Source organism: Hoplias malabaricus, chromosome 5 (assembly GCF_029633855.1).
Source record: "Hoplias malabaricus isolate fHopMal1 chromosome 5, fHopMal1.hap1, whole genome shotgun sequence".
NCBI classification, from domain to species: Eukaryota; Metazoa; Chordata; class Actinopteri; order Characiformes; family Erythrinidae; genus Hoplias; species Hoplias malabaricus.
In genome coordinates this window covers 9391395-9679752 of record NC_089804.1, presented here as the reverse complement: position 1 = coordinate 9679752, position 288358 = coordinate 9391395, and the positions used below count along the sequence as shown (strand labels likewise).

Here is a 288358-nt window from a genome sequence, read left to right as displayed (position 1 = left end):
AGTACTATTTTGTGGCTTCAATATACTATTTTGTGGCCTCAATGTATTATTTAGTGGCTTCAAAGTACTATTTTGTGGCTTCAATATACTATTTTGTGGCCTCAATATACTATTTCGTGGCCTCATATTAATTTGTGGCCTCAAAATATTATTTTGTGGCCTCAATATATTATTTTGTGGCCTCAAAATACTATTTTGTGGCCTCAATATATTATTTAGTGGCCTCAAATACTATTCTGTGGCTTTAATATACTATTTTGTGGCCTCAATATATTATTTTGTGGCCTCATATTAATTTGTGGCCTCAAAATACTATTTTGTGGCCTCAATATATTATTTCATGGCCTCAAAATACTATTTTGTGGCCACTATATAGTATTTTGTGGCCTCACAATACTATATAGTGGCCACGACTTGCTAAATAAACCCACCATGTCACTTTAAGGGCTCTGTACCCAATAAACCCTGCAAAAAAATTTAAAATTTTTGAGGCATTGTGGGAAATGTAGTGCTTGTAGTAAACTTGTGTCGCATGTCACACAGATTATATGAATACATAAAATAAGAATCTGCCACATTCTCTAAGCTGAACACAGAGATGGGGGTGGAGTAGTGGGTGTTGGGGAAACAAAGTACAGTTTTTCAAGCAGGATTTTTCAAGAGGGTCCTTGTGCTGGTGCCATTGCTAAAAGAACCATGTTCATATTACATGCTTTATATTTTACATTTAAACTGAAATAGCTGAAAATAATAAAATAAAACTGCCCATTGCTCTGGGGCGGCAGGTAGTGTCGCAGTCTCACAGCTCCAGGGACCTGGAGGTTGTGGGTTCGATTCCCGCTCTGGGTGACTGTCTGTGAGGAGTTGGTGTGTTCTCCCCGTGTCCGTGTGGGTTTCCTCCGGGTGCTCCGGTTTCCTCCCACAGTCCAAAAACACACGTTGGTAGGTGGATTGGCGACTCAAAAGTGTCCGTAGGTGTGAGTGTGTGAGTGAATGTGTGTGTTTGTCTGTGTTTCCCTGTGAAGGACTGGCGCCCCCTCCAGGGTGTATTCCTGCCTTGCGCCCAATGATTCCACGTAGGCTCTGGACCCACCACGACCCTGAACTGGATAAGCGCTTACAGATAATGAATGAATGAATGAATGCCCATTGCTCCTTAAATGAAATATGTATCTTTGGACCCAAAGAACTACAACGTCACCAGGTGGAGCTGTTGTTCTCCTTCCAACAGGATTTTGCCACTGACCAAGAGGCCTATTTTGGAGTAGCTTACTCTGTCTTTATATTTAAAACACAAAGCTCCATGAATACTTTATAGAGTGTGAAGATTTTATTATTTATATTAGATTTAGGTATTTTCAGCTCACACTATTAACAGAAGATGTTGTCATAGTCAGACAAGCGTAATTAAATAATTGGCTCATTACTGTGTTCAGTGACAAATACCAACTAGAGGGGAGCCCCCCGGCATTGGCCTGTGAAGCAGTAGAACAGTGATGTCCGGAGCAGTTGAGCACAATTCAGTAATGTTTAGAATGAGTTGGAGTGGTGTTTGTGATGCAGAATAAATCGTCCAGTATCAGTACATGGCCTCACTGATGTTTATGCAGCTGCAATCAAATTCCGAAAGCATGTCTCTACATCTATATAAAAAAAAGATTCTTTTCAGAAATAAGTGGTGGTTGCTGCAGCAGAGGTGGAGCAAACTCCTTGTTGGTACTTTTGATTTAAGCAGAAACACTGTATGTCCACATACATTTGGCCAAAATTGAGATTTAAATAAAAACAATTTGTTTATTTTCTTTTCACATATTTAATGCCTATTTTTCTCTAAATAGATAACAACAGAAGCGTCATTTATGGTCACATCTGCGATGATAATTTGTTTATCAAAATAGCCTTCACTACCCTAATCCAGCTCAGCCTGATCTCACAGTATGTGACTCTTTATATAAGAGTTAACCACTTCGGATCTCAGCATGAATACAGACCTTTGAGATATTTTAAGAAAATGCCTGTCAAAAACTTGTCTACCTGTGTGAAATATGGTGCCTTAGTATACACTCTCAGAAAAAATATACGGTAGAAGTACATTATTAGTCACTAAAGGTACAACAGTGGTGCTGAAGTCCAGTTGTGTTCCCTAAAGTTACATTACTTTCTGTTCTGCAGAAGCAGAGGTGAGTATATGTAATCTTTCATTATAGAACTGTGTCAAAGGAAACAGCATAAAATAAGTCCTGGGGATGAAATTAGGGAAATTGAATTAACACAAAATTTTAAATTTACAATGAATATAGAATATGATACAATTATGTTCCCTAACTGAAGGTACAGAAATGTACCCTTGAGGGAGCCACCGGAATGACAATTTCCTGACAGTGTACTTGAAAATAAAGCCTTGAACGAGTTTCTCAAACTCTAAATTTATAAAAACAATTGGCCTGTTTACAAATCCAGTTTATTTTTGGCTCGTAAATCTATTAACGTAAAATGCTTGAGTGGTGACTTGGACAATTTTGAACACCAGTCTGAACACTTTTATCCTACGTGTGTTGTCTCCAGTACAGGTAATCTATGGATTTTACACTCTTTGTGAATTTGGAAAGTGATCTTGAGGAAAAAATGACAGCATGTTTAGACTTGCTAGAGGGACTGAGTGAAGGATGAAAAGTACAATAAACACATGAAGGCCAGTTTCAGTAAACACTTTTATTTTTTATTTTTATTTTTTTGTTGGTAGCAAAAAAACAGCACCTCATTGATACGCAGTTGGACTTTTCCTTTTGCAACTGACAGCGCACAATGGGAAGACATTCTCTACAGAGGCACAAACATAGATCTGCCAAAAACAAGGCTTTTTAACACCAGCGTGAATATACCCCTTCATAAACAAATGTAAATACCTGTCACAGTGCATTGACTTGCCAGTGCTGGTGGCAGATCTAGGCTAGGATTCTCCAGCTTACTGATATGGACCTTAAGGCATGTTGTGCAAGACAGTACTGCTTTTGTATAGCAGGCTGAGTGTGTTTCTTTTTAATGTGGAATGTGGACATGAGTATAAGGCACAATGTGAAAAGATATGGTTTGGTCCCTTGCAAATCCTTCGGTCAGAGTTAAGGCATTTATTGCTTTACAGTCGGGTTTATGACTGATTTCCTCTGGGAACTGGTTACGGTGGACCACTAATTTACTGGTTTAAAGGCAGGATGAGGAGTGAAAAAGAACACAAAAAAGTTACAGGTGTTGGTAACTCAATCTTGGGCTCAATCTTGGACAATCTCGGAGGACTCGGACACCACCTTTCCATCCTTGGTCTCGATCATCTTGATGACCACATTCTTCTTGCTTTGGGTGACACTGCTGTTGCCCAAGCCGCTGCCAGAGCTGTAGCCGCCACCAGAGCTGTAACCGCCACCAGAGCTATAGCCGCCACCAGAGCTGTAGCCACCGCCAGAGCTGTAGCCACCGCCGTAGCCGCTACCATAACCGGAGGAGTAACTAGAGTAGCTGCCGTAGGCACTGCCAGCACTTTCCATTGGGAAGGAGCTGTAGCTTGCTGTAGAGAACAGAAACGAACACGTCAGAATATAAAGTGTATTCTTGTAATATCTGGCAAAATGGACCCATGCTCCATGAAGTGAAGAAGCAAGATTAGAACTTACTGCTCTGTTTTGAGATGTTGATCGCCTTGATTCCGGTTGCAAGTCTGTTGGTGGAATAAACACATGATTAAGAGCCTGTCTATTTTTAAATGATTTTTAATATGAGCTTAATATGTATCAAGTGGGGATGTCGTAAGGAGAAAAGTGGACTGACCTGTCCTCCTCTCCTTCCAGGAGTTTCCTGTAGGTGGCAATCTCAATGTCCAGGGCCAGTTTGACGTTCATCAGATCCTGGTACTCTCTGATCTGGCGGGCCATGTCCTGCTTGGCTCTCTGCAGGGCATCCTCCAGATCCTTGATACGAGCCTTAGCGTCCCTCACTGCCATCTCCCCGCGTTCCTCAGCCTCTGCGATCTGGTTCTCCAGGTTGGCACGCTAAGACAAAATGGAGGAAAAATGACTACTCTGCAAACATCATTTATTATGACCTTGTATGATATGACCAACATCGCAGTGATCAGAAGTTCTGTTCAGCAAGAAGTGCACACTGCCCAGTAAAACCTCACACTTCTTTTGTTTGAAGATTACTGCAGGCTTAACCATGGCAATAAGTAAAGATTCTCACCTGTCCTTTTACAGCATCAATTTCAGACTGCAATCTCTGAATCATGCGATTGAGGTCAGCAATCTCTGTCTTGGTTGATCGGAGGTCATCTCCGTACTTGTTGGCAGATGTCTGAATCTCCTCAAACTGAGAGAAAGAGAAAATCCAGATTAAAGTTTTTTTCAAGTAGATCCCTGACATGGCTTTTAGCTTTGCCCTTCTAAATTAGCATCTTATAATCAGCACAGTAGCCCATACCTTAGACTTGTACCACGTCTCTGCTTCAGCACGGCTGCGGTTTGCAATGTCTTCATACTGAGCACGGACCTCAGCCACAATGGCGTCCATGTCCAGCTTCCTGCTGTTGTCCATCTCCACCACAACTGAGGTGTCCTTGATCTGAGCCTGCAGCTCACGGATCTCCTACAGGAGTAGAAAGGAGTGGAAAAATAATGAATTCATGGCTTATCGTTTGAGAGTTATATAAAAAAAATACACTGGTGGAAGAAGACTTGGTGTGTACCTCTTCATAGATCTGCCTGAGGAAGTTGATCTCATCTGTAAGACTCTCCAGCTTAGCTTCCAGCTCTACCTTGTTCATGTAAGCCTCGTCAACATCCTGAAACAAGCAAGGAACTATGTTATTGTATAATAATTACATAAACTGCTGCACCTCCTACATATATTTATGTATTAGATAATATTAGATTATATTTTTGTTGGCTGTGCTGACCTTCTTGATGAGGACAAAGTCGTTTTCAGCCTCTGTGCGCTTGTTGATCTCATCTTCATACCTGGGAAATTCAAAGGAAATCTATGTCAAAATTTAAATAACAAGACTTTATCAAATTCCTGAAGTTTGAGGACATCTGCATGGTTTATATATTTATATACAGTTGCCCACTAGAGGGAAGCAGTGTTGTATCTGTGAGGAACAAGCTGTAGACGCCATGTCTCAGGTTTCAAACCAAGAATCAGTTTAATGTCGCCTTTCAGAGTGTCAGGGAATAAGCTCATCGCATTCGTCTCAATTTGCAAAAAAGGCGCGTCTAACTTATGGTTCAGTGGGCCTTTCAGTAATGGAGGTGACTCATGCGAGTTGCTAGCCAAGTTCTGTGTGTTTTTCGTTTGGAAAAGCATCTGCAGTAGTAATATCCAGGACATGCCAGCACAGTGATGTAAATCCTGTCAGTGAAGGTAATGTAGACAATGGGTTTAGCAAACTAAGGCGTGACCTTATCCGTTAGACATATGGATTCAGTCATGGTCATATTTTTTTTCCCTTGTTGCATAAGCCATGCTAGAAACGTGGCCTGACTCTATTCCCAGGGGTCTGGTAAAATATTACTCCTCCACTATGTGCATTTATGGAGCTGTATTTATGCTGGGAACACTTAAGTGTACCACAAACCCTGCCTTCACAAAACTTGGGCACCATCCATACCCCACAACCCAGGGTTGGAAAGCCTTCATCTGAGCTGCTAGTGAAAAGTCAATGACTCACTTATTCTTGAAGTCCTCCACCAGGCCCTGCATGTTGTGGAGGTCAGCCTCTAGCCTCATCTTGTCGTTACCCAGGCTGTCAAGCTGTCTGCGCAGGTTGGCAATGTAGGCCTCGAACATGGCGTCAATATTGGAGCGGGTGGTGGTCTGTTCCTGGAGGAGGCTCCATTTGGTTTCCAGCATCTTATTCTGCTGCTCCAAGAAGCGTACCTGGGTGGGCGAGGAGAGAATGGGTTTATTGTTGCAGCCAAGACACAAATGAAGACCATATTCAGGGCTTCAAAGGGCTTTCTGTCCAGATTGCCGTTGCGTTCAGTAATTGAATGGAGCTGTGGTTTCTGAGCCAGTCTGATGTTCAATGCAGTAAACCACAACCACATGCCAACAGGCACCATGTGAAATCAGTCAGCCTCCTTAAAAGCCCCGCTGGCCTGATGTTAGATGGAATGGGTGACTGTCTGCATGAAAGCAGTGTTTTTTTGTTTGTTTTTTTCCAGGGAAATTGTGACGCACATCCTGAGACAGGACCTGAAGGGGGAGATGGGCTTTACCCTGATTTATCCTGGTTTTTTTTTTGGGGTAGGGGGACAAAAGTGGACAGGTCAAGGTACAAAGTTTAGAAAAGTGATGATATGTGTGCTATTTGTGGCTATTTGTTTTGACTGAGTCTTTCACAGGAGAGTGCATTTGCTCAAATATTTAAAGACGTTTTAATTAAATGATAAAGTATTTAACAAGAGAAGTGACCGTTGCACTTATGCTAGCACAAAACACTCTTGGCTTCACTGCTGACTTTACTTCAAACAGCAACCACACTGAAATATCAGCTCAATTCAAAGCACATGTTTTCAAAGAAGGGAAAAAAAAAACATGGAAAAACACTTGGACAAAAAGAGAGCAATCAAAACTAGATTAGACTTCATTGTAGTTGCCTTGGGGGGAGTCTGTTATGTAATCTGTCCAGTGCTGTTTGCTAGAACATGACACCGTTTCTTCAGATTAAATATTAACTCTGTAGAGCAGATCCCGGTTTGGGTGACATTGCTCTTTCTGCCTGGTAATACAGAACTAGCTTAGCACATTCGGTTTTGCTTTAGAAGAAAGATAATAGGGAAATCTGTTGTTTGTATAAATCATGTCTTCCAGATATAAATACGTAACTCCGAAAGTACATTTAATTTTGGGTGTGGGCACTGCATTTTCATTAAAGTTAACAGCTCCTAGGGCAGTCTGTTGCAAAGGTAAACCATTCATTCTGACCAGTGACACACCCTTTTTCCCCACCCCGACCACACATCGCCTGTTCTTCTCTGCAGCAAGTAACCATTACACAAGTTTGAATTGGGAAGATATAACTTTAGCAGGAGACTGAATTGATTATATGAGCTCTTCATCTCTCCTGTATCAACTTTAACTCAACATCATGCCTGGTTTATCAGTGTGCTCCGTGGTCTAAGGTAATTTCTTTCAGGTTTTATCTGAACTGTTGGCTGCAGCATTTTACTGACCTTCACTTACACTGTAACTTTACCTTAACTTCTAACTCTAAGACCTTGGGGATCATTGCAGAGGAACTACTATCGACAACAAAACTACTACATCAAGCATACATTTACAAGAGTCAGAAAAAAAAGTGAAAGCCCACCCAAGAACAAAATCAAGACGTAAAAACAACAGTTACTAACCTTGTCGATGAAAGAGGCGAATCGATTGTTGAGGGACTTGATCTGTTCTTTCTCCTGGGTGCGGACAACTTGGATTGTGGGGTCGATCTCCAGGTTTAGGGGGGCCAGGAGACTCTGGTTGACTGTTACAGCAGTGATGGGCTGGATGACATCGCTACCCATTCCGGCAGCCATGCCTAGACCATAGCCACCTCCGTATGCTGTGGAGCTTTTGATGAAGCCGCCACCTCCCACTCCACTTCCAAAGCCACGGTTGGTTCCATAGGAGCTGCGAGCTGTGTAGCTCTGTCGGGTGGCACTTGGTCCAGAGTAGGACATGCTGCTGAAGCTCCTAGGGATCGTCCCGGAGGAAGAGGACCTGACAGTGTAGGTTGTTCTTGTTTTAGACATTCTGCCTGTGGGTCGTCTGAGTGAGAGAGTGCGGGCGAGCAGGGGAGAGACAGAGAGCAGCGGAGGGAAGCTGGTCTGCTGTGCTGGAGAAACCCGAGCAGCTGGGCAGAGGCAGTGGACACTGCTCCTCTTAGTATAGCAGGGGAAGTGGGGGGAGGAGCCAAGAGTTGAATGCGATTGGCTATGCAAGTGTGTAAGTGTGAAGTGAAAGGGGGTGAGGCTGAAACTTTACACCCTTGTCCTCGCATTCTTCTTCTAATCATTACCTGGACAAGCAGTGAAACCACACCTTCTTTTTACTCCCAAAAGCCAGGCCAGTTTCTGCAGCAGTTCTGGCAAAACAGGAATTGTATGAATGGTTATTGGGATGTTTTAAGGGAAAATACTAGTTTGGACCCACCTGGTCAAATGACATGTTATGTGTGTTTTCTAAGTGTAATTAAGTAACCTAAAAAGATGGCAAACATGCACATTTCAGGAGCTTCAGAGCTCAAGATATTGGGGAAAAAAACTACAAAAAACATAAGCATTAATTTTAAAATGGGACGAATTTTGCACTTTTTGCAAGTGTTTCCATTATAATTCTGTCAACCTAATCAAGGACAGTATCTGTGTACATCCTGGCTTTCATTACAAACAGCTAGACAATGTTATTCGGAACTGTCTCTGTTTGTGAATATCAACATTCAGCTGACAGATGACAATGTGTAATTTATTGTGTAAGTTTTTGTGTGTGTGTGTGTGTGGGTTCAACACAACAAAAGATTTTGCACATAATTTGGGATATTTTGTGTGTGCATGAGTGTATATAAAGTGAATTACATGTCAAATGGCATCAGGTTAGCTCGACTAAATGGCTGTTGCCCGTGTTTTCAATGAGGTAGGACTGCTCTGTGTATGCTGTAGCTGCGGGACATTCAAATTAATGCCTCATCTGTAAATGGCCTAAAAACTTTGCCTATTCAAATGAAACGTGAGGCGTGTTTAATTATCTTTGTGCGCCTCTGACACTTCATAGCTCTTGGCGATGTAAGTCATGCAACTCATGATACAACACTATTTTTGCACGTGTCCCTGCCTTAACATTACCTCCAGTGCACTCTTTTCACGCCGTACTATGTCTGCCTTACTATGAGTGACATACACAATGTGGCCTACTCATTCAACATTTCTGACATCTAATATGAAATGGGAGGTCTGTTTTTCTGGGAAGCCTTTGCGCTAAATGTTGGCACATTGCTGTGGTGGCATTCAGCCACGAATGCATTAATGAAACCAGGTACTGATAATGAAATATTAGTTTTGGGCCAGCCACTCTATTATGACTCATTAAAATAATATTTAATGGTATTTTTTTACACCAGAGAAAGGTTTCACTGCTCCACTGCCCTAATTAGCTACCTACAAATGATAAATGTGTGTAACACACGTCCCATCTGCAAAATGTATAAACTCTGCGTGTCTTACATGCAACTCACTGGTCACAGGTTCATAAATAAGTAGAGAGGCAATTTTTACTTTGTGAATTCAGCGACAAACCTGAGGCAGTTAAAGATTGTGCCTCAGGGTTTTTGGACAGCTGGAAACGGCGGACCTCATAAACCCATTTTACTGTCACTTTGTGTTTACAGCAGCTTAATCAGTAGGCCTGGACCTTTAATGACAGAGTGATAGAGAAATAATAGTGTGGTGTTATATGACCCAGTAGTGTGGCGCCATTACGAAAAGCATTCTTGCACATTTTAGCTCATAATAAAATGAGTAGGCTACTGCTGCACAGTTTCAGCATTACTGAAAACATGCACAAAGGGCTGGGGCTTAGATTCAGCTAAGATTCAGCTACACAAAGCTGCCATTTGGGAGGACGAAGGCTGCTACTCGTTCTCTCCACCCTTCATGTTTTGGTGCTAATGCAATGTCATTGGACAGCTCAACCAATTTGCCTTACGTTGTGCTGAGTGATGGGGCGGAGAGAGTACAATCCTCTGAGTAGTCTTCTCATGACTAATCAGGTCAGCTGTAGGTGTTAACTGGTTTCTCTAGAAATGCAATCATGCTGGACCTCATTTTAAGTCATTCCTGTGAATCTTGCCTGACTTGGGCGATCAGCTGAGTGAGCTTTCAGTTTATTTCCTTACACACAGCTTCAGATTGGTTTAGACACCGTAACTCTGAACGCTGTAATGAACTACAGGGTAACACTGTACAAATGAATTTATCAGGGACTCAATACACTTAAAACATAATGTAGAACATCAGTAAGGTTTGTATTAGACACCCTAGCCTTAGCTTACAGATTTAATGCAGTGATCACTGTAATATGGCCAAAGGTTTGTGGACACTCTTTGTGATCTTCCCTACTCTTACACAGTGGTGATTTCAGTTGTGCAAAGCAATGAATTGGGAAAATTTGGAGCCAGTGAACATGGGCCTAAATTCACCAGGCTCAATACTGAGTGTTGACTAGAGGGTTATAAACCCACTGATTTGAACTGTTTCATGTGGAGTTATGGTGCTCCATTCAGTAAATCTGGGATGAGCTGAAGTGACTTTTGTGATCAGAATTAATCCAACATCCAACATCACTCACTAATGCTCTTGTGGCTGAATGCCATTAAAATCTTTACAGCAATGTTCAAACATCTTTTCTAAAGCCTTTCCAAAAAAAAATAAATAAATACATCCTGCAACTGCAGCAAAGCAAAGAGTGTTGATCTAGCTATTAATACCCATGATTTCAAACAAATTGTTGAATGAACAATAGTGTATAATCAGAACCTAATGAAGACCTGCATTAGATTTGCTATGTTTTGGCCTCTTTTTATCTAATCCCTCTTGGAGGGTCATGTCGTATTAAACTGTTCTTTTCCTCTGTTCCACTACAGACTCCCGGCCTTTGTTTCTGAAACAGGAACTTGAAGACATAAAAAAGTCACTTTTCTCATTTCTTCATCCAATTTGAAAGCAGTCCAACCTCAGAACCTGCCCCAGACTTACAGACAATAGGCAAAGTTCTTAAGCGATTTGTTTGAATGGCTCAAGGAACATGGTGCAGCCCTATCCGAAGCATTTCATTTCACACAAAGCTGAAGGAGAGCAGCCAGATAATACAGAGGCCTAATGCAGCTCTTTGTACATATTTTCATTAGAACAGAAAACCGTGGTTGGTTGTACAAAGACACGAAACAGTGTTGCTCTTTTTTGTGGAGGTTACACAGATTAAGGTTAATCACTTACTGAGTCAGCCTCTAATGTAGGGCCAAAGTTTGGGGATAATCAAACATCTCTTCTGAAGTGAAGGGTATTGAAAGGGAATTTGTTCCTTTTGCTGCAGCAAGTCTTCTACGTTTCTTGGAAGAGTTTACTCAAGGATTTTAGTACATTGCTGTGAGAATTTGATGACTGTGAGACTTCCATTCACAGAAACATTAGTGAGGTCGGGTACTTATGTTAGATGATTCATTCTTGATCACAAACAGCATCTCATTCAATATATACTAGATGAAGCTCCATCACTCCAGAGAATGCAGTAAGCCTCTTCCTAATGCAGGATTCTTTATATCTGTCTAGCCTACTCTTGACCTCACAGGACCACTGCTAAGCGGGTATTGTTCCGTATATATTTGTGGTTACTGGACAATTCTCATTCCAGGAGTGACACAGAGGGCTTTAAAACCTTCAGCAGCACTGCTGTGTCTGATCCACTCGTACCAACACACACTAACACAGTACCACCACCACGTCAGTGTGGGGATATTGATCCACGCCCATTTCAGAACAGGTTGAACGAGAGCAAATAATGTATGCAGAGCAACAGCTGGATTACAGTCTGTAACTGTATAACTACGACACGCTCCTGTACGATCAGTACGAACAGGGAGTGTAGATGCACAGAGATGGTTATAATTTTATGGCTAATTGGTGTATAATGTATATATTTTTATGTATAATATATTTATATTTTTAAATGCCCATTCACACCTGACACTGATTTATTGTTTCAAAGCTAAAAGATAATTAAAGTTTATTTAAAAAGTCATTCTGGATGAAAACCCAATCCACTTTTGCCCACAGAAGGGAAAGAAATGTTTCTGCTTCAAAGTTAATGGAATCTGTGATATATGTTTCCCAGCTTTCAGCTCCTGCATCAAATAGCTCAGTCTTTTCAGAGCTAAAAGTTAGCTAAACTAACATAGTTCGTCTGTGAAAACAGGTGTGTCTACCTGGCAATAAAATTGTGGGTCTGTCACATTCTGAGTGTCATTCTTATCTCTGGATCAGGGTGTATAAAACTAGTGTAAATGTACTGATAAAAGTGAGGATCTCCACCCAAGGCGTATAGTTGCTTCATCAGCTGCGGCTAACATTCCTCCATTCCTCAGTCACACAGCAACTAATCTGAAAGATTCTGTTGTGAGGGATGCAGTCATTATAATAATATGACAGCATTGTAGGCATTTCTTTCCGTGCCAAACTAATGCTAGCTTCCATTTAGGCCTTAAGCCTGGCATAACAAAAGGAAGCAAACTATTTATGTGATATTTGTCAGATTTTGACAGTGCTTTCAGAAACTTTTTTGAAACATTATTAGAGTTTTGGGTTTATAGATTTCTCCTAGCCTTGTATGACATTATTACAGTGGCCTAATAAGGATTGTGTTATAACATGGGACCTTTAACCTTTGAAAAACTAAATGGATTGGTGACGACCATTGGTATGACGGTGTCACAAGAGAGGAAATCCACTGATATGTCTTTCTTATGTAGAGATAGCTTCATCCACTCTGATTCATCATGAATGGGGCTTCTGTTGACTTGTTTTATCAGTGTAGTAGACTCAGCCGTATATGACTCATTTTTATCCGTGGGTCATCAGACCAGATCAGATGCTGCATGCTTCACGTCCTTCTTCCCCATTTGGATTTAAGATGAGAGGCATGATTTATACCACATGGCTTCTCATGGTGCCATGGCAAAAAAAAAATTCTGGCAATTCTGAAAACAGTATTTCGGGTCATTTCGGGTGAGGCGTCACCTTTCCTTTGAGAAACAGTGGTTTTACTGTTAGCACACTGTTGTTTTCCAAAGTTTTCTTCCATTGCTAAATAGTTGCAGCTGGATTGAGTTTTGCCAGATTATAAAATTTGCTCCCCACCACATTGAAAAACCCCTTAATCCAGACACACATGCTGTCACATGTACACACATATACTCCTGCATACATGTGATTCTGATATCCCCCAGGTACAGATAAAATGTAGTATTTCAGATATACACAGCACTTTAACACTTTATAAGTAGTAGTGTTTCTAACCTGAATCTTATTGAAACCAGTTGTTGAGGAATATGAAATTATAAACTCCACTATCATATAATATTGTTTCTAGATAATTATATTGAACATATTTTATGATCTGAATTTGCAAAAAAATTGCATTTTTTAGCTTTTATTTTATACTGAAACAAACAAAGGAATGTAAGAAGTGCATGCAGGAAGTTATTTATAGTGTAGAATGTGCAGTTACTGTGTAATTATATTTGAACAACTAAATAAAGGGAATAATAATAATTCAGCAAACTCAGAAAAAAGTTACTTAACCAAGAGTGACTTAACTTTATCTCACTGTGGTGGTACCTTTAAGTCTTCAGCACTTTTATTTGATGAATATAACTGCACTGAATTTTACTGCAAATATGTTTTTTTTTTTTTGTTTTTTTAGCTGCAGTGATTTAATACACTTGAGCTGATTTCACACCAGATGCACCACGTAATACGCTACTGTATTAATCAGTGTAGCATTTCACAGGGGCTGTGCTCATCAGGGGCCATACAGATATTGATAATAAATACTTTTGTAGATGATGTAATCACAGGTAAATGCATAAAAACCGTTGCTGTGTCTGGTGTGAAATAACAGGTGTTGTTGAATGGTTCCAACACTCCTTGTGAACCGCACAGACTACGGTGTAGATCTGCTTTTTAACTCTTTGCTTAACTTTGCTTTAGTTTTCTGTTTTAAAAAGTTGTACAGTTATATTTACTTATATATAATATTTTTGGGCACTGAAATGATTAAATGTTTTATCCTGAAAAATAATCATGTAAAATTAAGTTAAAATTAATTAAGTTAAAATGGCAGAAATGTTCAGTTTGTTTTGTTTGGCTGGTAACAGGACTCTCAGTGCCAGGTTTCTGCGGTTTTTATGAGACCAGTCAGGCAACTTTTTTTTTCTTTTTTTGATTCCTCATCTTTCTGCTCTCAGTAATGCAGTTAGTCACCACACACACGCACACAAACAGAGAAGTGTGTTTTGCAGAGTACAAATCTATCCGCCGTGGAGTTAAGTTATTAGATCTGTACCATTATTCATTCTGAGTGTTAAAGTCTGTGAATTCAGTGGTGTAGTGTTTGCTGTGTAAATAGTGAAGGAGTTCTGTCCTCAGAACTTCCCCCATGCTGGACAACAAGACACACCCGCCATTGCCATGGTAACAGGGTTACCACAGATCACACACCCCCACACACACTGATATATGACGACTAGTTGTGGAAAGTTTGAGCAGTTGCCATGGAAACAAGGATAAGGAGGAACGCATATGTCGTAGTTGCCAGGCAGTGTATACTAATAAAGAGGATATATGCACAATGCGAGAGAGGGGGAGTGTGTGTGTGTGGGTGTGTGTGTGTGTGTGGTTAGGTGTGTGTGTGTGTGTGTGTGTGTGTGTGTAAGTGTATTTCCCAAAGTGTTTTTAATGGGATACACATTTATTATAGACAGACAAAAGGTTTAATGTCCTCCAGGGCATGTTTCAGCATGTGGACTACAAATGAGAAATATACCCTACACTGTGTAATTTATATATCGTTACAGTACAAAGAAAAAACATGTACCTTCAAAATAGTAACTTTATAGGTGAAGGAAATACTTTTTAATTTTCAATGGAAGTCAGTGTAAAAAGAGTGTGTGAGTGTGTGTCACCCCGTGAAGGACTGGCGCCACTGGATAAGCGGATTCAGACCATGAATGAATGAAGGAATATATTGTGCAAAAATCAGAGACCACACTTTGAACTTCCAGTCAAAATGTTTGTTTAATTTTCTAGGAAGACTTTATTTCCAAGATTGGATTCATATCCCTTTCTATGCAAAAAGGCAATAAATGACATTATAGAAGTTACCAAACCGGAGTTCAGGAAGTTGTCCACAAAACATGGATAAATTAAATGTACAGTGATTCACTTAATGTTTGGACAAAACAAAACAACATTCAATAATGCTAAATGACTATTAGATCATCAGTTCATTCAGAAGCACATGATATTTCACATGAGGGTACATATGTACAGATGTTTATAATGACTGAACTAGTGTATTTGCATGAATAGGCACAAGACAGATTTGGTGGTGTTTAATTTACGGAGATTTTAAGATGAACATGCAGAATTATGTTTCTGAAAAGATCCTTCATTAAACGGTAGACTTAGCTACTGTGTAGTCATTATGTAGTCATCAGAATATATAACTGAAAACATTCAACAGTTTTCTTTTTCCTTTCTTTAGCTTATTCCAAACCTTCATGTGTCTCTTGTGTCTGTAAATTATTTAAAGTAATTCATGTCTTGAAGGACAGTTTTGTTGTTATGAAAATTATATATGTTTTGTGCCAAGGCTCATTAATCTTAAGAGTTTTTATCCTGTAGCTACTATGAATCATTTGGTAATTACTATGGAAGTTATATATAATTCATGTCATAATGACAATACGTGTTCAAAGTTTGTTTGTCTGGTTTTAAAGGACTAATTTTGTTCATTTCTTTCTTGAGCTTATTTTCAAGACTTCTCACCTCTCTGTAACATTCCTCCTGCAGTAAATGTTCTGTCCTTACAGTAAATTATAATGTAGTTCATGTCACTCAGAGGCAACAGACATATTCCAGCACTATAATGATAAGGTAGAGCAGACATCAGCATTTGTGTTTTTAAAGAGGTCAGACAGTAAGATAACCTGTGGCTCAACATGGCAAGATGCAATAAGACAGAACTATTCTGAAAGACTGGGGTATCACTGCTCAGAGTGTTGATGTTCACTAGGTGATGTTCACTGCACTCCTTTGCATCTCACCTGTCAAAAGCCACTACATTGCTTAACGTTTGGTTACATCTACAAATTCAATATTTCTTCTGAAATTAAGGGCATTAGTGGATGTCCAAGTCTTTTCAAAGGCATCTCTTCAGAGCCACCCATAACATTTAATACGTTTCTATAGGTATTATGCAAGCTGTGGACATTAAATGTATTTGTCAACAATGGGTGCAACTTAAATTTGTTGGTTCATTCACTATAAGACATGTCTGGATCCTGTTAAAACAATAAGCCATGAGAGACTTTTCTCAAGTGACTTATTGATTTTATAAAACAGCAATCAACATTAAATACAATAAAATACACAAATGTTCAATTAATAAGCATATTTATTCATTAACAAATATTCACAATAAAATATTCGTTGCTAAGCTAATGCTCACGTATATTCAGTTTTTTTTTACTTGAGTACAAATACTTAAATTTCTGTCCTCTTTCTGAAGGAACCCTTAAGCCCAATTTATATTTCTGCGTCAGCCCTAAATCGTAGGCTGCAGGACGTATAGAGCTAGCCGTGCTGTGTTTTTAGTCTTTAGCTTAGCTTTAGCTTAAGAAACTGGCTGAGTAGGTTTAGCGACATGGTGATAGTGAATTTCTGTGTTCAATTCATAAATCACATATGTGAGTAGTATTTGTAATAACCATTCCTTCACTAATGTAAACTCTGGTAGCTAAGCAGTCTAACATGAAAAGTAAGACACTAAACAAAACACCCACATAATGATTAGGACTGCTGTTTATATTAATCGGGAATTAATAAATAATTAATATAATAATTATCTGGACAAGTTCTTCACACCATTCATCCACTGTTAACTGTCGATTTTTTAATAGCTGCTCACTACCAAGGTTTAAGACAGTTGCACATTAATATGGAATTCAGATGTTGTGAGGCAGTCATATATTGTGTATTTTACAACGACTATGAATACGACTCAGCCTGTCAGATTTTAGGACCTGAACTATCCTTTTTATAATAGACATTTTAGTCAGTGTACATAGATGATCATTTCATTCACATTCAAGTTGGATCTGCATTCATTGAAAGCCACATCCTCTGCTGCTCAAGTGACAGACATGTTTTCTTTAAAAGGAACCAGACTCTTCAAAACTGAATGTATTTCTCAACTCAGGCTGTTCATAGTGTTCAGCCAAATGCAAATAATCAGCGAAGAGGAGCTCAGGCCTTTCTGAAGCTTCTGTGTTTGTGAAGTTCGTGATTGATGGCACTTGGCAAAACCCTTAACATTTTCGACTGTAATTTATAACACATGTAGAAGCAGATGGATTCAGTTTCTCAATGGTTTGGAGATGGAGGGATATATTTAGATGGGGTAGGAAAATTGCAGCCCAGGAAAGTATCTAGACCGTTACAGTTTTCCCCCCAATCTTACGCAGTTGTGACTCAGACTTTCTACAACTGAGGGCTATTTCTGCCATGGGCCTTGTGCACTTTTTCAATGTGTGCGTGTGTGTGTGTGTTTGGGGGGGTGGGGGGTGGGGTGATGTCTGTTTTAACATGGTTTCAGAAAAAAAAATCCAGAATTCAGAGGAAAATCAGAGAAAACCCATGCAAACCCACAATGAGACCAACAAAATATCCAAGATTTAAAGTGATACATTTTATTAGTTTCAAATGGAGACAGAGAAACAGACTTTTAATTTATATCTAAGATCAGAAGACTTACAAATCTAAATTGAATACAATGTAAATACAAATTATTCACTGATTTCTGAGGTTTCAAGGAAATAAAAAAGTTTAAGGGCAGAAGAAAGTGAAATGAACTGGAAACAACAGGAGTCTCCAAAACTGGAGTTATATTTAAGACGAGAAAATGGGACTCCTAACAACTATGAGAGACTAGTGAAGCATTTTTACTGGTGATGTGTGTATGTGTGTGTGTGTGTGTGTGTGTGTGTGCGTGTGTTTGTGCGAGAGAGGGTGGGGGGGGGGGGGGGGTAGAGACCAAACTGAAGGCATTAGACAAGACTAGTGCTCATATGGGAGTGAGAAGTAGGAATTAACATGAACGTGCAAGTGTGTGTGTGTGTGTGTGTGTAAACTCATACTTGCTGCAAAAGTCAGTATGACATCAATGTCCTGCTGGACTTACAAGCTCCGCTCTGGAGAATAGATGTTACTTCATTCAAGAGAACAGTTCACACACTCTCCTCTACAAACCCTCAAAGCTCCAAGACCAATGCAAATTTAGCTTATACCTGGTTGGTTACTTTCCCCCAGAATTCAAGAGTTCTGCCCAGCCCACACACACTGATTCTCGGCAATAATTTAGATCTGGACTTTGGAGAAGCACAATGTAAAACAATCTTAGCTTTTGTAAAATTAAGTTAGATTAATTTGGGGTTTGTGTTGGGTTTGGGTATTCGTTTATTTTAGGAGCTGAAGTGAAGTCATAAGCGAAACCATGAGTCTACTTAGGGAGTGAACCTGGAATCCACCCGTCATTTTGATTTCTGGGGGATGTTGGAAGAAAACCCTTGGAAGTCCTAGATTCCTCCCTGGCTCTGGATATGGTCTAACCAGGATTGGAAAACTGTTGTGGCAGTTCTGCACTAGAACTCTTTACTATGAAACTTGTAAAAATAATAATAAATAAATAAATAAATAAATAAGTAAAATATTTGTTAATATCTGTTACAAGCATTAATATATTTCATATGCATCAAAATTGCTTAACTTTGAATGGCTGTTCTTTTTTTCCTATTGAATCTTCATTAGCTTACTGCTAACACACTGAATAGAAATTAAAGTAATATTAGATTGTTTTTCTCATTTTTTGCATTTATAACACAAAAGACCTAACACCAGTTTACCACAGAAACCTATTGAACATATAAGTGCATCATACCCCACCCTGCAACAGCTCAACCCACATAGTCCAGATTGGTAGCATTGCATTTTAAACTGGAAAGTTATGACTCTAAACTTCACTGTAAATGTGTTATATTCTGTCCAACCAAGCAACCAATTAATGACATTGTGTACAGACCATGATGAGATTAACCCCTTCGAGATAATGATATTGTGCTGATCGTCCAAGACCAATCTAAAGTTTAATTGCTATAGCTTTCTTTTTGATCTGACTCGTGTTTATAGGTATATTAGGTACTTTACTGTTTCTTGTAGCGGCATGTGAGCTGTTCCTCAGAACTTTTGTTTCAACTATACACAGCTCAGCAGAGACTGATAACACACTGAGTCACTCTGTACTGCCTTTATTGGGAAGACGGGTGTGGAAAAACTGTGAAGGGCAGATCAGGGTGTGTGGTCCACCTGTATGCGGGAGTTCATGCATCCAGACCTTTTTAATTTTGGAGTACACAAAAAAAAAAGAGTACACAAAGCCTAAATGAAATATCTCAATATGCTGAAGACAGTGTGATGACCTGAAGCGTGGCATTGGGTTAATTTGACGATTAGTGTCAGCATTGCTTCTGTAAGCAAAGTATTTTATATTTCCAAATATATGAGAACACATGCTAATTGCAACCATTCCTGTGAAATTAAGGGTGTGTAAGGGAGCTATTCTTCTAGTTCTGGTTGGATAATTATATCCACTAATATTACAGGCACCCCATAGGACAGTGACATCATGAATGAATCTCAAACCAGCCTCAGAGGTCACAGGGCAAAGCAAGACTTATTTTCTGAACCTGAATTTGCCATCTCTGAACATGGCTCCTTGTGTAGAAGTGCCAAGCTAATATTTTACATGGCCCAAGTCTTTGTATTTTTTGTGTATTTTAGGGTGATCCTTCTTTACCAAACCAAGGGTCCCTCAGGATTAAACAATGCCATTAAACTGGACGAAACCAAATCCAAAAGAGATCACACCTCTGCACATTTCACTGCAAAGTCTTTTGTTGTGTTTGTTGTCTACAGCTGGACAACAATGAAACCGAGCAAATAATAACTTTTATAGCTTTTACCAATGTCACTAAACCTTTGTACTGTGTACTGTGTACTGTGTACTGTGCTTCATTTAGAAAGCAGTCTGGGCTGAAACAGTGGCATTTTGGAGGATTTTAAACAATGAAGAGACCACCAAGTTTGAAAAGCATTCCCCAAGATGAGGATAATGCTCTATTCCTGCTTCATGGGTGGGTAATATTAATTATTTTTGCTGTAGATTAAACTGACTCTTAATTCTGTATCAAAGTAATCACAAACCTAAAGTGCGACAAAACAAAACAACTCGAGCACCAAATGACGTCCTGTGGTAATTCAAACAGTTAATAAAAATGTACAAACAGTTCAAATTCAGCCACATTCAAACAACATCCCGTTCTACATTAAAACACTTGAAGTTCCTGAACAGAAACAAACCAGAGAGTAGCATTACCCCCTCCTCAATCATTGATGATCCATTTAAAGTACCATATTGTTTTCTCTAATATCTTTTGGACTATTTCTATGGGTGAAATCATGAAATTTGAAATCAGTGCAAATGCATTTTATTCTGAGGCGGAGGTCAGGGGTGTGGAGCTTCATGGCTGAGTTACATCACCTTTGTCCTAAATGACGTCAAACTATCATTTCAAAATAATTTTGTGATAAAATCACAGCTTCACATATGTTCTGCTACATTTTATGTTTGACAAATCCACTCAGAATGAAGTTGCATCATACGTTATGTTTCTATCATATATACCTACTCAACATTGTAGACAGCACTCCCTAATAGCACCTTCATATATTATAAGGGGCAGCCATTTTAAACACACATGTGAATTTGGGTATATATATGGGGGATTCATTTGACTATATGACTGTTTCCATATCTCTGTAGATCAGTGCCCATAGTTCCTCTCTTTAATAATGTGTTTATGCATTGCAGTCCTATTATATCTATGCAGCTGTGAAGGACAATTGTGCTGACATACTTGAGGAACAGGTACTCTTCTGTTTTTTTTTTTATTAAACCAATGCCACATGAGCGCCCAACAGCCACTGTCACCAACTGTTCACTTTGAACCACAACTTCCACCTCTCTCTACTTCATTCATTGTTCCTATATGAAAATGAGACAGTCCAGCCATCTGCATGTGCTCATTTGGTACTTGTCTATAACTTTAAAATGCTTTGTGCAGCTAATGTTTCCAGCTGTAAGCATCCTATCAACATCCATGACAGGATACTGCCACGTCTGTCACCAGCTTGTATCACCACACAGCACGTTCTTTCTTTTAACCATGCAGCAGATGACTTGTTTCACAACTGTGTGCTGAAGAGCAGGTTTCAGTTCTCTTTTCTTTAGGCCCATAATCCAGGCTTCAGTATAAACAGAAATTGTTTAATTTTAGTCATGGTTCTCTTGTGCCTCTGTGAAAGCTGTGAGTGTGTCCAGGCTTGCTCAGTAGTACAGTAGTGTTTGAGGCTCCTAACAAAATCCTAAGCTTGAGAACCAGAGGGTGTGTATCCACAAACGTTGATATATGTGGGCAAATTAGTTTAGCTTTGTATTTGCAGTTATGCATGTGTGAAAACCAGAGAAAAACAGGTCTAACCTACAATTGTAGTGTGAACAAAATGATTCTAACATTGTGAAGTCTAACCTAACATTTTATTATTATTATTATTATTATTATTATTATTATTCACAAAAGTTTGTTTCATTATTTTTTTTAAAACTGAAATTCAGAAGCACTTTTTTTTGATAACTCAGGTTAAAATAAGGGTTATGTCTTGACATAGTAAATATAGAAGGACCATTTTTTGCCATATAGAACCCTTTTCTAAAAGGTAGAACCATCTGTAGTACATTCGCCTTCAATTTAAAGAAACGTTTCATGATGCTAAGAAAACATTAATCATCCAAAAGGTTCTTCAGGTGTTCGGGGTTCTCCATTTCCTTTAAAAAAAAGGGCCCTTGAAGAAACATTATTTTTAAGTGTGTATGCAAATACTTCTATGGGGTTCCACATGTACTGTATAATATATTTTAAAAATGTATTAGTATCTAATAACATTAATATTATTACCCCTATATAACCATTATTTTTAAGTGTGACACAAGTAAGTGTATTACCATGTCCTGACAATGTGTGTGTGTGTGTGTGAATACAAGTTTTTCGAAGCTTTCATGCTCAGGTAGAAGTGCAAGTTCTGGCAGGTCTGAGATGGACAGATATGGTTTGAAAAGACATGGCTTAACTGACCCACCAGCTTTCATTTGAAAAAACTATTGCAGCAGTAAGGTGCTAACATACAGGAATGCTTTTTTTTTATCAAACTAAAGGCTGGGCTCATGGTTTTCAGTGGTTTTGTTTTTCAGCGTCTGTGCTATGTTCCTGAGGCAAAAGAGTAAACACCCACACATGCAATGAACAGGTCAATGAACATTTTTGTTATTTCCAACTATAACAAAAATCGAGAAAATGTAGCATCACACACACTGCCCTCATGATACAGAAGGTGTTGTCTTTGTCATGCTCCATGGCAAGCATTCACATTCAGATAACTGCTGCTGAACAAAAGGATTTTTTTTTAAAAAAGATGACATTACCAGAGGAGATAAAGCCGTCTTTATGTTCCCTGCATGCTGAATTTACAAAAGTCATTTAAGACATTTAATGGTTTTTATATGTTAGGGGTTTGCTGCTTTTCCACTTCAATATACCTCACTCTACTCAACTGCACTCGGCTCTACTCATTTTTTGGTCCATGGTGCCTGGTTGGTTTTCCACTGGTGCTGCTCCTCCACTGAAATGTAGCCAGTGACATCACAAATGACTGTATCTAATGGGAACCTCAGGCTTTAGAAACCACAACAACTATGATAATGTTAAATGTTTTATACATGTTTTTAAGCCATATTTTTACCAGCTGCTGTTTTTCACTGTTTGGACAAAAGCAGATGTGGTTGCTACTGTAGCTTAGAGACTTTACAAACACCTAATATGTCTGCATTTCATTGTGATTGACAACGATTACACATCCCGTTTAGTGACTATTGGGCTTGCTTGGTACCCCAAGCACACAGGGACTAAAAAGGACCAGCTACGAGCTTCCAAATGTACCTAAAGGAATATTTGAGTAGGTCCGAGTTGAGTAGAGTAGGGACCATGTAGTGGAAAAGTGCTATTGGACTCAACTTAAATGGCAGGGATCTTCAAAGCTTGTTTTAGAAATGGTGATATAAGGTTTTGCCTTGCCTTTTATGTAGCTACACTTTCCAATTCTGTTGCGTTAATGCTTAAACGCTAAGGAAGAGGCAGTTACAGACTGACCAGCATGGCTAGGCCTCTCAGATTTGCCATGATGCCAACTTTAGACGTCTGTGGCGAGAGTGTGAGTCAGCCGTCATGATGGAGAACACATGAGGTTTCAGCATGGCTACTCAGATCCAGGATTGCTGACTGCGCATTCCTCAGCACTGGAGACACACACACACACACACACACACACACACACACACACACACACACACATGAACAGGGATCAGGCCTGCAGCTCAACTGCATTGTATTGATACCTAATGAAATTAGAGTCATGGAGAGACACCTTCATCCAAAACTTAATCTGAAATCAAGGCAGGAACAGGGAATTCCTCCATCTTTGGCTGTAGTAACAGCTTATTCTTGTCAGTTAAAACAAGATGTCTGAACAAGGACATTTATAATAACAGGCCCTTAGTCCATCTCAGCCCAGTGATATTGCATGGAGCTCCATTACTCAAGACAATGCAAATGTACGTTACATGTAAACTTATGTAACGAAACCCACAGCAGATTTATGTGTGTTGTTAGGAACTTGTAGCATGTTTTATGAAAGGCACACATTTTTTCGACTGAACATTTACCTGAAGCTGTTGGGTTTTTTCAGTGCAGATCTAGACCTGACCACACATGCCCTGAGGTGTGGATGAAGAGACTGTGCGTTAAATGATCTGCTGGCTCCAATTTCAAAGCGAAGAGAGGGAAGAAAAAAGAAAAACCTTGTCCCTGAAAACAATGGGTTTAAGGACGAATGTCTGCAGCGCTGGAGCTCATGTTGACGTCTGGGATGTGGGACTCATTCCAAAGACACTGGAATCCAGTGGAAGTCTGCATGGTTATCTTTATCACCTCTAACGTGACTCACTAGTTTTGAGGTGGAGTCTCATTGTGAAAGAGAGGCACACATTGTTTTATTGTTTCGAGACTTTTCTGCAGGACTCGTGCCACTGTGGAGGAAATGAAGGAAAAGTGAACCCCCTCTCCCCAACTTTTCCTGAGCTAATATTTTCCTCCTGTGTTTTGTTGGTTGCCAACCTCTCTCTCTCTCTCTCTCTCTCTCTCTCTCTCTCTCTCTCTCTCTCTCTCTCTCTCTCTCTCTTTCTCTCTCTCTCTCTCTCTCTCTCTCTCTCTCTCTCTCTCTCTCTCTCTCTCTCTCTCTCTCTCTCTCTCTCTCTCTCTCTCTCTCTCTCTCTCTCGTAAACCAGTGTGTTAACAGTGAGGGTCTTTGTGCTCAGGTTTGTGTGTAAGGCTGCTGTGAGTGGGCAGTGGACTGGGCAGTGCTGTGGCCATGTGAAACAGCAGCAGGTATGATGGAAGCCGATAGGAATGCTCCAGCTTGACTGGACGATGGGGGATGGGTGGGGGGAGCTGAGGAGGAGAACTCAAAAAAGTGGGAGGAAAGGCTGAAAAAGGAATGATTTACAAAGGGGAAGGAATGAGAGTGGAGTGTTTTAGAAAAAAAAGAAATGTACTTTGTCCAGTTTCTCACTCGCTGTCCTCTGTCCAGTCCGGGCAGATAATGTGAATTTTAGCAAGGTACGATTGTTAGATTTTAAGATACTTACGGATATTTTAAATCAGATGCCACTTGCTCCAGGAGTAAAGTATGTTAGAAAATCACGCAGCACAAAATACAAAGCTAACAATCTGTAGCTAGTGGTAAAACCCAGAAAATCACTGTGGATTTGGTACCACTTACTTAACCCATTATTATCTAGAAGCAGCTGAGAATTTCATAATGGCCCCATTTACATGAAGCTAAACTCCATATTCTCCAAAAGAAAAAAAATAAAATAAAATATATATATTTATATAATCCGATACTCAGTTAGGATGCTTTCTGCTGCTCAGTTTCTCTTTGTGTTTTACTTTTTGAACATGTTTCACAGAACTGTGACCTGAAAAGAACAGTGACCTGAATGGCATTATCATGATCATATTGAAACTGCACCCATTAATCATACAACTGCTTTATAATCATCAAAGAGATTGTTCAGAGAATGTGTGTGTGTGTGTATGTGTGTGTGTGTGTGTGTGTGTGTGGAGTGGTTTCTGGCTCTCTATCAATTTGATAGTTGAGATAAGTCCTGAAAGGCGTTAAGACTCTCCAGTGTGTTTAATTACTTCAGGAAAAAAAAGAGAGAGAGAGAGAGAGAGACCAAGGCCTGCTAAACAGTTCTTGCCAAACCCTGACATTATCTGACAGCGCTTTCATATGTTTTAAATTAATTCTCTCTCTCTCTCTCTCTCTCTCTCTCTCTCTCTCTCTCTCACACACACACACACACACACACACACTTTCTCACTCTTCCATTTGCACTGATTGCATAACAGTATTCCTCTGCTCTCTCACCCAAAACTGGGCAAACCCATGATAAAGAACAAAGAAAAACAGGACCTTCAAGATCATGGTTCTCAGGACATTTATAAAAATAAATGGAATTCTGTTTAGTCTGCCCCTGCAGCCACTGTGAACAACTCTTTCCATTTCGGCCAAAATGACCAAATGGAAGGGTGTGAAAGGCATGTTAAGGGAAATAAATAATAAAATGATCCTGATTATTGTAGTCATTCTTCTGCAAATACTTAGTTCGCACAAACATTTGCAGACATCCTTTAAAAATGTGCACAATGCCCCGTGTCCGATAGAGGTGTATGGAGCAGTGTTACTGCGTTCCCTGGAGTGACAGCGGTGTATGAGTGGTGTTTGTGGTACAGAACTAATCCTCTAGCATCGGTACTCAACTTCACAGATTTTCTCATGGATTAGTTTCTGACATCATTTGTCCAGGGGGTGTGTCTCTGAGCAGTTGCACTAGTAACCCCTAACTAAGGTGAGTGTTCATATCAAGGCCGTTTATCAGTCAAACAGTTGTAATGTTACGAATGCTGTGAGTCATTGGCCAGCTTAAGCCAGGCACCAAGTGAATTGACCACCTGTCAGTGCTGAAAGCGTGAATGTTTACCATTTGTGTCCTATTGTAAGTTCCTGACACCATGCTGCATTATTGATGGAGCTGTGTTCACCTGGAGCTGCACGGCTGCACCACACCCTTTCTCTGGTATTTGTATGAACTTCAGCTGGTGATAAGAGAACAATCAGCCGCTCTTCTATTCAACCTGGGCCAAGGTGTTTTTATTTAGGCTTTTACAACACTACCATAAGCACACACTCCTTAAACCACCCTATTCAACAGTGATGATAAAGTGCAATTATTTGTCATTGTACAATGTACACAGCAATCAGTCTTCTGAAGTTAAAACATACACACACTAGTGCACTAGGGGCTGTAAACACACACCCAGAGTGCAGCCCTGGATGTTCCTGCCAGTCCTGCCAGGGGATCGAACCGGCACCAAGCCCAGTCATCTAACCATTAGGCCAAGGCTGCTATAAAGCGTCTAAATATATATGATTAGATATAAACCATTATTCAATCAGAACCCTAATCCAAAAGAGCCACACATTCAGGAGAACCATCCAAATATCTACCACCAGCAGCATGCTCCACACTGTGCGCTGCTGTAGAACCATACGTGGGTTTATGATGATTGACTGGTGAGACGGCACAGCCTTTGTGGAACATGCATTGTGGCTTCATAAATGTTTATATAAAGTTTGAATTTCCCAAGCCAAAATTGGTTCTTCTAGGGCCATGCGCTAAAGAAACATCTTTGGCACAAATATTTACAAGTGTAGGAACATACTGACCTGCATTTTCCAGCACGCAGCCCCAACACACAAAGCAGCACATTAAATGATCTCCTAAATCCGCTCATATCTCCAAGAGAAGACAAAAACACTCTTAATTTTTAATGAAAATGTACAGAGTTTTTATTCCTGGCCATTTGTAGCATTTCTATTCACAATGCATTTGAGAAAGCATGGGTATACATATACATATACATATGGGTCTTTTTTTCTTTAAACAGCAGTGCTATCCTGGATGAGTCGGACTGATTGTAGGGGCAGGGGATACTTTAAACTGTTGTAGACAGTGAGAAGGTCCCTTATTGGAGATTCAAACCTTTACTGGAGTCTATCATTTGCTTCCACTTCAATGCGTCTTGGTTTACTTCCTTGTTGCATGTGTATGGACGCCTCTGATTATGCAGACTTGTGTGGGTTTTGCATGAAAGCAGCTGTGTGCATACCTGCTTGATTACAGTGCTGAGAATGGATGTGTGGTAGAGCCGGTCTCTGGGTGGGTGATAGAAGGAGAGAGAGAGGCAGGAAGTTAAAAAAAAAAAAAAAAGATAGTCAGATGTGCTGTCGGGAAAGAGACGGGGGTACTTTTCAGCATGTGTTCAGAACCCCTCTGATTCCCTCAGGAGATATGGGGAGAAGTAGGAGGGGGCTGATATGATTGCATTGCGTAAGTGCGAGGAGGAGAGGAAGACATGGGGAGTGAAGGAGAAAGAATGTGAGAGAGGTCAAGCGAGGGCGCCAGTCTGAGGCAAAAACAAGGGAACTAAGTGCTGATATCAGATAGTGGTTTGGAAGGAAAAGAGAGGAGAAATGGCTCACAATCCAAACCAGCTGCACAGGTTATGAATGCATATATAAAATCAAGTGATCAGTAGTTTGCTGCTGTAAGACTTTGCACTAGATGCAGGTATATTACTGTTTCAAGTGTGTTTTGCAAGCTGCTGAATGCACTGCCAGATCCTGGGCTGAAACTGTAAACAGACGGAACCTGGTCTTTTTGAGTTTTTGAGTGAATATATCTAGCTTGTAAAAAGACAAAGCCGGACAGAGACAAAAACAAAGAGAGAGAACGTATGGAAACATGGAGCCACTGCAGGACTTCCTCTGCAGCCAGAGTGCATTGTTGCGATAACAGCTGGTGGAGCCTTACGTTCAACACAGCCCATGAGCGCTCCTGCTGACCCCTCCCTGATGCTCGGCTTGTTATTTTGGAAAGGGCCTCAATCTGTGTTTATTTGTGCGGGTCTGCAGGAGGCCAGCGATAAGACAGCCCTGTCCTGAGCTGTGTTTTTGAGCCACAGCTAAAAAGAACTGCCTGTTTATAGTGCACAGACTTGGGGTTGCAGGGGTCTCCGCCATGTAACAGGAACCCATGTGACTTCACCTATGCTAGAGGGCAGTACTGAACCACAGCAAATAAGAACGGAAGAGAGAAATGAAAGGGTAAAAGAGTGTGAGAGAGAGGGCGTGGGGGAAAAAAGAAAAGAGGAGGAGAGACTAGAGATTACCTGCAGTACACCTGCAGACAGTGCTAGTGCCCCCTGCTGACTGACAGTAGAAATTATTTAAGTGTTCAGGGTTTTTCAGTTGTATGGTGAATATTGCATTAAAGGATTGACAGATCTATAAAGATTCTATAACGCTTCTGTAACTCATTAGCTGCTTTTAGAACTAATTGAGTGACATTCATTTGTGGACTCTGCTCAGCCTGTTGAAGTCTACATGTATTCGGTGAGTCTGTCATCGTGTCTAATTACATGAACACATCTGTCTGTATCTAGATGTAAACAAGTTCAATGGCTCAGTTTAAACAAGTGGCAGATGCCACAGACAAACTGAAAATGATATTTAAAAAAATAACTATGAATTTACTTAGTTTTTCATGTCAAAGTTTGGTATGAAATTAAATCATCTACATCCAGAGATATCATTGTAGTATTAATACATGTTATTTAATACATTATTTCTGGATGTGCATGTAAAAATGATGTAAATTCAAAGTCTCCTTTTTTCAGCGCAGAAACCTTTAAAGTGATATTCACAATTTAAATAAAAAAATATATTTTTTTTAATTTCTAAGGATTCTTGTCTGTTCTTGTGCTTGAAACCGCTCTAATGTGCTTATGAAGCCCCAGTGTCAGTACATGGAGAAAAAACATAGTGTCTCGGACCAGTATATTAGGCTTTCTTTCACTACTCTTTCACTTTTTAGACTACAGAAAGAACTTCAAACTTTGAAAAATAAAAGCCAAGATGAGGATATTGCTGTTTTCCTGCTCCATTTGTGGGTAATGTTGACTTATTGTCACCAATTCAGATTACTTAAAGTGGAAATGTCTCCAAATTCAGGAGACACCGCTACCCTGAACTGGATAAACAGTTACAGATAATGAATGAATGAATGAATGAATGAATGAATGAAAAACAACAATCTTTCCTTTTACTCGAACATATCGTTCCACCTTAAAATACACAGAGCTTCTGAACTTAAACAAACCAGAAAGAACTCGCTTTCCCTCAATCATAGCCATCTCCTTTAAAGTAGATTAAATCATTTATTTTTGGGGGGGTTTCAAAACCTTTGGCCATATGTTGATCAACAGCAAGATTAAAACCATTGACAGGTGACATGAATAACATTGATTTTCTCGTTTAATGGCAAATGTCAAGTCAGCAAGAGAACTGTGTGATGGCAGCAGGGGCATTTCTAGAGAGTTTAGAGGGGCACACTGCATGCCCCTGTAAATTGGGTCTAATGACACCCCTGCTTGTCCCAATTGTGTACTCCACACTAGTACTATGGAGTATATTCTATGTACTAAACTTAAAATAATGAGTTCAGCAGGCTAGTGCACAATATATTAACCTGCTACATTGTTTACCTGCTACAACTGTTGCTTTGACCGTGCACGTTTTATCAAGCTGCAGTTGCAACCCTGAAACTCAAATAACTCCTTCCACACCACGTAGTGCACTATGTAAGGAGTGAGGCACTATTTGGGACAATATTTGGAAACTTTTCCAGCTGTGAGAAGCTACTCTCTTTTCATTTGCCATTTTAGGGTGGGACGACAGTGTCCATCATTATTATACTCAAAAATTGATTGGTATTTTTATACTCAGTTTCATACTACACACTCAAGCATTAGTTAGAATTAGTATCAAGTTGGCAATTGTGACACAGCTCTTGTAGTTTGTGTCCAGGAAGCAGGAAACATGAGCAAGGGTAATCTTGTGGCTGATTAGTGTATACTGTAATTTGTCCAGTAACAAGTTACAATAACAGTGCTAGTGGTGGTCCTATACAACTAAGAGACTGACCTTCATCTACCCTTCAAATCAGTAATCCTCTAGTCATCACCTGCTCATTACAGCTGCACAGAGCAGAACCTGTTTGAAGCAAATCACTCAGAGAGGCCGCATGACCCTGTCGTGCCCTGCGTGTTTGCCTCCTGGGCTTACCTTACAGCTGCATTGCTTTTGAATCTGAAACAGACTGAAAACTATTATATATTATACAGGCATGTTACATCGTGAGAATTAGTGTACTGCTGTTACATAAACTACAAACTGGGTTTTTCTCATTAGATACAAGGAGCAGTGGTGAGGTCAGGTTGTGATTTTGGATCAGGTCTGGATCACAAACACCAATTCAACTTAAAAAATACTCTTTTTGGGTTCATTACTAGAGAGACCGTAGCTGCACTGCTTCCTGGGAGGCGTATACCCCTCTAGTCAACCCTTGGTATTTTAGGTTTGTGTGGCTGCAAAAGCATTTCAATGATTTTTATGGAGAATATACACACTGTGTGTGAGCAACATTAATATTCTGTGCATTTTTAAAAGTTAAGTCACTGTTTAATAGTGTATCTATAAGCATTTTAACATATAGTGTAGAATTGTGACTGAACACTGACATCCATTCAGAGGCCATTAATTAGCAAGAACTTTTAATGAACTCAAACTCATTTGATTGCATTATTTCCATTGACATCTCATTTGCTTTGTCCAGGAAGCCCCCTGAAGAGATAATGATAACATTATCCCATTAAAGATGCAGCACTCAGGGCGGTGGCCTTTGTTTTCCATAGGCATTTTGATCAACTCTGTAGTCTCCACTGATAAGAGATAACAAACGGATGTTATACGCTGCTGATAATCAGGGCTGCAGAAATGTTTGTTCTCCTATAGCAGTCCATCACCCTGTGTCAATGTGGAAAGAGTCTGGAATCTACAGCAGAAACTAATAAAGCTGAAAGTGAAAGTCTTATATAATCCTGCTGTAAGGGCAGAGGTCAATATGTAATACAGAAACCCGTCACAAAGAGCCATTGAACTCGACTGAAAATGGTCAATGGCTTTATTGTGCTAGTGTGGCAGAAATATGGCAATAAATCGATGTGTGACAAAGGTAACACATGTGTGACTAAACAGGCACATACACCAAGGGGTTTAAAGGCAGTGAGGTCAGTTTGAAGGTCAGCATGGAATTATGCAGAGAAAAAGTCAATTCTATACCCAAACAAGGAAAGCTGAGTACTGATGTGTATGGAGGCATGGACAGTCAAAACACAAGAGCATTTGGGAAGTAAGCAACGAGAACCCATTAGAAAACATTAAATAAAGGCAATAAAATAATAACACACAACACATCAACATTGTATGGCATAATATAGGAGCCTAGTCTCAACATTTGTACATATTTGTACAAATTTTACTACAAGACCACCCCCTGATTTGTACAATGTGTAGGATATAGTGGTCACTCAAACACTGTGTAATATATTATTTTCAAAAGTGTAAAATGTGTTTTAATGCTGGCCCTAACCCTAGACATAACTACAACCTACAATGGTTTACAGCAAGATTTCTGCCGTTCTTTAGCTCGTTCATTGCTCGTTCACTCATTCGTTGATAATAAAATAACAATAAGGAATAATAACAAATTGTAACATATAAATGTTACATCTGTGGTGCTCCTTGTTGTACTCATTTTGGAGGATCTTGTTCTACTCGGGAACTAACTGTGAACAGTAGACAAAACATACACGAATCAAACATGAGAAAGTCCCTGGCCCAGGCCCTGGTAGCTCCTCCCGTAGTCTGAGAAACTTTTGCGCTGACAGTCTGAGTAGCAAAATTACCCCGTCATGGTGGGAAAAACTAACTCCAGGCCAGTGAACTCTTATGCCAAGAAAGTCACAAGATCACAGCTCAGATTTATCCTGCCATTACAAGGAGAAAATCAAGCCAGAGTTGACAGTAGTGAACACCAAAGACAGTGTAGAAAGTTCTCAACAAAAGATCTATCATAAAAATCTCTCTTTCAACACTCGGACTTTTAATTGTGGAAGTGGTGTGTGGCGTACCACACCATGGAATATTTAAACAATCTGATTGGCTGCAACTTTGGCAAATTCACTTCTCATTTGCATAAGATTGGGAAAATCTTTGACCATTCAGTGTGCTTAATATCACCGCCACTTTAAATGAACAAAACTTGAAGTGATCATCGCTGCAGTAAGAGAACATGCTAAAATTTAAGACCGAACACAACATTGTCCTTTGAGGTTTATGAGTTGTGCCTTAATGTATTTGTGGTCTCCGGTCATGTGTCTTCATCTTTTGTTTACCGCTTATGTTTTGACTCTCTGAGCCACCGTACTGTTCTGTCTAAAATTGAAACATATAAACAGGAACTCCATGGTGTGACGAGCCTCATAAACACATTCCTGAATGGTAGCCACTGTTGATTAGCATCGCTAGCGCTGCCTGAATGTTGCTGCATGTTTGGGACTATGTCTTGATTATGGACTGTTAAAATGTTCTGGACATATTTCCTCTGAGGATGGAATGAAAATGATGATATCTCAGATGAGTCAGCTCATCCTTTCACATGCCTGAGTGGAGCACTTAAATAAACTCAGAGGGATAACTCATCCAAGATGTGGACAGGGAGGAAAATACAAAAGCAGAAGTGCTGTACACATGTGTGTGTTGTTTTTTCAGCATGAAATTCTGATTCTATCCTGATTCTGAACAGAAAAAAAAAACCAAAAATCAACAGATAAATGGCAACAGAGTGAGACCAATGTTGCTACATTTGAATTTTACTAAAACTGAAAAGGCCAAACATGTTAAACCCTAAAGTAACAAACTGTATTGAATGATTTTTACACTCACTTTAACAGTTCACTTCAACAGTGTCTTCTTTTTGAGTGTAGCTATAAAGTTTTGAGTTCTTGTGGTTAGAAGCAAACATAACTGTTTATGATAAAACTAAACTTAAACGTAATGAGTTTGTGCAGTGTGAAATCTAAAGTCATAGACGTACAGTCACTAGTTTCCTGCGTTTTCTGATTTTCATGTGAACATATTTGCAGGCTCGCTTCAGGGAGAGGCAGGGTGGCGCAAGCAGTAGTGTTACTGTTCACACAGATCCCAAATCCTGGTCGGTTTCTTCTTGTCTGCATGGACTTTCTCTGATGCTCTGGTTTCCACAGTCCAAACACACACTTTGGTAAGTGGATTGGCCTCGGAAATGTGTCAGTGTGTGGTGCCCTGTGGTGGATTGGCGCCTCATCCAGGGTGTGTTCCAACATTAAACCCAGTGATTAAACTTGATAAGTGGTTACAGACCAATGAATGAATTAATGGTTAAGTTAGAAGAGCTACTCCACATAAAGTTTAAAACACATTAAATATTTAATTAAAATACTTCAAACTTAATTGTACTGAGTCACAGAAATGCCTATTTTTGACTTGCATTAAGCTCTAATTGAATTACTGGACATTAATTGGTGTAAATATGTATGTATTTTTTTAATTAACCTTTGGGTTTAAAATGTGTTTAGTCACTAATGATAATGTTTATGGTCAGGTCTAAAGCTAGGCTTAAAAAAGTCCTGTTAAATATGTATAATATGGTAAAAGGGTTTGTAGACACTCCTTCTAAGATCCACTGCCACTTTAAGGTGGGCCCCATAGTGGACACAGATCATTAGTGTATGTGCACAGCTTGTCTTGTTTCCATAGAAAAGCTCTAAAATAAATTAGACACTCTGGAGCAGAGATACATTAATCTAAGCTCACCATGCTCCATACCAAGCATGAGCTGAAGGGGTATAAAGGCATTGTGCTTGGATTCGCTCCTCCAGCTTTTGTGTTCAGGGTCCCCTCAAGTTGGTGCCTGGTATACATATCAGAGACCCCATGCTGATATTTACCATTTTTATGTGTGTGTGTGAGTGTGTGTGTGTGAGTATGAGAAATAAGGCCAGTTATGCGTCTGACGTAACTGCTTTGTTTTTCAGTAGTTCTTGGTTCGTTAACCTTGAGATTCCTAACCTCACAAACAACCTTTTCTATCTCCCCCTCACGCACCACATTCCCAAATGGTTCCAGGAGAAGAAGTGGAATGAAAGCAAGAGAGACAAAGAGAGGGGGTGGTGTTTGTGGAATGAGAAGGAGAATTTCGAGTAGCACAAACCAGCCCCTGTCCCGGTCAGTCGAGACCACACCTAGGTCAGTGGTCAGTGCTGCTGAGAGACACAGCATGGGAGGCCTTTCCTTTTCTGTCACCATTAATTCCACACCCTGAACAAACACACACACACATACACACATTTGCAAAAACGCAGCAGTAAGAACACATACTGATAATAGTTTGTTTAATATCTGAATTAATTAGATAATATGCAAATAATTAAAGGCAGTGAACTTGTGGACTATGAGAATACACTGGAAACACATTAGGTGTTACATTGGACTGTCCCCAATAGAAATGTTGATGAACAGCATCAACTAAAGATGTGGAAGTGATAAAAATTATTATAAGAATTTTTGTTGAAACTAAAACAGATTCAGATGACACACAGTAGTACAGCAATCTTTTTTCTGTATTTATTCTGTGTTACACATTTCATCTCACAGGTTTTATACTTATGACCATGTTTAGTCTGAGGTACCAACAACAACCATAATTATTTTTGGACAGGGTTATAATAATAATAATAATAATAATAATAATAATAATAATAATAATAATAATAAGTGTAATAATTTATGCATTATTAACCTTCAAATCAGACCAGCTGTTTCCGTTACTGTGACTTTAAGGCCTTGTCAGTGGTACAATGGGGATGAATTAAGATAATCATGTAATCATATCAAACAAATCATATAAGCAAGAAAACAAAGGAATATATATAATAATATAATAATAATATATAATAATGATGATATGAACAAATTCTTAAAATTTAACACCACAACTTCACACAGACCAAAAGAGCTTGTGTAATTTCCATAGAAAAGTATATACAATGGAATGGGAAAGGTCACTATGCCCAATGCCAAGCATGTACAAGGGTATAAAAAGACCCTTGGGTATTGGGCTGTAGAGCTAGACCTCCTCAGAGACAGTGTGTCTTCTCAGAAGAGTAGAAGCATTTACTGCAGCACAGTGTAAGAATTGATAAAATATGTTTTTTTTTCTTGCATTGTAAGGCATAATTGCTCAGGTCAGATAATCTACTTTAAAATGTCCAATTTCCCCTCAGTGTAAAGCCTGGTTCATTCTGCCTCATGTCTAGTGATTTGCGTGTGGAGGGGAGAATGTGAAGTGTTCAGTCTTTGAGGTTTGTGGTTTGTGTATCATTGCTCTACTGTGTCTGCACCCGATCACTCAGTCCCCATAGTCACAACTTCCTGTTTTGGGACAGAGCACTGACAAGAACATGCCTTCAGAATGGGAACCCTGTCTTCCTGTGGTCACATACACACGCGTACACACACACACACACAATCCTGTATTGTGGGGACATTACATAGACTTACATTCATTCATTTAATGGTATTATAATTCAGTTCAGTTCAGTTGAGACTTACTATTAACTTTTCCATAAGCTCTACCAGTGTAACCCTAACCCAACCTTAAAACTTGTCTTCACCTTCACCAATGTAATGATTTACATTGTTGGGACCAGCTGGTGGTCCCCTCAATGAAGACATTTTCCCACATTGTAATTCCTGGTACACACAGCACACACACACACACACAGCGCACACAGATGGAAACCCAGTTAAGTGTATGGTTTTAAACAAGACTGAGCAATTAAGATGACAGGATGACTTAAAATAGGCTGGAAAACACCACCTAGAACTGTTCAAAATAGGATCGCTTCCTTAAACACACACACACAGTGTTCCTTTTACTCATTCAGTCAAAAATGTTTTTCCATATATTTTTATGTTGAGTTTATAAATATATCATTTATTTTACATTTTACAGAAGTCTAGATTCCCTACCTTTTCTGTCTAAATATCTACAAAATAATGATGATCCTCTTTAACATTAATAGAATGACCCTTTAAAAAGTTCTGAACTTGTAGTATGTATTAGACCACCATACAATGGAAAACAGTAAATAACATGCATGCAGCTCTTTTGTGCTCAAAGCTGCACTCAGACACACTGTCACTGTGGTGGGACATGTGCCAATTTCCTGCAGTAACAGCTTCTACTGCTGGAGCATTACTGTGAGGATTTGATGGCATTCAGAGATCAGTGAGGTCAGGTTCTGATGTAGGGAATTTAGCTCTGGATAAGGAACATCTCTCCAACTCATCTCAAAAGTATGAGACTGTGCTCCTCAGTCCTTGCTGGGGGCATTTGCCATGGTGAACTTAGGCTCATGTGCAGCTGATCCAGAGTCCCATGTCATTTCCTGTTTGATTCACTGCACTAGATTATATTTTATTAATTGAGGAAGCCAAAAATAGTGATCTAGCACTAACCGTTTTTGACTGTGAGCTCCAACAGGCCTCAGATCATCTTTAGCCAACTCTCAGCAGTGGACAGAGGGAGGAGTGAAATGACCACTTTCATACACCTATGTCATTGCCCACAAACACATGAGATATTTCACTAACCAGGGCCAGCGCAAGAGAGCAAGGGAGAGGGAGGTCTTTGGGGTTGCCAGATCAAAGTTCTTCCTCCTAGTGGATGGAGTTGAATGCTCAGCACAACACAGCACTGCTATTGTGAGGAAAGCTTTTGAAGCCAGAAAAAGACCTGTTTTTCAGATTTTTCCAAAACTGTTATCCTCTGGATGTTTGTAAAAGCCCACATGACAGAAGAATGTTTGAATAGTAGCCTACATTTAGCTCAGAAAACTCGGTAGACAGGTTTTAAATCACGTTTAAAAAGCACAGAGTGTGGGAAACTTAGCAGGACATGTTGTTGTTCCTCTGAAATTCCTCCAGAACCATCAGCCGTGCCTCTGTAAAGCATGGCTGCACTGCTGGGCTTCTAGTAAAAGGACTTCAGACAGCAGACAACAGTGAATTATCAGTTCAGCTCTATGACCCCACAGTGAACAGACGAGCAGTGATGGAGATGCCACTGTCCGCCTAAATGTCACACACATTAACTTCATACTTAGCGTGCTGAACCCTCACAAAGAGTGTCCAACACAAAAGCCGAACAGGCGGGGGATGTGCCCCCTGCTTACTCACGCACATAACTGCTGTCTACACATACGCAAAAAAGTCAGTAGCTTGCCTTTGGTTAACCCCTTAAATCCTAAGAGGCCTGGAAGGTGCCATACAGAAAGTGAAAGAGAGCTCTTCCATTGATTAGTTTTTAGTAAAAAAAAATCTGGAATAAAAGTAAAAACCACATGTTGAATATAAAATTACACACAGTCCTCAGACTCTTTGTATAGTGTATGCTCAGCATTTATTATCACTTTTGTTTCCTTCTCTCTCTATGTGTCTTACTTTTCTCTGTAAGGGCTCACTGACAGCTACTTATCCTTCTCAAAGTGGAAGGATGGACAGAAACACCTCGGTAAGAGTAGTAGCCGTTGTGATTAGTGGAATTTGGTCAGTTATTATAGGTAACAATAAGACAGAGTGGCTGTGTTTACAATGGAAAGATTTTCTTCAATCCAATTGAATTAATTCCGATTATAGATTCAGACAAAATTTAGGTAAAAATCACTTGCTGTTTCTACGCATGCTACATGTAATTAGAGCCAAAATGATGCGCATGTGCAGAGTATCACTAAGTATGTTACAGGAGTTTACTGTCCTCAAGAGGAAGACATCATGACTAATCCACACAGGGACAGTCAGTCAGACCTGCAGGGCGCACTGGCCCTTTAAGAGACCCTGAAAAAAAAGAAAGTTTGCCTCATCTGAAGTTATAAAGCCTCGTTTTGCCTCAACGAGGTTCACTGAAGGAATTCGTAGACTCTGTGTGGAAGCAGTTTTCATATGACACGGCAGTTTTTCATGATTTTATGAGAGTTGATGAACAATTATCTCGACCCCTCCCCCCTCTCCATCCCCACCCCCACTCAGTACACACCATAAGACCCCTAATTCAGTAATGATATGTGCCACTGTTCCCTTGTACCAACAGCTCCTGTTCAGGTTGGGTGTGTGTAATTGGATACAGGTGTATACATGGCTACTATTCTTCTATTTAACTGATTATTTAAAGGATTACCCAGTCAGACTATTCCAGTATAGGTGTATACATGGACGTATTCTATTCCGATTCAGCTCTTAGTCGGACTATTGACCAGTGTGTCAGAGTAAACTAAACTGTGTCTGTTTGAGATTACAGCACCAAAATAAAGATTCAGGCTGATGCTTTTCCCAAGAAACAAACCTCAAACACCAAACATGTCTTGGCTGATTGCCTGCTTCGAGGTTGTAAAAAAACGGTGAGAAAGTTCATCAAGGTAACAATTTAAATCGTCCCAGAGTGTCCAAAACAAAAGGCAGACAGGCAGGGGATGTCCCTCTCAATTATTCACACAAATGGCTTTCCACTGACACACACACACACACACACACACAAACAGTAGTCATCCATGACTTAAGAGCCGCTCGGCGTGGGACGCTGCTGAGGGTCTTCGGCCAGAAACAGAGAGGCTTTTCTTCTAGTTTTTTTTCTTTCCACTCCTCTGTCTCGCCATTCCTCCCTTCGGTCCATTGTGAGGGCCTCGACTCGAGTCGCTAAACGCTATAAATTAGTCACTGCCTCACTGCTCCGCTAGGAGACCTGCAGGCTAACACTTGTGAAATGTGGTGTGTAATTTTCACAAGAGCCTGCAGAAAAAGGAGGGAGCGAGCAATAAAAAAAGGAAAAGGGCTCTTCCCATAAAGGGGAAAGTTGTTTCCCTATGCCTTTGGGAATCTGTTAATGAGTCTCAGCTGACGTAAAAGGAGGAATTCTTGATTTGTCATGTCAATGTCACAATGCTTCATTTGGAGTGTACTGTTCCTCTCTCTTTCTTTCTGGTACGAATAAAGTTGCATTGTATCCATGGTTATGTGCACATGCTCTAAAACATGGAGCAGTTAGGATTCAGCCAGTATCCTCTTATAGAACATATAGGTGTACATTCAAAACAACACACAAACAAATAAACAAACAAACCCACATACACTGGCATTGACATTGTTGGTGAATTAGTTTTTGTATCCCATTTTATTATTATTATTATATTTTTCATATTTTACTGTATTTGTCATATCAACAAGCATTGTTTTACTGCTATGGGGATTTGATTGCATTCGGGCAGATAAACATTAGTGAGGTCAGGAAGTGACGTTAGATTATTTCTGGATCTCAGAAGGTGCTGTACTAACTCATTCCAGTGCTGCTCATTTGTGCTCTTTTCCTGCAGAAATTGATTCCACAGCCCAACCTTTCATTTCCATGGAAAATACGGACACAGTCCAAATCTGTGCACACACCCACAGCATCCTGCCGTCCCAAACACACAAACACACAAACACACACACACACACACACACACACAGACACACACACACACACACACACACACACACACACACAAAATCCACCCTTTACTTTTCACTCCTTCTCCTTCTCCTCCCCTCGAGAAGCAGAAGAAAGGCAGAGTGGAATGTGCTGGAGGAATCACACCGAGTTACCGTCAACTACACTGTAGACTCATACACCCCAACCCCTCTGCTCATACCCCCCGCCTCTTTTAATCACTCTCTCACATCTCCATTGTGTGTGTTTGTGTGTGTGTGTGTGTGTGTGTGTGTGTGTGTGTGTATGTGTGTTCATCTGCTGTACTCTCAGTCCAGAGGAATGTAGTAGACACCTGCTGTTTGTTTTACCAGGTGCTGAGCATCTACCCCGTCACCCGCAGCAAACTTATCATCTGTTTTTCCGCATCAGTGTGTGAACATGGGCTCAGGGGTCAAACCCCAGCGATGCTGGACTGAATGACTGTAGCAGCGGGGTGACAAATCTGAACTTTACAATCGCTGCTCAGTAACTGTGCTGACAGAACCAACTGGAATCAAACTAGGTCTCGATTTGAATACATCTTTAGTGTATTCACCACATATAGTGATATTAGGTGAAAGGGATTTGCTATTAAGTGCCTTAGATAGTATCAATATATGTGAAGCTGCTCTATGTAGGAAAAGAAATGGTGAGCACCAGATATTACTGATGAGCAGGACATACCACTGAGTACCACATACCATCCTGCGAGCAAAGGACACTATGTAGTGATCACCTGATATTATAAATTAAGCTTTACAATGTAGCTATTTCACAAGCCATGAGAGCATTGACATCACTATAAAGTGTAGGACTTTCTGTTCTTTTTCACTGGCACGTCAATAACCGATGCATCTTTGGTATTTGTGTTGGAACTAGAACATTTCTAAGTATGTTAAATATTCTCTGGGTTTATGTTCTTGGAATGCAAATAGGTCAATGCAAAATAACATCAAGCAAGAACACAACAACACAAGCTGAGAAATTGCACACGTGATTTCTGTGTATTAGTGTGATCTGGGGAGAACATGCAGAACAGCTTCTCAGGGGACTGAGAAGTTCAATCCAGGTTGTGACCTGTTTGAGAGCTTGTTGGGGGGAAAAAAAATTAATTACTCAGCGTTGTCTTCCTTCTTCATATTCTCCACAAGTTCATGACGGTGAAGCATACACTATAAAAACAGAACAGACCATGCCTTCAGTGTGTGTGTTGGATGGGGAGGGGGTCTCATGAACCTCCTAGGCTGTAGGGAACCTTTGCTTTCTTGGGTCCACTTTTCCCCTGAGAAGGATGGGCCATGTAATCAATAAAGACCAGCTCTATCATGTGATGAAACAATTATTCCCTGACGTGAGTTGTCAATCACAGAGCACAATGCGTAACTGAAACTGAAGAATTCCAAAGAACTTAAACTGAAGAATTCCAAAGAACTGAAACTGAAGAATTCCAAAGAACTGAAGACTGAAGAATTGCAAAATACTGAAGACTGAAGTCCTTCTACATTTGATTTTTCCCAGCACAGTGTCCATTTTGGCATCCAAACAGACCTTAACTTAAGGCCTGTGTCTATAATTTGTACTCCCTCATATAACTTCAGGCTTGCTTTTATTGGACCTGTGAAACACCACGCTGTAAAGAGTGACTTGTGGGCTTGCCGCTGAGTTAGATGAAACTAGCCAAAATGGGGGATTGTGTAAGAATAAGAAAGTTCAATGACTGAATTAAGCTACAGAGCAAGCGAAGCGTTTGGAGGTGTGCCATTTCCCTCCCTGTTCTCCTTTTCCATTGAAGAGAATCTTCAAACTGAACTGCTGGAGCTCTGTGTTAGCCCTGGGCCAATTGTACACACTTATAACTGGCAGCTCACAAAGAGTTCTTTTTGGGATAGACACAAGTGGCCAGAAGGAAGTGCATTTCCCTTCATTTGGAGTTGAGAGGTCAGCCTCTCCCGTACTCAGAGAAGCACATTCTCACGGAACAAGGGTCCAAGGCTAGAACAGTCTGGCCCAGCTTGACTTAACAACAATCAGGAGCAATATCATGTCTGTAAACCATCAAAGTAGAACTTTAATTGTCTACAGCTTTAGTAGATAGCATTTGAGCTTCAGAACTGGCCAAATGGTTCACTCAGTGGTCACGTGACACTCTTTTTTACTGCTGTGTCAATGCTGTGGCCTTATCTGTTTGGTTTGATAAGCCTGGGGAAAGCAAATAGAGTCCAGGCCACACCTATAGACCCGGGGGCACTAGCACAGCTGGAGAAGGTGTATTTTAGTGCCAGGTTAGAATCATCTTGTTTACAGACTGCTGGGGTTAACAGTGTCTGATGGAAACAGGTTGGTGACAAGTCTATTGCTCATACACACACATCTCTAAAACCATTTTGCAGGTGTGGAGGCAGAGAAGAGTCTGGATCATCACCTGTAGGTCACTCCAGTCCAATCATGTGATCAATGGTCAGGGCTGTTTTGATTACTCAGCACTTAGCTCATAACCGCCAGGGCACAGCACACTCTGAATACATTGATAACCCCGAGATACACTGTACAATAAGAGGGTGATCCACTGGAGTGCAACGTAAAGCTGAGGCCATAAATTATCTGATATGAAGTCTGTAAAAGAGTCCATTTGAAGGAATAGTAACATTGTGAATCTTGTCAAAGATCTCACCGAGTTATTTTCCTACAGTGCAATAGACTTCCAGGTTTCACGCTGGATGTCCTTCCTGGCACAACACGCCCATTTCACCAGAGATCTGCACAAGTTCCACCCCAGTGGCAGGGCAGTGGGTGCAGGAAGAACAAGGTTAAGATGGCCCAAGGTGAGCATGGCAGAGTCACCCCGCCAGCATATCGCCATGCTGTAATATTAAGATTTTTCCCTCTACCTGTAAGGTTTCGTTTTGTTTTCTTAAGCACCCATTCATCCAATATTTCATCTGAAAGGAAGGGTATCAGGAGGGAGTTTGTCCCTTTGCTAATTGCACTTATAGACACAATAGAGAGGTTAGATGTTGGATGACTAGCTCTGGTCATAAATGCTACACAAACTCATCCCAGTGTATGTAATGGAACGCTATCACTCCAGAGAACACAGTCCCACTGCTCCACAGCCCAGTGCTGGGAAGCTTTATATTTCTGTAGCCAGGAAAAAAAAATATATAATATACTTAGTTTTATTGTCACTAAACCATGTACAATCCTTTTTTCTTTTGTATTTAACCCATCTGCGGCAGTGAAGACACTCACACACCTAGAGCGATGAGAAGCATATGGGGACCCCTTGCTGAAGGATATTTCAGCCATGTACATTGAGGTAGGAGAGAGAGCACTGTTCCTTCACTGCTCTCACTGGATGAAACTGAAGAATAACTGTGAATTACACTATGATTAGACTTCAAATATAATAATTTAAGGTAAACTTTATGTAATTTATGATTTGAGACAAAAGGAAATTCTATTTCATTTCAAATGTAACACTTCTTTACCCTCAACACTAAAATGGCTGCGCTGTAAATAACACTGTAATCTATTTTAGAGGGGACATATCCAGATGCCCATGTGTGACTCATGAATGTCAGTCAGGTTTCTCACAGTGTTTGTCCCTGAAAGTGGACAGTGGCAGTGGTGATGCCACACCTGCCTCGCTCCACCAGTGTCTGAGTCAGAGTTAACACTGACGTAATCTAACACTCAAATCCAACTGCCTCACTTCCCTGTTCTTATGCCACCACACTATACACCCCTGCTTTTACTAAACTTGCATATTCCTTAATGAATTAACTTGCCCACACTCATCAGCACATAAGTATTTGGTGCGTCTGGGTTTCAGAACAGAATTAACATGACCGTGTGATTTATTATGGCAGATTATGAAACTAGCAGGCATACATTCTTTAGATCTGCAGATACAGAAATACGGCAAACTAGTTTTAAGCAGTGTAAATCCCTGCTACCCGTACAAGCATTATCAGGATCCATCTGTTATCCCACCATCAATCACCCTGAATAGCTGTGTGTGGAAACCAACAGCACAAACCAAGCACCAAGGAAACAGGCTTAGCTTTGTTGTAAATGCAAATAAAGCAGTTTCATATTTTTAAAAAAAGGGTTTGTTATTTAATAAATTTAATTAAAATGTGTTACAAAGTCTTCTTGATTTTAAAAAGAGATTTGTGAACATGAAGGAAGTTTTAAAGGGTTAAACAAGGTTTACAATATATAAAGCTTTCTTTAGCATGTTGTTAGCTAATGTGGCTGTCTGTTAGCTGAACTTGCGAATCTTAAACTTGGTATTCCTCCATGGGTTTGTAAAAGACGCTATATAAGTGTTACATATTATTATTATTATTATTATTATTATTATTATTATTATTATTATTCTCCACCTAGCATGTAGAGCCACCCACTGCAGTTGAATTAGCAGCAGATTTAAAAGACGCTATGGCTAGCCTCCCAGCTTGGTAGCTTCAGTTAGTTGAGGACAGGCAATGTATAAAAAGCACTTAAGAAGTCTTTCTATGTTAACATACGATGAATGTGTGAGTTATGAACAATTATAAGCAGCTATAATATATATTACCTTATGCTATTTGTGAAAACCCTTTCGCTTCATCTGCAGACACAGGCAGAACAATGGGAAGACTTTTAAACTTTCAGAGAACAATCTCTGTGGCTGTAAACTATGCTTTCGGCCTCCCAAATCCCAAATTCCTTTCTCTGCCCTTCCTGCCTCTCAGAGCAAACACATTCCACCGGGCAGGATAGCAGAAAACAGCCCATCCCCCGATGACCACCACCCCTCCCAACAAATAAGCCCCCGCCCTTTCTACTGTTCTGACTCCTTTAAAGTAGTTTCACTGCTATTTGCATAGCTTCAGATTCCAGTTAATTCTGTTAAAGCATTACTGAGTAATGAGCCTTAACATTTAAGCCTGGTCTAAACCTGCCCCTATACACAGCCACGCATGACCGCTTCTTCGACTGATCCCTGAGTATTACATTACTCTGTAGGTACCAAGCTTAGAGAAAACAGAGATTTCAGAAGGCATGAATGAGCGAGAGAGTGTGTGTATGTGTGTGTGTGTGTGTGTGTTTGTGCTGGAGGGCTTGCAGCATTGTGAGACGTTCTTTGTCTGTGCATGTGTGTGTGTAAGTGTGTACTTTGGAGCCAGACTAATTGTCCATTTGTTCAACATCACAAGCATCTATATTCTCTTACAGGTGTGGCCCCTGGGGAAACCTCTGTTAGTCCGTGTGAGAAAAGAATCTTTACAGTTGTTGTTATTTGTAACAGATGTTGACAGAAACCGCTTAGACACTGGCTCATGTGCAGCGCCTCTATAGGGCCCTATTCTACAGGCCATGCCTTTCTCTGGAGTTTATAAAAACTGCTAAAATTTGCTAAAAAAAAAAAAAAAAAAAAAGGGTGAACTTTTGGATGTATAATGCGGTATCGACTTCACTTCCCCCTTTCACCACTCCCCCCTATGACTGAGTAAACTGCTCAGAGCCCCTCCCTGATGTCGTGTTTCATTTAAAAATATCACACAATGCATAAAATGAAAGATGACCCATGCTGACTAAGAGGGTTAGAAGCTGGAATATCGCCCACTGAGAAATATCACACTCTCAGAATGTATGTTAACCATGTAAGGACTGAGAAGAGCAGCAAGTGGCAGCGTGTATGAGATCTCCATCAAGGTGTGAACGTCTCACATCAGAGACATTGACTAAGCATCTGTTTCAACACACACCAGTGTCTCAACCACTGTGTCATCATTCTTCCCTCTGATGATTAAGAAAGTATTTTATCTGCTGTATCTTACAACATGGAGGATGTCATCACTTCAATGATGTGGGAAAATGCTCTTAGAGTTGGTGCTGATTTTGATAGTTAATTGTTATTATTAGTGCACAGGTGTAATTTCACAATAAAATGGGTTAGGACAATATGCCCACCTTCCATCATTACCCCAACACACACTTCTCGCACCTAAGGCCTGCCTCCTACTCACATCAACACCCCACCCACCACCACCCAGGGTTCAGGTTAATTCCAGTGGATATGCGGGAAATGGTTATCTAAAGCAGGTTGGGTCTTGTTGCCCCCTGCTCAGTTGGTGGGACTTTTTGGCTCCTGACACTACGTTTGGTTTATGTGCCAGGTCTGTCACGGACGTATGAAATATCTACAGCATCATCCAAGAAGAAGCTGAGATTCCTGTGATTAACTCAATTGCAGATAAACATGAGCACAATGTGAGACTTCACTGATAGAAGGTGAAATGTGAGATTGTCGTCTGAATTTTTCCTCCTCTAAGTATTGTAGGCTGACAGCAGCCACACTGAGAAAGTTTTTACATTTACGTTTACATTTACATTTATGCATTTGGCAGACGGTTTTATCCAAAGTGACTTACAAAAGAGGATCTAACATTCAAACTAAAGCACAATTTATACAAAATACCTTACATTAAGTGCAATATGCCAGGAAGTAATAAGTGCATTAAAGAAAGACTTTCAGTGCAAGAGATACTCTCAGAAGAGCTGGGTTTTCAAGGATTTCTTGAATGTGGAGAGGGTTCCTGTTGCTCTGATAGTGCTTGGAAGCTCGTTCCACCAGCGTGGTACCAGAGATGAGAATAGCCTCAACTGACCTGTACGGGGGGTTGGCCGTGTTAGTTGGCACTCCTTTGAGGAACGGAGAGGGCGGGCGCTAACATATGATCTTAAGAGTCTTTTTACCACAAATTGTAATTTTTCTTCACCAGTCTTTTGTTTTATCCATTCAGTTTCCATTGATATTGGATCCAGCGGTTTCCACTGATACCAGAATCCCTCCACACGGATTTACCATTATACAGCTTATATAATTAATTTATATCTAGATCTGGAGGAGACTCCTTTCATTTAGACCTGTGAGCTACACTCACTGTGCTCCAACATCACCGAACTCTCCCTCCACCTTGGAGAACAAAACCTCATACATACAAACACTTGAATATTCAATTTTTGAACCTTTTTTTAAAAGTGTTTAAATCCTCTTCTCCATTTTCCTTTCCCTTAAATAAAGTTTCCAATAAATAACCCACACTCCTATCCTCAGCTATTTTTCCTTTGGAATGTTTCAAGCAAATTAGCTCCCACATTGAAATAAATGAACTGAGACAAAGCAAAAGAAGTGGTTCTTTGTTTTTAAGCATTCTCACAATATCCTGAGACATTTTTTTACTGTAATTACAGAGCAGGGGAAAGTAGACACTTGTAAAAACAGTGGAACAGAGTCTAAGTATCTTGCAGTCAGTGAAAGCTCAACAAAACTGCAGACACACATGGAGCAGCGTGATTGGTTAAAGGGGAGAGGCTTGGAGGCTTGGAGGCGGGCTTTGAATGCCGGTGTGGGCTATAAAGCCTGAGAGTGTCCCTCCTTACTGCCCTGTGCACTCATCTGGCTGCTGTAAGCTTCTCTATTCAGCTTCTCTCTTACTTTCTCACTCTTGTTTGCTCACTCACTCCAGCCACCATGAGCTTCTCGCAGTATGCTTCCTCGTCCTCCTATGTTCCTGTGTCCCATGGGTCCATCAAGCGCACCTCAGCCCCAGTTTATCGCGCAAGCAGCTTGTCAGGAGTTGGATCAGGGAAACGCATCACCTCACACACTTTCTCCGGCGTCTACAGCGCAGGAGGAGTGTCAGCCAGCCCCATGGCCAGTTCCATCCAGGTAACCGCCACTGGGGCCTCTGGCGAGATCATGGGCAACGAGAAGGTGGCCATGCAGAACCTGAATGACCGCCTGGCTTCCTACCTGGACAAGGTCAGGTCCCTGGAGAAGGCCAACAGCAAACTGGAGCTGCAGATCCGTGAGGCCCTGGAGAAGAGAGGCCCAGATGTCCACGATTACAGCCGCTACCAGAGCATCGTTGATGACCTGCGCAAGAAGGTGAGCTGTGAGAGGGTCACTTAACCCCTTAATACATTGTAAATCAACCTGGCTCAGTTGATTTAATGTGTTAGTTAAAAATGTCTCATCAGTTTTAATGATTTAGGGAAACTGGAACATCTGGACCCACTTTCATTAGAACATTTTCATAAGTCATTGAGTACATTTTTAAGTAAGTTACTTGATACTAGAGTAAGAGTGCAGAATCGCTAAAAAATGAAAAACAGACCTTTTAAAGAAATTGGAACCTGTAAGAAAAATGGCATTTTTGGAGGTTTTTTTTATATATAGTTAATTAGATCAGATTATCATTAACAGAGAAGTTAATGTAGAAAAAAAGGGTGGGGGTATGTGGTTTCAAAGGACCACTGTTGACCACTTACTGAGGCCTGGCATTCCACTGAATAAGCACTTCCATCCTGTGTTTATTCATCGTCACACATGCAGACGTTTCTGTAATTCCCTGTGGATGGAAAACTGGGATTTGGTGGGGAGGGAGGGAGTAGTGGGGGGGTGGGTTGGTTTAGGCCTTATGGAAAACTTGAAGGAATAGAAAAATGAGTCAATGTTAAGGCTGAGTTTAACTAACACAAAATGCCTCATTGAGTTTAATGGGTAACGTCTTGGAAGTTCATTTACAAGATCTTACAACAACGTTCTGTATCATTATCAATCTTTGTGCCTGGGAAGCTGATACAGAAACATAAAGGTGATAAAAGCAGAGATAAGCCTGTCTCAGGTTCACACCTCTGTATTCCCACGCTGAGGATACAGTCATATGATTCTCATTCATCAGGAAGGGCCTGGGTCAAATGACTACTTGATTATATTTAAATGGACTTCAAGTTCACATTGGTCATACCGGTATCAAGCAAGGACAAGAAACATCACGGGCTGCTTTTGAGGCCACGTCATTAAGTCATTTTTACTATGGAGTCTTAGAAAGACAAACGATACAGCTGCAGTATTGCAATATTTGTATTGCAAGTTGCAATATTGGTTCTTAAACGGACCAATCTTATCTAATTATCATCATCAAATATAACAACTACACATAATACAGTTGGAAATTAGTCATGTTAGGATAAGGTTTGTTAAGATCCTCCTGCACTGGAGACGTTAAACTCAGGTGATTATGGTTATTAGAAACCTTATTACATCAAATATTTATAGTTGTCTATTTATCTTAATGTAAGCAGAACATTAGCCCACACCCCTATTTGCATTAAGGGACCGCTATGACACTTAGCCAACATTAGCTTACTTGCATTTACCATCATACCAAGATATGTTTACATGCTACCTTAGTATGTTTAGCTACTCACACTAGAAAAACACACACAGTCATCTAACAAGCTTTACTCTTCCTCTTCCTGCACATCAACCGGTTTGGCCAAAGAATTAGTTGTTTGTTAATGATTGTCCCATGGACTCTGACACCTGCTATTCTCTAGCTCTTATCTAAGCAAACTAAAGCCACAGAGCTGAACGGATAACCGCTGCTCCAGGCAACTATCCCAGCCTGTAGTTTCAGTTTGCACTGACACATTTTTATCTCAGTCCTACTGAGCATGGCAGCCCCAAATTAACAAAAGAAACAGGACTATTGAACCATTTCTGACACATTTGCTTTATTTAAGAATCTCTTATAAATGCTCATTTTTCTTGGCAAAGTTTGCTAACGTCTGCCTCTTTATTTCTTCTAGATCTTTGATGCTACTGTGAACAATGCCCGCCTTGTGCTGCAGATCGACAACGCTCGCCTGGCAGCCGATGACTTCAGAGTCAAGTGAGTGCACACATTTGTGACCTGGGAACACATATTTTCAACACAAACTTTTATAATACGGTGTATAACCCATTATTACTTATGTTTTACACTGCAATAAAAGATTCATAGCATGACCGAATCTTTTTTTCTAAAGGTATGAGTCTGAGCTGTCCATCCGTCAATCAGTGGAAGCTGATATCACTGGCCTGAGGAAGGTCATCGATGACACCAATATCGGCCGCATGAACCTGGAGAGTGAAATTGAGTCCCTGAAGGAGGAGCTCATCTTCCTCAAGAAGAACCATGACAATGTGAGTGAAGGTCTTGCAGAGTCATAAACATGAGCTGGAAATCTGGAATAGTCCAAAACAGTGTTCACCTTAAAATCACTTTCTTTCGTTGACCTCAACAGGAGGTGAATGACCTGCGCAACCAGATCGCCCAGTCTGGAGTTCAGGTGGATGTCGATGCTCCTAAAGGACAGGACCTGTCTCAGATCATGGAGGAGATCAGAGCTAAATATGAGAAGATGGCCCTGAAGAACCAGGAGGAGCTCAAAGCCTGGCACGAATCACAGGTATGTTGTGAATATTAACATTTACATTGCAAAATTAATAGTAATAACATACAAATCAATTTTTAGCAACAAACGTACTTTTCCAGTAGTGATTTCTGATCCTCAAACCTGACTGTTTTTTTTTTCTCCCAAGATCCAAGAAGTCCAGGTACAAGTCACACAGAACACAGAGGCGCTCCAGGGTGCACGAACAGAAGTCACTGACCTCCGCAGACAGCTTCAGACACTGGAGATTGAGCTGGAGTCACAGAAGAGCCTGGTGCGTGCTTTTGTTTTAAGCTTCTACACTTTATTTAATTTCATGCCTTGGAAGTTACACCTTCCCATGTGTTCTGAACTTGAGCTTATATCTGATATTGATGAAAGAAAAAGGAAAACAATGTGTTTTTCATTTATTATGCAATAAAATCCAAAAAACAAACATCCCATTCACCAAGATTTGACTACACTGCCATAAGCTAGATTTGTTGGATAAAGATTTTTAACCAAGACTTAAAATGGGAATAAACCTCTGTAACAATATTTGAATGCTGTTCCCGTTCTTACCTATAGATTCTGTTTATTCGTCCTCACAGAAAGCTTCACTGGAAGGCACACTGCGGGACACAGAGATGCGCTACAATGCAGAGATCCAGAACCTGAACAACATCCTTCTGCAGTTGGAGGCTGAGCTGATGCAAATCCGCAACAACATCCAGCAGCAGACGCAGGACTACGAGGCTCTGCTCAACATTAAGATGAAGCTGGAGGCTGAGATCGCCACCTACAGAAGACTTCTGGACGGCGGAGACTTCAAGTGAGTACAACTTCAAAGCATTTGATGGTGGAAGTTCACCTTATTGCCTTGGAAATGTCCGATTACGATTCCTCATTCTCAACTAATAAGAAAACTGATTGTTTCCTCAGACTCGAGGACGCCGTCGATGAGCAGAAAAGGGTTAAAGTGATGACAGTCACACAGACACTGGTGGACGGAAAAGTGGTGTCCTCCAGCACAGAGACCAAGGAGAGGAACTACTAATTCATGACCAGAGCTCCACAAGCAATGCAACACTAACACCTCATAGGCCAATACTGACAAACATGCACACAGTGGATGGTGCAGGAAGACAAGATATTTATTAGGAAAATGTAATTGTTTTTTATTTTTAGAATTAACCGATGACATGGTCATCAGCACTAAACTAAAGACAACCCTCTATAAAACCACATCGTTTGTAGAGCACTACATTATTGTGTAAACACTATTCTGAAGTCATGACAAGCTGAATGGCATTAGTTGCCTGTTGTGTTGTATGCATTGGGTCTGCTCATTTCCAATAAACCACAAAAAAAAATGTCATGTGTCTTCCATACTTCGTGTCCATTGTATTACTGGGAGTTATAATCCTTCAGTAGCATTTAGAGTGTACAAAGAGTCAAATTTAAAGACTGTCGAGACCGCTTAGAAACATGAATCATGATAATTATGATGTATTTTAAGTTTTGAAGTTGAGCGTTAGGAATTTCCCAGTCAAACTCCAACAGTCATGTATTGGTCACTGGCAATAACAAAAGAGCTTTTTGGCTGTATTTGCATGAATATTTACAAAACAAAGCGCATAGGGGCATGAGCAGGCTAGGCCAGGCCATGTAATCTTCATACTGAAGTCGTTTTATTAAATAAATATTCCACTCAAACAAGACAGGACTTAAGATGGAGGACTAAAATTACTGTCACCACATGCAGGGGAAGTGTTACAGACAGAGCTGAGGCAGGATGCACGTGCAGAAGAGCTGGATTAGGAGCAGTCATCACAGCTGGCCAGGGTCAGCACGCATACAAGAAGGTCTAGGAGGTCTAGGAGACTACAATCAGGAAACAGAGAAACACACAGAGAGATAAAAGAAACTAAGAATTTATTCATACGTATGTGAAAAAAGAAAAACTTTTGTAGAACTGTTGTATAACATGCATCAACTATACTTTATTAAAGAGAGAAGTCGTTACCCCAGTTACCTTCTATATTTAGTTTATACATTGACACGCTTTTAAAAATGAAGGAGCTACAAAAGTTCTTTGAGCAATGCCACAGAAGGACCGCCTTTGGTTCCATAAAAAACCATGTGTGCTATTACATTTATATGGATAAAACCTTAAGTGAGGGATTTTTAAACTTTTAAAAATGTTCTTTAATCACACCATGATGCTAATCAGGGACATTGAAGGCTAGTGCATGTTTTCTCTCCCGGAACAGGTGAAGCCAGACACTGCTTCTTTTTGAACTGTTGCCAACAGTACACCACTAAAGGAGCTAAATGCTAACCATCGAGTTCTGTTATGTCAGCTAAGAGATTCACAATTTGGTTAGCATTTAGCTGGTTAGCATTTATCACACCCACCCAGAGAGAGCAATATCCAATGTGCTTTCTTAGACTCCCAGTCTTGTATGGCTGTGGCATCATCAGGGATGGAACCAGTGATGTCCTGATGAAAAAAGTTTTAACAGATGAGATCACATATATAAAAAATACAGACAAAAATACTCCACAAACCACTTCCTCCAAACAGCCCTGTTTTCTTCCTTATTTCTGTGTGTTCGTAAGAAACATTTTTAGAGATGGATGACCTAAAGCTTTCAGCTTTCAGTTCTCAATGACATACAGAGATATAAATACACCCCTCAAATCCAAATTCCATTCATAGACACTGGTTCCATTTTCTGCTTCTGCTATACCAGGTAGTCCCAAACACCCTCAAACTGCTTAGGACTATTTAATTTTCTCAGTAACAGCTTCTTGACAGCTACACCTCTTTTGAGACCTACAATTGACTTGTATTTTCACAGTGGTAGAATGTACAGAAACATATGTCGGGCTTTACAAAGTCTTGTGAGGTGATTGTTAAGAATTCAGTTCCAATTTTTTCCTCCTTCTTTATCAGAGTTTATTGTCTAACGTGTAATTCATCAGAAATACTTTCTGGAAATTAATACCTTGTATTTAGCAACAGACTTAACTATAAATTCACTAGAAGAAAGTTGGTATCTGACCTTTGCCCAGTAGTGCAGGAAGGTGGTGAGTCTAAATCATCCCTGAACCATACTCCTTTCTGCAGACTTGCAAACACTAAAGTAAAAGCAGGTCAGATTTCTGTTTCACTGCTGAAAAAGACAGACTGTGTCTGTACTTTAAATGCATGTTATTCACTGTGTAGCCAAAAGATACCACTTATAGTAAGCAACTTCAGCTACTTTAGGTTGCACATTTACCGGTGCAGGTGTACAGCCCAGTCTGTATAATCTCCATAGCATATGGGTTTAACATCATAGCATCAAACAAAAGGCATAAATCCTCAGGCCCTGGCTACTGAGCAGTGGAACTGTGCTCTCTTGAGTCATACTTCATACAATGCATTCCAACATTACTACTGGACTTCATTAATGATATGAATGAATGAATGAATGATATATGATGCTTTTTCTTATATAGATTTTTTTTCTAGACGCTCAAAGCTCTTTACATTCTTTGGAACATTCTTAGTCCTCATGGCTGTATGCCAACAAATCCTCACAGCATAGTTCCATTATCTAGTGCCCAACACCTTGCTCCTGATTACAGGAACTATGCTTTATAGCAGCCATGTTGTAGAGCTGTTTGTAAAATAGATTAATGTAGATATATTAAAAATGACTTAAATGACTTGTTTTGCAAAGGGAAGTTCAGATTAAATACTAACTGAAACCAGAAAGTCTGATCTGATCTATAGCCCTCCCTGCAATCCACGTTTGACTTGTCATCATCATCATCATCATTTTCTTCTCCGCTTCTCCATTTCAGGGTCGCGGTGACTTTTGACTTGTGATATTTCCAAATATATTCAGACCTGTTTCTAATTAGCTTGCACTTTTAATGGGAACTGACTGCTGACACTGCTGTTCAGCTGTAAAACATCCAAAGAACAGTATTACCAGAGGGGTCTACTCAGAGTGGGTATTGTTTCTTCAGCAAAGATAATGCATTGCTTTTCAGAAGAAGCAGGAGTTAACAAACAAAGATATTCAGATTGTATGCCAATGCTAAGTGTTATCTCTGCAGAAATGAGGACAGGGCCACTATTGTTCAAAGTGTTGAGGGTTCGTGTTCTCAATGAAAAAATTTAAGCAGTTTCCTCAGACCGATTTTATCGAATGGCAATAGCCAGCAGGAATATTTACAGAATTTAAACCTCATATATGTTCTTGTGTTAGAGTTTTTGCTCAGTGTTTTTAAGGGTTGTCCAGACTGAGGACAATAAACTGAGGACAATAAACTTATTCTGTTCTATTGAGGTCAGGTGCCAACGCCCAGTTAAATGCATTGTGTAAGAAGTTGGGTGTTCTGGTGATTAAAGATAAATCTTCTTTGATAGCAGTTATTTACAAGCAGAGAGTCCAAAGTACAAGGAAACAGAAAGTTTAAATATCGATTCTGTGGTATCTAGCTGAAGTTCAAGCCTGTCTGTCTGAATAGAACTAGCTGTTGGACCTATTTCTTCAATACTTTTCTCAGAAGCAACAATGTCCATTCGTTATACTCCATTTCAACACACCGTAAAGATGAATTCTTCCCAAAATGTGTCAAGACGTGTGATTTCCCGTGAGTTCTCCAACTTGGGCAGTATAAGTATTCTCCCTGATGGACCTAAATCTCCCTCTGTGTCTATGGAGTTTGTTGTGGGCAGTGAGAAGATGACCATGCAGAACCTCAACGATCGCCTGGCCTCTTACCTGGACAAGGTGAAGACTCTGGAACAGAAGAACAGTGATCTGGAGCTGCGGATCAGACACGCTCTGGAGATGAGAGGACCCAAACAACATGACTACAGCCGATATGAGACTGTCCTCACCCAGCTACGAAAAGAGGTACGTCATTCTGCAGCAGATTCTGCATAAATACTGCTCAGAGTCACAGCAGTTCTAAGAGAAACAGCAATACGTTTGATAAATGTAAATAATACTGTAACATTGTGCATTTGGATCATTTAAAAGTGAGAAAGAAGAGCGTGAAGGACTTCAAACTGTAAAAAGGATTGTTGTTTCTGGAAATGGGGAAAAATTACATTTCCTTTTGCATGCAAAAGTCTTTCACATGTTCAGGGTTCTATACAGAACTAATTTCTTCACTAAAGAACATTTGTAGAACCATCATATTTAAGAGTGTAGAACACTGGGGAACCCCTGATCCCCAGCTCCATATTCCTCCATTTTCCAGAAAAAAATGTTAGATTTGTGTTCATTTATATTTGTGTTCATTGCATTTTTCCAAAAAAATATATTTCCCTTTTAGATTCAGGAGATGAACTCGAGCAATGCACAGCTGGCTCTAAAGATTGACACCAGCAGTCTGGCTGTACAGGACTTCAAGACCAAGTGAGGAAGAGGATGTTGATTTCCTTGTGTTCTCTGCACAGCATTATGAATGTTATATTTCTAGCATGTGTGTAGGTTTGAGCATGAGCTCCAGATTCGCCAGAATGCTGAGTCCGATATTGGAGACCTGAGGAAATTTCTGGACGACATCAATGTGCACAGACTGTATCTGGAGAATGATGTTGAGACACTGAATGACCAGCTCATCACTCTGAAAAAAACCCATCAGCAGGTGAGGACGCCGTTCAAGTGGGTTAATTAAGTTCTCATGGTAAACTTGGCGACACAAGTATTTCCACACACTCAAGACCAGGCTCCTCTTTCTAAAACTAGCAGTTTCAGGGGCAGTTCCGAAATATACTGGAAATCAATTTGGGCCTAGTCCAAATTAAAATGCTCAGCTAGCTTGTTATAGCATGAAATCCATGTAATATTGCTTTTGAGAGCTTGATTCATGCAAAATATTTGATTAATATATTCATTATTTTTGCTGGGAGTCCAAAACCACACAACTGGTCTCAATATCTCTAGGTGAGAAATACAGCCCTCCCTCTCCTCCTCCCATTACTCACCATGATGCTAGACAACACAGGCTTCTTTTATGTACAAAATAAATAAATAAATAAATAAATAAATAAACCTGTCTGATGGCATTGAGTTAGTGATAGTTGGAAAAGAGATGCTGGACTCATGTGACTTAGAGGAAGTGTGTGCTGGCCTTCACCCTTCCAGCTCAGCAGCATGGTGTTATGGGGATGTACACATGCAAATTGACCAGTGTTAAATCAACACTACTAGTGTTAAATTAACACAGTGTAATAATTTAACACTGTCAGTGTTAAGTTAACACTAATTGTGTTGATTTAACACAGGAAAATTTGCTGTGTAAGAGGGTGGAAAAAATTCTGAAGAAAATGACTGAAAATGAAAAATAAATAAATGCTGTAACATCAACTTTATTCACAAGCTTAACATACACAAGCATAATTACAGTTTCAGCAATGCTCTCACAAACAGTGCTTAATGTAAAGAGTTGTCACCTTGTCCTCCATCTTAGGAAATGACAGAGGTGCGGGATCAGGTTTTCCGCTCAGGAGTGCAGGTGGATGTTGATGCTGCTAAGGGTAAGGACCTGACTCAGATCATTGAGGAGATGAGGGTCAAGTATGAGAAGATGGTCCTTAAGAACCAAGAGGAGCTCAGTGCTTTGCACGAATCACAGGTTAGGTTTTAATCGAGTATTGACACTTGATGGATATACAGCAGTTTGTTTGGACCTCTTTTCAGACTTTTGCCAGCAATACTGCATTATTGTTGTGACTGTGTGTAGACCACGAACGTGATACTCGAGATCGATTCTGCAGCTCTGGAAGGGGCTCGGCACCAAATAAAGGAGAAACGCGAGAACATGCAGTCACTGGAGGCCGAGCTTCAGACACAGACCAGACTGGTAAACAATTTTAGTAGAAGAATTCATCATTGTCTGTAGCTACATTATTTATATATAAAAAAGTATTCCTTAATTCATACTATCTGTATTTCTCTGATGTTTAGAAAGCCTCTCTGGTGGGATCTCTTGAGGAAGTTCAGCTTCACAACAACATGAAGATGGAGCGGTATAATGCCATTATCTTCCAGGAGCAAAGTGAGCTGACGGAGCTGCGCAGTCGCATCCAACAGCAGATGCAGGAGTACACCATTCTGCTAAATGTCAAAGGAGAACTGGAGGCTGAGATTGAAACCTACAAAAAACATCTGGATGGTCAAGAAGATGATGTACAGCCCACACTGAGATGAGTTTTGAGAACGGCGGAGATAACAATGAAAGAAATATTTGTGGTGATCTTTTAACAAACAAATTTTATGACAAATAATCTCTTTCAGAATAAACCTAATCAAACTAAGATTTTGAATTGCTGTCATGGAAGATGATGTCCACAAGCTTGGAAACCAGAGAGAAGGACCTTAAACAAAAAAACAACTGAAAAACATCTTCCATTTTTTTGCAGTAAATATAAAACAGCATTTTTAATAGTACAACTATCACATTGTTACAAAAGGTGTTGGTAATTATCTTTTACTTTCTTTTCAAGATGAAAATGAATCACAGTTGGTACAGAGCATTAACCTTGGGCTTTAAGGTAAATCATGCAGCATATGTTTAATATTGAATCTACTACAAACTCAGCTTTGTTTCAGTCTGCATTTTACTTCTCACTGATATATTGGGCATTTGTGTGATTATTCTACATGGTTCATGTTTAATATTATTAGTGATACTATGTTGTTTTAACAATAGTCCTTATTGAAATGCTGTCTTACAACCTATGAGATTTTTGTAGAGGAATGTTACACCATTCTATAAAAAAGAAAATATGGCTTGGTGTTACTGAGGAGTGAAGGAGGGGGGAATCTACTCCATGGTATGTATTTCATTAAGGCCTAGTCCACACCAACACGGTAAATCGGAAAACAGCTTTTTTGTGTTTTGGCTTTGCAAGCACATTCAGTCCATGTCCCAGAACTCCTTAGTCTACAACAGAACACACAAACCATGGCAAAGGTGAATGCTGAGCATGTGCAAATGTCTGACCTACGACTCCTATGTCATTTCTTCTGCAGTAATTTGTTAATATGCTGCAGTCTACTGCAGTGTAGAAGCCAACAACCTGAGACAATGGTAGGAAGAAAGAAAGACAGATACTGTGTACTATACAGCTGCTAAACAATTAAATTACAGTATGCACAGCGTCATACAATGCTCCAGTCATTTTTGTCTAAGGACTTCTCCATGGTCCGTGCTACAGGTTTGAAAAGATGGGTCTTCTGTGCTGGAAAAGCTGGCTTAGTGTGGTTTAACAGGGCAGAACGGTGTTTATTGTGGATGAAGCAGATCTTTATCAAATGATCAGTCTTCCATAGGATAGCAATGTGGGATATACATTCCTATTCATCCCTCAACAAATAACGGAATAAGTACAATAACAACCTGAAGCTGCAAATGCATTCGTAATTTTGTAAAAAAAATATATATATATTATAATACTTGCTTTACTGCAAAACTGTGAGTAATAAATTGTGATTCATCTCTTTTTCTTATTTCCTCAGTTTCGATTTTGTAATTCTGTACTTTTTTTACCCACTCACCTTAAGTGACATCTGAATGTATCATGAAAGTTGAAGTCTTACTTGATTTTATTCTTTTCTGCCTTAAATGACACACAACATAACAATCTGAACTGCTGTCAGAATAAAACTGCTCTTTGATTACAAAATCAGTTTCAGATTTTAGAGATGTTGTGGTGTTTATTAAGTATGGAGTAAATGATTTATCATTTTAATAGGCCCATCTTTGAACAATGCAGCCAAAAAATAGCAGCTCTTGACTCTAATTGTTACCAAGGATATTTGCTTTCCCAAAAAAGCTGGCCTTAACACATTGTGTGATCCGGTTTCTTAAAAGCAGGAAGGAAGGGACCACTGCCAACTTTAAACATGCAGGGTTTTAGACAAACGTCAGCATCCAAGGTCTCCTACCTTGTGTTTACGTAGACACGACCTTCTAAACGTCACTAAACCCTTTCATTTACTGCATCATTTACAACACTTCAACTCCCCTTTACATTTGGTGAAACATTCACAAAATATTGCCCAACATTAACATTTAGAAAATGTGAATAAGTCTCTTTTAAAATTGTAAAATCATTATTTTGGAGTTACATGATTTATTTTGTGTGGACAGAAGCAGATTGCTCTGGATGTGCCTTAAATTCATACAAAATCGAAGACGAACCCTGTGAACTGGTCTCTGAATGAAAGAGCTTCACTAATCTACAGTGACTAAGTATAGAATGCTCCATTGTGGTTTTTTCTGAAAGAAGTGTGTGGCTGGAAGTTATGCTGAATTTCCACTCTCCTCTCATTGCTGAGACATTGAAAAAAACCCTTCTGGAAAAAAGGACTGGAGACTTGTATGAAAACGTATACCAGAGCGCAGAAAACTGGGAGCTTGACATACGTCCAAACAATTGAAACAATCTTTATAATAAATGAGTGCTGCTAGTTTGTACAATCACTTAAAAGCTTTGCAAATAAATAAAATGCAGGAAGAAACTTCGCAGACAGTGACCCAAGTTGGGGCTCAATATTTTCCCTTTAGTTATGGCCACAGAGTGTGTAGAAAAAAGTGTTTGTTTCTTTGTAATGAACCATTTCCCACCAAAACTATTTGAGTGACTTTGCTCACGTCTAAACGACTGGATTATACATATATAGAGTTTCAACAGATTCGATCCCCACAGACCCTGAACTCAGAGGAGCTCCTGAAATTCAGAACTTGAAATGTGGGAACTTCTATGGATGGGTAATACCGACAGGGATGGAGATGGATGATCTTAAACATGTGAACGACTCACACTCAGTAAAACATTCATTCATTGTCTGTAACCGCTTACCCAGTTCTGGGTCGTGGTGGGTCTGGAGCCCAACCAGAATCACATACACTGTGACATACACTGACACTTTCACACCTATGGACACTTTGGAGTTGCCAATCCACCTACCAACATGTGTTGTTGGACCAAGGGAGGAAACCGGAGCACCTGGAGGAAACCCACATGGGAGAACACATCAAACTTCTCACAGACAGTCACCAAGAGTGGAACTCGAACTCACAACCTCCAGGTCCTTGGAGCTGTGTGTCTGCTGCACCACCATGCCGCCCCCGAGTGGAACATGAAAATGCAAACATGAACCACTTTTTGATGGTTTCCTCTTGTGATTTTATGTTCAGTTTCTGCAGCGTGTGAGGCGCTCACTCACTTAAGGAGAAAATCATCAAACTTTTGAGTTTCCAAGGTTGAAGAGTTCCTCCAGTTCTGGAAGGGGTTCATCTGACTGGGTCTGGAGAAGCATAAGTCCAGTGTTCCCCCCGGGCTTCCATAGGAAAATGACTTCTATACACAGGACATTATGATGTATGTTCTACACAACTTCTTCACATCGTCTGAGAGTTTTGTTTGGGTTTGGATTATTCCCTTAGGGCTGTCTCTCTGATATTCTCTGTCTCTGTCCAATATCTCAGTTTATTACAGCAGTGTGCGCACTATGACTCAAGGTCACAGTATCTTTATTTATTCTTGTCATTCTCATGCTCCTGTTTATGATTCTTTATGTTGGGAATATCTCTGCCTTCGTCTGGAGTTTCATTTTTGTTTTTATTTTTTATTTATTTTTATTTTTTTTTATTTCCTTCATTGTCTGGAAGTAAATAAATTCTCTAAATGAAAGGAACGTTTCTGTCCAGAATCTGTATAATAAGAATAAATAATGAACTAATATACAAATAAGCTCTCATATATTTAGGCCTTTTCACATTTATTTGCATAAATGCTAGTCTAATACTTGCATTAGAAATGTACTGGATAATTATTGGTTTTCTCATCTTTATAATCATCATCCTCTTATTTACCCCACACCAGGGGCATAGGCAGCTGACGGCAGCTCTCCAGGCATCCCAGTCCTAGTCCAGTCTCTCAATTTACTCCAGGTCTCCCATTGGTTGTTAATTGACCATCCACCTGGGTTCCAGGTGAGGGCTTGAGGTGCTGAAAGCAGGTTTCTGAAGGGTCAGTCTGATCAATCTGCAGTGTCTATTAAGTGTTTGCCCTGAACTGGTGTCTCTTTTGTTCATGGCCAGCTCTTTGTTCTTTGCTGCTAATGGTTTTAGGTCAGTGAATCTGGAGACTCCTGCTGAGACAAGTGATGATGAATGTCTGGATTCTCCTCATATCTGTGGCACTGGTTCTCCAGGTTTCCACTCAGTAAGTAGGACAGATTACATGACCGTGCTGAAGATCATGATCTTGGTATAGATCTTCAGGTCAGTCGAGTTCGGTGACATTAAACATGTAGCTACTCCAGTGCACAGTGCATAAGCCTCCACGTAAATAATATTACAACTCTAGAAAACTAAATGTAACATACAAGAAAGTAAAACATCTAAGAAAAATAAACAGAATACATTTATCAAATAGTCTTTTAAACATATCTTATAATGTTTTATAGACTAACATTCTTATCCAAATGAGAAAGCCCCATCCACAATTCAGTAACCCTAAATCTTACCTCTAAAAAAGGAATTTAGGAGGCTGAAGGTCTGAAGGACTGACTTGTGTGGATTTTGTATTTTAGTGCTCTGTTTACATGTAAGTGAAATAATTATAACTCAATAAAGTCCATAGGAATGTTTTCCGTTGAACTGGTGGAAGAGAAAATTTTTGTAGCTTTGAAGCTTACAGAGCTCCTATGGTGCCCAGGCTCTCAAAAGAGGACCAGCCGCAAATTCACTCTACGGACTTTATAACTGCAGCTTTCAGGAACCACATCACTGTGGTGTAGAACATCTACACACACCACAGGGAAGGCCCAGCCTTAAAGAAGAAATCAACCCTACATTTGAATATTTGTGTCTTAAACATATTCATACTAAGGTTTGATGACATGTTTTGCACTGTATCAGTGAAGAACTTTTTTTCTCTTCAAGAGCTGCATCTATAACCAGACGTCAGTTGCTGAGGAAACAGTGAGGGATTTCCCTTCTTTACAGTTTATTTTCCTTCTTTTTTTTTTAAATAAAATACTACAAAGTCAAATTACACAGTTACGTTTCAGAACGCATAACTCGCTCTCTGTCCACCAGGTTCAAACCTGCTGAGAGAGCTGCAAAAATGGCCTGTATGGCATTTCATGAGTTGAAATTTTCAACAGTTTATCCCCAGCCTTTCACCCTTTTCGAAAAAATGCCAGATACCAAATTTACTCCAACAACTAAAATATAATGCAGCAACACTTTGCTCCAGTGCTACAAGAACGGAGTAGAAAATGGTGCAAGAGAGTAAAAATGGCCTAAGCCTGCCCTTTGGTCCGTTTAATCACTGGGTTGATGCTCAGCAACTCCCTTCCTTGACCTTAATGTTGTATATTTGCAGAAGGGTGTCCCCACTCCTCTAGGGGTGTGTCAGTGATTTTGCAAAAAAATAAAAAATAAATAAATAAAAACTGAGTCATTTCCTTCCTCTGGAAAGTTCTCTGAGCTAGATGAGCTGAAAGGGATTGGGCCAGTTTGAGAGAAAGCGGGAAAAAGCAGAAGAAAGTGGAGAAATAGCAGTAGCGGTTAAGAGCACCGCAAGCTGTTCGTTGCATTTCCCTCAGCGAACGTTAGTCATCAGCGTGGTCAGTGGAACACAGCTCCACCGTTCTGGCGTCTTGTGCTTTAATTTAGGGAAAACCCCAATGGAATGTTAACCACGGTCACCATGGTGACCTGCTATAAAAACTCCTAAATTTGTCCGGCTCCATGGAAACCAAACTTTGGGTCAAACCGGGAAGATAAGTGTCTCCATATGTTAACAGCTCCTTCACTCACTCTGCCAGTATAGAATCTGAGTTTAGCACTACTCCTCTGTGTGTCTGCTTTAATCTCTTTATTCTGCATTGCTCAAACCTAAGAAGAGGGACACAAGCCATAATATTTCCAGTAAAAGTGTTCTTTGACATTTGCACATTGCTGTTTCTGACACAGTACTTGCTTTATTTTGCTAAATAAGTTTATTCCTAACTCAGGAATGGTGGATTATGAGGGTAATAGGACATCTTGTTTCACACCGTACCACACACTGTGAAAACCCATTAGTGACTTTCATAATCAAACAATATATAAGGTGCAAACAATGGACAAATCCTCATCATTATAGGTAAGTCTGTTATAATGGCTAGACATCCATTTGAGTCTTAGTGAGCTCATTTAAGCTGACAGAGGAACAAGAGTAGATTAAGAGGCCACATTGGACCGATACGCCTTTGTTTATGTGTGGGTAATCCAGTGTGTAGGAGACACAAAGCAGAAGCTCCTGAACTCTTGGGTCAAATCAGCTCTGAGTCAGTGGGAGAGGTGCAGACGCAAGCTCTGTTTAACTGTGGAATGTTAAAAGACGCTGGACTGAGAAAGGTCAGGAGGTTAATGGTCTCATTTATCACCTGATGCTAACGGCTAACAGGCTCTGAGGTCAAGCCGGTCTGATTGTCTAACAGTTTGATTGTATTCTTGAATAAATTAAAGATGTACCGTATGGAGTAGATAAGCATTAACATGGATATGTATGAGAATATTTGTATAGAAATGTTAGTATGTTTTTCATTATCTGAAATTACTTTAAAATAACAACTCTTTCACTATTTTGCTAGCTTAATTTCTGTATGGACTGTAAGCCTAGCTAAATAATATCACACTATGTGTAAAAGTAATATAGAGTAGAAAGTTATCCAGGTATAAATAGTAGATACAAAGCACAGAATTGTGCATTATGGCAGTGCACTTGGATGGGATTAGTTTAACCTGTTGATGTAGGGTAAAGTAACTATTCCCAGAGTACACTCATCTGAATAAACCACTTTAGTCATTTTCCAGGAGTGCGCACTCCCGTTTCAGGAAAGATTCCTGAGCCGTTTACCTACTTTAAAACGAGTAGTAAAATAACACCAGGTTATATTCCCCCAATATCCCAGGGAAACATAGGACCTGGAGGAGGTATTTAGTGATGATATATACAGTTTAAGTAAAAGCTCAGCAGTTGAACGAAGCATCAAGATCAAATCCACAAAACAACCTGAAGAATCACTCAGTGAAGAGACATTTCTGGTAGCTGTAGGTTGGTTTAATACAGAATAGTAGCCTCCGGGCATGTCCTACTCATTAAGTTACCATTAAACTGTTTATAATCATTTATATTATTATAATACGTACTACTATAAATAACTGTGTTAAAACTTAGTGATGGTTTGTCCATCGTCCCGTTATCTGTTATGAAGGACTAGAAGATAAGGTTGTAAAGTGCTGGATTTTTAGGCTGTTCTCAGAACAGATGTGACAGCCTAAAAACTCCAGTTGCTCTGATGTGTCTGATCCACACTGTGCCACACCCATCTCTGTTATTTTCACAGATATTTCTTATCCAGTGCAAATAAACATTACTGACGTCTTGTGGAAAAATTACATTACTCCAGCTCCCCACGTAAAACTAATCAGACTTTAAAATCAGTTCATAGTGGAAAAAACACTCAACCCCTAGTAACTGATTACATGCTGCAGGGTCCTACATTAACATCTTCAACAATTACAGTATGGGTCGTGGCCTAACGTTTATAGTCATGGTTCATAGCACAACATGCTGAGAAACAGTGAATAAACTGAATTCTGAATAAACATTTCTTCATACTGAGCTTAATACTTTCTTTTCTAGTTGGCCTCCTACAGCAGTGGGTTTATTTTTACACATCCTCAGCCCACAATGAAGCAAAGAATTTTGGGCATATTATATTACCTCTAGAGTGTGAACAGGCCAGAGACTGACAATGTGTTAATGCCATTTCCCAAACACCCTTTAAAATCTAATATTTTGATGGAAGTTAATGCTGCAGTAAATATTGGGACTGTGTGAATGGCAGTAAGTTTTTAAAAAATGTTTAGATTAACAGAGACATTAGGAAAAGGTTTAAAAGGAAAAGGTGGAAAGGTCTGTGTGTGTGTGTGTGTGTGTGTGTGTGTGCGTATGTATCTGTCTTCCTGAAATCAGCACCCTCTCCTGGTCATTTCTCTTCAAAGAAGCACTGACCGTAACTCAAGTGTTGACTAAACCTCGGAGTGACCAGGATCACGTTCACACTCTCACACATTCACAGTCCACTGCAGAGTCTTCACTCCGACACAAACACCCACTTACACAATGGAGCAGCTGGATTTGACTCACATCAAAAAAAACTTTTTTTCTCCAAATCTCTTTTACTTTATGTAATTAACATTTTAGATTAAAAATCCAGCTTGTTGTTTGTTTTGCCATTGTGCACCACAAATAAAACCATAACAGCTCAGGAAAGAGATGTTCACGTTGCTTTTCGTTCTTTTCAAGTCAAGGGATGTGAGAAGGCACTGGGATGCGTGTCCCACAGTCATGATTCATTGGAATGCCCGTTGGAGTCTGAGACTTGAGTGTATCCTGTAGGATAACAAATGACTAAACGGACAAAGATACATTAAAGTGCCTTTGGAAAGTAGTTGTAATTTAGAAGTAATGGGTTTGGAGTGTCCTGAGAGGCACAACTGTGTCACCACTGAGCTTGATATTTGTGTTATTCTGTGCTGTGGTATGTTTGAATACAAATTCACTTCCCTTGATTAATCTTTTTTATGATTCATGTGAGGCATGGTGGCACAAATGGTAGTGTCACTGTCACACTGATCTAGGGGTTTTGGGTTCGAGCCCCACTCCGGGTGACTGTCTGTGAGGAGTTCGGTGTGTTCTCCCTGTGTCTGTGTGGGTTTCCTCCAGGTGCTCCGTGTTCCTTCCACGGTCCAAAAATATACAGTCATAGATGGATTGGTGACTCAGACGTGTCATACGTGTGAGTGAATGTGTGAGTGTGTGTTGCCCTGCAAAGGACTGGCGCGCCCCTCCAGGGTGTGTTCCCACCTTGTGAACTGAAATAAATTGGTTTCTGATTTAAATGATGTGATGTGGTGGGATAAGTCATTATTAGCAGTAATTATACTACAGCAAGAAGTATTGCACATTTTATTATCTCATGTTGTTTTAAAATAATTCCTAGTGCACTTTTGATGCATTTCATCACTGTGAGCCATGTCAGCCAAGCAGACTCATGATTTTAATGAAATGCACAGCTGGAACACCATCATTTGCTCAAACTCCTCAGAGTAAACAACCAGAGTAAACAAGAGTAGTGTTGCACAGTTCTCAAACCTCAAGCTATGACCCTGCAGAAATGTATCCCTCAACTCCCTCTGGAAAAATGATACTCACAAGGGTGTCCAAACATTGCTCACCAAAACTAAAATAAACAAAACAACAACTATCCACTTTTGAATTTCATTAGCAGTATTTTATAAATCTGACAGATGTTTCACAACTCCATCCTGAATTAAGCAATGTGTTTACTTTATAACTGGAACCCAAAGGCAATACTGAGATATGAGGTTACAGAAAGGTCTGCTTCAAGATGTGCACTTGTCCTGAAAAGCCTATGATACACATTCAGGCAGATGAGGAGTATTCAGGTGATGCTAACAGAAACAGGGGTGTTGGCTTTGTGGCTAAACAGAGTATGGTGTTCTATTGCCCTACATCCCCATACCAGGGGATAATTATATCCCTTTAGCTGACATTTGGCAACTGTATTGGTTTCCTCTGGGTGTTCTAGTTTCTTCCCACAATCCCAAAACACAGGTTGGCATAGGTGTATTGACTATTCTAAAGTGCCCGTAGGTGCGAGCGTGTGAGTGACTATATGGTACTTTGTGATGGACTGGTGCTTTGTCCAGTACCTCATGTGTTCCTGCCTTGTACCCAGTAATTCTGGGTAGGCTCTGGACCCACCAGGACCTTGTACAGGATGATGCGGTAACAGGAAATGAAAGAATTAGTGAATTAATAAATAGATGTCTGACAGAAAAGAGCATTTAATTGTTACACTGAGATGATCACTCCTCACTAAATGAGATACAGTACCTTTGAAGCCCAAACCTCAGTCTCATTAACAAGAACATGGTGGAGTGCTAAAGTCTCCTCATATTTTCTAAGAGCTTATTTATAATTTGTTGATTTCATAATAAATAACATTATACTTAATCTTTCTATCTCTTTTTTTCCCCTTCACTGGAAAAATATTTTGCTCCAACTTGGCCATTCCTTAGAATTCTACTAGACTCTTTGATTGAGGGGATTTAATGTTTTATCCATATTCAGACATATTAACCACTGGGGCTGTTCCAACATCTCTGACGTTATTAAGGAATTGGCCAATCTCTGTGTAAACAGATGTAATATACTGGAGGAGAGACGCTGATGCACTTTTCTTCTGTCACTTTGGTTTGAAAGCTTTTTTGACTGAATAATACCCTGCACCTGGCACCACAAGAACCTATTTAAAAAAAAAAAATTATTAAAACAACAGCAAGTGCAGCTTTATGCAGCTGCAGAGGACTGGAAATAAAAGCAGGGCAGAAAAAAGCAGAAGCTTTGTTCCTTATAACTCAATAGGGGGTCATTGTCCTCTTCCTAAAAGAACTGAAATGAAAAAGGTACAGTCTGCCAAGTCACACAGTGGGGAGTTCGAGGGTCAAATTGTAATAATGCCCCAAGATGACCGACATCTTTTTCTTCCCATTGGTTGGTCTGATCATAAGGCTTGCTTTGGTTCAAATATGACCAAAAAAGGCCCTTTTCAGAGCTACTGAGAGTCTTTCTCCCTCCCACCAGGAAATAACTGACTTGTTATGGGGCACATGGAAGGAATGCTGCAAACACAGGGAGGTATTAGCACAAATCCCTCAAGAAGACGATGCCAAGTCTCAGGGATAGAGAGACCTTAATACAAGAGGACAGGACACAAGAGCCTCGCCCTCTTTTACCTTGGAAGGTGGGGGGGATGATAGGGTGGCGCCAAATTGTAAAGGTGGACTTAGGTAAAAACAACAATTCGGATCTAGTTGTGATGGTCTCAGTTTCGGACAATAAACCTCTTCTGACACATGGGTGTGTCTCTGTAGATCTCACAGCAAATCTAAAAGTTATAGTGGTCTACCTTCCATAAATAAAGCAAACGATTATGGAGTGCAATTACAGGCCTTGGTCCTTAGTGCTGATCTGCCCTATCAGGATGATTTAAACTAACTAATCTTAGCTCTTTAACATAGAATAATGTGGGAAATTGGGGGTAATTGTGCATTGTTAACACCAGAGATTTTGACACCACTCATTGCTCACCAGCAGCTCAACACAGTGTCTGAGTTTGATATAATGATGTACAACAGTGTTCTGTTGGTGCAAAATATTCAAATCCATGATGTTAATTAATAAAATCCAATAGGGGACCTAACGATAGAAGCTATAGACACACTCTAATTTTACATTATTCTTTAGCTTTATTTATTTGGCAAAATATGAAACTTATTTGGTTTAGACTGTGGAAAGTATGACTTTATTATACTGTAGTAAATTGCAACAGACAACATTTTACAGCTTTACCATGATATTGTTGTGTTTTGAGTGCGTGTGTAATAAAGATATAAACCTAGATTATTATTATCAGTAGTAAATGCCAATGAGTCACTTCCAGTTTGATGCTTTTAGAAATGGATCACTTAGTTTTGTCTGCCAGTATCATTTATCCACAGACACAATAGCCTGAGTGTGTCACGCATCAGTTTACTGAGATTTTTTTAGTATCTGACTCACTATGTTTGCAAAGGTATGTCTAGGTGTACGTGCCCATGTCCCTGAAATAGCTCTTTGGGGCAGAAAATGCATTTCAGATCCAATCTAGGTTTCTGAGTCACTCAGCATGTGTAATGTCTGTCCACTCCTGTTCTGGCAGATTGAGCTTCTCTGATCCTATTCAAGCTTTATTTTCGCTTTGCTCTTTTACCATAGAAAGTGAAATTCCTCCATTAAAAGGCTTTCATAACTGGACAGAAGGGAGTTTTCCCATGTATTTTCTGTGCCAGATGCTTGGGGAGAGATCCGGGAAGAGTATTTTATAAATACAAAGGCTGAAAAGCTCCAATTATTTGTTCATATAATCTTAAATGAAGGAACTCGTTTACTTTATGTTGCTCCCATTCTGCTAAGGTCACAATACTCAGTGCCAAGCAGGGATTTCGGGGGCTATATTCAGCCCCCTGGAATTTAGCTGTGGAAAACTTCTCTGGAGTAAGCATGTTCAATAATGGCTCCTTTCTGCTGAGTGGCATCAAATCCCCATTGAAATGCAAAGGCTTCTCTAAAGAGTAGAAAATGTCACTAGAGTGAAGAGAAACTAAATCCTTATATAACACCATTGATTTTATAAGAATTGTTCTTTTTGTCATGTAGTGTAGAAAGAAAAAGAGAAAGAGAAGGAAAAGTCCCCATGTCTCAGATTTTGGCAGATGACTATATCTAGAGTAGCATCAGCCAGCGGATGCTTATCGCATATGTGGTCGGTTACTAAAAATCAAACTGAAACTTGGCCCAAAGATGAGAGATAAAAAATTTGGCACCTGTTGTCATGTTTACAAAGTCCAGGAATAGATGAAGTAATTGAATCATGTCTCCTTTTACATTATCTGCCGCCCCTCATCTACCTTATCACGCCCAAACCCCTGACATACGAATAGAGACCTGCTTATTGACACTTTGGGAGAAGACTATCAATATAATCAATGCTCTTACATGGAAACATGCAGCAGTTTGGAGATAACTTCTAACTATAGGCACATAAAAAAAAACATCCTGCTTTACAGTAAAATGAAAGTTGAAGTCAACCAGAAATGGCCTTTTTTTAAAGCTAATAACACCTTATTCCTGGTCATAAGGGCTCAAGGGGTATAAAGCATACCCTTTACCCTTAGTATACAACTGTTTCGCAGGGAATCTATGGGACTTTGTTCCTTTGGGATGAGTTGCATTTACATTTGTGATCCAGAATTAATCATGCAACATTACCATACCTTGATAATCTTCTCAAATCCTCTCAGCAGTTCTCCAGTACATACTTTAATCCTACCCAGACACTGTTCTTTTAGTGAAAGGGCAAACTGTCTGTTAATACTCTTGATTTGGAAAGAAATTAAGAAATATTGGATGACCATGCATCTACAAGATATAGTGTATCCATCTTTTTGGACTGTGGGAGGAAAGCAGACCTCAAAGACAGTGACCTAAACAGGGACTGAAAGCAGGACCTCGAGATCCTAGAGCTGTTTGGCACTACCTGTAGCATCACCATGGCTGGTCTTGCCAGCAAAGGTCAAGTTAAACAATATACATCATGTCTATGAAGAGATAAAATGATGAACATATAATGATGTTTGCCCATCTCTAGATTTTTTTCAGTTTAAAATTACATTAGCCAATGATATCCTCCTCCCACAACCACTACAGAGTGATCCACTCAGAGACCCTTGCTGATACCATTTTTTCCATCAAAATATACAGCACAGTACAAACTGAAAGTACTGCGGTGACAATTCACACGGGCTCAATTTGAGATCATTTGTCTTCTTGGATTTTCTGTAATTTACTCTATATCCTTGGATTAGCAACGTCATGTGGATCCATTATTTCACAATATAGTAACTTAGTAATAGTCACCAAATATAAACAAATACCAGACGCACACATACACACACACAGATAGACAGAAAGCACATGAAGCTGAAACAGCGCCAGTGTGGCACACTGGAAGATGACAATTATTAGCAAGGTAAAGATTATCTTTTCAAACAGTCTCTCTGTCTCTGTGTCCTGTTTCTTTGGCAGCTGTGGACATAAGGTGGAGCCTAATGATCTAATCTATTTTACAGTTTTGGTCCCATAAGTTTTTGTGGAAGTTAATTTTCACAGCTGCTAGGCATAATACAAAATAGTATGTTTTAATTTATATCTATTTGTGTCATATGTTTTATAGGCATTGTTTCTTTGAATAATTTTACTTAAGAACTTTAAAGCTAAAAAAAAAACACAGACAAAAATATCCATTTCAGACTCATGCTCATCAAACTTTTATTCAGAAATGAAGAGTAACAGGAAGCCTTTCCCCCTGCAGTTACAGCCTATACTCTTCTTTTTTGAAACCTTTTGGTGAAGTTTACGTTCAGTGCCAAGCATTAGCCAGAGGTATTTTAAGCCCTCCATGAGCAGTTGAGCAATGGAATTGGTATCTGGAGAGATGGAGCATTATCTAATACCTTTGGGATGAGTTGTAGTAGCAATTGTGACCCAGAACATCCAGCTTCGCTACTTAACTTTACTAATGCTTGCATATGAATGCAAAATATTCTTGCAGGAATATTTGAATAACTAGGGTAAAGTCTTGCTAGCATAGAGGATGTTGTTACTCTAGCAAAGTGGAAACACACTACTTTTTATGTTACCTTGATTTTAGAAGGTACTTTGAGCTAGCAATTTAGAGGTAGTCGTTGTACACTGTCTACTCTGTCAGAGAGAGAGTCTGTATGTAAAAGTCTAAAGAACGGGTGGGAATATTTATTTACGAGGTGTGGGATATGTACTGGATGTGATGCTACATCAAGCAGAAAAAATTACTTTGGAATCACGTTTTCTCTAACAGTGAAATATGGCAAAATATTCTCATATAGTACATACAACAACAAATACTATGCGACCTGGCAAGTTAATTACTCCAGTATTTATTAACCAATATATGTATCCTTTTTTCGAGGACGTCACTGTTTTGATGGGAACATATAAACTAATGAGATGAAATGTTGTGTTTGACTACAGATTGTAACTCAGGATTGATGACTCCCAAAAATAAAAAAGACAAATAAAACAACCACTTAATTGGGAATTTGGCATGTTGTCTCCAAATCTGACCTCAGTATACAGTTTCAAATCAATATGGCTGCTCCCACAAACGACTTAGCTGGCTAGCGTGTTGCTAACCATAATTGCCATGCCATATTTGACCACACTGTAACTCAAATTTATGTAGGCTAATTGCTAGTTATGACCTCCCACATGAGCCAAGTCATGGGCATTCATAATAAATGTAATATCTTCTAATAAATGCATGCTCTCATATAAATATGTTACATCATCGTGCAGAAATTATGTTGCTGAATGTCTCACAAAATAATAAAAAAGTTTCATTGTGCTACAGTTTAAATTAGTTGCATTCCGTTATAAACAGTAATTCTTCTTGTATTATCACAGAGTAGCTTAAAAAAAAAAAAAAGAGTCCTAGGCCCAAGTGAAGATTGCCTTGGCAGCAGCCAAAAAAAAACAAAAAAAAAAACTGGAAGAAACCTTGAGAGGAAACAAACCTTGAAAGGATGGTTTTTTTCAGATAAGAAATTGCTTATCAAGGTCATATACACCACATGTCTGAGCCTCTCCATCATAGCTCAAAGTAATTACATCACTGATTTTACAAAACCTTTTTAATGAATGGTTCCAGCGGTAGACATGACTCTATGCCAAGTGATATCAACACAATGATTTCATGTTTTGTTAAGGAGGAGTACTTCAAATTTGTCATGCTTGAAGAGTAAGATCACCAGCTGTACTGCCCTAATTAATGGTTTACTCTATTTTATCACCACAATGAATGAGTTCACAAAAGGAGAACTCAGAGCCTGGCTATTGAGAACTGAAAGGATTACCTCACCCAGTGGTGTATAATAACAGAATCTAGATCTAGCTGATGCTGAATCAATTATAAATCATGAGTTGAGGAGTACAGTACTGTAGATATAAGCCTGTTCAAAATTGAGAATAGCTAAGCAACGTAATCATTTTCACACAACAATCATATAAAGATGAATAATAGCCTGTAACATGACCAAACAAATTTGGCACATGAGGAAGGGGGAAAAAAATAATAACAATTTGAGGAATATGCTGTGCAATGCTTTAAAATATATGCTATACCGACACAGAGGAAAGGTAAAAAAAATGCTAACCAAATACTGACATCTAATTTTTGTAGCATATAGCATACAACATATATACTACACTAGAATGCACCTTTGAAGCAGCCATAATAGTGACACCTAGTGGTCTGGACAGCAAGGAATCTGTAATACACCTATTTTAAATCTGGATGCCACCGGAAGGGGACCCCCTTTTGGAGCATCATCCTGGGAGTACAATGCAGTTTGATTCTTTGTGTCCTAGGACTTACAGTATGAAGAAAAAAAGTTCTATAATAAGGAATCTGTTTCATAAACATTCAGTGCTACTTTGAGGGCGTAAAAATGACGTACTCATTTAAACACTGTTTTACATTTGCACATATAGGCTTCCTTCTACTGAAATATATTTACTCCAAAACTTTAAGATCCTTCTGATTTCACCAGTGAATATTAAAGTTGGGATATGCTTGTTCCTATTGTTATATCCAGGTCTTATTTATTAAGCCCCATAATTCCTATGTTATTTACTTGCTGAATGCTTCACTGTGGAGCCTTCAGAGGAGGAGCTAGTCTCAGATTGTTATGAGCTGGGTTGCTGTTTACTGTTTAGAGAGATCTTGTCCGAGCAAGCACGAGGGCGTGAGTCAATAGGTGTCCTGTGTCATGGGAGAGAAAGCTGAAGCTGAAAGGTTGTGTGAAATACAGAATAATAATGGCACACTGACCCTCCCTTCCACACACACTGGAGCTCTCAGACAGGATCATAATGAATGGCAACCCTTTCACTTATCATTCAATATTTACTGCAGTCATTTACAACCCATTTACTAGACCTGTGTTTGAAGGACTAGGTGGGTCCACAGGTTTAAGAGGGGAGGAAAAAAAGAGTGTGAGAGATAGAGAGATTGTACCTAAAATGTCTCCCTTCTCCCATTCATTGCATGTGTGCTGTAAAACTATGGTTCCTTTAACCAAATAGTGCTCTACATTTTCAGACTGTGCACACGTGGCTCTGTCCCAAATGTCAGGCAAATTAGATGTAGAACCAGAGAGCCATTTGGGTTACAGTAAGAGAGAGAGCGTGAGAGACTCCAAAGATGTTTTCGAGCTGACTGAGCTGACATTTATAACATCGGCACACTGTTATAAAAGTAAGTAGCACTTCATATCTGACACACACACATACACACACTGCTGAGTATTATGTAACTGCGAAATGAGGTTCACTGTCTGCGTAAAGCTGAAACCCATTAAAGTGCCCATAAGCCTATTTTGACAGGTTCTGTCTGGCACTAATTTTTAACAGTAAACACGGCTGGACAGAAAGCCAGTGATGTCAGCAATGAGACCATAAACCCCACAGCTAGTGCTAAAACAAACTCCACTTAAACAACCTAAACAAATCATTCCACCTATGTGTAACAAACCCTAAACTGTAGGTGGTGCAGACTTTATAGGAATGACACAATGTTCACTAGAATCTAACACCAGGATGTCAAATAACATCAAGAAAAAAAAGCCCCCCAGGGTAAGATTCCCCCAACCTTATTTTCTTTGCTAATCAAATAACAGGGCCGAATCTAATCTCGGCATATTTACTGAATGGCTGCGGTCTAATTAAGTCGGAGCTTTCATCTGGACCACTGCATTCTTGGCATTTTTATTCCACCATAATTTTTTCAGGGTCAGTTGATCTCATTTTTTCTGTTGTTAAGTGAAAATCCAGACCTTTGAGGGGTAAATAGTCTCTGCCAGTTCTTCTAAACATTGGCCTTATCATTGAGAGATCAAATGTTTGATCCCAAGGCTGAGAGTCCAAAAGAGCATGATGGGCTTTGCCTAATCTGGGTATGCTGGATGGCCTTCCCTCTCCCCATCACCTTCCCCACATCACTTAAATGCAACAAAACAGTTGGTCTTCTCTGTGCTGAGCTGTATAACAACACTGTGTTAGTAGCAGTTGTGGTGGCATAAAGCATATTAAAGTAAAGCAGACTTTTGATTTGATAGAGGCCTACATTTATTTTAGAAAATATTCCTTTTACAGTGCTGTTCTGTGGTAAACTTGCAATGGCTATTAATTATTTGACCATTTGATTATTTAGACAGACCAGTGGGACATTGTACTCTCATTGTACTTCTATTCTTGAAAATGTGTGTAGTACAGATATGATTTTCTGTTCGGACGGCAACTATACTGACACACAAATATGGTTTAATTATTCCATAAATGGTCATTTTTCTGAAGGCAGACTTTCCCCCGTCTTCAACAACTGTAAAAACTATAGGTGTGTGTGTGTGTGTGTGTGTGTGTGTGTGTGTGCATTCATGTGTGGGTGTGGAGCGGGTATATGAATGACGAGGTTTAAGACTGAACAAACTGAGGATGGCTCAGATGCTGACACAGCATTCTTCTCATCTTATGGATTCATATAATGCTCAGAGCAAACTAAACACACACACAAATATGCACACGCACACACACACACACGCACGCACACAAAGCTCAGCGAAAACCAAATCCTCGCTCCCTCTGATATCAAATGCACATACACCTCTCAGTCATATCATTAAGACCACCCCTGGTTTCTACACCCACGGTCCATTCTCTCAGCTCCACTGACCAGTCACGGGCACTTTGTAGTTCCTTCAGTTGCTTTCCATACTTTGACTGCCCCCATTCACTCTGTTCTTCAATGGACAGGACCCAGACAGGACCCTCACAGGTCCATCTCAGAGCAGCAACCCCAGTGATTTAGCATTGTCAGCATTAATTAGTGAGCATAATACCCCCCACTCCCCTTTTTTTTACACAAAATATTTTATGTGAATAAGCCTAAAGTCTCTCCAGCTGCTGAAGGCCTAAACCATAGCTGTATCTATATAGATAATTTGACTAGCCAATTATTGTCATTCATATCAAGTTTTTAAACCTTTATCGATATTAAAATAAAAATAATTTAATAATATGCATCTTTAAAAAAATTAATGAAAGAGGTCACAGGGCATTTTTAAAAAGGCCTAGAAAGCTTTGAGAATTCCTCACAGAGAAAGTCGTAAATTTCATTGGTCAGCTGTATCTGTTATCTGCCTGGACATGTTTTGTTTTTACCATTGGACCACTGGTGTTGTACCATGACATTACAAAAAGCAAATTAGAGCTGAGAGACCTCCACAGTGGTGTTGACTGATCGGTGTGCCTTTATTGTGCAAAGTGTTCTGCCTCCGCTTTTCATTGTTGGTCTTCAGACTAATGAACAGTTGTTGATACAGCATGAGGAACAGCAACAAGGGAGCAGGTGAGACGCATCTCAGTTTAAAAAGCTACGCACAGACACACACAAGCCTTTAATACATTAATGAATTACTGCCTGATACATCAGCACTAGCAGATAGATGTGTAGGCTGTATGCCATTTCGATAAGCACTCAGTCATCAGTCTAATCTCTCCAGAGGAACAGACCCAGCATTCCCATCATCCTCCACGTAAACAAACACTCCCCTGACACGCTAATCAACAACCTGCCCACCACAGCAGGGGCAGCTTTAATGAGAGAGACTCAGGAGAGTGTGTATATATGTGTGTGTGTGTATGTACGAGACAGAGAGAGAGAGAGAGAGAGAGAGAGATTTGTTATGACCCAGCACCTCCTTGTTCGAAAACGTGGATGAATTATATTAGGGAGAGTGGGAGTGAGAAGTGAGAGCAGAGCTAGCGATTTGTAATGTTATTAAAAATCTTATAAACAATAAAAGCACAATTTATCTTTTGTCTCTCATAGATTCGGTTTCATACAAATCTGTTTAATCCAGTATGGTGTGTTACTCTTTTCTGGATGGTAAATCTGTCCAAATCTGCGTCATGCCTGGATAAATGATATCAACCTTTTAAATATGGGAGTTTCATGAAGTACACAAACATCACAGGTTTATACACCCTGGCTCTATAAACTGCCATTATTATGACATGCCTATGGAGAAGTTACAAGGCTTTCAAAGCATTCCGTCATCATGGAGTCTCTGACTTTTATCCCACTTTTACCAGCAATTTCAAACTTGGAATGTTATTTAAAATATATCGTTCTCCCCCAGTACATTCAATGCACACACACTGAGCTGCAAAACATAGCACATACTAAGCTGCAAAATGTCTAGTGTAGACATTTAAATATTTGGTTCAAGACTTCCGTAATCAACAGTTACCCAGCAGTGTTTACAATGTCTCATCATGAACAGCATTAATCTGGGTCTTTGTTTTTAACTATACACAGTTGCTGGATTTTTATGTTCCTCCACAGAGCTGAGAGATTTTTTAGTGGAATGGGGGCCATCGTTAACTCTAGTTAACATTCCCCTGTGCGTTGCATAGACACTAATGCATTCTGGGATACATTCAGCTGATATAGTGATCTACAGCATTCATTGTGCAATACAAGTGCACTGTGAGATTTTAGAGTGTCCTTGGAATGACCCTGGATTTAATTTTATGACTCTAAAGCTAAGGGAGAAATGGCCAACATAGGAAACAATGCCCTAAAACACAAAGCAGAAATACAGACCCTTCTTTTCCCCAAAAAACTACACAGACATCATAAGCACAAAAAAAAGGGACATGGATCTATTCATATAGGTTTCATTCCTCATTACATGTTTAAACAATAGTGGTTGTACGTTAAACAGAAAAAAGGTGTAATTATGTAATTAGATATGTATGGAAATGTTGCCCATGTGATCTGTATTTGCATTCTAACACTTCCTTCAGTTCACCAAGCTCAGCCCTTCACTGGGCGGTTCCTTGAGGGACTGTTCAAACGTTTACTGAATAGAAGGAGATGTAAAAGATAATGGTGTAAATGATAGTCATGTAAAAAACAAATGAAACCAAAAAGAGCAAGCTTGACAGCCAGCAACTGAAGCACAAAATTTCCTTTCAAAGTGTACTTCTTGTAAGTGCACATGTGGGCTACTGTGTGGAATGTAAGGGCAGATGATCTGTTGCCAAAACAAAGATTGAGCTGCTTGGCAGTTGCTAAGTCCTTGGGTTTTGCTGTGAAGGGAGTAAATGTGAGAGATATGGAGGGAGTAGCCTCCTAGCGCCTCTTCTGTGCTGATTACGGCATGTATTCTGTCCACCAATGTGCTCAGGTCTTGCCCAGCAGTGACCTGGGTAAGCCATCTCCATGGTTACTGCTCTTGAGTTTGGGTAAAAACAGAAGGCTATAGAAAGGAGAAGCCTTGAAGTGTTACTCACACCAAAGAAAACATGCCTACTGGAGGAAACTCATGAAAATTATGTTTATTTCTACGAGTGATTTGAAACACTCCTATGAAAGAGTCTGTGATGAGGAGTGCCTGTTTTACCAGGAAATAAACATGATCTGTTTAAAAGTTCTCATGCCAAATGTTAACTGAGAATGTGAACTGTAAGTGATCAAATATTTGTTCCCCTTTTGCCTTTTGTGGATGAGTGACTTGGCAAGGATTAAAAGAGTACTTAGGCAATAGCGAACACTGCATTTCAACATAATTAACATTCCTTTACTAAACATGGGAAGTTAAGGAGTGAAAAGTAAGGAAATGAAACTCCATCATGTTCATTTCAGCTGAAACATTAGTGATTAGTTCTGTATGAAATGAGTGTGAGAACAATTTTGTTAATTTCAGATGTACAAGCAAAGCTAGTTTTGTTTTTTGTTTTTAAATAGCTTACAGATAAAACTAAAGACTAAAGGTTAGCTTAAACTTTATCGCCAACACTTAGCATGACGTGGTCTTGGGGAGTTTCAGCTGAGTAAGGTAAGGTTACCATCTAGTGGTCTGTCAGTACACTGCAGCCTTTTCCCGTGATGCATTTCAGTCAGGATATCAAACACAGTATATGGACGCCCTTTCAAATTATTCAGCTACTTTAAGTTGCACCAGTTTTTGGTGTAGGCCATTGACTGTCCACGCTGAGCTTGTGCCATCTTCATCCACGGAAAAACAAGACATTTTATGAGATGCTCTGGAAATGCTAGACATGAACCTATGCCCAGTGTCCCCAGACATTGGGATGTGGGGCAGTTAAAACATTCTTTGGTTTGATAGGACCCCACAGAATCTGATCTCACTAATGTTTTTTTGTGGCTGAATGCTACTATACACGATTGACCCCCCCCCCCCCTGTCAGGAAATAATCCACTGGTCAATTCATTCAATTTAAGAAATAGGTTTTAAGAGCAAGACATGTGGACAGATGAACTCAAATGATGTGTAAAATCTTCTAGAATCTGAGGCAGATACATTAGGGCACTGGACCTAATTAAATTACTACATCCACATTCCATTACTGTACCACTTTGACCAGGAAAAGAAAATAAATATTTTCTCACTGGACTGTACCATCCAAATGAGGTCATGCAAATAAAAGGTTCTTATTTATTTTCCTGTTTACACTGCTCATGGTTTGTTTGAAATGCAAATGAATATATATTTTACATCTTATTGCATGTGTCCTGGTATAGTTTTATGTTACTCTAGTTAGGAATCTACTTTTTCTTACAAAATTTACTAGAAATTCAGCTGCATAAACACAGTTCCACTCCATTTCATGCTGTGGAGTCTAATATCTGTTTCTAAATTAAGTACATAGAGGAAAAATCATTTTAAGCAGCAGGAGAAACCTTGCAGAAAGTTGTAGTTAATGACTCTCCAAAAGTTCTGAAATCCAGTGGCCTCATATTCAGTGGCCAATTCTTTGAACATACTGCACACTAACTGAATAAAGAGAATTTATTAAAGACTGTACCCATCATAATGTAAAGTACAATATACAAACCGGATTCCAAATAAGTTGGGACACTAAACAAATTGTGAATAAAAACTGAATGCAATGATGTGGAGGTGTCAAATGTCAATATTTTATTCGTAATAGAACATAGACGACAGATGAAAAGTTTAATCTGAGTAAATGTAACATTTTAAAGGAAAAATATGTTGATTCAAAAGTTCAGTGTCAGCAAATCCCAAAAAAGTTGGAACAAGTAGCAATAAGTGGCTGGAAAAAGGAAATTGAACATATAACGAACAGCTGGAAGACCAATTAACACTAATTAGGTCAAGTGACAACATGATTGGGTATAAAAAGAGCTTCTCAGAGTGTCAGTGTCACTCTAAAGCCAAGATGGTAAGAGGATCACCAATTTCAGCATTGTAGCACAGAAAGATAATGCAGCAAAACCAGAATGGTGTTACCCAGTGTAAAATAGCAAAGACCATCATCATCAAAGTTATCATCATCAACCGTGCATAACATCATCAAAAGATTCAGAGAATCTGGAACAATTGCTGTACGTAAGGGTCAAGGCCGTAAAACTCTACTGGATGCTCGTGATCTCCGGGCCCTTAAACGTCACTGCACCTCAAACAGGAATGCCACTGTCAAGGAAATAACAGAATGGACTCAGGAATACTTCCAGAAAGCATTGTCAGTGAACACAATCCACCGTGCCATCCGCTGTTGCCAGCTGAAACTCTACAGTGCAAAGAGGAAGCCATTTCTAAGCAAGCTCCACAAGCTCAGACGTTTGCACGGGGCCAGGGGTCTTTTAAAATGGAATGTGGCAAAATGGAAGACTGTTCTGTGGTCAGATGAGTCACGATTTGAAGTTCCTTATGGAACACTGGGATGCCATGTCATCGGGACCAGAGAGGACAGGATAACCCAAGTTGTTATCAACGCTCCGTTCAGAAGCCTGCATCACTGATGGTATGGGGTTACATGAGTGCTTGTGGCATGGGCAGCTTGCATGTCTGGAAAGGCACCATTAATGCAGAGAACCATGTTCAGGTTCTAGAACAACATATGCTCTCATCTAGACGTCATCTCTTTCAGGGAAGACCCTGCATTTTTCAACAAGATAATGCCAGACCACATTCTGCAGCAATCACAACATCATGGCTACGTAGGAGAAGGATCTGGGTACTGAAATGACCAGCCTGCAGTCCTGATCTTTCACCTATAGAGAACATTTGGCGAATCATATAGAGGAAGGTGCGATGAAGGCCCAAGACAATTGAACAGTTAGAGGCCTGTATTAGACATGAATGGGAGAGCATTCCTATTTCTAAACTTGAGAAACTGGTCTCCTCTGTCCCCAGACGTCTGAGTGTTGTAAGAAGGGAGGGGGGGATGCCACACAGTGGTAAAAAATGGCCTTGTCCCAACTTTTTGGGGATTTTTCACTTAAAATGATACATTCTCTCATTTTAAACCTTTGATCTGTGATTTGTGTTGTATTCTGGATAAAATATTAGATGTTATTGCCTCCACATTGCATTCAGTTTTTATTCACAATTTGTTTTGTGTCCCAAATTTTTTGGAATCTGGTTTGTATAATCTGTAAGAGTTGGGGTGCCTGCATACATTTAAACATATAACGTTAATGTGTATGTGATTTGACCGACCCTTGTTGTCCAGTGAGAAAATAAAGTTGCTCGTGCTAATCTACAGTATCCAAGCCTCGTGACGTCACGCGGGACCGTTGGTACAGTACTCTTCCGGTCGTGCTGATGTCACCGAGGGGGAGTGACGCCTCCATCCGGGAATGTGACACGCGCACTCGTTCTCCATCATGGCGGCGTCAGGTGAGAGTTTGCGGGGCTGGGGTGCGGGCCGGTGTGCGTTGACAGTGCGGAGCTGAGTGCGGTGCGGGTGCGGGTGCGCGAGGCGGTGGCGCACGGCGGGCGCAGGTTGTCCTCGCAAAGTCGCGGGGCGGTGACCAGCAGCGCGCGTCTGAGAGTTAGGGGGTTGTTCAGTTTAGGGCGCTGCGCAGTAGCGTTAGCAGTTAGCCTTCACTTTCACACCCAGACCCCACAGACAGAAACACGACACTACAGCGCCTTAAACCCGACCCGCGGAGGGTTCTGTCCGATTGGACGCGGTGGTGACAGGGCTTGATTCAGACCGAGGGGGTCTATTTATCCTCCGCCGTGAAGACGGACGCTCGCTCGAGCGGACTGAGGCTTTTGGCGCCTAGACCGAGGGGAGTGTTTCTGACAGGAGAGGGCTGCAGTTACGGGCTCGGACAGAAGTTCGACCAGAGATTCGGTGTTTTACGTGAATTGAACGTTTTAGGGAGGAGAATAAAATATGTAGCTGAGACTGTGTGCCATCTCCATTTAGACAATCAACAGAGCAGTTCATATAAACTTGGGCGTCTGAACTTTTGCACACGGCTGTAATGCTCTGTAATGTTTGTGTTGACGGGCGAAGTGACTGTCACAGTAGTGTTAAGTTGTTGTGTAAGTGAAAGGAGGGGTTCCCCGCACGTGCGCTATGTATTTGGTTGTTTGTGTGTGGGTGCGTGGGGATCATGTTTATTGGGCCGGTGGTGCCCGCTTGAGCTGTTGAACTCGGTACGTTTCCTGCACTAACACGCCCTTATGATGTTCATGACAGGTTCAGTAATGAGCTGATCAACAGCCGCCTCATTGCCTGGAGCTATTGCGTTGGGTCACGTGGGCTGGTAACAGGCAAATGTGCAGTGCACGGGCTGCAGACATGGACCTCTGTAGAGGTTTTCTCTCTAAACCAAACCTTAAACTTCTTGCAAGCCATGGACACGTTAGTCCATTGTTTAAAGAACACCGGGAGTGTCTTCATTTGACGCTGTCATTCTTGTTTTCAATGGTCTGATGTTTATCACAGTGACGTTTTTTCACACCTGTCGCATTGAGTTGTCTTCTCACAGCGAAAGACACCTGTGGAATTTTCATAGTTTAAATTTAAAATCAGACCATTTTCTTGATCGTTTTGAAATTCTTTTTTCTTTTAATCATTTGGCAGTTCTTGTTGATTCTTATTTTCTTTTAGCTTTTGCAAATTGAATATTATATTCATAATCACCAGAAAATGATTTAATAACAATGTTAACAGAAAAAAAATTGTGAAAAGTGGCCTATGACTTTTGCACAATGCTGTAGCTTTTGACCAACTGAGCACCTTTGTCCTGATATGGGCAGTGCAGAGTGGGACCACTGCTCAATTGCTCAATGACAGCTTTGGGAAGCAAAAGGATAACTGTTGAGAAACAGAGATAAAACACCACACACACACACACTACAAAGCCAGTGCAGATCTGTGTTGCATGCATAGGGTTAGGGTTATAAAACAAAGATGAATGAACCAGGGAAACCAAGCCAAGGACCAATAGGAGAACTGGTGGAGAACTTTACTATTGAATATTCTTCACTGTTGGATTGATGTGTGCAGTAAACTGACCAGTTTTGCTTTATAAAACATTCCACTGAACTCCATCATTAACCAGCTACAGTTATTAAGGGATGACAGAGGTGTTTAGTCATGTCATGTCATGGTTTTGCTTCTGAGGTTATGGCCTGTTACGAAACCCTGTCACTGTTGTTGTTAGGTGTTATGCTCTTTGATTAGGTTTGGCTTTGAGCTCTTGTCACCCTACAGTAAACACTGATTCAAAGGCCCAACAGTGGAATGTCCTGAGCTTGCAGATTGTAACAATGGGGTTGGGAAGGCCCCTAGGAACTGCAGAGGGGCACAACACATCCACGCTCCATGTGTTGTCATGAGACGGGGGCATAGCCTGGGATGTGGTTTGCTGTATTCCTCATTAGCATTCTGTCATCATTCCTGTATCAGATTAACTTGTCGTGAACGTAGTCTTTGTTTGATACATTTGTTTATTTACATATACAGCTCTGTTTGTGAATTACTTCAGAATCAGCTGAACAGCATGATTACAGTTACAGCATTTGAAGATACAGAGTTTGCATTGTTTTTTAATAGCTCTAGAGCTCTTTTTACTTTGGCCTGCCCACAGTTAACCACATTTTGGTCTCCTTCACTGCACCTTTTTATTATACAGTCAACTCCTCTGTTGACAGCTGACATGTACAAATGCCTGACTCACGTCATAAAGTGTAAAATTTAGGCCGAACTGGAGAGTGCTGTGGATTAGCAAGCCTATTAATTTCAGTGGCTGCTGGCCCACAGCACTAGTAGTGTAAGAGGTGGCATCTTGGCAGCTGAGCTTGGTGCCAGTAAGTTAATTTGAATCCACCATGTCGCAAGATCCACTCGGCTGAATGCAGTAATGACGTGAACACGAGTCCCAGAGCAGAGCAGCAAAGCTATTATTATTCCTGCTTCTTTGAGTATAGAAAGTGCATAATTCCTGAAAAACATACACTGTGATATAAAGAGAATTGTAAAGCTGTGTTGTTCACTTTGATGACACTTTTTGTGCGCCACACAGGCAGCAGTAATGTGTGTGTGGTTATTAATGATAGCAATACCTGCCTTTTGAGAATGTGGATTTGTCTCTTGTCAGGTAAGAAGAAGAGCAAGAAGGGGAAGACCCTAACCCTGACTGACTTCTTAGCCGAGGACAGCGGAGGGAGTGCTCATTTGAGTTACCCAGCCCCAAAGCCCACCAGCTGGGCAGACGAAACAGATGACTTGGAAGGAGATGGTAAGATCCCTAATTGGAACTAGACAGCTGTTATTGTGTTTAAACTTATTGTGAGACAGTTATCATTATTTATTTTTGTGGTGTTTTATAGTGTAGATGGCACTACCCCTTGATTTAAGTTAAGAGCTATTGAGAAAGAATAAGGCTTTAATTTTCAACATACCTCCTTTCTTGCCAACAGTTACCACCTCTTGGCATACAGAGGATGATGGTTATCGTGCTCCCCCCATTGATAGGTCTATTCTGCCAACGGCACCTCGTGCCGCCCGCGAGCCCAACGTTGACCGCTCCCGTCTTCCCCGCAGCCCCCCTTATACGGCCTTTCTGGGCAACCTTCCTTATGAAGTTACTGAGGAATCAATCAAAGACTTTTTCCGTGGACTGAACGTAAGTTTTTCACTGCTTTTTTTGAAAGTACTCAGCATCCTTGTAGTTACAGATATGGTCCTCTATTATGCACATTTTCATTGGCTTGTCGGTATTTAGAATTTTTTATCCAGTCTGTGTACAAAATACTGTAGCTCAGGTAGTTGAATCTGAAACGGATTAAAATGAACTACAGTTCTACTTTCTGTAGGTTTTAATCACCCAGCTTCTTTAAGTGCATCTTAACATGCTGGGCCCCGTTTCCCGAAAACATCTTAGTTCCTGTCCATATAGAGCCAGAAATGTTTAAAAACACAAAAATGTCCTTTTGGGTCAATGATAATGGAGGATTTCAAAAATGCTTTCCAAAACATAGCATGTCGTTTTCGTATTGGTCTGAATGGAAATATTTTTTAAAACAATATATATATTATATAAGTATAATCTGTGTTAAAAAAAAAATATCTGTGTGGTGTTCAGTGTGATGCTCACTCTACCGCTTAAGAATCTTCTTTATTCTAAGATGCCTCTAACCAAGTCCTGATTGGTAGCATAAATTAGTTTTTTGTTCTTGCTCATTGTGGGAAAGTTGTCAGACAGCTAAACATTAAACTGTCTGTGTCAAACACATCACATTTTAGGCACACTGTAGTGGTTCTTCATCTGTACAATGTTACAGCAACACTGAAAGCAATTTATATGGAGAGGTTTTTTATTACTTTTATTGAGCTTACCGCCAGTATTGTAAAAACTGTTTGCATTTGAATTTTCTAGAACTTCATGGAACTGGAATGTAGCACACTTACTCTTCAGCAGACTAAACATTTTTCCCAGCAGATTGCCATAGGATATCACAGCATTTTATACAACATAGTTAGTGTTTCACACCAATGACACAGTGTGTACTTAACACTTCATAACACTTCACCTTGATTCAGGGTCTCTGTGATCCTGAGACTACATGACATTATTGATCGCGAGGCATGGCCACTCTCTAATGTCAGTCCATCACAGAGCATCAGACGCTCACCCAGTTACACTCATACACCTGTCTACAGTGTCAGATAGTCAACTGACATATCCACATGTGTTTGGGAATTGTTGCAGAAGCCAGAGTACCTGGAGGAAACCCATGCTGCCATGGGAAGAAAAAAACACACTGTTATCAGTTCTGATGCTTCTTATTTACAACACATCTGTACATATTTTGAGCAGAGTGTAGAATGTCTTCTGTAAACGAGGCCGGTTTTAATTGGTTTGTTTCTAGAGCTTCCTATTTCTAACCCCAGAGTACTGATTTGTTGCAGCCTTTAAGCTGAGCTGAGGTGGATATAATGTTACTAACACATTCAACTGTGTAAAGTTAATACACAATAACTAACCTATGATCCTACACTGTATTTGCTGATTGATAACGTCTTACGAAGTCTTGAATTATCAAAGTACAAAATACTGGCAGAGCCAGATTTTTAAATGCCTTTTATGTGTTTCTTTAGATCAGTGCAGTCCGCCTCCCACGAGAGCCCAATAACCCAGAGCGACTGAAAGGCTTTGGGTATGCAGAGTTCGATGATGTTGACTCTCTGTTGCGTGCACTCAATCTCAACGAGGAGGTGAGGCTTTTACTACTTTTTATTTGATCCTAATTATATTTCCTCTCTCTTTCAAATAAAGCTTTTCTAAAACCAATTTTAGAAATCTCTATATTTGTCACTTTCATTTATTAACATTTGTAGCCACTAGATGGAGTTTTTCTTTGTTCTTTTTGTGATATATTCATGGGTGCAAATTCAAAACGAATTCATTGTCTCATTGTCTGTAAGCGCTTATCCAGTTCAGGGTCGTGGTGGGTCTGAAGCCTACCCGGAATCACTGGGCGCAAGGCAGGAACACACCCTGGAGGGGGCGCCAGTCCTTCACAGGGCGACACACACGCACACATTCACTTGCACACTATGAACACTTTTGAGTCACCAATCCACCTACCAACATGCGTTTTGGGACTGTGGGAGGAAACCGGAGCACCCGGAGGAAACCCACGTGGACACAGAGAGAACACACCAAACTCCTCACAGAGAGTTACCCAGAGCGGGACTTAAACCCACAACCTCCAGGTCCATGGAACACTACCATCGTGCCTCCCCAACTCTTATTCAGGTTTTATTAATTTTCTAATTAATGCTTGATTTTGTTTTACATAGAGCCTAGGGAATCGCAGAATTCGTGTGGACATTGCAGATCAGTCTAATGAGAAAGGTATTACAGTATATTACATATCTGAAATATATCAATTGTGAGTTCTTTTTCATATTTATACCATTGTGTCTCCCCTGTGGAGTGTCTTGTAAATATTAATATAACCTAATAAAACAGACCCTTGTTTAACTGTTATCTGTTGCTTCCCTGATAGAGAGAGATGACCGCTCCATGTCTGGAAGAGACCGTAACCGTGGTGGTGATATGGGGCCGGACAAGACAGACACGGATTGGCGGGCAAGGCCGAGTGCTGATTCAGATGAAGGACCACGTCGTGATGATTCCTATGGAGAACGTAATTTTTTTTAAAATATCTTATATTTATCTTATATGCATCTTATAAAAGTGAGTTTGTAATTAGGTCACTTGTGCAGCACACTTTTTTTGTTTAAGAAACTTTAAAAAACACAAACAAACAAAAAAAACACTGTGTACTTAAATTTTGATGAATGAGCGATGATGTTCTGACTTGGTTTCAGGATCCCGAGACCGCTATGAGTCAGATCGGTACCGTGATGGTCCACGCCGAGATGATCGTCATGACGGTGGCAGAGACAGATACCGGGAAGGCTATGCTGACAGAGACCGCAGAGACTATGACAGAGGTAAACCAGCCACAAATTAATTGAAGCACCAGGAAAAAAAAGTTTACTTTGGTTTCATCAAACTGAAGAATGTGGACCACAGGGCTCAGGGTTCTCTTGTGTATTAAAGGTGCACTATTCAAGATTTTACACATTTATATAGCAGCATATGGCTCATTTTAATGTAAATGTCAGCTCTATTTTGCTGTTCTCAAGACCATGTGTTCACACTTGGGACAGGCAGTAGTCCCACCCTCTGGAAACTTGGGCCCTCATCAATAACACCAACACCACCCACAACTTTCGCAAAGCAAGATGGCAGAATTTGCTCGCATACATTCAGGACAAACAATCCTCCAAATATTCCTCCACATCTTCATCAAAACAGCCTCTAGCAGTGAGTGAGACGAGCCTGTAGTTAGTTTATTCACTTATTACTCTTATTCACAAGTTCGCTGCTGCTCATCTCGCCATGGCTCGTTCAGTCATGCTTTTTTCTCACGCTCCAAACTTGTGTAGGTGCCTGGTTTTTCCTACCCTCCTGGCTGGGAGACAATGTCTGAGTTTATCACCTACGCACCTGTGAACTGTTTTCAACGTATCTCTGTTTCCCTTTACACCACGAGAGAATGACAAACACTGTGCGTCCAAACACTGAGTTCGCTGAGCACATTAACGATTCCTGTTCTTCCTGGACATTGATATTGTACCCTTTCTTTTGGTGTTTGTGGACATCTGGAGAGGCGCTTTGGGTGATGGTAAAGAAGTGCTGGGCGATAAAACATTATCGATTTTTATGATTAATTTTTGGTCGATAATGATGATAAGCTTTGGGTAACAGCTCAATAAGCCTTCATTTCTATTCCCAGTTAGCGCAGCCAGCTACACACTATCAGGAATGTGTACTCATGCTATTACGGTAAATGAACATAGGAGACAGCATGAGAACGTAAACAAGACTATAATGCGTTTAATTCAAGTGCTTGTGTGTATGTATTAAATATATATATTAAATGTTATAGTCTCCTGTTCCCTCTGTTTGGGGTGTATTTTGACTGGCAACCACCTGTCAGAACACAATCGTGCATCCCTCATGTGCAGGGAGAACGTGAAAGCAGTTTGCCGCACACTCTTGACAAGGTGGGTTTTTCTTAGCTCAAAGTGTATTTTCCTCCTAGGAACTGTTTTCCCGTTTGCGAGAGCACTGTTTGTTGCCTTGCGTGATTTTACCTCACGATAATTAATTTAATCCACTTACGAATTTTGAGTTGAATCAGGCGCCATAGATCAGGCTGCTTCTCTTAAATAAGCATGGCCAATAAATAAACACTCCCAACTGTTCCCGTCTTACACTCAATGATTCGGGTAGGCTCTGGACCCACTGCAACTCTGATCTGATTAAATAGTTACATTCCGTGAATGAATGAAGGGGGGAAACTGAAAACTTTCTAGCTTTGTCACAGTTTGACAAAATATTAATATTGTGATGAATATCGAGATCAATCAATATAGAAAAAGTTATCGTGGTAACAGTTTATGCCTTATCGCCCAGCTCTATGGTAAAGCACTGAGTAAATATGATTTTTGTGTTATTATAATGCTCCATGTCTGTTTTCATGAGTGACTGGCATGATAACTTCAGCTGTTAGGGATATTATGAATTAACTGTGATTGTTATAAGCTCGGTTGAAGAGACTTTTTAGCTTTTGCTCTCAGGTGGGAGAAGGTGAAGCTGAAGGGAAGGGCATTGCTGAATAACTGTCTGTGTTTGGCTCTGAGACGTTAGTGTGACCTCGGGCGGCTAGTGCACCTTTAACATAAATTTTTGTATTAAGATTTGTATGCTTAATAAGGTGGCTTTTTAAATCAGTGAAACAAAATTAACATGTGAAGAGAGTTATTGAGTTTGTGTTTTACTGCACTGTTTATGAATGCAATTTTTTTTTTTTTTTTCCTTTTCTTTTCCCTCTACCAGGCTATGAGCCTCGCAGTGGTGGACGCCGGGCATTTGGCAGTGGCTTTCGCAGAGACCACGACGACCGGCGGGATGAATGTCGGGGCAGTGGAGATCGCTATGGTGACCGCTACGGAGATCGCTATGGTGATCGCGAGGAGCGATATGACAGATGGGAAGAGAGGCGTGAGGAGAGAGGTGAGCATGTTTTAGGCACACCAGTCACACGTTCACCTGAGAGTGATTTTGGTCTTCGATTATGTTTTGTTATGCAACGGGGAATATTTTTTAAAGCCAATTGCAATAAACAATTTATAAAGTATATTAAAATAAGGTGCTGCTACTTGTTTAGATCACAATCAGCAGCACTGTGTAAAGCACTAGAAAAGAAAGTAGTATAGCCTTGCGTCTGTTAGTAAAATAGGTAAATTAGCCACTGTTTACTGGAACAGATTCTGTCAACACCTGCTATAACAGCAGCTCTTTCAGTAATTAACTGTATAACACCAATAAACAAATGTTAGTTACATTAAGACTTGACCCAGAATCTCTGCAGTTCTGCAAACTCAGAACTTAATGAAAGTTGTTTTTAATGCGACAACTGATTGCTTCTTTAATGATACATTCACTTAAGATAAACTGATCAGCCATAACATTTAAACCACCTGCCTAATACTGGCACTTGTGCCACCAAAACCATTTCTACCCAACAAGTCATGGTCTCCAAAAAGCTCTAAAGGTGTCCTGTGCTGTGCTGTTCAGGAATTAAGGATTACCAGCAGATCCTTTATGTCCTTATTTGCAAAGTATGGCCTCCATTTATCAGACGTTTGTCCTTTCCTCAAACTATGCAGAATATCAGAGCACGTTTTCCTTCTGACAGACACCATTGGCTTTTGGGAATGCCACTGCCATGAAGAGGTCTGTGTGAATGTTTACGTAGGTCTTAGGTGTAAAATGAACCTCTACATGAATGCCAGGACCCACTGTTTTTCAGCAGAACTGTGCCCAGAGCAGTGTGCCTTCTTCCCATAGTGCATACTGGTGCCATCTTTTGCCCAGGAAAGCTGTGCTCACCTACAAACCCATCCATATTATGTAAAGAAAATGTGATACCTCAGATCAATCAGACACTCGGATTGGTCTGTAGCTATACAGACCCAAATACAGCGAATTACAATAAAATGTGTTCTGGCCACTAGTAATGTTTTTCAGCAGTTTGTTTTACAATAGCTCTTCTGTGGGATCAGAACAGATGGGCTAGCTTTCACTCCCCACATGCATCATTGAGCCTTGAGCGCCCATGAACCTGCCACTGGTTCACTGCTTGTCCTTACATGGACTGCTTTTGCTAGAGAGTAACCATGGCACACAAGCCCTGCTGAGTGGCCCTTGTCAGAGTCACTCATATCCTTATTCGTGCCCATTGTTCCTGCTTCCAACATTCAGTGATGTTGAATGATGCTTGCTGCATAATATGTTCCACCCCTTAGTGCCATTCTAAGGACGTAATGATATTCATTTCACCTGTCTGTTATGGCTGACCAGTGTGCATTTTTTTTAAAAATTGTTGGTTTTCCTTCTAATATTTATGACATTTTTGCTATAGATCTTGTTCAGATTGAATTGAAGTATGTTTACTAGCGATTGGCACAAAAAAAATTCATGGGCATTTAAATGGATTGCAAATTACTTGGGGGCTTTGGAAAGAGCTTTGATAAGTCTGCGACTGATGTTGTGCATGTTCAGGGCCTGTTCAGAGGCCCAAGCTGAACCTGAAGCCACGCAGTGTTCCCAAGGAGGAGGACCAGAGCAGCCCCACCTCTACAGCATCCAGCCGATCAGCTTCCATTTTTGGAGGTGCCAAACCAGTGGACACAGCATCTAAGGAAAGGGAGGTAGAGGAAAGACTAAAGAAAGAACAAGAGAGACTGCAGCGACAGCTGGAGGAGGACAAGGGGAGGGGACTTGAACGCAAGCCCAGAGAAAGGTAGGTGACGCACACACACACCTGAAACAGACTAATTCCAATGGTCTTTTTACTTAGCTTGTTGTAGTTGTATGCATTAGTTCCTAAACTTTGCACCTTGCATCTCTGGTAAACATGATCCACTTTTGATAAACTTCACTCACTTTTAAATGCCATGAATGGGATCTCATTATTTTAATTTGTTTGCATCATAATTATATATACTGTTACTATGGTAATGCTACATGAATTGTTTTTTGGGAGAATAGTGAGACCAGTGCATACAACGTGAGTAAATAAACACAGAAGTCTAAGGTTGAGTTAATGGTGTCTTTTGCACACGTCTTTTATATGTTTAAGGGAGACGGAGCTTAATATTTCTAATCATCTTCCTTAATTAAAACAAGCACAGAAATTTACAAATTGTACCTTCTACTGTAAACTAGGGTCATAGTCAGTGTGGAAAAAAAAAAAAAAAAAAAAAGTGAGTAAAATTTTATTAATTTTTTTTTAAAGGGGGGTAATATTTTTTTTGTGAGTGGGGGGTAAATTATTTATTTATTTATTTTTTCATCTTTTTCTTTTCATATTATTATCAACTGATCTATTAAATAAATTGTCTCTTTTGTTAATAATGTAATGTAGTACATGAAATAGGAGATATAATAGAAATTAGGTTTGATTTGTCCTGTTTCTTCTCACCTTTTCTGACACTAAGACATCCCAGCTGGAGAAGTGAGGATCAACCAACAGAGCGCTCACAAAGTGAGTCGTCACAAACCGGACAAACCACAAGCAGAAGTAAGTAGCATTAATCTACAATATCTTTAATGCTCTCCCACATGAAAGATGAATACAGGCTTGAATGATTTAAAGTTTGGGATTACCTCAAAGTTGATCATTGTAAAGAAGATTTAAGCTATAACTGTTTAAAAACATATGTTGAACTTTGATATATTTAACAAAGAGAAAGAACTATCAAACCACAGCAATTCCAAGTACAAAATCACACTGTACATTAGTGAGGTGCAGTCTTCACTGAATATTGTTAATTTTAAAGTGTTAGACCAGGTTTGATTAAGTTTTAATGAATGTGTCAGTCATTTTGTTGATTCTCCAAAGATGGTAAAATCCTGATACAGAGAGACAGAGCTATTCTAGACTTTCCTGGGGCCCTAAGCACAATTTTGATAAGAGGCACTGGGAATTAACTATGTAATTTTTTTAATGTGGAATTGAACAGTAAGGAAATTTAACTGGTGTTTTTGGGGAAGTTTAAACAAGTACTAGACGTTATAAAAACAAAAGTGTATGTTCACTTTTCACTTTTCTGCTTCAAAGTTTGGTTCATGACACTGGCACTGCAGCTGCGCATCTTTCCGTAGACTAATTTATTAACAATACAACCTCGAGAAGAACAATCACAGGTTTATCTCACAGATGGTCCCACAGCTCAGACTCTTGGAGTCTTCTTTTTTTTTGTTTTTTTTTTTTTTTTCCTCCTCTTTTCATATACTGAAGCATAGTTTCGTTTCATCTGCTTATGATACACTAACTCTCCCCAACTTGACGTGAGGGGGCCTTCATTAATTTGCAGGGCCCTATACAGTGTGTGTAGTGAGAGTATATGGCGGAGAAGTTTGCAGAGAAGTTTCATGTTGTGCCTGTGGCAGGTTCCCGTCGTCGAGAAAGTGAACGCTCTGTGGAAAACGAGGTTTTCAGTGGTCGTGAGGATGAGCCACCTTCCCCAGTGAGCCACAATGCCCCTTCGAAAAACGAGGGCCTTCCTTTGAAGGTGGTTCCAGCCCCGCCCCCTAAAGAAAATGCCTGGGCGAAGAGGAGTGCTCTGAGCACAAGTTCCAGCGAGAATGAGGTCAAACCCAGCGTCTCCCCCAGCAGCAGTGCTCCACCCAAAAGGTCAGTGTCTTCCTAGTGGCACTGTTTATTGCTCTTAACCAAAAGCTCTGAAATATTCATCTGACACTCGGAATATCTCTCAATGCAGTCCTTTTTGATTTCAGCTCTACAAGCTCAATGGATGACAGAGTTCCTCAGAGGGGTAAAGGTAAGATCCAAAGGCTTAAGAATATTTCAGGCCTTATTGGCCAAAAGCAACCTCATCCAGATTTTTGCTTTTTGCAAATAAGATATGCACAAACTTTTACACACATCTTTAAGAGCTCAAAAAAGCAGCCAGATTCTGAATATGCTGCAGTTCTGTCTTAAGCTTGTAAAGAACCATTTTTTTTTTTGTAGTCGGCAGCTCTATCTTCTACCAAACAGAACATAGAACCTAAAAATGGGCAGTTTAGTGTCTTGGCTGTCTGTTATCCCCACTGCTCAGCCCCCCATAACTACATAGCCATCCATAGCCCCCTCTGCTGAACGTCAGGGTCTCCTTACAGATGAGAACAAGGCGGATGGTGTACGTCGGGACAGGGGCCCCTCGCGGGGCCGCGGTGGGGCCTCAGGTCCTGGAACAGGGAGAGGCCGTGGGGACGCAGCCAGCCGAGATCGGCGGAAGGAAGCAGACAGGTTAGCCTCTCTGTGGCACCCTTGTGGGTAAAGAAAAATAAATAAATGAGTTCCTCTATTAGCCTGCACCAATTTGAGACTATCTTCTTGGTGATTTTCCTTCCCTGCTTTTTTTTCAGCTTTATCCTTTAATATGTTTGCTGTTTATAAAAAAAAGACACGAGGGACATTTTTGACTTGTGTCTTCTAGAGTCTTAAATCTGGTTATTGACTGGAAAAATTAAGTCTTTATTCTTGTGTAGTTTTAGATACAACTACCTTTTGGTTGCTCCATGATATGCTCAAAGTTCATCTGGCTTCAGGAACTGAAGAAATGATAATTAGGAGAATTAGAGAATTTCCTATGTAGTTTTAGCTAGTAAACCAAGTGTGGCTATACATGGATAGCAGAGTCTGTCCCTCACTCTGTTGTGCGTTGCTTGTAGAAATGACGTCAGGAGAGAGCGAGATCTCAGACCAGCACCAGAGCCAAAGAAATATGAGGAATCTCCCAGTCCTGTGAGTGACAGAGCTAATGCTCTCTGGGTGTGACCCCCTCCAAACCCCAAGCCTGTTTTCTCACATCTTTACTGCTGGGTGTGCCCCTGTCTTTGTCCAAATATTCTGAAATGGGTAACCTGTGTGATATATCTGTAATTTTCATACATTATTCCGTAGATAAAGACAGTAGTACACAGTTTATCCAAAAACAAAGTGAGGTGCATTGGTAAAGTTTTGAAATTCATTACATTAAAGCAGGAAAAGTTGGGATTCATACATTATTTGGGGTTGTCTATATTTTGATGAACTGCATTTATTTGCATTTGATATGGTCCCAGGTTTTTTATGATTAAAGTTTTTAGATTTAGGTTTTTGCGCTTGGGAAAATGATATAGAATATCATCGAAAAAATATTTTACAATCCGTTTGAGAATATTTGGACTGTCAAACCCCTTTTGTGGGTGTGTCTGTTGCTGCCCCTTATCAAGTGCCATCTGATCTCATAAAAATCAGCAGGAAAGGAGTGGAGTGTCCCAAATGCATCTGTTCAGGTCACTGTTTAAAATGTAAAAGGCCAACAGTTATTAACTAAAATTTGTCATTCATATCATGACAGATTACCGAAGATCTAGGTCAAATGAGTGACTGACTTTTGTTTCACAAGAGTGGTGAAGTTGGACACTAGAGGTCACTCTCTTTCTCTAATGTCTGCTTGAGCCTGTGCTAGGAGAAAGGGAAAGGTACATGCTGCCTTTGCCCTGACTGATGTAATGCTGTTTGCAAGGATTGAAAATAGCAAATGACTCATAGGTGAAAAACAAAGTACACTGAAAATGTTTGAGAATTTAAATTGTTGCCATTGATCACAATTGGCTGCGTCCCCATAGGAATGAAGGATGGTACGGGTTACTCTGTTTTTCTGTAAATAATGTAGCAATGGTCATCTATAAGGTCAGCATGAACATGATTATCTGTACCACTCTGGACCTGAATAAGAAGACAATTCGACAATGATTTATCAAAGATGGATTTTAACGGAAAGCCAAATCCACACTCTGCTGCCTTTTTGTCATCTTCTTTGTGTTTTCTTTAAACCACTGGCAAATTGTTTGGTGTTTTCTTCTCCTGCTTTTCATTTTTGAAACGAAGTATCATGTTGTTTACTCATAACTTCCTTTTAATTTACTAATGGTCGTTTGAGATTATATGCCATTCAATGTTGTATCTGATGATGACCCGAATTGTCTACAGCCTTAACAGCATTTTCATAGTAGTTCTATCTTCTCTGAAATGTAGTCAAGTACAATGTGGGGATTTGTTGTTATTATCATTAATTAATTATTATAACTAGTAGTAGCAGGAGTAGTAAACATGATATATGTATAGAGTTTTCAAGCACCCAAAGTGCATTACAGTGCACTAACCAGACCTATATAGTGTGGAAACTTATTTTTTATATGGTGTCCCTTGCCTAACTGATTATATTGTTTGTTTTAATCCACTAGACCATCTCAGGCTCTGATGCACAACACATTCATAATGACTAGTCACTGCTAAAGCAATACTATTGTATTATTAATAGCAGTAGATTATATACATTAGGCTTTATTACGTAGGCTATCTGCCCGTGTCTGTGAGGAGTTTGGTTTGTGCTCCCTGTGTCTGCATGGGTTTCCTCCAGGTGCTTCGGTTTCCGCCCCAAGTCCAAAAACACACGTTGGTAGGTGGATTGGTGACCCGAATGTGTGAGTGTGTGGTGCCCTGTGAAGGAATGGTGTTCCCGCATTGCACCCAATAATATGTAGGCTCCACACCCATCGTGACCCTGAACTGGAAAAGCTGTTAGACAGTGTATGAATGAATAAGTAGGTTAGAAAAAATAAGTGTTATAACTCACTATTATTAATAGGCTTATAATAATATATAAGTAGGTCTTTACTACTTGAAGAACTAACATTTATTTAATTGAGCTCTATTAATTTAGTGAAAGGTACCCATTTTCAGCCTTGATTTTCATCTGTATTATCGTTGTCATTATTATGTTTTCTCTCTGTTGACAGACATTCAGCTCAGCCAGTAAATATGCAGCCTTGCTAATGGATGGTGACCAGGGAGATGATGCAGAGGAGTGTGGAGAGTAAGAAGCATATGGACTGAAGTGAAGACAGTCAAAAATAAATCATGATTTATTTCTCCAGCTTTTTTAAATGCAGCACTGAAGGACCCAGCTTGGCCCCCTAAAAGCAACCCCCTCCCCCCTTAGAGCCACCTTCTTCAGGACTGAACAGAAGCTAGTGGGAAAGTTCCTTTTTAAAGAAAGAGGGCATATGGGAAGCTGGATAATATTATGGTAACTAATAAATAAGTGGGGTTAAAAAAAAAAGGCATAATCTGATCCCATTGTTACACCTGCTCCAGCATAAACAGCACCCATTGTGCATTTTTAGATCTAGCTTGTTAAGGTGGAGAGTGCCACAAGGTAGGTTCATTCCAAAGGTTGGTGTCTAGTTGCTTTTCAAGGTTTTTGCTTTTTTGCCTTGATAGGGTTCTGTCAGAAACGGCCTTGCTGAAAGCTGTGATCCGAGAGGGATCCGTGCCTGCATGATCTGTTCAGTAGCAGTTTATCCCACAAGCCTGATACCATGTCTTAAACCTGAGCGTGTTATTCTTATTATTATCTGGGGTTTTTTTAATCAGGGGTGGCCTTCTAAATGGGTGCCAGAAAGCAAGCCTTTCTAATTCATATACATCAGTTTAACATCTGCCACTGGTACCTTGCTTTTTTTTTTTTAGTGACACCCAGTATGACAAGAAATATTTCATCTCGCAGAAACATTCTTATGGACAGTTTATCAAGCTACCTCTGTGGCCTGATGTGCCATCAGAACAAATGTTTTGTATCATATGCTTCACATTAATACAGGAGAGATTAACAACTTCAGTCCTGTAACAAAAATGTGGGCCCTTTTGGTGAGTATACTTTAAAAAATTGGTTATAGGAATTGCTTTCTAGATCACCCAATGCCGTTTGTGTGCAATCTGAATAAAAAGCTAAATAACACGATTTGTTAGTTCTACAGTACGTTGGGTCAGTGTTTTAAAGGTTTCAGTTTTATTGCCCATGAATGCAAATGTTTTGGGAAGAATAGTAGAAATTTGTAGGGTGTGTTTATATGGATTTGTCAGATATTCATCAAAAAGGTAATTTACCATTGTTTACACCAGAACCTTTACAATCCAACCTGGTCATTTCAGCACATATTCACATCTATATTTGATATATTACAATGGGCTGAAAATCAGTGTTAAGTTTATAATTGTTGAGGAAATATTTTGAAGATTTAGATAATATCAGTGCAAGAAGATATGCAGTAAAAAAATAACTCTTTCTAAAACGATTGCGAGGGAGAGCAAGTCCAGTCTACAGTGTGGGCCTATGTGAAAGTTGCCCCTCATGAGCAGAATGAAAGACAGAATTATGTAGCACTGTGTTACTGTGAACTTTGTTGGTAACACTCATGTTGTCATTAAGTCTGATGAAGACTAAAGATTAAGACTGAGTGAATGTGTGACAGAAAACAAAAGAAAATGTCAAAATTCGGATGAAGAGGACGTCGCTGTGCACCTCAGAGACCAGACCTTGACATCAATGAATGTTTTGGGGTTGACTTGAGTTTCGAGTAAAAGATAATGCAATGTGATTTTTTTGAGAAACAGAAGCAAGACTCCCCAAAAATGCAAAGTGTAATAAAGGCAACAGGTTAATTCACTAAATACTCATCATCTGATAGTGTGTTGTTGAGTTTTATGATGTTCTTTTAAATACATATTTCTTCTTTTTTTTCTCCCTTGGGGTTAAAACATGATAAAACTCTGCTTAATATACAATCTAATATTAATGTGAAATCAAAGGTGATCTTTGACTTTGGTTAATTTCTGTATTTTGTCTAAAAAAAAAAAAAAAAATGTCGTACCAGGAGTAAACATCTGAAGAATCAAGAGCGCTTTTCCTCCAGCAAAAGTGAAGAGTGGAAGGGTCACAAGGTCATGCCCTTCCTCAGCACATTGCCTCCAATAAAGGTCTGTTTGTCGGCAGGATTGGTGCATTGCTTTGAGGTCAAAGATTGCCTCTAGTTTAGTTCCAGCTGTAGCGCGCCAACATGATTCAAAGGAACAGGGTCCCTGGTATGCGCAAGACAACATTAGCATAAACATCCATGTGTAAACACTTAGGACTGTTGCGTATTGCCTTGATGCAAAGCTCGGGGGAGGACCCATACCATTCGTAATCCCAAATTCCCATGAAAACCGACTCGCATGTTCTCTGGGAAGCTGGTGTTTCTGTAATGGGACCATTGTGTGGATGTTTTCGAAGTGGGTAGGTTCAACACAAATGACTACAAGGAATGTATATTGTGGCTGTCTGATTAAAAACATGCATCTCCCAAAATAGTAACTTTACAGGAGAAGGATAAATACCGTCTTAACTTCCAATGGAAGTCAAAGTAAAATAATAATATTCCAAATAATTTTGGAGCGTTTCTTTTGGTTCATTTTTAATTTGATTAAAACCTACATTGAATATCATCAAGAAATTTTTCCTTTCCAGAATCACACTGAGAATCTTTTTGCATCCTCTTTACCCCATGACCTTCTTCATGGACTAAGGCCAAAGAATGTGCCCTTAACCCTGGCCTGCTAGGTCCCCTAATACAGACCAGGCCTTGGAGCCTAAGCGCTGCTCTTAGACCGGCAGCTTGGACAGAAAGCAGATGGAGTTATTGCTTGCAATGATGAGAACAGGAACCCAGTGTTCTCAGCCTGAACATCTGTGAGTGTGCTGTCCGTCACTCTGTGACCCTGACATTTTCTCAGCACTGTCCTACTGCTGCCTCCCACATTGTTCTATTCTGAGATGTGGGTCCAAGAGTGTGTAACTATAGAGGACCAATCCAGAGCCTTCTTACTGGGATTACTTTGGATGTAGATCTAGGTTTCGCAAGGCTTTTGATTTTCAACCCAGTCAGATGTTATGTTGTTTTACCCTGAGGCTAACAATGTCAGCCAGACACCGGATGTTTCTAGTAGCATCTTTGCCTCTATCCTGCTGCTGATTTCCTCCAGTGTTCTGATTGTAGTCACTATTAATAGCTTACGATCACACATCCGTCTTTTGTAGACTTGAATCAAAGCAAAGCGAACCTTCTTTCCTCATTTGTAAACTAACTGTGCGAATTGGTTGGTGTATGTTCATTTCCTTCCTGCATCTCCAGCCTGATTTCCAGGTTTTTTAGATGCAGATCTCTGCCAAGTTTCCCCCAAACCACCACGTAGTGTCTTCCCTACTAGAGGATGCTGGTGGTTACTAACTTTTTCCCATCTTCACCACAGCCTACTGACTCTAAAGAGACGAGTTCCCTTTCAAATACTTTCTCTATCCTTCATACCATGAGAATTTATGAGGAAATATCAGAAGTGTGCATTATTTCTGTTTCCAGCTTGTACAGTTTTTTAATGAATCAAATATGGTGACTTAAAGAAGATTTCTAACATTATATTGTGAATTATGCAATAGTCCTTGGAGTTTGGCAGCATTTCAGTCTTTCCTGTTTGTGAAATACTCCCAGGATTGTGGCCTGTATTCCTTAAAGTCTTGCACACACACACACCCTGATCTGGGCACAATCGGTTTTGTCTTTAGCCAACAGGCTCAAGATTAGAATTCTAAATACAGAAACAGCCAAACCTTGGACAATTCCAGAGCATTACAATATGTGCGAACTGACTGCTGGTTTAGGTGGAGACTATGTGGTAAATGTAGAAATGGCCATATTTAGGAACTATGGAGGCATTTAGATTACAGTTTAGCGCAACCCTGGATGTTTCTTAGTGCTGTGTAAACATCTACTATGGCTTTTGGCTTCGTACCCAGCCCTGGGGTTCTGGTCTCTGTTTATGAGGAGTGTGTTCTCCCAGTGTCTGTGTGGGTTTCCTGCAACGTTTGAAAAAACATGTCGGTAGTTGGTTTTGATTGTGTGGTATTATCCACAGATAAAAGTGTGTGTGGCATCCTGTAGAGGTTGTGTTTCTGCCTTGTATCGAATGATTCCACAACCACAGCCTTAATCCAGGATGCAGTAGGTATGGGAAATTAATGCAAATAATGTTTTTCTTTATTAATGTCCTGCTTACATAGGCTTACAGCAAGAGTGCATGTCATTTTTAACAGGACTCACTGAGTAGGTATCATGCTGGACACTGACTGTCCAGGACTAAAATTGAATGTCCCTGTCTTACCGTGTTTTGCATGATTGAGGGTGGGGGAGGGTGTTAGCCATATTGATGGGATAGACCTGCTGTGCCATAGGCATAATAACCAGAATCTAAAGAATTGGCATACACTTTAAGCAGTCTTAGAAGGACACAGGTTTTCCACACAGTGTGTGAAGCATATGTGACATGCTTATTTTATGCTAAAATGCTACAAAGATCAAACAGCACAGCACATTTCTTACCCAGTCTCTTACCCAGCCCTGTTCAGAACAACTGCTTTTAGTGTCTGTAGAGAATGAGTCTCTGTTTTCTCCAAATGCGATGTCTAGAAACACTGGTTTTTCATCTGTTTCCCTCTGTTTTGTTTCTTCTCCATTCTAGTTTCTCCAGGTTTAATTAGTACACTTTCTCCGTGTTCCTTTTGATTGTTTTGCTGTGGTTCCTCTGGTTCGAATGGACTCAGAAGAGGAGGTGGGACATTCTGAAATCTCTGCATTCTACATAAGACACAGCACAAAATGAACTTGTTTACACCATGGTTTCATCCTTAGGCTGATTGCCAAAACTCGCTGCTGTTTTAGTAACGGTTTGAGGGTTGGTAGGCATTAATGTGCAAATGCATTGAAACAGGGTTTGAAGGGAATTATCAGCAGGATGTTCCTGATGCATTTGTGGTGTCCCCTGTCTCTGACCCCTTTTTAGACAGGGGCAGTGATGATGTAAACAGAGCATGGCATGTTCCTTTAAACAAGAACGTCTTGTGCAATGCAATGTCGTATAATGGATGTTTTTACCTTCATGTTGTTTTGGTTGGGCCCCGTTTAGTTTCGGTTTTCTCGACCCGTCTGCAGCTTGTGTTGTCTTTTCTCAAGCATCCAGTCTTTTTTTTTTTTTTTTTTTTTAAATAAACCAAGACTTGTTTATTTCAAACATGGAGGTTGGAGTGTCCACTGTGGTCAGTTTTTAACTGTTTATCTCTCCATATTTAGGCTTGTTGCCCATGTTCTATTTTAAGTAGTCAATTACTTTTTTCCTTTTTTTTTTCTCACCCATCCTATAAAGCTACTGCTCCTCCTGCCCGCCTCTATCTTAAAGAGATCTTAGAAATCCAGCAAAAAGATGCCAAACTCTTCAGATTCCTAACTTTCCCTGTGTGCTTTCATTCAGCCCAAGTCAGTAATCATCTAATCATTTTCAGCATATGTTTCTTTCTCCTTCCCCTTCTGTTGCCTAAACCCTTCCCTTTAAGAGTCTCGCCAGAGTGCTTCCAGATAGTGAGAGATGTCTGCGCAGACAGCTGGCACAGGAGCATGGTGTCCTTGCCAGAATGTGCTTGACTTGTCTGCAGCTGGATGAGTTTTTCTGGATGCATGAAGCACGTTCAGTTGTTCGGTGCTATTCACTGTGGGCGCTGAGAGACACGCTTCTCTTGTTTTGGATCAGTAAAGAGTGGTAGACTTTGCTGCTCACAGCAGTATTCCTCCCCAGTAATTAGCAGCTGAACATTTGATACTCTTTGAAATACACAGAATAAATAATGAACTTAAATACTCTGGACACCTGTTTATAACATTTATCATTTCTACTGAAATGAAGGGAGTTACTAGAGTGTTTGTCCCCCTTTGCTGCTGTAGCAGTTGTTGTCACAATTCTGGGAAAGAATTAGACTAGATGTTTTGAATATTTTCTTAAGAATTTGATAGCATTTAGCCACAAGAAAATGAATAAGATCTGCTATTAGAAGTTAGTTCTGGCTGAATACTTCAACTCAGGGTGTTCCTTCTCTTCAGAGGATGTGTTTCCACTGCTCCTTCTACTAATCATGGGGGAGTTAATACCCCTTTTATCTGATGCCTGGTCTTAAGCATAGTGACTTTAGGCTGAAGTGCAGCTACTCGAAAGATACTGTTAAACGTGTGTGTTCAACATGCGTGTACTGCGTGTACATAGTGTCGCAGTCACACAGCTCCAGGGACCTGGAGGTTGTGGGTTCGATTCCCGCTCCGGGTGACTGTCTGTGAGGAGTTGGTGTGTTCTCCCCGTGTCGGATTCCTCCGGGTGCTCCGGTTTCCTCCCACAGTCCAAAAACACACGTTGGTAGGTGGATTGGCGACTCAAGTGTCCGTGTGTGTGTGTGTGTGTTGCCCTATGAAGGACTGGCACCCTCTCCAGGGTGTGTTCCCGCCTTGTGCCCAAAGATTCCAGGTAGGCTTTGGACCCACCACGACCCTGAACTGGAAAAGGGTTACAGATAATGAAGGTATGAGAATTTCAAATGATTCTTTAACTCAAAGATTTGTCTAAAGGCATCCTGATGAAGTCATTTAAAGTTACATTCAGTAAGATTTCGTATTTTTGCTCTGGAGCTCCCCCTACAGTGAGAGGTGTTTCCTACCTTAATCCAAAATATCATAGTGTAGTTTCTGCAGTGCTGAGACCCAGAGTACAATGCCCAGGCCTGTTTTCCCTATTACAGGTCAGGGTAGTAGTATGATTTTGAAGATGTAATTCTAAAGTAAAAACACTACCTAGTGTTGCTTTAACAACAAGATTTGACGTACTCGTACCTGTTGTTTTGCATTTTCGTCCAGAAAATCAGAATAACTGTGACTGAAGTAATGGTCCATAAAAGCTATAAGTATAATTTGGCTTTATTTTTAGCTTCTAGAACTTTAAAATGAGTGTTTATTTCTACAAATGTTCAGTGTTGAATCATAAAATCTGCTGTGGACTGTGGCTTTGCCATGGAGACGAGGCGCTGGAATGTGTTAAAGGAGGACTGTGTTTCCGTGTACCTGGGAACACTGAGGCCAGTCGCTGTGCTGGCAGTCAGCTCTGTACTGGATGGGGAAAGGACAGGAAAAGAGGGAGGGAGGCAAGCAAGAGGGGGCTCCAGAGGCATGAGTGGAATTCGCCTTAAAAGGGGTACAGTTTAAAAGCCCCATGAGCCATGCTACCTCCTTTCCTGTCCCCCATAATCCATCTGTTCTGCCTCGGAACAAGAAAACTTAACAAGAAGCCAAATATGAGTGTACTGCGTACACTCTGGATGTTCATTTGACTGTAACTTTTTGATTTGTAATGGAGTCATCTTTTTTGGCCAGTAGAATCCCAGCAGTAGAGACGCAGCATCATATCGGACTCTTTATACGTGAACCTGCAACAATATTGACTTCACAAATCATTCACGTAAACAATGAGTCCAGAGTAGCATGCTTGTGTGTATGCTTTTCCTCTCTCCTGCTCTGCTGTGGGAGGCCGTGGAGAGGTGGGGGGAGGGTTCAGCACGGGGCTGCCTTCGCTCTCACAGTCTCAGTTACACAGTTATAGCCCAGTGGGCACCCCAGAGCTCCCGAGCAGCACTGGTCAGCTTGCATACCAGTTTGACCCAAGCTGTGGCTTTCCCCAGTTTCCCAAGAGCTGCTGTTGTTGCGGTTTCCTTCGCCATTTCAGTCTGTGGCTGCGCTCCGTTTGCCTCTCCACAAGCTAGGCAGGTTGTGTAAATAAAGGGCTGAAAAGTGGGCAGTACAAGGAGCCTGTGTAAGGTGGGAGGGATGGCACAAGAAGGAAATGAGGGAAAGGGAGATGGAGTTGGGCTATGAGGGGATTACTGAGGTGTGAAGTGGAGATTATAGAAGAGGAGGGTGGGGAGGTCAGATGAAAGCAGGATTGGTGGCTGAAGTTTTGAGGAATGAGACACACAAGTGGCAGTGGCGAGGCAGCATGTACAGGCAAAGCATACTCCTTGTGCCAACATGGATGATGGGTGTTTACAGAGGAAAGTCATGTACACTGCCCATCAAAAGATTAGTTACAGCAAGGGAATCTCAATAACCACATGAGGCAGATCAATGCTTACAAATCAAATGATTGACAGTTCACAGGAGAGTGGGTCGAGAAACAGATTCATCAAAACTAATAGTGATTTATAATAATGAATATTATTTAAACATTTGACAAACACTGAATGTGTAACTTCATTTTGTGTAATGGCAGGCATTTATAGACCAGTATCACATTCCAGTGTTTAAAGGTTGTTCCGGTGGTCTCACAAGCCGGAGGTCAGACAGCTGAGAGACGTTAGGCTGGAAGTCGCAGGTGGTGGAGGTATATTTAAGATGTGTCGAGTTCATTGTTAATGGCTGTCTACTTTGTCTCAAAGATGCAGTAAGTTGGACAGTTGGGAATGGTGAAGAGGACTGATGTGTTTAGTGAACACACCCAAACATACTGTAAGATTATTATACTTTAGATATAACAATCAGTCCCAATGCCATATTTTTCAGTTTCAGTGTTCAGTGGTGGTGTGCTGAGGCTTTTCAGATTTGTGACTAACTAGAGGTTAAATAATGGACATTTGCATAAATTTGCTTTTGATCTGCCTCTGTGATTATACCCATTTCCCAAGAAATTAAAAGTTAGATTCAAAACTGTAATAAAAAAAACTAGGGTGACCAGACGTCCTCTTTTACCCGGACATGTCCTCTTTTTTAGACTTAAAAAATGTCCGGGCGGAATTTTACAAACGTCCGGGATTTTGTTTTTCTAGAGCTTACATAGAACTTCGAGAAGCGTTTCGTTCTCAAACTAGTCCCGCCCTCCCCTACTCCGATTGGTTCGCTTGAGTGAGAAGGGGGCGTGGTGAAGTAGCCTAGAATCTTCTGATTGGACGGTCTGACTGTAGAGCTACCGTTATTGGTCGATAACCTTCTCTGTAAACATTTAATTGGTCAGTCTGCACGTCACTAGTCCTTGTTTACCTCAGGCAAAGCTCATGTACCTACCCTCATATCGAGCAGCTATGCCGAAACGTAAAAGAAAGTTATCGGAGGAATTAAAAAAGAAATCCCCCTGTTTTGTGTAGCAAACAAAGGTGTAAAGAACCCAAAAGCACACATGGGTTCAGCTAAGCATACAACGGCAGCAAGGGGCGTGACCTCCCCTTCTGAGACTTTTTCACCATCTCAGATCTGGTCACCCTAAAAAAACAAAAAACTCCTTATAGAAATTTCAGACGATGTATCCTCACCATTCACACGCTCTCCTGTCTGTTTTAGTCTCCAGTCTAATGTGATAAGCCCCAGTTTCTATAAATGAATGAAAAAAACAAACTAGCTCTGTCGGGTATGCTAGTCTCTCTCTCACACACCAAAATGAGGATGTTGCGCTATTTCCGCTCCATAGGTGAGTAATATTAACTCATGTTTGTTTAAGGTGGACATGTCTCCAAACTCAGGAGACGGCTAACCGCATTACCAAACGTGCTACAAAAATAAACAACTCGAGTTACAAACAAGTTTTTGTGGTAATTCAAACAGTGAATACAAAACATAGACCAGTTAAACTTCAGCCACGTACAAACAATAGTCTTTATTTCCTTCAAACTTACCGTTCCACCTTAAAAGTGTTTCTCCACAATTCTACATGTTCCCTTTAAGTGGGCTGTTGTTATCTGATAGAAACTATAACGTCTCCCATTTTAAGGTCCCCAGCGAATGTGGTGGACGGAAGATGACATCATGATACAATTTCACAAAACAAAGGAGAAGACATGGTTTAGGGCAGTGTTTTCAGTCCCATTGAAATAAATCAGCATTTATTAGTCAGTCTGTAATGACATTTTTGATATTCGTCCGTGTGAAAAGAAATGTAAACAGCTGATTAATGTGGGTTTTACTCTTCTGGGAAGGCTTTAAATTAGGTGTTGGAACATTTCTGTGCAAGTTTGATTGCATAGGAACATTTGTGAGGTCGCATGACTCCTCTACCTGTCCTCTGGGTAGTAGCTGGTGCTCTATCAGTTCTGAGCTGTGGAGCAATGCAGCTGTGCTCTCAGAGCTGGGGGGGGGGCTTTATAACCCTTTCTAACACTTGGCTTTGGCCATGGTGTGTTTCTCATATACAGCTGCTTCAGAAAGTCCTATTGTAAACAAATGGTGCACAGATTCACTCACTGGGAGCGGTGTCTAGAACTGTGTATATTTTATTAGTTAAAGTGAAAATCAATTCCCCCAGAATGGATGAATTGTGGTATGTATGCCGCAGAGAAGGTGAACACAATGTGTGTGTGTGTGTTTAGGAAAAGTGGGGGTGGGAGCTGAGAATTTTCTCCAGACTTGGACTTTGAGTGAGGCTGCATGAGTGAGCGTTGATGGGTTTAGTTTGGGAAGGCAATGTAATTGTTGCAGCTGTGTGTGTGTTCCCTTCATCAAGTAGGAGCTGTGTGTGTGAGAGAGAGAGAGAGAGAGAGCACTTGCCTGAAAGAGAGCCAAGAGAAGGGGAAGGGCCTCAAGTCCGTCGACAAAAACAGCTGCCCCAGTGTGCTCGGGAAAACACACTCAGTCAAAGAGAGGCAGAAGGAGGGACGAGGGCAGGAAAGAGGGAAAAAGAAGGAGAGGTGGGACCGTGAGGGTCCACGGCTCTATATGGGTTGCGCTCTGATTACGGACTGCTGCGGGGACGAGCCCAAGCCAGAACCAGAACTGGTCAGAGGGTCGTTTAAGAGGGAGAGGGTGGACAGCCGGAGCAACATGAGGCTCACCAAGGTGAGTCACTTAGAGCACAGTTTACTAATGGAGCTATTGTGCGCTTCTAGCTTAAAACCTGTAGGTCCAAATGTGTAAATATCTTCAGGGAAAGTTGACATTGGTCTGTTGTCAATGGCCCTTGCCTCAGGTGAGCAGTGCTGTTTGAGACTTGAATGTGGTCCAGAGCACAATTTACACTCTGTGTCCAAAGTCTGAAGACTTTTTAATCGGTAAATCCAGCTACTATATGGACATAGATGTTTTGTAAACAGCAGTTCCACATGAGTTTGTGTTCACTATGCTTCATGCATATCATCAGTGTGAGCTTCAGGGATATAAATCCTCCCGGTGTTGAGCTGTGGAGCAGTGGGCCTGCATTCTTTGCATTGATGTAGCCTCAGCCAATACATTCTGGATGAGTTGGAGTGATATTAACGATCCAGAACTAATTCAGTATCTGTACCAAACCCCACTAGGAGTCAAAATGTGCATGCCTGGGTGCAGGCGACAAGAAGGGGCTGGGGATGGAGAAATATCAATGCCATAACACCTCAGCCAATCAGGTGATTCACTTCAGGGTCGCAATTCGTCCAGAGCCTACTCGGAATCACTGGGTGTAGGTGGGAAAACACACTGGATGGGGTGCCACACACTCACACATTCACTCATAAACGCACACCTATGGACACAGGAGTTGCCCATTCACCTACCAACATGTTTTTGGATTGTGGGAGGAAACTGAAGCAGCTGGAGGGCGTCACGGAGGCACAACATGTAGAATCACTCTCACACAGCTTCAGGGTCCTGAGGTTGTGGGTTCTAGTCCCACCTCAGGTCACTGTCTGTGAGGAGTTTTGTGTGTTAGATGGTGGTCACCAATTGAACTGTTACTAGTGCTCTTCTACTTATTCTTATTGGTTGGGAAAAGTATGGGGGGCACACACATTTCCAGCCTGTTCCAATACACACAGAATATATTAGCCAACCAATATGAATATAACACTGTGTTACTAACTCATTTTCAGAATAAAGCTTCAGTAAAAAGTTTGAGATCAGTCCAGTCGCCACTTTGAAGGTCACTGGACAGGAGCTTGACTTGCAGTCAAGTTATTCTTGAGCATTTTAATTTTTCAAATATATCATCTAAGTGATCATTTAAGTGATTGGTTGTGTGTTGCCTTTTTCAAATTAGCTTTTTTCCACAAATCAAGTACACACTGGATTTCCATTCACTTCAATCCAAATCTGTTGTCCATTTTTCTGGGAAGACACAACACTCCTTGTGGACTTTCCTATGCTCATCCATTTTTTAAATCTTAACCTCAGTAAAAGCAGAGACCTCAGTAAAGCAGGCACAGTTCTCGCAGAAAACAGGATCATTTGAAAAGCATATATAAGCATTTACATCATAAGTTGAAATATAGCCAATACACATAGAAATATATGGCTGGCTAAATACAGTTGAGCCAACAACCCAATGGTTCCCTGCCACAATCGAGCGTAAAGGCTTTCCAAAAGAGTAGAGATCCACAAAATTTGGTCATGTGGTGTCCTTCCAAACAGTCACTTCCATTTGCTGTTGGCTGATTCTTGGGTTTTGAAAAAAAAAAGTTAACTTTGAGCTTTATGGACATCCTCCATGTCTTTGTGTAGATTGCAGTCAGGGACTAATGATGTGGTGCATGTTCCATGGGGGAATGAATGTGACAAACCCTGTTTGTGAGAGAGAGAGCGTATGTGCTGCAGTCCACTCCCCAGAGCATTGTTACGTGGCGCACAGTGTGGGAACGTCGAGCCCTCTGGATGATGTCACGGGATCGTATCTGACCCCTGATAAATCCTGGGAATTAAAGTTAATTCTGTGTGTGTGTGTTTTGAATTGTTCATCCCAGTGCTATAATAATGTTTGCCACACGTGTTCTCATTGCATTTGGGGAGTATTGGAGCTGTAAGAACGTTAGCGTGATCAGCTAATGATGATGAAAGATCAGTCCTGATTCAGCCCCTCCCAAATGTAGTGATAAGAGCTCTATCACTTCAGAGAAGGCAGTTTCAGTTACTTTACACCCATTTAATCAATATTTGGCACTGAGTATGGTTACGTTATGTTTTTGTGGCACAATCTCCAGAGCATCCCATTTCATTTGAATCTATGGAGATTACACAAGCTGTGGATACATTCCTCAGTCCCCAATGAGTGCACTTTGAATGACTGTCTACACACCTTTGGACTGAGAATCTCTACCAAAACACTTCAGCCACTTTTATATTCCCAGCTTTGTCATGCTCAGATATAATAACCATCTTCATACTGATATTTTTAATAGTAAGTCTTGCGAAAAGCTGTGGTTTGTTTTGAATTCCCCATCCCCGTATTGTAACCGTAATGTTAGGTTTGGCAGAAGTGCTTCATTTTGTTCCTGCTCTGTGGGAAGAGTGGGGGGTTTTGGTAGTGCATTAAAAACAGTAGATGATCATTTCACTAGTTATATGACTCCAAAAGCCAGACAGTTACGAGACAACTATAGCCAATCAGCCATTCATCATTCACTCATTCACATAACCCGGTGTTCGATGGAGCTGGTTGGGTAATGTCTGTGGATTTTGCCCTCCCTGTTTGTGTTCTGAGTCTTAACAAAGAGAGGGTTCTTCTCAGGAGTAAATTGTGTCTTGTGAGGCTGTCAGAGTGGTGGTCAGTCTCACTGAGCTGCTATTGTCTCATTCTGAGTAATGCTCAGTCGTTATTCCTGTCTCCAGGGTGGACTCTGATGTAGACGCTGGCTTACCATTAGATGAATGTTGAACTTATTGGGCTGGGCTGTCTTTAGGATTTTTTTTTTTTTTTACTTAACTTTTGTATTGTTGTGGGCAGCATGTAGATTGAGGCCTAAATACTTTAGCATTAAAGCATCTGTCTTAGCAAGGCTTTGTCTCATGTGGAAGCATTTGGACACGTTTGGTCAAAATACGTAGAAAAACGTTTTTAAACACACACTTACAGTTTATCTGCTAGTAGTTATTTACACACAAAATGTGGTTTGCATTATTTATTTCATATATATTTGGCAAATAAATTGTGAATGTGCATTTAATGTTAATATATTAATACATGTAAACCTGGAAGACCAACAAAACCTGTCAATTGACCAGGGCAAACGTGCATTCAACTGCACAATCCAAAAATCAGCCTTTTTTATGATAATTCTGGTGCATTGTCTTTTACAGCTCATCAAATCTAAGTATTAATTGTTAAGTATTTAATTCAGTCTCATTGTCACAGCTGTATAAAATCAAGCACCTAGTAATTTAAGAAAGAATGGGTTGTTCCAAAGACATCACTGAATTGGAGCATGGTATTGAAGTGGGGTGCCACCAGCTAATTTTATTTTATTTTTATGCTAGAAGCATTTAGGAACCACAGCAACTCAGCCATGAAGTGGCAGACCACTTAATGGTACAGAGTGGCTTCGCTAGGTAAAGTGAGAGCCTAAGACAAAAAGAGTTCCAAACCTGCAGTTAAAGCTGCAAAGGGGGAACAAACTTCGTATTAATGCCCGTGGGTTTAGAATGGGATATCATAAAAGCTCTTGTACACAGTACTTTAGTATTGTGGTGTATTGTGGTCCAAATCAGTACATAAATCCTGGTTTTGGCGGCTTTCTAAAAGCACCAGTAACCATCTCAATGCTCCCTTTCTAAGGTAGTAACTCTGACAACAAGCATTTCACCCAATAATTCAAAATAAAGCAAGCTGTCTCCAAACTTTAAGGACAGTGTATCTGCTGACCAAATAACAAGCATGTGTTTTACCCTTCACCACAGAAGAACGACTCACATGAGCTGTCAGTACTAACACGCTCAGCCTTTTTTCAGGCCAAACGTGATGCATGGTTGAGTTATGGGTCTCTAGTTTTCATGCTGGATATCCACACCCTTTAAGAGCATTATGGGGGCACAACAATGCACGGCCTAGGTTCTGTTTGTGTGGTTTATACTATATTCCTGGAATATCCTTGGAATGACAAACCTTTAACAACAAGTGCTGGTTTATGGCAGCCATAATCCACAGGCATGTGCCATAAACACCACACAGGAAAATGCCTGGTCAGGTCCATGTTTAAAACAAGCCCGTTATTCCCATATCGTTGTAACACAAACACACACACAGACTCATGCCACCATGGGAGTGTGTGTGCAATGCTCCTATGTTTTAAATATACAACTGTGATATAGGCTACATTATGAAGCTTTATATGACACTGTACTTTCAAACGTTTCTTAAGTGTTCCATCTTCAATCATCACTATCTACAAAATGGGTATACACCCATCAGCATTTGGCCGTAAAGCAGTAGAACTGTGTTTTCTAAAGTGATGAGTACACAATCCATTATCCACAACTAATCGTTCAACACCAATACCTGACCTCACTGATGCTCTTGTGGCTGAATGTCATCAAATCCTCACAACAAGGTTCCAACATCAAGACTAAAGCCTTCTGGGGACAGAAGTATTTGTTAGTGCAGTAAGAGGAGAACCACCTTCTATAAATACTCTTGGGTTTACATGTAGGTGTTAAAACCTTGCCACTGTGCACTGTACAAATGCAGTCTCCTGGGTGGTGCCTGTAATAGTAGGTGTTCTGTACTCTCAGATAAAGAACATAATTATACTATATTTAATATGTTTTGAATATATTTAAGAGTTATATTTTTAGGTATTTGACTTGAATACAGACCATTTCTTTCATTATAGGTCTATGTATACAGCCATTTTATTTACTATGTAAAACTTCCAGTGCTTTTATTTGGGTCTGTTTGATAATGGACTAACAGTAATAGCTTCTACCCTTCTCTACAGCCCACTGCTTGGGGGGTTCAGCTGCTCCAGAGTGGCTCGTTTGTTTTATTGCGTTTCTGTACAAATGATACAAAAAAAACAAACAACTAATACATTCAAGATGGCTGCCCCTTAAAGTAGCTGAACTGGCTGATTAAAGGAGGTATCTACAAAATACTATAGTGTTGCATTTCAAGATTAAATGCTTGGGGTGACTGGTTGGTAAATTTCACCATTTAAGCATTTCATATTAAACCCCAAGCTGTCTGATTACATGTCAGTGACTACGGTGAGCACAAAAGATGTCTGAATAAAGATGGACCACTTTTATAGACCACTGTAATACAGTGCTGTGAGGGCCAGTGTTCTAAGCTGGATGAAGTTTTTCCGTAAGTGCTGTACAGCACATATTCCACGGCTAGAACATGTGTCTGCTTGCAATTGGGAGTGAGAGGGGAGCGCTGTGAGAGTGTTTGTGCGCGTTTGCATTGTGCATGAATTTGATCAGGCTCTGTTTAGTTCATGCTTTGAGAATATGTGTCAACAAATCAGAGAGAGGTGGGGGGAGTGGTAGAGAGAGAGAGAGAGAGAGACAGAGTATGAGCATCTGAGGGAGGAATGTATAACGGATAGGAACAGGAAAGCCACTCGCGTCCTTTTTCCACTTTCCTAAAGCTACTCCAGCAAAGCGCTTGTCCGGCCCAGGTTACAAAAACAAAGTCCCTCTCTCCTGCATCCTCTGCTTGCTTCTCTTCACCGTTCTGTCCATCCAGAGGGGCAGAGTTTCCTTTGGAGGCACATGGTTCAGCCACGAGCTGGAAACTGGCTGGGTCTCAGCAGAGGGATGTGATTCAGCATTTTATCAAACGCATAAAAATCAAAGTAAACATTCTCATCCTCAGTCCGTATTTCCCTCTTCTGCTGTCCTTCTCTAACACCCTGCTCCCTTATCCAACTTAGCCTCCCCCATCCGACTCCATCCAGTCCGCCATCACCGCCCCCCCCCACACACCCCAACTCCACAGCACAGCTGTAGTTGATCAGCCCTTGGCTTTTCTCTCCCCCAATCATTCTTACCCTCTCTCCTCCCTCCTTCATTTCCTCTGACTAAATGTTCTCATCTCTCCTTTCCCTCTCTTTCCCCCCTTTTCTTTTTATTTTCCCCATTGTTTTTTATTTGCTCCTTTTCTTGCTCCTTCGCATTCTTTTACTCCTCCTTTCAGTGTTCCATCACCTGATCTGTACCCATTCATGCATTAGTCAACAAGTCATCGCTGGTCAGAAATGTTGTTTTAATCTCGTTCTGCTCGTGGCCGTTGCCAGAACCTCTCTGAAATAAATGATTTTCTGCAGAACCCTCCCTTAAAAAAAAAAGATAAATGAAGATGTTCTTCACTGGGCGCAGTGCTGGGTGTTTCCAAACGGCTTTCCTGTTTTCTCCAGAGTAATTTTAGGTGTCATTTGCTGAAAAACGCCTTCATTGGCACATGGGCACACCTCCCGACATTCCTACAGTGTGCTCTTCTCTTTAGAGTAATAACTGCATTAGCTCCTAAACTGCTGGATCAGTGTCAGCAGCGGGTGGAGTCTTACACCTTCAAACTGTGTAAACACCTTAAATCAACTCAATGTGTTTAATATTTCTAGAGAGGAGAAAGCAGTAAGAGTATAATGACAACAGTTTATTATTCGAAATATCTCTGCTTCATTCAAGGAAAGCCATAAAAGACAGTACAGTGCAAAAGAGTGGTCAGAGACAATTATTTATTTATTCATCTTACAGTTATAACCAGTTATTCATTTTTCGGCACCAGCGACTTATTTACAAATTTAGACTCGTCATATTCACTTCCTTGGATGCTATAGGGTTATTATTTTTTTTATTTTGGATAAAATAATTTTGACCACTCACTTGGCACATCCTTTCAGACCCTTAGTGTTTCTTTTAATAGTGAAAGTCTGGACACATACCACTTGTGGATTTTGTTTTTGTGGATAATATGTAGTTACTGGGGACGGCACGGTGGTGCAGCAGGTAGTGTCGCAGTCACACAGCTCCAGGGACCTGGAGGTTGTGGGTTCGATTCCCGCTCCAGGTGACTGTCTGTGAGGAGTTGGTGTGTTCTCCCCGTGTCCGCGTGGGTTTCCTCCGGGTGCTCCAGTTTCCTCCCATGGTCCAAAAACACAGGTTGATAGGTGGATTGGTGACTCACAGTGTCTCCCTGCAAAGGACTGCCCCCCCCCCCTTCCAGGGTGTGTTCCTGCCTTGCACACAGTGATTCCTGGTAGGCACCGGACCCACCGTGACCCTGAACTGGATAAACGCTTACAGACAATAAATGAATGAATGAATGTAATTACTGGCAGTTTTAATGGGAAATTGATTAGGTGAATCATGCCTGGTGTTTGTTGCGTACTGTAAATTCACTCTATTTAAGATGATTCCACTTCTTTTTATGTGAGAGAAAACATTTTGACAAAAAGACCGGTGGGTTGGGAATATTTTTGTGAAACACTTCATTTTTTCTTGTCCCCTGTTCTCCTCTCCCCTCCCTCTCTCCACACTGGGCTTCTGTAAACAGTGTAAGTTCATATCCACGTGGCTGTGTGACTTGGGGAGTGTGATGAAGACTTGTTTCATTCTTGGCACTTGGACGAATGTGCTCATTTTCCCCTCTCTCCCTCTGCCAGCCTTCTCTCCCTTCCTCACCCTTGGCTGTGGGTATCCTGATTAACTTACACTGCTTTCTGCATTCTCCAAGAACAGTTGTCTGATCGTATTTTACAGCGAGGTTAACCTTGTGCTCCTCAGTGCTTTTCTAGTTCCACAAAAAGTGCACATGATATTAACTGAATTCTTAGCTTATATATTCTCCGATAAACCCACAAGCCATGATGTCATATTTTAAAGGTGCATGTGCATGGACAGGAGGCACAGAAAATGTTCTCTCTCTGTCTCTGAGTGGGTAGAATGGCTTTCCCTCTCCCCCATAAGTTTGTGCGATGCTAACAAATAAAGGTGTCTATTAGCTGTTACATTGGTGCAGGTCAATGAGAGGCTCCCAGTTAACCGTCCTTTCACCCTCTCCTTCCTCCTCTCTCATAGACCACCTCGCCTCATCAGTAGAGGCTGACATACACAGCATCACTCTGAACGATCCAAACAAGTCGTATTAGATCTAGTGTATCTACAAACCCATGTCCAGACAAGTTGGAATGATATGCAAAACGTGAATTAAAGCAGGATGTGCATTAGTGCCCACTGCATAGGTGACTTGCACATTTGTGAAGGCACTGTTAATGCTGAATGATATACACATTTTGGAGCAACATGCTGCCATCCAGGCGTCTTTTTTTGTTTTAGGAAAGACCTTGTTTATTATTCAGCATTGATAACAAGTGTATTGTTCTGTAAATGTAGTAAACTAGTTCAGACCCACTGAACTTTTGGTGAATTGTGAAAGAAAAAATACTATAAATAATAGCATGTGTTCACCTCGGTTTCCAAACATTTACAGAGTGTTTTTACAAGAAGGAGTGATGCAACACAGTAATGTGTTCCAACATTTTTGGAACCTGTTGCTGCTATTAAATAGACAAATATTTTGCAAAAAAAAAAGAAAAAAGAAAAAATTCCTCAGTTTCAAGATTTGGAATTTTGTCTTTGCATTGTTTTTATATAATTTGAACAGCATTGAATTCTGCATTTATTTTCATTTTGGAGAGGTCTATTTTGGACATTGGGTTTATAAAAAACGCTTCTACTGATTGGGAAACTGAAAACTAATATTTACATAATTCACACTTAGGTTAAGATTAAAGGTATTTATTGTAAGGAACGGAGATAAAGGTTTTGTCCAAAAAAGGCAGACTCTGTCCAGAAGATGAATGAGCAGCTTCTTTCCTTTGTTTATCAAATATCTGAAATCCATCTACCATTAGTTTGGTGATAGGTTCCCAGCACAAAACAGTGGGGTCCGAGTGGGTCCGAGTGGAATTGAGCTCATGTACGATGTGCTGGCTCACTCACAGAGGAAATCATGCCTCAGAAGACTCTGTGGTTATTTGCTTCACCAGAAGAAAATGACTTGCGGCTATTGGAGCACTCGATCCTTCTGGGCTCGGTTCAACACATTTACAGTGGGTTTCTTGTGGAACAGCTGAGCAACTGATCTACATTTTTGGCTGAAAAATTCCACAGCATTTATTCACACATTTAAACAGGGAACTCTGCTGTAATCCACAAAACGTGAGCATAATTTAATGATTAAGGCTGGTTATCCAGAGTGGTGGATGTGAAATACTTTAGAGAAGGGTAGTAAGTGGAACCAGACTTCTGAGGCATTTAGTGTCTCTCTAAAGGCACCCTCACAGAAAGCTGAAAAAAAAAAAACATGAATTTAAATACATTGGTGGTGGAGAATTTCATGAAGGTTTTTAAAAAACAAAATCGCACCCATTGTTTGGTACGGAGAATAAAGCAGATATGTTTGCATTGTAGACATATGACTCCCAGTCATAATGAAGTTGTAAGGGATGACATTTCTGTATGATACACCGTTTCACATCAAAATAGTCTGAATGACTTCTGAATGAACTTCACAGTCCTTTAGAAGATAATGTGACACAGGTGTCATCATTGCACACAGTGGGTTAATGCTCTTTACTGAACTGGTGAATCACCAGCAGCCTTTACAAAGACTCAGAAACACCCCACCCAACGCATAACTGGAACACACCAAATGCAGTAAGAGGACTCTAGGGAGGACAAATGAGGACGGTGGATTACTTCACAACACACCACTGCTGTCCCTGTGCACAAAGTGACACCACAAATATGACCGTAACTAAACTACGTCGACACAAACAACAACAAGCACAACTACTAAATTAAGTCTGTCCCCAGGAGGAGAGACATTCTGCATGGTGCCACCCATTTACTCTCATGTGTGGGCCATGGAGCACAACAATACAAACCTACAGACTCATCACATACAGACGGTTGTAGTTTTTTTTTCGAATACCTGAATCATCCATAAAACCTCTTCCTTTCAGAAGAGGTTTCTGTTGCTTGGTGAATACAGGTTAGCCACCACTGGCTTTATTTTATGTTATGTTATTTTTTGTAATTGTATCAGAAGTGCAGGCCACTAATTATGTGTCTATTGTTGTACATTTATAATTTTAGTGAAATACATCGGCCAAAGCAGTGCATTATTTCACTGTTGCCAAACCGAGCTTGGCACTGCAGGGTGCTGTGCATGAACATGTGAATTAGGTTGGAATGGAGCAGCGTTTTCCATTATTGCTCCTGGAGTAATTTACTCTTGAACTGCACATTTTAGTGCTTTCATGCTTCCAAAACACCTGTCTCAAGTCAATAGCGTTTTAACAACCTCTTTAACTCGTTCAGGATGAGTGTGGGAAGCATATGTGAAATTAAATCCTGGGCCAAAACAGTTGAGCCCTGCACCAAAGGTGTAATGACCACTTCAACCACTTGATGTCACAGTTGTACTTTGAGTCAGTGTGATGTAGTGGATGTAATGAATATGTAGAGTAGTATTACTCTGTACTAATCACCGTATGGACAACAATTTGTTGACACATGCTCATCCATCACACTGGAATAAAGGGTATTAATATGTAGATTGTTCATTGTTCTGCAATAACAGCTTTATATTAGCTATTGGAACATTGCTTTAAGGACTGTATTGCATCCAGCCATGAGAACTTTAGTGAGGTCAGGGACTGTTCTGAATTATAAACAGCACTACGTGTCATCACAGAAGTTATGTATGCTGTTCTGCTGTTCCACAGGCCAGTGCTGAAGGGTTGTATACCCTTCAAACACACACTTGATGTTAGACTCATGGTATTTTATAAAGTATACAAAATGTGTGTACACAGTAGAATGTCTGTGTACATAATGAGTCCCAAAAGGAGTAGATGAATATGCTAACAATATGTCTACAAACCTTTATTCATGTAGCTGCAGTGATGTCAATGTTATGTCGGTAGCAGTGTGTTAGTGTGTGTTGTGCTGGCATGACTGGATTAGACACAGCATTGCTGCTGGAGTTTGTAAACACTGTATCCCCTCACTGTCCACTCTTTTAGACACACCTACCTCGTTGTTCCACCTTGTAGATACAAAGTCAGAGACAGTAGCTCATCTGTTGTTGCAGTTTGTGTTAGTCCTGCTCTAGTCCTTCATCAGTGGACACAGGACACTGTTGGCTGGATATTTTTTATTTATTTATTTATTTTTGGTTTGTGGACAAATCTCGGTCCAGCAGTGACACTGGGGTGTTTAAAACTCCTGTATCTGCACTGCTGTATCAGAGCCACTCAACACACAAGAGTTGCAGTGCTGAGAATGATCCACCGCCCAAATCAATGCTCCTGACCACTGAAGAACAGGGTGAAAATTTAAATACAATGTATACAGAGCAACAGATGGAATACAGACGGTAGTTATAAAACAAAAAGTGCTCCTCTAAGGTCAGTGGAGCTGATTAAATGAACAATGCGTGTAGAAACCGAGGCCATTTCTGTGTCACAGACCACATATTGAAAGTTGTACATCGAAGTGATCCGCGCTACGCTGTTTATCACAGGGCCACGGCCAAAATTTCACTCTGGCCAATCAAAAGCGCGCATTGGCCCATTCTCCGCGGCGCAGCCAATCAAAGCTCCGCTTCCAGTAACACATTCCACAGCCCCTTTCCCGCGTGACTCCGCCCCTTGAGCGCGGAGCTGAGAGAAAGTAAAGAAAACATCCAGGGAGCGGTAAAAGACGCAGAACCTTAACGGACATGTAATGCGCTCAGGAAAACTGGACTTTTCAGCTTAGGACACGCGTGGTGGAGTCCTGTGGGGAACCATGAGCAAGGTAAGAGCGGGCTCTTCGAGGGAGGACTGAACTGAGAGCAGCGGCTTGAGAAACTTCGAGGCTCCGCTTCCCGTGCGCTCTCCACTCACTGGAGTTCAAAAACGGTCCAGAGGTAGAAAGGCGGACTGTCTGTTTGAGGGGTTTGAAATGATTTGTGTCTGGTTTGAGTTATCGCTGTATTCATAGGAGTAGCTCTTTGAATTCTTAAAAACAAAACTAGCTTCTTATTATCTCGCTGTACCGCTGTTGTAAAGCTGAAGAAGAACTGATTGAGTTGGGTGTGAATTAACCCTTGCTCTTCATCCTGAGTGAACACACCTGGGTGGTAGACACTAAGCAGGGACTCTCAGGTAACCAGATCATTTAAGCTCAAACACGAGGGCTCATTAAATTATGCCCCTCGGCTATTTTTTCTATATTGGACAAGCTTGACTTTGAGTGTTGTTGTCCTGTGTTCTCTGGCGGTAAACGGCAGAAAAGCAGGTCTGAAATGGCGTAACAAGACCTCCTCCAGCAGATTCGACGCTCTTTATGGGCTCAGCTTACACAGCCACAACTAAAATACCTCAAACCTCGAAAACCTTTATTAGTTTGTAATTAAATCTGAAAGGAACCAGTTTGAAACCCCACTGGAAAGATACAGGCTGTTTACAGTGAGCAGACTTGGAGAGCAGCAGTGGGGTACATTCACAGTTTTGTTGTTTGTATAATTTTTCCAGGTTTTGCTTCTCTGATATGAGACGAGAAAAGGAAAAAAAAATCATATGACTTCAACCCCCCTCCCCTTTTCTAATTTTCCCATTCCTCCTGTGTCTCTAATAGTTTCTGCGTCACAGGTTATTAAACGCCTCAATGGAGACACCCTTAATTCCTCCCAGACAGTGGGAACAGAAAGGGTAAATGCATGACCCCACACAGGCTCTGGGCTACCTGAGGACCATATGGGGTTGGGGGGGGGGAGAGTCTAGTGAGACACAGAGCCAAAAAGTTTGGGACAAAGTTCTGAATTCAAGGTTGCGATCATTTATTGACTTTTGCTCTTTCCAGCATGTGGCCAGACACGTTCTGTGCAGTTGGTGATCCAGAAAAACGGTGGACAGAAGGTTAATCAGAAAACAGTTCACAGTTTATATAATGAGGCAACTGAGAACTTTAAAATAGCGGTAGACAGAAAGGGGTGGAAATAGACGGACTTGTGTTGTGTGGACTAAATCCATACAAAGTAAAGTATTGCTGCTGGAGGAATAAGTATTTTCCAAAAAGAAATCCTGAGTAACGTAGAACTGAGGGTGAAGTATTACATGCCATGCAGCAGTTATCAGCACAGAAAGTTTGTTATACCATGTTTTTTCATTGCATTATAATAAAATCTTCAACATGAGAGCTGTGACCAATCACACGGGAGCATACCAAATAAACAATATATACAGAGAAGCTAAATGTGAATGGCTACAATGTAAATACATTTCTTCACTCTGTAATATTCTGGTTAAAAGAATACTGTTATTTTCTCTTCACTGGACTACAGTCACCATATGGATTTGTAAAACAGCATACCTGATTGAAGTCAATTACTGATTGATTAGTTATATAAGGTATGGTGTGTTGTCTGTAAATCTTGAACTTAATTAAAGAGGCGTTTGGAAATGGTTAAGCTTATATACTCACATATACAATCACAATGCACACTTGTTTACTTCTCATTAGTCTTTATTCTGATGTTATTGTTTGTTTAAATACATGGCTCTTTATTGAACTGGAAAATAGTTTTACATCTCAGTTTTTCTGATTTCATGCCAAAGATATTTGCACAGTTCTGTATGTGAGGGTACAGTAGTGACACAGAAAGATGTGGAAATGAAGTTAATCTATAGGTAATTGAGAGCATGCTTAAGGCTATACGGTGTTTCCTTGAATAGTTTGTTTTGGCATGAATGGCTTCACCTTGATTTTCCAGGAAGAGATCTTTGATAAAAGAACCAATTTGACACAGTAGCTGGGTTGTATGAGCTTCTCCTAGCCTCAAGTAGCGACTGATCTGTAAGAGCCGAACATCTGTTACACCTGCATCAGATACTGCATGAAACCCCACCGGTCGCCCCACACTGATATGAATCCCAGATTTAGTTAACAGCCTTTGTAGGCCTCTCTGCCTAAATGACACAGACAGATGAAAGCAAACTGAAAATGTCTGTGGACAGGCTAGCTCTGGAGATGTAGATTAGAGAAAGAGTGAATGGTGGAAGCACTTAAGGAATAAGGAAAAGACCTGTGAACTGTGAGAGTTCTACTCATGGTGATAAGATGGATAGTGGTTTGTCATGTGCTGACTCCTCTGCCTGCTATTTCATGGCTCTTTTAATTAAAAGTAGTTGTACACTTAATGAGAAAAAGGGGATTGATGGAAACTGACCCTCCTGGAATTTGTCAGTTAGCCAGCATTAGATCTCACGGGAAGCTCCTGAAATGCTTCAGCTGATTCCTGAAACATTTTATAGTGGCCAGGGCACACTGGCAGGTTACAGAATACACATAGAATATGCAAACACCAGGCTGCTACAGTTATCGACCATAATGATGAATTTATATTAGAACAGTAATCTAAATTACTGTTTTAATGTTGTAAATATATGGATAGAGAAGGAGGTCTTTAATAACAATTAGGGCATAGTGTGCACAACCAAACCCATTTTATTTGTTGCTAAATATGTAAAAAGGAATATATTTTTGAATATAAAGGCAGCGTATATATCTACCTACATAAACAGTCCACTTTGCTTTTACTTTTGCATTAGGTTGTGCCTTTTCTCCTCCACGTTACTGGCATATGTGGACGGCCAATATGAACGTAAGTGAAAACAAAGTCTGTTCAGCGCAACATATTTGTGTCTCCTCGTCAGCATGCTTAGAACCGACTAATGACAAAGTAAACAGCAGATAAGATTCACCACTTGCTTGCAAATGACTGTGCTGGGGCTGATTTTCTGTGCTGTATGTGATGGTCTGGAGACTGAGTGAACACCAAAATATAAACTCTGTGTCCAAGTGTGTCTAAACACACCTTTTAGTGAGTTAATTCATGGCATCCACATGTCCAGTGTGTGCACTACTTGCGTAATCTATAAATGTAAAACAGCACTGACCAATAGAACCTGAATCTCTGGAGCCGCCACATATGAGATTAGAGACAACATGTTCAATTCAACATCTCAAATGCTGGCTTAATGCAATGAAATCCTCACAGCAGCCGCCTGATGTGTTAGGTAAAGCTTTCCTGGAAGAGCAGTGGCTGTTAGAGGGGCAAACTCCCTATTAGTGCCAGATGAGAGTATGTTCACTTTTTTTTGTTTAAGCGCTAAATTTCTTAACTGAGATTTGCTCCTTTCCATGAATCTTTGCAGTCATCTCTCTCTCTCTCTCTGTCTTTCTACCCCTCGCTTTCTCTAAGACTGTGTGTGTCTTGGATATCTCCCACTAAGTATGTTCTGAACCGTTTTAGCTCATATCCAGCTGTGCCCGCCCTACACACCAACACTAAACTCAAAGAACCTCTTTGGCTAGAGAAAACATCTGTTTACCCAAGAGATATACACACACTGAAAACGTTATATGTTTGTAAAATGTGGAAGCACTGTCATAGCAGCAGTTGTGATAGCTGCAGTGGTTACATGGTGTTGCCGTATAAACTGTGAGGTGAAAATTACTATCATATGAAGAAACCACAGTAATTTCAGTAATTGCTTTGTTAAACAATTCCAATAAAATGTGAATGACAGGGGCAGGTCTGTCTCCTCCCTCAACTTCCAAGGCTGAACTCTCTTTGAGCAAGGCATCTTACCCCAGCTGCTCCCCAGTCTCTAGGGATGGCTGTCCATCACTCTTCGTGTACTCGTTACGTATTTTACAATTTAACATGTAAAACAACACAAAGCATATTATGAGTTACCTCATCAAACGATTGGATATGATCAATATTTTCAGCTTATCAGTAAAAGCCTTGTATTCTTTCTTAAGCAGGGTCACTTGAAATGATCAGTTTGACATAAAATAAGTGACATTTAATACCAATACCTGTGAGTATATCATTGGTGCTTGTGTGACAAATTTAATTTTTATTTATTTTTAATAATAGCACCTCATGGAAATGGAAAATCTCACTCACTCATGTTTAGGAAATTCATCTCTCTGTCTTTGACTGCTAATATTGCAAATCTGGTTATGGATGTGAGAGACTTAGATTTGTGAACATAACTTTATTTTTTTAATACATAAGTTCTATTCTGTGCATGTGAGCAGGTATACAGCAGGAACTGTATGTAGTCAGTGGTCTTGTCAGATACACGTTTCCTCCTGCATGTATTCTGTAGTCTCAAGGTCTCCGGTCTTTCTCGGGATCTCAGGAAAACTAAAGTGATATATTTGGTAAGCTGATAACATTGTGTCGTTCAACTTCTTCCTTGATAACGAATAGTTGCTAATAGACTGTTGCATGATTTGTGAGTGTGAGTCTGAGAGGTCAACTAGCTCAGTCCAGAGCTTGTACCGTTCCACTGCAGGAGGATGTGGAATACAGTTTACAAATAAGAGACTGTACTATTTAATGCAACAAATAATAAGATATGATGATCATTTTTATTATCTTCTGTAAATAAACATGACCAAATAGAAAATTAACTTGCAATTCATACAATTTATCAGCTGAGCAGGTTAAAGGGGGTGTCAATGATTGTGGGCAGAAGTTAAGCATTTTTTTTCTTTTTTTTTTTACGTTGTTTTTACGTTTTTTTTTTTTTTTTTTTTTTTTTTTTTATGCATGGTTTGAATTCCATGCAAGTTTAGTTTTGGAGTACTTTTAGGTCTTTGATTACTTTCATGCAGTTAGTGCTCTCTCATATTTAAAGTTGATTCCATCTACAGCAAAAATATGTCAATATTACGCACCTCTGGAGCGGGAATAGAGCATTATCTTGATCTCCGTTCATGCTTTTCAATGTTTGGCAGTCTCTTCGTTGTCTAAAATCCTCCAAAATGCCCTTTTCTGCCATGAGCAGAGAGAAAGCCTAGCATATCAGACTGAGACACTTTGTTTTTTTTACCCATTTACAGAAACTGGGGTTCCGTAAACACATTAGATCGGTTTGAGTGCCCAAACAGACTGGAAAGCTAACAAATGGTGAAATATCATCAGGAAAGTGAACGTCGCCTTTAATGCTGAGTTTTGTACAAAATATGGATATTTTGTATATTTTAAGCAATTGCTGTTGCATCTTTAAGCTCATATACAGAAGATCTGATATAGTGCAGCTTTCAGGGTTCTTTCACACAGTTGTGAATGTTCAACATGTAATTAAGCCATTACTTAGTTGTCATAACTTTATATAGTGCACACATCTCTGCAAGTTATTGAAGATAAGTTCTGTAGCTCCTGAGTGAGAGATCCTTTTCTTTTTGCTGAGGAATAGGATTGCTTTCAGGTTTTTTTTTCTTTTTTTCCAAGTACAGACAAACTGATTGCCATTTGCATGGTGATTTTCCATGGAACAAACGGTAAGTCTTAATCCTTGCCTGGGAAGCTAGCTTGTACAGTTCGAATGTGGTGTTTGTTACTCTCTAACAAGGGTTCTGGAGGGATTTTGAAGAACCAGTGCCATGGAAATCTGCATGATGTGTTGAGGAGAGGCAAGGGCAGGAAGCTTGTTATAGTGCTGTGCTGACCTCATCTCTGGAACAGGCAGTCTCTGTTCCCCTACTGCCTGTCCCACCCTCCACTCATACGCACACATACATACAAGCCAATTCCAACCATCGCATCCACACACACACACACACACACACACACACACACACACACACACACACACACATACATACAGGCAGTTCCTTCTTCTGCCTGTCCCACCCTGTTGGGACACAGATTCATTGAAGCAGGAATGGGGGTCCACACATATGCTTAGATATCCCCTTCTGAGCCTTGGTCGTAATGAAAGGGGGAACATATATGAGAAGACCACAAGTATGCGAGAGCTCCAGATCTACAAATTTTAGTAGATCTCTCCTAGTCTCCCACAGGACGTTGGTTCCCAGTCTTTGACACTCTAAGACAAGCTTTACATCCTGAACCACTCAAGTTGTTTGAATTGCTTTGAATTATAATATTTTAGGGTCCCTGCAACTCTTGGAACAAGTCACAACTATGCACGAAGAGTCTTAAATATAACTGTGGCAATTTTTTCTCAATATGATACAATAGAAGAGGCCCTAAATATATGGCACAAGAACTATTTTAAAAATGTTGTGAGAATGTGGCATGCTTTTTGTGTTTTTTTTTTTATTTTATTTATTACATATACACCTAAATGCAGGATCAACTTGTACATTATCTGATTTATCAAGGAAAAAACTACACATACACTCTGGAGTCCAGGTTGGGGACCGTTACTGATTTTATTGTACTTGTTCCCCCGTGCATTCCAGTGGTTTCAAATCTCATCTTTAAAGGCTTAGCTGCTGTCATTTGCTAATCTTCTAATTGACCTGCACAAGGCAAGGATGTTCATCACGTGGTTTTTAAGCCTTTAGATACTTCACATTGTTTTGGTCAATTTACCAGTGCAGTTCTCTTATGGGATCTTTAGGTTCCCATCCTTCGACTTGACAGTTATGAGCAAGGGCTCTAGATGTGTTAAACCTCCCATGACTCTGCAGTGGATCAAGGCTCAATGCAAATGGAAAGGAATGAGGGTTGGAGAGAGTGAAAACAAAAGTTGAAATATTTCTAGCATACACGGGCATGATAATTCACATGGATTTCCATTCTATTTCGGTACATTGTGTGTTGTGTGTGTGCATGTGTCTCTCTGTCCATGAAGTCTATTTCTGTGTGTGTGTCAAGATTGTCCACCCATGCCTTCAATCCCTCCTCTGTTCTTTCATTTGGGCTTGAAGTGGAGCGAGAAGGGGAGGGTCTTCACTCTCAAAGGCCATCTTTTGACTGGCGCGCCCCTGGCTCTGGGTGGCTAAAATTAAGTGAACAGGCCCTTCTTGTCTGTGCTCGATACCCAGGGAGCAGGCTACCCTGCTGTCAACACACAGTTGGCTGGGCAGTAGGGGAGGCTGTAGTGGGGTCATCCAGTCACACCTCACAGGGTTAGTACAGGAGACCAGAGTGTGTAGGGTGGAAGTGGGTGGAGCAGCTATATTGTACAGGTAGCTAACATAGCAAGCAGTTTGCGTGTAAATTGTTTTTCCTCTGGGGCGTTGATCCTTGTGTGCTTTCAGGTCGAGAGGTAAGAGGCTTTTTTCATGTTTAAACAAACAATGAGACCTTGTGAGACTAAGTTAACAGAAGAGATTGAATGCTGTAACTTGTAGAAAAGATTGTAATCTTCCTGCAAATGTTTTTTTCAATTGCTGTTTTATATAAAATAGCTTCTGTAAACAATGTTAAAATCTTTGATTAATCTGTACTTCAATATTCAGATACATTAAGTGATATTTTAGCAGTTCATTGGTGGTGTCAGACTTTGGATGGAAAATGAGTGATTGTAAAACTGGGGAAAGAATCTTTTGCTTGTAATTCAACATGAATAGGTTTTTTTTAATTGAAAATAAGGAAATAAAGGGATTTTAAAAAGGCTAATCTATTATAACTGAAGGAGGATCTGTAACATCAATATAGTCTGGCAGAGTTTGTCTTATCCTCCCTTTAAACTTTTTCTGGCCAAATCCTTTATCGCTCCTATAGCCTTATCTGTATACATATTCTTAACATCAGTCTCTTGGCTGATAAGACATGGCTTGATGAATTGGAAAGAGGGTTGGAGCCTTTCTTATGGGACATATGGGGAGTTTGTTTAAATATGCATTTCATGTTGATTTCTTGTTAAAGTCCTCACGTCTTTAAGACTTCAAGACTTTATTCAAATTTATTTGAGAGTTATCACTAGCTACATTTTCATGATGGTGGCAGGCCTAGTCTTTGCATTACTTTGTAGCATTTCTGCTACCTGTTCTTTCTGCAGGTTTCCAGACGTCACGTTGAACAGCCAACTACGGTAATGTGGAGTTGAGGCAGGGTTTTGGGACTGACCATAAATACTCCCTTAAATTAGGAGTGAATGCATGGTAGTTGATATGTTATTAATTTCCATTACATGTCATGCTTTGCTTTAAAAAGATGTGCTTGGTGTGCAGTAAGGACAAGCAGCAAATCATTCAAATGGAAATTAAATCTGGATCCATGCCTGGAAGCTTGTTTTGGTCATGCACTTGAAATCAGCGTTTACAAGGGGATTTTTAAAGTGGTAGTCACTTAGTGTGAATGACTCCACTCATTACCATCTTAACCTTTACAGGATGCTCTAAAAACTGTTATAGCTTAAATGTGGTTGTTGTTGTTGTGCGTTCCCACTGGGACTTGAGAGCTTAATTTCAGAAACAGGTGATGATATGGTTGTTTGTATAATTGTGTGTATTGTAGTTTGTTAGTTTTATTATTGACCAAACAGAAAGCATTTGGCTGAGCATCTTTAATTAGCAAATATACAATAAAAATTAATTAGTTGAGTGGCATGATCACACAATGCGTAGTGTCACTGTCACATAGCTCCAGGGTCCTGGGGTTGGTGGTTCAGTTCTGTCTGTGAAGAGTCTATTGTGTTGTCTATGTGCCTGTGTGGGTTTCCTCTGGGTGTTCCAGGTTCCTACCACAGTTCAAGGTTCAGGTGTGGACCTTCTGTGACACTGAACAGAATGAAGTGATTACAGAAAATTAATAAATGAAATAAATTCATAGTCTGAGGTTAATTATACATTAAAAATAATTGGGACAGAAGCCAGTTTTTGAGATATAAACCATTCGCCATTCAGCTATAAACAGGAGTCCTGGATCTCCATTTGTGCCAGAACATTTCTCAGTGCAACGTTTTAGGTCTTTCACAATCTACTTTAACATAATGTTGTGAAAGATCCTGAAAATTTGGAGAGGTCTCAGGCTGTGTAGGGCAAGACCGCACACCACTGTTGAATGTGCACGTCCTTTAAGTTCTCAGATGGCATTGCGTGTGATTAATATAGCCCCATGAGCTCAGGAGGACTGAGTAATTTCAATTGAAAAACTGCAACAAATAAATAGTGTAAAGGAAAAGTGATATAAAGTGGAAAATATGAATATGTCCCTATTTTTATTAAATCTGGTGCAGGCATCAAATTTTTAAATGTATTTATGTTTGAAAAATACACTCAGTAAAAGCATATTTGTACAAATACTTTTAATTGTTTGTTAAATTAAGTTTCAAGCCATTTAAACAATTATATGAATTAAACAATTATATGAATATATATAATATTATAATAATATATAATATTATATTATAATATAATATAATATAAAATTCATGTTTTTGTTATTATTATTATTCTTTTTTTTAAATGCCCATCTTTTCTAGAATAGTCATGGTTCATGTGTAATGTGTAGATATACACATGGGCCAGTCATTTCATAAATAAGGATAGTATTACAATGGTCCCTGTGTGTGTTTGTGTCGGAGTGAGAGATTTGGTGCCAGTCAGAGTATGTACATTATGGAGCTGTATGGCATCGAGTGGGCATGCACTGCATCTCTCGCCAGCTGTCCAAACAGTGCCCAGTGCTGGAAGGAGAGAAGAGTGGAAACGAGCTCCCTTTGCCTCTGCTGCCAAGCGGAAAAACACACAGCACAGCACAAAGCTGCATTATCCCCCTCAATAGACAGGACACATATGCTACACAACACACTCTGGTCTTAAAGAAACATGGCAGTATGTTCCTGTGATTGAACACAGGTTTGTCCGTGTTGATTTTATTACTGTCAAACCTGAGAATAGTGTATCTGTCAGAAGATTGCTGGATTGGTGGGCTGTTATTGTAAGTTTACAAATCTGTCCTCTGTAGTAGTGTAGGGTTTGAGTTATAGACTACTTTACTCAGACCACATCTAGTGAAGTGCTTCAATAAATTTAGCAGATTTTAAAGCTTTATTTAGAACTAGATGCAAAATATCTATTTTCTTTTGAGTTAAAAACTTAATCCAGTTTATTTACAAATTAGTGTGTCACACATTAAATGTTACAGAACCAGACTGGGAACAATGATGTACCACATTCCTATTTATACTACAGGCCTATATAAATATACCTATTCATAGTTTAGTAAATAAAACTGCGGTAAATATATCTCTCAAATACTCTGGATTTTTTTTTTTTTTTGGAGGTGTCTGAAAACTTTATACGAAATGATCAGCATTTACACAGTTCAGAGCTTGAGGGATCACTGGAGTGGACCAGTTGTTGCATGTGAACTCCTCGTTCTCCAGTAGCTTGTCTTAAGACGAGGTGTGTCACAGTGAGATTAACTGCATTACGCAAATGTTTTGTCCTCGTCTTTGAGTTTGAAAGATGAGACTCTGCACAGAAGAGAAGCAAAGAGCTAACGAGTCCTGTTCGAGATCACAGAAGTACAGTCAAAAGTGAGAGATGGTATTGGATGCAGATAAAGAAAACATGATTCATGGGCCTGAAGAGAAAATCTATCTGAAAGAGATTCTTTTCGCTTTCTTGGATTTGTAGTTTGGTCTCATGGGTATTTTGCTTTTTAGGCAACGAAGGGAGAGCCCCATGTCTTTAAGGAAAAGACCTTCAAGAAGAAGCGTCAGTGTGGGGTGTGTAAGCAGAGCATAGAGAGTCTGGGCTCCTTCTGCCGGGGTAAGTCTTGTCTATTTTTAAAAAACATTAGGAGAACTAGATATCCTATATATAAAGGGACATATTTTTTATATATAATCCTGGCTAATATTAAGCAGTTAGGAAATGACAGGTTCAGAAGACATGGCTTTGGAAAGCAAATATTTTTAAGGAACGTAACTTTTTAAATGCCTTTTTATGCAAGTGATATAGCCCTGCTTACTTTGCTTTATTTTGTTGTTCTCTGTATCATCTGCAGTCTGCAAAACTGCCACTCATAAGAAATGTGAAAGCAAGGTAAGGACCAGCTGTATTTACATTTTGTTAAAAGCTGCTCTCTTGCTCCATCACCCATCAGCCTTCTACCCACCTGCAACAGCAGGCATATTAAACTAACACTAACAGTCTCTCCATCTCTTGTTCTCTCTCTCGTTGAAGGCTTAAATGACTCTGTGTCTCTTTCTTTCACTTTCTCTCAATCTGTCTCTGTCCATGAAGGCATCATCTCTCTCTCTCTCTCTCTCTCTCTCTCTCTGTGAAGGCCTCTATGTCTCGGGGCTTAGCTGCTGCCAGCAGCCACTCCTAAACCCTGTGCCGCACTTGTGAAAGGCTCATTGATAAAGGTGCTGAATGCCAGCTCTGGCCACAGGCTGTTTTGGCACACTTTTGTCATATTGGACTGAAGAAGCCAGCAGGCTCCAATATTAAGCCAGGATGACATGCATCATGCACTGGTTAAAGAATCAGTTAGTCATTTGTGAATTAATTAGCCATGAATTTGCGTACATCTTTCCTTCAGAAATAATCCAGAGGAAAATGATTTATTTCACTAAAAGGCAAGGGAAAGTTGTTTGTGGAAACAATCATTGTTTCTGCTGACAGTTTGTGGGCAATGTGTCAAGACAAAGATCTGGATTTGGTAAAGACCTCTTTAGTAATCTCCAGAGCAGGTCTAATCCTTCTTCCATTGGATGACAAGTCTGTGTTAGCGTGTTACTGCAGCTTACACTGTAGAGGCTGCCTAATGGCTTAATCTGGGGATGGATGATTGTCTGGCTGATCTTTTGTCATGAATCACCTTGTAATCTGCCCTTCTTTGACCATCTGGGAGAACACAAGCAGCTAGAGTTAAGACTGACTAATCTCTCTTTCCCTGGTGGTGCTCAAACATCCAGTGTTCACCTGAATGCTTCATTCGCTCCCTATATGGCCTACTGCGGCTCTACCAATCTGGCAGTAAGGTCAGTTAGACAATGTAGATTTCTAAATCAATAATGATAAACATTAGTGTGACAAATCCACTGTTTATTCCAAGAAGACGAATCTCAGAAAAGTTATTCATTTCAAAGATGAACCAGTTCATGTGCATTGTATGGTTCAGACTTTCATACCAGTTGCAGGAATTAAGGCAGCATGAATGACAGAGATGGATGTTCCCAGGCAATTTACTCATTGCGTTCACGAAGAAAACATGTAAAAAAATTCATTACCCTAACCATACTGCTTTCAGTGAAACTGCATGATCATTAAACAGTGCATCTATTATTATTATAATCACAGGCCATGAGCATTACAAGTAGCATTGTTGTTTACTATATCAAACTGACTGTTAAACTCCTGCCGCTGGTTGTGCTGCACAGCTGGAGCCTGGCCACCTCACCCTCCGTTAGTCTGCAGTGATAGGGATCGTCTCATTGGCAGAAGGGAGTGGCCCCCCCCCCAGAGAAATAGCAGGTTCTGAGACCTTTTCAGAGCCTTCTTTCTGTCTCCTGTGGAACAGAGGCTACCTCTCCAGTTCTCAACACCTCAGCAAAGAGACGGAACAATGAGATGCTTTGGAGTAACATTTCTACCCACCTAGATTAGAGCCGACAAAGCAGCTTGGCGTGTCTTGGTGCCAGTGTGGCAGATCAAAGTCTCAGGGGCCTTTTAGGTTACATCCTGGATCAAAGTTAAAGAAAGCAAAGGTATTCTATTCTGATTTAACTAAAGATAATCCATTAGCACAGTATTATCTCTCTGATGTCATTATATTGCCATATGTTTGAACTGAAAGAAGACTTTGTATAACATCCTCAATTATAGTAGCTTCTGCCAACTCAGTGAAGTTGAACAGCCCTCGGCAGGCCGTAGCTGCAAGCCCCTATCCTCTTTTCACTAATACTGAACATCCACTTGGACGAGAGTCAGCTGTTTCCTGTTGCTCTGGAGAGCTTCTGTGCACTCTCCAGCTCCCTGACACATGATTCAGTTTGAATGCTCTCCCTTTCTCCTCCATTTAACAGTATCTTATGGAATGTGTAATGTACGTGGAGCTTTACATTTAAAGGAATAGTTCCCTCTGAACATAAACTGTAGTCCATTAGTTATAACTAAGATTTTTAAAGTACAAAATTAGCTTCTTCACAATTGTGAGGCAGTTGAAACCAACTCTGATTAGCACTGTGTGGACGTAACAGTGGGCCAAGATTCTACATCAGGTCACATCCAGTTGTAAATAAACAAATAAAATAGTGATTTTTTTCCACATTAAAACATCTATTCATTAGCACTAATCAGATATTGAGTATCAGTATCATATCGGCTAAATATAAATATAAATATCAGATATTGGAGGGTGTACAATGAATGAATTCAGTTCAGTTCTTTAACAAATCAAACCTGAAATAAGACACTCACAATGTGATATCATGTAGTTAGCTATGTTTACCTTCCTTTGGGAAGACACCCCATGTGATTAGTGAGCTCACCTACCTTTAATACCTTTAATATGCCATCCTAGCGCACAAATCACTTCTAGATCTAGTTTTACATTTGATTGCTGGTTAAAGTAAGTGGCTGTTGTTAGATTTTTACTTCTGCCTTACTGAAGCCGAGTCATCCTGTTCCAGTTTAAGATTGCTAAGGTTTGATAGTTACAATACCTTTGGTACTGAAAAGTCATTAAGATGCTGAGACTGCTGATGAAGCAGGAAATTTGTATTAGGGTGGGGGTTGAAATTATTGATATATACAAATATATTTTTTCTTTTTACTAGCTCTAACGGTCCTCTAAAAAGTCCTCTAACGGTCAAATATTTTCATGCTGCGTGCTTAGTCCTTAGGCTGTGTTTCTAGTGAATACCCTCACTTTCAAGTTGTAATTAATTGATCCTCTAAGGACTTTTTTTAAAACTTCATTGCTTACGAAGACACACACTTACTTACAATGCCTTATGTAATTAGTTGGCATCGATTATAGTCCTTAAAGGTACAGATATCTGAGGTCTGTGAAGTAGTATTAACACCAGAGTGAACTGTTACATCCTCTTCTTCCCGTTAATAGGGAGCAACAGCCTATAATCTTCAAATAAAGCTTTAGACTTGATGTTGGAATATTTCTATGAGGGTTTGGCAGTGGGCTACTACTGATGGCAGATGTTTAGTTCTGGATCAGAAACATCATTCCAAAGGTACTGAATAGTTCTCCATCATTCCAGAAAACAGTTGCACCGCTCCATGGTCAAATGCTGTGAAGCTTTATGACTTCTAGCCTACACTTGACATTAGGCATGTTGAAACCAGGCTCCCGAGTGTCCTGTTTCATGTCATGCTTTTCTTTGGAGATTACACAAGCTGTGGGAGCAAAATTTTTATGGGTGTCTACAAATAGTTTTGAGCTGAAAAACTCACTCTGTTTGTTTTGGTGTTTTTTGGGGTTTTTTTGTTGAGGAAGCAACACTGGGGTGGTTTCCCAGATGGGGATTAAGCCTAGTCCAGGACTACACATTGAAAGGAGGATATAATCCAGGACTAGGCTTAATCCCTGTCTGGGAAACCACTCCATGGTGTTCGGTGTGTATAGTTTTGATGAAAAATAATGACAGTATAATAAAAAATAAATAGGGTGGTGGTGTTTTTTGTTTGTCTGTTGTGTTTTGTTTTAAATCACATTATTATACCAGTATTTGGAATAACTTTCTAATGAACTTAAAAAATGAATTTGATCCAAAATCTGCTGCCCACTCCAGTTGGCTTCAAACTGTGATTGTCTGAAATGATTCTGCTTTGAGTCAGGTATGAGCCAGGTCTATTTATATCAGTATGGAATAGTCCCCTAACTTGTCCTCGTTAGATGAATGGACTGGTTGTAAGGTGCATCTGCAAACAATTCAGCAAGCAATAAGCATTTCTAAGCATTAACAGAGTTGCCTGAATATGTGTGTGTGTGTGTGTGTGTGTGTCTGGGTGAGTCTGGGTTGTGGTACGCTCTTGTCTCCAATCTTAAACCACAGGAAAGGACTTGAGGCCTATGACAAGCAGCTGGCTCATCTCTACCATTAGGAGTTTCTTTTGTAATACGTACATATTGGGAACTCAGGTTGTATTTCAACGTTTTCACCCCATCCTGACAGTACTGGGATATTGTTGGTGTGGCAAAGGGGAAATTTTAATCCATGGGGAGAAAGGGAGAAAGAGAAAGGATGAAAGGGGGGAAGGGCTAAAGAAGGATTAAGGCTTGGGGAATGTCATTGGTGTAGATCAGTGCGTGTGAGGGAGGAAAGAACATTTCCTCCATGGACCAAAAAAGATCCCCATTTCCTGCTGTGCTTTGCAGGAGGGCGGCTGTGGTGGCAGCTCTGGATGACCTGTCCCAGCGTAGGAAGGGCCAGGCCAGACAAGAGGGACGCTACTTCCAGTAACCCCATCAGTGTAGCACTGATGTTTACAGTCTCATCATCGCCATGTGTTTCCCCAGCTTGTGTATATGCATGTGTGTAAGCCTTCCCAGAACCATGCTGGTAAAACTAACAGAGTAAGCGTTGACTGAAGCTGCAGCTGACGTGTTGGCAGATTGCCAAAAGGCTGTTAATACCCGCAAAGGTTATTCAATCTGATGATTCACGCTAAGCATAGACCACCACTGTCGTGCACTTCAGCATATATACAAAGTGTCAGGTTTAAATGTGAGAATAAATAGTCGCAAAACATATGTATTTTCAGTCCTGAGCATGAGCACTTGGGTATATCCATTAGCTGGCCACTTTATAATGTGGACCTACATCCTGTTTATCATTTAAGAGACCATGTTTCAGTACAGCTGCTTGTACTACAGGATCAATTTGATTTTTACAATTACAGATTGTGGTCTGTTTGTTTATCTGTATAATGTTTTAGCCTTTTTTACCCATCCTTCAGTGGAGGGAACCCCAAAAACCCACTGAGCAGGTATTATTTAAGTAATAGGTCAGTCTGAGCACTGCAGTGAAAATGATATGATACTGTTGTATTATGCAACACTCATGCTGTTTTTATACACACTATTAGACACAACTACCTTGTTGATCTGCCTTATTTGAGATTTGAGGTAAAGTCCTTCTGTGTGATCCACTGCTGAGTGGTGGTCCTGTGAATTCAGAACGTTGGTAAAAAAAATGGATATCAAACACCAGCAGAAGCACAAGCAGAAAGGATCTGAGCCATATTTTCCCACCAAATGAGTGCAGCAAAAATGCCCATGATTGGCTGTGGCATCACTGAGAATGAGACTTGGCTTCCCAATTATAGGTCATTTCCTCCTCAATCAGTTTCACCACTCACTGGCCCCTAATGATGGCTAGATTTTTAACATTAGACTACGGCGTAAACAAAAAACCCTAATGGGTATAGGGAACAGTTCTGCCAGTACAGTTACTCGTTTAAAGACAATCTTTAAAACAATGTATTATCCTTAATAAGATAACAAATGATTTATGCTTCAACTTCACAATCTATATTTGTTTGTGGTTTTTAGAAGACAAGATGTATTGGATTATGTCTCCCTGTTTACAAAGTCTGTATATCTCTTCGGGGCAGCAGGAGCTGGGGTATGGGAAATATGACAAAATCTCACTAGCTGACATGGGATTTTTCCACTGTTGATAACTCTTGATTGCACTCTTGCGTCTTCTGTTTTTTTTCAGGAGGAGGAGTTTATTTACTTGTGTTTATTTTTGTGTTGACTGCTGCTCTTTTGAATGGCTGCTTCTCCCTGGTGGGTTTGTGTTTCCTGTTTATGCTGGCACAATGACAATAAGAGTAATATAATAATTAAAAGCTAAAGAGTGATGGGTGGGCTGGTTGAGAAAGGCAGAGAGAAAGGGTTAATTAAAGTGTTTATTGGAAGGAAGAGAAAATATAGCTGTGCTAGAATTTGTCCACAGGAGTTCACCAAAGGACTGGATGGTCACTTCGGAATCACTTCGTTTGAGAGAGTTGTACGTTTCTGTGTGAGTGATACTGGTGTGTGTTGAGTATTTTAAACACAGTTCCTATTACAGCCGTTTGCTTAATGTTTGTGGAGTGAGGCGCTGTCCAGGGTGTGTTCCTACCTTCTGTCCAACAATTCTGGTTGTGCCGGGACCACTGCAAACCTGATCAGTATGAAGCTGTTGCAGAAGATGAAAGAATGAATGAATGAAAGAAGAAGTAATCAGTCATGGTGTGTCATAACTGTAAGAGCTATAATGAATAGATAAAAAGGGGTAATACATGCTTGTCTGTGAGTTTTGTGGCTGAACAAAATGTAACAAACAGGATTGATTAAACATCCGTTGCATCCGATGTGCTGGAGACAACCCCTGATTAGCAAATGTGTGCTTTTATGAGAGATTCTGTTTCGGGATGGAATAATTCTGAGAATGCAGTAGTCAATCACCTGGCATTTTGTGTTAAATTAGGAGGAACCAATTGCTGTATAATTTGTGTAGAGATACGTAAATTATTCGTGTGTGATTGGTTGATTGCAAACAGCTCAATGTTGTGTTTTTTTTTTATTTTTTGGGGTCTGACGTGTCCACAATTTTCACTTTTTTCTCTGTGTGCGTGTCCACAAATGTGCCTCTTCTTCTATCAGCACATCCACAGGCATTTAAAACATCAGCTGGAGCAGCCTAAACTTATTTACCACCCCTCAGGGACACTTACAACATCACATTTGCAAGGTCATAACCCCACACTTAACCTCAATGGGACTGGTCCAGGTCTCAGAGTCACAGACCTCTGACCACGCTTTCATCATAAGACCATTACAGGCCATGGCAGATGAGAGATTTATACTGATCAAATTTCTAGTTAGTTATGGGCAAACAAAATCTTCTGGAGTGGATGCATTTGAACTTGGGATATTCACACTAGCGTTGTCTGTACTTTATAGAAATATTAACATTAACTGCAAATAATTAAGAAAAATTAGCATTTTTATTGTGTAAAAACTTATTATAATAAATTGTTTTTGTTTTTATTGTAATTGAAGGTCCTTAGGGTTATGAAATGACAACAGTGCTTTTTTTTGTTTGTTTTTTTTAAAGCTGTGTCTTGGATTCTGCTGATCTTGTGATAGTAATGAAGTGATACATGGCTTGAGAATATACAAAATTCTTCGTACTCAGTATTAAACTTTTAATGACCCCAAACTTTTAATGGCTACAAATTAAATATGCTGTTGGCAGCACTGTGGTTTGGGAGATGATTAAGAAATGGTGAAATAATGGTGGAAAATCCCTTTGAGCAGAATGCGTCGGCCTTTCCCCAGAGTGCTACATTCCACCCTGACTAATCTCACTAATGACACTGTTTACACCAGAGGCCATGTCTGCCCTCCTTCTCCTCCCACACTTCCTCCACTCTTCCAATGCTTCCTTCACTCCTTCATCCTTGCCTCGCCGCCTCTCCTCTCCCTTGCACCTTCTTTACTGAAGCCTGTTTCTCCTATCGTCTGTTTGGAGGACAATCTCTACATCTCTTGCTCTGCCCTCTCCTCTATCTATTTCTCTCCCTTTGCTCCTATCTTGTCTGGCTCTCTTCATTCTCTTGTCAAATTCTACACTGCTTGATCTTGCCAGGAGTTACCTCTCGTTTACAAGTACCGTCAAAGCCCCTCCCACTACAAAACAGGAAGTAGAACCTGTGTCCAAAAACAAGTTCTATGCATTATCCCAGTTTCCAACAGAAACAGAATTTTATCACCCCAGCTTTGTGGTTGTGTCTGAGGATCATCTGGCCTGTCATTCCTATATTGTGATGTTGCATTTATTTATTATTATTTTTTTTTGCCTTTGCATTTTATACAATTGATTTTACAACATAAAAATGTACTAATGCCAATTGAAAGATGAGTGGCTGACATAATTCAGTTTTTATGTAGCAATTTTTGAAAGCTGCTGTAACTAAGCTTATTTGTCAAACTGTAATAATGCAACAGTTTCAGTTTCAAGTCTCTGCTGTATTTAAAGATGTGTGTTGCCTGCTCATATCAAATTAACTTAAATTAGCTGCATTTTCCAAAAGTAATTTAAAGGTGGTAACACAAATGTTAAAACATAAAAAAACACAATAAAAATACCTACGTCTATGTGCTTACAGAGCACTGCACTATAGATTTATTTGCAGCAGTATGACATGCTGTACTCTGAAACACTTGAGAGTGAATGGACACAGCACGACAGGAAGCAAGCGCAGTTCTCCTGGAAGAAGACACGTGGGGCAGTTAAGAGCAGAGTTTCACTGGCCGTATCAAAGTGTGCCTGTGTTTACTTTAGATCACTTAGGAGCTGTCAGATGGAGGTTGAGCAGGGCAGGCCTAAAGACACACAAAAATGTCTGTCATATTGACAATGGTTTGGTCAAATGACAGTTTTCTTCTTTCCAAAACTGTAGCTGATAAGTCAAATCATGTTTGATGCTTGAGTTTGAATTAGATTTTGACAGACATTAAATTAATCATAATACCGCACAGTGTTATACATCTGAGAATGCGTCGTGTGCCATGTGAGTTGGTATAAGTTGTGACAATGCTAGCAGTTATGGATACAGGTCACATTTCTATTACAGCTCTGCTACAGCAAGCCAACTCTGCAATAAAGAAAATACAGAGGTTGTATTTCATTTGAACCTCATGGCTGCTTAAACACATCTCTTCCTGCTATTAAACCAATGTATCTTACTAGATATTAATGTCATAAAGACATTGGAAAACCACTGGGACATTGACTAGTCTCAGTCGCCCAATGTAACTCAAAGAGAGGCAGGGAGAGGGAAGCGGGGGATGCATAGGGGAAGAGAGAGCAAACTTTTGCAGGAAACGAGTGCGTAAGTGTTGGCCCTGGACATGGAATCTGCCATGTTTGTTCTGGCGTAATGCTCCCCTGCTGCAGGCCCCCAAACCTAGAGAGAGAAAAAGTGAGAGAGAAAGAAATGAGGGGTAACGGGAAGGCAGAAACGCATTACTTTGCGGGAGAGAAGTTTGAGTTTGTCGTGGAAAAAATGGAGAGGATAAAGAGAAATGTAGTGAGGAAGTGTAGAGAGGGAACAAAAACAGAGAGGGAAAACAGGAGAGGAAGATAAGGAAAGATTGAGGCAAAGGAATAAGGGGTAATTGGAAATTGAAGAGAAAGAAGAAAATAAAAATCATGAAATTGAGATTGAATCAATGGTGCGTATGAGACTGAATGTCTGACTTTAAATTGGTGATACACTGATGGACTGAGGTTTTATTTTACTGTTTTAACAGTTTAAAATCAGCTGCTGAATTCGTTACGCAATATTACACTCTCACACTGGGCAGTCATGACATCAGCATGTGGAACTCTGGATAACATGTTTTCAATCACTAATTAAAAGAAATTTGATACTTCTTTTATTAATGCACATTCTGTGGAACAGTTACTTAGTTTGTGCAAAAATGCAGACTTTAAACACAGAAATACAGAAGTGCAGAGTGGTGTTGAAAGGTACACAGTTGTGCCCAAATGAATTCTGCACCTGCTTTTGCTTTCACACAGAAACACTGACCACTAGTTTCTGTTGTGAAAAGTGTTTTATAAATAAAATGTGATTGATTTACCATGAATTCTTTGATATGCTGTGCACTGACATTGTAACCCCCCCACCACCCTTGTTACAGTAACAGTGGGTTTTTGATTAGATCAGAGTTTCTTAGGTGAGGAGCTGCACCCTCTTGGTGGTCTTTACGTCACCCACAGAAAACAATAGGACTTCTATAAAAATACACCAGTATGTGTGCACGGCTGATTCTACACTGCCTCACTGGGTTTTGTGTATCACTGCATTAGCTGCAAGATAAAAATGGCTGAGCATGTTTCCTTCGATTTTCTGTGGTGCCATTAAATGTATTTTTATATATAAATAAATAAATATCTGTAGTGCAGCCCCAGTAAGTGAAATCTTTTCTGCGACTTGCCTGTGTATAGATCTACACACAACAGTCACTGCTTCTATAGACCTACAGTACGAGATTGCATCAATTCCTCCTAATATATATATACATACACACAAGCTTATGGGTGGGGTCAAGTACCAATGAGGACATTTTAGTTTTGAATCACAAACAGCACACCAGGTCATCCTCGTGTGTGTGTGTGTACAGCAGTTTCATGAGAAAAATTGAGCAAAGTTTTACCCCAGGTCTCTCTCTCTCATACACACACACCCTGTGTCTCTGCTCTCTCTAACTCACTTGTTTTCCTTGTACCTGAATTTTTCCTTCACTCCCTTTTGACATTTTTATCCTCCTCTCTGACTGTCCTCCTCGCTCATATTTCTTTCATTCTCTTTCTGGACTCTATTTCTTCCTCTCACTCTTGCTCTCACATACTTTCACTCTTACTTTCACTCTCTCCGTCTCTGGTTCTGAATTGATTTTATCCAATCCCCTCAGATGTGATGGCAGCCTTTTAGCCAAGAGCTGATGGAACTCAGTATTGTAATGGGAACCCACCTAGCAACACATATACAAATACACTGTATACACACACACACACACACACGCGCGCACACAGAGTTTCTCTTTGGCCGTCACATGTAATGAGTTTGTTACTTTCTTCCCACAAATCCAAAATGTTTGATTTTCAAATTTTTTTTTGGAATAGGAAGAATATATATATTTTGGACCGTCATGAATGACTCCCCACTATGAAGCTGATGGTGTTCTAGCAAAACTAGACATGCATCACAGGCTCATTTTTCCCCCTGTTCTTATCTCCATATACACAAGTGACTCAGCAGCAATTTCCGGCAGCATCCTCATGGTAAAGTGTTTCTATAAAACTAACAGTTCTTCTTTCTCAAACATGGTTGTTAAGTGTCTCACCACTAAACTACACAATCTGATAACCTCTCTCTCTCTCTCACACACACACACACACACACACACACACACACACACAGAGAGAGAGAGAGGCAGGCCAGTGCAGTGAGCTCTGAGCCTCAGCCCTTTCCTGTGGCCTAACAAACAGGGCAGGACCAATTCAGGGAGCGGATGTGCTGTGGGGGGGCCTTTTGCAGTGGGCCATTATGTAAGCACACACAAACTCCCCCACTCTTCAGACAGCCTGACGTAAGCTCACTGCCACTCTGCTACATTTCTCTCCCTAGCGAAGGTCAGAGGTCGCTCCCATTTCCAACTCAGGGGGCATGTATACTTCACTCTGAAAGTATAGAGGTGGAGAGTCTATTCTAAACCAACACTGAAGTAAGGCTTAACAATCTCGGTGAAATATCTAAGTATATAGAAGTGTGTGTGTGTATATATATATATATATTATAAAAATATAGCAGCTGCAGATTAAAAGGCTTGCAATAAATTAAGGTCCAGGGGCTGGATTTCCATAAGTGTCTCCAGAACTTTTTTTCTAAAGTTCTACTTCCTGTGAATCTTCTGAAGAATATTCCTTATTTGTTTCTTAACTTTCTCTTAAGAACAGCTCTAAGATCAATTGAGATTTCTCCAAAAATATGTTCTTGATCATATTTCTAACGGTATGAAAAGCCATTGTGTGCTTTAATAAGACTAAAATGCCTACCCACCTTTGTCTCTTTCCAACTCTACCCCGCAGTCCTATGTTGTGGGGAGAATTTTCACGACTGGATCTAGAGTTTTATTTTTGCTGTTTTTTTTTTAAAAATTGTAAACTGTGAAAGGAATTATGATTAATCTTTTTATTTTAAAATGGTATCATTTATGATCAGCTGTAAAATGCAGCATTGTTACAAATGCCACACGTATAAACAGAATGAACAATATCCCAAAAAAGTAAGAATATAATAATGGAGAACTGCACTTTCAGCCCTGTACTGAGGCAATATGTTGTAACTTTAAATAAAACATGTCTCGAATAAAATGTATTTGTCACAATGAAGAAAAAGTATCAGGGAAAAAATCCTGATAAACTGTGGTTCCTAAAGAACTGCACTACACTGGACATTTTTAGTACCTCCAGAATGGCAGGAAAAGGTGTTTACGTGTTACACTTTGTGGGACAACACATTAAAGCTCATAACTGAGAGGTGTGTACAGTGTAGGTATTGAACCAACACAAGAATGAAATTAGGAACAAATTTTTAAAAATAGCTGGAACTAAAAATATGTTCCCTTCTCCTCACTCTCTCACTCCCCCACCCCCTCTCTTTCTCGCCCTCTCTCTGTCAGTCGTATGCATATGATATTTCTGTCTTATCTGCCACTGTGAGGAAGTATTTCCTCAGCCCATCTCAGCGTGCCACTCCCTTCCCTTCATCCTGCTTACAGAGAGGAAAGACTGGAGAAGAGAGCACAGCAGGAGTCGAGAGAATAGGGAAAAGATGAGAAATGTTGAGAGGAGAGGAGAGAAGGGAAAGGAGCAAAGAAAAGCAGAGAAGTGGATAGAGGAGAACTGAGAGAGCTCTGCTCTACATGGGGACAAGCTGGAAGGGGATGGTGTCAGAACAATGTGTGTGTGTGTGATAAGTGTATTGGTCTGTTTATGTTTAGACGTACTCTCCTTTATTCCAGGTGAACTCCACCTGTGTCCCGGCTCAGCCCACTGACCTGGTGAGTACTGTTTTCTCTCTCTCTCTCTCTCTGGAGTGTATGTTAATTAATGGACTATAATCTCTTCTACATTTTTAAAGGGAGGGTAGGTGAGTTGTCTTGAAAACAATTTACATTTTAAATTTACGTGTCTTTAAACCGTCTTTATATCCAGATTTCAGTCAGTAAAATAAATGCTCTGATGACTTTAGTTAAAGGATACTTTTCTATAAAGGCCACAAATGCTCTTTAATCGTTTCACACAAAGTCTGAAAGATTGGCAGAAAAATGAGATTGCTTGCACTTTTTAAAGAAAAAATAAATAAATAAATAACCACAAGAAAGACGGGTTAAAAAAAAAGGCTTTCCAAAAATGTGGCTGTATAAACCAGAGGACACACCAGTAAAACCAGAGGGTTATTAATAATAATAATAATAATAATAATTCATCTTAATAATAATACTAGTTGTTTTTATGTTAGATTTCAGCATTGCTATTTTGGAACTAGTGATAGCATCTGTTTAGCAAATGAGGAGAGGGTCATAAGACCTGAAGAGATAAAGAGTCCTGAGCCACTGGAGGATTTCACTTTTTAACCCAAGCCTTTCCCCTTCTAACCTCTTTTAGTCTAGCCAAAATAGAGAGACATTTTTGTCTAGTGGCTGTGTTCATCATCTTTATCTGCCCTCTCATCTACAGCAGCGCAGAGGAACCACCTCCTCGAGACATATTCAGCATCTGGTAAAAACTTTGCTAGTTTCTCTGATCTACCTATCTTTTTCTCTATCTCCTCTCTTTTTTCCCCTCCTCTCTCTCTCTCTCTCTCTCTCTCTCTCTCACATACACACTGGGTCTCTACTCTCTCACATTGTACCTGAATTTTTCCTTCACTCCCTTTCGACATGTTTTTATCCTCCTCTCTGACAGTCCTCCTCGCTCATATTTCTCTCATTCTCTTTCTTGACTCTATTTCTCCCTCTCACTCTTGCTCTCATACTTTCACTCTTACTTTACCTTTGATCTCGTTTTCCATCCTTCTTTCACTCTCTGTACTATTCCCACTGGAGGTTAAGTGTCATGAGACTTCTTCTGTTCCACTCTTTAAGAAGCAAATAGATGTTGTTTTGTGTGCCTCGTACAGAAAGTCTGAGCTACTCACACCACACTGAGCTCATTCCGAGTCACAGCCGATAGCATCTGATACACAGATGATCACACAGGACTGCAGCTACCACTGTCTCTACACATTCACATTTATGACAGTCATATATTAGGCAGGAATTTCCCCACAATGTCCCTCCTGATCTAGTTCTTTCATATTGTGCTGGCTAAGTAGAACACTAAAATGACAACTGGAAAGAAACCAGGCTTTTTGCAAATACTCAATCCATTAAAGTAAGACAGGATTGGCAGCGTATTATCAAAACTCTTGCAATGATTTATGCCTTTCAAAGTAAACAAGGAACATTATCTCTCCTGTAGAACAGCTACTGATTAGTTGTAGTTCAGTAGATTAATGTCACATGTGATGATTCAGAAATTGTTGTAGATTAATGTCACATGTGATGATTCAGAAATTGTTTTGAAATTTAAAGTCTGCCAGCGTTTCTCTAAAGTATTGCTAAGCTAGCATTACTGACAGGATCAGCGTGGTCACATTTTAAGATGTTTTGTTTTAATGAGAATTTAACACTGACTCATTCAAGAGAATGCATGACCAATGAATGAATGTATTCTTGTGCTTGGAAATCTCTGTGTGCCAACTGTTCAGGGACTACAAAGGAATTGATTGGTTGCACCTTAGAAAAAAAAAAAGTTAAAATAATTAATCATTGCAGTCCAAATAATGAACCTCCATCTCCAAAGTAGTAACTTTATAGGAGCAGAGAACAAACCTATTATATATGTATATATTTTTTTTCCCCAGTTCCTGCAGCCTTTTGGTGGTCAAATGACTGATTGCTCCTTTAAGTGAGCAATACAAATGTATGTGCAAATATGTAATCTCATAATCTCTGTTCCTCCTCTCTTGAGGGATCAACCAAATCTCTGACGTACACCAAACAGAGAAGCACTCTGCCCAGGTAAATCTCCCTCAGTGATGTTCCTGAGAACTCCGTATGACCCGTGCCTGTGAGATCGTATCTTTACCTCAGCAGTAGACTTTCATGCTGGAGCCTTCTTCCAATTACTTTTTACAACTATCCTGGATTAATGACCAAATCCTGGCATATTTCTATTTGATCATAAATTTGGGGAGTTTATCTGTGGGCTAAAATGAAGGCTTGTCGGGCTAATCTCTGTTAGCTTCAAGTGGGATTAGTGCACAGATAAAACAGTGTCATCACTCAACTGTTTGTCAGAGCACTCATTTCTGCTGGAACGCTCTAAGAGCTCGGCTGGTTTCTATCAAAACCTGCTGAAATCTAAATGAGCTGGAGTGCATTTTCAGCTATGATTTACAAACAGAATATATTATAAATACATGAGGTATTCACTATTCTGTGCATATTAATCATTCATTCTTTCTCTCACACACTCACTCTCTCTCTCTCTTTCCCTTTCTCTCTCTCTCTCTCTCTCTCTCTCTCTCTCTCTCTCTCTCCCCCTCCCTCTCCCCCCTCTCCATCAGGAGTTTCAGTGTTGACCGGGTGATGGACAGAGTAATGGAGCGGCAATATGATTTTGACCTTACCTACATTACTGAGCGAATCATCTCCGTCTTCTTCCCCCCTCTGCTGGAGGAGCAGCGCTATCGCCTTAACCTCAAAGAGGTCGCCTCCATGCTCAAGTCCAAGCACCAGGACAAGTTTCTGGTTAGTAGCACTGCTTTCAGAATTCACGATTTGCAGAGGCTCCTGCACATTTCTGTCTCTGTTACTTCTCACATTAGTTCTTTTCAAAATATTTTCAGAAACATATTTTAGGTACAAAACATAGGTCATGTTACCATCTTCCATATCATCTACCAATTAGTTGCAGTTTGTTGGTTTGTGGTTACCACCTGCATACAACTGCAAATTTGTCAATAATCAAAACACAAATAATATCCACCACCCAAAACCAGAGAGAGAGAGGCAGGCCAGTGCAGTGAGCTCTGAGCCTCTACCACGTCAGTGTCACTGCAGCTCTGATAATGATCCACCACCCAAATCATGCCTGCTTTGTATAGTCCTGACTGAGGCAAACAGAGTATGCAGATGAACATATAGACTGCAGTCTGTAATTGTAGAACTGCAAAGTTCTTCTGTCTGGTCAGTGACAGATGATGAGAGAATGGACAGTGAATACAGAAACGAGGTGGTCATAATGTTACGACTGATCGGTGTAAGTAGTCGTTATACACTGATGAAAGTGCACCTGTTTGCAGTTTATGTTGAACTGATTAATGTGTATGAGTATTTCATGCAACGTTTTTCTTATTTCCTATACCCCTTGTATAGCACTTTCTGTGTGACAATCCCTGAAGCCATTCTGTCCGACAAGTTCTATTAAAGAAATGAAGAATTTACTCACAGATGTCTCTGTTAGCTTTTTAGACCACTATTTTCACATTTGTTTTATTATCTACAGTTGTTTAATCTGTCTGAGAGGAGGCATGACATCACACGACTTAACCCCAAGGTAGGCTGTTTCTGGTTTATGAAATATTAGACTTATTATGATAAAATAAACTTGCATTCAAAAGAATAATAAAAATCTCAGTTACACTTACAATTTGTTTGTTTCTTCTCCTTTTGACTCTCTCTCTCTCTCTCTTTCCCTCTTAGGTCCATGACTTCGGCTGGCCAGACCTTCACGCACCCCCACTGGACAAGATCTGTGCCATGTGTAAAGCCATGGAGACCTGGATAAACTCTGACCCTCAACATGTGGTGGTCCTCCACTGCAAGGTAAGAGCCTATGGATGGGTCTATAGGGGTCACTGAAGGTCACATGTCATCAACTACCAAAGACAGGAAGCAGACGTCCTCCCTGTATGTCAACTGTTGTCATTATACACTGGAATCCTGCTAAGATAAAGATGGAAAAAGAAGTAGTACTATCAGTAATTAAACCGAATTCTTTTTCTTGGCCAAATGCATGTAAAATTCTTATGACTTTTTGAAGGGCAATAAAGGAAAGACGGGAGTCATCATCGCAGCCTACATGCACTACAGCAAGATATCAGCCGGGTGAGAATCAATTAAGTTTGGTTTAATTCTGCTTTCTTTTTGTGATGACAGATCATGGTATAACATTGTGGAAATATTAAAGAAAAATAAAACTGGACATTTTAAAGTATACACAAGAAAGGATAAAAAAGACAATGGAATATCTGTATATAATAAAGTATATGATATATTACAGTAACACTGTATGTACAGTTTCACTGTATTATTTTTTTACTTAATGATAATGACTTGTGATTGACTTGTGATTGATATACAGGGCAGATCAGGCCCTCAGCACCCTGGCTATGAGGAAGTTCTGTGAGGATAAAGTGTCGTCATCTTTACAGCCTTCACAGAACAGGTAGGTTGTTTAGGGCTGGGGCGATAACATCAGTGAAATCAATTGGTAGAAATTTTCTTTTATGATTTTTTTTTCTTTTTCTCTTATGAACTTATTTCTCTTACTGTCTGTAGGTTTATTTCATACATCAAAACTCTTTAAGCCATTAAGGCTTTGTTGCCCTCTCTAGTTACATGTTTTAACATCTGAATATATATTAATGACTTGGGCTGAGTATGTGATTCCAGACTAGTCTTTTTTTTCTTATCTATTTCTGTCCCTCTCTTTTTGCAGATATATATATTACTTTGGTGGGCTTCTGTCAGGGGCCATAAAGATGAACAGTAGTCCTCTCTTCCTGCACCAGGTCCTTATTCCTACCATTCCCAAGTTTCAAGTTGATGGAGGTGAGCGAAGTGGATGATGAATACTCCCTGACCTCTGTGTATCTGTACCCTTTGTAACATTCACTGATATAAACATTTCAGTCTTGGTTTGTTAAATATGATTGTGGGTAAGAATTAACTCCAATTTCACAGTGACTGAGATACTGCAAAAAAGAAAAACAGACTTACAGGAACTCATAAACGGAGCATGTTTGTTTTTAATCTGTTGCAGCAGAAGACAGAGGTTTAGTAGGAGGTGGCACATTCCTCCTCTGTCGCTCACACTGTTGCACATCTTTCAGTATTTTTTCCTCTCTGTCTTGCAGGCTATTTCCCATTCTTGAAGATCTATCAGTCCATGCAGCTGGTCTATACTTCGGGCATATAGTGAGTTGAAATGACTTCAGAAGCTACATTTTATGTGCAAAAGTATTCTGACACTTCTACTAATTAGTGAATTTAACTACATTATTGTACACCCATTGCTGATACACACATCATAAAAGGTTTTGCCAAATCACACGTTTTGTTGCATTATCACTAGACACAAACAAATCTGAAACTGGACCAGACTGGTTTGTAATTACATGCCTATACATGGCGCATACAAATAGCTCTGGATGAATTTGGTATTGGAAAAATAGAACTAAAAGCAAATATTTCTGAAAATATCCAAAGGCCTCTGCTCATTCTAAATTGCTTCAGATTGTGAATTTGTTTTCAGAACATGAAGTCCCTCTGAAAGCTCTGTAGTGTATGCCAGGTTAAATACTTTGCTGGATGAAAGCAGTCAAGTCACCAGAGTAACAATACAACATCTAGAATAAAGTCTCCCCAAAGAGCAGAGTCTGTTACTGCAGTAAAGTGAATACAAACTCTTATTAGGATTTCATATAATATTTAAAATAACAATTGGTGAGCTGGTGTCTTTCATAACTTTGGACATTTAGTGTTAAGTAACTCTAGAATGTGCAGCAACTGAATTGTGTGCGTGTTTTGTAGTGATTTACAGGGATCGACAGGCAGGAAGTTGTGTGTAACCATTGAACCTGCGCTACTGCTGAAAGGTGACATCATGGTGCGTAATGCTGTCTTTCAAACTTCATTACTTACAAACACTGAACTACACAGTGGACATTGTTAAAAAATAGAAATATAAAAATCCCTAGAAGTCAAGTCACTTCCACATTTTAATTCAGTTAATACCCGAAACTACTCTCAACCTGCACAAGCATATGTTCATCTTCTTTATGATCACAGAGTGTTGGTGTGAATCAGGACCTAGTGTAGCTGTGAACTACAATAATGAACAGAGCTTCACTGTGTATAAACTGCAGCCCTGATGTTTCAAACGTGTTGTGCTTAATTCCCACTCCCCAAAATAAGACTGCTTTTCATATTAGTCTCATTTGGACTTATAGACTCTACTTTATGTAGAAAGAATTTCAACTTAAAATACATCCTACTGTTTCTGTTTTAATATAATTTTCTTTCTTTCTTTGATATAAGAAGCTCACTTGGTTTATACAGTTACATTTTAAAACAAAACAAGTAAAGATTTAAATGAGTTTTTATTGGTTCTGTGGTGATTATATTAACTCTATCTCTCTCTGTGTAGGTGAAATGTTATCACAGAAGAGTACAAGCTGCTGATAGGGACACAGTTTTTCGAGTGCAGTTCCACACCTGCACCATCCATGGAGCACAGCTCTGGTTTGGGAAAGGAGAGCTGGACGAGGCTTGTTTAGGTACATGGCATCATAACAGACTAGCTACCCATTCACTCTGAGCTTTTGCAATCACAGTATAAGAAATACCCCCCACACACTTTTTGCTGTGACATTTCCAAACATGCATTGGCATACATTCATACACATTTACCAGATTAAACTTCTAGACTTTAAAGGGCTTTTTCATAGCACAGTCATCTAGCATTGCACAGCACAATCAGTATTACACAAACCTCTAGACATTTTTATTTAAAAGGTTGCTTCTAACGGACAGAAATGCGTTTGTTTATCTATAAAGCCTGCACCTTGTCATTCTGTACCTTCTGACAGAGGGTAGTGGGTTGGTATTTGGGATAGAGGAGATAGGATGTATCAACTGCTTTTTCTCTGTTCCTCTGAGCACAGGCTGTTTTGTAGAGGTGCTGGAGGAACTCTGTTTTACTTACATTTACAGTGAGGCTATTTGCACCGCACCACTGATCACGGTCAGCTACGTCAGAATAAGTATTGAATGTACAATTGAATGAACAGAATCTTTGTATAATAAACTTATCTGTACCGTGAGGAAATTTCAGCACTGTTTTTTGCCTGGGTGGCTGCTCACACTCTCATGTATGTACAAAAATTAAAAGAACAGGTACCAATTATGCCACCTGTTAAACTGCAACAACCCATGAGTATAACGTAGAATTTGGAACCTTGCATTTTGGAAACCCTGTCACAAACGTTTGGTTGTGCTCAAAACAGGTCCCAGTTGATATTCGTTTTAACTGCGTCATTCTTTGTAATTTTTATAATGTCATTCCATAATTAACTGGGGCCTCCTTAAGTTAAGCCCAGGCCTTCTCCCACTGGATAACACCTGCCTAACTCAGCTGGATACGTGAGATGACTTGAACTTTATGGATTCTCTGTAGGCTTTTCATCATCTGCCTGTAAAACTCTGGGAAAATTCCTCAGATATTATCAATCCTGTAAAGCAAGACCATTGCTTGATTGTTTATATTGTAATGTCTAAACTGACTAGCCATTGCGTCTCTTGACACTTACCTAATTGTGTCTAATTTTTGTATATAGATGACAGATTTCCTCCTGATGCCACTGTGGAGTTTGTCTTCTCCTCTGGACCAGAGAAAATTAAAGGTTATTGATAATCCTTTTAAAAATTTTGTACATTAAAATGCAAAGTCTGTTTTTAGGTTTATATAAATTATACATAATTACAAGTAGTTTATTAAAGACCAGCAATTTGGGGGCTTTGATTAGTTAGTTCTGTGTAACCGCACCGTACTAACACTTACTAGTGTTGAAAGTAATTGCATGTGTGTGGCTTAGGTCGAGAATACCAGCGGAATGATCCAGCAGTCACAGTCGACTACAACACTGCGGATCCAGTAGTGCGTTGGGACTCTTATGAGAACTTTAACCAGAGACATCAAGACAGTTTAGAAGGTATGTCACATTTTACTTTAACCTTTTTGCAAACCTTTTAAATTTTTATCACAATCATTCAAGTACACGGACCTAAGAAAAAGTTTTACACTAAAATATCTCACTCTCATAACTACAGAAGTTCACAGATTTGACTATGACAGAAGGGCATTATTCATAAGGCTACACAGCAGTATTTTTTACCAACTGAAATAAACCTATATACACATTTATTAGCCTTGTGCTTGTTGAAACACACATTTATACATAATTCCTATTCTTATATATAATCTTCTTCTTTCTTCTTCTTCTTCTTCAGATATTGCACACACTCGAGGGCCTGTGGATGGCAGCTTGTATGCTCAGGTGAAGAAACGACGTGCCGCAGGCTCCTCTTCTCTTCCTTCCACTAATGGCAGCCCAGGCCGGAGCTCTGAGGAGAGGCCCAGTCAGCTCCTATCTGTCAGCACTGATTCTGGACATGGTTCTGTCCCACCTGAACGTCTGGAGGACCCTCCAAGACCACCACCACCCACTCAGCAAGAACGCGAGGAGCTGGAACGTCTGCTTGGGGGTATAGAGGGCGAGAGGCTCATGAGAGATCGTGAGAGAGAGACGGCCATTTTAGATGACGGAGACTCCTTGCCTCCCGAGAGAACGGGATCCCTGCGTTTAGCTCGTTCTTGTTCGTGTCGAGTGGGCTACAGGTCGCAGCGATGCGCCGAGCCTGGCTGTGATCGTCTTCACAACTTGCCCAATGGATACTGTCTGGATAGAACCTCTGCTGCAACCAATGGACACACAGGGGCATCTTCCCCAATGCCACCTTTGCTAGGGATGTGCCAGCACCACAGTGCCCATTCACATCACGCTCTCCCTCCTCCAGACTTACTGTGGGACCGGCAGCAAGGGTCTCAGCACTACCTGCACCGGACATGCTCCGAGGGTGCTTCCAGGCACCTCTGCCCGTATCCATCCCAGGACCTGGGGCCTCACCCTCATTCTCTTTCTCCTAGTGGTCGGCTGCTATGCAGAGCTGATGAATACATCCCCTATCCCCTGCCCCACCACAGTCACAACCATCCCCACCACCCTAAAGCAGCCAGCTCGTACCACGATGTGATGCTTATGGACAGTCTGCCCCCTGCTGGCTGCCCTTGCCGGGACTGCTGCCTGAGACGTGAGGAATTTCATGCCTTACGCCTAGACAGAGGGGAGAGTCTACATTGGGAGAGGGAAGAGGTTCCCCGGGAGGGCGGGATAAGGCGAACAAGGGAGTCAGACATTCCGAGAGGGGCAGAGCTACATTGGGAGGCAGGGTTAAGGCGTGGTAGAGAAGCGTCTCTTCACTGGGACAGGGACAGAGAAGTGGAGCTTCAGTGGGAGAAAGAGCGAGAGGCGGAATATTGGCATAGAGGAGCTGCAATTTCACCCTATGGACCCCCAGGTCATGACATGCCCCCCTTTGCCTTCGATCCACTGCCATCCGGCCATCCGGCATACCCTGAGCCCTCCAGATCGCACTCGCATGCCCACTTGGATGTAAAGTACAGCAGCAGCTCCAGTGGCTACCAGACACCCCACCAAACATGCCCTTGCTCGCCCTACCAGCCCTCACCATCTGAGAGCCGAGGGTATGCCTCAGGATACCAGTCTGACTCCACCTCTCCACTGCCCTCCAATTATTCATCATGCTACATCCCTGCACACCATGCTGGCACCCTCCCTGATGGTCATACAGAGCCCCATCCACAGCACTATCCCTCTAACACACACCCAGGTCAGATACCACTTCTCTCAAAGTATCATTCTATCTGTTATAAGTAATGGAGTTGTTGCAGTGTGTTGACAAACTGATGTAGATCACATAAAAAGGCCAATATACTTAATTTAACTCTTAGATTTGGCATTAAAGCTACAAGTAGGGGTGGGCGATACAGGCCTTAAATAATATCACAATATTTTAGGGTATTTTGGTGATATGACAAAACACACTATTGCAACAAAATGAATGTTATATTAATATGAATTGTATTAAATTAAATAGATTCTTACATAATACCATAGTTATCTGTGCATAAATGACTCATGTAAAGAACATATGTCGTATTATGGGTATCTGCATGATATCATTAAGTAATCATGATATTAATTTCTTAATCATTTTAAAAATTATGATGATATTATTGCAAACTATGATTTGGCAAAGCCCTAGCTACAAGGCTAATATTGCTAACAATTCTGATGGTTATACCCCTGATATTAATATCATGCATGTGTAAATCATGTCTCTAAAAGACAATAAAGGTAATCCCAAATAAAACGTATAGAGGTTTCCGATGCTCCATGTCAACCCTGTCGCTCCATGTCAACCCTAGCATCAGTAAAAACAGGAATGGAGGTAAATAGCTTCCTTAAGGAATATTTGATTCCAATTAGTCTGTTTTGATTTTAATTGAATGAGAATTTTTTTTTTTACTGAGGTGGTGAAATTTTCAGATTTAGAAAATTTAGTTCAATTGAATTTCATTAATTTATTGTTCACTTATGCATTTGAAACCCTCATCAAATCACATAGATTATGTATCAAACTGCATACATTGAATTTGGCGCACTCATTCTGACATTCTTCAGATTGCCCTGGAGTTCCAAGTGAGAATATGGGTTGGCGGGAAAGTATTACCCATGGTTCCATGAGGCGACTGCACCGAGATGCACATGGTGCATGCTCCACACCTTCCGATATGTCTGGGCCATCAACTCCGGTCCACACAAGCAGCCCATTGCACACACAAGAGAGGTGAGAGAACATTTGGTTTGGGTTGGTTAGTTTATTATTCAGATTGACATTAAGGGAATTGAAATGGAAAAAACGCTACGTCTGTTGTGACTTTTAAGGGCAGCAATCCATCAGGTGACTGATGATTTGTTACTGTGAGTCAAGTGAGCTGTACAGCTGAATCTAATTTGTTGGAATGAGAGTAATGGGTTTTTTTTCTGCATGTAATTAAAAGAAAATCAATACCCATGTGGTTGTAAAAACTTAATCTAACTCTCTACCCTGGTAATGGAGGAACAGTGTCCTGCACATTTTAGTCTATTCGTGAATGACTTCCAGATATTGTAGCTAGCTTAATCTAATTCTCATGACATGTAAATGTTTTGAATCTATTTTAATATTAATATTTATGTCTGCTCACTTTAAATGTGCATTGTTGGTTTAGAGCTGCTTTCTAATCTGAGGACTAACACTAGACAGAACTATGACTCTACGGAAAATATACAATATGTGTTTCTGGGGTTGTTTTAATCAAGAAAGATGATCAGAGAAATGAAGCTCAGTTTGATTTAGACGTAAAACAGTATACAAGCAGATAGATGCTTCAGGGACACCTTGGATAAAATCAAAACTGGATCTGAGTAAACCTTAGACCCCTGCCTTTCACTGTTTTATATTCTTGAGGTAAACCTTTATAGTTATTTATTTGTTTTCTTATTAAACATCACTGTGTTGTGTGACCAGACATGTCAGATCGGCGGATTTTATATTAGATCAATCTAACCAATGTGTTGATTACAGCCCTAATCTGAATGTCCGGGAACAGGAGGCCTGCACTGACAGCACCACCTCTCTTGCCCATGATAGGCCATACCCCGATGCCCAGCAGCCTCACAACTCGGGGCAGGAACCTCATCAAACCGAGAGCACACCCTCGGAGCCAACAGAACCTTGTGGTGCCAGTCCTCAGGCTCAGCCTTCCCCTTCTCGGCAGCTTTCTACACACTCCGCCCCAGTCACTCCTGTAGCCAGCTCCCACCAGCAAGCTCATGCGCCTTCTGCTCATTCTGCTCCGGCCTCTCCAACACAGGGCAGCCAGAAGCAGAGCAGTGGTCTGCCTAATGTTCCTCTAGCTCTCCCATATGAGGAATCAAGACCGACACATTTACAACAAGTACAAACGGAACCACAGACTCTTACTCACCCGAATACACAGCAGTGTGGACCCACAATCTCCCCGGAGTCCGCTACACCTCATTCACAGAGCAATGGAGTGACACATCCTCCTGAACCAGAGATGCCCACTTTACCTTCATCTGGACCTGGTTCTCCTCAGCCTCTGGGCAGCCAGGAGATCCCTGCCTCCCCTGAACCTCCAGTACCTGGTTTTGCCACTCTCAGCAGGAAGCTGATGCTGGGCACAGAACCGTCCCCTTCAGCAGCACATCTACCATCATGTCCAGGCACAGATAACAGTTCTGATGGTCACTCCACACCAACTTTCCCTGTCTCATCTGGCTCCTATTCAGCCAGAGTTTCACCAGGACCAGGTGCCTACTCTCCAAGTTCCACCATTCAGCCTCCTCTACCAGAGAAACGGCGCCAGGGCACAATGCCAGGCTCGCCCAATGGCAGATCTGGCACCCTGAGGGCATCCATGAGTCATTCTCCTTCTGCACAGCATCACGTTACGTTCTCGCCATCAGTAGGAGAAGTGGGAGAGACTGGTGGTCAGAATGAAGAACCTACGGAGAGTGAGGCAGCAAACAGGGTCAGCGTTAAATTTGTTCAGGACAGCTCCCGTTTCTGGTACAAGTCCGGAATATCCAGAGACCAAGGTGAGTGGTGGAGAGTTTCTTTCTGATAAATCTCCAGTAAAAGAAGAGTGTTATGGTTCAATGCAAAAATGAGCTAATGGTATTAGGTGTCATGACATCAAATGAGACACGAGGCAATCAAAGCTTCAACAACTAATGCCGGAGAAAGAATAAAGCTCTGTGAAATGGCAGGGTATTCCTTCACATATCCTCATTTTGCGTGGACTCAGGGTATTGTCACATGGCCAAATCATACCTTTGTTTTTGGAACTGCGTGAATTTTGTTTAGGGTCTGTCCATGAATGCAGAAATTGCAAATACGCAGGACCAAATGTACATTGTATAGTTGAACAAGGCACTAAATCCTGAGATTCATAGCTGCTTCTTTCATGTGAAATGTAAATGCAAACAAAATTATTCAGAAATTCCACTCTGCATCATTTTCCCACCCATGGGGCAACTAAGTGATGTTTCAGCTGTTAAGAGCATCCATCTGAAATATGGATGTTGTGTATTATCCTTTCCTCTCTTCTCCCACTACAGCCATTGCCGCTCTGAAGGAAAAAGAGCCAGGTGCGTTCCTCATCCGGGACAGCAACTCCTTCCAGGGGGCTTACGGCTTGGCCCTCAAAGTGGCCACACCACCCCCCAATGTCAACAACCACAGCAGCAAAGGTACGCCATGTCTGGCTGTGGAGAGCCGGCATTTCCTCTCCTAAACAGCCTCACTCTCTCTCTCTGCCTAGCCACTGTCTGCACAGGAAACCCTTAAAGCTGCACCTGAAGTGCTTTAGCAGAAATAAACCACATTCTGAAGTTCACATCTACTGCTTTAAATACACTGACTGATCGGTGTGAGATTATAAGAAAGTGCTTTGGTTTATACACATCATGTCAAAGGTTTCACGAGATTTTCAGTAGGTTTTATGAAATCAGCATGAATTTTGTCAGATTGCAATAACTTCACCAATAATTCTACAATAATTACATTAGATTTTCAAAAACTCAGATGTCAGCAGTCATCAGAGCTAATCACCATTCGAATAATTAAACTATGAATGTTCAGTACAGGAGGTCCCGAGTTATGATTTTTCGTGGTTACGACACATCTCCCATTTACTGTATAAAGCCTTGTTTCGACTTAAGTGGTTTTGAGTCGTAAACGTCGTAACGCAAACTCCACGTGTTTGGTGTGAGCGGCGGAAGAATACACGGTTACGCGGCTCGGGACCGAGAAGGATAGGTGTTAGGATAGGATAAGTGCTTACAGTATGTTATTTACGTACAGTATGTACGTATGTTCCGACTGACACCGAAAATCAGTTTACGACGTGACGTAGGACCCCCTGTATATGCTTTCAAACCTTGTTAGTTTTGATAACTGACAGCAACAAGTTTAGCATAAAATACTGCATCCCACCATGAGTTTTCTAAAGATGTAAAAATGTTTACTGAGGTGCGATTATTGTGTGGGTTTTTGAGTAATTATAGTATGTATTTGTAGGACGAAAATACTGATTTCTAAACTCAGAAAAATACATGTGGAAAGTTCCACATATGAAGAACCACAGTGAAACATGTATAATTGTTGTATATGAACATTTTCTCTGTCCAAACAAAAGCATAAGCATACAGAATCCATATCTTGCTAAACTACTGCATTCCCTTCAATGAATTTGACTTTCTTAGAAGTGTTGGTAAGATGTAATCTGTGAGGATTTAGGAAATTCATGTTCAGTCACAAAGATGATGAATGGATTTAATCAGTAGAGACATAAACATGCACACAGCCTGAAGGTGAAGTCTGTGCTGAAATGCCAAATCCTCACTTTCAGTGCCAAGACTAATAAAATACCTCTTCATGCATATGGCACCAGCAAGACTAATCAACTCGTTTAATATGCAGAAAGAATTTGCAGTTAAATGCTTGTCAGACACACAATTAACATTGTATAAGGCGGTGAGATGAAAATGTCTTAAATTCAGGTGTCAAAAATCGGGGGAGCTTTTGTTCCCCACACTCTCAGCTTGCCTAGCACCCCCTAGTGGACATTTATTTTTTGACTTGTGCTTGATTGTGTATAACTCTACATTACATAGGAGAAATCCCATCATTTTGACAGATTCAGTTCATCCAACAACTTTTGGAGGTCAAAAACCAACTGACCAAATCAAAGGGCAAGAGTCCATACTAATATTAAATATGACAACAATAAACCCATGCATACGATAAAACAAATACTGTGCTGCTCACATTTGGTACTTTATATGTTTCATCTCCTAATTCATAGAGGGCTATATTCCAATCCTAGTGTTTTCCTGGTGTTTGTGGTGGCTTATAAATTACCAACACCTTGTTTTCATGGATATTTCAAAGTCTCTTGTCCTCTCTGTAGGTGGTGACCCCCTGGAGCAGCTAGTCAGACATTTCCTGATTGAGACCGGACCACGAGGGGTGAAGATTAAAGGCTGCCAAAATGAACCCCACTTTGGTGTGTTATTTATCTTCTTTAAAATATGTCTCTTGCCACAGTCTGAGTTGCCTTTCTCATGCTGTGATCACTCTATTTATTGAATTCAGATAGAATTCATGGCCAGATTAGAGTCAGCACTTTGCTTAGAAATCTAAGCTGAGGGCTCTGCTTGTATGGAGCATGCAAGGAATTCATACGTCATGATCAAAATCAGGCTCCTACAAAATGAAATGTACAGTACAACTGCTGCATATTTGTATATTTGGATCACAGACTCTGATATCAGTTGTTATTGAACAAAGCTAAGTATGGTTTACAGTAAAACTTAATTCTGCATATGTTTGTGTGTTTTTTTTTTTTGGCTTAAAGGGAGTCTCTCAGCGCTGGTCTATCAGCATTCCATCACACCCATCTCCTTACCCTGTGCACTCCGCATCCCAGACAAAGGTAAACACTCCCCATATACATTAAAGCGAAAGTTAGATTAAAAAACTTTACACTGATCAACAGTAACACTATGATCACCTCCTTGTTTCTACACTCACTGTACATTCTGTCAGCACCACTGACCGTACAGAAGCACTCTGTAGTTTTATAATTACAGACTCTAGTCAAATTATTGCTCCATACACTTTATTTTCCGCTTTTACTCTGTTCTTCAATTGTCTGGACCCCCCACAGAACCACCACAGTCCATGTGTGATTTAGGTGGAGAACCACAGTGACACTGATGTGGTGATGCTTTAGTGTGTGTTGTGCTGGTACGAGTGGATCAGACACAGCAGTGCTGCTGGAGTTTTTAAACATTGTTTCCACTCACTGTCCACTCTGTTAGACACTCCTACCTCATTGGTCCACCATGTAGATGTAAAGTCAGGTAAAAATCACTAAAGGTTAATTACACTAATTATTATCTTTCAAATGTTATTCTTAATTTATTACACAGTTTAAAATACCTCACTCTTTGTAAGTGGAAGTTTAGCAAGTTTTCATAAAATTGTCTGAAATGGAAAACATTGATCATATGCCAGATCTCTTTACTGAAAGCGTCACAGTACATGTTAATATATTTTTCACACGCTTCAAAAAAAAAAAACCAAAGGGGTTCTATATGCCTCAGCATTTGTTGTGTAATCTAGAAAGGCCATGCTCTGAGTATCTAATTTAGCACTAACATACCACTAGCAATGAGGGTGGTGTAGGGTATTGGTGGTGATTGTCAGAGTGTAATTGGTAACATTATTTCCCTCCACACAATTACATTTATAGATTTAGCAGGTGCTCTTATCCAGAGGAAATCAGAGTTCAGGAACTCAAGCTTTTCACATTTAAGGTTGTTTACATTATTGTAATGGGTTAGTTCCTTGTTTTTTGGACCTGATATTATGGACTAGGTGGTAATAATAAATGTCAGTACAAAGTGTTCTTTTACATTATGAGAAATATCATTTTACAGTTCATTCTGCAAATGTGACTGTCTATAAAGGGCCAAAATATACAAGTTTTTGTTGTTATTAATAGTGTGTTTTATGTCTTGCAGATCCTATTGGAGAGACTCAGGAAGTGCAGACGTCCAGCAACATGAGCACTGCAGCAGACTTACTCAAACAGGGAGCAGGTCTCATGTTTTTCATTATTACATTTCTCTTTCTAATTATTTTTGTTTTTATTATCAATGTTCCTCTCTCAATTTGGTTCCTTTACTGCAATCCTCTTCATTCAGTGTTCACGTACATAGTGCTGAAAGCTTACTGGAATTGTTAGGGCTTTTCTTATATATTTCATATGATTTTTGTCCCTTTTAAATGAATTGGCCAGACCGCAGTTGTAGAGAGAGGAGACACTGGCAACTATTATTAGTCCCTCTTGCTCAGGGCCTTGACTGGAGCCTGAATGGCATCAAGATGGTGCTGCGGAGCAGATCCTGAACACGTTTGATGCTTTAATCTGATCTCCTTATCTGTGAAGTGTACAGCCAAATTTATTTAGATGCATCTTTGACTAGAAGAAAAGCAGAGTTACCACACTATCTCAACTTCCAAATGTGAAAATATGTGTTTTTCCATTGACCACATTGAAATTGAACTAGTTTGTGGATTTTCATACACTCGCCCAAAATGGGTCTGGATGCAACTTTCAGAGCCTGGGAGTTAAGATTATAATGTTCTCAAGGAGCAAGAATAATGTGATATAAGTCCAATTTCAGGGCGAACTACCATTTTAAAAATGTTAATAAGGTTAAATAAACTTATACAAACTAATTTTGGCATTAAACACAAGTCTTTCCTATGGAATATTGTAAGTAGATGTATTTCACTAAATTGTACAGGAATCGTTTTAACACTTCTGCACTGTCAATAAGGTATTGAGATAACAATAATACATTGCCAGATTTATACTAAATTTTGCAGTTAATGATGAAATTATATGCACATTTCATGGACATAACACTAATAAATGCACTAATCAAAATTTTCCAAGTTTTCATCTTTAACACCTGAAACTACTGATTGTTTTGTCTGATTTTAACAAAATTTCTGGCACTCCCAGATTTTGAACCTTCTACTTTTAGTGCATGTGGATCACTAGGGGGCGCTCTAAGAGTGGAGAAACTATTCAAATGAATGACGCACAAACATATGCAAACATAACTTCACAGAAATGTGTCAGTTTGCGCTGTATCTAATTTTAGAGCTCATCAGACGGGTTGACTGTTTGGAAACATAACTTGGAAAATTCACTTTATTCTATATTCAGACTTTTCTGTAAGTGTTTACTTAATATTCAAATGCCAAAAGTTCATTGTCATGTGCTTGAACCTCACGACTCGTCTCTTTCTCTCTTCAGCATGTAATGTTCTGTACCTGAACTCAGTGGAGACAGAGTCTCTGACCGGACCACAGGCCATAGCTAAAGCAGTGGGAGCCACAGTGACACGCAGCCCTCGACCTTCAGCAACTGTTGTCCATTTCAAAGTGTCAGCACAGGGCATCACACTGACCGACAGCCAGCGCAGGTAACCCCCAGCACAGCCACTGCTGTTTATGAACAAAATGTGCTGATTTGCAGACATTTGATGAGGTGGTTGTGTTCATATTCAGGTCAGTGCTGTCAAATGACGTAGGGCCTGTGTGGTCAGTCATATTTAATTAAAAACATGAAAGTAAAGCCTGCGCCAATTAGATTATAAATTGCTTCTTAATATGGGCTTTTAAGGTCTTAGACAATTATTCTCACTCAGGAAAATATAGAAGGAAATAAGATCAGTGTTTCTGGAATGTAGAACTTCATAGCTTTATGGATACATGGTTTTCCTACATTGCTTTTCCTGCGCTCTTCAAGAGTAGTAGTAGCATTGGTCCTCCTTTTAGTAGTGGGCTTTAACTTTAACTATATTTAAAAATACTTAAAAATCTAATAGAAACTTTAACAAACCTTTAAATTGTGAGTTCTTATTTAATAGCAGGCACCACTTGGAATGACCTTTGTATTAGACGTGTAGTTTGCTGCGTAAAAAACGTCTTGTTTAGTGCTTAGGTGTGACATACACTGAACACTGAGTGTTTTTAAACGAGGAATGGATGCTGTTCAGAAACACTTTTGAAATACTGTGGCTGTGGTGCAAAAACCTTTTATGTTCTTTCACTGTGATATATTCACACAGTATAAATAATATCTGGTGATTTCAGCCATTTCCAAAATGAAATTTTATTTATTTTATTTTATTTTACTTTTAGATGTGCAACTGAATGTATTTTGCTGTCTTTATTTCTAACTGAGGGAGTCGTTTGTGGTTTTGCAGGGTGTTCTTCAGAAGGCACTACCCCATTAACAGTGTGACTTTCAGCAGTGTAGACCCTCAGGACAGGAGGTGGGAGTCATCTCCACACACTACTTTACACATGTAACAGTCTGATCACATGATAACATCCAGGGTTGTTTCAGAGCACTGGAAATGACAAAAGAGACCCTCTCGATGACATTTATCATTTTACATCGTTTGTCTTTCTTTCTGTTCATTAATTTGTTCAATTTGTTCAGAACTGCATGCTTTTGATAGTTTTAGATTGCCTTGTGTGATTCTTAATGACTCTCATACAAGGAAGAGCCATTCCATTAAAGGTACAATCCCATTGATATAATGAGATATGATTTAGTAACATAGTATAGTTCAGGTCTCATTATGCCAAACTAACACGGTGGAATAATTCAGACTGATCAGGCTACTGTCAGCTGCCACACTCCCAGTAAAAACGGTGGGATTATGTAGCTTTCTTACGGGGCTTAAATGATGCAACTCATTCTCCATGATGTCACAGTGTCAGAGAAACGGAGAGCAATATATTTAAGTCATAGATTTGCGAATTTAATTTGTTTTAATGTGGAAAATAGATACATATAAGAGCATGTAGTTTGCTATTAATGCTGCTTTATGACTGTGTGCTGTGTGAAAACTCATACAGGCAAAAGTAAAGTGTGTTCCATACACTGTTAGTTTAATTTCAATGAATGTGTATAAGCTTGAAAAACACACACGTTCTTGTCTGTTATACACAGCTCCAAACGTGGATTCTTTTCATGGAATGACTCTGAGTGTCAGGTTAAATGTGCTTTAACCGCTTGAGGCTCACTACGATATTTCAAGCCGAACTTGATTGTAGAATGATGAGCATGTATCTTCATTCCATTTGTGTGCGTGTGTGTGTGTGCTTCTTTATAGTTTGGGATTAGTGTGTAAAGGTTAAAATCTTCATAAACAAGTGATGTACTGGACAAAGTTGAAAGACCACTCTTCGTTCAGTTTCTTGTCAAATGTCCATTACTTTAAGGTCAAGTGAAGAGAGGTTTATTGTTATTTCAGCTGAAAAGAAGTAAAACCCTGAAGCAAAACATAGTCCCTCCAACACCATGGGGCAGTGCTATAAGTACAAAAGACATACAATAAACAAAAGAACTATACAAAAGTGCAGGGAAAATAGAAACACACAGTGATCCGACTGGACACAACTATACAGTATTATTTATAATTATACTATATATGTTTATAATCATTTTATAATATAGTCTTTCACACCTCCAAAGTTCAGCAGTGAGGGCTCTGGTGTTGCGTCTTGTGTCCTTGTGTGTGTGTGTGTGTGTTTGGGTGAAGGACAGCATGTTTTTGTATTTGCCTGCAAGTGTGTGTGTGTGTGAGAGAGTTTCTTTCTGAGTCTTTGTCTCTGTCTCCTCCTCCTGCCATAGGTGGACTAACTCAGACAGCACAACATCTAAGTAAGTGCTTATGTGTGTGTGTGTGTGTGTTTTAGTGAGCTGGTTATGCGCTTGGCATGTCTCTTATTTCATTCCTTCCTTGAAATTTCCTTGAATTTACACATCAGTCCAAACTGCTTTCACTGGAGATTGTTTTGTTTTTATCATTTTTTATGTATTAGTTTTTTAATAAATGTGTTTCAAAGTGTAAACGGAAATGCATTACTCACAAAGAATATTGATGCACATCAGTTTGTGTTCATTAAAAAAAAGCATATGATGGAAATGGGACATTTCAGAGCAGCTGCACATGAGCTGAAGTCCTTCATGCGTATCTGAGCAACTAATCACCCAGCAGTCTAATTCTCAGAGAAGTGTTTCAACAGCTGGTGTAAAGCCTCCTCAGGAGAGTAGACGCACCAGCTGCCGCAACATTTCTGTGAGAATCTGTGAACTAGTTCTTTAAGATGTGTTTGATGTGCAAACTTCTTGAGGTAGAGTTTGTCTCGTGTTGCATTTGAAAATAAACTCAAAAGGGAATGTGTCATTTTTAAATGTAATAAAACCTACATTTATCAGCCGTAACTGCTGACCATACAGGAGTCCTGAGTATTTTTACAGTTACAGACTGTAGCCTAGTGGTTGCTCTGTACACGTCGTTAGTCCCGTTTCGCCCTGTTCTTCAGTCAGGAGCATCATAGGCAGCCATTATTTGGGTGATGGACAGTCCTCAGCGCTGCTGACATAGTGGTGAAGTGTTAGTTTGTGTGTTGAGTGGATCAGACACAGCAGTGCTGCTGGACTATGGGGTAGGGACCGGACAACATCTCTGTAATCTCTCGCTCTCGCTCTCTCTCGACAGAGTTTTTGGGTTTGTTGCTAAGAAACCAGGCAGCGTGGTAGAGAACGTGTGTCACCTGTTTGCTGAGCTGGACCCAGAGCAGCCGGCCACCGCCATCGTCAACTTCATCAACAAAGTCATGTTGGGGCCACAGAGACGCTAGAGGCTGAAGATGACGAAGGAGGAGATGAAGGACAGCAGCCCCCTTCTTGTATAAACAGACAGGACATTTTTTACAGAACGCACGAAGAGGATGTAGTACATATCCTTCAAATCGTCAACAGCTCAGAAGTTAAAGAAACTGCTGATGAAAATACCTTGTCGTGCAGATGAAGGGCTTTAATTGATGCCAAAATTTAGACCAAACCCAAGTAAGAGTTGTTTTCAAACACTTCACAAAGCGAAAGTTCTAAAACTAAGAAAATATTACGCACTGTTGATTCAACAATTTTCATATCTGTGCATAAGGCATTACTTTTTTACATGCACTCAAGTGAAATACTGTATAGAGGAAATTATAATCTCAGCAGCTGACAATCAACATGTGTAATTGTGTGTGTGTGTGTGTGTGAGAGAGAGAGAGAGAGAGAGTGTGTGAGAGATTTATAGTTCATTATTCAGATACAAGATAGCTGAAGCATTGTGTATTCGCTAAATAACCAATCACTAAACCAGAGGTGAGTGGCGCGACGGCTCCAGAACTAAGTTCTCTACAAAACTACAGTAAATTCTAAGCACATAAAGCACCAGTGCAGTCAGACGGGGCTATTTTATCTTTTAGGGCTCTGTACTGTTTATAAAACAAAATACCAAAGTTCTATGTGAGTGAGCACAAAGCTGATTCACTGCCAACTAAATAACAAGGGAAACAGCTTTAAATGACTGAGATTACAGAAGCGCAGCTGCCTGAGAGCTCACCCTATCATTGAAAGCTCTTGAGCTCGATCCCTGGTGGTGCCAGGAATCTAAACAATATAACCTTCCTCTCTCGCTCACTGCAGCTAGAACGGCTCTGCCCCATCACCAGTACAGCCTTCCAAATCGGGCGTCTGTGATGAGGGGCCACATTCGCTGATGTAATAGTTTTGGGAGGTGGGTGTTGTCCTCTGAATGTGGAGCTGTACAGTGTTGAAGTGGTGTCTTCACTCTCTCAGCCTTGTGGCATTGAGGGATTGGGTGAGTCTTTGAACTGGTAAGGGTTAAACTGGGGCAAACACACCCCTCCTAAATTTAGAATAAATATAAATGCTTGAGTAGATGAAACACGGTAAATAGAGCTGCCCACTTCTGGCTAGAGCTGGTCACTGCTTATTTGTGGATTGGTTGGTGTCATGTTGCCCAAAGTGGAAGAGTAGTGGAATGTCGGAGCGTTGGATTTGGAGACGCAGCGTCAGGAGCCGAGTGAGAGTGGCTTGTAGAAATCAGTGGGCGAGGCACAGCAACACCCATGTTGTGCATGTACCAGGCAAAAGGACATTAAAGGACCATGAGTTTATTTGGAGGTCAGATTTTGCAGGTTTTTTTTTTATGTCTTTAAGAAAGTATTTGCTGATTTAGTCAAAGGAATGGCATTTTGTCCTTCGGTCACCTTTGTCCTCTCAGACACAACGTCACACTGTTTTCAGCGTCATCCAGGAGACGTGTAAAGCCTTTGTCTCACGTGTAGTGGAACATTTTATTCAAATATAATCAAGCTACAGAAAAAGACAAGCAGGGGAAATTTCTCCGCCCATGAACACTATGTTGTATTTTGTTTTCATTTTAACAAGAACTGCGACGCAAAAGCAATAACTAAAATAAAAATAAACCCAACTTGCTACTTTACTAAAGCCCTATACCGAGCACTCTTGTATTTATAAGCTTTAAGTCATGTATTTCACTTGCGTCTATCAATGAGTAATTTTGCTTTTTTTTTTTAAGAGATAGAAAGACGTCTGACAGCTTTAATATATTGTATTCTGTGTTTTCTCATTGATCTTTGTATGTAGTAATATATTCTCACACGCAGCTGACTTGGAAAGTGAAAAGACTTTGTGGAAGGACATTTATATGAAATGGATTTTTAAAGAAAAACGATACTATTTTTTCAGTGTATGCAAACATGAAGAATATAATAAAGAAATGTAAAATTGTGGTACCAGACACTTGTGCGTTTAAGATGGTCTTTTTCCTGCTGATCTTCTGAACTCTGCACACGTCAAACTTTTTTTTTTTTTTTTTAAAGTACTTTAAGCAAAAGACAAAAATTGTAATTTATTTTGCCTCTTCTTGTACTTTTCCTTTATGTCCATCCATGGTTAAGTAACATTCATGCAGTGTGTGGGACATCAAATACAGTCAGTGGAGTCCCGGAATAATGGTCAGGAAAACATTGCAGTAATGGTATATCAAAAGGGACAATGTAAACAAAGTACATATCATAAAAAGCATCTTTACTTTCACAATCTTTGGTAATTGTTGTCAATATTCTCCTATCTACAGTTGGGAAAGGTAACCTACCAAAAAACTAGACAAAATGTTGCTCTGCACAAATACAGCGACTTTTGGTTTAGCTCTTTGTTAGTAACTGAATGAAGGAAATATACATTTTAACGATCTGTTTGTGATGGTGTTTCTATGTCAGCTGATACAGTAACATTCTGTACAAAGAATTAGGGGCGAGGGTTGGGGGGGGGGGTCAAACTAATAATTAGAAAAAACATTCATCATCAAGTGCTGGTTATAAAATGTTCCCCTTTGGTTTTTGGTTCTACCATTAAATCAAAACAAAACAAAAATATCAAGGAAAAGTTTAAAAAGACATTCACAAGTTCAGTGAGCAGACCTAGACCTAATGGGCAGACCCATATTTAAGGCCAAACGTGATCCACAATGGTGACTAACCACAAAGATTTTGAGGCAGTGGTGATTAAACTTGGACTAAACATAGTTTAGCACAGCGGCTGTGAGAAGACTCATAAGCGTCGTGACTCTGAGTTCCCAGAGTTTCTACACACTCTACAGCAAGACAGCACCTAGAGGCTTCTAGTGTCAACATGGGATTTGTGATAATAACCGTAACATAAATCACCTGATTAAAGCGAGTAGGTTCTGCATGTAGTCAGCCCAGGTGTTGTAGTGCTTAATCTAAGTGTACACTCAAGACATTTCCAATAATTGAACAGCCCTCCTCAAGTTCCTCTGCTAGTCTATGGGCTAACTTTTACAATGCATCACCTCTACGAAGAGGAGCCCTTTAGTACCGCTGAGGTCAATCCATTGCATACAAAAACAACAGGTAGCTCTAAAGAATAAATAACAGTTGTTCCAAAGTGGAATAATTGTGAACTGAACTCTTCGTGAAACAATTCTCAGAGTCTGCTGGTACATTGTTTAGCTGTCAATAACGGACTTCAGTGAAACGTTTGAAGTCCAGTCAGAAATGGCGGCGGAATGGCTGGACTTCAGGAAAAAGCAGTCGGGCGGCCAGGCTGCATGTCTTGATCTTCGGGAAAATCCAAGTCGTGCTCCATGTCTGGGCTGTGCTCTTCTCCCAAATCTGGGGACAAGGAGCCTTCGATGTCATCCCCCTCCATGTGCTCACCCTTCATTTCAGCATGGTGCCTGTAAACACACAGCCAATCAGCATCAAGCAGGAAACAGCACCAATTACTTATTTTCCAATGTGCAGTAGAACAGCAAAACCAGCGGCCGTGAATAACATATTACAGATACATCTAGCTCTGGATATGTCTTTAAAAACAAAAAATCCAGAGATGATAAGGATTGAATATGTGCAATAAATTCATATTACTTTAGATAAGTCGTCAATGAGGCTTAACCGTAAGACCAATAAGAGGATATATGTAAAAGTATGTAATGCGTTAGCTACACAGGTTTGTACTCAGGATCTAATTTTTGTACGTTTTATAAAATGAGGCACCAGAACAATTCTGTCCAGGAAGTCTGCCTGTATTTTAAGAACTTGTGAAAAGGTATCCTTTCTGCTGATTTCAAAAGCAGGATAAGCCCGACCCTGAGAGTCCTTGAATGAAACTGTTGCTGTGAATAGTATGAAGACAGAAGCCTGTTCTGTCCAATCAACATTTAAATAGCACTGAAATACCCTGCAGCTAATGTCCTGAGCAGAGTGCAGTTAAGAGAAAAGTAACTCACAGAGCAGACATGGGGGACAGCTCCAAGCTGGAGTCACTATGGGAGCCATCCTCATGCTCCTGAGCAATCATCTCCTCATGCATGGCGTTGGCCAGGGCCTTTAGAGTAGAACCTCCCACCGAGGCAGAACTGTACTGCGGCAGGCTACTGTCCACCATCGCAGCCTAGAGGTAACAACACACCTTACACAATGCTGCTGGTCCTATCACTTTCAGTACACTGTCACTAGATTAGTACAGAGGCATCACAGACTGCACTGCTAGAAGTGTTGATGTGAATAAATCATATGTGGTTTACCTGCAGAGCTGAAAGAGCAGGGCTTTGGCCAAGGCTGGACTGAATATTCTTCACCAAAGAAGGTGATCTGCAGAAAAGAAGAAGCAGGCTTACATTAGCGCTAAACAACACTTTAGAAAGAGTTATGATGACCCCTAAACTGTGAAACGAAAAACAAACCACTACTGTCAATGACAGCGCAAGAATCTAAATTTAAACTTACCCAGTGATCTTCTGCGGTCTTCTCTTCTGAAACTCCAGCTCGTCTACAGTCCAAACGGCTCCTTTCACATTCTCCACTCTGACGAAACACTTATGGAGACTGAGGTTGTGCCGAACTGCATTCTACAGAAAACACACAAACAAAATGTGTCTATTTCAATATCTGAATACAATATTTACATTCAAAAGTTTGAGAATTCTTGTGATCATGTCATAATTGTGTATGAGATTCCATTTGAAATGTGTCAGGAAAATTAAAGCACTAATGTAGCTACCTGATAAATTTGGTAATTGGGTTTAAATGATTTAATTGGATCATTGTAAATGTTTTAAAGGCAACTAACATAAGCTTTCTGGACAAAATACTTTTCACCCGTCATGTTTAATGTGGAAGTAAGTTCAGACTCCTGCAGATGGTGTTACACAAGGTTGATCCTGCTATAAACACCTGTGGGGTGTGTGACTGGATTCACAGATGCAGAAGAGGTGGTACAGTGTAGTGAATGTGTTAATTCAATATGTTGGCAATGGGTCGCAAATCAGATGTTAATGTTTGTCAAAAATGAGTGACTGCATTTCTGCGTGCCACAAGCCACAGCATGAAGGAAGCAGCTGTACAGTCATAGGGGTCTACCAGCAGAGGCAAAATCCCAGTCTACAGGAAACACTCATCAGAAATGTGGCTGAAAAACGAAACTGACCGACAGGGACCACTGCCGTGTTTCATGGCTTGTGAACAATAATGACATACAGGCAAGGATTGCTTCTAGAAGTTGACGCAGGTCATTCACAGTCAATTTTGGAAATAAAACACTGCAGGAAAATTGCAGAAAAAAGACAGAGTCTGACACCTCCAGTGCGTTAAGTTGACCTCACTGTTAGGATTCGGACTGGCTATCGTCCTCCTACACCTCATGCCAAAATAGTAGAATGACTACTCCTTTTATGAGTCAAATTCCTTTTTCTTCTGTAGTAGGTGGACACCACACTCTCCCAAAAATCTGGTGATGCAATTTGAACCACAGTGCTTTTCCCACTGGGCGGCACGGTGGCGCAGCAGGTAGTTCGCAGTCACACAGCTCCAGGGACCTGGAGGTTGTGGGTTCGATTCCTGCTCCGGGTGACTGTCTGTGAGGAGTTGGTGTGTTCTCCCTGTGTCTGCGTGGGTTTCCTCCAGGTGCTCCGGTTTCCTCCCACAGTCCAAAAACACACGTTGGTAGGTGGATTGGTGACTCAAAAGTGTCCGTAGGTGTGAGTGAATGTGTGTGTGTCTGTGTTGGCCTGTGAAGGATTGCCGCCCCCTCCAGGGTGTATTCCCGCCTTGCGCCCAATGATTCCAGGTAGGCTCTGGACCCACCGCGACACTAAATTGGATAAGCGCTTACAGATAATGAATGAATGAATGAATGCTTTTCCCACTGCATGCCATTGGCTCAACTCAACTCAACTCTGCATAGCTCAAGGCACTTTTCCCTGGTCGCTTTTCTACTTGCACAGCTCCTCCCCCATGAAATATCACCAGTGAAGTCGCAAACCCCTTTCTCTAATGGGAACTACTGCCATTGATGCAAGAGTGGCTGAACACTGATGTAGCCTACATCCAGAAACATGTCCAGTCCGTGGCATATCAAATCACAGCTGTTATTCATGTTTGTGTATAACGTGCTGTTAGGTTTCAGTAACAGGTGATTCATTTATTTGTCCAATGAGCTTATTTTAAGTATTTTAGTAGCTATTTCTAATAGCCTGCTCAAGGAGTACTGCCAAAAAAATAAATCACAATATTGTGAGAACTGTACTTGGATTCTACCAATTAATTATGTGCAACCGTTTCCAGCATCAGTAAAACCAACAAATTATTTTTTTGGGCTACTCTGAAGATGAAGCAGCTTTTAGATGAGACAGATTCTTCAATAATCAATAACTATAGAAAGCCATACTGAAAACTTAAAACATACAACACTTTATAAATTGTATAAATCAGTGATTCCCCAAAGAGAGAGAGTGGGGGGGGGGGCATAATTCCACTTTAAAAGATATTTGTAAAATTATTTTTTGTTCAATAAGAAGTATTCAGGGTCGCGGTGGGTCCAGAGCCTACCCGGAATCATTGGGCGCAAAGCGGGAACACACCCTGGAGGGGGCGCTAGTCCGTCACAGGGCAACACACACTCACACCTACGGACACTTTTGAGCCGCCAATCCACATAACAACATGTGTTTATGGACTGTGGGAGGAAACCGGAGGACCCGGAGGAAACCCACGCAGGCACAGGGAGAACACCAACTCCTCACAGACAGTCGAAGTATGAATTATGAATTACAATGTTTAAAATAAATTTCAGAGGAGTCTGGAATCAAAAGACGTGCACGTGTCAGAGCGGGGGGCTGAAAAATAATCGTATTCACAGAACAAGTTTGGGAAGCACTGGTATAAACGATGAAGGAAAGATCGGTCACTTACCTTCCATGTTGCTGCATTGCGTCTGAAATATGCAAAGTTTCGTGTGAACCAGTTGTAAATTTCATTTAGAGTTAGCTGCTTATCAGGGGATTCAAAAATAGCCTGAAAAATACAACAGAATAAAATAATCAGTATCAATGTAGTTTTCTACTACCTATTACTACTTATACACACACACACATTTCACATAAACCGAAGAGACACTTATAAACACAAGCCAAATATATCGTGATATAACAGGAGGCCAGCAGCTGGCAGATGCTTCTTACCTGCCTTATCAAAGCTGCATATGTAAATGGAGGTCTGACCTCGGCACTCAGATAAAACTCCTTATTCTGCACAATATCTGGGGTGTGGGGGATGAAAAAGAGTTAAATATTTTAGCAAAAGCAAACTGTACAAAAAAAGAAATGAACCACAATTCTAACCAGCCACAGCGCAAAAAGCAGAACTGGTCTGTTTCTGTTTTTGGCCTTGAGGCCATAAACAAGGCGCTTTTCTTTATTTATATTTAGCTTTCAGTTTAAAGTTGTACCGTTATTCACGAGTAGCTGCCAGACATGCACGCGAAAGTTGACGGCTGATATTACTTGTAGATTAAAAGGAACACACAATAATTACTGGTCCATTATTGAGCATTTTCAGTAATTACAATCAACTAAAGTCATATTTTTTTTTTCTAGTTAAAGCCCTGAAGAAGCAAGCATATGGGTTCCAATTTGAATTCTAAACTACACAGCTCCCTCTGCTGGACTGTGTGTGGCTCAAAATACTACAGTGATAACATTTGTGATGGAACCAATTAATTAAATAACAAGCTAGAAAATATGACGCCTATTTTATTCAATGTTTTCCAGTAACTGCGGAAATTAGAAGTGACTAACATTGGACATAAAAATCATGACATTTTTGTTAAATATAGCATCGCTTTAGCTAACTAACGTACCCTGTATCTATGTGTTCCGGCCAGTATCAGTGCTTTGGTGAAACTAGTAATCGAGGATAAAACCAATAAGATATCCATTAATTCAGTTTATAATGGGGTTTAAGCTTTATCTTAGATCTTATAGCCGAGTGTTTAAAAGGTATTGCTGGGTACAGATCTGGGGAATCTGAGATGCCCACCGCTCTCATGCATTCACTCAGGTTGGTAAAGAAGGGGGGTGCTGATAACTCAGGGAGCCATCTTGTCTATACTAACTTTCTCGCTCTCAGTTTTTAAATTACTCTCTTCTAAATAAACCCACAGGAGACAATTCACTGTGAAACAAACATCGGAACTCTCTCTCGGTTTCTCTCCCAAACCGAGCAACTGCCTGCCCACAGTGACCCGATGCTGGAGAAAGATTTTATAGATTGGGGTGTCCCTGTCTGACCGAAATCTAAACAGCTGTGACCAGGATGCAGATCATACATGTCCCACACACCTTCAGAACTCAATGCCAACACAGGCCTCAAGATTTGGAGGGTTCCTGCTCCTCTCCTTTCATGGAGCCATCGGTATGTGCCACACTGTTTCTATTATTTTGCCTCTGTATTCAACAGTTTTGAGTGTATGTCGTTCTACATAAGATCTTCTCTAACCTTGGTCCATGGCCATGTTATATTTGTCCGAGTAGCGCTTGCGGATGGGCCCTACTCCATGTAGACTGGTGGGAATGATGACAGTAGGCGTCTGTGACAACGGTGTTAGAGGTGTGGACGGAGCCGTGGCACTTTGGGAAAGGCTCATCGAAGGAGTGTTCTTGGGCACAGTTGCCTTGGCGAGAGTGAGGTTGGAAACCAGATTCACCTTTCAGGACACACATGCACAAGGTAAACCTTACCATTCAAGCATTCTTGCATGATGTTAGATGAAATGGGTTAAATCTTTGTGATGATGGAAAAGATGAAGAATGAAAAAAAGACATTTCACATAAACCAAGGCAACACACAAAAGCCACTGAATAAACCCAGACAACAAGAAAGCGACTGATCTTCCTGGAAGGTCTGACAAGCACCTTTTGCCAATACAACCATCGCAGTCTATTAAACATTTTGGTGGACAGTACACGGTAAATAAATAAAGGTGCCACAAAGACCTTAGTGTATGAATCTAGCAGACAGACACACTGCCAACAGGCATCTGGGACTGTTTATTTCTGAGCTGTGCCTGTCATTCCGTCCAATTGTAAATCTTTGTGTAAACTCTGAAATACTGCCAATATCTCAGTACAGAACGTCCCTTAAAACCCTTCACTTCTTTAGTCAGTGACATTTTCTATATGTATAAGCTACATTTTTTTTAGGGAAACAAATAACCCACACAGTATTTATTCAGCAAATAAACAATGAGATGTACATTTTGCAGAAATGGGAATTTCCAGTCAGTAAATGCAAACAAACAAAAATTTCCACCCAAACTGAGATTAAAAGCCTTTAGGGTTCTGGGGAGAAACCCAGAATCATGGTGAAAACAGAGGTTAGCTGGAGTTCTTACCGGCTGTGGGGATGGTTTAGGCTCAGTAGCTTTGACATGGAGGTGGGCCATCATAGCCTGGAGGCGTTCTTTGTCTTTAGCTAGCTGTTTAGCAAACACAAACAAAGCAGGAACAAAGATACATCACCTGCTGACATTACTTCTCAAACTATTGTACTTTCGTCTCTAATCTCCTTAGTGCCTCTTATTTCATATGCAGTGACCAGAAGGAAGTTGTAAAGGTGTGGACAACCTAAATGCACTTTTAATTTCTCACAAACATACATACTATTTATTAGTAAGTACATTGAAGGCTGTAGCCATGAAGTGAACATTAAGGGGGACCAAACCTATAACAATAAAATTATTAAAGACAACTAAAACAGATCCACAATCATAAACTAGACATTAGACGACATGTCCAGGCATGTGACCTAGCTTTAGCAAAATATTATTAAACAAGAGCTAAATATTTTTCTGTTACTCTTCTTGAGACAGTACAACCATAAAATGTTCCCTTTCCACCTTAAATGGTGCAGGCACGAGACAGTAATGGCTGCACCCTTTAAGGAACAGAAAACATTTTTTAACATGAAGCTGGGAAATAATAGAAAGGTCTCACTTAATATAATTAAATAAAGAAAGAGCGTAGAAACACCAGGTTTTTATTAAAACTGACCGTTCACATTATATGATGCAGGCTCAGGAACATAGCGTCATTTAAGGTGGAATGGGGAAATACAAATAACCATTTGGGAAATAATTGCTTAGAAATGGGAAGGAAATGTGAAAAAAAAATTACTTAGAAATGGGAAGTTTATTAAACAAAGCAAACCCAAGAGAGGCAAAACCTTCTAATTCTAATATTCTCTTCCACCTTAAAGTGTGTAGCAGTTACATTCTGGCACCTGCACCCTTTAAATAAATAAATAAATAAATAAATAAATAAGAGGTGTTTCTTGACATAAAGCCAAGGGGAAATGAAGGTCTCCCTTAACACACTTAAAAAAAATAAAAAAATAAAAATAAAAAAAAGACCCCAAAGCTGAACCCATGGCTCGTATCCATGTGGGAACCTTTTGCCACCTGATTGGTTACTAAGAGTGCAGTGCTCTGATTGGTCAGTGAGTGGGCAGTAAGATGACTGGCTAGTCAGCTCTGCTGTCAAAACTAGTGAGTGAAATATACTTATTTATTTTTACCTCAGTAAATTCGTAGGGGACATGTTGAGCATCTGAATACTGTGATTACGCCCTTGAGTATATTTCACTGTTCAAAATTAACGTAAAGTTAAAGTAGGTTTAGAAGGTTCAAAAAGTACAAATCCTATCTGGTACTACTGCAAAAATGAAACCTCACAATGGCAGTGAAAAGCTATCAGCACCACGTTAAACGCATACCTGCAGTTCAAGCTGCTGAACGACTTGCATCTGAACTCTGCACTGAGCTGTACTTTTATCATCCAGTGCATGTTCACTGTTTAAATGCCTGCAGTAAAGAAAAGAAAAACAGAAAAATAACATTAAAAATAATAAATCACATCAGGGTGCACTATGCACAAAGACTGACACAGGGCTATGGTTGTATACAAGTCAAAGAAATGAGCTTAAAGTGCTCTGTTAGACATGGAGCAGTAGGGGGCAGCTTAAGCAACACTGAAAAATATATTCACGGCATAGGTCTAAGTTCTGTTCAGTGAGAAATGAATAATAAGCAGACCTTGCTTTGATTGCAGAAACAACAAAAGCTCCAAAGCATCATTTAAATAAAATCCATATCACTGGTACTCAGGGAAATCAGGACAGGAATGCATCTCTAAATAATTAATACATCGGTTTTAAAATGAAATAATTAAATTGAAGAGCATTCAAAAACAGGAACAAGGACAAAATACAAACACCAGAGCTTTACAAACTACTGAAAGTAAAGAGTACAATCACAATTTACAGTCCTGTGTATAGTCTTCCTACAGAAGAAATTCCTATTAAACTATTTAGACTATGTCAAGTACCAGGAGGAAAAAACAAAGAGAGTTACAACAGAAATCCTTCAGAGCTTTCACAGAGCACAGGATGATCTGTGCTAGTTCAGAGCATGTTTTTAATAGCCTAGCTGAGAGCTGAGCAGCAGAACAAAGACAGTGTTGTGGCAATAGGCAGGGCGGGGCCGGAGAGTGGGAGCAGGGGTCAGGGTCAGTGGAGGGGGCACAGATAAACATCCTCCTGTTGTTTGTTTTGGGAGGGATGGCCAGGATCACCATGGGTACACTGTTTATCACAGAGAGCTGAGCTCAACTCTGAGGGGCCCCACCACTACACCACTACCACAGGGGAGAGAGAGAGAGGGGGGGGGGGTGAGAGAGCAAAAGAGAGAAACAGAAAGCAAGAGAGAGAGAGATGGGGATTTTGGCAAAGAAGAGGCAAATATTGGAATAGCTTGACAAAGAAAGGCAGGAGAGAAAAAGGAAAAGAAAAGACAAGAAAAGACAAAATAAAAGCCAAGAAAGAATAGGTCAGAAATGCATGCAGAAAAAGAAAGAAAAAGAAAAACACGTATCTTTGTTTTGGCAATTTCCATTTAATTTTATTTATTTATTACATAATTTGAACACAACTGTCCTCCACATTTTATGAAAATGTTGTGATGAATGGACCAATAGCAATGCTCCAAAACCTTTTTACATTAATGCCCTTTGAACGTTGACAAAACAGTGCTGTAATTTTAAACAGGAAATCCAAATGTCCTCTATAACTTTCATGGCTGAATATATCAACTGTTACACAGACATCCTAACAGACATTGTCAGAGAAAGACAGACTCTGCACTCACTTAAGGAATGACTGGAAGTCTCCAAGCACAGCCTCGCAGCCAGGCCACTTGCACACACCATGGCTGTAGAGTGGATGGCTGCTCTGAGTCTCCTGTGAACTACAACAAAACAGAACAGTTGATGCAAAACAGTGCTTTATTCAAACAAAATAATCACCAAAATCACACTCACTTCCTTACTCTTTCAGGAAATTACACAGCGTATGTGGTGTCATTTTGGGGAAAAAGCAATATAAACTACAATTTGTTCACCGTGGCAGCAAACATGACTAAATAAAACGTGTTATATTAAAACTAACAGCAGTGGTAAATGGCTTGCTGCCAAAAAGACGGAAAACCTTTCACTCATCACCTTATACCTGTAGATAGATCATATCCGAGAACAATACAGTCTAATAGAAGATCAGATCCACATTCCCCACAGGCTGTACACACACAGTGGCTAAACTAGGATTGCCAGGTCTTGTTTATACTAAACAAATCACAGGTTGTTTTTAGCTGATCCCACTTTCATATATTAGTATAAAACACTAGGTAAAAACTACGCTATGACTCCCAGACAGTTCAACTACCACCCAGTCTTCTGTACATAGATATGTTACGCATAGCTACACATTTATACTTATATAAACTACAGGAGGAGTTAATATAGGAAACTTTAGCATGGTTCTTCTATATACCTGCACAAACATCTTATTCAAATATTTAGGATCACTTTTACTACAAAATAAAATACATTAAGTAAATTTTGGAAAAGTGGTGACCAAATTCCACTCAAACAACCACTTCAGTCATTTCACATCCAGAAAACCACAATTACATAATTAAATCTAATCCTTTCTTATATCATGTCATGCTTAATTATATACTCAAACTTCCAAAATTTAAAAAATAGTCTTAATTAATAACCATGCTGTAAATTCAGAGAAATTTCTAACTTTATACAAGAAAATCACAAGGAAATAACATGCTCACTGATGTGTTTCTCAAGTCGTTCTGCATCAAACAGCAACAAAACAGCAAAATACATTGTCCATATCATGCATCAGTGAATAAACATCAAATTGGTTAACATTTAGTCATTGATCTAAAGGTTTTCGATCAATAATCAACATCAACCCATCTGTTTGTAAACTATTGTGGACGTTTCAGGAAGTCAAAGGAGGATCTAAGATGTAAACAATGAGTATAAACAAATAACAAATAAACAAACGCTAAATAGAGGCATTAACGTTCTCTTATGTCAATTTCCAATAACATTCCTATATTTTTACTTGCAACAACTTGATGCAGACATGAAGATTCCTGTAAAGCCTTCATAATATGCTGGAATTTTCCAGCTGTTGTAAATGGAAATAGAAGGGGGAAAATGCTTGTTTTCAGACAAATTCCAGGTACCAAACACGAGCAGCTAAACTCTTTCAGACACAAACATGCACAAATCACATCCTGCAGTCACAGATGATGCAAATTTGACAAACAAATTTAAGTAGCTTTTTGCAAATAAACGAGAATGCAAATGCAATAAAACATGTTTACAGAGTTATTTGTTCTTTAAACCAGATGACGCTCTGAAATTTCAGCCCCCACATCAAAAGTACATCAGAGAAACTGTGTTGTAAAACCGCTGAAGGACCTGCTCCAATGTTGTAAAGACATCTGCTGTTTTATTTGTTTGAACAGTTAATTAACAATATTAGAAACCAAGGCTATGTTATTATAATAAAAGCACGTCTACAGTTATGACAGCTTATACAGAACTGTATTCAGACAGATGAAAAAGGGTGCAAGTGAAAGTAAATGACAGATCCATCTGCATCTTTCCTAAGAGGTGGGTGAGGGCTTGTTCTTTGGTGCCAGTGGATGCACTTAAGGTTTTAGTTGCAGGCGCCTCTCTGCCGGGGAGGAATTTACATGACACATGAAACTGACCACGTAGTCCTAGAGCATTCACCCTGAACTAATATCACCCATCACAGATCAGCAAAACAAGCACTGCAGCCTGAAGGAGAGGGGTTCTGAGGACGATGACGATAGGCTGTAACTGATCTTGGAATAACCTCTCACTACATCTTCCATGAAAAAGCAACCCATCAACAACATTGGGAAACAAATTGTGTCATCAAAAAATGTGTGTTTCAAAAATCAACTGAAATACCCAATCCGTTTTGCCTTCTGTAAGATACAAAATTTCAGTGCTGATACAGAAATGTGATGTGAGAAAAACAGCTAGAATATAAGTAAAAAAAGCAGCACAGATATCATTCAGGCCTTTTCTGGGAACTAATTCAGAAAACTAACATGATACACAGTGACCTACTGACATCATATAGGGCGATGAGGACATCCATAAAAATACATTTTCTGGGATGCACAACTAGAGTTATTTTCAGGAAATCATGCTTTCAATATTCCTGCTGATGGTACATCCATCCGTCACTGAGTCCACGAAAGCATAACTAGCCTGAACTAGCTAGAAAATCATTGCCATGTCAGTGCCATGTCAATGCTGACTCACTAAAGAGCCAAAAACAATTACTGCAATTAGGAGTGGTACATGTCATATATGTTTTAAACTTGGGAAAACAATTTTACAACTGAACCTTACTGTAGTGCATCCAGTAAGGTTACATTCACACCTATTCACACACATTCACCTATGTCCCATAGGTGTGTCATTTGCATGGCTGTGTTAACCAAAACATGAATTTGCCATTTACAGTTAAGATTTGGGCCACTTTCATGTGTCACTAAAATCCAAAATCCATGGCGCTGTGACTGTGCTACCAGGAAAAAACAATCTATATTGATGAAATAATTTTTGCTTTAATTTATGGCATTTAGGGCATGGAGACAGACTGTCCAGAGGCATATTTGTTTGCTAAAAAAATAGTCAGACTAAAGAAGCATAGCAAATCTCTTCATCAAATCTCAAATCAACTCATTTATGAAGAACAAAAACCTCATATAAACTGTTATTATGGATTTTTAAAAATTATAAATTATAAGTGTCTCTCTAAAGGCTTTTTAAATGTATATCACCTATAAAATAATTGAGCTGTTCATCTCATCCTCTTCACAGAGCCCATGTTTGCATGAGACCCATGTCGCAAGTTCATACTTAGAACTAAGGAAACTTTCATACAGCTTATCAATATACTTTTAACTTTTACATTCACTTATATATTCATAAGCTCTAGGGGCTTTATCCTGCTCAGGGTTTCATCTATAAATTTTGCATCAAGTTTTTTATATTCTATATTCTTCCCATAAAAACCTTATTTTGAAAAACCAATATAGCATGCTGCAAGGTAAAAGCCAGCCTCTTTCATTCCTTCAGAACATATGTTGAAGAACACATTTAGCTCTAATAAGAATGCTGGAGTCAGTGTTTTTATGCATGAGGGTCATCTATTTCTCCTCGTATCATATTGTAAGGATAGTGTGAACACTCAAACATGAAAAGGATCTGTTTATCAGATTTAGGCCATTTTTACCTGCTGTGTAAACAAAGCCTAAGAGTTTGACTGCATGAGTAGGTAGCATGATAGCAGTAGCTGTACCTCTCTCTCCGGACAGGCCGTGGAGCATGGTGCCCGTTGGTGCTGGGGTGCTGGTTGGGGAGAGCAGGTTTAGGGGGGGAGGGGGATTTGTCACCCCTACTCTTTTCCTCTGATCTAGACTCTGTTGCCTCTTTCCACAGCTGCTGTAGCTCTGCTGGAAGCAGACCTGTGGAATCAGTGTTAATTTTTTCCACATCTTGTTGGTACAGTCATAGCCTAAATTATACTACTCAGCAATGACCATTTGCATCAACCATTTTGTTGACAAACTATCAACCTGCAAAAGAAACCTCTACATTTATCTTTCTTAGTCTGTTCCTCGGAAAAGGTCTTGCTACAGTGAGTTCTAACAATACTTCTCTGCTTACCAATAAAAAAAAAAGCATACCATCATTGCATTTTACATTATAAAATACTTTTTCATCATGCAGCAAGTTTTTTTTCTAATGAAACAGACAAACTTACAGGTAACAGTCTTTACAACCAGCATATATAAAAGACATTAATTAAAGAAATAATGCTATAAAAACAGCAACAGCCATGTCACTTAAAGCAAACCTAAGCTTAGTGTCACGCCCATTTGTTTACGAGTTGGGTATGAAGACATATTTATTATTAGAAGTCTGTTCACACTGTTTAATTCAACTATATACTCTTGTAATTACTCTGAATAGACTGTTTAAATGGGGAAAACTGATTTACAATATGGACCGTGACGCACACCTAATTACCACAGACATGTTGAGAAGGTAGGCCTTGGTCCAAGAAAAACTCTAGAGAAGTTTGTTTAAAGAGAGGGTGCAATAGGTGCCCATCACAAGAATGTCAAAACCCAAGGCATGCCAGAACCTAGCATCAGCTTATCTGCAGTCACATATTACATCTGTTAAATTAAGAACTTATATAATGATCATGTGACATGTTGTTTCCTTGCTGTTTATATTGTGTGCAATATTTATTAAGTATTTAAACAGCAGAACTGTTCAAATGAAAACTGGGAGCCTAGAGAACTAAAAGCAATTGGATGTCTGTTGGATGTGTGTCATTAATCATCTGTGCTCCAAGAAAACCGCATGTCAATCTGATGTTATTAATGAATCAACAAGAGACGTTTCAATTCCAAAATGCATTACCAATTTAACCCTGAGCATAAAGAAATGCCAAAAAAAAGGAAATACAGGTGTGAATTTGTAATATTACAAATACAATGAACTTGATTTCAAGTCGTGAGTTAAAAGTGTGTGTTAAACGAGCTGGACAGCATTTCTAGGTAGAGCAGAGTCAAGATGAATGAGGGAAGAAACGGTCCGGGCTCTTACTCTGGGGAAGCGAGGCAAGTGCGGTGGCCTGAGGTAGCGTCAGCAGGCCCTGCCTCTGCAGGTTCAGCAGGTGCTGTTGCTGGAGGGAGAGGAGTTGTTGCTGGACAGCCGTCTGTTGGGCGATCATCTGCTGCTGGAAAGCATATTTACACAGTACATCATAATACTTAGTACCAGAGTTGGCTGCTGATTTCAAAGCCCACATGTGCACATTTCATAATAAATCTCCCTCACACACATATAATTAAATATTTATATAATCCAGAAACCTCAGCAGTGCTGAAACTTACAGGTACACTACGAGATCCTTACCTCTTTGCTCGTTTTCCCAGTATGCTGCTGCTGCTGCTGGAGGAGTTGAAGATGGAGCTCCTCTTGCTGTTTCTTGTAGAACTCCTGCAACTGTTGCTGTAACACAACCATAAAATACACAACACTATTACAGAAGGGTGCAGAAATCACAATTAATAGCCTAAATCTTACTGGAACAGACATAGAGTTTATTGACAAATAGAAATCTTCTGAATAGGCTCTGCATGTATGTACCTGCTGTAACATTACAGCCTGCTGTTGTTGCAGTAACAGTTGAAGTTGCTGAGGGCTCAGAACTTGCTGCTGGAGGATTTGTTGCATCTGCTGAGGTGTCACTACCTGAGGAGTCATCATCGCCAATGATACAGGCACCTGCAGAACAAATACAGACTGATAATTCAACAAAAGTTTTAAATATTTGCACACAGACTATATCATGTTTTAGTGTGTAGAAGGGGTGTTTAAAAAATCATTATGTACAATAACCATTCTAAATAAATAAATAAAGTGTGTGTGTGTTGTACCATTATTTTTATATTTGGAAATGCATCATCAGAGCAGCAGATTCAATGAATTTGCTACAATTCCTAGGGGAAATAAAAAGTATATTATATATATATTTTTATTTCCCCTCTAAATTATTCCTTGTGAATTCCCACTCATAGAAATAATAGCAAATAGCCAAGGAAGGTGTAGACAAGTTGTGTGTTCGGTTGGCCATCATTTATACTTTGGGAGTAGATCAACTTTAAGGGTACAATGGTTGCAGGATCAGACGATATTTTCTTAAAAATACCTCACAAATGTCTAGACTTGACTAATACTTCAAACCGATACTTGGTGATGGTTTCACTGTTGCCACAGACACGGGTTATAATTTGTCTGTGTGCTTGAGTAAGGTCAACTGCTCGTGTGTATTTCAACCCATAGAAAAACATTTTTAAGTCTATTTCAAAAATGCAATGGCTATGAATCCAAAACTGGTTGATGGGGAGAGTGAGGGACAGGGATAACAAAAATAAACTAAATGACACCTTTGCCTTTTAACTGCTTTTTTTTTGGCTTTAGCGTCATTACAATAGATTAGCATTACATTTCCTCTCTTCATTCATTCACTCATTATCTGTAAGAGCTTATCCAATTCATGGTCACGGGGGTCCAGAGCCTACCTGGAATCATTGGGCGCAAGGCGGGAATACACCCTGGAGGGGGCGCCAGTTCTTCACAGGGCAACACACACACTCACACACACCCCTACGGACACTTTTGAGTCACCAATCCACCTACTAACGTGTGTTTTTGGACAGCACCCAGAGGAAACCCACATGGACACAGGGAGAACACACCAAACTCCTCACAGACAGTCACCCAAAGCAGGAATCGAACCCACAACCTCCAAGCCTCTGGAGCTGTATGACTGCGACACAGGGAGAACACACCAAACTCCTCACAGACAGTCACCCAAAGCAGGAATCGAACCCAAGAGCACCAGTATTAAGCCAATATGAACATATCTGAATAGCTAACCAGTTAACAGTGATGTACAGTTTCCTCTGCAAGGACACAGCCAACTGTATATTATTTAAATCATTATAACACTACAGATCCTCATACTGGGGAAGTATGAGATTTATATTTTCCTTTAATACTTTCTCAACAACTCAAAAAAAAAATGTGTTGACACTTCTGGATGCAAAACAGTAATCTCAAACATAGAAGTCAGTCCTCTACTTCTCAGAGTTCAGGCATTTAGGGAATGGTGCAAGTTGGAGTTTTCACCATAAACATTAACAAGGCTTCATAAACAAACAAACATCTCACAGAAAATGATGGGGTCACAAGAGCTTTACATGAATTCAGAGTCCTCTGAATCAAACAAAAAGCTACACACTCATTTCAAGATGCACATGTATAATTTAGAAACAATTGAGCAAGACAAAAAGAAAAGAGAAAAAAAAAAGGCAAATACATTATTCATTTCCACATTTGCTGACATGGGTTCAAAAACTTACATTAAAGCAGCAACAAAAGAAAAGTGAAGAACACTAATACCCACAAGAGAGACTGGTGTCTCAACAAATGTACAGACTTCAAAATGAGTTAGCATGCATCACTTAGCCTCAAGCAATTACTGCTGCTTAAGCCACAAGGGCACCACACACACATATGGGCTCACACAGCTTTTTAAAAATTGTTTACAACAAACATAAACAGAATAATTAAAGTCACATTTACGGATTCATATAAATAATACATCCACCAGGGTACACAGCAACTGTAAAAACAAAACTGGAGATTGCATTTTAATTAAGGCTCTGCAACACAAACAAACAACGGGTTCCAGTAAAGCCGGCTGTGTTGTGTTTCAAGTAAACACGGCGCTGGACCATGTCACTGCAGCTATGAGTGAAATATAGCAGCTTACTTTCACACACACACACCCACACACATACTAATACACTTTTCTCATACTATCTATGCAGGTGTGTATATTTATTGAGTTAAGAAGGATATAGGCACACATCATTTTGAACATTATTAATGTAACAAATGATCAACTACAGAACCATTAGGGATGCATCTTCAGCAAGCCTTTAGCTAAGAGAAATCTGGCATGCTTTTGAAAAAGACCCTGTGCAGATCTTGGCAGTCACTCGGCCCAACCTGAGCGCTCTGTCAAACTAATGTAAATAATTCTCCTTTTACAGTCTCTGAGAACGCTGTTGAGTGTTGTCTCCATGACGACAGACAAGTCCAAACACCATTTTTGTTTGTTGTTATTGTTCTTGCCAGTGTGTCAGAGAACCAACTCCCCATGAGTGAGCACATGTCAACAAGCGAGCGCTTCTGAAAACACGGCCCATAAATCAACAGGCCTTCAACCGTCCAAAAACAAATACAGTCCTTTGTTATTGCCCTCAATACCTTGAACATTTCTGGTTTGGGTTCCCCGCCCAAAGTAAAAATAACATTCTTTCCTTTACTCTGCATCTGGGTAAATATGAAAAGCAGACACAAGGGAAAAAAAAACAAGCTAACAACTGAAGCTTTGTTAAAACATTTTTAAAAAGAATAAGATTTCTCTTGTACACATATGGATAGTGAAGCAAAGTAAGAAATCCTTTTGGCATTTATGACAATCAAGGATCAGATATCACAGACCCCAAGTTTTTTTTTTATTTAGTTTATTGCTCCCTTGTGATGTTAGAGGGGGGAAAAAAATCAATATTCCCTTGAAGTAGACAACTCAATTACAGTACACAATTCATGATGGCGTTGTAACATAATGCAGTGAGTGCTTGCTCAGCATCCCACTCATTTTTAAGAGTAAATGAAGTTTTCCCTGCCCACACATATTTAACACAAACAAACACTACTCCTCCATTTAACATTTATTTACTGAAAGGACTGCCTAAAAAAAAACAAGCAATAACAACTTTAAATGACATATGAATTTGATACAAATGTTTGCACCTAATCAATATATCCACACAAAAATGCTGAGGTTAATAAATCTAATAAAACCAGAAACACAAACACAGAAAAGAGGAGTCAATGACAAAAGCCTTCCACAAACCTGCTAACTTCCATCTGGTGTTAAATGCAGAGTGTCAAGAAGAGCGAATGTTGTTTTAACACTAGACAGAGTAATGGTGGCAGTATTAAGCCACAGTGAATTCAAATGCCCAACCCATCCTGCCCCTCTTCCCTTCCACCAATAACAGGCTGCCAAAGAGCAGATTCTCAGCTCAACTGTCCAGTTATATGCCTGGAACGGGAAGCTCCACCCTATATACGCCATCTACCTGACCTGAACCGTCCACATGCCAAGCTCTCAATTCATTGGCATTCAAAACTTAAAAATCATTAATGATCATTTTATCAGCGAGGCATTATGCGTTCATGGAACATTTCACAATGTAATAAAAGTATTTTTTGCAGAAGGCATTTATTATTAAAAATGTATTTGAGTGCATTTCACTTTTATTTCTGAGTATTTCCTTCAAAGCATGTGCTAAGCCAGACAGTTAAGTTTACACATACAGTTGTATACACATTACACTTGTATGCATGAGGGTGGTGTGTGTGTGTGTGTGTGTGTGTGCTCAGAGCAGTAAACAGACTACAGTGTTCTACCTGCGTTTCTGGATCCTTCTCCACACTCTTCTGGGATTTCTCCCCACTCTGCTGTTGCTGTTGTTGAGCAACTTGAAGTGCCTGAAGATGCAAAAAAAACAATAACAAAATCCTGATTGGCTCATGAAGTCTCTAAGGAGTAACTACACTGTTTTTGAGTAGAGCACATGAGAGTGTATTATTTTCCAATCCATTATTGCATACATCATTTAAACCTTTGTTATTGATGGTAAAATTTCATAAAGCTCAACTGCACTGGAAACGGCCAATATTCTGAGCACTGCACTAAGCTGAACACCAGTGAGAAAGTCTTGTAGTCAAACAGTAGGTGCCTAAAAAGCTCACCATTAATTGACACTATCTAACAGCCTTCAATTGATTAGTTTTACCTAACACCTTTTGAACATTTTTCAGGTGTTTGCTGAACACATTTTATTAGCTTACACTTGGCATAACAACCCTGAAATGGATAAACAGAAAAGATGATGATTATAACAGCAATTAAACACTGAAAGATTACTTGTTAATTTGTCCATTATCTCATCCCCACTGACCATACAGGAGCACTATGTTGTTCTAAAATTACAGACTGTTCTTCAATGGTGAGAACCATCACAGAGCAGGTATGATCTGGGGGCTGAATACTTTTGGATGAGTACTATTCTCAGTCCAACAGTACCACTGAGTGCTTTAAAATCTCTAGCAGCCCTGCTGTGTCTGATCCATTCATACCAGCAATACACACACACACACTAACATTACAACCTCTATACAGAATATTTCTCTACCAAGATTAGCCTAAATGACCATTGCATTACCTTTTTTGTTACTATAAATAAGACTAATTTAGCTATGGTTAAATCTTGAGCAATGTTGTATTTTTTTATACGCTAGAAGATGTATCATGAGTGAAACAAGCAGTCACTGCCACGGCTGATCATTTCTGCTTTGAAACTGCAGTGTTCCAATGGCTTTCTCAAAAACACAGATTCAGACAGCCAGGCTTTCCTACATAAACCCAAGGACCCAATACCATCGACTTGCGGACTAGGGATTTCCAGGTAACCTTGAACTGAAGGCTAACAACTGAGGGGTATGTGGAGATAGATCCATTGTAGTGGAGTACGGACCAAATATGAATATTGGACAATGAAGGAATAATGAAATGAAAGGTTTTGAATTAAACCTTTCTCACTCTGACCAGGACTTTCGTCTGGTCCCGAAATCAACATTCCACAGGACTGTTTGAACAACGGGGTGCAAAGCCCCCACACACGCACACTCATAAGCTAAAGAGCATCAAAGAACCCTTTAACGTAACATATGGCATCTGGATCCCCTAACCTCTTCAGGAACTCGAGATAACTTTTATGATGCTTTTAGAGAGACAGGAACTTCAAACAAAGAAGAGAGCTTTTACGGCCGCCTATGACAAAGTGGCGCCTCAATATCCCTTATCTTTCACGGGGATCAACAGATGTTCAAACCAAAGTGACCTCGAGTGAACTCCCGTGAATCACCAACCGAAACACGGATTAACAACGACACCAAATGGACACTGGCGGAACTACACCTCGCTCGGAGTCGCCGCAAGACAATAGCGAAAATAGTCGATCTCTGAGTTATTTGTGTATAAACGAACGTATGAATGTCACTTTCTGTACCCTCAGATGAATGCCTACCTTCTAATGAAATGATGTATAATGCCGATTGTTTCTATTACAAAGATCAGTTTTGTCTCTGAATGAGAGAAAATGGATTAATGTTTTATTTTTCAGCGTATCATCACGAATTGGACGTAAACAATGTACTCAAGATGGGACCTTATGTAAATGTCTGATATTAATAGTCCAATGTACTCATTGTTATAGGTTGATAACAGGTATAAGAATTTTGATACGAGAAACTCATATTCCTTATGTATGAATCACAGAGTCAAACCCCCTCCTCCTACTCTCTCTCTCTCTCTCTCCCTCACGAGAGTCACGTGAGTCTGGACTCGCGTCCAATCAGAAAGAGGACGCCTCCCATTAGGGCGTGACCGCGCCAGCCTTGAAAAGGCCAAACAGCAAGACAGACAATGAGTTCGAAGTTTGAAGAGTCGCGAGGACTCTACAAAGTAACGGACCACTAAAAAAGGAGAGGACCACGAGGAGATCCGAGAAACCTTAAACAACAAAGAAACGCTGTCTCTTCCACGCCGACAACGAAACAAAGGAACCCTCTCAGAGACTTCAGAAAAGCTTACGAGAGACGTCTCGAAATTAGCTAAGAGTATGAAGTTTAACTAATAAGTCGAATAATTTGAATATCTTTCTTTTCTTTTAATCTTGTTTATGTTTATTACCTACCTAAGTTTAATCTCACGACTAATCGAAGCAGGGGAACTTATTCGTGGCCAGAATAAGGAAACACTGCCGAGGTACCATAGAGTCTTAGAATAAGTGAGTTTATTGAAGCGGTTTTTCAGTTCTGGAGCTGCAGCAACCAGCGAACTTTCGTCTAAACGTCCATATTTTGGACTCTCCCACTCCGGACCGAAGGCCGAAGAGAGGATCCTGCCGCCTGCGTCATCACCCTCCGGGTACGCCCGAGACAACTCAATCAACAAGAAAGACCTCCACGCTAAACCAGCCTGGACGCTTCTGCGGTAAGAACCGCGAGACTAAGTGAGACGCCTCCATTCCCAGGATTCCAAAGAGCCTCTGCATCCAAACGAGTGGTAAAAACCCGACGAAAAGTAAGCTAAACTTATGCACTTCCAGAGCTGAACACCGAATTAAGTTCTTGATAAATTCTGCATTAATTAAACCTTAGTTAGTAACCTTAGTCACAAGTTAGAAGTGCCTAGCTCACCTTAAGGTCAAAATCAGTTCCCCCTGCCGGACACCGTGAGATTACAAGGTTGTGCTATGTTAACTAAATATCTTCTTTTTATTAATAAAACTCTCATTATTTGAAGTCACAGTGTTTGCAATTTATTCATTAGAATTTCTGAAAATCCTGAAGAACTCATTTAGCATGATTATTATTCATTCTCAAACTAATTATTAATGTTTTAATTGCTTAAACCAATTATAAATCTTAATTAATATCATTAAGTCAAATATCAGAGGTTGGAGGAGTTGAATAAGGTCAAGGCTATAAAACAAATTATAAAATTATATATATATGTATCGGGGTGTATGACCAACATCCACTACATATAAAATATATATATTTTATTGGCGCCCACGCGAGGCAGGAAAAAGGCTTTTTAATGAGCAAACTGCAAAACACTGAATATCAGCTTGGGTTTATGAAATACTTTTCACTGTGTGTGTTGATGAATAACGATTGAGATTCAAAGCTTGATGTGGGTAATTTCGTGTTGTGTTTGTTACTGCTGAAAAACTGTTCTGTGATATATACCGGTTAGAAAATAAGCTTGGTTGTTTTTGAAAGAGCGCGGCTCTGCGCCATTTTGCATGCATTAAATTGAGGCCTTAGGCACGTCTAAATAGCGCGAAACTCCGCTTTTAAGACTTTGCCTTCGGTTCGACCCCTTGGCCGCGAATCCCGGCGAGAGACCACCGAACCGAATACCCCCGTTCGTTTTAAACTGGGTCGCTACCAGCGTTAATAACGAGATCGCGCGCTAGGCGATTGGGAGGTTATTAGACAGCCGAAAATACGGCTTGTGTGAGGAGCTATCTGCTCTTGTCAGCTGTTCCAGTTAAACTGAACGCGTATTCAGAAAGGAACGAACCCCTTTTAAGGGGCGGAGCTGAAACTAAGGAGGGAAATTCAAAACGCCCCCAAAACAGAGGAAGACAAATTCCCTCTTGTGGTATAAGTGCGTAATTGCAGGGAAAAATACTTCATAACTAGCGTCTATTGAAGCGTGTCCTCCCTTGCTCCTCCTTGTGGTCAAGTGGTGCTACCCTTGACGTTTGATTCCCGTACACCCTCTAGTGGTTGGGAGGTTGTCCGCCGAGACAACATAAGTGTTTAGCAGCCCTCTGGTGTTTAAAAGTTGTCATTACAGATGAAAATCTTTTAAAATACCTTAGTGTAAAATCTCTGTTCCCCTTTTAAAATTTTAATTTTTATTTTTTTTGATAGAGTATCTGAGCGTTTAAAATCCTTATTCCATTTTAGATTTTAATCTGATAACACCCTCTAGTGTTGAAACTTCCCGCTACAGTGGAAATTCCCATTTGTGTTAGTGTATCTGCTGGTACCGTGTCTATTGGGACTCTCACCAGCGCCGACTGGTGTCCATTGCTGCTATTGCATTGTAACTTGCTTGTCGCCCTCCGGTGTCCTAGTCTGGTATTACAATTTAAGTTCAACTTAAATACTGAAGCTCGCTGTTGCCATTCAGACTTACCTTCAGTACCCTCTGGTGGAGAAAACTTGCTATCACAATTGAAATTGTCGACCAGTTCACACTGATAAGACCTGGTATCACAGCTCTAGTGGCTGTCTCTAAACTCTGCACATCTGAATAATTACAAGTAAAGGCTTGGAAGCATAATAAGTTGATACAACTACAGCAGACAGTGTGCAGTAATTAGAGATTGACACTTTAACTCGATACCAGATCACAAACGCAGTTAAAAGAGAGAGTCTTTTAATCTTGCTATCCTTAATAATTCTTTAATTCGGAAAATTCTTTTACTTTCATAATTCCTTAATTGGAAATTATATCTAATAATAAAACTCACTTAATATTAAAATTCCTTCATCCAAATTTTTCGACAATTCTTTAATTCAAAATTTTTAATAATTTTAATTATTGAAAAAAAAAATTTTTTTTTCTCTTTCTCTCTTCTTTTATTCACTCGCGCATAGCAACTTTCACTCCACCCTCTCCTACTAACAGACTTCCCTTAGAGATTCACAAGTGAACTCTAACACCATACATACTAGCAGTTACTCTTAGAGCACTCGATACAGGTGAATTTAGTTCAGATTTAGTTAAGAAAAGGGATTAGCGGAATTAATCCTAACTAAATAGAAGTAAGTTACACCTCGCGGTTAAAACACAGCTAACATGGCAGAAGGGACTTTTTCCTCGGAAGTATATATAGAAGGTTTGTGGGATGAGGCATTCTCTGTTCTGACCAGCATCACCAGTGATGTGATGCCGGGACTCGCAGAAACTGTGCAGAAAACCTCACAGGCGCATCGTGACCACATGGTGGCTAAGTGGGTAGAGAACCACTTAACCGACATCCTCAAGGGCAAGCCCCTAACTGAGGCATTAGGTCAGATATCCCTCCTCGCTGTAGTACAGCTCAGAGCCAGCGAACGTGAGCTTGAGGTATCAAGGCGACAGCAGGCAAAGGTAGAGGCAGAGCTAAGTCGACTTCAAAGCGAAATAGCTGAAGGGAACACGCTGCCCCAGGTCACACCCGATGTGCCACCTAGTGCCGCTACAGAAAGACAAGGCCAGCAGGAAGATAGTGAGGATCAGGAACCAGACTCAGGGACCGTAACCTTTAGAGCTGCTGCAGCACCTCCTCTGGTATCAACGGGTATTTCCCCTTCCCTTGTGTCTCCTGTCAGTCGTCCCTTACAACGCCCTGCTAGACCCAGAGCACTGCAACCCAGTGTCTGGTCCCCTCAACCTTTACCCTCTCATGGTCCCTCATACAAGGACCTAGATAAAATCGCGCGTAATATAACCCGCTTTGATCCCAAACCTGACGGTTCTAATGATATCTTTTCCTACCTAAAAGATATTGACTTCTACCTCCAAAGGTTCCCCGGGATCACCATAGATGACAGACTATATGTGATTAAACTGACCTCCAACCGAGACGTCAGCAATTTCATTGAACGTCAGCCAGACTATGTAAAAGCGCGATATGATGTGCTGTGCCAAGCATTGGAGGAAGAATTCTCCAATCACCTGTCACAGACCGGACTGGCCGCTGCTTTGAACATAAAACAGCAACGCCAGGAATCCCCTCAGCAATATTATAATCGACTCAGACAGGCGTACTTCGGACCTAGAAATGACTCCGGAATGGAGGAAGAGTTAAATTTCAAATCACTATTTATCCAAAACCTCCATCCCCACACCAGTCACCAGTTGGGAGTCTCAGCTTGCCCTCGCACCCTGTCTAGCAGGCAGCTGCGTGATTTAGCACTCAGAGGTTTCCTCAAAACCCAACAAATTCCCAACAGGCGGTCCGAAACACCCCAAGTCTTCAATGTCGACTCCAGTTCCCCACATTTAGAGTTAGAAGGTGCCACCCAGGCCGATCCACAAAGATCCGCCCTGGACCCTTCCTCCACTCCGTGGACCAGTGAGGGCCCGAAACCTCATCCGCCCTCACACCAATACAAGCGCTACCCTCCTCGCAGGCCAGACAGAAATCACGACAAAGATTTCTGGAACCCTCGGGACAGGGCTGGGTATGGTCGTGACTATTACCCTGTAGAAAACCGCGGTGCGGGCCGTGGAAAACCATCACATCCCCATAAGGGATATGAGCGAACAGCTCCGAACCAGCTTTCTAATTCCTATAGAGAAAAGAAAGAGAAATACTGGTATCAAAATAAAGAAAATCACACTAAAGACAAGCTTAAAGGCACGGAACCCAGCTCTAAGGAGTTAGAGGACATCCGCCGAATGCTTGCAATGATTTGCAAAGAGAAAAAGAAAAAACCTGACGTTCTTTCTATCACCTCTTCGCGGTCTAACCCAAAGCCATCCTCTAACACCCCAGAAATGTTAGAAAGTTATGTAGGAGAAGTGACAAGCGAAGCTCCGTCTTGCAGCGCACCGTGCAATCTCCTCGTGACCCAAACAAACACTGAAAACCCGATGATACAGGGGGGTGACTCGCAACCACCCTCCAGTGCTGTTTTAGTTGTTCAGTTAGACGGTAAAGAAGGTTTAACGCCAAATGACCCTTCAGTCATTGAAGGCGACACACCCGTCCGACAATTCATGGGACACTTAACTGAGAAAGGGGTTGCACGCAAATTCTACTTGTCCACCATTGTGGAAAGAAGGCTAGTACATGAGGCCCTATTGGACACTGCATCAGATGTCACGCTCATGTCTTCCGCCTTATTCCACCAGGTTCGAGCCATTGCGCGGCGTGAAAATCGCGAGATACAGCTCCAAAACTGTTCTCTTAAAATTCAGCCGTATTCACATGCAGGCCTCACTATCCAGTCTATGGCACTAATACACTTAGCCATTGGACCAATGACCTTAGTGCATCCAGTCCATGTGTCTCCTCTCGAAACAATTCCCTTCCTCATCGGCAAAGATCTCCTTAATCGCTTCGAACCACTGATTGACTTCAAAAGGTCAAAGATCTGGGCACAAGTGCGTGAGCCTTTACCCATCTGCACCCCATACCACCGGGAAGCTCAGTGTTGCCGCCTCGAAATCCGGCCTGAATCAATAGGAGATCCACCAAGTCAGATCCCTCACTTCGAGGAAGAGGAAACTGAGCCCATGGCAGCCACACCAGAGACAGCAGTCTCTCCCTGGCCCCCTAGTGCCATGTTAGAACAACGGAACACATTCCTGTGCACTTTCACACAGCCGTCCACAACAGACGCTCCAGGCCTTCCCATCGTGAATGGTCTCACAATGCAGGACTATCGTGTAGACAATGCAGTTCTGGCTCTATGGGCCGACCAGTCCGCCATAAGCCAAACCCTCTTTAACACTCTGCGCCTCACTCAACCAAATATTCCTTTGGTGAGCAGTCCTTGTCGCTTTCCTCTTAACCTGGCATCAAAAGCAATGTCACCCACTGATGGAATTTGCGCTTTAACCGTCCAGTGGAACAAAAGGGTAATCACCCATTATTTCTTAGTCGTCCCTAACTTGCCGCACGACGTTTACATTGGTAGTGACTTCTTGGTGCGCCTCGACGTCCACGTAGACACCCTCAATAGTGTACTGTGGTCTTTGACTGATGTTTCAACGGAAACCTGGTCCTCCGATCTCAGCAACCTAGGCTCAGGACAAACTATTCCCGAGGTATGTCAGGTCACTAACCAAGGTTCACTTGTGGTACCTGCGAACGCAGCAAATGTACCCATCCACTTAGTCATGCGACCTGGCCAACACTTAAGCCACGCGCATGCACTTTTCCAACCGTCACCTCAGTTCTTCGAACTAGGCCTCACCCTCGAAGCCACACCTTTGGTGGAGACGCGAGCAAGATCCACCTATCTATTCGTACGGAACGAAACCACTCAACCCTTGACGATCCCTCACTCATCTCCTCTGGGTTGGTTAGTCAGTACGAAATTCCATGACTTCGAGTTGCGAATTCCGATCATAGGACCAATGCCTGAATCCCTGCTTCTTGATCATGCAGAATCAAAGGTGTTCTACACTCATCCGACACGAGCTGTTGCTCTCTTCTCAGCTCTGGACATGAGTAATGATGCCATTTGCAGGATAGATCTCGCTGACGACAATCAAATGACGATCACGGTCCTTTCCATAGATTCATCCCAGGAATCCTCCCGGGAACCATCTCTTCTTCCCGAAGCGGGAGAAAACACTTCAAATCCGCGTACTTCGAAAGAACTATCTGACTCCGAATTTCGTATCCAAGTCGAACAAGTTCTAAAGGAGGCCGACGCCCTCCAAAGCAAAGAAGAACGTGAGAAACTCTGTGAAGTGCTCCTTAAATATCAAAAATCTTTTTCCAAAGATTCAACGGACTGTGGTCTCACTGACATTCATTCAGTACGTATTCCCACTCGTCCGGGAGCACCACCCACGTTTGTCCGCCAATACAAAATTCCGTTGGCATCCTATGAACCGGTACAAGAAATCATTGATGACTTGCTGGAAAAGGGCATAATTCGACCCTGTAACAGCACGTACTCGGCACCATTATGGCCCGTCATAAAACCAAATGGTAAATGGCGCTTAACCATCGACTATCGGAAACTAAATCAACAGGTTCCCTTGTCTCGATGGCCGATGACACAATTGGAGCAAGAGCTTCCCTCGGTCCGAAACGCTAAATACTTTTCCACCATCGATGTAGCCTCTGGCTTCTGGACCATCCCGGTGCAAGCAGAAGACCAACACAAGCTCGCTTTCACTTTCGCAAACCGACAGTACACATTCACTAGGTGCCCTTTTGGATATGCCAACTCACCCGCGGAGTTTAATATTTTCTTAAACAAAGCATGCCCTGATGCCCGCGAGCGAGGCACCCTCATATATGTGGACGACATACTCATGCGTAACCACTCCCTACAGGCACACATTGACGAGATTGATCATGTTCTTGACCAGCTTACAACAGCAGGTGCGAAAATATCACTCTCCAAATGTCAGTGGTGCAGAACAAAGGTGAATTACGTCGGTCTGCTCGTAAGCACTGATGGTGTTGAACCACAAGTGAGTCGAGTGCAAGGGGTAACAAACCTCGCAGCACCCACCAATCTTAAGGAACTCCGCAGTTTCTTAGGAGTATGCAACTACTCACGACAATTCATAGAGAACTATGCGGACCTAGCTCGTCCACTTTATGACCTCCTGAAAAAGGACACTCCGTTCACCTGGGGCGAAGCCCAGGAACACGCCATGCAGGCACTAAAATCGAAACTGTGCACGGCTCCATGCCTTGCCTATCCTGACAGTAGCAAAGAATTCTACCTAGAAGTAGGGTTCTCGAACCACTGTCTCAGCTCCGGTCTGTATCAATTACACGATAGAGACAAACGTGTCATAGCCTATGCTAGTAAAACTATGCTGGCTGCCGAAAACAAATACAGTGACTGCGAAAAAGCACTACTAGCAACAGTGTGGGCAGTCAAACATTTCTCCAACTACCTAGGTGGTCAGAAGGTGATTGTTGAAACTCATCATCAACCAGTCACTTTCCTAAACAGCCAACGAATTCGAGAGGGTGTAGTAACTAACGCTCGAGTAGCATCATGGCTAATGGCTCTCCAAAGCTTTGACTTAGAGGTGCGCTACGCGCAAAACTACAAGAGCCCCCTAGGCACAGGCCTTGCTTCCTGCAGGCGATGCAAAGGAAACATTCCTTCCCAAGTGCCACAAACTCCAGAAACCCTCTTACCCACCGTGGCTAACCACCACTATTTCGATCCTAACACATGCAAAGACCTTGTCACTGCGTATGTAGATGGTTGTTCGTTCCGCCGAGAACACACCCTGATGGCAGGGGTGGGTATTATCGGAATAAACGGATGGCCTCACGAACCCCTAAGTTTCAAATTGGGTGCTCAGTCCTCCCAATATGCTGAAATAGCAGGAATTCTTATCACAATCCAGTCTGCAGTCCAGAAAAGCATAAAAACGTTGGTGATCTGCACAGACTCCAACTACGCGCGCCTAAGCTTCACATGCCACTTGAGACTGTGGAAAACCAACAACTACACCACGTCAAACAAAAAGCCAGTTAAACACAAAGAGCTTTTCGCGGCATGCGAACACTTGGTAGACACACATGACCTGCAGATCTACTGGAAGAAAGTGAAGGGTCACTCCCGAGTCCCGGGAGATGACAAAGAATTCAATGATCAAGCAGATAGCTTAGCCAAGCAAGGGGCCCGCGAAGGCACATCGTGGACATTCGATCCCTCCCTTTTTCCAAACCCACCCGACATCGAAGTCCTAGCTGTCACACGGTCTCGAACTGTAACAAAGGCGTCGCCCGACAATGCCAAAACTACCATTGTCTCTATTAACCCTGCTTTTTCGGACGCTGACTTAGTTACTCTCCAAGCTCGAGACCCATCCATTTCTAAAATGCTTAGCCATGTCTCTGACCCATCTACTAATCCCATCGCAGCACAAGACCTTGACACCATACCAGGCCTTAAAGACCTATACGGCGCCAAAGCGTCCCTCCAAGTCGTCAAAGGCTTGCTAGTTCATGCCACTGACTCGCACACTTCACCTACGTTCGTGGTTCCTCAGTGCCACAGGGGGGTGATGCTGATGCACGCCCATGACTCCCCATCTGCGGGACACAAAGGGGTCAAAGCAACACACCATGCGCTCAGGCAGGTGGCATATTGGCCCCACATGGTAAAAGATGTGGCTGACTACATTAAAGGCTGTCTGGTATGTTGCCAATTTCAACCCTCGAATCCTCTTCATAGAGCCCCCTTGCAAAAGAAAGGAGTATCCTTCCCTTGGTCAAACCTCCAGATAGACTGGGTTGGACCACTCACTCGAACAGTAAGAGGTAACAAGTACTTCCTCACAGTCACGTGTGCATTCACTAAATGGGTAGAATGCCTCCCCGCACCGAATGACACAGCACTAACCACTGCATACTTACTGATGAACCATGTCTTCTCACGGTTTGGCCTACCCAGCCGTGTCGACTCTGACAGAGGGACACATTTCACAGCTGAGGTCATGCAGCAGCTCTGGCAACTCTTAGGAGTAAAAGCCAGCCTTCACATTAGCTACCATCCTCAAAGCTCAGGTCAGGTAGAGCGAGCCAACCGAACTGTTGTTAGCATACTGAAAAAGTACGTAGCAGCAAACCAACGAGACTGGGATGTCAAACTCCCCCTCGTACTGATGGCCATACGGGCGACCCCACACGACGCGGTCGGGGTCTCACCCTTTGAGTTGATGACAGGGAGACAAATGACTCTGCCTCTACATCTGTTATATCAGCCAGGTGAAGCTAGCATAGCCGTAGCCTACACCACTCATCAGTATATGGAGGACCTGCAGAAACACCTCAAAGCTACTTTCGCCTTTGCCCAGCAGAAACTGGAAAGAAGTGCAGAAGGTCGCAAAGCGTACTATGATCACAAAGCATCCCACGACGAACTCCAAATAGGGGACAAGGTATGGTACTACATCTTTGTCCAACCTGTTGGAAGGTCGCGAAAAACAGGGGGGAATTTGGCCCGCAAATTCCTACCCCGATGGTCCGGTCCCTATAAGATAACAGACAAACTGTCCCCCGTTGTTTACAGGATCAAAATAAACAAAGCTCGGGGCAGTACCGAATTCAAATGGGTCCACCGCAACCAAATCCGACCACACACAACCCCCATGGGACTTGTAGGGGATACTAACGCTTGTGTTAGATCATAAACGACAGAACCAAAGGCAGGAAGGGTGTTAGTTAACAAACAACTATAACCTTCTACTCACACCTTAGTTCTCCTATCCCTTTTCCCTTTTTCTCTCACTCTTTAGCAGGCAACGAGCTTCTAACCAGACTGAGGACACTCAGGGTGCAAGACCCTAGTCCCTCATCGTCAATTATTGTAGAGTGCTTACCCTAGGAAATTTTTATCAAAAAGGGGGGTATCGTGAAAATTTCTTATAATTTATCTAAACGACTCGCCGTAAATACCCTAAATCTAACCATGAGCATCTCTTCCGGTAGGATGGCCCCGCTGCTCATTCTCCTGATCGTCGGCTCCCTAGGAACCGCTGTGCTCCCTGAAGTGATTGAACCAGGTCCTGACTCAGGAATAATACTGAAAGACCAGCCGGGACTGCTAATCACTAATTGCCGCCTCCATACCCAGAGAGTATTTGTACGGTTGAATCCCGCCGAAGCGTGTAGCAAAAACCTACCGATAACCACGCTGCAGACTGGCCGGAATGGAGTTAGATGGACTGAGGAAGCTATCAGCCATGCTGAAGCCGACGTAACTCACATGCTCCGCCAGTTACAAAAGTTTACCGTAACGCAATCAGAACTAAATGGTTTTAATAAACGACCTAAACGCTTCATAGGCGGATTGTTAATGGCAGCTGCAACTGTGGGATCACTACTGAGTCTCGGAACGTCCGCCGTCAATGCCGTCAATGTAGCCACTGTTAAACGTCAAGTAGGGGAATTGCAAGCGGAAATTCCGAACATTAAAACCCAATTAGACAAACAGCAGCAGCACCTGCAAACCATTGGGCAAACCCTACGTGGCACCGTCGTAGTGCTCAACGCTCACAGTGTCGCTTTGAACAAAACGCTCCAGACGGTTAACTCCATGCTTTCAGTAGTACAACTTGACCTTGCCCACATCCAGCTTGTGAATATGTTATTGTCTGATATGCTACAAGAAATCAGCTCCTCTGTAGATAGCCTAGCCATGGGGAGAATCCCTCCCTACCTGGTGCCCCTATCCTTAGTACAGGAGATTTTATCCACAGCAACTCGAGAAGTAGTTACTGATCTCCAGGCCCACCTAGCCTATACCTTAGGTAGCGCCATCCCAATTTATGTTAATCCTCAAGACCGAGAATTAGCATTCATTATTAACCTTCCCATAATGGCGCCTGAAAACATATACCGTTTGAAAGATGTTGTCAACGTTGGTTTCTGGCAAGATTCTGCCTACGTTCGTGTGAAAACAACATCTCTTGTAGCATACCAAGACGATAACCCTGACCTATATCTGGTACCCAATTTGCTTATGTGCACACTCACTAAAGACATTCACTACTTGTGCCCTAGCAAACCTTTCATTCGTGACAGCGCAAATGGGATCTGTGGCCTTAAGCCTATGATGAGTAATACTCAATGCCCGGTAGTCGTCACGCCCCGACGTTTGGTAACCAGTACTCAAGCTGAAATTGTTGGAAATCGTTGGTTGGTTAACACCCCCTTTAGAGAGGCCCTACTAACCTATGATCAACATGACACCTCAGAAAGGGTACTCCTTCCTAGCCAAACCTTCTGGGTAGACGTCCCCGTAAACGTAATCTTACATGTAGGAGACCTGGCCCTGTATCACCTAAACCCTGACCAATATGAGAGCGACGTAGAAATCTCAGAGTTCTTCTCCAAACACACCATCGAGCTAGATACTAAAACACTAACTCGCCTAGAATATGAGGGAACCCAAGTCATTGACCTAACCCCCATAGATAACACTCTTAGAGAACTATCGTCTCAACCCCTATGGCCAGTTCAGCCTGTCACCTATGCATGGTCCACCCCGGACACCTTACTAGTTACCCTGGTAGGATTAGGATATCTTTGACCTTTGGTATAGCTTGGTTCTATTTCAAACGCACTCGAGCCCTCCAGAGCAGGTTAGAAACTTGGTCTAATAAAATGGTCAAATTCGTTAGACATAAGAGAGCCCAGAGAGGTGAACCCCCAAGTTTTAGATATGAAGCCGAAGGCCATGTCGAAGAATCAGCTCTCGAGGTTGCGTTTGAACAAGACCTGCCCCTAAATAATTAGGATCCCTTCAGCCTGCAAACATACACATTCCATATGCACCCATACACTAATAGGAATACATCAGCTCTGGAAATGTGTTTGAATATGCTTGCTGATCTCACCTTCCTCCACAGCAAAGTTTCTTCTCAGCCCCATGCTCCCTGCAGAACCATAAAGCTGAAAAGAAAGGGGGGAATGTAGTGGAGTACGGACCAAATATGAATATTGGACAATGAAGGAATAATGAAATGAAAGGTTTTGAATTAAACCTTTCTCACTCTGACCAGGACTTTCGTCTGGTCCCGAAATCAACATTCCACAGGACTGTTTGAACAACGGGGTGCAAAGCCCCCACACACGCACACTCATAAGCTAAAGAGCATCAAAGAACCCTTTAACGTAACATATGGCATCTGGATCCCCTAACCTCTTCAGGAACTCGAGATAACTTTTATGATGCTTTTAGAGAGACAGGAACTTCAAACAAAGAAGAGAGCTTTTACGGCCGCCTATGACAAAGTGGCGCCTCAATATCCCTTATCTTTCACGGGGATCAACAGATGTTCAAACCAAAGTGACCTCGAGTGAACTCCCGTGAATCACCAACCGAAACACGGATTAACAACGACACCAAATGGACACTGGCGGAACTACACCTCGCTCGGAGTCGCCGCAAGACAATAGCGAAAATAGTCGATCTCTGAGTTATTTGTGTATAAACGAACGTATGAATGTCACTTTCTGTACCCTCAGATGAATGCCTACCTTCTAATGAAATGATGTATAATGCCGATTGTTTCTATTACAAAGATCAGTTTTGTCTCTGAATGAGAGAAAATGGATTAATGTTTTATTTTTCAGCGTATCATCACGAATTGGACGTAAACAATGTACTCAAGATGGGACCTTATGTAAATGTCTGATATTAATAGTCCAATGTACTCATTGTTATAGGTTGATAACAGGTATAAGAATTTTGATACGAGAAACTCATATTCCTTATGTATGAATCACAGAGTCAAACCCCCTCCTCCTACTCTCTCTCTCTCTCTCTCCCTCACGAGAGTCACGTGAGTCTGGACTCGCGTCCAATCAGAAAGAGGACGCCTCCCATTAGGGCGTGACCGCGCCAGCCTTGAAAAGGCCAAACAGCAAGACAGACAATGAGTTCGAAGTTTGAAGAGTCGCGAGGACTCTACAAAGTAACGGACCACTAAAAAAGGAGAGGACCACGAGGAGATCCGAGAAACCTTAAACAACAAAGAAACGCTGTCTCTTCCACGCCGACAACGAAACAAAGGAACCCTCTCAGAGACTTCAGAAAAGCTTACGAGAGACGTCTCGAAATTAGCTAAGAGTATGAAGTTTAACTAATAAGTCGAATAATTTGAATATCTTTCTTTTCTTTTAATCTTGTTTATGTTTATTACCTACCTAAGTTTAATCTCACGACTAATCGAAGCAGGGGAACTTATTCGTGGCCAGAATAAGGAAACACTGCCGAGGTACCATAGAGTCTTAGAATAAGTGAGTTTATTGAAGCGGTTTTTCAGTTCTGGAGCTGCAGCAACCAGCGAACTTTCGTCTAAACGTCCATATTTTGGACTCTCCCACTCCGGACCGAAGGCCGAAGAGAGGATCCTGCCGCCTGCGTCATCACCCTCCGGGTACGCCCGAGACAACTCAATCAACAAGAAAGACCTCCACGCTAAACCAGCCTGGACGCTTCTGCGGTAAGAACCGCGAGACTAAGTGAGACGCCTCCATTCCCAGGATTCCAAAGAGCCTCTGCATCCAAACGAGTGGTAAAAACCCGACGAAAAGTAAGCTAAACTTATGCACTTCCAGAGCTGAACACCGAATTAAGTTCTTGATAAATTCTGCATTAATTAAACCTTAGTTAGTAACCTTAGTCACAAGTTAGAAGTGCCTAGCTCACCTTAAGGTCAAAATCAGTTCCCCCTGCCGGACACCGTGAGATTACAAGGTTGTGCTATGTTAACTAAATATCTTCTTTTTATTAATAAAACTCTCATTATTTGAAGTCACAGTGTTTGCAATTTATTCATTAGAATTTCTGAAAATCCTGAAGAACTCATTTAGCATGATTATTATTCATTCTCAAACTAATTATTAATGTTTTAATTGCTTAAACCAATTATAAATCTTAATTAATATCATTAAGTCAAATATCAGAGGTTGGAGGAGTTGAATAAGGTCAAGGCTATAAAACAAATTATAAAATTATATATATATGTATCGGGGTGTATGACCAACATCCACTACACCATGCATACTGAGTGAAGGTGAGACATACAGTTACATTAAAGTATATTGGAAGATTTGAGCATTATTGTATAATAAGAAATTAGAAGATTTTATGAACAACTTGTAAATGTGTAACTGATGAAGAGAGATGACTTGGGTAAAGAAAGGTGTTAAATCGGTGGCTAGAGGGGAACTTTAAAAGATTCTGCAGACATAGCAGTATTTGCAGCCTGTACTCATGGACAAACCTAGTAGTAATTAGCCTCTGTGCTTTCATGTATGCTACTTCTAAACCACTGAACTTCAAGAAACTGTGACTTGGACAACTTGGTAAAACTTTGGCTTAATTTGAAAGGTTCTGGTAAAGACAAAGGACAACACAGCCTAACTTGATTTTCAAAAATTTGGTTCAGAAAAAAAAATAAAATTAAATAAATAAATAAATAAATAAATAAAACATTCCTTGGGAGGGAAATCAAACTATGGGACTATGTAAACAACATCACAATTGTTTTTTTTCCCTTTCAAAATGTTTTATATAACAAAAAAAAAAAATCTCAAACAGCTTTCAAAATCTGAAGGTTACAGCCCTCTTTCTGCAGGACTATAAGCCCACAAACAAAGAGAATGCAATAACATTTCTGTGGCCTAAGAGACTTTGGTTCTGTGTTTATCAATGGAAAAGTGGCTATTTAGATAAAACAGCAAACAAGAAAGTTAAACAACCATATAGAAAAAAAAAACTTCACAATGATATCAGAAAGTCACCAACACGGCTGTACCAAAGCTCTTGTGGATTTAACAGAGCACACATTCCAGTCTCTGCTGTATAGGCTCTTATTTTCCATTGTAAAGCCCCAAAAGACAGAAATCCAGGAAACAGGAATTCAACAATTGTGAAAACAAAATGGCCAGCAAGAAAAGCGTCCTCCTTGATCTGACCCCTCACACCTCTGAAGGGTCAAACATCTGGTCCTATGAAACTCCCCCATACAGAGCATGGTGGAAAGAAAAGAATGGTGGATGAGACGTGAAGGGAAATGGAAAACTTCAATGGAAAAGTGACAAGGGAAGCAGATATATCATGTCAAGAGTAACCCAAGGGAAACAAAAATGATACTGGATATACGAGAAAGCTAAGAAAGTGTTTTCAAAAAAGGAGGGGGCAGGCCTAAAACCCACAGCTGTCTGGCCTGCATTTCAGAGGCCAAGGGTTGCCTGTGGTGACATCATTTGTCTGGAAGCTGAGTTTGGGGCAAGGAGAATGGGCAACAGTGTTTGGGTGTCTATAACATGTTGCTTTCGTAGACTGCATAGACACAAATATGCTAGAACCACAGGCATTATGTTTTTAAAGGAAAAGTTGACTTAGAAATTACAATCAGTGGTACAAATACTACACAAGCTGTTGATTACATTCTCTTACAAAGTTTCTCAACAGTGATTGCTCAACATTATTGGTCAACCATTGTTGAATGTCGTAATTAAAAAAAATATTTCCTTAAAAAAAAAAAAAAAAACATTTTTACTCAATATCACAAACAAAATGTATTAAGTTGTCAAAAACATGACTGGATACTTTACCCAGCCATGGCATTTTGCTAATTGCAGGCGTAAGAATCCAGTGACAGAGGATAGTAAGAGATGGACTGAGAAGGCAGATCATATTACCTGTTGCGTCTGCTGTAAATTAGCTGAAGATATTTTCACTGTTGATAAAGTCTCACTGGCCACTTGCCCCTCCTCTGAGCTTATCCGCACTTGGCCAGATGGGCTGTTATTGGCTGCTTGATCCGTCTTGGATTCCTGCATGTCGGCCGTGACAACCTGAAGAAAACACATCAATTAACAGGAGTCAAAAAAGTGATCAAATGGATACCAACTTGTGTTGTCACTGTATTTTTAATAATGATTGAAAAGGGTGACAAATAAACCTTTTGAAGGAATGAAATGTCTATTCTGCCCATGAAAAGATTCTGCCTGCAGTTCTTAAAAAAACAATATATAGGCCTTTTGCTAAACGACGAAGGTCAACCTGTCAGTCTACTCTGCAACAAAACAACTTTTATCAGCACTGCACTGTGTGCCAACGTTAAACTGGATTTTGAAACTTTAGGTCATACTTCTAGAAGAAAATATTTGCAAAAAATGACAAGCTAACTAGAAAACCAAGCTTCGAGAAGACCTTCAACACAAGAAACATAATTCATCCACAACTATCTATTTGTTCTTTCCCTGTTCTCAATACAGGTCTTTTTCCATGAGTCCTTGCATAATCACTCTCCCACACAAGGAAGCCAGAGCAGGTATTTTCTAAATAACTTACTGCCACCATGACTACAGTAAACAAAGAAGCCCAAGGTTCAGTGTTTATTAACAAACACATCTTGCTTCTGGAGCAATTTAACATTAACCAGGTGGTACGATCCACATATCTGGCAGGTGCCATAATACACTGGGAGGGCCTTATGTAAACAGCTGGTGAGGTGTGGGGGGGGGTGATTCAAAAAGCAACACTGCTCGAGTAAACAGTGGAGAAAATCTCTAGACAAACAAGCAGCCCCTCTCCTGACATGAATGTGAACCAGAACAGAGCTCATGGGATTTGTGAGCTCATTATTTGGTGCCAACACTCAAACAGCCATTTATTTATTTTATCTTTTTTGCCAGGAAGAGTAAAAACCTAAGCACAAACTGTGTAATTCCCTGCTATTATAGGGAATAGTACTAAGTATTAAGTCTTTGGATTTTTAAAAGACATTTGTAAAACTCCACCAGAATAGACCTGTCAGACTTTGCTACAGATAATAGATTAGGACAAAAACAGAAAATAATTTTGTGAAACCATTATATAATTTTTTTATTCAAATCAAATTAAGTAAGCACCAAAGAAAAGACCAATGTATGTGGCTTCTTGCAAATCTGCCTTCTGTCGTGATATTTCATTTTCACTTACGTTTGGAATACACAACTACTCTATGCTTACAACAAAATCTAATTTACACTCTTGCAATAGCAGCTAATGGGCGTCCAAATAAAACAAACAAGGCAAAACTCTTAGTTTTCCCTCTTACCCACAAGTCATGTTTGCTGTCTGAAATGTGCTTGTTCAGTACTGCTCTGGAGCAAAGAGGCCACCATAAGCCTACCATAGCCCAAAATTACTTTTAAAATATTGATCAAACCAAAAATGCCATACGCTGAAAATTACATTTGTTTGAAATTCGTCCTTCACCTCCCTTCACTGATGTAGAGGAAAAAAACTAAACTGCTAAGCCCTGTTAAAAATGTACATATGCTAACACACACAAAAAAAAATAAAATAAAAACACTTTATTTATAGTGGCCAGCCATTTTAAAATTGATTCAACCTACCAGACAATGGGGAAAAGATGCCTAATTCCAGACACATCCTGAGAAATTGCCTCCCCAGAGTATCCTGTGGTGTGAGGCATGTATATCCCAAACCTAACTCATCTGATCTATTCACTCCACTGTCCAGCAGTGGCCACCATGTGACAATCTGTATTATGTTCTACGTAGTTGTACCATGTACTAGACATGAGCCGTTTTAAGGCATCGTAAACAAGGCATCCCTACCGTTGTGTTTGCACAGTTAGATTATTTTTAGCTGAAATGGACCAAATCTCAATTGTCACTCTTACCATCTCTCTCTCAAACACACACACACACAGTAAGTTTTTTTTACCCCTTGTGCCTCGCTTAATCCGCAACCCTAAAAAGTTGATGAAGCTTGAATAGTTTTATTCCCTGAGATGTGCGCTACAATTTTCTCATTTAAAAGCTTGTGTCCGAGTTTTGTTGCGTTTGATATTAATTCCCTCCCTGAAACATTTACTCAGCACACTGTGTTGTTCCCATAGGCATTTATAGTTGTATTCCAGAGCAACTGTACTGTATCAACAGAAAACAACTTGATTTTTTTTTCAATAAACATAAAGCATGTGGACATCTGTTCAAGGGACAACTGCTACTAAAATTGGTCACGATTCAACAACAACGATTACACACATGCTCAGGGCATGTTAAATGTGACACTCGGACAGCAGAAAGAATAATCACTTATCAGAGCAGGTATGTTCATGTTGGGGTGGGGGACAATGTGTTAAAAGAGCAACCGAACTGAGGCCATACTAATATTTTACCACATATCATGCAAAGAACTGTCTTATCCATTTGTGAGTCTAGTCAAACCAAGCCATCTCTAGACAAATGGCATCAGAGCGAGGCCTGCTAAATATTTTGGTGCAGCGCAAATACAAAGCAATGCGAGTTAGGGCAATGGAGAGTCCAACGTGGTCACAAGTGTGGTTAAAACTTGATGCAGACAAAGCTCTCTGCTGTGTCTGTAATGCAAAATGCAAAGCTGGCCGTGTCATCATTTTTAGCCTGAGCTAAAACACGCTGGAACTTTTTCACTCAAGTGAATGTGCGTGTCAAAGTACTAACTTCAGGGCATATCGTAGATGCATAAAAGAAACTTAGGTGCAAGTCAAAAATGTATATAACATACAACACAGTGAGAAAACAAGGATAAAGCTCCCCAATTACCTGCACTCAGTGAAACAATAAGCACAAAACTGTCTTAAAGTGACAGTACACCCGAAATGTACAAACATAAATTCGTTTGCTAAGACACGCATTCCAGGTCTTTGGTTTGTACGTTAACAACACAGAAGTACCCCTGTCTGCTATGACAATGTTACAACTTAAACAATTACATATATAGTAATAATGTCTAATTAGCTGCTCCAAAACAGCTAACACACATGATGCCAAATACATAATTATTACCACGAGACTTAAATACTAGGTAAATTAAGCTAATTTATTTTGTGTGCTGTGTAAAAATTCTAAATAAATAACAAAACACCGAAACTGAGGAAAAAAAAGAGAAAAATACAATTGCGTACCACTACTGAATTCCAGGTACCAAACGTAAACCGTAATCAAACCTAGTGATAAAGTATAGCTAATTTAAGAATAAATTACCATAATCAAATGTGTGCGTGTCTGTTTATGTTTGACTAAAACTTTAAAATTCAATGAGTTTACGACAGTGATCCATCCATCCATATAACACACACGAAATACATATGAAATACATATTTACTTAAAGAAAAAAAAAGATGCCAAAGCTAAATCAGCTGTATTTATGACTGAATAGAACCTTTCTACACCATTTCTATTTAAGTCAGCATCATTCTAATGTCATTCTGGTAACTTTACCATTGTTAATGATTTCTTATTTTTATTAATTACTTTCTTTAAAATATATATATTTCTGGATTAGTGGCTTTACGTTCTATCCTATATCCTATTGCCAGAGCAAACATTTTTGAGGTTCCAAATGTAACCGTGGGAGTTTTTGAATGTGGTGGAAAAAATCCACACATTCACCTTCAACTTTGACACGCTGTTGGTAAACGCCTCCAATTCTCCATCATGGCGCTTCCAGCCAGCGATACAATGGAGAGTCAACATCTGATTTTCAAATGGAAATCTTTTGAATTGAATTATTTATTGAATTTAAATAATTTATTGAATTAAATTTATTTATTGAATTTAAATTATTATTATTGTTTTAAATCTGAGCATTCCAGTACATTTGTGGATTTGAATTTTATGTGTATGTAGCTCCTCAAACACAGTTAAAAATTCTGTAAGCATTGTTTTGCAAGCTCAAAATCTTTTTGACCCCTTTTTGACTCCATAAAAATCACTCCCAAGAACCTAAAGGAATCATTGATTTATAACATCTTCTGCAGGCTGGTTATGTTGTGTGCATGGGGTTTCACTGACTGTCAGCTGTATATGTAAAACACTTCCATATGTTGCATTATATGTGTATGTTATACAAGCCAACAACAGTCAGTAAAAGCAAGTACAGTAATTAACAGCCATGGCTTATTTTCTTGCAACAAAATTATGTGATGCATTCTTTGTAAAAACTTTTTAAAACTAAAAGACATTTCATCAATATATTAGGATATTTTTCCATTTAAAAATTTAAGCTCATGCTTAAAAATTGCTAACACTGGACAAGCAAGCACTGCAACAAACAAACAAATGGCTGATATATGGTTCTTTGTGGCAATTATTTCTGTATTCAATAAATACGATAATGCAAGTAGGTCGATCACATTTATTTAACTCATCTCTACTATGGGAAAACGTGCTCATATACATGGACGTCATTTTGATTCACTTTGCATTGTGTTGAGATATATATAAGCATTTAGCCATTTATTCTAACATCTAAAACTACTTCCTAAGGGACTTTTTAAGGTGCATTACACACTAACATCTGCCCAAAAAATTCAATATCAGTGCATCTGTAGTTCAAACCTATGTCTGAGGAAATCACTCTCTATTAATTTGCAGCACTGCACTCTCTGTAGTGTGGAGAAGAGATGTTCTTATTTCTGGTCATTGCAGGTGTACATCAGGCTATGGCATAGGTTTCGCGTCAACACCTACGCATTGCCTACAGTGCAGGTTTGACACAGAAGCATGTACTGGCATTAAGGGTACAGATAACGTTCTGTACTGTTTTGAATCTGTATCACAGATACACATTTTAAATGCTTGCTGATAGTATTACAGATGTCTCACTTAAGCCCAATTTATACTTCTGGGTTGCACCTACACCGCAGGAAACGTGTCAACACGAACCCTGGTACACATCTTTCCAGAAATGTAACTATGCGGTGCGTCGACTCAGACCAAAAAAAAACTGTGACTTGTCGGTAGTTGGATGGACATTGTTTAAGTTGAATCGAAGAAGGACAGGAACATGAACAACCCTTCCCCACGCCATAGAGACAGCTGACGGGGATAAATATAATTGTTGAACGTTGAATATAATTGTTGAGTCTACCCAGAATCATTGAATGCAATGCAGAAATACTGGAAAGGGAGCCAGGTTATCACATGTTCACACGCATGGACACTTTTGTATAGCCAATCAACTCTACCAATATGTGTTTTTGGAGAGTGGTAGGAAACCAGATCACACTGAGGACCCATGCAGACACCTGGGACTGACATTAAACTCTTAACAGGATTTTTTACATTCTTATACTGAAACTACAGTTTGTAAGAAGATATTTTTTAAAAATATCATCGTCATCTTCATTATCTTTTACATCTACATTACATCTAGCCTGCATTAACCAAGAAAACAACAAATTTTAAAAGGGGACACTTAGATTCTATATAACAGCATTAGCTAGACCAATCAGAGGTAGCCAAACACTGTGCTGTTTAAAACAGCAGGTAGTGTCGCAGTCACACAGCTCCAGGGACCTGGAGGTTGTGGGTTCGATTCCCGCTCCGGGTGACTGTCTGTGAGGAGTTGGTGTGTTCTCCCCGTGTCCGCGTGGGTTTCCTCCGGGTGCTCCGGTTTCCTCCCACAGTCCAAAAACACGTTGGTAGGTTGATTGGTGACTCCAAAGTGTCCATAGGTGTGAATTGCCCTGTGTAGGACTGGCGCCCCCTCCAGGGTGTATTCCCTGCCTTACACCCAATGATTCCAGGTAAGCTCTGGACCCACCGCGACCCTGATTACAGATCAGATAATAACCGCGTTACAGATAATGAATGAATGAATGTATACTCAGCTCTTAGATCGTCTTGGGCATGGACCTTAATTTACAGAAAATACTTGCAATTTAAACAACAATCCCAACACTGGTTAGAAAAATCACAAATGTTTCCCCAAATCATTCAGGCTTAGCTGAAATATATATCAGTTCACCATAACATCATGGGCACCTCCTTGTTTCTACATTCACTGTCCATTCTCTGAGTTACATTAACCTTACAGGAGAACTTTGTAGTTCTATAATTACAAAAATGTGTTGATCCGTATACTTTATTTACCCCCTTTTACTCTGTTCTGCAATGATCAGGGCCCCCCACCGGACCACCATAGAGCAGATGTGGTTTATTCTCAGGACTGCAGTGACACCAATGTGGTGGTGATGCTTTAGTGTGTGTTGTGCTGCTACGAGTGGGTCAGACACAGCAGTCCTGCTGGAGTTTCTAAACACTGTGTCTACTCACTGTTCACTATGTTAGACACACCTATCTCACTGGTCCACCTTGTAGATGTAAAGTCAGAGATAGTAGCTCATCTGTTGCTGCATAGTTTGTGTTGGTCATCTCCAAGTCCTTTATCAATGGACACAGGATGCTGTCAGCTGGATATTTATAGTTGGTGGACAATTCTCTGTCCAGCAGTGACAATAAAAACTTCAGCAGCACTGCTGTGTCTAATCCACTTGTACCATCACAACACACACTAACAAACCACCACCACGTCAATGTCGCTGCAGTACTGAGAATGATCCACCACCCAAGTCATTCCGGCTCTGTGTTGGTCCTGACATTTGAAGAATACAGTGAAAGTAGGCAAATGGCCTGAGTGCTCCCAAGGACAATGGACCTGAGACAATAGACAGTGAGAAACAAGGAGGTGGTCATAATGTTATGGTTGATCTGTGTGTTTGTATTTGATATATATAAAAAGCTTCAAGAAAGAAAATTAAGGATTTCTATTAAGAATTTAACATTTTTCTGTACCTAATCAATCTAAAAATGACATCATGTCTCCAGAATCATTCAGCCATATTTATGAATATGACGCACACCAACAGCTACTTTGGCTAGTATTCTTACTGTTACATTTACTGAGGTTATTTTCATCATTATTTATTTTCATCATACTTTTATTTCCATTAACATGTTTAAATATTGCTTTGGGAAACATGGTAAATCAAATTTTAATCATCAAGAGCTGCAATGAAGAAGAATCAAATGCGAGTCTGTTCGTATCCTAGTGTACACGTCATGATGACCATGTGCCTACATGTGCAATGAATTCCCAGACACCCCTTCCTTGCATCATGGCATAAAAATCTTTACATGCATCGTCAAATAATTAAATAAGTCCACATATGATGGGATAATGTGATCAGTAGCTGTGTGTCACTGGCAGGCTTCTTGTTCCAACGTTTTCAAATTAAGTAAATACTACACTTCCTCTTGGTTTGTATTTTTATTACAAAACCCAAACTAACAGCTCACTCGCCGTTTGAAATATTGCATTGGTGGTTTCTACCAGCCGTAACCAGACTTTTTTTCATAATTATGCAGACTAGGCAAGAACCAACCTCATAAGTCTGAGGCTTATAAACAATAAATGTCAGAAAAATTGGCCTTCTCATTAGAACGCAGGGTAGAAACGCACACAGAGAAATAAGACAAATGAGTAAATAAAGGGAAAGAAAATTAAACAGATAATGGAAGGAGATGCGACTGGAATCTTTCAGCAGACGGAACTGCACGGCACATGTAACGACATGAAATTAGACATGAATGAAAAAGCACCCTCTGCCTCGCAATCCTAACACAAACTGTAAACAGTGCAAAGTCATCAAACACTCCCTGAAACAATACTGAAACAATACCCTATCTGTCAGGAACCCTTCCTATATAACCTACAAAGTCCCACCCTAAAATCTCTTCTCAACGTCCTAATCATAAAGTCTGTTTCAGGATGTGAATCATATCACGTCTCAAGTGTACAGTTACATGTCCTGTAAACAATGTGTTATGATTAAAACATTTATCCTAAACGCTTTATTAAGTTCAGTGCCAATCTCACTGTAACAACTTGGAACACCTCAGGACAAGTAACCACATGTATCATTCTCCCACAGGACCATTATTAAAACAGCAAAAGTATTATAGTGCCCATGAAATGCACAGAGCCTATACTAACTTTTAATTATCCAGCAAAGACCTGAGCCAGAAGCAACCGTTTGAATGTCAAATCCCAAAAAAAAAAAAAAATTCATCTGTGCTGAGAAAGCACATTTTTAGCATGAGCACTTGAGGGAGATTTTAGGCCTTCGGGGCAGGTAACACCTGGTTCACAGCTATTCAAATCCTGAGGAGCATCTGCTATTGTAGTCCAAAGTGTTGTCTATAGAGCGTTAAAACACTTGTACTCTTTTTTTACTCCATTTTTAGCCAACATTCTGTCTCAATTACATTTTTAAATATCTTAAAAGCACTTGCACATAACTGTATTGAAAATATCCCACTACGGCAATGCGTTGAAAAGAAGAAAACTATGTTCAGGATCCGTTACTTTAGACTAGCCAAGATCACGAAGAAAAACAGCCACATTTGCTTCCTAAAATAAAGTATTGTTGCTTGGCCAATACTGACTAGCCTATTATTAATCATGTTTTATCTGAAGCCACGATGTTACTGTTTAACGCATCACATAGATAAGTAATGAACTACACACAAATTTCAAACATTTGTATTGTATTTTTTTTTAATCTTAATCCAGTTTGGCCTTAAACTGACTCAGACTCAACATTAACAAAGATGTAGATTTTAGACACTGACTAATAACCCTTTTTTTTCATTCTGTTAGGGACTTGGAGCTCATTTTTGTGTCTGGGCACTAATGGTTGATCTACAGCTATTGTTAAGGTCATGGTGATCTTGTTTTCAGTGTCAACAGTTTCAGTGTTTACTTATAAAATAACATTCCTGAGTAAAAAACTGTTTTTCTTTGCAGCAGGTTTTCGTGTCTCCTTGTGATAAAGATAGGGGGGCGGATGGCTGAGAATCCCTGAAACTACAACACTTTTTACTTGACCTGTCTCAAGACCTAAGAAAGCAAATGAATAAAGTCGAATTAATGCTTAAGAGTCATAAAAAATAAACATTTCACCCTAAAAGAGCCGGATACAGTAGCCCGGGATGCCAGTGAGTACGATAAAATCCCCTTTTCTTTATGAATTCTGCAACTTCAACTCTTTAACTTCTCTAAGGCACAGTCACAAACGGCTCCCTACTCACTATGTAGTGCACTGTGCTCGCCCTTTTAAAGACAAATAGTGCACTCACTGACAGACACGGAAATATGCCTGAGAATAAATCATTTACTATATTGGATTTGTAAACCAAAAAAAGGGATAAAAGCCGTTCTTTTATGCTCTATCTAGTGCCCTATGCAGGGAACAGGAATCCATTTGGGACTCACCCTTCAGCTCGGCGCACATGGGTTAGCCAGTAAGTTACTAGGGGCTGCGTGCGCCAACGCTGGACGGCTTCACACATTTTACAGAGGTTAAGACTATGGATAGCAACAATAAAAACAGCAGCTGATCGTTAAACCTAACTCGAATACGTCTGCCTATGTTACCAAATCAATACATACTTAGCCAGTTAGCTCGTAGCTTAGCTCTAACTGTCGTATATAACATTAGCGAGTTAGCCCCAGCCTTGTAAGACTTAAGAGGGCTATCTTAACAACCACCCGTTGTTATGAAAGCCACTCGAGCCCAGTCGTGTCAGCTCACCCGAGAGAAGTCTGATAGATCCAGACGGTGGTGAAATAGAGAATAAAATCTTCTGATTCAGAAGCAACAGCAGCGAACGGAGCTGGCTCTCCGCGGCGCCGCTCTCTGTGTGAGACACTGGCGACCGCAGCACAATGTAAACAATGTATCCCTCCGCCCCGAGACTATGGGACTACACTACAAACGACTCTCAACCTCGCAGCTAAAACACACCCGTATCCATACGCTCTCTGTAGGTCACACATTCGTTCAAACTCTACGTGGAGGTAGTTTAAAACTTACTACGCAAACCCAGAAACGAAGAAAACTATCTTTTATATGACTTTGTAAAGTCGTGACGTCATATCCACCTGCTGAGCAATATAGATGGTCGAGTCGACTCCGATTCAGATTCAAAGAGTCGATTTCACAAAATGAACTCAACTCCAAAAACCAAGAACAAAAAGACATTTCAAGAAATGAAAATACTATATTCATGACCATTTCCTGTGTTAACTTTAGCAAAAGTAAAATAAGACCGAATAAATCGCGCCTTTCAACACTTTCTTTCAGGTGTGTTGTTTTACCGATGAAGCTAAGCCGCTTTGCTTTTTTAATGTTGATATGTTTATCTATATTTCTCCCTAATACAATTTTTCCAATCTGCTGATGTGTGATGAAAAAGCACCCATTTTCAAAATGATAACCGTAGAAAACGGTGTGAACTCGGGTCTAAGGCCCTGGAGTCGACTCTGGATTTTCAAAAGGCTGCAACGGGAGAATCGATTCTTCCCAGGCTTCAGCGAGGTGATAGGAGGTGTCGGTGTGGGTACGACTCCCGCAAAATAAAACGTGTTTTGTAATACTGAGGACAACACAACGCAGTAACGCCTTTGACGATAATGAACAGCGTTAATAAAGTCAGAAAATTGAGAGAAGGCAGTAATAGGACTTTAATTCAGTGTAGCCATTCAGTATTATTTTATCAACAGGGGAGTGCGTTAATGTTTTAAGCTGTGATGTTGCTTCGTATGAAAAACGAATAAAACACCTTTTTGAAAAACGTCAAACAAGCTTAAAGATGAAATATCTTCTGGAAATCTGAAAATCGACGAACAAGGGGATATTAAAACGGGGTGTAGCGCCACTCTGTGGTGAAGTGTAAAACAACAAGAGCAAATCGGATTTTATGCACTGAAAGGTAGAATCCGTTTTCATTATTAGCATATACTTTTTTTTATTAAGCATACATATACAGCTCTGGAAAAAAAAAACTCTCCAGTTTTTTCTTAAATCAGCATCTCTACAGCAGCCATATTCCATTCAAGTGTTTGCTGAATGCCCAAAAAGTAAGTGTAGTCAAAATACATGTGCAGACAGTGCCAAACGCGTTAAAAAGGTTCTTAATGAGGAAATGAAGGGTTAAATTGTAGCTTTAACGGCAGAGGGATAAAGTGAGCGTCAGGTTGCTTCCATCTTGAAAATACCAAAAACTGCAGTTCATAAGACCAAGGTCAAGCAGCAAACACATTGGATAACAAAGCTACAGACTGGCAGAGGACAAAGATGACTGTGAGGACCACCCCCTCAATCGAATGTCACTTAACAATCATAAGATGACATCAAGTGGTCTACAAAAAGAATGGCAAGCAGCAGCTGGGGTGAACTGCACAGCAAGGACAGTTCAAAACAGGCCAGAGGCAGGGCTGAAGTTGTGCAAAGCTAGAAAAAAAGCCCTTTATCAACAAGAAGCAAAGAAGAGCCAGACTGAAGTTTGCGAAAGACCATAAGGATTGGACTGTAGAGGACTGAAGTAAGGTCATCTTCTCTGATGAGTGCGATTTTCAGCTTTGTCCAACACCTGGTCGTGTAATGGTTAGACGGAGACCTGGAGAGGCCTACAAGCCAGAGTGTCTCGCACTCACTGTGAAATTTGGTGCAGGATCGGTGATGATCTGGGGGTGTTTCAACAAGGCAATGTATAGATGAGGGGCCACCAGATCAAGACCCAATCATGGCCAGCCCAGTCTCAAGACCTGAACGCCATTGAAAACCTCTAGAATGTGATTAAGAGGAAGATGGATGGTCACAAGCATCCAAACAAAGCAGAGCTCCTGGAATTTGTGCCACGAATGGCATAAAGTTACTCACCCGCAATGTGAAAGACTGGTGAAAAACAGGCAAAGACGCGAGACTGTGACCATAAATCAGGGTTACTCCACCAAATACTGATTTCTGGATTCAGCCCAAGTTGAAATAATAGTATTGGGTTGTTTATAAATGAATGAGGTAGTTTTCTTTGCATTATTTGTGGTCTGAAATTTATGTATGTTTTATTTGGAGCATTAGTAATTTTCTTAAAAAAAACAAACAAAAAAAACTGTTCAACCCCTCCAACGTTTAAAGTTACACCTTGAGACGTGCATCCAGACTTAGCATAAAGCCTGACCAGCCACATTAAGAGGACCTGGTTTCACATTGTCTATTTTATCAGCTCCACTGCCCATAAAGAAGCTCCTTGTATTGCTACAATTACACCCTGTCCTTCAGTGTTCATGTCCCACACAGGACCACTACGAGGTAGGTATTTGGTAGGTGGATTCTCAGCGACACTGATGTGGTGGTGTATTAGTGGGTGCTGCACTGGTAACAGATCAGAGCTATAACATGCATTTATATGATAACTGTAGATGTTAAAACGGACAGTTAATGTAGAAACAAGGTTGCCACTTTAATATTATTGCTCATAGATGTAAATTAAAATGTTCCTAAGAATGGAAAAATGACACAAAAATAATTAAATAAATAAAGGCCCTCCAAAGTTGTATGTTTTATTCAATATTTCAAAACCTATAAGGAAAAAAAAAAAACACAAATTAACAGATTAAATACGAGATAAAAACAATATTCTATGAGTGAAACCCTGGGAGATCACAAGGCACCGTTCCAGAAGATTGACAATCAGTAGGAGGTCTCACATCCTGACTGGGAGGCCTGGATTTACCAACAAGAAAACACACAAACCTACTCAGAAAAATAAAAATATCAATTTCAGTTCTTGTGTCTCATAAAAAGATATATAATACATAGGAAAACTGCTATATGAAAACGCCCGCTGCATGTACAGACTTTTCTGCATCCTTGCCCATTACGACAGACTTGTGCTTCTAGTGCATTTTCACAACATTTTTAAAATTAGTTTTGTCTCGGTTGTAGTTCAAGTCAACATGAATAAACACAGAGTGATGTCTAAAGTTGACGGCATGTTAAAATGGGCTTCATATCCAAAAGAAAAAAAAAAAAACCTTAAAACACACAGGATTTAATTAAACATGGGTGTGTTTTGGCAGGGCAAGGGTGCAGCCATTGCTTTTACTGTGCAGTTATCATACCAAATCAGACACAAGGGGAAGGGGGTTGTTGACATTAAAACAACATGAGTGTGGAGGGGAAAGTCTCTTTGGTGCAGAAAAAAAAAAAAATTGTTTTCAAATCAACCAGTGCCCAAAATGTTTACACAGGTATTTCAGTGTCTTGCTTTGACAGTATCTATTCTAGCTCCCATATTCTCAAAATACACATTTAATCAGTGATCAATAATTCCAATAAAACATCAAACAATATCAGAAACAAACTGATGGCATAATAGAAAGACAGCACCTGAACAAATTTGGGTTGATAAGCATAAGTGAACAAATTACTGCAAGTTAACTGTGCTTGGTTCATATCAGATTAGTATTTTCAGGCTATGAAAATATTATAACTGCATTCTATATCAAAATGCGTTCTAGGAAAGTTCTGCCAAGGACAATAATGTGTACAAAAAATTATTACAATGACCTGCAGAATGCCAGCCACATTCTGTGAAAAACTGCAGTAAATGGAAAATACTTTCTATCTTCTTTCAGGCTTAAAGTCAAAGACATTTCTTCTAAAATCATGTGCAACACATCTGCATAAAACTATAAGAGCTAAAGAACTGTGTTATGCGTCACCTAAAGGACAACAGAACTCTGTGGTTGAGGAAATGTCCAGTTCCTGACAAGCAGCAATTATGTCACTGGGTAACATTTGACCAAGAGAAAGAATATAGAAAAAAAATAAAATAACCCATGGCAACATTTCTGTGTATATTACGTTTGCTACTTTCATGTGAACTACATACATATTGTCTAATAATCTCGTGAGAAAATTATTAGAACACATTGGGATAATTTGTGACACCTAAAATAGAGCATTAACATATCCTAGTTAAGTTCCTGCAAGATAAAATTGCAACACGTTCTGCGCAAGCAAAAGAAAATTGTTTGTCATTTACAGTCCATTTTTTATGGTCAGTCCAAGGATGAAAGAGAGAAAAGATAACGGTTGATGTGCAAATCCTGCTAATGTCTTGAACGACCACCTTCAAATGCATGATGCTCTTCATGTGCTGAAAGAGAGAGAGAAAAAAATGAAATCAGAAAATATGTATAATTATGTAGTGAATGTATTCCCATGCAGACAAGACACTTAACAGATGAGGTAGAGTCACAAAACCGTAATGTGAAATTTAAAGGTACAATGTAAACCTTCAATGATTTGTGCTGTAAAAAGTTTTTTTTTTTTTTTTTTAAATAATAAGCGTGAGGGAAAGTTTTAAAGCTGAAAAACCTCTGCTAAAATGTAGTGTTAACAACTTTTTTTCCTACAAACCCTCTATAGTCTTTATCCAATCAGATTGTGTATTTTAATTAGGTATATAACTTTGAAAATCTAACATGTATTTATAGCTAAATATTTGATTTACTTAATATTTAAACATTTTGTACTGACAGAAAACTTAAATTTGATTATTGGCTTTTATAAAATTTTCATTAAATCCAAGTTTAGAATGTTTGTTTAATTATTGTTACAAAAAGGGGGACATAAATTGGATTAAAAAAAAGTTTTTTTGTTTTTTTTTGAGTGATCTAGATGTTTGAAAAAATAGGGTAAAAGTAGTTTTTGTATACTGCCAAATGTATTCACTCACCCATCCAAATAATTGAATTCAGGTGTTCCAATTACTTCTATGGCCACAGGTGTATAAAAACCAAACACCTACGCATGCAGACTGCTTCTACAAATATTTTTTAAAGAATGGTTGTTTCTTAGGAACTCAGTGAATTCCAGTGTGGTACTGTGATAGGATGCCACCCATGCAGTCGATTTGTGAGATTTCCTTGCTACTAAATATTCCACAGTCAACTGTCAGTGGAAGTGATTGGGAACAACAGCAACTCAGCCACAAAATGGTAGGCCATGTAAAATGATAGAGAAGGGTCTGCAGATGCAGAGGCACAGCGCGCAGAGGTCACCAACTGTCGGCATATTCAATCACTACAGACCTCCAAATGTCATGTGGCCTTCAGATTGGCGCAAGAACAGTGCATAGAGTGCTTCATGGAATGGGTTTCCATGGCTGAGCAACTGTATCCAAGCCTTACATCACCAAGAGCAATGCAAAGTGTCAGATGCAGCTGTGTAAAGCACGCCACCACTGGATTCAAAAGCAGTAGAGATGTGTTGTCTGGAGTGTTGAATCACTCTTTTCTGTCTGGCTATTTGATGGATGAGTCTGGGTTTGGCAGTTGCAAGGAGTGAATTGACTGACATCATTGTGCCAAGTGTAAAGTTGACCTCACAAATGCACTTGAAAAAAAATTTCAAATTCCCATAAACAATCCTAAACCTTGTGGGAAGCTTTCCCAGAAGGGCTGAAGCTGTTATAGCTTCAATGGGTGGGCTGACATTATAATAAACCCTATGGATTAACAATGGGATATCTCTCAAGTTCATGTGTGCAAAAGCATCTGAGCAAATATAGAAAAAATAGGGGCGGGGACAAAAAAAAATAAAAAATAAATAAATAAATTTGTATGTAGATAGCAGACACTTCGGAATTGTTTTTGTGAGAGCACAAAACAAGGTTAAAGACAGTGATTCTGGGTAGGCTCCAGACCAACCATGAAACTCCACTGAATAAGCGGTTACAGACAGTAAATGAATAAATGAACGAATAGTAATGAATAGTTTAAAGTTTGTGAGATCTTGAACTCAAAGCATAAAACTGTATCCGACGCAATATTTAACAATTAAATAAATTCCATATAAATCTATAATTGTTATAAAAATACTGGAAAGGTGCTGATATGAGAATATGAACAGGAATTGTATCAAACATTATAAAAGTAGTAAAGCAAAATGGCAGGCATAAGTAACATGGCAAAAGACAACGAGAACTAATGCCGCTAAATTACTTACGCTTATAAAATACTGCTTTAAAAGAGATCTGTGGAAGTAGTTCATAAATTCTTCCTAAGATGTTTGCTTCATTAGCGAAAGATGCATTTCCATTCCAAACCTGAACGACATCCTCTCTGTCTCGCACACTGACACTTACACCAACAACTTCATCCTCTAAAAGGAAACAGACACTGAGAATTAAATTATGACTTATTTAAAAAAAGACTGCTTCTCATTCACAGCTATGAAACTCACCTGACGCACAATAGTCAGCAAACTGTTCACCAATAGTGGCCAATAGTAATTCTTTCCATACTGCAGACTAATTAAACAGATGAGAAACAGAAGAGACATAAGTACACACTGAAATACTTGTGGATACCTGCACATCTAACATTTTTCAGAAATTAAGGGTATTAACATGTAGTTGCAGAAACAGCCACACAAATCTGGGTTAAAGTAAGGGAAGCAACGTACTGTTTATTGGGTGTTCAATATGATTTTGACTTTGATCTACAAACAAATCTAAGCAAACAAAACTTACCGTGTTCTCTTTTGGCACTTTCATCTTCCACACACCTCCCTTTGCATTACTTTCCTCCTCCCTAAATGTTAGAGATCATTCTGTAACCAGTTCCAGTGTCAAACACAGTAACAAAAATACACCTTTCACAACTTCAATACCATTAAATGCATTCATAAACTTTTTAATAGGTCTTACCATAATGGTCTTCGTTCACCTCTCATTAGGTGGTAGCTACACCTCAAAGGAAGGCAAGACACTGCCGGTATATTGTTGTACACACTCCAGAAACTCTGTTCAAAAGGTAGAGAGAGGAAAAAAAATGTATGTATTTGTTATTTAGAATAATAAAATACAAAACACTCCCATTTTCTGAGACACAATTGGACAGAACAGATGTATACTGAAAACACAAGGCTTAAGAAGTTACGTTATATGTGATAAACATTATCATTAGGTATTAGAACCAGTTATCACATATGATATGTCCATGTTTTATTTTTCTTCTTTGGTTTTTATAAAAATGCCAGAGAACAATTGTATACAACAATACAAGAAATTGTTATAAAGTAGTGTTGCACAGTATACCGATACTAGAAAAGTATCTCAATACTTAAAAACGGTACAATATCCACATAATTAGTACCAGTAATTTAAGGGGTGATTTAAAATAAGAGCGGTATTTCCAACGAATCCCACAGGGGGGCAGCCCACAGCGCTTTAACTACTCTCCCTCCCTAAAGGATGTTGACGCTAGTTTTCAGACCTCCTAGCTAGTTATTTAAAAACATGTTTAAAAGCGACCTTCTGTATAAACCTTAGCTATTTATTAATAGAAGAGAATCGCCTGTAGTACGACTCGTTAGAACACCAGGACTGACCATGAGCGGAAGAGATAGCTCTTTCTCCGCAGCTTCATTACTATTTCTGATAGGTTTTAGGTTTTTGCCAAGGTATCATTCATTATCGGTATCGTGATACTTAGGCAGGTATCATATCGAAAGTCATAATTTTGGTATTGTCACATCAGTAATAGAAAGGAATTTTTTTTCTAGAGTTTGTATCCTTAAACAGTGTTTCTTTAATGCCATTAGTTCCATTTATCAAGTGAATTAGTAATGAGCACCCATAGGTGTGTGTATACATGAAGAAATGTTATACTTTCCCAGGGGGCAAATAAAGTGCAAAATAATTCATTTATATTCACATTTGATAGATAAACCTCTAAAGGTTATAGTTATTTTCAATAGTGTTAGTGTTATGGGATTTTTTAATGTTATCTCACGCTTGCACACAGTCTGTGTCAACTGAAATCCTATATTATTTTGGAAAAAAAGAAATTGGGGAATGGTGCAACCATGATGTATGCCACCAAATTAAAACGCATATTTGGCATCCTCCAAAACTATACATGTATTTTTTTCCATCCATAAACTGCTATTGTGAAGCAATAGTCACAAAGTTAAAGTCACAAGTCTGTGAGTGTCTACCTGAACAGTCTGCACCGTGTAGATCTTTTTCAGATTTGATTCACACTCTGCTGCTGTTGTGCCTGGTAATGATCTGGAAACAAAAAGAAATAAAAATCTATAATGCATTACTGCTGTTTAAGTCAGTACATTAAGATGAAGAATATAATTCCATCTTACTTATGATATGAGCAGAAACAAAGTTGTCATGACATCACTTAAACAATATTGACAAATTTAACAAGCAAAAATGGTCACATCTGACAGATTACATATGTCCAACATGTATGGCAGCATTACAAATCTGATTTAAATATATGAGTAAATGCTTTGTTCACCGTTGAGTAAACGAGCATATAGTACTTCAGCCTGTCTTCTAAAAGTTCATAGTAACGTCAGGTTAATGCTTCACCAGTTGTGTTATATATGTTTCATTTCTGATTTAGAAAGTAAAGCATTAAAGTGCACAAAATACAAGAGGTCAAAGTTTAGTGTACTCCCTGATACATTTTATGCAACTTTGGAATTGCAACACCCGGCTGAATGTCCAAATGAACAAACAAGAGAAAAAAATAAAAATAAATAAGAATAGCAAATGATTTGAAGACTTTTGCTAATTGCTATGAAATGAGGACGAGAGAATTTAAAATGCAAGCGCATGGACAAAGGTTAAGTGAACAGTACAGAGATACGGACAATGAACACAGTTTCCAAACAGTGGGAGAGAATGGAGAATTCATTGTACACCTGAATAAATGTGTAGCTATTGGTAGTGTATTGGAGTAATTTGTGTAAAAGTCAGTTCTGGCAGATAATGGTATCCCATTTTTACTGCAGCTTTAAAAAAAAAAAAAAAAAAAAAGAGTTCCCAGTTAAATCCCAGTGCCCCCCCCCCCCCCCCCCCCCCCCCCAAGTCCCTTTGGGGGCTCCGTATGAAATGGGATGGCATCCTATTCTTCATCCTGCATTTGTCTCAAGACAGCCAAAGTGGTTGCGTTGGTCACCCTGCCACGAACAGCACACCCAAGTTGATCTCACAAGTGTTCAATGGGGTTGAGGTCAGAACTGCTGCCAGGCCATTCCATCCTCTCCACTCCCAAATTCTGGAGGTAGTCTCTGATAAACCCCGCTCTGTGGGGGCGAGCATTATCATCTTGAAGGATAGAGTTCGGTCCCAGACTGTGGAGATATGGGATTGCCACTGGTTGGAGAATTTCGTCTCTCTGCACTGAGATTGCCTCCAATGATGACAAGCCTAGTTTTTCCAGTGAAGGAGATGCCGCCCCACACCATCACACTGCCTTCACCAAAAGATGTTACTCTATCGGTGCAGCAATCAACAGTGTTCCATACTTTGACCCTACAGTCCAACTGCTGTAGGCAGAATCTGGACTCATCGCTGAACATAACGTTCCTCCACATGTTCAGGTTCCAGTGCATGTGTTGCGGACACCAGTGCAAACAGGCCTGATGGTGAAGGGCAGTCATGGCAGGCCTCCTGGCAGCCCGATGAGACTGGAGATTGGCTGTGTGCAGTCTGTTCTGGATTGTCTGAGCAGAAAGCCGTCTGCCATATCGTCCTGCAAAACTTGACTGCAAATCTGTAAAAGACAGCCTATTGTACCTAAGTGCTGACAGAGTGTGGAAACAATCTTCTTGGGGAGTCTTGGGACGCCCACTTTGCAGCCTGTGTCTGACATCCCCTGTTATATGGAACTTGGCCTTCAAGTTGGAGATGGTACTAGGGCTCACTCCAAATAATGCCGCAACTTGGTTTGGCGGAACACCAGCTTGAAATTGCCCTATCGCACGGGTCCTTTACATATCAGTTAAATGTGGCTGGCCGATTCTTGGAGAAGACACCCACTGATCACTGTACCAAGTCCCATGTTCACCGGTGCTGCCAATCCATCGCGTTTAAATAGGTTCTAAATTTCTGAGAACCAAAAAACAGAATCCATAACCACTAAATGTCATTTTGTAATTGAGAAAACTGTCATTAATATTCATTCATTCATTATCTGTAACCGCTTGTCCAGTTCAGGGTCGCGGTGGGTCCAGAGCCTACCTGGAATCATTGGGCGCAATGCAGGGAATACACACTGGAGGGGGCACCAGTCCTTCACAGGGCAACACAGACACACATTCACACCTACGGACACTTTTGAGTCGCCAATCCACCTACCAACGTGTGTTTTTGGACTGTGGGAGGAAACCCACGCGGACACGGGGAGAACACAGCAAACTCCTCACAGACAGTCACCCGGAGCGGGAATCGAACCGGCATTAATATTCAGATTTATAAAAATAGGTTTGTAAACAGAATATTTCTGTATAAAATCATCTATATTGAGTTAATATTTTTGAAGAATATGTTTTTGCTTTCATTCCGCCTTTTCTTGGTTGTGCTTCTCTCAGTCTCGTTTTGCCTCCAGAAGTTTCTAGCTTTTGACGGGGGTCGGGATCTAGACAGTCACTGATTGCTAAAGTTAAGCCAAGCAGAATAGGGTGTGCAGAATCTGCAGGGTGGGCGGGGCTTAACTTTAGCAGCCAATGACTGTCTAGATTCCGATACCGTCAAAAGCGAAAAATTCTGGACGCGAAAACGAGACTCAGAAGTGCAACCAAGAAAAGGCGGACTGAAAGCGAAAACGGATTCTCCAAGAGTAATAAACTCTAAATAGACAATCATATACAGAAATATTCTGTTTACGAACCTGTTTTTCTAACTCTCAATATTAATGACAGTTTTCTCAATTCTAAAATCACATTTATTAGTTATGGATTCTGTTTTTTTATTCTCAGAACCTATTTTGACGCCATACCAATCAGGCACCTAATTGGCAAAACCTGGGGGTACCAGAAGCTCAAAACACATGTCAATAGCAACCGCAAAATAAGCTGTTTAGCACTGGCAGAGAGGATTGGGCAAATTATTCATGGGCACACCCACATACTCAGCTCTACTGCTCGTCCCACAAATGTATGTTCCTTACAAATGTGGCACCATTTAAAAGGGAAATTTACAAGATTTCCAACAGTATAAGATTTATTGCTAAAAATTATTGTTATAATAAAGAAATAATGTACCAAATACAAATTTCCTTACTTTTTGTGCTATAGGGAAAAATATATATATAAATAAAATGGAGAGACAGGTAGGTGAATAAGTGTTGGGTGGTGAGAAGGTGACGCACAACTTGACCTACTTTTCTTAAAGGGCACATATACTATTTTTATTCTTTCTTTGTGTGGTTTAATGCACAAAAACCCATCATAATTCATTTTATACTAGCATTTTTCTTCATCCCTTGACTTACAATTAAACACAGTTTTTTCAAAAAGCAGGTTGCAAGACTCCTTATAACTTCAAGCTGAATGGTCATGGCTAAACTGACACAGGAGAAAGTTATATTGTTTTTAAAAAGTGGACATACCTAAAAATATATATAATTTAATCACACAAACATCATACTTTTTACAGTATCCTCCAAAAATTCATTGTTCCTTTTTTTCTTGATATTGACCTAATTTTCTCTAAAAGTAATGATTTCTTTTTCAAAGTATTGACTTTATCCTCAAATTCTAGTTATACGCATGAGGTTTAGCCCTGTGGCTGTATGTGAGCTCACTACCTTGCAAACAACAGGCTGCTCTTTTCAATAACGTGTTTGACAACTGTTTTATTTTAAGATGTCTGTGATCTGAGCACTAGGCCGTAATACAGATGTTTTTTTTAACTATAAGTAAATCATGAACCTTTTATAAAGGTGGGCTAACTGCAAATTAGAACCAGCGGCACCAGTGGGGCAGTTTTAACTTTATTTGGCACTAGCTAAACACAAAGTAATCATATGTTGTTTAAATAACCAGCTTTGTCCTTGTGTTAGTCTTTTGTAAAAGAGTTTTGAGCGAGTGAAACCGTTGAAGCGAGAGGAGGTGACGCACGACTCGACCTACTTTTACCACAGTCGCTGACGGAGCGGCCGGTTCGGCTGACCACAAGGCGGCGAATAGGATCAGCTTAATTCGGTCAGCCTACTAGCGATAAGGTCTGACTGACCTTAGAATAGTCAAATGTACATGAATTACACCTTCCGGTTATTTCTTTTACCGTTATAAACAGTAAAGCAGATAAAAAAAATCCGAGGACATTGAAGGACCCGACAACTAAAGTTAGCTCCTCATTCGGCAGCTTTTTTATTTGAATGTCCACTTCCACTTTAAATGGCGCATCTCTTTAAGGTGAAACCCAAATTTAAAATAAATATCCGCCGAGTAAGCAGTTAACTTTAGTCCTGCTTGGCTAAAGTTGGGCCTCGGCGGCTAACCTCCGTTAGCATTCCGTTCACTAACGTTAGTAGGCAAGGCTTTAAACTTTATTACCGACAGAGAAATCTGGAACTGACAGCAGTGTAGCTTTACCTGTCCAGCCAAAATGTCCACGGAGAGTGGAGCGGGAGCGAGGTGCCGTCCTCGACGTGATTCGTGATGTTTTCCAGCTCTTTCTCGTCGATGTGGATGTTGTTCTCTGCGGAGTTGACAGCGGGGCTGCCGCTTTGTCTCCCCGCGTTCAGCTGCAGGTTCGGGGCTGCGGGGACCGCCATGTTCTCTACACACTGTTTTTATCGGCCTTTAGAAGATTCCTCCGCGAGAGCAGGGTTTAAAATCACATTCGAGGAGCGCGAGCTCACAGTGGCGCCCGCTCAGTCAGTCCGCCGGGTCAGCTGCACAACAACAAACAACAACAACAACAACAAAGGCGCGCTGGAACTGGAGTCAGCAATGAATGATTCAACTTTGAATCATCCCACTGAACCGATTCTTTTCGAACTTGTTCACTCCCTCTTTTTATCGTTTTTGGCTGAGGGGGAGTTGGTGTGGGGGTTGAAATCCGCTAGACACCTGGGGGCGTCTACACTTAAAGCCGTATTCGGATGGGATTAGTTTTACCTGTGGATTATTACCTGAGTATCTCAGTAGTTTTTCTGGAGTGTGCGGTCCCTTTTAGCAAAATGACCACAGGTTATATATATATATATCCCGTACGAATTTAAATGTGGGGTAATGTTGCATCATAACCCACAGAAATAACCCGGTGTGGACAGCATATTGGGTACAAAGTGTGTGGTTAAGAGTACAGCACTAATGTAAACAGATGGGAAAGATGGATATACTTATATAACACAGTTCTCCCTGTGCTGGAGAGAAGCGTAGATGTCCACTGCATCTTTGAGTCAGGGCGTATAGGAAACCATTGTGTTGCATAATGAGGAGAACAAGTTTGTTATACTTTCTTAGCCATATTAGCATATTCATCAAAACATCTAACTGAAAACAGCATGTTAGACTCCAATGTGCTGCTCTTGTGAGTTACTCAGTCTTATGGCAGTGAGTGTGTGAGTTACACAGACCTTTTTTTCAGTGTGTAAAACCCTGTAGACACAAGCCAAGTATTTTTTGTCTCATTCTTTTCCCCTTGTTTACAGGATAAATAATCTGATCCTGAAGTTCTTGCACTCTAAAGACCTATTCAGACATGGTTAGTTCTACCTGTGGAAGATGGGGCAAAGTAGTTATTACCAGAGTATCTTAGTAATTTTGAATGTGGGGGGAGGGAAACAAATCCACTACAATCATCTTTGATATAGAGCAGTAGATAAACCAAAAATGTCAAAACACACAGAATATTGGTGGATAATGACCCTGCAGGACTGCATTAACATGAACTCAGACACGACTAGGCCAAAAGTTACTGGGACACAGGCTCATCCAACCGGTCACTATTCCCAATGCCCAGGGGTATAAGCTTCCTAGCACTCGGCTGTGGAGCTCTGGAACTGTGATCTCTGGAATGATGGAGATCCATCTTGTACCTTTGGTACTAACTGGACTAGCAGAACTAACCATACATCAGTAGCCAACCTCACGAATGCCATCAAAACCTCACAGCAATGTTCCAGTATATACTCTATAAAAGCTTTCCAGAGACTGAGTAGAGACTATTACTGCTGGAAAGAGAAACACATTTCTGATTAATGTCCTGCATTCCAGGACAAGGCAAGTGTCAAACCTGTGGAATTCCTGCAAGGCTTTAGTGACCATGTCCAGGCCTATTGTTCTCTTTGGGTGTAGGATAAGGATCCAGGCGTTATTTAAGGGCCTGAAACTCCTTAGGATCAGAATTGTGTCAGAAAATCAGCTAAAATAAAGGTGCAGATAGTAATTTTCTCCAGGGATGAACACCATACCTGCACTAAAAGTTTTGCTTTTGGATTTTAAGAGAGACTAATTAATACAATGCAAGGTTTTACCTATATTCCAAAGTCAACCAAATTGGCAATTTGCCTGAGAGTTACCACCATTTATTTTAAAACTTATATGTATTAGATTTACCATATATACATGTGTACATTTATCAGTGTGTTTTCCCAAGGACCAAATAATATGTAGTTGACAATACAAGTTCTCAATATTATAGGTGACAGACAGTGAAGAGTTAGGTGCGTTCTCCCCTTGTCCACATGGGATTCCTCCATTTTTCACTCTCATTAAACTCACTGGGTCTATCTTGGGCACTCCACTTTAAGCATTCTGCCTGAAGTATAGCAAAATAAATAAATAAATAAAAAAAATAACCACGTATACGCACTGTAAGTTATTAACGGTGAACAGCCCTGCATTTGACTCTGTATCGGAGAGTTTGAATGAGTCACTTAAATGTATGAATCGGCTCAAATCATTGAATCTTTAGCGGGCAGCTGCAGGAATGGAGGCGATTTCAAAATAATAGCACGACCTCCAAGAAACTTGTTTGAAAAATATAAAATAAAATAAATAAACAAAAATGTACATACAATTTCGGTCATGTATCTGTAAAACCACATCACAGTAATAGATAATAATTTTCTAATCTAAAATGAAGGGAAATTATCATCAGCTAAAATTTAACGTGGAGAATGGATTTCTTCCTTAAATGTGTTTTGATAAAAAAAAAATAATAATAAAAAAGGCAGTAGGTATTGTAAATTTGACATACCATTTACTAAGGCATGTAATATGACTTCTTCAGGAAGTTAAGGCACTGGATCGGTTTTGTAAACATCAATTTGGAAAGACCTTTCCAGGTGTTTAAAATAACTTACCTAGAATCACAAACCCATGTCAAATTTAAGACAATGTTGCTCTAATGTGATATCTCAATGATATGGACATCGTGACGTTAAAGACCATCAGTAGCAGCAATGATGATGGGATAGTGGTGATCATAATGGCCTCAGTCTCACACGATGACAGGTCAGACACTATATCAAACAAATGTAGTAACTTTATTTGAAATGAAGACTAGGCTACAAGCAGAATTCATCAGTACAGACCTTAGTCTGAGGAAATGACCAAGCAGCATTGAGAGAAATAGTGCATGTGATAAAAGCCATGTTTTCAACACACAATTACTGATATATGCCAAAGGTACAAGAAAGAAATCCGTGTAAAGTACAATACACCACAAATAAAGGAGTAATCCATATTAAGACAAATATTCATTATATGTAACCATCTTTACATAGTAAATTAAGGTTACCTATCATACACAAGAACAGAATTGCTTGCACAAAATAAATACACTAATAAAACATTTTATCTAAAGGTTCACATCAATAGATTTGTGATGCTTTGAGGCAATGATGAAGTGGACGAAGTTCTGATTGTTGCTTACTATTAAAAGTCAAGAGTGTGACCAAGTGCCACGTAAAAAGATCTGTAACAGCCAATCTATAGGCAATAGCATTTGCAAGATACGGTACCAGATAAACAGTTTGTGGTTTTGATAAGTGGCAGATTTACATAAAACAGATCATTTTAAAATGGCTTTTGCTCAATAGTTTTATTACTATTATTAAAATGCTGTTCTGTTGGTGCCACTGATTCTAATTTATGTAAAAACATTCCAAAAGGTTTCATTTAACACTTCATGTGTTCATGTTTGTACATCCAATATACGTTACTCTATTACTACCATGTGCTGTATTATGTCTCAATTATGGCGGTTCATTATGTTTACCGGCAATACTTTGAGAAATAATGTTTTGTGAAAAAGTCAGAGACCACCCTTCATTATTTAAAATATCCATTCATTACAAGTTATTAATATATTAGAAGATATTTCTTGCATACAAATGGTGAATATCAAAGAACTTAAAAAAGCACAGAGAAAATCTCAAACAACCACGTCAGACGGTAGAATACCAGAATTGTCCCCATCAAACGAGCAGTACTTAAAACTCAACATTGTAAGAAAATCACACACTGTCTGTATCGCTCTCTGCTATGGGCCTGAAAGAAGGTTTGTCTGTCAGTAAGCCAGTATAGACACAAAGGATACACAAGATTTATTTAAAATAATAAGGCAAGAAAGAATTGCAAAAAAAAAAAAAAAAAGATGCTGCTGGTGGATTGGACACTCCAAAGCCAAAACTTCAACATTATCAAATGACTGTGAGATTGATTTAATGGTAAAAAGCACCTTTGGAGGTGTGGAAAAAATATCCCTGCAGATTTCTTTGCAAAACTGAAAGCAAACCAATCAAAAAAAAAACTGGACACTTTATTACAAGCAAAAGGTGAATACATTTAAAAATGAGGGGAAAAAAGTATTTAGTTGTTTCTTTAGCCTTTCAGCTTTTGTGTAGATTTTTGATAAAAGTTTTTGTTAAAAGTTTGCTTTTTGAATAAATTTTCCACTGAAAATTAAATAAGTGAAGGGTGGTCTGATATTTGCTCAGTACTGTAAAAAGTAAAAGCCTGCCTCTTGGTGCTACAGTATGGCGCTCTCACAACCGTGAAGCCTTCTAATCAACATGTATGCCGATCAAATATTGTTTGAATACGTGTTGGAGAATCAACAAAGTCATAGAGGCAACTTTTCCAGTAGAGAAAAACTATGTAAAACTGGAGATCTAAGGCTCAACATATACAGTGGGCTTCAACTTCTTCCACTCAATAATGCTGACTCCATGACATGAATCTAAGTTCTCTCAGGGAAATGTTTGTCAAACCACAGAGCAGCTTGTGGTAGAATATCAAGATGGAAAAGGTCTCCATGCATGACAATGATCCTTCATCCGTTTATGGTAAGTATAAGTTATATGTGTGCATTGTGAAGGTGAGAGCAAGCCTTCTGGACCTCCATCCTGTCTCAGGACCTCATTGTGTCCAGAGGAGAGGTCTCGGTGTGGCGTGGAGGCATGGGACGAGCCCTTGTCCGTGCTCTCGGTGCTGGGGCTTAGAAGCTACTGTTCTGAGCCAGCGCTGGAGGTCACAGTGCAGGAGGAGGTCGAGGAGGAGCGAGTCTTCTCCTTAAAGTCTGTGATGATGACCGTAACGTTGCCCACCGTTATGGCTAGCTGCTGAGCTGAACTCCGGTCTATGTTCTTAAGCTTGGGCCTGGGGGTCACGAGAAGAGTGCAAAAGCGGAGAAATTACACAACTGCAAATATTTTCCACCTTTGAGCATTATCATTACGTTGGTTGATCTTTAAAAACTTTTTGGTAAAGCATTAACTGAGGATCTCCAACAACACTGAAACATGCCCTCACAAGCCAACCAACCAACCACCATTCACTCTGTGGCTATTTTAAGCTGTACCTGCCATAAGGCTCTAAAATATGTGTACAGTTTTTCTAATAAAGTGGTCAGTAGCTGCATGTTAAGTTGGAAACTTACTGCACTTTGCCAAGTAAACTCAGGCAGCAGTTTTTGCAAGCAGTGTTATTAGCTTAAGGGTGATAACTAATACCCTAATCCTAAAAATATATATAGTGGTAGTAGTAATCAGAGGTTTCAAAACATGTTTTAATAGTATTCCTCACAGGAAAGCCCAAATGTCTGTCCTTAAGATGTTAAGATGTTAACTTACCTTGAAATAAGAGATCTGTTGCTCTTGGTCGCTGATTTGCCAGACTTCATGCTGTTTCTTTCACTAGGAGGACCTTTTTGAGTGAGCTTGGGCCTATTGAGAGAAGTGACAATCAGTTGAAATAATTTAAATCCAAAATCGCAAAAATAAAATAAATAAAATAACATCTGGTGAAACAATATTCAATCTAACTATGCTAACCTTAAAATTTATGTATACAAAGTATACCTGCTGTAAAACAATACTTACTTCATCTTCTTAGCAGTTGGCTTTTTGTTAGGTGCAAGACCCTTTTCCCTATCTTTCTGCTTGTCCGCCATCGTCCGCTCCAGCTTTCCCTTCTTCAGTCCCTCTTTTTCAGCCCTCATCCTCTCAGCCGGCTGCATTCCAGGCCCTGCTGCATGCGGAAGGTCCTTGTCCATTTGCTGCCTTTGCGACTGAAGCTTATCCAGCAGTTCTCTGTGGGGGTCCTCTCTCTGTACTGCTTCGTGCTGCAGCAGCTCCTGTGTTAGACCTGGTCTTTCAGGCCTCCTGTCCACATGAAGCTCTTGATGCTTTTCCAGTCCAACACGCTCCTCTCTCCTGTCCTTGTGCAGGTGTCCTCTGTCTGACTGGCTGCTTTCCAGGCCCAGTCTGTCTGGCTGGTCAGAGTCAGGGTGGACGCTGCTCAGTCTGTCTGAGTCTGAGTTGTCCATGTCGTAGTGTTCGTCGTCTGGTAGGTCTCGGTCACTTCTGTCCCTCCTCTCTTTCTTAGCTGGGGGAGGGGTGGCGTACTGTTGAGCTACCTGCTGGGCCACGAGTTGAGAGTTTATCCGAGGTTTCCTAAAAAAAGGAACAACACACTCCTTTAAGTAAGTTTAGTTTAGCTGTTAGTGGTTTACTGAGGGTAAACCTATGCCCCAACACAAAGATTCTACAGGAAATTATTAAATGAACATTGAAATCAGAAACTGCTCAAATTAGTGCATATTGTCGCTGTCCAAACAAAAACATGTATCTTCAAACCTCAACATGAAATGGAAATCTCTTCGTAAAATTTCAATGGAAGTAAATGTAGAAGATTTTATTCCAAGTAATTTCAGAGCATTTCTATTGATCCATTCATCATAAATTATTTACACAGTGTGAAGAACAGTGTTCAAATGATGTAGCAAACTAAAAATTGGAGCTGCAGGTTTTTGATTGGACAGGGACAATATAAGGGGCCTTTAATAACTATTTCTACTTCATTATTTTTGCATATTGTGACAGCATCTGATTAGACACCTACACATTCTAATCACACAGACCTGCTGTTGTATTTGTATGCAATCTGGCTCAGGTGTCTGTAAAAAAACCTTTTGTCTAAAAGACAGCTTGTTTAAAAAAGGTGTAACTCTTTATGTAATACACCCATCATACTATGAGAGAACCTGGCTTTATCTTGGCAATCATCTCAATATTCTTTCCTTGACCCAGAGACCAGCGTCCACTAAGGCCAAGAAAAACACAACGTCCATTATTTCCACTACCAATCTGAAAGGTGGATTCATCAGGGCACAATACACATTTCCACAGGAGCATGTTGAAATGAACTTTTATGTTTATTTTATTTGCAGGGTTTTATGTAATATATAACAGTATGAACAACACATTCCAGACTGCTGCTGTGTTGAAAATTGTATTATTATATTTAATAAAGATTATTTATTACTGGAATTAAGCAGTGAAAAATTGGTTGTCTAATTTGACAAAAATGTCCATTCCTAGATTATATACGCACTTTCCTCCACAAAACATTAAAAATATGCTAGATTTAATTTATATGGATGCTGTCAGACTCTAATTTCAGGCCATGATTTGGAATGTTATATTGAGCAGTCAAAAATAATAACAAATTAGACAGAAAAGACATAAATATATTCCCTTTCCAGTGTCCCACTCCTTGCAGTAGCCAGAGGCTAGCCAGACTATCCACAGTGGCCCAAGGTTTTCTCTTAGTGTAGTTGGACAGGTCATTTTACCTTTGCCCTACATATTTAAATACAATCAAAGCATGTCCAATTAAGTCCAATAAATAGGCAAAAATTTTAAAAGTCCCCACCAAATATTTTTAGCAAGAAATGTGCCTTTCTTCATAGCTCTGCTTCAGAATATTCCTCAAATCACCTTTTGGTATTTACATTTTATTTGCAGTGATCTGTAAAGTCGTGGATAAACCTATTTGCCTAAATCAAATCATAAGCTACCTTAAGTCACATCTAAAAATTCAAACAGAGCATCGCATACTACAGTAACCAACAGAGCAACTGACAGAAAATGTCCAAGGCCCTTTTTAGGGAATCACTCTGAAGGGCAGTGCTGAACTTGCCCTAGAGTACTTCTTTAAGTTGCTGCATGATTGCTGCATTAATCAGAGAACTGTTTTTTCTTTTAATAACTCTGCATCTGTTTATGGTTCACTCCTGTTTCAACAACTTATACCATTTACTGCTTTTAGTAAGTATTTTGAACAAGGAATTCTTGCCTCTAGTAATATGACTGATGAGAAACATTTAAACTGACAGAGAGCATGTTTGTTGCGTTAATGCATCTTATTGAACCCACACTTGGTAAGTTAACCACCAGCAACTGTATGTTTCTCAGGCTGAGGTTGTGTCCAAATTCTTACCCTGCTATGTAAAAGGGTACTATGTGTATTTCACAGCATTCTACTTCATATGTAGGGAGTAGGGAGAGAGTACGAACCTGGGAAATGTTAGCCAGCGATTAGTCAAAGGTGACAATTTTTTTATTATATTTAACCGTTGAGTAAAAGAACTGAACATACGACGACCGTTAACTTAGCCTCTGAGCAAAAGAATTGATTTAAAAAGAGAGACTGTGCATGTACCTCAGTGTTTGTGACTAATGCCCTGTGAACACAGAAGGCAGTGAGTTGATCACAGGAAGGGTCATCCCTCTAGTCTGTAGCAGTGGCCATTACATGTTCATCTCATAAGTACAGCTTCATCCAGTCTTGCAGACAGCAGCCTGACAGCCTCACACCAATCTGTACCTCAGTCTTTAATAAATGAGGAAAGTACTAAGACCAACCTAAAGGGATTCCAGTATAACCCAATTCCAGAAATAAATTAATTTTATATAGATTCGAGTGAATGATCTAAAGGTATGACGTGAGTGCACTAAACAGAATTATGAACAAATTGGGTTAATTTTCCCAAAGCCATCTCTTTATCTATTCAGTATATCACTAAAACTTAAAATCTCACAGCATCACAGTATATTAGTATAGATGTCATACGACCAGGCACTTGCATTATCTTTATATGCATAATTATTTGTGATAGATCTGTAATAATTTTCATATATATATCATTACTCATTTTTGTGCGTTCAGTAAGGGCACATGTTCCACCCGTGTTCAAATGTTTATATTGGTAAATAAAGGAAGACCTTGGCTTGGGAGAATACAATGTCTGACATAATATTTAGTGTGTAAACTGAAAATGATCAATGCTTCATGATTTTCCAATGAAAGGCTTTGAATCCATTCAAATAAATAAATAAATATATAAATTAATAAATAATCACTTATTGTTTTTAGGCTGTGTTAAATAATCTTGCTCCGCTACAAATTTTATAACGGGGACCTTAGAAGCGATGTAGTTTGGAAAAGAAAATGACAAAGAGATGCATGCATTATGTTACATATTAGTCAAAGTTGTGTAAAATACCTGAAACCATGGTTAAACCTAAGAATAGTTTCCTGTTAATTACAAACTAATAAAATGCAAACATGAAAAATACGCTGAGGGGTTCCACGAGACTCACCAGCATCTCTAACTGAACACCAATGTTTTTTGTTTTGTTTTTTTTACATATGAAACGTGGCTTTGAAATTCATTCCAACTTGGGTACACCGGTCTGACATTTCTCCAGCAGTCACTTTTGTGCGCCTCATTTAAAAGGAATAAAAGGTCATGAGCACAGACACAGGTTGGCAGGAGCTCATAAATTCACATTTATAACAACAATATTCAAAATGTTAAATGAATTTTTTTGCATCACTCCGCATTATGTGAAAATGTAGTGACGGTTCTTCTGGAAAGACAATGGTTCTATGTCATATCCTTTTGAAAATATTTATATGTGGCACCAAAAAAGGGCAGCTAAAATGGCAAAATATATATATTTTTGATGCGGTACAGAACTGTGCATAGGGTGCTGTATGAAACCACATAAATATACATTCTTCATCATTCTGAAGAACACTGACGATGCAAATGTTTGTTTTGAGTGTTCATGGTTCTAGACAGAATCATTATCTTTACTGAAGAACCATTTTTTTTAAAGAATTTATAGGTTTGGGTTTGCCACACACGCATGCGCACCACAACAGATCAGTCTGACTTTCAAGGATGCCTTTGCCTACCTTTAGCATTTTACTAATTTGTATGTTGCACTGCATCAGTCTGTCAGATGTATATTATTTTATGTTTAGTACTCAAAGATGAGTTTAACGCTAATTTATAAAGACTTGCTTCCTTACTAGTCATCATTTCCTATAAGAGGTAATGTTTGTGAAATGTAGGCTACAGAAATAAAGCGAATGATGTAATTAGATACACTTTATAACTACAGCATGGCACATTGTGATGAGCTTCTATTTCTAGCACAGAATGTGGTTCTGGACACTGCTGGTGTCCTACAGTGGCAAGAGCATCAATTCTCTGCAGTTACAGCCCCCGTTCATGGCTGTAGTCCTTTTGTTTCCGCCAAGATGTCTCCTGTCCGAAGCGAGTGACCAGCGGTGGGTCACAGCTGGACCTTCTAAATATTCTCAAAAGCCAGTTTTGACTTGGACACGGGCACGTGACCTGAGGGGGCCAGTGATCAGAAAGCAAAGATAGATAAATAAATCAACAAGTCAAGTTCTGAAGCTCGGAAGGATGCCTAAATGACCACGAGGAGGACACATCCAAATTACGCTGAAAGGAAAGTTTACCTGGTCGATGTGCCTTTGCGCACATCACATATGCTGCATTTGAAAGCCTCCGCGCTGTTTTTGAACGTGCAGACGCTACAGTCCCACAGACCGTCGTCTGCAGAGGGCTTGCCTTGTCTTTTTGGCCTGTTGGAGAGGGTAAAAAAGAGAATACTTTACCACGTCGTCCTTCTGAGGTAATAAAACAACCAACCCCCACTCCCCACACGTCCTCATTAGTACAACAGACGAGCCGCGCCGAATCAATTCACCTCAGAGAAAAGTAACGTAACGTTAGCTTCAATTAAACCACAGCTTACGACGCCGTAAACTACAGCCGAGCCGTTCCTGGCCGTGTAACCGTGTCTAAACCTGCCGAAGACGAGCAGAGAGCGAGAGAAAAAACACAAAGGAGAAGAAGAGACGAGGCGTTTCCTGACATTCCTTTGTCTAATAGTGGGCAGCTACTGGGAATAAGGCTCGGCTGAGGGTCCGCCATGGCTGCGCTTTTATTCCTCGATTTTTACGGCAGTGCTAAACGCGGCGGAGTCCGAGCGGCCGCCGAGAGCCGCCCTCGCGGACACGAACTGAGGTAAAAAGCCGTTAGACTGCGGTACCTGGATGGGCTTTTCTTGTCGCCCATGCTGGGAAGCGGCACGGAGCTGCAGAGCGGGTTCACACTGCGGGGTCCACGCACACATACACACATACATTATACACACACACACACACACACACACACACACACACACTGCTGCAGAGCTGCTGCCACCCACCCACGCAGCCACAGATCACGTGAGTAACGTCTCAGCCAAACAAGGCCCACCGCGCTAAGAAAAACGCCAACGTTTCTGGAATCGATGAGCAGCGATGAACAGTTCGATTACTGAACCGATTCTTTAGAACGGTATGTTCACCACCAATTCGGTTCAAAAGAACGAATTGTTTGTTCGGACGGCCCAGTTACTAATTAAACTGGATTGTATAATGGAAAGGACTGTAAAGTAGGGTGAAATCAGTGATACACTATTTTAATGTCCATTCTCAACAATTCATATTCATTACACTCTATAGAAGACATGGCTTCTATAAAGTGTGTTTTTATCTAGATATTGTGGAAAAAAAGCAAGCTGTTGGAGAGAGCAAAACTTTCAGGAGACGTTTGTTTTAACCAGTGTAACTAGCATTTCCCCGCTGTGGTGTTTATTTATCTAGTAGCCTATGGCTGTTTGTGTGCAGATATGGTTTTAGTATTGTGGTGGCACAGAGCTTATGGGGGGAGCTTACAGGATGCCCGTCGGCTGCCCCTTCTTCTACTTAGTATCTTAAGGTCAAGTAAATAAAAAGTAAAAAGATTTAATCAACCTTCATTGATCTCTTAAAACGGCACAGTGAAAAAGAAACGAGGGAACAATAGCAATACCAGTTAGCAGTTTGGTCTTGGTGCGTAGCAAGACACATGTTCCCCACACACCCTCTTCTTGAACCCCTTCACAACACTACACTTCTGTACACACCAAGCCCAAATCCCCAAACAACATTAAAAGCCTGAAAATAGCCCCTAAACTAAATTATTGGGAATAATGGTATTCCCATTCAAAATGAAAACAAACAAACAAAAATAAAATGTTGAATCAACTTGCTTTTTAGGTGTAATAAAGATTTTATTACACATTATGCATTAAATGTCCTAACTTTGTATTACTACAATTACATTAAATTTAATTTACCAGTGTCAAGGGTAAACCAGGATAGATCAAAGATAAAAAAAAAAAGGAGTTCTTACATTTGTTAATGAGAAAATTGAAAAGCAGTGATAAGAAATTCAGTAGGACTTTTCTGATTAAAATGTAACCATTTTACTAACTCTTAATACAGCCACTTAATCATGACCATCATGTACTTTAGTATATCATTTGTTTAATTGTGTACACTAGGTTATATATTGTAAATTGTCCTGATACTTTAATACCTAAAGTTGACTAGTGAATAAAGGTCACGTCTAAACTGTCTGAAACTGCAGATTGCACATGAAGGCATCTAAGACGTTATGAACTGATCGAAAAATCACTCTGATTTACTACCCTTCTGTAGGCCTACAGGGAAAATCCCCAGGGTCATTGTCAGCACAGGGAGAAGCACTTACCAACAACACAATTCTCTGCAAGTGGACAAGGACAACCAGATCTAATGTCTTATCTTGTGGCTTTTGAAGCCCACTGCTCGGGGCTTCTGTTAGGAGACTATCAGAGTCTAATGAACCAAGACAGCCCGTGGGATCAGCCTGAGAGATGTATTCGCCCAGAAGAAAATGGCAAAGACACAGCAGGGGAATACTACAGCAGAACTGTGATAATCAGGAAGCTTGTATAGAGCCATGTTATCCTTAGTACACCTATTTGGTGTACTGAGGTAACTAGAATCATATTTTCTTACCATATTATACATTTTATCTGCCAAATCATGCTATGTTAAAAACAAACGATCAAACATCCCTGAATAATATGTTTTGTGCAAAATTTGCAGATAATCCTTTTAATTGGTGGATTCAGCTTTTTAAAAAGCACGCATTATGAAATGAAGATACCTCATTATATAAATGCATTAAATTACATACGATACATTGAAACAACCACAGATGGGCTCACCATGCTTAATGACGTGTCAGCTACATGGGGTAAAAACGCCAAGACATGGCTGATGAACCATGGGTCTGGGTTCTCTGGAGTGAGGGGACACTTTTCAGTAGCTTAGATGAGTTTGAGTGGTGTTTGTGCTCCAGAACTACACTGTCAGCCCTCAGTATATGGCCTCACTAATGCTATTATGGTTAAATGCTATGAAATCTTCAGAAAAATGTTCCAAATCTAGTGTAAAGCCATTTGAGAAGATTAGAGACCCTTACAGCAGCAAATGGGCCCAGTTATTATACTGTTATACACTTTAATACCAATAACATTTCATTCGTTCATTGTCTGTAACAGCTTATCCAGTTGAGGGTCGCAGTGGGTCCAGAGCGTACCCGGAATCAGTGGGCCAAGGCAGGAACACACCCTGGAGGGGCGGCAGTCCTTCACAGCGCAACACACACTCACACCTATGGAGACACTTAAGTGTTTCTTTTGTTGCTCTATCGCTTAACTTAACTTACTTGCTATACACTTAATGCTACAATGCTACAAAAAACAGCGATACGACAGAGATGCACAGCAAGATAACCAAGTGAACTGAATGCTCGCTGGGCTACCTAGTGGTGGGTGGCGTAAGTTCACCTGCTCGTAACTCAGATCTCCGCTCGCATCTTAAAGCACATAATCAACCGAGCGATAACTTATATCACGCAAAATTCACGTAAGTTGATTCACGCGTAAGTCAAGGTTTCACTGTATTGTGCATATGTTCACATGAAGTTTTTTTTTTGGCCAACAACATGACTGAGAGAAACCTAAAACCATTCATTATACAGTGGCATATAGGAATACTTTGCATGATGCTTAATACAAACACCTATTAATTTGCATATCAAAGAATTATCTTTAAAACACTTGAAGATTTCATTTACTCATTAATATTCAAAATATTTCCAGCAGACCAGTGGTCATTATATCACCATTTTTTGGAGTGCTATATTTAACACAATGTTAGACATTTCCAAAAGCCATGTGGGTGGAGTTAAGATTTCTATAATCAAGATTTTGCATATTCATAATACAAAATTCTCCATATGCTAATTATAGCCAGGCAGCTCTATGTACATGGGGCCATACAGCTCATGTCACCATTCATTGAATATCTCAAGAATATTCAGCTTTATTTTCCCTTCTTCAAACATTTTGAGTGTCATATTAAAAAGTAAAAGGGGTTTCAACATAAAAATCTGCACTTCAATCTCCTATTTCATATCACAAAAAAAAAACAAGCATATGATTTTTACAAACACACATCTAACTGACCATTATCCTACTTTTTTCCCCAAGCACATTTTTATTTGTGGAAAAAAACAAATTGTCACCTTCATTCGAGAGGAAATTGATCTGTTGGAACACCACTGTCACTGGCGGCAGTCAAGTGTGTTTTATATTGCCATGGGCTGACAGGCTGCGTGCAAGAAAGAAGCTCATTGCAGCTTAACTAGGTTTTTGTCTAATTGCATAAACCCAAGGAAAGCCTCCTGGAGGAATGTATCATGGTCAGATGAGACAAAGACAGAATTGTTTGGTCTCAGAGACTAGAGGTATGTTTAAAAGAGAAAAGGTAAAACATTCAAACCCAAGAACACTGTGCTGATGGTGTTAGCATTGTGTTCTGGAGTCATTTTGCTGCCAGCAGGACTAGTGCATTACACAAATCAATTGAACAACGAAGAGGGAAGATTCCCTCAAAATTCTTCAGCATAACCTCAAACGATCTGCTAACAGATTGACTCTTGGATGCAGTAGGGTGTTCCAACAAAACAATGGCAAAATCAGTCATTAAGCATTTACAAGCATCTTCCCAACTGTGAGCACAAATGTATGCAACAAATGTATGAAAAAAAATGATATTAACAGCACATACAGGTCTGTTATAAGCGTATGTCAACTTTAGACTGCAACTGTAAGTCTTTGGGGTATAGTTAGAAAACAGTCTATCTGTTAGCTGTCAGAGAGAGGTAAGACTTGTAAAGTGGTAACAGTAGGATGTCAGCCATTTTCTTCACTAACAGCTGTATATATTTGTCTATTGCTCTGTAATAATAAAAGACAATAAAAATAATAAAATTTCTTAATATTTGAAAATACGTTTTCAAAAAAAAACAAAAAAAACTTGTATTGATGTCTGCCTCTACAGTGCCCCTCAGGTATAACTCTGCTATAGGCACAGAAGAGTCTCCATACAGAAGTTGTATGCCACACATCATAGTGAGCCAGTTATTGAGCCAGTGTTTCTATCCCATTTGACACCCTCCTCATACCTTGCTCTTGCATGTTTTGACTTCTGAGATTAATGTAATTTGGGCATGGTCCTTGTTAAAAACAAACATAATTAATATATATATATATATATATAGAGAGAGAGAGAGAGAGAGAGAGAGAGAGAGAGAGAATTAGCTAAAGCTAGGGGTTGGGTGTGGGGGTGCGGCGTAGTAAATATTTGTACCTTTTTATGGCAACTTTATTTTTAAATTACCTATGTTCTGAAACCTGAAATGGTTTCATGACATCACAAAAACAAAACACATCTGATGTTTGTAAGAGCTGAGACACGTCTTTATGGGTGAAATGTTAGGAAAATTAGAAATGATGATGTGTGTAAACACACCTGCTGGGGAATTTAGAAAAACCTCATAGCCTGCATCAGAGATTCTTGCATACACAACAACCCAGAAAACAAAGAAGATTTGGCCCAAATGTGGTACACATGCAGTTCTTTATGGTTTGATGGTTCTGATTCAGGGTGACTCTAGCCATAGCTTATTTGGGCGAGATGTTAGACAATTTGCCAATGTCTGTCCTACACAACATTTGGCATAACCCAAGACATGACTGTCTCATGACATTTGGCCCATGTCTGGCCCACAGAACACTTGCAGCAATTGAGTTGTAAGCACCAAAACAGACAGATTTGGCCCAAATGTGTGCTATCAGTGAGGGGAAACAAGGACTGAAGTGAATTTTTTTTTTAATATGGACTGTTAAACAGACTTATTCAGTAAATAACAACAACATCCCTAATAAGTACTAATAATACAGACACAATTTATTAATGTGATCTATATTTTTTATCAAATCACTGCTTTCTCTGTGCCCACTTGCTTCAGAATGGACTCTGGCCTCACATTTGTAATATACTTTTTAAATAAGCGGATATACAGTTTAGATTACTTATAAATTCAGATATGTAACGATAGAGTTATGTTATTGTTTTGCTGTTGTAGAGAAGCGGAGCACCACCGGCAGGCAGTGACGCCACCGGCGCCATATTAGTGTTGGCCGTTGTGTTTTCAGCTGAACGGAGCAAGAGCCGGTAAAAACCACACACAACTCCACCATGGAAATAGACACGCTGCTCAGCGCCTTCAGAGGTAAAACACTCTCACGTTTAGTGCTCGACATATAAGTAAGACATATTAAAGAATACTTTATTGCGTATTAGTTTAATCTTCTCATTGACATTAGCCGGAGAAATATTTTGTATTTGTGGGCTACGATACTGTAAGCTAACGAGCTAGATGTTTAGCTAACCAGCTACATCTAGGTCAGATTTAATCAAGCAGAATGTATTAACGTATAACTAGCTGCCGTTGATATGGGGGTGTCCACTGTAGCGCTCTTCAGTTACTGAAAGATGAAACTGAAGTTGGCTTCTTATTCGAGTTTTCCGATCCACCTTAAATTTAACGCAAACCCAGTGCCCTATTTAAGGTGGAACGGCACATTTGATTATGAAGTCCAGTGCAGCTTCGGTAGGAGAAGGTGAAGTTAATCATTAGCTCGATTAGCCCATTTTTTGTCCCACTTAATAACATTGAGAGAGGTGTGTCAATAAATCATGTTTAACTTACTTTATCATCCAAAAATACTGAATCTTAGCGGTCGAGTGTGATTTCTCTGATTCACTAACTAGCTACCCAACTTTCTCATGTCCGCTGAGTCCTGTATGAGTGACATTACCAGAGTCACTTTTGGGCACGCTGGAGCACATAAGATAGTAATAGAGGCGTAAAATGTTTCCTGAAATAAATTATTCTGCCGATTTATAATTAAGCTCTCTCAGGTTATTAAATGGTTCCCCCAGTTTAATAATGCGTCACTAATAATCATCCCCTTGATGATGATAAATTGTTCCCACAAATTAATAGTTTCCTTAATTTAACAAAACTCACAGAAAAATACCTCATCTCCATTTAATTGGAGGGCGCACCTTTGTCTCGAGGATAATTAATTAATATAGTAATAAATAAAATAGTCTCAGACAACTCCTCTTTTTTTCTTAAATGCTTAGTCTTCGCACACAATGTGTAAAGTGTTCAGAGGACATTTTAATTATTTGAGAATTCTTGCAGTATTTCAAGCAGAGTATTTGCCGGTTCTTGCTTGATCCAAGACTTTTCAGCTGCTCAATAGTCCATGGTCGTATTTGTCTGAAGCTCATCTTCATGACATGCTGTAGGACATAGGTCTGGACTGAAGGCAGGGCAGCTAAGCCCACACACACACACATATGAAGCCATGTTGTTGTAGCAGTTGCAGAATGAGGCCTGGCATTGTGATACAAAAACAACCGTGGACTTCTCAGGAAAAGAATGTTGCCTTGGTTGCAGCACATGTCTTATTAAAATAGCAGTATACTCCTGCACATCAGTGGAACCATTACACATGTGGAAGTCATAGGCACAGGCACATCCCCCATACCATGACAAAGGTGGTCTTTTGCACTGTTAACTGATTACAGTTTCTGCAGCCTTTTTTGCACAGAAGTGATCTAAGACTTTATCCACATAGAGTTTCATGTTGCATTTATTTATTTATTTATTTATTTTGTTAATTTGTGAGGTGCTCATGAGCCCACGTAACTATATAGAAACATGGTTGCTTTTCATGCAGTATCATGTACATAACACTTTCTTTCTGACACCAAAATTAAAATGTTGAATTTCAGCTGATAATGACAGACATCCAGTCAAACAATCAGGCAGCCAACACAAATCTAAATGACAGCTAAGATGAAAAATAACTATTTTTAGTTTGAAGCATTTCACTTCAGATCAACATCTAAATGGAGACTAAAACTACCAAAGCACTCTTTTACAGGAAGAAATACACATCTGACAACAACAAATGATGTGGTTTTTATTATTTTTATTTATTTATTGCGCTATTGGTTCTTCATCCATTCATGCTGGTATTAACCCTTTCCTAATAATCACCGATATTGATATGTGTCTTGATTCTATCATTATAATATTAATTGGTTTTTATAATATTAATTGGTTTAGGAAATCTATCTCATTTGATCTCATTTCTGCCTGTTTCAGATTTTGAGAAGAAAGGAAAAAAGGAAACATGCCCTGTATTGGATCAGTTTTTGTGTCATATCGCCAAAACAGGAGAGACAGTGTAAGTTTACTCATTTCTACTTTTTACTTTTACTGATCAATGAGTGTTTCTACTTTTCAAACAAGTGTTTCTTAATCCTTCTTTTAACCAAGAGCATAACTCGAATGTTTTGTAACGAAAAAACATTAGCCTATAAATTTCTGTATAATCAAGCAGACTGCTTCTACGAACATTTGTGAAATAATGGGTCGCTTTCAGGAGCTCAGTGAATTCCAGTGTGGTACAATGATAGGATGCTACTTTTTCAGCAAGTCCAGCCCATGAAGTTCCCTAGCTGCAAAATATTCCACAGTCAACTGTCAACAGCATTATTTAAAGTAGATGTGATTGGGAACCACAGCAACTCAGCTACAAAATGGTAGGCCATGTAAAATGATAGAGTGCGCTCAGTGGATGTTGTGCAGAGGTCACCATCCTTTTGCAGAGTCAATCACTACAGACCTCCAAACTTCATGTGGTCTTCAGATTAGCTCAAGAATAGTGTGTAGAGAGCTTCATGGAATGAGAGAATGGTACTAGACTCACTGCATTGTGTCAAATATGAAGTTTAGGGGAGGGGGGATTATGGTGTGGGGTTGTTTTTCAGGAGTTAGGTTCTGTCTCTTAGTTCCAGTGAAAGTAACACTAAATATTTTGGCATACCAAGAGATTTTGGAAATGTTTTCATTCTCACAACTTTGTGGGAACAGTTTGGGGATGGCCCCTTCCTGTTCCAACATGACTGTGCATCAGTGCACAAAACAATGTCCATGAAGACATGGATTAGAGTAGTGTGGAAGAAACTGAGTGGCCTGTACAGAGTCCTGACCTCAACTTGATAGAACACTTTTAAGATGAATTAGAGCAGAGACTGTAAGACAATGTTTACTCATGCTATTACTGTAAATGAACAGGCGACTGCATGAATGTGAGAACGTAAACAGGTTTACTTCAAGTGCTTGTGTGTGTATTAAAAATATTATAGTGTCCTGTTCACTCTGAGTCTTGGGGTGTATTGGGGCGACCCACTGTCAGAACAGAAGCACAAAGTTTTCCTGAGGTGCAGGGAGAACCCACTGGGTTTTTCTTCACTCAAAGTTTATTTTCCTCCCCAGAAATGTAATGTTTTCCCGTTTGCGAGAGCACTGTTTGTTGCCTGACGCTAATTAATTTTTTCTGCTCGTGAATTTTTAATTGGATCCGACACCATAGATCATGGTGCTATTCTTAAATAAAAACTCCCAAGGGCAGAACTTTTTCCGCCATGCACTCAGTGATTCTGGGTCGGCTCTGTACCCAACGCGACCCTGAACTGGGTAAACAGTTACAGATAATGAATGAATGAACATGCAAAACTGAAAATGTTCAAGCTTTCCCACTGTTACAAGCGCTGTTCTATTTGTTATTTAAACTCTTCTTAATCTTTTTACTCTTTCTGCTTCTTTAAACGCTTGAGATGGCAATGCCCTATGAATGTTTTCATGACACAAGATATCATTACTATTTTGTAATGTTTTAAGAAAATATCATTGTTCCAGTGAAATCTTTCCTTGTGAATTTGAGTAATGTGCATAATATGTGCATATATATGGTACTGAACATTTGGTGTATTCAGTCTACACTTTTAGAAGGATATTATTTGTCACAGTGTGACAAAATGTTAATATTGTGATAAATATTGAGATCGATCAATATAGAACTTATCTTGATAACATTTTTGTCCATATCACCCAGCTCTCTATCGCCCACCTCATACAAGCAAATACAGACAATATAGTGTAATATACTTCAGTTCACTGGATGAATCAAGTCGGCACGAAACTCCTACCTCTTTTCCACTGGTATGATGTATGTACTAGTGCCAAAATCTCACACAGTACTGTTTTTCTTCATTGAAAAATGCAACAAAGGTGACATTCTGGCCCTACAATCTTGCTTGCCTGGAGCCAACAAACCTGTGACACTAGTGAATGAAGGGTCTCACTATCGCCATGTAAAATTGTTTACCTGTTTTCCAACATATAAAACTGAAGCATGAGAACTGGAGCGAAAATCCCAGCAAAGAATAGTCTGTTGTCTGCAGAAGAAACAAATGTAATTTGCATTTAGCTAATTTATGCATTTAGCTATGTGATCATTGTGCTTCCAAAACAGTGGATATGTGGGTTTGTTTTAAAAATGTTCATTAGTTCACAGGAACCAACACAAATACAGCACTTGGGTATGTTGCTACATGTCTCCAGTTGTGATCTTTCTGACATTATTTTTATTGTGTTCCTCCAGGATTCAGTGGTCTCAGTTTAAAAGCTACTTTCTCTTCAAACTGGAGAAAGTAATGGATGACTTCAAAGCTTCTTCCCCAGAACAGCGGGGCCCTGCAAATCCAAATGTTGAATATATTCCCTATGAGGAAATGAAGGAAAGGATTCTTAAAATTGTGGATGGGTACAATGGGTAAGTGACAATTGGGGTATTTTTTTAATTTTTATTATTTTTTTTTTCAATACAAAATTAAAAAATTTATTCATTCATTTTTTTGTAAGCACTTAACCAGTTCAGGGTTGTGGTGTATGGGGTCAAAAAGATTTTGAGTTTGTAAAACAATACTCACAAATATAACGGACTTTGTAACTGGACCAAGAATCAGGAACAGAACCGGTCCAAGAACCAGAGTTCATTTTGTGGAAAAGCGCTATGGCTGACAGCAACAAATCAATGATTCTGATTGGTTAAACAAACCTAGTGATCTGATTGGTCCAGCTAAAGCTTTCCTATTGGTCCATCAATTGGCCGTCAAAACAGGATCTTAAATCCGCAACTGCAAAAAGAGATCCACACACGCAGCAGAGAAGGCGAATGTGTGGATTTATTCCACCGCATTCAAAAATTCCCCACTGTCACATTTGGAACCTTAAAAAGGTCTGCTCTTACACATTTTAAGCCGTTTGAGAAGGTACTGATTCACACATTCAGGACATTTGATTTACAGATGCACATTTTTTTTTTTTTTTACACGTGATTTTAAGTTCTTATTATTGTTTTAAATTTGTGCATTCCAATACATTTGTGGATTTTAGTTTTACGTGTGTGTAGTTGCTCAAACGCAGTTACAAAGTCCGTTACATTTGTGAGTGTTGTTTTACAAACTCAAAATTTTTTGACTCTTTTTTGACTCCATAGTGGTGGGTCCGAAGCCTTCCCAAATCACTGGGTGCAAGGTGGGAACACATCCTGGAGGGTCACCAGTCCATTACAGGACAACACACTCACATTCACTTACAAACCTATGAACAATTTTGAGTCGCCAATTCACCTACCAACATGTATTTTTGGACCGTGGGAGGAAACCGGTTGACACAGCAAGAACACACCAAACACCTCACAGACAGTCCCCCGGCGCAGGGCTCGAACCCACAACCACAGGATCCTTTTATACCGCCATGCTGCCCTTAAATTCAAAATGACATCAATGACTATTTTTGATGCTTTTTATGTTGATGCATTGCTCAGAAGTAAGTTATGTCTCTTCACTGAAATGCAGGTTAGAGTTAGTGAAATTCTCGGCGTGTTCCTTTTTGTTCTAGGATTCCTTTCACAATCCAGCGTCTGTGTGAGCTGCTTACTGAGCCGAAGAGAAACTACACAGGAACAGACAAGTTCCTCAGAGGTGTAGAGAAGGTAGGCTGAGTTCTTGAGGCTGATCTCCAGACATCAATTTCGTGTAGGAGTTGAAAGTCTGATGCAGTGGAAAGCATGTACATGTAGAATTAACCTTGCTGTTGCGTTTACCGCAGAATGTAATGGTGGTCAGCTGTGTGTATCCTACCTCAGAGTGAGTGCAACTTTGTTTTGTTTGTTCTAGTTAAACTGTCCATGTATTTATCATGTTATGATACTTTTAGAATGCTTTACATCTCTTTAAATGCTTTTTTTTATTTAAGGAAAAATGGGTCTAGTTGTGTGAACAGAATGAATGGAGTCATGTTTCCTGGAAATGCCTCTGCTTTCTCAGACAGGTAAGAATTAATGGTGTCACACCACATGACACAATTCCCTTTTTAATAATTTAAGGAATCATCTTAGATCCTCTCAATCTCCCTCTCTTTTTCTCCTTCAGGAATGTCAACGGTCCAGGAACACCCAGGCCAGTAAACAGACCAAAGCTCACTCTGTCCAGCAGCGTAGCTACCAATGGCCTTCCGGACAGCACAGATAACAAAGAGCAACCTCCTGAGCAGACAGAGAAAACAGAAGGGTAAGCCCTACACTGCTGTGCCAGATCAATCAATTTTTACTAATCTGATATATCTTTTAATTCTTCTAAACTACATTCCTATTTGACAAACCCACCTGAGGCTAAAGTACTTAGCGCACATCTCCTGAAGAGGGGCATGTACTTTTGATTTGTTTGTTTAGTGTCCACACCTCCAGCAGCAAGAAGCTGTTTGTCTAGAAATCTGTAAGTAACTTATCAGTGTAGTGTTTCTTTTTGCCGTTCAAAGCTTTGAACCCTTTCCATTTTCCCTCAGTGATTCTTTGACGTCAGAGGCAGAAGGCTCCAGTGGGGGGCCAAAGAAGAGCAAGCACCATGAAGATGAAGATTCAGAGGAAGAGCTCAGGCATGACTCAAAACGGCTCAAATTTGATGAAGAGGAAGAAGAGGAGGAAGAAGACGAGGAGAAGGACAAAGAGGAAAATGTGAAGGAGCAGCCCTGTCCTGCTGCAGCTGAAAGTTCCTCAGACGTACCAGAGTCCTCGGTGAATGGCACTACAGGGTTTAAAGATACAAATGCTACAGCTGCTGAAGACCAAGGTAATTTATAGAGGCACTTTTCAGTTCAAGGAGTGCGTTTAGTGAATCAGACGAGTAGTCTGCTCTTCGGCATGAATGGCCCACACAACCTTCTTTGAAGGGGGTGAAGACAAAAACATTTCATTTTCTTCTTGAAGGTTAATCTGATATTTATTTATTTAGATGTCAACTGCTTTGAAGCCACTATTAGAAAATGTAAATAAATTAATTGGTGCGTGATGCGTTCTTAAAGGTAGATATTATTACTCTTTTCCTGAATGGTGGCATGTGACGAAGTGCAGTGATCACAGTGCTGCTTGTAGGCACTAAGTTCGTGTTTGACCTACTGTGGCACCCATTAAGTGATATTTTGCAGTTTGAATGTTCATCTTTCTAGGGTATCAAATGCCGACGATCTTTTTTTCTTCTTGACATGACTAACACATTCTGTCAGCTCCTGCTCTGATCTCATATCATTGTTTGATCAATATTTTGTGTACAGAGAATCGTTACCCAAAGCAATTGTAGAACAGTGTTCCTCATTAGGCCGTATACAACAGTCACATGACTTGGGCACTGGCTCGAATAACAATGACTGATTTACATTTACTCCCCTCTCCACAGAGCCGTCAAGCACACAGCCAGAGTCTGCAGACAAAGAGGGTGACGTATCAGAGACAGAGAATTCTCCTGGTTCCTCGCAAAGTCAGGACAAAGGCAGTGAATCTGACCCATCTGAGCAGCATTTTAAGCCAGAGAGGGAAGAACCTGCAGAAGAACAGGATGCTGAAAAACATGACCCAGTAAGCAGCAGCAGTAGCAGCAACAGCAGTAGCAGCAGTAGTAGCACAGAAGAGGGAGTGTCCAGTGCAGAGCCTGTGTCTATGTGTCCAAGCAGTTCCACAGAGCCAGCAGCAGAGGGCAGCAGCAGCACAGAGAACAGTTCGGACAGCTCAGAGACTGCAGATGACCCCATGGAGCAAGACTGAAGATGGGGCATTGCCACTTGGTTTTGTTTTTTTTGTTTTTTTGGTTCTGTTTTTTTGTTTATTTGTTTTTTTTAAACAGCACCAAACCGGCCCTGAACCACCACCAGACCCCCGTAGAGAGTGGACCTCATTACCTCACACCAGAGGAGGGTATTTTTGTGGCTGCCCAGAGAACCTTAACCACTCCTCGGGTCTCTCCACACCGTGTATGACCCCTTTCTGAGATGGCCAATCGAATTGGTTCTTTTCTGGAGAACACTTTTGACTACTAGGCTTGTCCCTTTCCACAGGTTTTCTGAAGCTTTTGAATTCACCAAAAAACTCGAGTCTGTTTGTGGGAGGTTTTGTAAACTTCTAATCATGGGTCACAACACACACTCAACACATTTCCTACAGCTATTGGAGTTTCATAAAATTTCATTAAAAGTCTTAATATGGAAATACGTTGTGAAGGTTTGTGTGTACGCATGCAAGTGTGCATGTGCAATCCTTGGCCTAGTGCTAGACCCAGGTCATACAGTCAGAAACAAGCTTTAACCTACAGATCAGGATTTAAACATTCCAGGGGCAAGCCTCTTAAAGTGATACTAGGTAGGATTAAGGCAATAGATGCTGTGAAGTGTGAGTCAATCGTCTTGTAAACTGCTCCATTGAAATAAAGCATTTTTATAGCGCAAAGATCAGCATTTTCGACATTTTTGTAGCAAGCAAATGGTTAATGGACCAATTTCTGCATTTCTGAAAATGTGATTAATGTACAGATGTAAACTAGGAGAGCTTGGTATAAATCTAGTGTTTACTGTTTGAAGCAGTTGGACATCATTCAGTTCAAATCTTAAATAGTATCGCTTTAACTCTACTGCCTTCTACACTTGCTTGGATGTGACACGTCAACTTTTAATTCACTCTTCACGTCAGACTTCTGGAAGTGTAATCGTCCCTGTCTGGAGTGGAGTTAGGGTTCAGTGTGCCTTCACTGTTAATCTCATGCCCTCTGATGGAATTTATTCAGGTGTTTTCCACAATCTTTGCAAAAATTTAAGTCGTATCGGTCCACGATGTTCCTTCCTCCCCTTATTCTAAATGAGTTTTAGAACATCATCTGTGAACGGACGTGGGGAGTAGTCTGTGGTAATGTGCTCAGTAACAACAGTTTATTACATTGAATTCTTTGAGTTTTATCTTAGCATTTCTTGTTTTTACTATTTTTGTTTTTAGTCAACATTCTAGTGTTTCACGGTGCTGGTAAATAGTTCCCCTGCATTAGATAACCGTTGGTTGAGAATGTAGGTAATTTAAATAGTGAAACATTTTTGTTAATTGTATGTCTGTGTATAACCACTATGGAGCGATCTTTATTTGCTGTTTGTAATAAGCTGTTCACCTCAGTTTTTTCAAGCAAAGGCAACTGTATATGGTCAATGATCAACTTATTAGCATCCCCTCATCTCTGTCCTCATTTCTTTCTTTCATCTGAGATAACACATGTAAAGGCTGTCACATCTGCACCTATTTCCATGGCTCCTTTTTGATATTTAGAGTTTATAAATTTCTGTAAAGTAGATTTTGTAGATCGTAATGAAGTGTTCACTGCTTTTGTGAAACGTACAAATTTTATTATTTCTCTGTGAACTGAATGCCGGGGCTTTCAATACAGTATTCATATAAAGCAATAAATGTTAACAGTTTAAAATGATGGTATGCTTCATTTGTGCCTGGTCATTAAATATATCCTTAATATTTGAACACTCTTGTTCAAAGGTTGTTTTAAATTTTTGTCTAGTGCTGATCTAAGCACTGTCCTATTTGATCAATGTGGTTTTACTATAAGACTCCAGTGGTTCTCTCCAAACTGTGACACGTTGTCCACCATGAAGGGCTTTGTAATTATTTCCTGATGAACTGTGTCAGAGCAAGGGATTTTTTGTTAGAACGTCAGAAAGGTTGTGTCAGGAAACATGTAAAAACAGTTTTCAAAACTGGATTTAAAACATTATTAATAGTAAAAAATTTAATTGGACACTTCCCCAACACAGGCCCAGGTAAACTGCAGAACTTTTAAAACAATATACAATTCTGTCCATCCTTCTGATGTGAAAAGCCAACACCAATGGGTCTGAAAGGACGTGTAGCTGATAAGTCGTTTTTAATGGCAAAATAAAAATGTACAAATACGGACAAACTGAAGTTATAGTCAACTAAAACGGTCAAAAATGGACTGCTAAAAAATGAAACGACGTAAATGAAAAAAGAAAAGAATTTAATGTAAAGGAAGCCTGCTTAAGCCTCACTTGCTCTCCTGTGTCAAGAATATTGTTTGAATCTCTATTTACAAATCAATCAAAGCAGGTGCTGGTTTTTTCAAAGCAATAGACTGGTGAATGTGTTTGTGATTGAGATGTAGAAAACATACTCAGCTTCTAAGGCTACATTTTGCAAAAATATAACCCCAGATGTGGGGAACAAAATGCCTCCAAGGTTTTAGTTTATTTAATTGCAACTCATAAAATAAACTAACCCTCTTCTGCATAAAGAACTGCACCATATGGCTAGCATTCTGTTTTGTGATTATTTCTGTATAAACTGCAATGCACCATAACCATTATAATAATAATAGATATTATTTTGGCCATAACTGTTTGCATTTGTAGGGTTATATAAATATCCTGAGTCGTCATATATTTCCGAGGACTGGGGTTAGTCAGGAGCCTAAAGGCACGCAGTAGCTAATTCAGTGATTTGTCCCATGTGCAAACTGCATTTTTCTGCAGTGCTAGCGCTGCAAGGTCCAGTTCTGCGATTAGAGTTAACAAATGGTATGTGGTGCAGCCTCACACTGTGGTTACAGACAGAAGAGGATTATACAGTCGGTTTCCATCTGGTGACTTTGCACCATGGGTCAACAGCTCCTGAGTGGTCATCCAGCTGTCCAAAACCTTTTTGTTCCTCTTCCTCATCATCTTCTTGTGGCTGAGCTGAATGATATCATCTGACCACCCGTTCTGCTCAGTTCTGCAGGTCAAGCGGCTCTGCTTTAATAACTCCTTTTGCTGACGTTGCTCTTTGGCCCGTACAGCATGCTGCTTGCGATCATGCTTGCTCCAGTAACGGCCCATCTTCAGCTCGCTCGCAGCATCATCATCTGTGGTCATTCCATGGCGTTCTTCTCGGATGCGGAGGGCCCTTTCCTTCAGAAGCTGCTCCTTGGCAGGGCGCTTGGTGATGTAGCGTGTTCCGTCACTTCGGATTTTCACTTTCCATTCCATTTTGGATTTGGAGTCTACAGAAGAACTCTGGGGCTTCTGGCGCAAGCCGACCAAACTCACATCACTCTGGCCGTATTCCACAGAGGACTTCTGCTGGACCAGCTGCATGTAGCTCTGGTAGTGGTGGGCATGCGCTGGTATAGGGGTGATGTGTTTGTAAGGTGAAAGAGGAGAAGAAGCTACAGTGATCTGCTCTAAAAGGCCATTATCCTGCTTCTTTCCTTTTCCATGTTTAGATGCTTTAGGCTCTGTTAAAGTAGAGCAGTTCCTCTTGGGACTGACCTCCTCTATAGGGGGCAGCAGACACTTGAAGGATTCTGAGATAGTTTTTGGTCTGTGTTTGATGGCACTGCTATCACCATTCTGTGTACCTTTGGATATTTCATAGTCTGAGGAAAGCTCAAGAGTCAGAGATGAGCTGCAGGAGCGTTCTCCAATGACGTAGGCTCTAGAGCTGTCTTTGTACTTTTGCTCAAGTATATCATTGGCAATATTGTACCATTTCTGACATTTAAGTGTGCTGCCTTTTTCACTACAGTGTTGTTTTCTTGGATCCCTGCTTATCTGCTGCCTTTGGATCTCCTGCTGCAACCTGTGTGACTGTATAATGCTAAAGCACTCCAGTTCAATGTTTCTCAGCTCCTCATTGAGCCTCTGAATCTCTTGATCTTCACAGTCCAAGGTAATCCTGTTTTCAAATGACCCAGCGCTTTCCCCTAGAACCATAAAGGGACTGGTTTCATTCATCAGGCATTTCAGCTCAAGCAGCTCACGGAAGCGTTCGCACTCCATTTCAGGGATATTCAGGATCTCGCCACCATCAGCAGAGAGAAAAGACTCACTGGCCAGAACGTCTTGGCTGTAGCTGGTTCTTGGAAGAGTGTCAGAGTTTGAAGTGTGGTCATCTCTCAGGTTCTCCTGCTCTGAGCTCTCATCGTTGCGGGTGCTCTCATCAGTATGACCCACACCACTGTCCTTGTCGTGATGGTGAGATAAAACGGTTGCTGTGTCGGTAGAACCTCCATCCTCCTCATGTCCTCTCTGGGTAAGAATAGAATGAATGTAATGCATTATATGTAATGGCTAATGTCAACACAACGTTTACAATCCCACTGGGCAGTAAATGAATGCATTTATTTAATTCCTAGTAATAAATGCCATTTAATACAAATTTTTCATTTGTCAATATCAAACGGTCCCATGTAACTGGGATTACTCAGTGAGCAAAACTAAGAGATGCTGGAAAACTATCAGTAAAGGATAGTAACGTAAAAGAGAAGAAAAAAAATTGGGTTTTTTTCCCCTATCCATTCCTTCACTGTGAAAAAAACAATGCACTTAAAGGCAACGTAGATAATTCTCAGGAACTACTGTTCTTACAGTGAAACAAACTCCCCCATTCAGAAGCTTTGTGTCTTTTAATGTTGAATGGTATGTTTGAGTAAGAAATGGACTCTAATAAAATATATTCTATGGATTTTGTTGTAGAGCTTTGTATTTAATTTTTGTTAAATATTTTCTGCATTTTCCTGAAACATAATCTTGTACTTTACTAGAAATTAGTTAACCCAAAGGGTAATTTCTGACATCTTGTTTTTCTGTGTTGTGTTTCACGGCTGTTTCCTGTTTGTTCCTGCTTGTTTTGACATGCTTCATACAAAATAACACATCTGATGGAGCTCTTTCAGAGAAGTAACTACTCCACAGGCATTTATCCCTATATGAGAAACCATAGAGATTGTTGCTTGTTTTAAAATATTATAGAAGGTTTGTCAAGTATAACTGCCATTATCTTATTCTTCATTGAATGTACAATGCAGCCTTTAGAAAGCATAATCTGTCTAATGGCTTGCTATACATTCCTCAATGTGAGAAAAAAATAAATACAGAATACAAATAGCTGCCAATTTGAATCAAAATGGTGATTTCCTCTCAGAACAGTTTTTTGCTTTTCTGTGGAGATTTTGGAGGCTTTTTGTTGGGATTCCTCAGTCCAAGGGCTTCATTACATGGTGGTCATTTGAAATTCATGGACGTGGTTTATGGAAATGTTATGCTAATTGTAAAGAACTGTAACAGGCACACCCACCCAATTTGCGAATCATTTGTATTCACCAGCATTCAAAGGTTCTAGTAATAAATCCAGGGTTTACGCTGTGGTCATGAACCTGGCGCAAAGCTTTTGGGAAGGTCCTTTTTACTTATAACTTGCTTGTAGTTTACTTTTGGTTCTTCTAGGTTTTCATGAATGAGGCCCAATAATAGTGCTTTTCCAGTACCAGAAAAGGTCATTCCCAACTGGAACCAAAGAAGAGCAGGTTTTTCAGCGCGAACCGTGACCTCGTCCATGGGCGTGTCGAGATTCAGTAACTCAAGAAAGAGCTCAGAGCTTCAATACAGTGTTATCACACTGGAGCTGGACTGGGCCATTTACAGTGTTTCATATAAATAAATAATAGGAAATAAAACAGGAACACTCTCCTTTTTTGTGTGTTTCTGGTGCTGTTGGGCGTGATGCCATGCACGTTGGTTATGTTTCTACGCTATTCACAAGCTCAGCAGTACACCTCTAAACTCCGCAACATTTAAACAGTATTATATCTAACTCTGGTCTGACTGCACGGTAAACAAAGGATAAACAATGACCCTGTCATGACCCTAACAGTTTATCTTTGGCTCTGGCTTTGTATTCAGCCACAGCGATGCCCCCTGCTGATGACGTATTCCTGGTTCCCCTTTAAACGTGTTGAAACATGGGCCGGTTCACTGGACAGAACCAAGGTTCCAAGAATCAGGAACGGAACCTTTTGGTGGAAAAGCACTATAAGTGCATGCAGTGGAACACAAACCTGGAGTTAAGATTGAGCCAGTAGGAGGCGCACATTCCTGCTATTTCCATTTGACAGCACAAACAGTTCTGATACACATTCCACAATAATCAACAAAAAGTCAAGAGACTGCCATTTTATACCTGAAAAAGCTGGTCACCTACACTCACCCTGCCGTCCTTTGCTGCAATACTTTTTGGATGAACCTAGGGGAAGTAAAGTAAATTACTAAAATGTAGGAGATTATTGTGAAAGTTAATAAACCATCCAGGGTTTATTTTAAATAGGTTTCACTTTTGATTCTTACATCACTCATATAAACACCAGTCTCCTCTTCATCACCAGGTTTGTAGCATAACATCAGATCAAGCTCATCTTGAGAAGTCATTCTCTGTAGATCCACCTCCTAAAATGGTGTTCATATTTTTTTTAAAAGTAATGGTGTGCTTCAACGGATTTATGTTAAAAACACTCTTTATTTTATTTAAACACTCACAACATTAAGACTAAAAAGATTTGTGGTTTAGACTAATGTTATATTTGACTGCTTGTTGCATGGAGTACAGAATTCTCTCTTGTTATTGGGCAGAGGAATGTGTTGTGTGTTTATGCATAAAATACCTCATATTTGAGATCGCCTGTCCGAGGGTCCTTCAGCATTCCCTCAAGGAATCCACAGGGATTTAATGACCCATAGCTTGCTTCTTCACTCCTTTAATCAGAAAAATGTATTATTTATTCAAACGTCCTCAAATCATAAGATGAACCTGCAGATGATATTTCACCTGTGTGGAATGTCTTTGTGCCCTTGATTCATTACCAGTCAGGGCTGAAAGAATATATGCTGGTATATACCCCCAGAATTTACTGTAACACTATGTTTTGAAGAAGAAAAAAAAAGTCTTTAAAAAAAGGTAGTTTACATGTTTTCTTTTTGCATTTGGCAATAATTATTTAATAACATTTGGGAAAATAAAACTGATCAATCTTTTCATCAAGACATTTGAAAAAAATTATTGCCAGCCAACAATTATTGTTTTATGTTACAGGTATGATCAAGCATTGGGTTCAATTACCTGGCTTCAAATACCTGGCATTTAAAAGAATGACAGCAAATACAAATAACAAGTTATACATTTGGAATTGTGAATCTAATTATATTAGCTACTGACCTACTTCAAACAGATCAACTGATTATTCCAAAATATTAAAAACCATGCATACTAACATGTCATAAGAGGATAGCACGTCTCACACCATACAGTTTTATGTTAAAAAAAATCATAAATATTTAATATCATAATCAATAGAACAAAACAAACAGTACATTTTATAATGACACTGTGATGTTCTGGCAAGTTGGTTTTAATATGAAGTATTGAGTGAGAGAGGGGAAACAAATTCAGTTTCTTTAGTATGAAGGATTGTGTTTTGTTTGTGACTGAGGTCTATCTGGTGTCTAATCCACATATTCAAGACATGATTAGTGTCAGACCGCCTGACATTAGATTAGAGTTAGTAATCTTACATCTGTCGGAATAGGTGTCAATGTGATACCTATCAAAATATTTACAAACAGAACTTCAACCTCAAAGGATCTGAGCTGTCAGGTTCTGAGTTTTCTTTTTCCTAGCAATACCAGATTTATGTTTACCAATAATTACCAATTATGTGACTCGGGTGCAGTCAAAGCTCCTCCAGTAAGTAACAGCTGTGGAATAGATTGGTGATTGTACAAGATCTGTCTGGCTTTATGGAGCTTAGTTTTTGTTTATGTTTTTTTTTTTTTTTTTTTTTACATCAGCCCCTCGCTCAGTATCCAATTTTGCCATCTCAAAAATCTGTATCAGTTCTTAGGCTTTTAGGCCAATGGCATTCAATTCATGCTACTGATATGACATGAGTGGCTGATGGTTTGGAACACACAGTCTCAAAACTTGTAAAATATTTTCCTGAGAAATAAAGAGATCACTTACTGAGTAGGCAGATGTTTATCCACCACAGTAAGGGTCGCGCTGGAAGGTTTAGCAGCAGAGGCTAAATTCAGCATTGCTTCTACGTGTTGTAGAGTTATATCTGTCTGGGTCCCAGTGTCCACTCCCCTGGCCTCAAAATGTGGAGTACTGAAAATATTAATAGGGGAAACCCAGCGCAGTATCTCAATTTCAATTGGGTCTCTGGCCATGAGAAAAGCTTCTACTGCCTTATCATGTGTGGCAAAGAGAAGTTCATTTCCATTTACCTACTCAGAGAGAGAGAGAGAAAGAGAGAGAGGGGGGGGGGAGCAAAGTTAAGGACAAATACAGAAAAATACTGGAAAGTAAAATACATTTAAGTCAACATTAATGTGTTGCATAATGTGCTGGATAATATATACCACTCAGTCAAAATATTAAGGTTACCTCCATGCTCTACACTCATCATCTTTACTTATCATGAAGGTGAGCATAGTTTGTAAACCACTGAAACACTGTTGATCTACTATTTTTTATTTTGTTTTCCTGCTTTCATCACATTGTTCTGTGGTTCCGACCCCTAACTTACCACCAGATAGCAGGTAGAATTAGAGTGGTGGATTCTTCTCAGGACAGTGGACAGTGAATGGGAATAGTGCATTACAACTCTAGTAGCTCAAGAACAGAATAAAATGTTGCTAATGCAGAGCAAAAATGGACAGGAACTTCATTAAAACAGTAAAACAGAAAAGAAGTGTAGAAACAAAGGTGTCATTTTAATGTTGTGGCTGATCTGTGTACGTTATGGTAAAAAGTATATTAAATGGAAGGCTTTATGCTTGTGAAGAATTAAAAGGATTATCTATTTACCTAGTCCTAAAGTTAAAGCTAGTTGGCAAGTCTATATTCCAGGCTAATTAGCATTTTATCTGGCAGAAGCTATGCCGTTCTTAATTAAGCAAGTACATGAGTTTGTGCTTCACTTGGCATCAATCAAGTATGTAAAAACCTTTGAATCAAACACTGAGAGATGGATTCCTGCCAGGGAGGACTAATGAGAGAAGATCTTACTTATCAATTTACTGTGAAATTCAAAATTCAAACCAAATGTCCTCAGGGACTTAAAGGTTCAATCAGCTGCCTGTCAACCTCATGCCAAAATAGCAGACAGTAACACAGTTCTCAGTAGCTCAGTGCTCAGTCCGTGATCAGGGTAAGATGACAGGCAGCTTCAGATTCACTCTTGATCATCTCTCCTGTGTTCATACCTTTTAATACTTGAAAATCAAGTATTACAGAAACAGTGTCTTTGGAGCATATTACAGCCAATTTATGACATTAAACAGATATATTACACTGCTCTGTGTTTAATAATATGCAAAAGGTCAATTAGTGAACCTGGTATACCAATTAGAAAACATACAAGAGGTCAAGCTAAGGTTAGATGCCAGTGAGAGGCACATATACAAGGGCTGTTGGTAAATTAGTGTCTGCCATAATGAGCTGAAGCACATCAACAAACACATACCAAGTATTTCGTGTGAGCCACAAACATTACACCTCTTCCACAGTAATGTGTGATCCTGTCATGACCATGTCAAATGTATACATTCTCTCAAACAAATTCCTTCCTTATACTGGCAGATTTCAAATGCAGTCTGTTTAGGGCTGGGATAATTTTTTTTTTACCATGATACAATTCTAAAGACATGTTTAAATATGTGAGCTCTACCACATCTAAAATATTAGAATAATTCTTAAAACCTCTTACTCTAGAATCGTTTAAAGGAAATATTATTCAGTTCAACAGAAAAACACAAGTGATTTTATTCAACAAAATTATGTAGTTGCCATAACAGAAACTTGCAGTCTTTGGAATGCAGCATGAAAGGGAAGCATTGCTCGATTTGCTGCTCAAACAAGCTCTGACTGTGTATATATATGGCTCGATGGATTTCTGAGCTGCTTGAAATTTTGTTTGCAGTTGTGCAAGAGTTGCATACGTGGACACACATAGACTAACATTAAAAAAAGGGAAAATGTCAACATCTGAAGTAACATATTCCACATTAATCTGTTTAACTGAATAATAATACAGTAAGGTATAAAAAGTTACTCAAACATGTTTAGTGTACAGTGAGGAAATCAGACTCCTCCCTCGTGTTTTGAAAGATACTGTAATGATCTGACCCCCATTTCCTGATAAGTTGAGGAGCTGTGCAAAATGTAAATAAAAACTAGGTTCAGCCAATTTAAACCCAATATTAAATGAAAATGGTACAAAGACGACATTTTAAGTGTTGAAACTGAAAAAGGGTTTTGTTTCATGAAAAACATTTGCCGGCAGCAACATGTTTTAAAAAAGTTGGGGCAGGTGCAGGTTTATCACTATGTTATATCACCTCTATTTTTTAACAATATACTGTAAATGTTTGGGAACTGAAGAGATTAATTCTGTAGTTTGGAAACTGAAATGCTTTGCCATTCTTGCTTATTAGAGGCTATCACCTGGTCAACATTTTGGGGTTTTAGTTAAAGGATTTTTCATATAACTCTTTTTTCAACTGGTGACAGATCTGGATTAGTTTAGCACATGGACTCTTTTGCTGTTTTGCTAATGAAGTCATGACAATTACAGGCTATTTTTGAGGATGCTTTCAGAAACCTCTTTTGAATATTCTTCATGCTGTGCTGCATATAACAGCCACAAGCTGTGTGTGACAGCTCACATACAAAGGGCCATAATGATGAAATATTTGTCAGCAATTATTTGTCTTCCATTTAACTGTGATATACATTTTAATTGTATGATTTAGTTAAATATTAAGGTATAAATGTAAAGTAGTTTAAATTTATTGAATAGCTACATTGCTTCCCAGCAGTCAATACTAAGTAGCCCCCAACTAAGATTAATTTAACTGACAGAAGATTTATTTAACAGAAAACACACTCACACACACAAAAGACCATCCAACTTGTTAAAAACGTACAGTTCAAAAGCCAGCATCTGTGAGGTATGGTGGTGCACATGGCATAGTGACATGCACGTCTGTGAAGGCACTGTAAATTATATATACCTGTTTTGGAGTAACATGCTGCCACTCAGACTTGTGTTTTTCAGGGAAGGCCTAGCTTATATTAGCAAGACAGTGCCAATCCACATTCTGGATGGATTTCAAGAGTATTTTCCTGTAGTAAGAGAGGGGTATTAAACAAGTCCAGCACCAGAGAAAATAGTTTGCGCATTATAAAATGAGAAAATGCTGTAATGGAGATCTGAAAGGTTTAACAGCGGAAATCCCATATTAAGCAAAAAATGGGAAAACATTTCACTTTCAAACTACAGCAGTTGGTCTCCTCAGTTCCCAGACACTTACAGACTGTTGTTAAAAAAAGAGGTCATGAAACACATGTGTAAACATGCCCAGTCCCCCTTTACTGGAAATGTGTTGCTGGCACAGATTTAAAAAAGGGCATATAGTTTCCAAAAGAACCTCAACAAAATCTGAAAAAAATTGATATGTTCTCTTGTACAAAATATAATATATATTCAATTAAATATAGTCCTTAAATGATCTGCCCATTATTTTATTTTGTTTTGTATCTATACTTTACACATCCCAACATTTCTGGATATGAGGATTGAAGAATATAATATCCTGTGTACATTTTTCTAGAAAACAAGCTTAAATTTGGATTAATCGGACCACAGAACATGTTCCACTGTCTTTACTACCATCTCATTTTAGTTTGGGCCAGAGACCTTTGCTGCATCTTTGCATGGAACTAATGCATGTCCTTCTGCTTGCATAATTGAAATTCAGGTGGCATTTTTCTTATTAAGTGGTGGACTATTTTAAGTGACAACAGTTTACCCAAGTACTCCAAAACCCATGTATCTATAGCAAAATGGTTTCTCATGCAGTGCTACTGGAACACCCGAAGGGCATACTCAAAGCTGTCTGGCCTTGCCCTTCGGGAACTGAGATTTCCAGAATCTTTATTTACAGTATTATGTAGTTGGTAAAAGTGGGAAAAAAACTCACAAAGTTTAGCAGTGGTCACCCATGACACATTTCTGTTTGCAGAGATGGAAACTTTGGAAGATGCCACAAAAATATTATGAAAATTAGAATAAAATTATTCAGTTAAAAATCTTATAAAATATTTTTTTTAACTTATAGAGTATTATCCAAACAAATTGGATCTTGGCCTTGGATTTAAGAGTTTCAAGAGTTCAAGAATTTATTGTAACGTGCACAGAGAAACAAGCAGTTAAACTGTACAATGAAAATCTTACTCTGCACTACCTCCCGGGCTACAAGTACTATCAATTACAATATTGTACTAAGCAGAAAGGCACAAAAACAATATACGATATATACAATTTGGAGAATTCAAAATAATACGTTATAGAATGTACAAATAGAGTGCAAATGAAAATACTGTGCAATAACAGCTAAATGAAGAATCAAGTGTAGTTAAGCATACATGTACTATACACACAGTGTACATATACAGCATAAGTAATAATACAGTTCTTTATAGCAGTGGTTCAATGAAATCTCCACTGGGTTGTGCAAAAATGAGCAGTCTGTTCAAATGAACAGTCTGTAATATTCTAGTGATTATTTTGAGTGTGTGCATGATCTGCATTACTCATCAGCTGCCAGAGTCATTGGAGAATGAGGTGCAGTGATGACAGACATGAGGGCCATGTTACTGTGCAATCTAAATTGTATTTTGCATGTTACCGTGATACCAGCCACCTTAAGCATTTCTTAGTCTGAAAATACAACTCTAATTTAAAGTGAAATCTGTAAAATGTTATTTATTTTCCAAATGCAGATATTTGCTAGTGTTTATTTGCTTCTGACAACCATACTGTGAATCCTTTGCTCAAGGGATTTATCTCAACAGTGTGTTGCCATGTTTGCCTCAGTGATCTATTAGCCTAATGAGGATCTCTACTTGTGGGTCATATATTACTGGACAAACACCCAGAGACTGAGTTAGAGTTTGCTCCAATGTTTGCATGCAATGATAAGAGCCAGGTCCGTTTAAACAAAGATGCTTGTCAAATGTACAAGGAATTTATGGGGCTCAAGCTAGAGAAAGCAAGTCTGGGAGATGGGGTATGGTTTCTTACACTAAACTGTAGTTCCTTTATTTGACAGCCAATAAAAAAGAAATACATTAAAAAAAGGCAAATGTTAATGGGACTGCAATCAGGATCAATTATAGTTAATACAGTTCATTACCACTGATTCATAATTGATTCATTTAACTCTCTAGAGGGACCATTATCAGTGAACCGCTTCAAATATTGTTGAATGATGAAAGGTTAAGAAAAAATGCTTTCAAGCTAAATGCAATTCTGTTTTTGGATTTTTTTTCTTTAAACTTGCATAGATGCAACAATTAATCATATATAGTTTACAAAAAAAACTTGCAGCTCTGTTCTATTCCTCTGTACTGCCTGAGTACTGTACAGAAGTGAGAGATGGCATTTTCATTTAATTTCCAGTCAAAATTGCATTAAGAAGGATTCATCAATGTTAGAAAATATAGGAATATATTTATCACCAAAATAGATAAAGACTAACATAATATAAGAATAATAATTCTAATATAATATATAATATAATATATCATATAAAACATAATATAAAAATACAAAGACTAAAGACTTTCCCTTAATTTATAACATAGTTTATTAGTTTATGTCAGCTTTAATTTAATATATCAGATTTTCAATAGATCCCATATTTATTAGTTAGTATTTGATGGCTTGTATTTTTAATAGTTTCATGCTTAGGGTAGCCTTACACGAGGTTCTCACCCAATCCTCCTGACAGAATCGGACACATTTAATCAGATTTGTTAACCTCCTAACTTAAAAACGCTTTTTAAAATCAGCTCAGCCCATAAATGTTCTGTGAATCCAATTATGTGATGCGATTTTGTTATATATTTGAAGGAATGGTTAAGCCCATGGTTATGCTGGAAGGCAAATTTGGTGTTTATTTATTATTATTATTCTTTATATTGAGGTTGCACATGAACACCAATTACATTAATAGCACCATACATTGCAATCACACAAAAAGTATAAATAAATAAATAAATAAATACATGGAACAAAAACAGTCTCTAAAGTACTCTATCCAAGACCCTCCAGGTAGGGCCATATAGGGGACCAAATCCGCCAGCAAATTCTACGTACTATTTCCTTTAGGGGTAATACACACTGCAGAGTTACTTGTAGCAACTGCTTTGAAAAACACAACAGTTATAATGACATACTGCATCTGTTACATGGATGAGATGTTCCCTTTGGCTTTCCATATAAGCTGTGCTATAAACACTTTCAGTATCTGTACAGGTGAAGACTTTTCTATTTGTACTGTAACCCTGCAAAAGCACCAGATTAGTGATCAGTACCCATGAATTACAGTACCTGTGTTGTTTACTTATTGAAAGATCATTCAAATCCTTAGCTTAGCTGTGTAATAGACCCCTTAACAGTAACCAACAATAAATTAACTCTGGGGCTTTTTGTATTTATTATGAGGTGTCACAATTCCAGAATGTATTTTTATAAGCAGATTATGCAATACCTTGTATATCTCAGCTGAGCATGATTTGGTAAAACATTTCCAATTAATGGTTCTCCTGCACCAGCCTATTTTGCTCACAATTTGACCTTAAGCACAGCATTAGGAACAAAGCAACAGAGGTGGCAGAACAACATTCAGGGGCATTTAAACACAGATACCAAGCAACATCTGGAAAACATCTCTTTAATTTGACCAGCTACTCTCATGTGCTGGCCAGTTAAGGCAGCCAGAACTTTACTGCAGATAGTCATCAGAAAGTAAACAAAGAAAGGAACTGACTACTAGTGTGACATCAGCCTCTTTGTTGGCTTTCCAATAAAAAACAAAGTTAATGTCTTCAATGACGTGACTGGGGTTATCTTTGTACTTCTGCATAATTTTTCCCCTTTTCAAACGCTAAACCAAATAATGCTTTTGCCTTTGACTGCAATCTGGTCTGAATATACTGACTCTCCTGTCAGTATAAAAATGAGAATATGTGTGTCAGATGTGGAACCAAACCTGGGAGTGTGTAATGCGTATTGGTGACATACCCTTAAGATGGCTTTTCTACAACGTTTCTCATGTCTTGTTGACTTATGGAATCAGACTGGAGAAGACTGGCCCAAAGGTTTTCCATTCTCATTTTTCAGCTGAGGCAACTAATTAATTAACAATGAGTTCAAATGGATCTATCAGGAGAACATTACAACATGCGTTACTGTAATATCCTGCAGTGTAAACATGGTCTACATGGTTTACCTGTGGTAAAATCACAGTAAAGTCTGCCCTATTCACATTACCTTATGTCAATAACAGCTATAAGTGTGCTTTCATCTTGGATGAGGGGTACAAAGGAGAAATGGACAAAAGCAGACGAAAGCCACCTTCATCTCCACAAGTGTGTCTCGTGCCGGAAAACACAAAGAAACAACATCAAACTGCACACTGTGATCTGATTTCAGACGCTGACGATGGAAGGGAAAAACTGCATCTATGAGATAAGGAGGGATCCGCAGGTTCTGTCTCTCTGCATTAATAACTATTGCCAGTAAGTGCATATTTCCCTGGCTATTGTCTAGTGGCTTGAAAACACTAATTACACTGATCAGCGATAACATTATGACCACCTGGGTGTTTCTACATTTACTGTCCATTCTCTCAGCTCCACTGACCATTACATAGCTATTTGTACTTCTACAATTGCAGAGTGTAGTTCATTTGTTGCTATGAATACTTTGTTTTCCAAGTTTCACTGTTTTTTAGTGATCACGTCCCCAACAAGACCAGCACAGAGCAGGTATGATTTGAGTGGTGGATCATTCATAGAGCTGCAGTGACCCTGACGTGGTGGTGGTGTATTATACACATATGTAGTGCTTACAGAGACATGCTAACAGTCTGTAAATGCTTAAATAAAATATCAAAACACTGACATTTTACATCCTCGTAAGTCAGTGTCAAATAGTAAATAAAATGAATAGCATTATTAAATGAGTTTTGTTTAAATCTTTCCAGTGGAGTGTAAAGCTTGTACTCAAAATTGTTTGTTACAGAACAACAGTTGAAATTGTATTACATAACTTAAAATGCCGGAGGCAGCAGGTAGTGTCGCAGTCACACAGCTCCAGGCACCAGGTCTGTGAGGAGTTGGTGTGTTCTCCCCCGTGTCCGCGTGGGTTTCCTCCGGGTGCTCCGATTTCCTCCCACAGTCCAAAAACACGTTGGTAGGTGGATTGGTGACTCAAAAGTGTCCATAGGTGTGAGTGTGTGAGTGAATGTGTGAGTGTCTGTGCTGCCCTGTGAAGGACTGGCGCCCCCTCCAGGGTGTGTTCCCGCCTTGCGCCCAATGATTCCAGGTTACAGATTATGCTTACAGATAATGAATGATTGAATGAAAATGCCCTTAACAGGTGCAGAGTATAGGGAATCCGCTGCATAAACTCAGACATGTCTCATTTCAGCCCAGTGGCCCCCATTCTCCCACCTCTAATCTTTTCATTACACATTCTGATGTCTTCTTTTCTGAGCACTGTATTCTAAGCACCATTTTAAGACTTTAAGCCAAAAAAAGACAGGGGAGTACAAAATGGTGTCACTGGCTTAACTCCCACAAATAAAGATCATATAGATCAAAGCTTCAAATCACAACTGTGTGTATGACATGAAAGAACAGAGTATAAAAAAAAAGTGCAAAGCTGACCTTTGAATAGTAAGTCTGGGTCATGACTGAGGATCAGACAAAAACTGACAGGAGCGTACTATACAGCTCTCATGCTTATTAACCTTCAGAGACTCTTTTAACCACAGAAAAATGAAGATCAGAAAGGACAAATGCAAGGCTTTTGCTACACTGATTTCCTCAGAGACTCCTGTGTGAATATTCTGTAATGATATGCTTTGAAGATCTTTTGAATTGAAGGACAGTTGTCTGAACTTGATGCTGAGTGTGGGACAACCTGAGGTTCAAAGACAAGTCCTGTGTTAAGCACTACTCCTGCAGCCTAGACAATGCACCTTAGGTAATTGGAACTACGAAAGTGTGTAGGCAGTTACAGAGGGAGACAATCCTACGTGGACAATACTTCCAAAGGGGCAGTAATATCCTGGATCACTTGGATAAACATTCTGTTGTATGATCTAGTCCAGCTGACAGACCAGTCAGAGATGTCAAACATGCTTCTAAATGTACACTTTCAAACTGAGACACACCAGTATATGCTGATGTCATTTAGCTCATTGGGGACTTGTTTGAAAAGACATGCTTGTATACATTAGAATTAGTTATAAAGGCTGAGAGCCTGATGGACTAAGCCATTTGCAATCAAACCATACAAAACTGCAATAAGGGGGAGGTTTATGGGACATGGGCACAGTAAAACAAATAACGCACTTTGATTCTTCATGCATATACATTTTGCATTGCAACTGTGCTCATACATCTTACCCTCAGTGTTCTCAAGCTGAATTGAGCATGTGCCATAAACTGTCAGACACAAGCTTTATTTCGAATGCAAATTTTCACAGGTGATGAAAGGCGATCGTGAGATTATTAAAGGGTTTCATGAGACATAGCTTGGGCTAATTGTTGGTGTGTCAGGTCCCCCTACATTACTTATATACATTTTTGTCTCATTTCATAATTTACAGTGCTACATGCCAAAGATACAAGTCCCCCTTGAAGAAACCTCCAAGTGATAAACAATAAATGAAACCACCCACAACTGTGAAATATAAAAAAATCTCAACCTTAGTAAGTGGAAACATCAGTCATGAAATGTTAAAACAGACTCCTTGCCTGAGGTTTTAACCCCTTTATCAGTTAAGTGCTTTAAATGAAAATATCACAGCAGGAATGTTTTTTGTTCCATAACCTAGTCTGCTCATAAATGGTGACCCAAGGCAGCTGCAACCCAGGGATCCTGGAGCTGTGTGAAAGTAAACCTGTTGCACCACTGTGACACCCTATAATAAATGTCCTTATTATTATATATATATATAGTACTGTTGAATACAGCTTAACTCAGTAATACCAAAGAAATACAACAGCCAGGACATACTTGAAGTGAAAGTACTTGACGTGCAGGGTTTCTTGCTCTCATTCATCTCCCATAATGAAGAAATGTAATAATGTCATATTAAACAATAATTTTCTCATTACTGTGTGTGATATTGTTTGTGATATATATGTTAAAGCTAATATATTGTTTTTCAGTAAAATCACCCTTGTGATTCTGGACAGCAACAAAATCAACAACACAAAACTGTTTCCCGTTCTTTTCTACATTGATTTTCATCTGTTATCAGTGAGTGTATTTCCTGTAGGCTTGCCGTGGTTCTTATCTTTTAGCCCAGAAAAACCTTCCCGCTTTTTCTTATACAGTTTCTTTTTTGATGTTTATCTCTTTGGGGTTCTATCTGTGTTACTGTGTTTTGGAGATTGCAGCTGTGTATAGATGTCTTCCTTAGGTAGGATACAAATGGTTTGTGTCTATTGCTAAAATATGCCTGCCATCTGTTTTTCAGCCATAACGTCTGAGATGACAGTCTATAAACTGACAATCCAAATAACTGTTCCATACCTTTATGACCCTATCATGTATCTTCAGGCCTCCTCTGTGTGCTGGTCCATTTTCTACTATCTTGGATACATAAATCCCCTCACTCACAACTCCTCTGATTTCAGAAGCCTTAAAAAAGTGAAAACAGCATATGTTCATAATCCTTATTTTCATATAGACAAAAAACGGCTTCATATAGAATAGTGACATGGCTTTATCATCAAATAAAAACATACTGTCCAATCCACATGTCTCACTTTACATTTTCTTTTTTAAACTTTATCACAGACCAATAATAGTAATAGACTGAAGTGAATTTGGAGACAACAAAGAATTTAAGGCAGTCAAGTAATTTTAACTAGTTTCTTTGTCTTTGGCCTCTTGCTTTGATAATTTTTCAAAGAGGTAAAAAATAAAAATAAATAAATAAAAACAGGCATGTTTCATTGACCTTAGATGTTTTGTGACCAGCGATTTGAAAAGTTGTAATAAGATATTTCAAATATCTTGTGAAAATACTTAATTTAACACACCCAGGGTAGACAGTGCTGTACAACAGGACAATTGGAAAACTCTGACGGCGCAGGGGAATTGGTGCCGTTTAGCATTTCATTTAGTATAATTGGAAAAGATTGGGGAAAAAAAGCACAGGACCATCTGCAGCCCTTCTGATGCAGCTGTGCCATTCAAACCTAGTCATGCAGAACTTTGTTCGGAGCCCACTTTGTGCAAAGGTGAAAGCAGAATTATGTGATTATGTTAAGTGCAGTTCACACATGCAGCCTGAATGTGTTTTGCATTTTTCTGAATGCAAGCAAATGCAGACCTACCTCAGACGAGCTTCCACCAACGATATTGAAGCCAAGCAATCCAGATTCTCTATGGAGAGTGACTGTCAGCCTCCTGGGGTCTTCTCCCTGGAGCTAAAATTTTAGTTATAGCATTTATTATCAACAAATTGTTTTAATTAATTTTAGTATGGAAATGTATCCAAATAATATGAGTCTTCTGATCTGTCTGGTGAGGAGTCAGAAGCAACCAAACATCCACATGCTGTATACATAAAAACATAGCTACAAATATTTGTTGATCTGGCACAATATGTATGTTTGTATCTCAAGCAAGAAAACATAGATATCGTTACTGCTGGACAAACACTTTGTATCTCCACAATGATAACTTTACAGGAGAAAGGAAATATTCAAATTTCCAATGTAAGTTGATGTAATAAGGTTATATTTTAAGCAACTTTCTAATGACCTGTGTTAAATTCAATTCATATTTAAAAATGAAGGTACATACATTGTTTTGAAAACGACGACATGCTAGCCTTCTTTCTCAAAACAACATTAAGTAATTTGTCCAAACAGTTCCGTCTTACTTTCGAACTGATATGTCCTAGGCTGTATTTACTAACTCAAGATTTCAGATAGTTTTAATTGTTGGCCTTATATGACTGAAATTCAATGTCACACAGAGATGGTAAATAGGGATAAAGCCTTAGTTATTATCACTTTTGTACACCTGTGTAGCCGTTGCGTGCGACCCAGGAGAAAGGTTGACATTATGATTGTGATTTTTTAATTTACATTCTTTTGTTGACAAGATTCATTATGCACTTCACTGACTGCGGTACAAAGTGTATGACAAAAATGAGAGTGTAAAACTGGAATTACTGCCACTTTTTTCAAGTGTGAATGAAGTCGTAAAGCTTTGTTTATGTTCACAGCTATTGCGCTTGAACAAACAAATGGGAGTGACATTATTAACTGTGATACATTCGCACACACATTTACTGGCAAGGTCCATTAGGCACATGGCTTGAAAAATATGCATCAAGGCATATTCTGTTACAGCGAATTCCATAGCTCTCATCTCTGCTTCACTTCCTAGGCCCATGTGATTGACACATAAATAGCAAAAAGCAGACTTCACCTGACCTGCTCTCCCTGAACCCTGTCAGAGACTGGATCTGATCAGCAGCAATGAACAAGATTTGACAGGGTGGAAAACAGACAGGGCTATTCCCCACTCCAGTAAGAGCATCAGCCTTATGAAGCATCTTGAACAGGGGTTGTTACGCATCACAAAATCACAGCAATGACATGCATTTGGAAACGGCTGCAGGGAGAAGTTTGTTACATTGAGTAAGACTCATTGATTAATGCTGCAAGCAAGTATGACGGAGAGGTGACTCTTTCACAGGCAGGTGTGTCTCCCTGAAAGGAACAATCGCTTTCATCTTCATTAGACACATGACACATGACACATGATGATGTACTCAATGCCCCTGCCAGGCACTTTGCTTCACAAAAAGCTGACGGTGTGAACTAAACTAGATCGAAACTGGGATGCTGCACCAACCAGCTTTAGAACAGATTCAGTAGAAATAAACATAAACTGACAACTCAAACTAACATTAGGCAAAAACAGCCTCCAAGTACCATCTCCGTTCGTACAGGAGGGGCATCACCTTTGCTAATACTGAGCCTTCCCAGGATCATTGGGCACTGGTGGAAAACACTCTGCAGAGGGTGTCAGTCCATCACAGGGCATCCACCACACTGTGTCACAAGTGGACATTTCTGAATAGCCAATCCACCTATCAACTCTTTGTGCACTATAATATGGAACCTGAACACCCATAAGAAACTCAAACAGATACACACCACACTCCTCACAGTCACCCAAGATAGGGATTTAACCCACAAGCCCAGAACCCAAGAACACACACACAAATGATAATAATAAATAGGCTACATAAATGTGAATGACTAAAATATACCTGTGTGAAAAGTAGGATACTGTTAATTAGATTATTAGTCCTCAGTTAAACTAACGTGAAGCCAAACGTCCCTCACTGCAGTTTGTGTGTGTGTTTGTGCTGTAAAATGCAGTAAACCTTTGCCCACAGTGTGACTTTAATGATAGAGAAGGTTACGTTATATCTGACGGGTTTTAGAGCTCGGCTAATGAGCCAAAACACACTTTTTCAACTTTCCCTCAGAGGTCTCGAGCGCGGACCGTTAGAACCGGTGGTCCTTCGATTCAAACCGCGTCTAACCGTCGAAGCCGCTTATCCCACCCGATAAAAACATCCTCTCAGACAATATAAACTAATGTTTTCACCTTTTTCACGTCACTGGAGAACTCGTCAGACTCCCGCCGGTTCCTCGCTGTTGTTGTTGTGCCGATGTGACAACGGCGCATGAGCTGCAACCGTTTCTCCCGTGCGCTCTTCTCATTTGAGCCTGACATCAAACCCAGAGCCCCCTCGTCTCTCCAATTCAGCATGTGGGCGCTCCGGACTGAGGAGTGCTCACTCATGTCCCCGCGCTCAGGCTCGGTGTAGCGGTGGTAGCGACTGTCGGCGAGGCTGAGAAGAGTGTTCCGCTTGTACTCCGCGGGGCAGCGGCACTCACAGCGTCCGCATGGAGCAGTGAGCGGCTCCTCCAAAACTTCCCCGCACAGAGGGTCCGGCTCAGTGGGGCCCTCGAGCCAGTCCAGTTCAAAACCCATTCTCCTCAGTCCTCGAAATGTGGCTGTTGCTCTCTCACTACTGTCAACAGTAGAGAGTAAGAGGCAAAGAGGTGTGCGCTACCGTAAACATTCAGATAGCTGAGCAACTGGAACGGTGTAATTAGAGCCAGAGTTTGAACTGAGGGGACATGGAGGATCCAGCAGCAAAGTGGAAATCGTTGAACTGAGCTATTGAAAGTGTTACATTAAATATGAACTTTTTGACTTTTCCTTTCTTTTCCTAGTTTACATTCATTCATTCATTATCTGTAACCACTTATCCAGTTCAGGGTCGCGGCGGGTCCAGAGCCCACCCGGAATCACACCCTGGAGGGGGCGGCAGTCCTTCACAGGGCAACACACACACTCATATATTCACTCACACACACAGACACTTTTGAGTCACCAATCCACCTACCAACGTGTGTTTTTGGACTGAGGGAGGAAACCGGAGCACCTGGAGGAAACCCACACGGACACAGGGAGAACACAACTCCTCACACACAGTCACCCGGAGCAGGAATCGAACCCACAACCTCCAGGTCCCTGGAGCTGTGTGACTGCGACACTACCTGCTGCACCACCGTGCCGCCCTAGTTTACAAAAATGCAAGCTATATTGTAAGGCAGTGTAATACGGCTCTATTCATGCCCCTCTGTTAAAGGCACTGTTGTTTAAAAGTCTTTGCGGTTATCTGGTTGTATTTTGTATAGGAGAACGTTGGTTTCGTTATCTGCTAATCCACTAACCCTCTGTTTTGCCCACAATGCATTCTGGTGTTTAGTAGCACTGGGGAGCCACTCTGAGCCATTGTAAAAGCTGTTTTTAAATTGCCCACTGTCCTGCGCCTGCACAGCTTCTAATGTTAACCTGCCCTACTGCTGCTGTTATTGTCATCTGCATCACCGTGTTCAACACTGATGTTGCAGGCTTGAGCACACAGCCTCTTAGGTACTAGCTTTCACCACAGGTATTGTATGTTCAGCTCCTCTAAGGAGTTGGGCTTTTCATTCAGGAGCACGGCCAGGTCCCCACTACACTGTAAACCCTAATGTTCAAATAATCAACTGGATTGAGGGATTCTAAATTAAAATATATTGAAAGGTTTCACTCAATTACACAATTCAATTATAACAATTCTTTTTGTGTTTGTGAAACTGCAAGTTTGATTTAGCAGAGTATATGAGTTAAATATGAAGGATTTAACTGATCCTAAATCTTATGGGTTTATGCGGCATGACATCTGAAGTCACAGACATAGGAGCAGTGCAGCAGTTTTCAGCTGAGGTGGCGGATGGTCTGGGGTTCACTGCTTTTAGTGAATTTGGACAGATTCATGTGTTTATTTCAGTGCAAGTGGCTGTGGTGCAACAGGTAGAATTGTTGTCACATAGCTCCAGGGTCCTGGGGTCGTGGGTTCAAGACCTGCATCGGGTCACTGCCCTGAGGAGTTTGGTGTGTTCCCCCACAGTGCAATGACACACATTGGTAAGTGTTTGTTGTGCCCAGTGATGGACTGACGCCTGGGTTACAGACTAATTTATGGTTAAATTAGTTAATAGTACTGAGTACCAGAAATGCATATATTTGTAGTTGTATTAAGCATTAAATTAAGTTGTAGACACTTTAAAAAAATGTGTATGCATCCTTTTGACATTTGAGTTTATGTAGGGTGACTAGACATTCGCTTGAGTGAGAAGGGGGAGTGGTGAAGTAGCCTAGAATCTTTGGACTGGACGGTCTGACTGTAGATCTACCGTTATTGTTCAATAACCTTCTCTGTAAACATTTAATTGGTCAGTCTGCACTTCAGTAGTCCCACTAGCGAGCTTGCCCATGAGTGACTAGACACTTTTCCAAAGCTCCACACACTCTACAGCTGTGCTGACATCTGCCACCAGAAGGTGAGGACATGCTCTTCACCCCGGCTTTCCAAGGTATATCAAAAACAGCCTGTGCTGCTGCCAGGATTTCCAGCCCCACTGTTGTGTTTCACCCTCTATTGGGCCACCATCTTGGGCATGGACTTGGAAGCATTATGTGGTCCTTGTCCTCTTCAGCACCTTCCTTCACTAGTGTCAGAAGCAGGATACAGTTGGAGAGGAGAAGATATAGCGACACATCCCACTATGCAGGGCAAAAGGAAATGAGACACATTAAATATGATTTGAATCCCATTTCCAGCCAAACTACTTGTAAAATAATAAATCACGCTTTGGCTGATTCTGGGAGCACAGGCTATGTGAGCACTCATGTAGAATGAGAGTTAAATGGGTTTGATATCAGGTCAGAATCTGGCCAGAAATGTGACAACGCACACACAGTTTGGGCTGCATTAGGCCTGGGGCGGGTATTATGGAACCTTCTATATGATAAAGAAGGCCTGATAACAGCACAGATTTGTCCAAGCACACAGGGTTCACCCTGAATCTGAATAAAGCTAGACTCAGTTTAGAAACAGAACAGGCCCGTTCAGTTTCGGAGAAATAAATGCAGTTTTGTTGTAACCCACTTAAAAGTAGAAAGTAGGATTGAGTAAGGGACAAACATAGGAACTGTAGCCAAAATCAGAGTAAAGTTAAATAAATAAATAAATAAATAAAAATGCTCAAACAGGAAGTGGCACATTTACAGCCTGAAACAATAATGTTTCATGTTGATATAAAGGCTACATGTTCCTGTGGGATAAGTTTCAGATCTGAGCATGTTTTAACAGCTTCACTTCATAGCCATCAGTGCTGTAAGGTCCCAGTTTTGTGCTTATGACAAAAAAATAATATTAAAATACAATTATTGCGATCTGGCTTTAATCACAAGTGATTCACAAGTGGATTTATGAAGGTTGTGTACATGGACATGGTTTGTAATAACACTTCAATACAGTATTACACACAATTTCCCAGGATGCAGAGGTGGTTGGCTGAAGAGGTTGTTGTGTGTGTTCACTGGCCCTAGTGTGTATGAAGAATTGTTCACTAGTGTGTTTTTGTGTGACTCACACAGATGGGTTAAATTCAGAGAAGCAATTTCCCTAAGGCGACCAATGAAGGGGATTCTTCTTCTACTCTTAATACATCACTATGAAATCATGTATGACATCAATACAAATACAGTTGTTGCTGCACCTAGTAGCACTCAATGTAAGTACCTCTTTGCACCTGCTAGAGCAACATAATGCTTTCTCTTATGTTTTTTCCTTGTGAAATCTATTTAATGTTCTTTTACATTTTATATAATATGTATATAACCTGCCCAATACGCTGTTGGTCCTCTGCATGCCGCCAAAACAGCTGAGGTGTTATGGACTCTACAAGAAATTTGGAAGTGTCCTGTTATATCTGGCACCAAGATGTCAGCAGCAGGTCCCTCAAGTTCTGTAAGTTGTGAGGTGGGGCTGCTACAGATGCTTGATAGGGATTAGACTGAGTCCTGGGCAACAGGCTCCTGGAACTACACCACATTTGGGTGAGCAGTTTGGCACAGAGCTTTATCCAGCTGAAAGCTTATCCAGCTATTAACGTCAGAAAATACCTCTGGAATGAATGCGTGGAACTGGTGCACGAAGATGGCAAGGCTGTATTATGTGCAATTTTATGCCCTGAAATGCTAATGTGTGTGTGTGTGTCTGTGTATTACAGAATGCAATAACCCTACAATAAGGATATATGCCCATAATTGTGGTGTAACTTTGAAAGTCAAGATCTTGAAAGAATTTACTGAGAGAAGCAAAAATGTTCTATAGTATTGGTAACATTGGTAGCATTGCTGTGACATATAGCTGCTTACCAGGCTTGTTGACTCTAGGTCTTTGTTAGTTGGCATGGGAAAAAAATCTCAACCTATTGGATAAACAGGGAAGTCCTGGCAGATCAGTATAAAAAGCATTTAATGATTCCAAATGGTGTGTTGGCCAGCATCTGATGCTTCCAAATGCTGCCTTGGCAGTAAAGCTAGGTCAGCAAAAGAAATGCAGCTAGCAAATTAGGGTGGAAACAAGGAGTCTGGATATTATGGGATGTTATTTCTATGAAAACTGCCTCAAAGGGGAAGATCAACAAAAATATTTAGGAATTGTCCTCCTAATGTCTAACCCTCTCGGCCAATTTGGATCTGTTTTACAGAGTCACTGCAGCACAAACATGTATAATATCATCAGTATTATCACTTTGAACATCCTTTTTATATCCAGTTGTCCCACAATTTAGCCATTGTCAAAAGCCAAGTCACCCACACTTACACAATCTGTAAACTGGGAAATAGTGGTTCCTCCATGACTTGAAGCCAGTTGCTGCTAACATGCTGTCACTGGAGAACCCAACATGCTTGGAGAACAACATTAATTGCCCAATGCTGTTATGTTTGATAACAGATGACCATATTAGCTAGCATTGCACTGAATGATAGGGAGAGAGGGAGGCCCATCACATTCACCAAGGGAGTCTATAATTTATACGTGAAAAAGAGCTTGAGAGCACAATTTTCCTCACTTTCTCTGGGTGAGTAGACTAGCCCTCCCTCTCTCCTCAGCACTGCCCTTTAGTCACTGCCCTTTTGCAGATGTTGCACACAGCTGGAGATTGTCCTTTTCAGATACATTTGCACCTACGGGAAATTCTCTCTTTGGTTTGGTTGAGGGGGTGGCACCTGGGTGATTCATGCAGGACTCCAATGATCCAGGAGTCCACAGTTAGAGTAGAGACACCAAAAGACATTCATTACTGGATTAAGTCTGTGAGAAAACACAGTCACCTTGAAAAATGTTCAGTCTAGCTGAAGTTTAAACATCTAATGGATATCTCCAACATCATCCATTTCACATTTTGCACACATCTTTGTGCACCTCCGGGTGCTCCGGTTTTCTCCCACGGTTCAAAAACACATGTTGGTAGGTGGATTGGAGCCTCAAAAGTGTCAGAGGTTGTGAGTGTGTGTTGCCCTGTGAAGGACTGGCGCCCCCTCCAGGGTGTGTTCCCGCCTTGCGCCCAATAATTCCGGGTGGCTTCTGGACCCACCGCGACCCTGAACTGGATAAGAGGTTACAGACAATGAATGTATTTCTAAAATCATTATTTCACTACCACAGAACTAAATATCATTGAGGATTAAATGTTCAATAATAATGTTATCATTGCTTTTAGATTTTACTTAATGACAACTAAAAACACATACATGGAGACAGTATTTTGGAATAAATTAAGCTAGAAAAAAAACAACAGCCAGGTTTGACCTTTATAAATGGCCTTAATACATTTCTTAAAAGACTGCATTGAAAAGCAAGACTCCTCTACTCTCCCCTTTTGGTGCAAAGACAGAGCTTTTTAATCTCTTAACTGTGTAATGCTTTTGGAAATCAGCACTATTATGTGCTCAAGGACTCCAGAGGTTATTTCTTTATTATCAATATAACTACATAATATATTTAAGGATCACCCTTGACAAGGAGTGTATTTAACCCATAGTGAGAATATAAAGATAGAAGCAGATTGAAAAAAAAATTGAGCCTTTCTCAGGGAGGAACGTGGGGCCACTATATCATTCATCACTTATCAGGCCTAGATTTACAGTACGTGAGCATGCACTTGTTCCTCTGCCGAGATATGGGAATGTTTATCTTTTTTCTTTTCTCTTCAGCACAAAGGGATGTATTGTAGAGAGCCGTGTGATGGTAGGTCTGGTGTTGTCACTCTGCTGGGATGAAAGTCTTACTGCACTGCTGGAGACTGGAAGGCAGGGTAGCAGAGTCTTCTATCACAGCTGGGCTTTTTTCCAGAAGGGATGTAAGAGGTGATAATTAAACAACAGTCAATGAGGTGTAGGTTTGGCAGGTGCTTAAAACCCTCATGAAGATGGGGTGCACCCTACAGCTCAGACTGAAACCAAGCTGTTTTCCCCCTACGGCTCACACTGAAACCAAGCTGAGCTATTTGAGATTCTGTGATGGACTCCAGTCCTAGAGGAGTCCACAGCTCTGCAGAGATTTTAGCAAGGCCTAATTAGCAAGGCCTTTAAGAGGGCAGTTCTTAGAATTAGTTGAGAAGAAAAAGTTTGAGAAGAGAGCTCTAACACCACACTTTTCTAGCACTTGTTGCTAGTGGTAACCTTAGGGTGACCAGACGTCCTCTTTTACCCGGACATGTCCTCTTTTTTCGACTTAAAAAATGTCCGTGTGGAATTTCACAAACGTCCGGGATTTTGTTTTTCTAAAACAAGTTTCACAAACTAGTCCCACCCTCCCCTACTCCGATTGGTTCGCTTGAGTGAGAAGGGGGAATGGTGAATTAGCCTAAAATCTTCGGATTGGACGGTCTGGACTGTAGAGCTACAGTTATTGGTCGATAACCTTCTCTGTAAACATTTAATTGGTCAGTCTGCACGTCAGTAACCCGGTGTCCTCTTTTTCACCTTCCCATCTCAGATCTGGTCACCCTAGGTAACCCAGACCTATGTTAAGGCTATGTTAGACTGCAGTTATGCTAGTTTGGATATGCTATCTAAGTAGATGGCAGATATCTTTTGTAAGCTACTCTGGATATATTCCACAAATATAAATATTTCCACACCCCTGCTCTTAGGTGCAGTTAGAAAAGAACTGTGGACTGCAGACTATATCTATCATAGTACCCTTTTTAGTTTTATACATGTAGTAAATAGTAGTTAGTGCTCTCCATTATGGGTAGACACTTGGCCCATCCCTACAGTGCCTGTTGTCTCAAGAAAGTGCTCAAACTATGTAACTTCTGTCCTCTCCGTGTGGTAGAAAACTAATTTTCTGTATTATTTGATGGAAATCGCAAACACTTGGGAATTAGACATTTACATTTGGCAAAAGCATTAGGAGGGCATAGATTTCTGCTCTCTTCTGTATGCTCCTCAGACTGCAGTAGTATTAGGGATGCAGCTTTTTTAGGCTGCAATGTTACATGGTTTACATAATACATAATTTTCAGCAGAGAGTTTTGCAACCATAAGCTTAAAAGCCCTACACCCTAGATTATGCATGAGTCTTGGGTTTATCGCAACAAAAAGGTGTGAGAAACCCAGTTTAGCTTTCAATTACAAGTTTCAGCATCCATAACAGCAGCCCTACCAAACATAAGCAGCCCACACAAAATAGGGGGCAGGGATCATTGAGGGAATCAGCTGACAAGAAACAGCTGCAGGGCCCATATGTATCAAGCCACAACGAGCACTGACCAAGAATCATCAGCTCTTACCTCTCCACAGAAACTCTTAAACATGTACTCAGGCCGGAAAGGCACAAAGGAGACCAAATATACATATAATAATAATAATAATAACAATAATAATAACAACTATATTATATCATTATTTAAAGAGCCTCCATTATTTTCATGAACTTCATTGTCTGCATTGTCCTTACTGTGATGTGGAGTGGGGCTCTGTGCTGAATGGTAAACTTCTACTCAAAGCGCAACAGTAGGCCTGTCATGATACATTTAAAAAACAATTTGGGGACGATATATTGCCCGATTATCGAAAGATCGCATCCATAATAGCCAACTGTTGGGAAGGTTCCTCTCCAACTGCGGTTTTTGTTCTGGAGGTTCGATTCCCGCTCCGGGTGACTGTCTGTGAGGAGTTGGTGTGTTCTCCCTGTGTCCACATGGGTTTCCTCCGGGTGCTCCGGTTTCCTCCCACAGTAAAAAAGAAACACACGTTGGTAGGTGGATTGGCGACTCAAAAGTGTCCATAGGTGTGAGTGTGTGAGTGAATATATGAGTGTGTGTGTTGCCCTGTGAAGGACTGGCACCCCCTCCAGGGTGTATTCCTGCCTTGCGCCCAATGATTCTAGGTCGGCTCTGGACCCACTGCTACCCTGAACTGGATAAGCGCTTACAGATAATGAATGAATGAATGATAATGTAATTTTTGTGACAGGCCAATGCAACAGTCCAACTGCCTGACATACCAGCATTTTGAAGTTCATGAGCCAGGACAGGGATGACAGTTCACAATGTGTATGGCATTTTATAGAAGGTGAGACATAATCTGAGTGTCAGAACCCTTCTGGTCTGCTGAATTGCCAACTGGTATATACCAATCTCTCTGCTTCTTCTTGGACCTGCATTGAAACCTCGATCACTAGTGTTCTAGTCCACCATGAATGGCTTGCCTACTTTGAGAAACCCTAGCATTGGAGCCTCGTACAGCTGGCAGCAGAGTGATTGGAAAGCATGGTCAGTCTCTTCTGTAACCAGTCTCTTCTGTATCCTATAGTATGAGGCAAGGACCTCAGGGCTCAATTGTTGCAAAGTGCGCTACAGTTGCACACAGTTTATCTCCTCTGGGTCAGTTGCCATGCCAGAACTGCTGACAGTGTAGCCAAAGAACTGGACCCTGTATTGGAGAAGTTTGCATTTTTAGAGGTGCAACAAGAGGTTAACTGCTTTATTCACAGCAAAGAGTTATTGAGTTTTATCTTGCCCCTTAAAACAAGTTACAAGTTGTAGTGTTTAAAATCTTCCCTACGGATTGCAATGATCCTTCAAGAGCTTGATAGGTCTAATGACTTCTAGGCTTCAATGTAGTTACATTTAGGGCATCATGTGCTCCATCATCCGCTCCTAGCCTAGTCTCTATTGTGAACCCTGTCTTCTCTGGGGCTTGCAAAACATTCCAATAGCTGATGAAGAGGGTCAGAGGACTTCTGGAGCTGCTGCTGTGGCCCATGCTGTCACTGCTCACTCTGCCTCTGGAGCTGCTGCTAGGGACCATCATTCATAGCTCACTCTGTTAATAGAGCTGCTTCTTTGGCCCACGCTGCTGCTGCTCACTCTGCCAACAGAGTCGCTGCCTTGGCCTTGTGCTGCTGCTACTTACTATGCTGCGGGAGCCATTGCTTGCTCTCTTGGTGGTGCTGCTTACACTGCCTCTGAACAAGTTAGCAAATTAATGACATGCTTTATGATCTTTGTACAACCATACAATGAAATATGACCTCTGCATTTAACCAATCCGTGGCAGTGAACGCACTAGTGACACTAAAGTAACACTAGTGATTAAGGGCAGTGAACACACACATACACGGAACAGCAGGGAGCATTCAGGGTGCGTTTTGGAGGGGTTAGCTTCCTTGCAAAAGCTCTTTGGTCAGGATTTTCCTCTGCTTCTGGGGCTCATTCTTTTGTTGCTTACTCTGTCACTGGATTCACTGCTATGGCTAGTTTGCTGCTGCTCTCTCTGCGACTTGAGCTGCTGCTAGGGCTCATACTGCTAACTCTGATGCTGGAGCCGCAGCTGGGCCTAGTGTCTCTGATGATACACTACTACTTGAAGTTGGGCGTAATAACTCTCTGTGTAACTCACTGCTGATGAACCGAGGGAAACGGACCACAGTAGTGGCTTCATTGAATGCTAGTATGCTATTCCTCACAGTTGTGCTGCAGGTGTAGCCAGGTTTATGCATACTGCCTTTGCGCAGCTGATGGATTTGGAGCTCAAGTCTGACATCATCTGCCTCTTCGTGCACCCTTCCCCTCATCCAACTCCATTACAGGCTGGTCTCTTTGTGCCACCTCCCAATGTCCACTGCCGTCCATCGCCAGGCACAGACAAGCCACTCAATGCGTCAATCCTTTTATACTAATGGGTTATTCAATTTACGATTATTCACAGTCTGAGGCTTAATAGACAGACTAACCTCACCAGAGTGTGTGGTGCCCTGTGTTGGACTGGTGCCCTGTCCAGGGTGTGTTCCTGCCTTGCGCCCAGTGAATCTGGATTCTGGGTAGGGTCTGGACACACCTGAACGCTGTTACCCTGATTTGGATAAGCAGTTACAGACAATGAATGAATGATTGATTACTGATTGATTAATGGAGTGAACTATTTTATATAACGGTAGAATAGAGGCCAGACCGAACGACACAGTGAATGGTTTGGCCGTACAGGCCCATGTTTTGTAATGATCACAATCTGAGAAGCTAGCAGCTCAAGTTCCGAATACTCACATGCTGCTAGCAGCTAGCTACAGCACGTCAAGCATATCAGTGTCTTCAAAAGGCCATCATTCACTCAGAACTAGTGATTATCTCTGCCTGCAGCTAAATGAAATTGAGAAACTATGAGGATGGAGAGAGGGGGATTGAACATGTGACAAAGAACGTGAGAAAAACATGAGAAAGTGCAGCTATGAACATGTATGCTACCTGCTCTTTCACTTTCTTTGCAATTATCTTCTCCTTCTCCAACACCATAGGTTGATTTAAGACTTTCAGAGTGGCTCGGCACAATTACTCCCCTAAAGGCCCATTAAAGTGAGCAAATCATGCCGGGGATTTAGACAACTCTCTGAGCACTCTTTAAATTAACACTCTCAAATTGGAGGTACGGGTATTTTCTCCTCTATGCTCAGGCTATTTTTGGTGACACTGCAAGCCTGACTGCTGTTATTGTGGCATGTTTTAGAATTTATTATTATTATTTTTTTTATTATTTGAAAGCACTCCTAACAGTTTTCAGGGTTGTAAGGTCACATAATATGTTTTTATGGATTTTCTAATCAAGGGAATGACCAGTGAATCGATAACAGAGTAATCAATGCGTTTAAACAACCTTAACTCACAATTCCCATGAAAAACATCTTAATGAACACTTTCCCATGGCGCCATCTGTTGGTTTTAAATACATTTCTAGAAATCTCCTCTGGGTGGCGCTGGTTTGCTTTAAATGAGGAAGGCTGATGTGCCCTTAAAAGTCACAGCTTTCAGGCTCAGGTTGTCAGAACGGAAACAGAGCACAAATTTGATTTCCGTTTTGAATCAGAATTGTTTGCCACTGTTTTTATTAAACGCACGGTAGGGAATGTGTTTGTAAAAGGTGAGGACATATTGCACAAACTGGTTAAAAGCTCCACACTGAAGTGGTGACAGTAACATAGACAGAGTAAAAGCCCCATCCAGCACTTGACTACACACCCAAAACTGCAATGGATAGAAAGTCAATTACTGAAGTCCTCCAAACCACCTCATTAATCCATGGCTGGAACTGAACAGCTGTATCTTTATGTGTTAATGTGTAAAACAGCAGACAAATTGAAGTCAGAATTACTTTCCTCCTACATCAGTAACGAGTACAGAGAACAGATTACTAAAACAATTAGCAGAGATTGTTAGATGGGAAGTTTGCCAGACTACACCTTACTCCAGTTTGGCTGGATATCTATTACTGAAATGGCTAAAATTTGCCTCTGAATACTTTTTTATTATAACTATTTCTGACAGACATCCGAGGTAAAGAGTTATATTGATGCTAGCTCGGCTGTGTTTTGTAGCCTGCAAATAATTGGCTAGACTTCAGATATGCTGGATATTACAGCTAAAACTTGCTGTTGAAAGTCAACATGAATATAAAACTATTAATCTTATCAAACCAATAAATGCTTTACTACGGAATCTGTCCAAAATGTGTACGTCCAAACAGCACGGCAGACGGCTAGTCTTGCATCTCATGTCTTATCTCTGCCTCATCGTCTTAGCTGCACCCTGCGAGCCTGTCCACGACATCAGAACATGATGACAGACATTCGTCTGCAGATGCCTCTCTTCATGAGAAAGAAATCACAAAGTTGAGGGGGGTACCATAGCTTAAGTCAGAGCAAATTTCAGACCCATATTGATTTTTGGCTGTGTCAAAAACTGTCATGCTGTCAGGCCTGAAAGCCAGGCATGAAGTGTCAGCATAAGCAGAAACGCTCCATGGAGACACCATTTCAAAATGAGGCCTTCTGAACTCGGGCCCATCATGGCATATTACTTTCTGAGTAGGGTGATTACATTTTCTTGCTGGGGATGTTTAATGTGGTGCAAATGGGTTGTAGCATTTTATAGACAATGAGAAAAAAGAGACAGCTACACAATAGGTATGCATGCAGACAGTCTTCTAACAGCCAAATTCAGCTGGATATTTTTAACCAAAGTAGACAAGCCTGTGATCGTGCCTAATTTAAGGGGACAAAAAATACAACAGCGTTTAATATGCATAAGGCTCTTGTAATTGGGTTGATTAATCAGCTCAGGACTGAATTGAGCTTGATTAGTAAGGACTAATCCCCTAATAAGCACTTGATTACGGTTTAAAAACAAACAACAAAAATTAATCCTGGGGATGAAGGAACGAAAACAAAGAAATAATAATACGATCATAGAGATATATAGGAGATGTGTGTTTATTTTCAGAAGTACTCGCAGAAATATCTCACTGATTGTTTTTCAACTTGCTTTTTGTCAGGGTAGATGCACATGGTGAAACTTCCATTTACAAGCACATCATGAGGGTGTGCTTGTAAATTTAAACTACATTTCACAAGCTTAACAAAAATACGACAAATATACAGAGACAACAAATACAAGATTTGGAACACCCAAAAACATTTTTGGCTTAGTAGAACTATTCCATAATTCAGTTTAATTTAATTATGTATTGATAAGATTAGCTGCAAAGTGATCTTTAAAACTGCAGATTCTGAGCCTTTTTTCATTTGTAGAGAATCCTAAATTTCAGTTTGCTAGGAGTGTAGGGGCCACTTTGTTCTTATATAGGTAATTTTTTTTAACCATTTTTTTGGTAGCCCATAATCATAATTTGTTTTGGTGCCTGTCCTGTGCACTTAAGGAAAACTTTTGAGTCACCAATCCACCTACCAACGTGTGTTTTTGGACTGTGGGAGGAAACCGGAGCACCCGGAGGAAACCCACGCGGACACGGGGAGAACACACCACACTCCTCACAAATCCCTGGAGGTGTGTGACAGCAACACTACCTGTTGCGCCACTGTGCTGCCCTCCATAATTCAGTAGCTTATATGAAATATTTACTTCTTAGGAGCCCCTGCACACCAGCTCAATATAATACATCTACAGCTACATATACACCAGCCTAAAACTTTCAACTTGTAGTGTTTTCATTCATGAGTCCACAGCAAAAGCATCAAACTTTGTTACAAAATGCAAGATTAGATTGTGAAAAATATATATATATTTTTTTCCTCTGTCTGCAGAATCATTCCAATTGCTGATAATGCGGACAAACTGATTTCCATAGAAAAAAAGACAGAGAAAGAACATGTTCCAAATACTGTGAAGTGTACAGAGCTGTTTTTTTTGTTGTTGCTGTAACGTTCAGTTTTTTGAATTCTGGGATTTACCCTCACTGTCTAAAGTCTATTTGCTTTTGTTTAACTTACGTTTAGGATTATTATTATTATTTTGTAAATTCAATATATTTGAATTGTCGCAAGTCAATTACATGACTTGCGAAATCTCAAATTACACAAATATATGCTATATATAATATAATATTTCCTGTGGTCTGTGGCTCTCAGGACCTCTTGATTTGCAGAACTCCCCGCTGATTGTATTCAAGGCTAAGACATGAAGAAAAGTGAAACATTTCTATAAATAGTTTAGATTCCTACATAAAATGTGCAAACTAGATGATGATAAAAAGCATACACTGTATAAACCTGTGCAAAAGTATGAAAACAGGAGGGCTTCATGGTTTCAGAAAGGTGAGAGCAAATCTTGCCAAGTTAAATATTACTAGTAAAATACCCCTGGAGTCTCATTCTATGAGTCATTCTATAGTTGGTATCATATTAATATTAGGAATGTAGATCTTCGTGGGGTAAATGGATCGTTGTGGTGAACATAAATATTCAATCTGATGTATACATTTTCACTGAATGTCACTGGATGCTTCACCTGACACCCCCTTGACATTTTTGACAGGCTGTTGGGGTGGGTGGGTGGTAGGAGTGCAACGATACACAAATTTAACAATACAATACAAATTTGATATGATACATTTTCGATAAAACATGGAAAAAGAACCTGATGTTAAATTCCCTTTTATTTATTTATTTTTTATGTAGAGGTCAAAGAGGCCAATACAAACACAACAGTAAATTTGGAAAGGATGAATGGTATCAGAAATTTTCATATAAAAATATAAATATGTAAAAAATGGGCACATGGTGCTAACAAAAGTTCTGAAAGCAGAGCTTTATGTTCCCAGTTTTTCGGCACTGACCTGCTGCTCTCAGCGTCGCAGCAAAACAACCCCCAGTAGGAGGGACTGTGACTCCACTGGCTGCTGATTGGCTAAATACAGGTGACGACCAATGAAAAGCGCATTCTCGGTTTAGGAGCCGTGGAGTATCTGCCCCTTGCTCTGGCTGAGAGAGAGCTGCGTGTTTCTGTCTTAAACCATCGCCAAAACAGTGTGACCTCAACAATACAGAATGTGTCCCGCATCGGTTCAAAACTAAACGCATCTTTTAGTGTCCAAATACGGGAGGATTGGCAACACTAGTTCCAGCCCAGTCTTGCTCTCTTCGCTAGCCATTTCACATCCAGCTAATCGTCCCACAGACTAACCACAACAATAGCATGGCGTTGTTTCCCCAGTAGCTCTAAACACGTCCCCGGCGTCGTCATAGTAACACTTAATTAATGACGCAACTCATTAACAAATGGCTCGGAATGGGTTTTAAAATGTAATCTTAATGTATTCAATTCATACGTTGTGTCGTATCGAAATCCCCGTATGGAAAAAAACTATTATACTATATGAATATTACTATGTGTATTGTGACACCCCTAGTAGGTGGGGGATGGGGTAGTTAGTAACGTGCTGGGTATTATTATATTCTGTTACCCTCGATGTGTTTTCCAGGTGTCCAATCACATACTGTTGACAGTTTTAATATATATTTATGTTGTCAAGGAAATTAAAGGTTTAATTAAAATAATAGAATATTGATTAGCTCAAATTACTGCACTGAAAGCAGTTTTAAATGCAGTATTACTAGTGCATTTTCACTGTCAGAATATGATGAGGCATATCATAAAATCATACTGTTTCCCCGCTGCCTCCCTCTCACTAGGCCTGTGTGAGATAAAGTGAGTGCTGAAATGTCAGAGTTGTGTGTGCTTGTGATTTGCTCGATTGTAGCTCATCTGTTTGCTTGTATGATGTTTGTCACTCATCCTTCTCTGATCTCCAGCCATGAATTAGAATCATAAGTGTTTTATTGAATGCCTTTATTTTAAACTGTGATCGTAGAAAAAGTGGGAGACAGGCACAAGCTCAGTGATGTGTCGAAAAAAAATGTTATTAGTAGGAAGTCTATTTCAGCACTCTTATGTCCTAATGACAGCTATGCATTGACTCTCCACGTTATTCTGCCCCAAATTAAATGTTTCTGAGTGAGCTGGTGTAAAATTGCTCTCTTGTAGATTGCTTTGGTTTGGAAGAACTTCGTGTATTAACACCACAAGCTTTTCATCACTGAACAACTCTCTCTCTCTCTCTCTCTCTCTCTCTCTCTCTTTTTTTTTTTAAACTTGCTGCTAACTTGCCTGTTACACTGTGTCTTTCAAACCCTGTACCTTGCAAAACACAGTGTAATTAGCAGGTGGTCCTTGAAAACTGAATGTTAATTTAGGCATATTGTGCACATTCTACCAGTTCTGTCACTGCCAACCTGCCAGTTTTTGCCACTCAAAATATCAAACATTTTTAAAAATACGGAAACATTAGAAGGACAAGTGTGTCTTTGATTTTTTGTAACCAAATATTAACTGCACTGAAAAGGCAAGCACGAACACAATGGTTTGCGTGCACAAAAGATAAACTTGAGCGTGGGCAATGAATATCTGTGTGTAAATAGTGGAATTCAGAGCATGAGTTGTTAATATCTGACTACAAGCAGGTTGACTGTGCACAGTGTAAATCCTCTATTATTTTTTATTTA

At 40.1% G+C, this 288358-nt stretch overlaps 10 protein-coding genes and 1 long non-coding RNA gene across 22 annotated transcripts; 5 read left to right on the top strand and 6 right to left on the bottom strand.

The window, feature by feature from the left end:
• Nucleotides 1-2698: 2698 nt before the first annotated feature.
• On the bottom strand, nucleotides 2699-7905 carry krt8 (keratin 8). The gene is made up of 9 exons (XM_066670360.1): nucleotides 7401-7905; nucleotides 5717-5925; nucleotides 4946-5006; nucleotides 4736-4831; nucleotides 4471-4635; nucleotides 4234-4359; nucleotides 3823-4043; nucleotides 3669-3712; nucleotides 2699-3562 (listed from the first exon to the last, which is right to left on the bottom strand). Exons 1-9 carry the CDS (start codon nucleotides 7788-7790, stop codon nucleotides 3270-3272), a joined length of 1605 nt encoding a protein of 534 aa, XP_066526457.1. The 5' UTR covers nucleotides 7791-7905; the 3' UTR covers nucleotides 2699-3269.
• Nucleotides 7906-47164: 39259 nt separating this feature from the next.
• Nucleotides 47165-51334, top strand: krt18a.1 (keratin 18a, tandem duplicate 1). Its single transcript, XM_066670169.1, has 7 exons — nucleotides 47165-47665; nucleotides 49372-49454; nucleotides 49591-49747; nucleotides 49849-50013; nucleotides 50147-50272; nucleotides 50589-50809; nucleotides 50920-51334. Exons 1-7 carry the CDS (start codon nucleotides 47249-47251, stop codon nucleotides 51032-51034), a joined length of 1284 nt encoding a protein of 427 aa, XP_066526266.1. The 5' UTR covers nucleotides 47165-47248; the 3' UTR covers nucleotides 51035-51334.
• A 126-nt stretch (nucleotides 51335-51460) lies between these two features.
• LOC136696070 (uncharacterized) lies at nucleotides 51461-54886 on the bottom strand. Its single transcript, XR_010802564.1, has 3 exons — nucleotides 54762-54886; nucleotides 52396-52480; nucleotides 51461-51861 (listed from the first exon to the last, which is right to left on the bottom strand). It is a non-coding gene; the product is annotated as an uncharacterized lncRNA (long non-coding RNA).
• LOC136696068 (keratin, type I cytoskeletal 18-like) lies at nucleotides 54561-58396 on the top strand. Its single transcript, XM_066670170.1, has 6 exons — nucleotides 54561-54896; nucleotides 55321-55403; nucleotides 55479-55635; nucleotides 56461-56625; nucleotides 56734-56853; nucleotides 56958-58396. Exons 1-6 carry the CDS (start codon nucleotides 54591-54593, stop codon nucleotides 57198-57200), a joined length of 1074 nt encoding a protein of 357 aa, XP_066526267.1. The 5' UTR covers nucleotides 54561-54590; the 3' UTR covers nucleotides 57201-58396.
• A 22987-nt stretch (nucleotides 58397-81383) lies between these two features.
• On the top strand, nucleotides 81384-98236 carry eif4ba (eukaryotic translation initiation factor 4Ba). Of its 3 annotated transcripts, XM_066672456.1 has the most exons (15): nucleotides 81384-81516; nucleotides 84237-84377; nucleotides 84559-84764; nucleotides 86240-86356; nucleotides 86945-86999; nucleotides 87154-87294; nucleotides 87479-87604; nucleotides 89559-89735; nucleotides 91287-91527; nucleotides 92225-92307; nucleotides 93180-93423; nucleotides 93528-93571; nucleotides 93912-94041; nucleotides 94467-94539; nucleotides 96582-98236. In XM_066672456.1, exons 1-15 carry the CDS (start codon nucleotides 81504-81506, stop codon nucleotides 96660-96662), a joined length of 1872 nt encoding a protein of 623 aa, XP_066528553.1. In that variant the 5' UTR covers nucleotides 81384-81503; the 3' UTR covers nucleotides 96663-98236. The 3 variants fall into 3 exon arrangements, with proteins under 3 accessions (XP_066528553.1, XP_066528554.1, XP_066528555.1); XM_066672457.1 differs by lacking the exon at nucleotides 93912-94041; XM_066672458.1 differs by lacking the exons at nucleotides 93912-94041; nucleotides 94467-94539 and having other exon boundaries at nucleotides 96582-98235.
• An 8926-nt stretch (nucleotides 98237-107162) lies between these two features.
• Nucleotides 107163-165784, top strand: tns2a (tensin 2a). 5 transcript variants are annotated; one of them, XM_066671231.1, is made up of 28 exons: nucleotides 107163-107339; nucleotides 129689-129794; nucleotides 130033-130070; nucleotides 142582-142620; nucleotides 143303-143341; nucleotides 144635-144684; nucleotides 145233-145416; nucleotides 146174-146224; nucleotides 146371-146493; nucleotides 146711-146775; nucleotides 147032-147115; nucleotides 147389-147501; nucleotides 147807-147867; nucleotides 148483-148558; nucleotides 149099-149228; nucleotides 150288-150353; nucleotides 150546-150662; nucleotides 150961-152421; nucleotides 153276-153441; nucleotides 154222-155258; nucleotides 155781-155912; nucleotides 157634-157729; nucleotides 158081-158158; nucleotides 159252-159329; nucleotides 160559-160727; nucleotides 161514-161582; nucleotides 162953-162982; nucleotides 163824-165784. In XM_066671231.1, exons 1-28 carry the CDS (start codon nucleotides 107220-107222, stop codon nucleotides 163963-163965), a joined length of 4920 nt encoding a protein of 1639 aa, XP_066527328.1. In that variant the 5' UTR covers nucleotides 107163-107219; the 3' UTR covers nucleotides 163966-165784. The 5 variants fall into 5 exon arrangements, with proteins under 5 accessions (XP_066527328.1, XP_066527330.1, XP_066527327.1 ...); XM_066671233.1 differs by having other exon boundaries at nucleotides 143300-143341; nucleotides 144668-144684; XM_066671230.1 differs by having other exon boundaries at nucleotides 143300-143341.
• Nucleotides 165785-166052: 268 nt separating this feature from the next.
• On the bottom strand, nucleotides 166053-213645 carry foxp1a (forkhead box P1a). 5 transcript variants are annotated; one of them, XM_066671237.1, is made up of 17 exons: nucleotides 213376-213645; nucleotides 203639-203794; nucleotides 185538-185618; nucleotides 181635-181772; nucleotides 181401-181496; nucleotides 181089-181221; nucleotides 179770-179920; nucleotides 176207-176305; nucleotides 174778-174865; nucleotides 173399-173482; nucleotides 172504-172711; nucleotides 171189-171265; nucleotides 170920-171021; nucleotides 168457-168578; nucleotides 168255-168321; nucleotides 167958-168121; nucleotides 166053-167405 (listed from the first exon to the last, which is right to left on the bottom strand). In XM_066671237.1, exons 2-17 carry the CDS (start codon nucleotides 203777-203779, stop codon nucleotides 167246-167248), a joined length of 1911 nt encoding a protein of 636 aa, XP_066527334.1. In that variant the 5' UTR covers nucleotides 203780-203794; nucleotides 213376-213645; the 3' UTR covers nucleotides 166053-167245. The 5 variants fall into 5 exon arrangements, with proteins under 5 accessions (XP_066527334.1, XP_066527332.1, XP_066527333.1 ...); XM_066671235.1 differs by having other exon boundaries at nucleotides 166054-167405; nucleotides 179770-179935; nucleotides 213376-213644; XM_066671236.1 differs by having other exon boundaries at nucleotides 166054-167405; nucleotides 179770-179935; nucleotides 181089-181218; nucleotides 213376-213644.
• A 2525-nt stretch (nucleotides 213646-216170) lies between these two features.
• eif4e3 (eukaryotic translation initiation factor 4E family member 3) lies at nucleotides 216171-226421 on the bottom strand. The gene is made up of 7 exons (XM_066671585.1): nucleotides 226039-226421; nucleotides 221635-221707; nucleotides 220343-220437; nucleotides 220166-220226; nucleotides 219877-219943; nucleotides 219640-219795; nucleotides 216171-217786 (listed from the first exon to the last, which is right to left on the bottom strand). Exons 1-7 carry the CDS (start codon nucleotides 226218-226220, stop codon nucleotides 217740-217742), a joined length of 681 nt encoding a protein of 226 aa, XP_066527682.1. The 5' UTR covers nucleotides 226221-226421; the 3' UTR covers nucleotides 216171-217739.
• A 2517-nt stretch (nucleotides 226422-228938) lies between these two features.
• rybpa (RING1 and YY1 binding protein a) lies at nucleotides 228939-237139 on the bottom strand. Its single transcript, XM_066670167.1, has 5 exons — nucleotides 237114-237139; nucleotides 236518-236643; nucleotides 231780-232352; nucleotides 231531-231623; nucleotides 228939-231057 (listed from the first exon to the last, which is right to left on the bottom strand). The coding sequence occupies exons 1-5, from the start codon at nucleotides 237137-237139 to the stop codon at nucleotides 230904-230906; spliced, it is 972 nt and encodes a 323-aa protein (XP_066526264.1). The 3' UTR covers nucleotides 228939-230903.
• Nucleotides 237140-242419: 5280 nt separating this feature from the next.
• On the top strand, nucleotides 242420-252122 carry ppp4r2a (protein phosphatase 4, regulatory subunit 2a). The gene is made up of 9 exons (XM_066670166.1): nucleotides 242420-242560; nucleotides 244514-244595; nucleotides 246858-247028; nucleotides 248159-248252; nucleotides 248369-248406; nucleotides 248516-248590; nucleotides 248692-248829; nucleotides 249104-249387; nucleotides 249991-252122. Exons 1-9 carry the CDS (start codon nucleotides 242527-242529, stop codon nucleotides 250353-250355), a joined length of 1281 nt encoding a protein of 426 aa, XP_066526263.1. The 5' UTR covers nucleotides 242420-242526; the 3' UTR covers nucleotides 250356-252122.
• Nucleotides 252123-252133: 11 nt separating this feature from the next.
• Nucleotides 252134-272740, bottom strand: pdzrn3a (PDZ domain containing RING finger 3a). 2 transcript variants are annotated; one of them, XM_066670165.1, is made up of 8 exons: nucleotides 272194-272740; nucleotides 269895-269987; nucleotides 269086-269193; nucleotides 258426-258691; nucleotides 257071-257161; nucleotides 256757-256855; nucleotides 256620-256655; nucleotides 252134-254662 (listed from the first exon to the last, which is right to left on the bottom strand). In XM_066670165.1, the coding sequence occupies exons 1-8, from the start codon at nucleotides 272581-272583 to the stop codon at nucleotides 253187-253189; spliced, it is 2559 nt and encodes an 852-aa protein (XP_066526262.1). In that variant the 5' UTR covers nucleotides 272584-272740; the 3' UTR covers nucleotides 252134-253186. The 2 variants fall into 2 exon arrangements, with proteins under 2 accessions (XP_066526262.1, XP_066526261.1); XM_066670164.1 differs by having other exon boundaries at nucleotides 252135-254662; nucleotides 256593-256655.
• Nucleotides 272741-288358: the final 15618 nt, after the last annotated feature.

Coding starts and splice junctions, on each gene's coding strand:
- krt8 (XM_066670360.1), bottom strand. CDS start 7,790: ATGTCTAAAACAAGAACAACCTACACTGTCAGGTCCTCTTCCTCCGGG. Junction 5,007..5,716: donor GTGGAGGACTTCAAGAATAA/GTGAGTCATTGA, acceptor TGAATTTCCCAG/GTATGAAGATGAGATCAACA. Junction 4,636..4,735: donor TCAGGCAGATCTATGAAGAG/GTACACACCAAG, acceptor CTACTCCTGTAG/GAGATCCGTGAGCTGCAGGC.
- krt18a.1 (XM_066670169.1), top strand. CDS start 47,249: ATGAGCTTCTCGCAGTATGCTTCCTCGTCCTCCTATGTTCCTGTGTCC. Junction 49,455..49,590: donor GCCGATGACTTCAGAGTCAA/GTGAGTGCACAC, acceptor TTTTTTCTAAAG/GTATGAGTCTGAGCTGTCCA. Junction 50,810..50,919: donor CTGGACGGCGGAGACTTCAA/GTGAGTACAACT, acceptor TTGTTTCCTCAG/ACTCGAGGACGCCGTCGATG.
- LOC136696068 (XM_066670170.1), top strand. CDS start 54,591: ATGAATTCTTCCCAAAATGTGTCAAGACGTGTGATTTCCCGTGAGTTC. Junction 54,897..55,320: donor TCACCCAGCTACGAAAAGAG/GTACGTCATTCT, acceptor TTTCCCTTTTAG/ATTCAGGAGATGAACTCGAG. Junction 55,404..55,478: donor GTACAGGACTTCAAGACCAA/GTGAGGAAGAGG, acceptor GCATGTGTGTAG/GTTTGAGCATGAGCTCCAGA.
- eif4ba (XM_066672456.1), top strand. Junction 91,528..92,224: donor GAACGCAAGCCCAGAGAAAG/GTAGGTGACGCA, acceptor TCTGACACTAAG/ACATCCCAGCTGGAGAAGTG. Junction 93,424..93,527: donor AGCAGTGCTCCACCCAAAAG/GTCAGTGTCTTC, acceptor TTTTGATTTCAG/CTCTACAAGCTCAATGGATG.
- tns2a (XM_066671230.1), top strand. CDS start 107,220: ATGGGTTGCGCTCTGATTACGGACTGCTGCGGGGACGAGCCCAAGCCA. Junction 146,776..147,031: donor TACAGCAAGATATCAGCCGG/GTGAGAATCAAT, acceptor ATTGATATACAG/GGCAGATCAGGCCCTCAGCA. Junction 157,730..158,080: donor CCAAAATGAACCCCACTTTG/GTGTGTTATTTA, acceptor TTTGGCTTAAAG/GGAGTCTCTCAGCGCTGGTC.
- foxp1a (XM_066671235.1), bottom strand. CDS start 203,779: ATGCAGGAATCCAAGACGGATCAAGCAGCCAATAACAGCCCATCTGGC. Junction 171,022..171,188: donor ATGCAGCTTTGATAAGGCAG/GTAAGAAGCATC, acceptor TGTATTTTTCAG/GCTATTTTTGAATCCCCTGA. Junction 168,122..168,254: donor CTGCTCTTTCAGCTCTGCAG/GTAAACCACATA, acceptor TGTTACCTCTAG/GCTGCGATGGTGGACAGTAG.
- eif4e3 (XM_066671585.1), bottom strand. CDS start 226,220: ATGGCGGTCCCCGCAGCCCCGAACCTGCAGCTGAACGCGGGGAGACAA. Junction 221,708..226,038: donor TGGACATTTTGGCTGGACAG/GTAAAGCTACAC, acceptor TTTTGTTTCCAG/ATCATTACCAGGCACAACAG. Junction 220,438..221,634: donor ACACGGTGCAGACTGTTCAG/GTAGACACTCAC, acceptor CCTTTTGAACAG/AGTTTCTGGAGTGTGTACAA.
- rybpa (XM_066670167.1), bottom strand. CDS start 237,139: ATGGGCGACAAGAAAAGCCCATCCAG. Junction 236,644..237,113: donor GACAAGAAAAGCCCATCCAG/GTACCGCAGTCT, acceptor CCTCTCCAACAG/GCCAAAAAGACAAGGCAAGC. Junction 231,058..231,530: donor AACAGATCTCTTATTTCAAG/GTAAGTTAACAT, acceptor CGTGACCCCCAG/GCCCAAGCTTAAGAACATAG.
- ppp4r2a (XM_066670166.1), top strand. CDS start 242,527: ATGGAAATAGACACGCTGCTCAGCGCCTTCAGAG. Junction 248,253..248,368: donor TCCTCAGAGGTGTAGAGAAG/GTAGGCTGAGTT, acceptor CGTTTACCGCAG/AATGTAATGGTGGTCAGCTG. Junction 248,591..248,691: donor GCCTCTGCTTTCTCAGACAG/GTAAGAATTAAT, acceptor TTTCTCCTTCAG/GAATGTCAACGGTCCAGGAA.
- pdzrn3a (XM_066670164.1), bottom strand. CDS start 272,583: ATGGGTTTTGAACTGGACTGGCTCGAGGGCCCCACTGAGCCGGACCCT. Junction 256,856..257,070: donor CAGGCGATCTCAAATATGAG/GTATTTTATGCA, acceptor ACACCATTTTAG/GAGGTGGATCTACAGAGAAT. Junction 256,656..256,756: donor CTGGTGTTTATATGAGTGAT/GTAAGAATCAAA, acceptor TACTTCCCCTAG/GTTCATCCAAAAAGTATTGC.